This window comes from Myotis daubentonii, chromosome 4, assembly GCF_963259705.1.
Source record: "Myotis daubentonii chromosome 4, mMyoDau2.1, whole genome shotgun sequence".
Classification (NCBI taxonomy): Eukaryota; Metazoa; Chordata; class Mammalia; order Chiroptera; family Vespertilionidae; genus Myotis; species Myotis daubentonii.
This window is the reverse complement of record NC_081843.1, coordinates 67,213,941-67,502,298: the sequence shown is the minus strand read 5'-3', so window position 1 is coordinate 67,502,298 and position 288,358 is coordinate 67,213,941. Positions and strand designations below refer to the sequence as shown.

General features: G+C 38.8%; 1 protein-coding gene and 3 long non-coding RNA genes across 14 annotated transcripts; 1 reads left to right on the top strand and 3 right to left on the bottom strand.

Annotated features, from left to right (window-relative positions):
* Nucleotides 1–69,405: 69,405 nt before the first annotated feature.
* On the bottom strand, nt 69,406–90,139 carry LOC132233440 (uncharacterized). The gene is made up of 4 exons (XR_009452632.1): nt 89,784–90,139; nt 77,968–78,090; nt 76,109–76,157; nt 69,406–72,576 (listed from the first exon to the last, which is right to left on the bottom strand). It is a non-coding gene; the product is annotated as an uncharacterized LOC132233440 (long non-coding RNA).
* Nucleotides 81,218–136,675, top strand: LOC132233441 (uncharacterized). Its single transcript, XR_009452633.1, has 3 exons — nt 81,218–81,431; nt 129,004–129,075; nt 136,595–136,675. It is a non-coding gene; the product is annotated as an uncharacterized LOC132233441 (long non-coding RNA).
* Nucleotides 86,351–86,827, bottom strand: LOC132233442 (uncharacterized). Its single transcript, XR_009452634.1, has 2 exons — nt 86,748–86,827; nt 86,351–86,545 (listed from the first exon to the last, which is right to left on the bottom strand). It is a non-coding gene; the product is annotated as an uncharacterized LOC132233442 (long non-coding RNA).
* Nucleotides 122,026–280,426, bottom strand: MEF2C (myocyte enhancer factor 2C). Of its 11 annotated transcripts, XM_059694132.1 has the most exons (12): nt 280,229–280,426; nt 277,783–277,815; nt 264,275–264,361; nt 211,334–211,529; nt 193,433–193,636; nt 161,312–161,455; nt 153,974–154,160; nt 151,851–151,898; nt 135,866–136,038; nt 133,204–133,333; nt 132,233–132,368; nt 122,026–126,766 (listed from the first exon to the last, which is right to left on the bottom strand). In XM_059694132.1, the coding sequence occupies exons 4-12, from the start codon at nt 211,385–211,387 to the stop codon at nt 126,445–126,447; spliced, it is 1,398 nt and encodes a 465-aa protein (XP_059550115.1). In that variant the 5' UTR covers nt 211,388–211,529; nt 264,275–264,361; nt 277,783–277,815; nt 280,229–280,426; the 3' UTR covers nt 122,026–126,444. The 11 variants fall into 11 exon arrangements, with proteins under 11 accessions (XP_059550115.1, XP_059550114.1, XP_059550118.1 ...); XM_059694131.1 differs by lacking the exon at nt 277,783–277,815; XM_059694135.1 differs by lacking the exon at nt 277,783–277,815 and having other exon boundaries at nt 211,334–211,526.
* Nucleotides 280,427–288,358: the final 7,932 nt, after the last annotated feature.

Below are 288,358 nucleotides of genomic sequence, written 5' to 3'. Positions count from 1 at the left end.
TCCCTTGGGACAGGCACAGCCCCTGACGGGGGAAAGGAGAACCGCGGGATTCCTGGCGCTGCCGGGGGAATTGAGAGCTGGGTTCTGTGATCACGGAGGACTGAGCCTAAAGGGGACAGCCTGAAGAGCTGACCAGACCATGCAGTCCCGGTAAGAGAAGAAGCTTACAGAAACCAAGCCTTCCCTGTTTCCGCAGCCGGCGTTTGTTTGTTTGTTTTCACTGAATTCTGTTCATGGGACATTTCGGATACAGACACTCACCTGTGCTGAAGAGAGGGAGAGTGTGCGGAGGAGTGGAATCTGGGGAGAGACTGAGGAGAGAAGGGGGGCTGGGAGAGGTGGCAGTGAATTGAGTGCTGAGACACCCCTGAGCCCAGGACTGGGGCAGCCATTCTCTCCAGAGAGTGAGACTCCTCCCCCCAGCCCCCAGGCAAGGAGCACAGCCACACCCAGATTCCACCCTGAACAAGATCAAGGATTAAAATAACCTTATCAGTCCCTGGGAGTTAACAGGGTCTGGCCTATAGAGGGATTTTCAATCCCAGCAACAACACAGCACCAGTAACTAACTATTACACAGCCAGCTCTGGGAAGTGAACTTTCACTGGACAGAGAGGCCCTATAGCCTCAGAGGCCAACCCCAGAACACTGCCACCCAGAGGCTGACCCACAAACTGACTCTTTGCTAAACACAAAATAAGGCAGTCTGGGAAATAAATGCGGCCTGCTTTAAAATAAGGACTGTGGTTTACAACACAGAGGAACAGTGTATCGCAGGGAAACTATACACTCTCCTGAATACCTGGCAGGTCTACAGCGAGCCAGACTGAAGAATAGAAGAACCGAGGGACCTTCACTACTGCAATTTTTTTTTTCTTTTTTCACCTTTTAACTAAGAAACCAATTTTTTTTCTTCTTTTTTTTCTTTTTCTTTTTTTTTTTCTTTTTCTTTTTCCATCACTTTTTTAACCCTTTTAATTACTATTTTCTTATTTTTAACCAGTATTATTACTGCTACCATTTTACCATTTTTTAAAGTGCCATTTTATTTTCTCTTTATTTTATTTTGGGATTAGTGTTCTCCATTCTATTTTCATCGTTATATTATTGGTTGTTTCTAGTTTGCATTCATCTCCAGGGAGCTGTTGCTGGAATTTGTTGGCATTAGTGGCGGTTCTATAGGAGTATTCTCCTCATATAAAAAGTCTCTTCCCCTCTTCCACTTCATTCTCTCTTTTCGCTCTTTTTTTTTTTCTTTTCTTTTCTCGCTTTTATTTTCCCCCCTCCTTTTTCCCGATTTCATTTTTGCACTCCTTTTTTTGATCCCTACTTTTCTTTTTTCTCTTTTATCTTTTTCTCTTCCTTCTTCCTTATCCCCTAATTCTCTTAATTCGGGTGGTCACCTTTATTTGGGGTTATTAATATTGTGAATATATTTGTGTATAGTGCCTGGTACGTGGTGCCTTGTTGTGTTGTATTTTGTGCCTTTAAATCAACGCAGCAGATCCAAGCAACAGCAACCTCCTGAGCACCACACCCTCTGCTGAGGAACAGTAGCTGTACGTGAAACCTCACCCCACCAGCCAGAAGAGCCACCACAGCTGTGAACAGCACCAACCAGAGGAGCTGCTGCCAACTGAAGAGCAGCTGCTACCACAACCGCCCGAAGAGCAACCACAGACCAAGGAGTCACTGCCACCAAGGGAGCAACCACTGAACGACTCAACGTCTAGATATGTCAGTGAGATCAAACATGGGTAGACAAAGAAACCCTCAAAGGAAAGAGAAGGAGGACTCCAGGAAAGCAGCTAAATAATACAGAGGCATGCAACATGACAGAAAAAGAATTCAGAATAAGGGTCCTAGAGTGCATAAACCGGATGGAGGAAAAAATCGACAACCTCTGCAAGAAGCAAGAAGAAACAGATGAAAAAAGCAATAACATATGGAAGAAGCTAGAAGAAACAGATGAAAAAATCAACAACTTAAGTAAGACCCAAGAAGAAATGAAGAGTGATCAAGCTGCAATAAAAAACACCATTGAAAGTATCAACAGTAGACTAGGAGAATCGGAGGACCGAATTAGTGAATTAGAAGACAAGGAAGCAAAACACACCCAAAATGTACGGCAATTGGAGAAAAAAATTAAAAGACAGGAGGAGAGCCTAAGGGAGCTTTGGGACAACATGAAACGAAACAACATACGGATAATAGGGGAACCAGAACAACAGAAAGATGAACAACGATTAGAAAACCTATTAGAAGAAATAATATCAGAAAACTTCCCTGAGGTGGGGAAGAAAAAAGTCACACAAGCCCAGAGAGTCCCAAACAAGGTGAACCCGAAAAGACCCACACCAAGACACATCATAATCACCATGGCAAATGTTCAGGACAAAGAGAGAATCTTACAGGCTGCAAGAGAGAGAGACGGAAAGTTACATACAAGGGATCTCCCATTAGATTGTCAAATGATTTCTCAACAGAAACACATCAGGCCAGAAAAGAATGGACAGAAATTTACAAAGTGATGCAAAGCAAAGGACTGAATCCAAGAATACTCTATCCAGCAAGGCTATATCATTCAAACTTGAAGGGGAAATAAGAAGCTTCACAGACAAAAAAAGGCTAAGGGAGTGTATCACCACCAAGCCAGCAATGCCAGGAATGCTAAAGGGACTGGTATAAAAATAAGAAATAAAAAGCTCAGAAAGAAAACAGCCACACAAAAAAAGAAATGGCTACAAACAAATACCTTTCAATAATAACTTTAAACGTAAACGGACTAAATGCTCCAAACAAAAGACATCGAGTGGCTGAATGGATAAAAAAACATGACCCATACATCTGCTGTCTACAAGAAACCCACCTCATTAGAAGGGACTCACACAGACTGAAAGTGAAAGGATGGAAAAATATCTTTCAGGCAAATGGAAAGGAAAAGAAAGCTGGGGTAGCAATACCTATATCGGACAATATAGACCTCAAAGTGAAGGCCATAACAAGAGATAAGGAAGGCCACTTCATAATACTAAAGGGATCAATACAACAAGAAGATATAACCCTGGTAAACATATATGCACCCAATGCAGGAGCACCCAAATTCATAAAAAAAACTCCTGGAAGATATCAAAGGAAAGATCGACAACAATACAATCATAGTAGGGGACTTTAATACACCACTGACAGCACTGGATAAGTCCTCTAGACAAACAATCAGCAAAGATACAGCAATCCTAAATGACTCACTAGATCAGATGGACTTAATAGACATCTTCAGAACACTTCACCGCAATGCCATGGAATATACATTCTACTCAAGTGCTCATAACACATATTGAAAAATAGACCATATATTGGGTCACAAGCAAAGTATCCCCAAATTCAAGAAGACTGAAACCATAAAAAGCGTCTTCGCAGACCACGATGGCATAATATTAGAAATAAACTACAATAAAAACAACCCAAAATACTCAAACACCTGGAAGCTGAATAGCATGCTATTAAATATTGATTGGGTTACCAATGAGATCAAAGAAGAAAGTAGAAACATCCTGGAAACTAATGACAATGAAAACACAACAATCCAAAACCTATGGGACACAATGAAAGCAGTCCTGAGAGGGAAGTTTATAGCTCTACAGGCCTATCTCAAAAAACAAGAAAAAATGGTAGTAAATCATCTAACTCTACAACTCAAAGAATTAGAAAGAGAGCAACAAGAAAACCCCAGAGTGAGCAGAAGGAAGGAGATAATAAAGATTAGAGCAGAAATAAATGACATAGAGACCAAAAAAACAATACAGAAAATCAATGAAACCAAGAGCTGGTTCTTTGAAATGATAAACAAGATTGACAAACCTCTAGCCAGACTCACCAAGAAGCAAAGAGAGAGGACCCAAATAAATAAAATCAGAAACGATAGAGGCGAAATAACAACAGACCCCACAGAAATACAAATGATTGTTAAAAAATACTATGGACAGCTCTACTCCAACAAACTAGACAACATGGAGGAAATGGACAAATTCCTAGAAAAATACAACAATCCAAAACTCAATCAGGAAGAATCTAAAAATCTCAACAGGCCAATAACTATGGAAGAAATTGAAGCAGTCATCAAAAAGCTTCCATCAAACAAAAGCCCAGGACCAGACGGCTTCACAGGGGAGTTTTACCAAACATTCAAGGAAGAACTAAAACCTGTCCTCCTCAGACTACTACAAAAAATTCAAGAGGAAGGAACACTTCCAAGCTCATTCTATGAAGCCAGTATCACCCTAATACCAAAACCAGGTAAAGACAACACAATGAAAGAGAATTACAGGCCAATATCCCTCATGAACATAGATGCCAAAATCCTCAACAAAATCTTAGCAAATCGGATCCAGCAGTACATCAGAAAGATCATACACCATGACCAAGTAGGATTTATCCCAGGGATGCAAGGATGGTACAATATCCGCAAATCAATAAACGTGATACATCACATAAACAAATTGAAAGAAAAAAACCACATGGTCATATCAATTGATGCAGAAAAAGCATTTGACAAAATTCAACACCCATTTTTGATAAAAACTCTCAGTAAGGCGGGAGTAGAAGGATCATACCTCAACATAATAAAAGCCATATATGACAGGCCCACAGCCAGCATCATACTCAATGGACAAAAACTAACACCATTTCCCCTAAGAACAGGAACAAGACAGGGATGCCCCCTCTCACCACTCCTGTTCAACATAGTACTGGAAGTGTTAGCCATTGCAATTTGGCAAGAAGAAGAAATAAAAGGCATCCAAATTGGAAAAGAGGAAGTAAAACTGTCCTTATTTGCAGACGACATGATATTATACATACAAAACCCTAGAGACTCCATCAAAAAGCTACTAGACTTAATACATGAATTTGGCAATGTAGCAGGATACAAAATTAACCCCAAGAAATCTGAGGCAGTTCTATACACCAATAGTGAACTTTCAGAAAGAGAGATTATAAAAACAATCCCGTTTACCATCGCACCAAAAAAATTAAGCTACCTAGGAATAAACTTAACTAAAGAGGTAAAAGACCTCTACTCAGAAAACTACAGGACGTTGAAAAAAGATATAGAGGAAGACATAAACAGATGGAAGAACATACCGTGTTCATGGATTGATAGAATCAACATCATTAAAATGTCCATACTACCCAAAGCAATCTATAAATTCAACGCACTTCCCATTAAAATACCAACGGCATACTTCAGAGATCTAGAACGAACTCTCCAAAAATTCATCTGGAATAAAAAAAGACCCCGAATAGCTGCAGCAATCCTGAAAAAGAACAAAGTAGGTGGGATCTCAAAACCAGATATCAAGTTGTATTACAAAGCCACTGTTCTCAAAACTGCCTGGTACTGGCACAAGAATAGGCATATAGATCAATGGAATAGAATAGAGAGCCCAGAAATCGGCCCGAACCAATATGCTCAATTAATATTTGACAAAGAAGGCAAGAACATACAATGGAGTCAAGATAGTCTCTTCAATAAATGGTGTTGGGAAAATTGGACAGATATATGCAAGAAAATGAAACTAGACCACCAACTTACACCATACACAAAAATAAACTCAAAATGGATAAAGGACTTAAATGTACGACAGGAAACCATAAAAATTCTAGAAGAATCCAAAGGCAACAAAATCTCAGACATATGCCGAAGCAATTTCTTCACTGATACAGCTCCTAGGGCACTTGAAACTAAAGAGAAAATGAACAAATGGGACTACATCAAAATAAAAAGCTTCTGCACAGCAAAAGAAACCATCAACAAAACAACGAGAAAACCCACTGTGTGGGAAAACATATTTGCCAATGTCATATCTGATAAGGGCCTAATCTCCAAAATTTATAGGGAACTCATACAACTTAACAAAAGGAAGATAAACAATCCAATAAAAAAATGGGCAAAGGACCTAAATAGACACCTTTCAAAAGAGGACATTCAGAAAGCCAAGAGACATATGAAAACATGCTCAAAGTCACTAATCATCTGAGAGATGCAAATCAAAACAACAATGAGGTACCATCTCACACCTGTCAGACTGGCTATCATCAACAAATCAACAAACGACAAGTGCTGGAGAGGATGTGGAGAAAAAGGAACACTTGTGCACTGCTGGCGGGAATGCAGACTGGTGCAGCCACTATGGAAGACAGTATGGAGTTTCCTCAAAAAACTACAAATGGAACTCCCATTTGACCCTGTGATCCCACTTCTAGGAATATATCCCAAGAAACCAGAAACACCAATCAGAAAGGATATATGCACCCCTATGTTCATAGCAGCACAATTCACCATAGCTAAGATCTGGAAACAGCCTAAGTGCCCATCAGTAGATGAATGGATTAGAAAACTGTGGTACATCTACATGATGGAATACTATGCTGCTCTAAAAAGGAAGGAACTCTTACCATTTGCAACGGCATGGATGGAACTGGAGAGCATTATGCTAAGTGAAATAAGCCAGTCAATGAAGGAAAAATACCACATGATCTCACTCATTCATGGATAATAGAGACCATTATAAACTTTTGAACAATAATAGATACAGAGGCAGAGCTGCCTCAAACAGATTGTCAAACTGCAGCGGGAAGGCCAGGGAGGGTTGGGGGGCAGGAGGTAGGGGGGTAAGAGATCAACTAAAGGACTTGTATGCATGCATATAAGCATAACCAATGGACATAAGACACTGGGGGATAGGGGAGGCTAGGGGACTGTCTAGGGCGGGGGGAAAAAATGGACACATATGTAATACCCTTTGTAATACTTTAAGCAATAAAAAAATAAAGAAACAAATGTAGAAAATTAAAAAAGAATTGGAGATGTGAGGAAAAAGTTTTCCCAATGTTTCTTCAAATGTATTTCTTTAAAGCATAAGAATGTTAACCTGATCATCTTCATTTCACATAAGTATAGCATGTGTTTGCTTCACAAGTTTTTAAATCATCTCTCCATTTGATCTTCATGACTTTCTGAGACAATCAGGCTAGTATGTGTTGCCCAATTTCAGAGATCCAAAAATAGAAGCTTAAGGGGGGTGGGGGGTGTTGAATTCTTGAGAGAAATTCATAAAAAGTTGGTGTTATAAAATGGAAAGTAGAATAGTGAACTCACTTGAGGAGTCTGTGAAAATATTGATTCCTAATCCTCATGCCGAACCAATTGAATTAGACTGTTGGGTAACAAGAAGGTTGCTTCTAACACCTGTAGCTTTTAAAAAAGCTCACCAGATGTTTCTAATAGCAGCCAGAGTTGAGAACTCAGATATTGTGACTTCAGTTCAATGGTTTTTACACTGCATAATACTAAATCAAAATAGGTGGTGTGTATTATTATGCAACTGATTTGAATTAGGTTATTTTTGTTAATCCTTGTGCGAGGATATGACTTTATTGATTTTTAGAGATAGAGGAAAGGAGAGGGGGAGGGAGAAAAGGGGGAGAGAGAGGAAGAGAGAGAGAGAGAGAGAGAGAGAGAGAGAGAGAGAGAGAGAGAGAGAGAGAATCAGTTGCCTTCCGTGCGAGCCTGGACCAGCCAGCCAGGGCTGGCACTAGATTATTTTTGCTGTTGCTTTAAGGGGAGTGAAGGTGAAGGTTTTCATTTAGTATTACTGACTAAATTAATATTTTCTGATGGTTTTTAAGGAGAGTGTAGGATTGCCAACATTTAAATATCATTCAAGACTGAGGTTCTAAGCATGTATTTTCCTGGTACCTTGCTAACTAATAATAAGGTTGACTATGGAAGAGAAGGGGCTGAGGTGGAAGGATGAAGAGGCAGGCATGGTACATGGCAACCAATGTGTTCCGTGTCTCTTAGATAACACAACAGAGTGTTTCCTTACAAAACCCAACCCAAATGCTGCCACTCAAGGATTTAAGGAAAGTTCTAAACCCCTTTTCACTCTCTGACTTCTCATATGCCCAGGGGCGTACTGACAGTAGCTTAATTGTCCACTGAAAATATTAGATCCTGGACACTGAACGCGTCTCCATGTCACTGTCACAGAAAACTGATCGGTAGGAAATACACACCTCACAAGGACACTCTGAGGGATAAACATGGTCACACAGCTCTTGGAAACACAAATAGCTCTCATAAAAAATGTTACCACGCACATGCTTTCTGCCAAGGTAAACTGTAATTTACACTTTTACCCTAGGCATAATTGTTAGTTTTTATCCTTTTTTCTGTTCACACCCATCTATTCCTCCCTTGGGCCTCAAAGCCACAAGAGTTTTCACAAAAATAATCTTTAAAACATACCTTTACCCTCTTATTGACCCCTTAAACTTGCTCTTTATCACTCCAGGGCATTTTAAATTGTTCTAAATTTGTTTTAGAGGCTGTGGGTGTATTCTCTCCTCCGTAGGTATTCATAACCCCCATTAACTTCCATGGGAATCAAATACACACATATCAAAGTGAAGCCAGGCCCTCATAGGTTCAAATATATTTCTCATAAAATAAAAAGAACTAAAATCTAGAGGAAAGTGTATTAAAAAATGAGACCATGTTGTGCTTAATTAAAGAAATTTACATGTATGGATAACTGAAATGGCACACCAGCCCCCTGGCACTATTTCCAATATGTCCTTGGTCTCAGGCTATTTACTGTGAAGTGTTCGCATTATAAAACGAAATGTGTGAGTAACTGTCTCACAAACTATGTTGGCCCCATGTGTCTTGGCTCTGTGTTATAAATACAGAAGAGCAGAGGCTTTGTTTTGACCAATATTAAGTCACCTGTGAGTAAAATTTGATTTTACCTATCTATTGTCAGATTTTAAAATTATGTCATAAACACTTGCAAATTTTGCACTTATAAGTCTGCCTACATGTCTGGCCATGAAAATTGAGTAATGGAGTTCCAAGCAGTCAATTTTTTCTTATAAACCCAGATCTGTGCAATGCATACCCTCTCTCTGAACATTACTAGGAGGCAAATACAAACTTTACATACATATTTTGGTGCTCCTTTGAAATGTTTGCTTTGAAATACAGCTATATCACACATGCAAATAAACACACTAATTCATCCATGCGTTTAATGATATCAAGTCAACTCTAAGCCCCACAGCAGTAAGAAGTGCAATATTAAAATTCATTTCCATTTTAAAAATAAACATTGTGCATTTCTCAGATAAAATGTGAGAAAATATGAACCTCGGTGAGTTTCAAACAGTTTAAAATAAATGAATCTTTACTGAAATATATGGTCATTCTGAGGAGATTTGGTAAGTTATTTCTTCCATTGCACTAAGGTAATATTTAGTCATTTGTTAAGTAAATAATACTTTATTAAGTAACACTCATGAAGGGAAAGCACCCATTGAAGCTTTCAGAAGTAACCAAGGAACATCTAGGAAGTCAATAAATTGGGAGACTATTTTTTCCTTATATACATAATTACAATGGAATTAAATTTGAAATAAGCATTGCAAAATTAATAAGTATGATTACATACAGATGTTTGAGAAATATTCTATTTTAAACACACTATGATTTTTCACCCGTAAGCCTGTTTGAATGGAACAGCAGAAGGCTGTTTGAAATTTTCTGCCTCACCAAGAGCATACAATGGAGTCAAGACAGTCTCTTCAATAAATGGTGCAGGGAAATTTGGTCAGATACATGCAAAAAAATGAAACTAGATTACCAACTTACACCATACACAAAAACAAACTCAAAATGGCTAATGGACTTAAATATAAGATGGGAAACCATAAAAATTCTACAAGACTCCAGAAGCAGCAAAATAGCAGACATATGTTGTAGCAATAACTTTACAGACACAGCTCCTAGGGCAATGGAAACTAAGGAGAAAATAAACAAATGGGACTACATCAAAATAAAAAGCTTCTGCACAGTAAAAGAAACCATCTACAAAACAACAAGAAAACCCACTGCATGGGAGAACATATTTGCCAATGATATTTCCCATAAGGGTTTAATCTCCAAAATTTACACAGAACTCATACAACTTAACAAAAGGAAGATAAATGATCCAATCAAAAAAATGGGCAAAGGACTTAAATAGACGCTTTTCTAAAGAGGATATACAGAAGGCCAAGAGACATTTGAAAACATGCTCAAAGTCACTAATCATCTGAGAGATGCAAATCAAAACAACAATGAGGTACCATCTCACACCTGTCAGAATGGCTATCATCAACAAATTAACAAACGACAAGTGCTGGCGAGGATGTGGAGAAAAAAGAACCCTCCTGCACTGCTGGTGAGAATGCAGACAGGTGCAGCCATTGTGAAGAACAGTATGGAGTTTCCTCAAAAAGTTAAAAATGGAACTCCCATTTGACCCAGTGATCCCACTTCTAGGACTATATCCCAAGACACCAGAAACACCAATCAGAAAGGATATATGCACCCCGATGTTCATAGCAACACAATATACCATAGCTAAGATTTGGAATCAGCCTAAGTGCCCATCAGCAGATGAGTGGATTAAAAAACTGTGGTACATCTATACAATGGAATACTACGCCACTATAAAAAAAAAAAAAGGAACTTTTACCAATTGCAACAGCATGGATGGAACTGGAGAGCATTATGCTAAGCAAAATAAGCCAGTCAGAGAAAGATAAATATCACATGATCTCACTTATATGTGGGATATAATGATCAACATAATTTGGTGAACAAGAATAGATCCAGAGACAAATGGTAGGGGAGGGGGGGTTAGAGAGCAACCAAAGGATTTATATGCATGCATATTAGCATAACCAATGGACACAGACACTGGGGCAGTGGGGGCTTGCCCGGAGTGGGAATGCGGGGGTGGGGGAGGGGGGAAGGAAAGGGAGTCAATTGGGGAAAAAGGAGACATATGTAAAACTTTTGACAATAAAAAAATTAATAAATAAATAAAAAGAAATTTTCTGCCTCAGATCCTTCTGAGGAATAGTTTCTGCCCACCTCCTCAAATGAGCAGAGCATTTAATTATAGTAGCTAATCAGTGGTGATTGTTTTAGAGATTTAAGATGACTCTTCCTAACATTTTTGTAATAACCGTAATCATCAATACTGTTTATTTAGCTCCTACTACAACCCCAAAACTTTGCTAAATCTTTTACAAAGATCCACTAATCTTCAAAATGAGTTTACAAAATAGGTATTTTAAAGGTTTAAGGAAACAAAATCAGAGGTAAGGTATAGTGTGTGAGCCTTGGAACAGGATTCACCATAAGGGCCCTCTGTCTACCTCCTGCTGACTCATTGCCTCAGCGGCTGAACCTTGTGAGCCATACAGAGTGGATACTTCAGCTCCTGTCCCTTCTAGGAAATCCCGCAGAATAAGGCCAAGTCCACATAACTTTTTTAAATTTTATTTTATTGTGGCAAGAACAATTAACATGACATCTATGCTTTTATTTAATGAATTTTAAGTGTGTAATGCAATATCATTGACTATTAGCACCGTAATATATAGCAGATCTCTAGAATTTATTCATCTTGTTTAACTGAAGCTTTTTCCTCCTTGATTAGTAACTTCCCATTTTCCTCTTCACCCAGGACTTGAAACCACCATCTCACTCATTGATGATATAAAGTTGACTCTTGCATACCTCCTATTAGGGGAATCAAGCAATATTTATCTTTCTGTGAACTGGATTATTTCACTTAGCATAATATCCTCAAGCTCCATCCATGTGGTCACAAATGGCAGGATTTCCTTCTTTTTTAGGGTTGAATAATATTCCATTGTATGTATATACCACATTTTCTGTATCCACTCATGTATCAATGGACATTTAGGTTGCTTCCACACTTTGCTATTTTGAATAATGCTGCAGTGGACATAGAAGTGCTAATATTGCTTCATGATACTAATTTCAATTATTTTGCATAAATACCTAGAAGTAAGGATTGCTGGATCATATAGTAGTTCTATTTTTAATTTCTTGAGGAACCTCTATGTTTGCTCTAGTGCCTGAACTATCTTGTACTCTCACCAACAGTGTACAGATGTTGCAGTTTCTCCACATCTTCACCAATTCCTGTCTCTGTTTTGTTGTTGCTGTTGTTATTGTTATTTTCACAGTATTTATCTTATCCATCCTGACAGAGGTGAAGTAATATGTCATTGTGGTTTTCACTGATCTGTCTCTGATGACAATTGGCACAAAGGAGAAGGCCATGTGAAGATGGAGGCAGAAATTGGACTGAGAAGCCACAATTCAAGGAATGCTGACAATCATCAGAAGCTTGAAAGGATCAAGGAACAGACCCTCTCCTGAGGAAGCACAACCGGGTAGACACTATAACTTCAGGCTGTGGCCTCAGAATGTCCATATGAGGTATGCGTTTCCTACCAATCAGTCTTGTGTTACAGTGACATGGAGACACATTCAGTTTCACATTCAGTTTCTAGGATCTAATTTTTCCCCCTACCCTTTTTTTTGTCTCTTTAAGGCCATATCGTTGGATTTAGGGCCCACTGGGATAATCCAGGATGATCTCATTTGGAAAGCCTTATCTTAATTATATCTACAATATAAGGTTACATTCACAGGTTCCAATGGTCAGGTTTCAGATATATCTTTATGGGAGCTACAGTTAAATTCACTACACTCCCTTTCTCAAACACTGTCACAGTTTCTACTTGCTATTTGGATAAAAGAGACCAAGTTTGGGGGTAGGGGTGGGGGGGACTTAATTGATGGTGACAGAAGAGGATTTTACTTTGGTTGGTGGGCACACAGTGCAATGTACAGATCTTGTATCATGGAAATGTACTACTTGAAACCTAAATGATCCTATTAACCAATGTCACCCCAATCAATTTAATTTTTTTAAAAGACCAACATCTATAAATTGCTGAAAATCTGCCAGTGGTTTGACCGCTGATTCAGCTCCTGCTTCTGTCTCCTTTGGAACATCTGCAGCACTGGCCTTTCAGTTTCCCAGCTCGCCACCTCACTCCCACCTATGGTTGTTGCAAATGTTTTTTCTTCCCTCAATAGTAGCTCCCTCATACCCCACCCTGCTCAAACTTCAGCAGAGCCTTTCTTTCACCCCTACATCACCCAAAGACAAAGCCTAGCTGCTTTGCTATACTGAATGCAGAGTTGCTTTCCATAAAATAACATACCTACTTGTAATTATATGGCATTTTCATTAGTATGGTGATGTGATTAATGCCTGCCTCCTCCACTTGTCTGAACCTTTCTAAGAGTGAGATCATGGCTGTTTATTTAGTTTTTGTATTTTTCCCCTGCTTACTGATGTGTTTTTAAGAAAAGTTTGTTGAATAGATGAATAAGAATAGATGAGTGAATGAATTAACAAGTTTAAATACAATCCTCTTCTGACCCTTTGGGGTCATCCTAGTAAAACAGATTAATTAGTACTCATGGAATATTATTACAAATTTCTATAAAGAAAGAATAAAATTGCATGTACACTGAACTATGTAAGTAGAGGACTGAGTCACTAACTCAGGAAAAAATGCACTTGTAATGACCAAATCTTCTAACTTTCTTGACTTCGCTTTGTAGTGCAGGCACAGGCCACAATTCGAGTCTATCACTAATCTTCAAGTCTGTCACTAATCACTAAATTTGAGTTGATGGGACCTAATAGGTCTCACTCTCTTGGAATCCACTATGAAAGAGAAAGCTATTTCCTCCACTGTGAAAACAGTAACAGACTTCATATAAAATATAGCTCTCAGCTTTTGTGATTCCGTGGGAACTCCATTCTAACAATGGTGTTAGCTGAGAGAAGGTTGGCTCATGTTAAATTGAAAGGCATGCAATATCCATGCTAGAGCAGGGGTACATTTTATTTTATGACTTAAATAAAAACATTTCTAAAATCACATATCCTGTGATAACAAGATTCAAAGAAGAGCCCAGGGTTATTGAAACACATGAAATTCAAGCTTGAAAAGAATTTAGTGGGTTTAAAATTATTTGAAGATCATATGAAAGTAAGGAATTTTCTTCTAGCTTCAGTTTAATACCTACTATCACTATGGGGATACAAGTAGCTAGCAAAAAAACCTTTCTACTAGATGATTCATATTCCTACATAGAAAGTTGCCTAAACTCTATGTTCACTGAGTGAAAGACTATGACTAAAGGATATTTAGTTATTCATTACTTCATGTATAATAAAAATCCCAAGGAATTTTTAAAGTCATGATAAATTAAAGCTATATTTATTATAGCCCTTTTTAAAATGAGGAAATAAATCTACTAGTATAATATATATAATTACTTTTGTATTCTGCAAATTATTAGAATGGTATATCTAGTCACTATGAACATGCTGCCAATTATTCCATATACTTAATTCTGGATAGTTTTCAAATAAAAATTATTTAAAATGTTAAAGTCAAAGAGGTAATCAGCAAACGTTATTTTCATGTTAAAAGTTCATTGGAAGTTCCCATTTATTTAAAGACTGAAGGAAATTTTTTAGACATAAACTAATACTCTGAAGGATGCTTCACGTTCCACTGTGTTTTCGGATTCTATGGATTGAAAGAATGTAACAGTGATTTTAATATGAGTTTTTACATCTAGATCTCCATTTTACTGATCTCTAATATAGCATTGTAAGAATTAATCTTGTAAACTATAAGTTTTCCAAATCTAATATAGCCAACAGGAAGGAGAGAATCCAGTAGTCAAGCATAAGTATGAATTTCACGTTAACAACTCACTTGAAAACTTTTATTTCCTTTGCATTTCAATGTTAAGAAAAACTCCTTATTAAAAAATGTTTGTCACTGGAGGCCATGAAAGAAGTCAGAAATTTGAATATTACTTCTGTCCCCATTGACTAAGTTCCCTTTAAAATGTTGGTGTTTACCATGTTGATATCCTGAGACGCGTGCATTTTCTGATTTTTTGGACATCAGCCATTTGTCTGGGCAGACAGGATCAACACAGTCACCTGAACAGATGCCATAGGCATGTTCTCCCTTTCTGCATGGTCACCATAGTTTTATAGAAAGGACCTCCTGCTCTAATTTCAAGAATTATTCCTAATGATAATATTACTAATTATTTTCAGAAGATACATCAGTAAGCTACCTTCTCTCTAAAATATATAAAGTGTTAAAAAAAAGAATTGCCTACTATAAATAGGCTCATTTGTTGAGCACTAAACAGTTTTACAAGGAAAGCTTCTTTGGCTCTTATAACAACCCTCTAGCTCAGAATGATATGCTTAGATTAAAGGGTATCTCTATTTCTTTATTGTAAAAATATGATACATGGGATATTCTAATCCTAGTGTTATTTTCAAATCTTCTTCTGTGCCTTCAATGAGTGAGGACACACATGTCCTTGCCCCACATATGAGCTGATTAAATAAGTAGACACTGAATAATCAAAAGGGATAATATAAACAACAAACCATTATTTAGTACAAAGAATAGCTTTATTATCCCAGTACAAACCATCTAGTTTTTAAAAGATATTGGGGAGGGAAGAATGGAATATACAGTATATTATTCTTTATATAGGCAAAACTAATTTTAATTGTTTACGTTTATTGCATGAAAATAATTATGTAAGCCCTGGCTGGATGGCTCAGTTTGTTGGAGTATCATCCCTTGCACCAAAAGGTTGTGACTTCTATTCCTGTTCAGGGCACATACCTAGGTTGTGGGTTCAATCCTCAGACAGGGCACTCTGGAGGCAACTGATTGAGTGTTTCTCTCTCACATCGATGTTTCTTTCTCTCTCTCTCCCTTCCTCTCTCTCTCTAAAATCAATAGCGGGGGGTGGGTGGGGGGGACATGTTCTCAGGTGAGAATAAAAATTTATAATTATAATTATGTAAAAATGTAGCTTTTAAGAAAACAAATTAAAGCTAAAGAAGTAGTATTTGTAGTGGTTAAACACATGGACTGAGGTTAGATTGTCTGAATCTGAACTGTGACTCTGCCACTTAATAGCTGTGTGACCTTGAGCATGTGGCTTAATATCTCCGTGTTAATTTTTCTCACCTGTAAAATGGAGATAAGAATGTCTATGCCATAGGGTTGTTCTGAGAATTAAAAAGCAAAAACAAAATACACTTCAAACAACAGCACTGACATAGAGCAAAACCTATGTATTTATTATATATAACAGCTACCTGATTACAGATGTGAGAGGACATAGTTGAGAGAATATTCTCTCAGGAAACAGAGAATAGCAAGGAAATGTTACAGATGAGTGCCCTTTCTCCATTGGTCAATTTGCCCTCAGTTTCATAGTTCAAGATTTTGAAAGGTAGAAAATAAAGGAATTGCAACATGGTAAAAGAAAGATCATAAAATGATCATAAAATGCTTGGTGCCTGAATAGTAGTTAGAAGCTCTGACTGTAAATTCAGAGATGCATGCTTAAATTCTACTCTGCCACTGACTAGCTTTGTTACCTTGAACAGGTTACAGACCTGTGTTTCAGTTTTCCTTGCTGCAAATTAAGAATAATAGTGCCTAATTTATAAGGCCGCTTTGAGGATCAAATAAAATTATACATATAAGGCACTTAAGATATACTAGGAGCTCAATAAATGTTACCTATTTTTATTAGGTCATAATGTAGCATACTAGGGAAGGCGTGACCTACATAACACATAGCTATATTACCATGAGATTTTAAAAAGTGGAGAGAACCAAGTAACATGCTAAATAAAAGTGTTACAGAATAAGGACATATAAAGTTATAACTACTTTTAATATCATTCTCATTATAATCTTACAGATAAGCAAGCATGTACTGTATAATTGTTTTCCAAACAATAAATTCAAAATGATTTAAAAGTGCAACAGAAAGGGGAAATTAGTGATACCATAGAACAAGATCACAAATATTTAATCTCAGTTTTGGCCAAATTCCTAGCCTTTACATTTTTCTCTAAAAACAGTGGACTGAATTAAAAAAAAAAAATCCAAATGGTTTCTGTACTCTATCCCATCCCCTTGGGCTTAAGTGTGACAAGGCTCCACAGCTACCCATAGTTGTTAGGGTCTGACTGTCATAGCTCTATTTACTACTGAAGGCCTACCTGAGTAGCTCAGCAAAACAAGACAGTGCTTAAATGCAAACAACTTCCTGACACTTCCTCAGGGAGTACAGTGGGGCCTTGACTTACGAGTTTAATTCGTTCCGTGACGGAGTTCATAACTCAAATTACTCGTATGTCAAATCAAAAGTGAACGAGTGAGACACGTGATGCTGGGCTGATGTTGTGGCGTTCACTGTGACGTTCACTGCGCCAACTAGCGGTGGGGTATCTGAAACTGGCTCTTAACCCGAATTTTAGCTCGCAACTCAAAGCAAAAAATCGGCCGAGAGACGGCTCGTATCTCGAAAACCTCGTTAGTCAGGACACTTGTAAGTCAAGGCCCCACTGTATATGAATACAGTTCCTCAATCAATAGTTCTCATTTATGTGGGTAACAGGTTCTTTTTTGTTGTTGTTGTTAATCCTCATCCTGAGGATATTTTTCCACTGATTTTTAGAAAGAGTAGAAAGGAGGAAAAGGGAGGGGAGAAGGAGAGAGAGAAACACACACATCAATTGGTTGCCCCCAAACACACCCTGACCAGGCCCAGAATGGAACCTGTAACCCAGGTACATGAATCAAACCTGCAGTTCTTCTGTTGCATGGGCCGACATTTTAACCACTGAGCCACAGCAGCCAGGGCAATGTGTATAACAGGTTCTTAGGAAACTATTATTTGCTTCTGAATATTGAGTTTAGTTTGTCAGTGGATAAGAAAATATTTCTGCACCATATTTTTAACCTCCTGCGCTTGAGTTGACCTAGACTCAATATCAAGTCCATTTCATAAGAAGAAAATTAATTCATCTTTGAAAACAAGCTTATACAATTTTGTTAGTCTACAGAAAGATTCGTGAAGCTTAATTAATAGAATTGATTTGATAAAATTAATAAAGGTTTGACTTCTATCAAATTGTATCATTAACTTTAGTTTTCATACAATAAATTCCACCTACTTGAGAACCATGAAGACTCAAAGATCTTAGCTATTACTAATAAATACATATTTTTAAGTCATTAACTTTAGGCACTAGAAGTGCTCCATAGTAAAAATAGCTATAATAAAACCATATTGCTTCTGAAGTAAATTCTACTCCCAGATGTCTGAAAATGAGAGTCAAATTCAACTAGAAATATAAAAATTCTAATAGTATCACAGCATTTGAAAGGAATAGGCGGTATCCTAATCTGGCTGCTCTTTTTCCTTCCAACTTGTAACTATAAACAGAGGCCAAATTTCATTGATCCAACGTCTATCTTTCTCAGGACTTTTCTGCACATGACTACAGAGTTTAAAACTTCAGTCTTTAACTTGTGTCTTCTAATAAATTTTCTCTGTGTGCCTACTGGATATTTTTATCATCTCATATTTACTATATCTAAACCTTGTTCCTCCAAATACCTTTTCTTCTAATGGATTTTTCTAATCCATAATGTTTTTAGTCAATCCAGCTCAAATTCTCCACATCCTCCAAGTGCTTTGTTTGGATTAGTGACCCACAGAGAACCGAGTATTCATTAGCTGCCTAGAATTCATTGCCTCCTACACTGGCTTGCTTTGGCCAGTGGAACATTTGTGAATAGGAAGCAAGTAAAGGCTTGAAGTATATGCTGAGGTTTAAGCTCTTGAAATGCTCTCTGGGAGCCTTGAGCCACCATGAAAAGAGATTCAGCTACTCTACTAGGGAGACCTCAGTCAGCTCCCACCGGTTCTGACCACCTAGATCAGTGGTTCTCACCCTGTGGGTCGCGACCCCTTTGGGGGTCGAACGACCCTTTCACAGGGGTCGCCTAAGACCATCAGAAAACACATATATAATTACATATTGTTTTTGTGATTAATCACTATGCTTTAATTATGTTCAATTTGTAACAATGAAATTGGGGGTCACCACAACATGAGGAACTGTATTAAAGGGTTGCGGCATTAGGAAGGTTGAGAACCACTGACCTAGATAAAAGAACCCATCTTGCACATTCCAACACCAGCAGACACCAAGTGAAGAAGAAGACAGCTGAGCCCAGCTTAGATGGTACAATTAAGACAAATAATGAGTTAATATGCAGCAATAGGTTAAAAAAAAATGTTTGTTACAAAGCCATTCTCAAACACACCGGTTAATTAGGGATCTCTGTTCCCATTGAATGCTTATTGTACTGCACTGTACTGTACATTTTCTTGCTTCTTCATCATAGAATGTACCACACGAACTATGGGACTTTTTCACATGTCTATGTTTTCTTCTCCAGCATAATATAAGTGTCTTACTTTCCAAATCTTGAACACCAATAATTATTTGCTAAAAGAAGAGATGGAGAAAGGGAGAAGGTGAACTAAAGAAGGAAGGTAAAAAAATGAGTCAAGTCAAACTGAACAGAAATGAACATGAGGCCACAGGCAAAGGGTAGGGAAAACGTGTATTGACATTTTTGCCCATTGGGCAAAGACAAAAGAAAAATTCTGCATATATAACTATGACTATGAAATATAGGTGGCAGTAAGTGCTTGGAACATTTTCTATTTTGCGTATAAGATGATGGGCAATAAAACAGAAATAACTGTCTTATAGAAACCTTGCTATTATGCACTGATATCACTTCTTTTTCAGCACATGCTTTTATAAGTGAAGAGAATGACATCAATGTAAGCACTATCAATATATTTCCATATATATTTCACATATGTGCTGGATTAAAGGAGACTGAGTTTGTGTTCAAGAGAAGTTACCAACAAAGTCTCCCGTTAGGGATGTGGTGAGTGATTATAATTGATGACCATTTTAGCACTGTAGTAATGAGAACAAGGTAGATTTTTACTGTTTCCCACTCCTATCTTTATCACTGAAATAGATCCAGGGTGTGCCATTTTCTCTTCTTATTAGTCTTTGTCATAAGAATATGGCATCGGAATGTTAATGCCGGAAAGAAGCTGAGGAAAACAAAGTTTTGCAGCTTTAAGTCTCTGGTGTGCTGTAGGATTGGTATCTAAGAAAAAAGAGTTAAAGCACTTCATAAATTTTAGTGAAAATTGTTGTGTAAGATTTTTTTGTAATGTCATTATTAAGAAGGATTAAATATTAAAATAATACTTTTCAATAAATACTCCAGAATTTATTCTTTCATTTTTGCAGGAAAGGTTCTTTAATAGTAATATGAGCCAGATAAGCATCTCTTAAAATGCTATCATATGCCTCCAACTGTACTACACAAAAAGGGAAAGTAGTTGAATCATATTTATGGCTGGTCTAAATTAGAATGAAAATAAATTTTCAACTTGTCTAGAGACTATCTTGTTTACTCAGATTAATTAAGGGAAACAGAGTAGAAGATGTAAGTTCCTCTGTTCCCATGGGGTTCCTTTGTTTATCTGCCAAATCCATAAAGTCTTTACAATTTATCTACTGGAGCAGCATTTTTAAAAATTCAGTACCATGTAGGGCCTCTTAGGGCAAAGCCAAGAGCACTGATTTAGAGCCAGACTTGAGTCCAAGCGGACTTTCCACTAACTGTGGTTGTGGGAAGGCTGATTAACTTCTCTTTACCTCAGTTCCCTCATCCACAAATGGGCAAAATAACTGATTGTGGGAATGTGGGCATTAATATAGATAGTGTGAGAAAATGCTCTGTAAACTCTATTGCACTGATTCTCAAAAGGTGATTTCTGGACCAGCGGCATTCTTTGGGAACTTGGAAATGATAATTCTTAGACCTCACCCTAGAGCTGCTGAATCAGAAACAGTGCAGTGGGGGACTAGCATCCTCTGTTTTAACAAGCCCCCAGGAGATGCTGATGGGTGCGGACGCTGAGAAGCACCGCTCTGAAGCATTTCCACTTACTCGTTTAGGCAAGGGTTTCATGGTCTTCCTTGCACATCAGTTTCCTCATCTGTAAATGGAGATTTTCATCATAGGAGTCACGCAAAAATTAAATAAGTTAACGTTTCTAAAGTGTTATGCTAGGCAAGTGGAAAACATAAGAGCTCTTATCCCATAATTCAAGTGCTGCTCTAGGTCCTAAGAATACACAGTAATAGGATAGGCAGGGTTTAATCTGAACTGATTTTACTCTGGGCTCTCATCGCAGAGCAGCAACCCCTGGAAGAAACAAAATTAATTTTACTATTTCAAAAGTGGGATGATAATCACACGTACATAATGCGGTAAGAAAAATGGACACGTACATCAAAATAAAAAGCTTCTGCACAGCAAAAGAAACCATCAACAAAACAACGAGAAAACCCACTGTGTGGGAAAACATATTTGCCAATGACATATCTGATAAGGGCCTAATCTCCAAAATTTATAGGGAACTCATACAACTTAACAAAAGGAAGATAAACAATCCAATCAAAAAATGGGCAAAGGACCTAAATAGACACCTTTCAAAAGAGGACATCCAGAAAGCCAAGAGACATATGAAAACATGCTCAAAGTCACTAATCATCCGAGAGATGCAAATCAAAACAGCAATGAGGTACCATCTCACACCTGTCAGACTGGCTATCATCAACAAATCAACAAACGACAAGTGCTAGAGAGGTTGTGGAGAAAAAGGAACACTTGTGCACTGCTGGTAGGAATGCAGACTGGTGCAGCCACTATGGAAGACAGTATGGAGTTTCCTTAAAAAACTGAAAATGGAACTCCCATTTGACCCTGTGATCCCACTTCTAGGAATATATCCCAAGAAACCAGAAACACCAATCAGAAAGGATATATGCACCCCTCTGTTCATAGCAGCACAATTCACCATAGCTAAGATCTGGAAACAGCCTAAGTGCCCATCAGTAGATGAATGGATTAGAAAACTGTGGTACATCTACACGATGGAATACTATGCTGCTGTAAAAAGGAAGGAACTCTTACCATTTGCAACGGCATGGATGGAACTGGAGAGCATTATGCTAAGTGAAATAAGCCAGTCAATAAAGGAAAAATACCACATGATCTCACTCATTCATGGACAATAGAGACCATTATAAACTTTTGAACAATAATAGATACAGAGGCAGAGCTGCCTCAAACAGATTGTCAAACTGCAGCGGGAAGGCCGGGGAGGGTTGGGGGGCAGGAGGTAGGGGGGTAAGAGATCAACTAAAGGACTTGTATGCATGCATATAAGCATAACCAATGGACATAAGACACTGGGTGATAGGGGAGGCTAGGGGACTGTCTAGGGCGGGGGGATAAAATGGATACATATGTAATACCCTTTGTAATACTTTAAGCAATAAAAAAAAAAAAAAGAAAAATGGACACGATGTGTATGAATTGCTTTAAAAAATGTCAATTGTTATTTATTCATTCATTTAAAATCTGTTACTAGAGCACCTACTATGCATTAAGCAAAATGCTCAGGATAAACATTTTTAAATCTATCTTACAGGATTGCCAATTTCTCTCTGATTACCAATATCTACAGAGAAAAAAAAAAACCTGTTGCAAGTAGTAAATTAGAAATCAGAGCCTATGTTGATGATAAGTTCCAATAAAATAAATCAAACCATGTGGTCATTCTCTTGACCAACCCTAATTTTGCCTTTTTATAGCAATTCAGCTGGGGTTTTCCAGCATAGACAAACATAAAATGAAGTTCCCACAGTGCTTTACTAATGCATGGATTATTTAAATTGAAGTTAAGGGGATATTAAGAATTAGGGTTACTTATTTAGATTAAAGTCCACATTCCACTTAATGAATATAAAAGCATAGTAATCATGAAAACAAAAAAATAAGCAATGCCATAAGCACAGGAAGAAGTTGTCAAAGAAACAACAAAAGTACACAAGACCATTCATTCATTTGTTCATCAATTATTTTAGTCTTTCACCAGATGTATATTAAGTATTTACCAAAATCAGGAACTGTGCTAGAAGAAAAAATAATGAAGAGATGGTTTCTGCTTCTGAAAAGCTCATGACTAGTGAGAGCTACACCATTACGTGACTATGTGAGTAGAGAACACAGTAAATGCTACAATTTATAATAATAAAAGCATAATATGCTAATTAGACCAGACATCCTTCCAGACGACCTTCCGGATGAAGCCGGGGCTGTGAGGGAAGCCCAGGTCCCGGGTGCCAGAGGGAAGCTGGTGCCAATAGCTGGGGGAAGGAAGGCCTACTCTTGCACTTATTTCTTGCAGTTATAAACTAGGTTCTGTGACTTGTCAGAGAATGGAGCCATTGCCTCCATCTGAGAGCTTGAGAAACACTTCTTGAAGACAGGAACATGGTAGCTGCATCTGGAAGTTTGCAAAGGTGACTGTTTTAAGTGAATACCCTTCATGCACGCCAGTGACTGTGTTTATAGTCAAGGGACAGGAGAAAGGTAGGGTAGAAGCTTGTCTTTTCTTGTTAAGGAAACGTTTGCCATAGAATTCCTGTTGAGATAAGAGCCAAAACCAGCAAGGAGAACAATAAGGAGGACATACAGGCAGATGAGTGGATTAAGGCAGAGAAGTGTTCTGGATTGGAATTCATCATAACTTGGATATGATCTTAAGAAGGGGGGTATCAATATCACACATCTATAAAAGTAAAAAAGATCAGAGCAATTACCTGGAATCATGGAATTTGGCGCCCAAAGCTACTAATTTAATGTGTCAGGGTTGTTCTAAACTTAAGCTATAATGAGATTTTTCTTTTTTTCTTTCTTTTTTTTTTTTTTTGAGATGGCACCAAGCTTCTAGGAAACTTCTCCCTGAAAAAAGGCCTTTAGAGAGTCTAGTGGGCACCGGGAGAAAACAGGAAAATCTTCACTCTCCCATACTTGGCCCTCCCCTTTTAATCAACTAACACATAGCCTTTAAGGAAAATCATTTAATTCTTTCATTTTAAAATAGCGCCACCAATTTTTTTTTATTGAAGTACATTTCTGTAAAAAATATTACCTAATAAGTCCCTGAATGTTCCAAAATTGATCTTGTAAGACCCTGGGACCTAGCATAGGTGATATTACAATTGTGGCAGATATAAAATGAATCTGGAATGCTAAGGATGGAGGAAAGAGAAGTTTCTAAATATTTGATGGAAAGTAAGTAAAGATATTTTTAAATTTCTGAGATTTAAAAACTAAAATATTTCTTTTTTGACTCTTTACCTTTCTTGATCAGTTTTCAGAATGATTTGGTTCCCAAGAATGACCAATGAAGTATGCTTTTAAAATATCATTATTAACTCAGATATTTTAACATACCTGGTATATTTAATCCACTGTAGGAGTACATGTGTGTGTGTATATATATATATATATATATATATATATATATATATATATATATATTACTGTTGACATAACAGCAATATTCAAGAATATTTGGAAAATAATCACCTATCCTCCTCTACCTTAACATAGTTTCTTTTTCATTTTTTGCTTATTTCCTTTTATAAGCATAGTTGCAAAAAATAGAAGTTTTAAATATTTTAATTATGTTAATGTTTAATATAATAAGACAGATGCTAAAAGAGTACCTTGAAAGAGAAAGTTGGGTAACCACTGATATGAAGTGTATCAAAAAGTACTAGGTGGTCTCAAAACTGAAGAACAAGGCCTGAATAATTGGAAATAGCCAAGGGCCATGTTGGCAATTGTGCTATTATAAAGGCTTGTTCTTAATAGTGGTTATATTTTAATACTTTGGAAATAGATCAAAAGCAGAGGTTATAGTTGAAAGATCAGAGGTGAAGTAACAGGAAAAACATAATAATGAGCTTTTACTTTAATCACTTAATACACAAGTTTAAGTCTTTAAACAAAGGACTATTATTTGAAGAACACCAAAGGACCTTGACAAAGAGAAGATTATTTGAAGTTTAAGTTCTAAAATCTTTTAAGGGTTTAAAGTATTGTGAGAAGATCTTTTAAAATATCCACCACTATGGGGGACTCTGCAGAAGTGAAATGAGGAGAAACCTTATTTTTAATATCTTTGAAAAGGATGCTCTGCCTTTAAAAGAGTTCTCCAGAGTTCAGAGGTTGGAAATCAGCCTATTATAACTGGTTCTGCACCTGGAAATTTTAATAATGCTTAGGATGACATGATGAACTAGATTAACCCTATGGGCACTTCCAGACCTGTACACCCATGTTCTTCTTTCCAAAATAAACCCTTGATGTACCACAAAGATCAGTTTGAAGAATCTAAGAATGGCTGAAATTTATGCCCTCTTTTCAATATCTTTGGGAATATTTTTGGCTAAAATAAATTTCAACTATAGACTTTATAAATATGGTAATAATCTGTGCAATTGAATTTGGAGGCAATTGACAGCCAGATAAATATTTATTTATCAATCAATTATGCAAAAATATTTCTCAGGTAATTTGTTAATGTTCCAAAGTTGTATGATCACTAAAAGTTCACTCCACTTAAATATTTTGAAAATATCAAAATCTAGAAACTTCTCTTTGGATCATTTAAAATCTCTTGCATTCTTAAATAGAACACTGAAATATTTTTAATAGCCCAGGAAAGTTCTCAATTTAGTTCATTTGCAGACATAGCCTAAGCTATATTTCAAGCAGATGTTTAGTAACTGTACACAAATATTCCTAGACATATCAAACACTTTAGCAAGGTGGCATGAGGAAAGGAAATGTTTTATTTTAATGTGTATAGTGTAATCACACTGAAAAATTTTTATTTAACTTTATTATTGTCACTTTTTTAGAACAACTCTTGAATTACTTTAAGGATCTCTTACACCTACTGGTAGACAGATAAGGCCTTGAATGTGGTAGTATATGTATATTGAAATTGGAATTGGAACTAAAAGCTATAGCTAGATAAGTAAGTGGAAAAATATTTTTCAGATGTAAACATTTTTACAGAAGTATTTATGAGTGAAAATATATGCTCTCCGGGATTTGCTTCAAAAATCATACAATGAAAATCAACACCATTATACTCATTAATATTTAACTGATTCTATTATTTCCATCTCAGCATTAACAACTGTACATTTAAATTTTTTTCTTGACATTCTGGGGGGTTGGGGGGGGGAGACAAACAAACCTGGATTTGCCTAAAGTACAAATCTCTCTACTTAAGTGTAAATATTAAATATTTTAAAGAATGTTTACTAAATCCTTTGCTACATTTCTAGAGGGAAAAAAAAAAGAAAGTTTCTGATGGGTGTTGTGGCCCAAACTGATATGATCTTAATTTATTTTAAGTCTGTAAGATGATTTATTTTTCACATAGACACACACACAGCAAATCTCAGCAAAATATGAGAAAAAGCAGTTAACCATGCTCAAAACCAAACTTCTAGTCTTCCTCTCTAAACTGCTCTTCCCCATGCCCCCATTCAGCAAGTGGCAATTCCAACCTTACAATGTCCAAGGCAAAATATTTTCTGGGCTCCTCCTCTCTCTTTCTCAGTCTTCTCAATTAATCCCTAGCAAAATGTTTCAGCTCTACACAGAATATACCCATATCTCTGGCCAATTCTCACCACTTCAACTGCTATTAGTTTGTTTCAAGCCACCATCACCACTTATCTTATTGTAATGGCCTTCTAACTGGTCTCCCATTTCTGCTCCAGCAGAGAATAGAAGATGTTCTCAACATAGCACCTATACATGTTCTTTTCTTAAGTATAGGGCAGACCATATCACTACCCAGCTCAAAACCCTTGAATGACTTTTTCTTGGTCAGAGTAAAAGCCGAAGTCATCAACTAACTTTCAAGGCCCTACATGCTATGACCCTCCATTTTCCCTCTGATGTTTTCCCCTTCTACTTCCCTCAAGCATCTGCTCCTGTTGCACTGGCCTCCTCAGACACGTTAAGCATGCTTCCACTACAGGACCTTTGCCCTGGCTGTTTCCTTTGCCTGGAACACTCTTCCTCCAGATACGCTGTTTTCCCAGAGAGCTATGCAGCTTGCCTCATCTCCTTTGATTTTCCTTAAATGTCATCTTCTCAGTGGGGACTTCTCTCATGTGCTGTTTAAAATAGCAATTTAACCCCCAAAGTCCTGATCCCTTTCACTCTGTAGCACTTGTTACCATCTGACATACTACATGTTTAATTTCTTTATTTGCTCATTGTGTATCAAAAGAAAATATAAGCTAATTGAAAGAAGATGTTTATGTCTGTATGGTTCACTGCTGTGTTCTTGGCATCTAGAAAAATACCTGGCCTTAATAAATATTGGTAAATGAATAAATAAATAAATGACCACCCCCCCCAAAAAAAAACCCAGATTTTTAAAGCATTTAAAATTTTCTCATATGCAAGAATTTTGTAAAAATTACGTACTTTTCCCTTCACAAACCAAAGATCTCTTTTCCTTCCTCAGGTGTATCTTCAGATGAATGCTCCTCCTACATTCCCAGTTTAAAAATTCACTGACCATGGACCAGTATTAATATATCTCCAAATCACTATGTTTCATGATCAAGAGCCAAGTTGAAATTTCAAGTTTGAGAAACTGGTTAAGGGTGAATTCTGTGTTCCAAAAATTCATAAGGAATGAAAAAATTTTAAACATTCAAAATTTCAAGTATTTCCAGCACTTTTGAGGTGACTCAATTCTATTTCTATACACAGTTTAGAGAGAATTAAGTTTGTAAAGAAAACTTTTTGCATTAAGAGGCTACCAGTAATTTCACAATTGGCTCACTCCATTTGCCTTTCCCTCAATTTTAGAGGCATGAATTGTCACATTGAGATGAGCACATATGTTTCTCCTGACAAAGATCAAGCTTGATTTCAAACTCCTTTTGGACACGAAAGGTTGGATAATGTCTGCTTTTTTAACAGCTCACAGTGACAAGCATGGAGCTTACAGTAGATATATTTTGATCAGCTTTCTAGTCTAGCCTTTATCACTAAGTGAATGATCTTAAATAAGTCATCCAACATCTCTGGACCTGTTTTCTCCTTGTCTTCAATATAATACAAACACAGTTGAACTGATTCGCCTCTGGAACCATATCCAGCTCCAATATTAAAAAATACATAAATCTAAATGCTACAGTTTGATTTATTCCATAAGGGTTTATCAAATTTGTCATCATGCTTAATTTGATGCTACTATTTTTAACATTATAGTTTATTTAGTTTTGTTATAATTTACAAGTGTTATTTAACTTTTAGCCATCCTTTTCTGTTGGCACAAAATGGTGGTTGGTGATAGTAATGAGCTGATGAATTTTGTTAGTCCTTACTCTGGTATTCTGAGACTTATTGGGGATAGTTTGGGAAACATCCTTTAAATATTTTCATCTGTTTTGCAGCTATCATTCCCTGATGACAAATGTCCTGGCTATTTAGATGTATGATACTATAGGACATTGGTGATGCTGCTCAAAGATTAGTGTTGCAGTTATAGTTGTTTCTAAGTGTATGTAGCTCCCTACACAGTTAAGCATTAGCAATCCCAGTTATCGTGATTCTCTTCTTTTTTAAACATATTTTCTTATGATTCTTATCCCTGTTTGCATAAAATTGTACTGCTTTCTCATCAAAATGTTCTGATTCTCCCCTTTTTTCAATCAAGTGATTCCATTTTCTCACGATTATTACTATGCAGTGCTTGGACACATTGTCTAGTCAGTCTTTATAACCTTTTGAGAATAAGAGCTCAACAACTCTTAATTTCTTAAAGGAAGATAGGTGCTCATCTAGTAATCTAGAGTCAGTTCTTACAAGAACACGCTTCAGAGGCTTTGCTGGCAAAGTCATCTCCGTTCAAATTGCCAGTGTATAAACAACATCTAAGAAATTAAATTAAAAGGAAATTTTAAAAACATCAGTAGTTACTGAAGCAAATAATATCTTATTAAAACAGTGAATCTCTGAATTATAAATACTCTTAACTCAGTTTGACTAGTCCCACTCACCTCGATTGGTCACCTGTGCTTAGAACCTCAACCGTCCGGTATGCTGACTGGTCTGGCTCACACTGTGCACCTCCGTAAGGGATTGCCTTGGGTCAAAGGAAGTTGCCTCTCCACCAGTTACAAAAAATATGAGAAATAAAAATATAGAAATGGAATGGAAAACAGAGTCCAACTAAGAATATGAAATGTTGGGCAGCCATGTGGCTTTGGGACATGGGTCAGTTTTGTTCAATTTTAAAATGAGGAGTTATCCCTTAATTCCAGTTTTTTAAACTTTACGAAGACTAAAATATATCATCTTTAAGGGCTCTTCCAGCTTTTAAAATCTTCAGCAAGCCTGGTATCATTAAAATCCTTTCAGCTTCCAAATTCACTTTAACCACCCAAGTAATCTCATAAATCTACCCATGGCTTCAGGCCACAAGTTAGACGGAACATTTCATGAGGACCAGGACCAGTTCCATTTTGCTCCCAGTGGTGTCCCCAGGGCCTAGGACAGTGCTTCTCATGGAGTTGACACTGAATTAATATCTGTGCAGTAAGCAATGAATGTTTAATTTCCAAAATGATCCTTAAACTAAGGAAGAAACAAACAACTACACCCTGCAAACGAAGATCCTCAGAGGGGAAGAGTCAAGATGGTGTGTCCCCCAAACCAGAGGACCATTATCATAGTAACACTATTATCCCACTTCAAAATCATTTTGAAAATTTTACTTTATAAAGCAGGTTTATTATTAGGGTTATTAATTCCTCATCAGTTTTTTACAAAGGTAGAAAAACTACGAGAGAAGACATTTGGAAGCAAAATCCAACCTCCAATGCCCCAGCTCAAGTCATAAAGACTACCAATGAGGCTGCACGAATTGTACTAGAGGAACATAAAAGGAACAAAGTAATGTTTTCCATGGGAAAAACAAACACTGCTAAGAAAAGATCACATTAATTAATTTTGGATTTGAGAGCAAGCAGGTAGATGGAAGTTTGTACAGAAAGTTTGGAGTAGTGAAGAGAAGTAATGAAAGACAGCAGGAAAGAAAGAAAAAAATTATATTTTACTCCAAATGTTTCACTAAATCTATTTTAGATTTTGGCCTCTAGCAGTATTAAAGTGCAAGGCTTGGATCGACCTAACATCAGAATGGAAAGGGGTGGCTGAGAAAAATAAAGATTTCTGAACTTTACCCTGACCTACTGAATCAGAATCATAGGGGGAGAGGCCTAGCAATTTGAATTTTTAATAAGCTCCCCAGGTGGTTTTTTAAATTGAGCTTATTGGGGTGACATTGCTTCACAAAACCATACAGGTTTCAAGTGTACAACTTAACGAAAGGTCATTTGCACCCATTGCCAGGTGATTTTTATGTAAAACATTGGAGAACTGCTGCTCTATTGTATAAATAGCCAAACACCCTCTGTAATTTTGTGAGCATAGAAAAATAATTTAAAATAATAATAAAGGTTAACTTAAGTTCACAGACTAAACCACTTTGATAAAGAAAAATTAATTTTTACTAGACCTGTCACAAAACCTTCAACTATTTAGTTCTAGTTTCAGTACATTGAAATTAAACCACAAACTTGACTTGAATTCATCCACTCTTTCATTGTGAATAAACAAATGTTTATTCCTTGAGTGGTTTAATTCTAATGGTTCAATGGTTTGACTTTAGGGCATAAAGTCAGGATGAGGAAACAGTATGATTGGGGTGTCTGTGTGTGCATTTTTGTTGAGCATAGCACTCAGGGGACATAACCTGTAAAGGCAATCTGTTTCTAGGGAAAGCTCAAGTTACTCTTGAATTCTGTTTCTCCTTATTCTTCTTATATGCTTTTTGCAAGTAATGATATCATTGCAAACAGTACTTAGAATATTTAATTCATAAAAAAAGCTTAAAGTATGTTTCATTTACAAAAGTTTATCATCTAGCTGTGAGATCACAGTCTATTTACTAGAATAGTTGAAGGCTCAGGTTTATCTGAAGAGCATCACTTTGACAGATCTGCTTTTTGTTTCAGTTTTTATTTTGAAACCAATCCTCTACAATTTCTGTAAGAAGGAGAGGCTGCATAAACCTGTTTCAACAATTCAAGACTATAAATCATAAACCTCTAAGTTCATAGCAATTCATTCAATCATTTCTCTGATAATTCACCAGAATATGCATAATCTCCATTCCCATGCATTTCCTCAGCATTGCACACACTCTCCTCATAGTCAGAAGTATTGAAATCCATAAAGGACTTATTTAGTGAACAGCTTGTCTCAGCCAGGATCTCTGGCTACCTGGAAAAAAAAAAAAAAGAAGAAGAAGAAGAAGCTTCCTACTTCTTATCATCATTTCTTATCTTTTCTACTGGAGATAAAATGTGAGATAGGAGCCAAAAGTGAATTATTTTCAGCTAGTATTCAGCATTGATTTAATCAAGTTTATAACTTTATCTTTGTTTGAAAAGTGCAGAGAATATATAACTATTATCTCCCTAGAATAGACACCAAAGTCTATCTCATGATTGAAATGTAAGCTCCTTGAATTGTGGGGGACATATCTCATTTATTGTTGAATTCAACAGCATCTAACATAGTGCCATGCATGTGGCAGAGCCCAATAAATGTTTGTTGATTTGAGGTCATAAATCCATTTAGTAAATTTTTATCCTTGTTATTTTCCTTGAAAATAATTCAAGAAGTGTCTTAAATTAAGTTCTCTATAAATAGATTTCCTTAACTTTAAAAAACTCTAAGGGTCATTATATAAAATGTTTAAATAAGTTTTTTTTGGTTTATGCATTTCCTTAACATGACACAAGAGTAATATGTACTTAATTTTCAGAACATCCCTAAGTAAGCAAAATTTATCTTAAAATTAGTTGAAATTTGATGCTAAATTTCTGAGTTTGAAATACAGATTTGTAACTTTGATTGAATTCAACATTTCTAAATGATTAGGTAAATTAAATGGAAGGTGGAATTCCTGAAAAAGGAATTATTACCCAGGAAAAGATTTTTCATCCAATTAGTGGAAATGAAAAGGCAATATTGGAATTATTCTAGTTATTATAGATGAAGAAAGGATTCTGGTTGATAGCTTTTACATTGGGTGGTAATACTGCATAAAAGTACTTCAGACCATGGAAACATAATAGTAGGTGCAAACACAGTACAAATACAAATTATATGTAAAAACAACAACAACCACCACAAAACCTTTGGCATTGAGTGTTTTTATCTTTGCAGAAATACTTATATCTTGAGCAAGAAGATACCAGCCTGAGGCACTGACAGATAATAAAGTTCATAGAAGAAGGAAAACAGTTTAGTAGTTCTGAGCATAAATATATAATCTTAAAAGTTTAATTCGATTTTTCTAAAACTTGTTCTTTTGTGTTAAAATTCTATAGTTTTTCATACTTCATTATGTAAGTCTACCATGTTCAAGTTAAGGAACCTCACTTGCCTCCATTATTGATGGGAATGTGAACACAACCATTTTGTGGGACAATTTTGCCCTCTGACATTATATTGTACAAAAAAATCTACTAAATTTAATAAATGAATTTGGCAATGTAGCAGGCTACAAATCAACACCCAAAAATCTATGGCTTTTTTATACACCAACTAGAGGCCTGATGCATGAAATTTGTACAAGGGGCTCGGCCCCCGCTGCAGTGGGGGCTGCCTCTACCTTGGCCCCTGCCCACCACAGTGGCCACCAGCCTCTGCCTCACCCCCCCCCCCACCCCCCGCCACCTTCCACCCTCTGCTGCTGTGGCTTTGTCTGGAAGGACACCCGGTCTAATTAGCATATTCCACTTTTATTATTATAGATAATGAATTCTCAGAAAGAGAAACTAAACAAACAATCCCATTTACCATTGCAACAAAAAATTAAAAGACCTAGGAATAAATTTAACCAACGAGGTAAAAGAACTGTACTCAGAAAACTACAGGACGTTAGAAAAGGAGATAGAAGAGTGGAAGAATATACCGTGTTCATGGATTGGTAGAATTAACATCATTAAAATGTCCATACTACCCAAGGCAATCTATAGATTCAATGCAATCCCTATTAAAATACCAACAGTACATTTCACAGATCTAGAAAAAATACTCCGAAAATTTATATGGACTCAAAAAAGACCCCAAATAGCTCCAGCAATCTTGAGAAAAAATAAAGTTGGAGAAATCACAATACCTGTTATCAAGTTATATTACAAAGCCACCATAATCAAAACAGCAGGTACTGTCACAAGAACAGGCATATAGATCAATGAACAGAACACAGCTCCCAGAAATTGGCCCAAGCCATTACACTGAATTAATATTTGACAAAGGAGGCAAGAGCATACAATGGAGTCAAGACAGTCTCTTCAATAAATGGTGTTGGGAAAATTGGACAGTTACATGCAAAAAAATGAAACTAGACCACCAACTTACACCATACACAAAAACAAACTCAAAATGGATAAAGGGCTTAAACATAAGACAGGAAACCATAAAATTCCTAGAAGGAACCATAGGCAGCAAAATCTCAGACACCTCTCTTAGCAATATGTTTATGGGTACATCTCCTAAGGAAACTAAGGAGAAAATAAACAAATGGGACTACATCAAAATAAAAAGCTTTGGCACAGCAAAAGATACCATCAATAAAACATAAAGGGATCCCACTGTATGGGAGAACATATTTTGCAATGATACATCTGATAAAGGGTTAACATTTAAAATATATAAAGAATTCATACAACTTAACAAAGGGAAGACAAATAATCTAATTTAAAAATGGGCAAAGGACCTAAATCAGTGGTTCTCAACTTTCCTAATGCCGTGACCCTTTAATACAGTTCCTCATGTTGTGGTGACCCCCAACCATAAAATTATTATCATTGCTACTTCATAACTGTAATTTTGCTATTGTTATGATTGTAATGTAAATATCTGATATGCAGGATGTATTTTCATTGTCACAAATTGAACATAATTAAAGCATAGTGATTAATCACAAAAACAATATGTAATTATATATGTGTTTTCCGATGGTCTTAGGCAACCCCTGTGAAAGGGTCATTTGACCCCCAAAGGGGTCGCGACCCACAGGTTGAGAACCACTGATCTAAATAGACACTTCTCTAAAGTGGACATACAGATGGCCAACAGACATATGAAGAAATGCTCAAAAGTCATTGATCATCAGAGAGATGCAAATTAAAATGACAATGAGGTATCACCTCACACCTGTCATATGGCTACCATCAACAAATCAACAAATGACAAGTGCTGGTGAGGATGTAGAGAAAAGGGAACCCTAGTACATTGCTGGTGGGAATGCAGACTGGTACAGCCATTATGGAAAACAGCATGGAGTTTTCTCAAAAAATCTCATATGGAACTGCCATTTGACCCAGTGATCCCACTTCTAAGAGTATATCCTAAGAAACCAGAAACACCAATCAGAAAGAATGTATGCACCCCTATGTTCATAGCAGCACAATTTATAGTAGCTAAGATTTGGAAATAGCCTAAGTGCCCATCAGCACATGAGTGGATTAAAAAACTGTGATACATTTATACGATGGAATACTTTGCAGCAGTAAAAAAGAAGAATCTTTTACCCTTTGAGACAGCATGGAGGGTCCTGGAGAGTATCATGCTAAGTGAAATAAGTCAGTCAGAGAAAGACAAGTATCACATGATCTCATTCATATGTGGAATCTTAGTAACAAAATAATGGATGAACAGAGTGGATCCAGAGACATGGAAGCATGGAACAGGAACAGGGTGCAGAATCCTGGAGGAAAGGTGGGGGAGGGTGGGTGGGTGGGATGTAATCAACCAAAGTTCTTGTGTGTATATATGTATAACACATGGACACAGACAATTGGGGGGGGGGGGAAATCCTGGGGTAGGGCTGGACTGGAGGAGGTTAATGGGAGTGAAGGGGACATATGTAATACTTTCAACAATAAAGATAAAAAAAATAGTAAGGATCTACAATCAGGATTATTCTACCCAACAAAGCTATCATTTAGAATTGAGGTTCAGATAAAGAGCTCCCCAGACAAGAAAAAGCTAGAGTTCATCACCACCAAACCAGTATTACATGAAATGTTGAAGGGTATTCTTTGAAAAGAGGAAGAAGGAGATGGAGAAGAAGGAGAGATAAAAAAAATATGAACAATAAAATGGCAACAAATACATATCTATCAACAATTGAATCTAAAAATAAACAAACAAGAAATCTAATGAACAAAATAAACTGGTGAATAAAATAGAATTAGAGGCATGGAAGCATGAAACAGACTGACAAATCTCAGGGGGAAGGGGTAGGGAAGGGGGGAAGAGATTAACCAAAGATCTAACCTGTGCACACAGATGGTAGGATAGTAAAGGCCTGAGAGAGGTCGGTAACTGGGTGGTGGGGGGCAATGGGAGAAAAAAAGGGAAACATCTATAATACTCAACAATAAAGATTTAAAACAGCAACAACAACACAGTGTTTGGACAAAACAGAACCATGGATATGCCTTTTTCCAGCCTCCAACCACTCTCCAGAGTCTTATCCAGTTACCACCTTTAGAACCACCTCCAAGACCTAACAACACACGGGTTTTCTTCTACTTTAACTCCTTATTGCCAGACAACCATGAGCTCCCAAATTCATCAGAATCATTCCACCGAGGTGGAGGCTGCGGCCAAGCCCCTGGCCACCGGGCATCTGCGGGCCTCCCACACCTACCTCTCTGGGCTTCCATTTCCACCCTGACGATGCGGCTCTCGGCGTGGGCCACTTCCGCGAGTTGGCGGAGAAGAAGCGAGAGGGCTTCTAGCGTCTCTTACAGAAGCAAAACCAGCGCGGTGGCCACATTCCCTTCCAGGACGTGCGGAAGCCTCCCCAAGATGAGTGGGCCAAACTCAGGATGCCATGGAAGCCGCTCTGGCCTTGGAGAGGAACCCGAACCAGGCCCTTGTGGAGCTGCAGGCCCCGGGTTCTACCTGTGCAGACCCTCCTCTCTGTGACTTCCTGGAGAACCACTTCCGGATGAGGGGGTGAAACTCATCAAGAAGATGGGCGGCACCTGACTCACCTCCGCAGGCTGGCGGCCCCAGGCTGGGCTGAGCGAGTGTCTCTTCGAAAGGCTCACCCTCAAGCAGGACTAGGAGCCTGAGGAGCCCAGAGCCTTTGAGGGGGCCCTCTGCATCCCCGGGTGTCTGGCTTTTACCTGAGCCTCTTCCCTAAACTCCGAGCCATTCTTTTAACCGCACTGAGGCCCTCTCCCATGCATTGGACCAAATGAAACAATAAAGCTTTTTGCACCAAAGTAGCCAACACCAAAAAAATAATAAAAAAAGAATGAGACTGGAAGGTACATCAAAATTACTTCAGTGATTCCACTTCCCCCTGTGCAAACGGCATTACCTAGTCACAGACAAAGTTTCTACCAACAAATGAAACTATTATTGAGCAGAGTCAACATGATTTGCCTTTTAAAATAATTAAATGTCATGGATAATTCAAATGAGGGGATGATCAGATAAGATTTTATTTTATTCGCATGTAACTTTATAGCTGAAAAATATAAATCAGAAAAACATTTTTATCTTGATGATGTGAAATATGTCACCAAACCCAAGGAGCAAATGGGGAATGGTATTTACTAGGAGAGGAAAATGGCATACCACATCAAAGAGGTGATTTGGTATTAGATGCCCTGGACAAGATGAATGTCAAAATAGAGCATGCTGGTAGTGTTAATAGAAAAAATTAATGCTTATGCTCTGAAGACTCCACAGCTAAAATGGAATAGTCCATTTTAATTTTCAGAGGAATTTGGTGAACAAATGACTAAATATCCACCAAACCTTGGTACTAATGAAAAATACAGTGCATTCTGAGAAAATCAATATATAGTTTGCCTGAAGGTATCCCAGAGGAAACATTCAGTTATTGAGGTTTAAAATACGTTAGCCCCAGAATAATAAAATTATTGAATTGCAGGCGTTTGCAAGAACAGCTAAAGGGTTAAAGACATTTTATATTTTATCAAAGCTCTAAAACTGCTGTACAGAGTTTTATGCATTTTTGTATTTTTTTCCTTGCTGCTTCTTCATGCAAAAAGCCTTCACCAATTCCTCAGAGCATTGCTTCACCGTTTAGAGCTTCTTAATTTGCTCTTCAAATAAAATATAGTCAGTCCCACTCCTACCTGCCCTCCACAGGTTCATACAGTCACTAAAGATTGAGTTGGGGGACTGAATGTATAGCTTAAGGAACAGATATTTGTCACAATGTCTTATTGTAGTTAGTTACCAAACTGTTGAAGTTTTGTTTGTGTTTGTTTTGGTTATTGAAAAATAATTACTTTTTTTCAGCCAAGCCAATTGGCTTTAATATGAATCTTATTTTGTTTAACAACATGAAGAAAAATGGTAATTCTCCATTTAAAAAATGTAATGAAAATGTCCATATAAAGCACTAAGACTATCTCTGCAGGAAAAGAAAACTGAAGTGTATGTTGGAAAGTCAGTAACTCAATTTGGACTAACTCATGAGGTCAATTCAGGTAATAATCTAATTTAACTCTAGCAGTAAACATTTATTAGTTAATTCTTTAGTATTTGTTTAATAATCTGGAACTAAAGTCTTTCCTAGGGAGAAAAACAAATATTTTGGAAATAAATCTGACAAGGTGGTTAGTACATTTCCCCTCTTTTACTGAGTTATAAAACTATCAGTAGTTGAAGAGATGATTGAAAACAAGCATTTGTCAAAAACTAATTTCATGAAGCAATACTAAATTCAGTACAGAAGTATTTTAAAATAGTATCAACTTCATAAAAAAAATTTTCTTCTAATTTAAAAGAATACTAACAGATACATGTTTGTCTTCTGCAATACTACTACTACTATATTTGCCCTAGCATTAGTCAAGAGAAAGGGCCATTTAAAAGGGTGTTTACCAAGTTAGTTTCATAATCATCTTTTAGTAATCAATGATAGTCCTTTGTTCTACCGAGGTGCAGACAGAATTGTCACACTCAGAAATTATCACTAAGAAATAATTCATTATAATTTTGTTGTTAGTGTGGTTCTAAACCACTTACTCCAATCTCATAGTTTTGAATTATTCAAAATGTCCCAAAATTAGATAGTATTATGACAGTTCCTTACACTTTCCAAACAAAATTTTAGTTCATTTTTGTAAAGAAAAAAAAATACAGCACATTTAGCCATGGACTATAGCCACAGAAATAGAATGCGGTAACTATAAAGAGACTGAGTACAACTATTCCAAGTATAGTTTGCACTATGTTGAACTAGTCAAATGAGTTCTGCATGTCAATGTTTGCGTTGGTCATTTAGCACTGACTCAAAGAATTGAAAATACATCTAGTGATCTGTTCATCAAACTTCACTGAAAGTGAAAGTGCCTCTTCGCCTTGGTCCCACCATGAAGACAGTTAAAGTAGACTACTCTGTCCTCCAAGATGTCCATTGTGAGAATGTTCTCAGAGTAACTACAGAAGCTTTTTTTATAGACAACAAATTTTTAACAGAGGGTCTGCAGCTGGGTTGAAATAGTGACTCCCAGCAAGTGCTCCAAACCCAGTTGGTAAGAAACTACTTACGACCCTGATCAGTAAATAACCTATAGATGGTATGAAGAGTGAAGTCCTAGGACCTACATCCCTGATGTAAACTTTGTGCTGCTCTCTAGAAACTATAATAGGCAAAAATAGCTCAAGATTTCCAGTCTTCAGAAGCATTACTATTCATTTAAAAATCTTACTTGACTTTGAGTCCATTCATTATGACTTAGTTTATTATTATCAGTGAATGAAACCTAAAATATGACAATTTTGTCATTTTAAAAAAGAACTAAATACTAAAGTGAATAAAAAGTTAATTAACAAGGAACTATAGTTACCATCAAAATATGCAAGTTTTAACAGATTATCTAGTTTTTGAATGATTTCTTTATTGTGGAGGAGCTTGTTATTTCACTTAGTCATTTGTGGTACATTAGTCCATTTTCTCCTAGAAAAGAATCCTATATAATAAAAACCCTAATATGCAAATTGACCGAAAGATGGAATGAAGGGTGGAAAGACTGGCAGAATGACCAGGCTACTGGTGGTGGCAATCAGGATGCGGGGCGTTGCAGCGATCAGGGGGCAGGGCCGGCCAGCAGGCAGTACCAGGCCACCAGCCAAGGTGGGTGTCAGCAGGGGGCCCCCTGATCACCCCACCTGCCAGTCACCTCACAGATGGCCCTGATCACCGGCCAGGCCTAGGGACCCTACCTTACATATTGGAAACAGTCTCTTAGATTTAAGAATTAACCTGGCAAGGCTACTCTAACACTGAAAAAACAGGATGATGCAGTGATGACATGCATGGACGCTGGCTTGCGCATTTTATGGTCAGCCCTGGTTCTGACACTTAAAACTGTGTGACAAAGGCAATTACTTAACTTCTCTCTGCTTCAGTTTTTCCACCCATAAGATGGAAAAAATGGTACTACTGCCTCAGAAGGCTCATGTTATGTACTACCTTTTATAATCAGGGCAAAAAATGTGGTTGCCCATACAACAGCAAGATGCCTTTCACCTGTATGAAAAGTATGGTCACTGGTGCATGCAGCATCCTGGATTGGGAGGGGGTTTCCGACTACCGGTTTAGGCCCAACATCTCCTGAGGGGTCCCAGATTAAAAGAGGATGCAGGCCAGGCTGAGGGAAGCCCACCCCCCCGCCCCCGCCATGCACAATTTTGTGCACTAGGCCTCTAGTATATGATAAATTGATACTCGTCAATATTATGAAATACCAGTGTAGAGGGCCGCCTGGGAGGCACCTAGGCATTTTCTTATAATTATTGTCAGCTGAACTCAGAGCATAGGCAGAGCCATGCCCTGGGAACATGCTTCCCCAATAAGGCTGGACATGTTAATCAGGCAGGGGCGGAACTAGATATGTAAATCTAGGCCTTTAAAATAAACCTGCTGTGTGGCTCAGCCCGCTTTTTGCCGCCTCTCCATCAGAGAGGATGGCGCCCACCTGGCCCCAGCTTAAACTCTATTTCTGCATCTTGGTCTTTCTTTAATTTCTTAATCCCCAGCTCCTCCACTCAGCAAATGGACTGTTTCCTTTTCCATGCGGGACATGGAAAAGAGAGAAACAGCCCCCCACATACCAGCACTGAAATTTATAAAAATAAACTTTAAGATCAAAATTTGAATTTTTAGAAAATATCTACTACTGACATTTTAAAACCTTAATATGAAATCTACATGTTTTTATAGAATATTAATATTAAAGATATATGACTTTTATGAGGATTTAATACATTTCATAGTATTGGAATACTATTTGGTTATAAAGTTGTTGCTTCCTACCAAATTAATGAATTTGGTATTTAAGATGTAACTCTATATAGTGGAGAGAAAGCAGGCTTGGAGAGCAAACACTCCATTAAAGTGCTGGATGTGACACCCTCTAACTGTATAATAATGGGTAACTACTTTATACCTAATGAGGTTGTTATGATGATTAAAGGAGATAATATATGCAAAAACACTTGGTTCAGAGTTGGCTTTCAGTAATCAATAGTGCCTTTCCCTTCTGCAATTCTCTTTCCTTATGCTATGTAGATATTTTTCCCATTTTTTTTTTTTAGATATTCACAATAGACCAACATAGTTGGTGATTTTAGCAGCTACCTCGATTTTTAAAATATAGGCCTGTAGTCCTCAGTGAATGTCACAATCCCTGCACATACTGGCCATATCTATCTATCAAGACAAAAACATTTTTTTTCAGAGCATGTGTATTTGCTCACTAGACAAAAATATATGAAGACCAACTTGCTGGTAATTTTGGAATCAATGCTTCAACTTCTGTCATTTTTATTTTTTCCAAACTGTTAGCTCATTTATTTTGTTAAAAATTCTATACACAAAATTCAATGAGAAAAACAAAAACAAAAAAATGTGATTTCAATAATTTCTAGAAAATTCTTAATATAATTTAATAATATTTTAAGCTGTTATGAAAATGTGCATAAGTGAAATGTATTGCTCAATGCAGTGGTCTAAATTAAAATAACTTTTTAATTCAACATCTGACTTAAACCTAAAATATAAATAATACTACTATAGAAAGGAAGGCAAAATTTCAGGTAAACCAATCTAAAAGAAAGTAACACTCTGCCCTGGCCAGTTTGGCTCAGTGGATAGAGCGTTGGCCTGAGGGCTGAAGGGTCCCAGGTTCGATTCTGGTCAAGGGCACATGCCCGGGTTGTGGGCTCGATCCCCAGTGCAGGAGGTGCAGGAGGCAGCCGAGCAATGATTCTCTCTCACCATTTATGTTTCTATCTCTTGCTCCCTCTCCCTTCCTCCCTGAAATAACAGAAATATTTAAGAAAGAAAAGAAAAGAAAAGAAAGTAACCCTCAGATCCAAAAATACAGTGAACTGTAGGTCAGTCTTATTTATTTACTGCAAAATCCCTGCTAGAACATTCACTTCAGAATAACTTTGTGGATGAAATTCTCAGTGTCTGCCTTTTTTAAAAAAATAATAATAATGATAGATTTCTTCTGATCTTTCAGAGCCCCAATCATTTTTGCCCCAGCAATATTTTTTTCAGTCTTTAAAATACTCTGTGGAATATAGAATAAGGTTAAAGGCAGCATTCTGTCTGTGAGGCCTTCCTTGGGCAGAAAAAAAAATTCAGAAAAAAAACAGTTTTATATATTAAGGCCTGAAGAAAGCCTAACAGCCAAAACATCACCTTTAACATGGTTTCTATTTCTGAGTAGTTAATCAACCAACCCCTCCTTTATTCTTTGGTCTACAAACTAGTATGGGATTCTCTCTCAGTATTGTGAATGTGTTCTGTCTTTTGGGCTTCATTAGAAAGTCTCTCAATATTATTAGCCTTTTGTTCTTCCTCATTGTACAACAGCAAATGAATGCTTAGTCAAGCTGCAGAAGCAACAGCACAATTGCCAATTTTATATACATTTGAAATTTACGGTATGTGTATTCTCAAACCATTAGCTTAAAAAGCATGGTCTTTCTCATTAAATAATAGGCTTGGTTATGATGATATACTCCTTAATTCACAACATGCCCTAAAGTTGGGATTGTTGAAAAAGAGAATACACAGGCTGCAGTTGCACTCGACAACATAGATGAATTGGGGGGAAAAAGTATATATTATGTAATCAAATTTATATAAAATTTCGAGGTTACCTAGGTATGTGAAGCTAGGGGGAGACAAAGAAGCTGGGAGGGAGAAATTATAAAGTGATATGAGGCCCTAACCGGTTTGGCTCAGTGGATAGAGCATCGGCCTGCGGGATGAAGGGTCCCAGGTTCGATTCCAGTGAAGGGCATGTACCTTGGTTGCAGGCACATCCCCAGTAGGGCGTGTGCAGGAGGCAGCTGATCGATGTTTCTCTCTCATCGATGTTTCTAACTCTCTATCCCTCTCCCTTCCTCTCTGTAAACAATCAATAAAATATATTTTTTTAAAAGGGGATATGAGGAAACTGAGGTATTGGACATGTTCAGTTTCTTGATTGTGATTGCATTGATACCACCCAACAGGGCAAGGAGACTGTGTCTGGAATTCAGGGGATTCTCTGGGCACTTCTTAGAACTTCCATGTCCAATAGTAAAAGTTAATTGAAAACTCCAATAACTAAAAAGGGCAGGATTCAGACCCATCACAAATAAAAGTTTGGGTCACCCAGCCAGGTAAAGGACTTAGACCACATGAGGTCCTAGTTCAGTGATGGCGAACCTATGACACGCGTGTCAGAGGTGACACGCGAACTCATTTTTTTGGTTGATTTTTCTTTGTTAAATGGCACTTAAATATATAAAATAAATATCCTATACTAATAAAAGAGAAAAATGGTAATTGGCGTACAACCGATACCTTTTTCATTGGCTAATCAGCGAGATATGCAAATTAACTGTCAGCCAAGATGGCGGCTGGCAGCCAGGCAGCTGAGAATAGGAGGCTTGGTTGCCCCAGCGATGGAGAAAGTCAAGGATCCCCGCAGCTGCAGGGCTCTGAGCTCCTGAAGCAACAACTCCAAAAGATACAATGTTTCAATTATAGAAGCTAAAAGATGGCGGTTAATTTGCATACTCAGGCTCCAAGCAGAGGGAAGCCAAACAGCCCTGAAGCAGCAGGGCAGAGAGGCCTCAGGGCCTGGGATCAGCGGAGCCGAGAGGCCTCCCGCCCCGAGATCAGCGGAGCCGAGAGGCCTCCCGGCCCCAGTGATCAGCGGAGCCAAGAGGCCTCCCGGCCCCGGTGATCAGTGGAGTCCAGAAGCCTCCCGGCCCCTGTGATCAGCGGAGTCCAGAGGCCTCCCGGCCCCGGTGATCAGCGGAGTCCAGAGGCCTCCCGGCCCAGTGATCAGCCGAGAGGCCTCCCGGCCCCGGTGATCAGCGGAGTCCAGAGGCCTCCCGGCCCAGTGATCAGCCGAGAGGCCTCCCGGCCCCGGTGATCAGCCGAGAGGCCTCCCGGCCCGGTGATCAGCCGAGAGGCCTCCCGGCCCGGTGATCAGCCGAGAGGCCTCCCGGCCCGGTGATCAGCCGAGAGGCCTCCCGGCCCGGTGATCAGCGGAGCCGAGAGGCCTCCGGGCCAGGGATCAGGGGAGCCGAGAGGCGTCCTGGCCCTGGGATCAGCGGAGCAGGAGGCTTCCCAGCACCGGGATCAGTGTGACAGGGTGCAGAGCCCCTACCCTCTGATCGGCCCTGCTCTGTGCATGACAGGAGTGGCGCTGCAACCTCCCTATGGACCCTGCCTTGAGTGTGACAGGGGGTGGTGCCCCAACCCCCCAATCGGCCCTACCCTGAGCATGACTGAGGGTGGCATCGCAACCTCCCAATCCGCCCTGCTCTGTGCATGACAGGGGGCGGGGCCCCAACTCCCCAATGGGCCCTGCTCTGAGCCCGACCAGGGGTTACACCTAGGATTAGGCCTGCCCTCTGCCACCCGGGAGCAGGCCTAAACCAGCAGGTCCTTATCTCCTGATGGGTCCCAGACTGTGAGAGGGCACAGGCCAGGCTGAGGGACCTCCTCTCCCAACCCCGAGTGCACAAATTTTTGTGCACCAGGCCTCTAGTTAAAATATAAGTCTTTGTTTTACTATGGTTGCAAATATCAAAAAATTTCTATATATGACACGGCACCAGAGTTAAGTTGGGGTTTTTCAAAATGCTGACACACCGAGCTCAAAAGGTTCGCCATGAAGGAAGGCAAAAGAACTGTGAAAGTAGGCAATCTGTGACACTTTGCTATGACAACCCTAGCAAATTAATACAATGTACTTTTTACCCAGGCAAATGGACAGCTGAGGATTCTGCCCACTGAGAGAATTGCTCTTGGTTATATTTACCTGCAGGTCCAGACATTCTAATTACCACTATGTCTCTGCTATCCACTACAGGAAATATGCCCAAATGGTTTTTGGAAACTAAAAGCTGCTGTTTGGCCTATAAAGAACAGTCACCATGGAGCTATTCAAGGATTCGGGTGCTCCTCTCACATAGTTAGGAATGGCTATGCATGACATGCATGATAAATCCACTCCAACATTCCTATCTCTATAAGCCTTTGACTTTTACTATTTCAAAGAATTCCTGGCATATAGAGTCTAACTTTCAGTCAACCAAGCAAGTAAACTTTTAGTCACTTCCAGCTACACAAGCTATGCATTAAATTTAGAATCTTTAGTTAAGTGCATCCATAACCAACATAATGTTCTAGTCCATCTGTATTGGTCTAACGCCCTTAGAATTCATTTCCTTATTTATTCCACCGATTTCTGTCAATATAAATTAGCAGAATTTTGCCATTCTCTTGGCATTTAAGTTATTTTGTGAGACTAAGTACTTTGGAGCACACTGAGATAGGACCCTAATAATAGCTCTAAAAAGAATGGTTGGGGTGAGTCTTGAGAAAAATGGGTGCCCCCTTAAAAGGTAGATGCCCTTGGTAAGGTTATTGCAGGGTCTGCAAGCAGGGAGGGGTAGTCTTCTCACAGGCAAGCTGCTTCCATTTGGTGAGCCTGTAAATTCAACTTACGTTGTAATTTTGTAATCTTTACAATTAAATTCTATGTTTAATTTTCAGCAATATTGGTACTGTTGTTACATGAAATAAGAGGTTATTTTAAGGCTACCATAGAAGTTCTCAGGTTCTCTGACCATGTCTTGAACTAAGTTAAAAACATGTGCTTCTCAATTTTTTTTCTGTAAATAAATATTCCAGTTCATTCAGAAGAATCCATCCTATACCAGGCTTCTTTTAGTCATTAATACAGCCATAATGGTCAAGGGTGGTAACATTTTGGCTCCCAAGGTACTTCTTTCCAAAGATACTCATCACAATGATAGGTGATAATTTGATTAACTGTGATGCCACCTCATGCCATGGGTTACTAGCATTTCATATTTTATTGTCACAGACCTCAGCATTTAATTCAAGTCCAAGGACATGCCCAAATCCCATCTTTGTAAACCCCAAATCCCATCTTTGTAAAATATTCTGATAATTATTCTGCTTTATTTAAACTTTATGTAAAATGTATATCAAATTATTTCATAACCTATAAAATATAATTAGTACTAATAATTGTGTAGAAAAAAATGATTCATAATAAAATGCAAAAATATTTTGAAGTATTATAAACTCTCATGTAAATCACTGAAAAGTGTTTTCCTTATATTGTAGAAAATCTATTAAATCTATTACTTAGGTAATAAATCTAATGCTTATTTTAGACCAAGAACTTATGATGCCTCTCAAGGAATTTGTATGTAGCTAAGCTATAGATTGACTCATTTCTAATTTTTAGATGTATTAGAGGCACATTATAGACACAACTAAATTCCCTAGCAAAAAAGATAATGTTTTCATTTCAACTTTGATTTTGCATTCTTTTTGAATGCCCTAAATTTATAGCTGTTTGGGAGAAAACAAAGGGGCCTATAGTTATAGCATTATAGCAGCACGTTTTTGTTTTTATTTTCCTTCTCCATAACTCCTCATGGTAGGTGGGTGACAAAAGGAAATTATCTATAATTCAATTTTTATTAAATAGTAAGCTGGCAAGCATTAATATAGCAAAAATTAGTTTTAGAACTGCACCTCTTGAGCACGAAGTGAGGTTGCAACATAAACAAATGCTTTCTAATCTAAACAATATTCATAAGGAATATTGAACTCTTACCAATGTGTATGTAGAATTTGTCCTGGGACCTATATATTGGGTAGATCAGTTGCCTAAGGGTTATAAGTGTCACAGTACCAACAAAACGTTTCATAGAATATGATTTAGCCATTTAAATGAATAATGATAAATTGAGTTGAATCATTTCTTGGTCTGACTTAATTCTATCATCAGTATAGTATTAGTTGAGAATTACTGTTATAGGCCTGTCTGTATTGACCTTAATCAAAAAGTTGTAATATTTCTTTAAAGATTTACTTGATAAATTATCAGTTGAGAAATCAAATAGAATTGGAATTATTATATAATAAGTTTCAGAGTGAACAGATTTCCTGTCAATTCATTATGTGAGATTTGAGGAACTAAAGCAATGATTGCAATAACAATTGAAATTTGATACTTCCTAATTAAAATCAGTGTACTCTTTTTAGTATTTTTTTCTCTTTGTTGTTTTCACTGCTTACATAATTTTTCTTAGTAATTCTTCCATATACTCTAAAAAGTTGGGTAAAAATTCAATTAAAATGGGTATTGTGTGAATTATAATCCTTTTATTCTTTCATATATTTAGAAGGAGGTTTTAGAGATTCCTGATAGAGTATTATTGCTCAGTAGTTATAATGACAATGTATTTTTACATTTAAATATTTTTACACATTAAACAGGGTTAAATTACAAATAAAAAACAATTTATGATAGCCTTAAAAATATTAATGCCTTTGTATAGCACTGTTACAAAAAATAAATACAATTCATTCTCATTCATATGAGATAGAATTTCTCTAAAAAGATGTGTGTGGCCCTATCCGGTTTGGCTCAGTGGATAGAGCGTCGGACTGCGGACTGAAGGGTCCCAGGTTCGATTCCAGCCGGGGGCATGTACCTTGGTTGCGGGCACATCCCCAATGGGGGATTTGCAGGAGGCAGCTGATCAATGTTTCTCTCTCATTGATGTTTCTAGCTCTCTATCCCTCTCCCTTCCTTTCTGTAAAAAAATCAATAAAAATATTTTTAAAAAAGAAGATGTGTGTGTTTAAAAAATGAAAGCAACTATTGTTTATGGATAACTCCATAAATTTACAATTGGAATCATACCAATATACTCCAAAATTCAAAAAATACACTTTTTAACATACTACAATATTAGATATGAAAGTTTTGTGAGATTACTTATACAAAAATTAACTTACACTTCAATTATAGCAGTAGTAAAAATTCAAGAATTAGCAAATTCCTGAGTGTGAACATTTCTACTTGTAGTATGAGTCGATAAAAGCCCTATTGTGAGGGTCTTATTGGCTATCATCACTGCCCCACAGACAACCAGACAGACCATAGATTTTGTGCTCAATTTGCCTTGGCTCCTGATTACTATTGTGGGGGTAAAAAATGGGGTTGGCCATACAAACAGAATTTCATTTCATGAAAAGCTTTCTAAGATGAAAGGACTGATTGCTTCCCAAGCTTTCCCCCACTGATTATCTGAAATTCCACAATTAAAAACCTACCTAACAGGCTATGTTGAGGATTGAATGAGTTCACATTTATAAAACACACAGAACAGCAAGTGAATGTTTGTTAAATAAAACAGCTTCATTCCTTTGACCTACATTGTATTTTAAGAAATAAGACATTAAACCCTATCAGTCATTTCCACCTCAGAAATTAGTTTCTTCCAGCCCTGTCCCCAGAGCAGAAATAATAAAAATCAAAGAAGACAAGAAAGAACTGGATATCTTCAAGGAGGAATAAGAGTGTGGGGGAAAGAAAAACTGTCCAGGTAAAAGGCTCCCAACAAAGAGGGTCCATTACTAAAATACAAGTTACAGATGTCCCCACTGTCAACTTGCCTTCCGTGCAGGCAAGCAATGTCAGGCTGCACATCACAGCCTGCCCAACCCCTCCGCAGAACATGCAAAACCACAATTCATCTGGGTATTTAAATTCAGAGGCTGAAAGGGGGGGAAAAGATTAGTATACCTTTGATTGAAGCAATGCTTGAGTGCCAAATGTGGATTAATTTTAACTTTCTTTTGATCATCAAAGACACCTCTCCTCACACACTTAGACATAAGGCAAAGGAAAATTGTCAGTTATTCAACATTAGTGTTACTGTGTGTGTACAGTCACATATAAGGTAAACATAATCCCAGTGCACATTTTCTTTCCATAAAATTAAAGATAAAATTTCATACACAGGTAACAAAAGCAGAAATAAATCAGTGGGATTACATTAAATTAAGAAAAACTTCTGTACAGGAAAGGTAACAATCAACAAAATGAAAGGCAACTGGTGGAGTAGAAGAAAATATTTGCAAACACTGTATCTGATAAAGGGTTATTTTCAAACTATATAAGGAACTTATACAACTCAAAACCAAAAAATCAAAGCAAATAACCCGATTAAAAATGGTCAAAGGACCTGAATAGACATTTTCCAAAGAAGATTTACAAACAGCCAATAGGTACATGAAAAAAGGTGCTCAATATCACTAATCAGGGAAATGCAAACCAGAACCACAACAAGACAGCACCTCCAACCTGTTAGGATGTCTATTATAAAGTCAGAAAACAAGTGTGAATGAGGCCGTGGAGAAATTGGGACGCGTGTGCCAAGTTGGTGGGAATGTAAATCGGTACAGCTGTTATAAAACACAGAATGGCAGTTCTTCAAAAAATTAAAAACAAAACTACCATATGATCCAGCAATCCCACCTCTGGGTATATATCCAAAGGAAGTGAAATCAGGATCTCAAAGATATATCTGTGCTCCCATGTTAATTGTAGCATTATTCACAATAGTCATGATATAAAACAACTTACTTATTGATAAAGAAAATGTGGTGTATATATATTCAATGGAATATTATTCAGCATAAAAAAAGAAAGAAATTCTGCCAATTGTAACAACATGGATGAAATTTAAGGGCATTATGTTAAATAAGCCAGACACAGAAATACAAATACTGTATGATCTCACTTATATGTGGAATTTTAAAATTCAAACTCATAGAATCAGAGAGTAGAACTGGTAGCCAGGGGCTTGAGGGTGGGGGAAACTGGGGAATGTTGATCAAAATGTACAAACTTTTAGTTATAAAATGAATAAGTTCTGTTAATGTAATGTATAGCATGATGACTATAGTTAACAACACTGTATTGTATACTTGAAGCCTGCTAACAGAGTAGAAGTTAAGTGTTCTCACCACACACACACAAAAGGTAACTGTGGGGTGATAGATGTGTTCAGTAACTTGTGGTAATTATTTCACAGTGTATATGTATATTAAATCATTACACTGTACATGTTATATATACACAATTTTTATTTGTCAATTATCTATATATATATATAAGAAGCCAGCTACCAAAATGGCCATAACAACCTAATGACCTGTCACTATGATGCCCACTGTGGCCAGCAAACTGGCCCGATCAGGGGGTGGGGCCAGCTGGCCAATCTCGCGGCCTCTCCCCACTGCTGGCCTGCCCCTGATTGGACTCTCCCATCCTGATCAAGAGCAGGCCCAGCCAAACGCCTCCTCCCCCCCGCCCACCCTGCCCCCATCAGCCCACCCCACCACAATAGGCCTGCAGCCCCTCCCCCTGCCCCAATAGGAGGCGGGGCAGCTGGCTAACCTCCTGCAGCTCCTCTCCCCAGCCACCCCGCCCCTGATCACCTTCCCACCCCAATAGGGGGTGGGGCAGCTGGCCAACCTCTTGCAGCCCCTCCCCCTACCCGGCCTCACTCCAGATTGGCTCCGCCCCATCCTGATCAGGGGCAGGGTCGGCCGGCCAACCACCCATGGCCTCTCCCCCAGGCCACTGGCCCCAGATCAGCACTCCCCACCCCATTCAGGGGTGGGGCCAGCCGGCCCACTGCCACAGCCCCTCCCCATAGCCGGCCCTGCCCCCAATCACCCATGGCCCTTTCCCCCAGCCAGCCTGGCCCTGATCAGTCCCCATCAGGGCAGGCCCGCCGGCCAACCTCCGGACACCTCCTCCTCCCCAAAGGCCCAGCACCAATCTGCCCCAATTGGGCCGGGCAGGCTGGCCAAACCCCACCTGTGCACAAATTCGTGCACTGGGCCTCTAGTATCTCAATAAAACTGGAACATTTTTTCACAAATAGAAATGGGTATGTTTTGTTAAAAAATTCAAGTACTGAAATAACCATAAACATAGATTTAATTTCAAAACATGTACAATTTGAAGAAACAAGCATGTGTTTATAAATTATACCTATATGATACCATAACATCTGAATATTAGAATGAAATATTCAATTCATTTTGTATATATTAGGGAATTTCCCCCATCAAATCGTCTCTGTTCCCCCCCCTTCAATGATATAATACAGTAATTTATACATTCAAAGTGCTGAGTTTTTACTGAGTTGAGGCTTTTCTTAACTATTGAGATAGACAACTAAATCATAATATTCTCTAATTCTTATTTGTTTAAATATAAGCATATTCTAACTCTGATCCTATGATATCTATGCATATCTCCTTTTGTCCCTTCTTTTCTTTACTTGCTTTAAAAAACCTCCCCAATCCTCAGTATCTGGCTCTGTAAAATGAAGCTAGCATAATCTATGAAATTCTCAGAAGGATTAAATGAGACAATATATGTAAAGCTCCAGCAGTGTCTAATTCAAAACAGTGTCTTTTCTTCTCATTTATCTTTTCCTTGTCAGTTCTAGAATAGTCGGAATAATGGTAATGGATGAGAAAGAAATGTTTGTTCACATCCTTGGTTTGTTCCCCAATTTAGGCATTGATTAACAATATATTTGACGTTCGAAGTTTCCTGTATTATATGCTATTAAGAAAACGGAAGACATTTAGTTACTCACTTACCTAGCTGCATAATGCTCCATCTCCATTCTACTAGAGGACCTTCCTGGTAGCACTATTGTGAAATTTCCCTTTAGCAGCCACAGTTGCTCCAAGACAGACGATCTGAACTGAAGGGCTAGCTTTGGAACTAGAGAAAAGAACTTGGCAGAATGTCTGAATTTAACTTAAACTCTGATGGGAGGACAAATGGTAAGAATTAAGGAGATGCTGGGCCAGCATAGCTCAGTGGTAGAGCATAGACCTAGGAACCAGGAAGTCATGGCTCAATTCCAGGTCAGGGCACATGCCCGGGTTGTGGGCTCTAGCCCCAGTGTGGGGTATGCAGGAGGCAGCCTATCGATGATTCTCTCTCATCATTGATGTTTCTATCTTTCTCTCCCTCTCCTTTCCTCTCTGAAATCAATAAAAGTATATATATATATATATATATATATATATATATATATATATATATATATAGTTGTTTTTTTAAGAATTAAGGGGATTTTGGCATAGCAGACACAACAATTGCTAACCTGCTAATGGGAAGACTTACAGTTAATAGGCCACTGCTGTAGCTGTTCTTGTTGTGGTGACAAGAAACCACTGGACAGAGGTTAGGGATAGAGCAGCATGCTCCTCTAACTCCATGAGAACACTAAGTCCTGAAACTTCTAACTTATTTGATGTGATTGGAAGTTGCCAAAAAGATTAATAATGATGTTTAAAGTTTAGAGATTCGCTAATTTGAAATGAGCAGAGAACTACTTGGCATTTTGAAAGTTGGTCAAGTACATGAGATAGTGAGGGAAACAGTTTACAAAATAAACCATAATTATAAACTCCTTGTATCCACAACAATGTTCATGAAATCTCTTGAAGCAAAATAAATACCTTTGAAGGAACACTGCCCAGAAGTTCATTTAAGTCTCCAAAGTACGAATTTCAAAAAGAATAAACAATATTAATTTACCAAAATCTAGCTTTCCCCAAAGATAACCTCAAAAATTCTGAGATACTTAATGACTTATGTTTAAAGCCAATCTTTGCTTAACATTGTGCTTTAGAGAAAATTGTAAAATCATTTTTAACTGTCCAATATAATTATAATTAGAGGTACTTTCACATAAGCAAAGTAATTTCAATTTTAAAAGTCCCAAAACCTCAAGAAACTGCTAGTTACCTCTGTAGAGTGAAATTCAGGGGCCTGAGAGCCTACTTTTAATAATATATTTCTGTGCCTATTTTTAAAAATTTATTATTTAAAATCATTAAATAATAGATTCAAGTCTAAACATGAATTTCCAAAACAATAATTAAGCACACATGGTTAGAAAACACCAATATTCTCAAAACTATGATGTAGGCAATTCAGAAGTATTTTGGAAAAAATAAAAATAAAATCTTACCTAATAATAGACAAACATGCAAATTGACCACACCTTTGCTACGCCTTAAGCCATGCCCACCAGCCAATCAGAGAGACTATATGCAAATTAACCCAACCAAGATGGCGGCCAGCAGTCACAGAGCTGGAGCAAGCAGGAGGCTTGGTTGCCCCAATGATGGAGGAAGCCAAGCTTCCCAGCCAGCTCTGAGCTCCACTCAAAGCAACAAAGTTTCAATTATAGAAGGTAAATAAACCCCAGATACCTGCTTCCAGTTGCCATGGCCACGGAGCTGTAGAGAATAAAATAAAATAAAAAAGAAAGAAAGAAAGGCTGGGTGCTTCGGTCGCCGGAGAGCTTGGTCAGTTTGAAAACAGCCATCAGCCCCTCACCCAGGCTGGCCAAACCCCCATGGGGTGAGAGTCCCCACTGGGGGGCTTGACCAGCCTGCAAACAGCCATCAGCCCCTCACCCAGGCTGGCCAGGCACCCCAGTGGGACCCCCACCCTGATCCAGGACACCCTTCAGGGCAAACCAGTTGGCCCCCACCAGGCCTCTATCCTATATAATAAAAGGGTAATATGCAAACTGACCCTAACAGCAGAACGCCTGGGAATGACTGGTCACTATGACACACACTGACCACCAGGGGGCAGATACTCAGTGCAGGAGCTGCCCCATGGTGGTCAGTGCGCTCGCACAGGGGGAGCTCTGCTCAGCCACAAGCCAGGCTGATGGCTGCCAGTACAGCGGTGGTTGAAGGAGCCTCTCCTGCCTCCTCAGCAGCGCTAAAGAAGTCCGACTGCAGCTTAGGTCTGCTCCCCGCTGGCAAGTGGACATCCCCCAAGGGCTGCCGGGCTGCAGGGCTGCCAGAGGGATGTCTGACTGCCAGCTTGGGCCCGATCCCCCAGGGAGTGGGCCTAAGCCAGCAGGTGGGCATCCTCTGAAGGGTCCCAGACTGCAAGAGGGCATAGGCGGGCTGAGGAACCCCCCCCCCCCAAGTGCACAAATTTTTGTGCACTGGGCCTCTAATCAATAATAAAAAAGAAATATTTTAAAAAGAAAAATATACTTAATAACTTTAACAAGTTTAAAATATAATACATTGAAATAGAAACATTAATATATGTGGGAAAGAATTATCTAATTATCTAAAAGTAAATCTCTATAAATAAGTATAAATTGTAGTTACTAATAAGAAATTAGAATAGTGAGTTGATATGACTCAAGGCCTCATATTTTTATTACTCCTAATGGTCAACCTAAAATTTCTTGGCCCCAGTTCCGATCATTGTTCTTGAATAAATCTATTCCCCAGTCCGTACTTGTGATGGCACTTCAAAAATATAAATTTCTATACATATGTCTGATGCTATTGGTAGTATTATTTTATCACAATGCAACTCAAACGGCTTTACTAAAATATGATTTTTAAAAGCTGTTTTTAAAACTGGGCTTGAAGTTCATAGGCAAAATATGCAAGAAAAAACGATTTCTTTTAGCTCCTTCTTTGAACATGGATACATAATAGTGGAGGCGAAACATGCAGTCAAAGAGTTACATTCACACACACTGTTTCACTCTCTACCCTTTCTCTCTTCCATGGTCCTGAATGGAAAATCAAAAGAGATCAAGTCAAGCCCGGCTGGAGTGGCTAAGTGGTTGAGCACTGACCTATGAACCAGGAGGACACAGTTTAATTCTTAGTCTGGGTACATACCCGAGTTGCAGGCTCAATCCCCAGTGCGGGGCATGCAGGAGGCAGCTGATCAATGATTCTCTCTCATCAATGATGTTTCTATTTCTCTCTCCCTCTCCCTTCCTCTCTGAAATAAATGAAAATATATACTTTTTAAAAAGAGATCAATCAAGGTTTTTGTTGCTATTAAATCCAAATAGGTTCATTAATCTTATGTAAATGTACAGACAAGTATATGTACCTCTTATGGACTTAAATAATGTATTAGGTTTTTAAGAATTAAGGTGTCATTTTAAACATCACTTCAAGTAATCCTTGTGTAAAGTGAATCTAAAGTGAGCCTGTTTTATTTATCTAGTACTTATAGCTACCTAATGTTTTCTTTTACTTATTTGTTTATTGCCTATCTCACCTCTTTAAAACATAGATTCCATAGTCAAAACTAGTATCAGTAGGACCAAAAACAATGCCAGGCATGTAAGTTCTCAATAAATATTTACTAAGTGAAAGAATAAACTTACATTTTTCTAAAAATTGTTTTCTTTAAACTGGAGCATGTATTGGATAACTTGGTAATCATTTTTAATTAAATGTTTATGAAGAATTATTTAAATTTCAATTATTTCTAGAAGTATATGAACACTCTCCAACTAGTCTCTCCTTTCTTCCTTTATTTCCTTATTTCAATGCAACATTTTATAAATATATTTATTTATTTATTTAATTAGGGTGACATTGGTCAACATGAAACATATTCTTAAATGTGGCAAACTGCAGGCATTTTGGGGAAGACTCTACTTATTTTAATAATTGAACACACATCAAACAGTTAAAATTTAAATTGCCTTCCAGGGGGAATTACTGAGAGAGACACTGTTTCCAGATGTAAACTAATCCATGGGTGACACCTGCTTATTATTCCTGCTACCAGCTTCAATACAGGTGCCTTGGCTTGTTATTCTCCACTCTGGATCCTCTTTCCTTGGCAAATTCTGCATAGTGTTCTGACTTTAAGCCAATCATAAATCTCTGTTGACGCCTTCCTGAATAGAATCACACTCCTATGTCTATACTCTCTATATAGCTATCTAACACTGCAAACGCAACACTTCCAAATTTCCTCCCACGCTTCCCTCTTCAAGCCACAAGGCCACTGAGGTCACTACGACTTAAAACTTCTGAGTTACCCTGGCTAGTGTGACTCAGTTGGTTGGAGCGTCATCTCATACACCAAAAGATTGTGCGTTTGATTCCCAGTCAGGGCACATACCTACATTGTGGGTTTGAGCCTCAGTTGAGGTATGTAAGGGAAGGCAACTGATTGATGTTTGCGTTTACATCAATGTTTTTATCTCTTTCCCTTCCCCTCTCTCTAAAATCAATAAGCGCCGAAACCAGTTTGGCTCAGTGGATAGAGCGTCGGCCTGTGTACTGAAAGGTCCCAGGTTCGATTCCGGTCAAAGGCATGTACCTGGGTTGAGGGCACATTCCCAGTAGGAGATGTGCGGGAGGCAGCTGATCGATGTTTCTAACTCTCTATCTCTCTCCCTTCCTCTCTGTAAAAAATCAATAAAATATACTTTAAAAAAATAAATAAAAATAAAATCAATAAGCACATACATCCTCTGATGAAGATTTTTAAAAAAACAAATCTTCTGAGTCAAAAAATCTGTATGTTATGTCTCTGTACATGTCTTCTCCATTCCCAATTATAGGTTCCATCACTTTCTCAGATTATTACAACAGTCTCCAACTGGTTTCCTTATTTCCATACTAGGCCCATTTGGCCCACTTGAATATTGCTGACAGTAAACTCTTTTTTAAATACTACTTTCTTTGCCTGGCCGGCATGGCTCAGTGGTTGAGCATTGACCTATGAACCAGGAGGTCTCAGTTTGATTCCTGATCCCCAGTGCAGGAGCCAGCTGATCAATGATTCTCTCTCATCATTGATGTTCTTTACTTCTAGCTTTCTCTCTGAAATCAATAAAAAGATATATTTTTTAAAAAAATTATAAGTATTAACTTTCCTCTGTTTAACTGGTCAATTTTGCCTCATAAGCACCTCTCTAATCTATTTGCTTCTCTCCATTCTCACTACAAACACCCTAGTCCAACCATTGTCATCTCTGAACTCAACCATTCCCTCAGTTTTATAACTGGTTTCCCTCACCCACTCTTGCTTTCCTCCAATGCACACTCCAGTCAGAATCATCTTTTCAAAATGTAAATCCAAATGTGCCACTCCCTTGCTTGAAATAATTCAGTGGATTCTCACCAGGCTTAGGTCAAAGACCAAAACCCTACAAAGCCTATCTCTCTAACCTCATCTTAGACCATCCTAATTTGTTTTCTGTGTATTTCTGTAGTCTAGTCACACTGATCTTGAAGTTCCTCAAACATGGTGGGCTTCCCGCTGCCTGTGGACCTTGACATGTGTTGTCTCCTTTAACTATACAGTTCTACCTACCCCCTTTTCCCTTTGCTCAGTCATCTGCATTCCTTTAGTTCAACTCAAACATTACTTAAGGCAAGCTTCCCTAACACTGCCCTTTCCCGGACTAGTTATACTCTCTCATGATACCCTGGACTTCCCCTTTGTAGAATTAAACATAATTCAATAGGCAATTGGGTAGTTAGTTGTTTAAAGTCAACCTTTCCTGCGAGGATACAATTTAATGAGGTTGGGCAAGAATTGGATTTGATTCAGCATTGTTCCCCAAGTGCTTGGCACATTACTTGGCAATAGTAGATGCTCAATAAATATTTATTAAATATATCAAAGGAGAAACTAAAAGAATAACTATCCATAATTTTCATCATCATGTCTATCTCTAATGGAAGTTTCAAGAATATAAATAATCTGGCTTTATCCACCTATCTACAAATATTAATCACCATTACTGAATATGAAGCTATTCTCTCTTCTCACTCTCCAAAACATGCTCTGTTCATTCATGCATCCAGGTCATCATCAATCATTTTGTTTTTCTAGCTCTGAATGCTCTCCTTTCTATCTGTCTTAATTCTACTTCCCTCTTCTCTTTCAAAGTTCAAATTCAAAGCTGTAAATATTACTTTCTCTACTAATAGTTCCTTGCATATTTATCTTTACTGTGTATTTCTATAATATTTTAATAGATATCCCACAATTCAATATTATCTTGCATTATTCATGAATTTGTATAGTTATTAAGCTAATCTCAAACAGATCTTATGTTTCTAAAAGTTATCATTATTTCTTATACTTTTTGTAAGTTCTCCTCCAAAGCTTCCCATCGCTACATCTCTCAAGCCTATATTTCCAAACATATAAATATATCCTAGTATAGTATACTCTTATAAGGTATTCAATAGATACTTGCTGATTAATAAATTTTCTATTGGCCCAGAAATTCTTAATTGATTTCCTCATGTTTAGGTCTACCTTTAATGTAGTAAATAGTATGGCCATTTATAGAGACTTCTTTTCTAATTAAAAGGCGAAAGCATGAAAATGACCCAGGTAAAATATATAATCTGAATTATCTGCTTTGCTTTATGATAAGGCTAGTTGACAATTTCAGTTTCTATTTAGATTTTACTGGATTCCAAAGTTAGTCATGACATTCAGTCAGATGACTTGAGAAACCTACTACATCTCCCAGGTTATCCTTTTGTGCCTTTTGCACCAAGACAGATTCAACTGCAGCTTCCAAAAATGTATTCATAGACTAAAATAGTACCTTCATAATCTGAAACAGTTAATGGGGCTATCAAATGCTTAGCCCAAATCCCAAATCAAGAACATTCTTTCTCAATGGTACATTATAAATAAGAAAGGGCTGTACTTTTTGATAACTCTCTTTTCTAACTATCTGATCTTGTGAATATATTTGCTTGTTGCTTATGAACTCAATAACTTGCCACTGGTTATTTTCTAAAGAGTTTAGAGTCTTATTGGTGGAAACATAATAAGAGCCCAATAAGCATTTCATTGATTTGAGTTTCTCATCTTACATTTGTTATTTTGAACCCATGTTGTGTGAAAATGTAAAAAGACAATATTTCGCCCCAACCGGTTTGGCTCAGTGGATAGAGTGTCAGCCTGTGGACTCAAGGGTCCCAGGTTCGATTCTGGTCAAGGGCATGTACCTTGGTTGCGGGCACATCCCCAGTAGGGAGTGTACAGGAGGCAGCTGATCGATGTTTCTCTCTCATAGATGTTTCTCTCTATCCCTCTCCCTTCCTCTGTGTAAAAATCAATAAAATATATTTAAAAAACATAAAAAAATAAAAAGACAATATTTCACTGTTATACCAAATCATATATTTCAATTTCTGCTCAAAAATATAAAGTGACTTAAATTCTCTATGTAATTCTTGAATTGCAGAGGTTAATTTCTAGTAACATAAACTATATCTTTATTCATAATTCCCTTGTCTAAGAAAACTAATGGAGCCCTAACCGGTTTGGCTCAGTGGATAGAGTGTCGGCCTGCAGACTGAAGAGTCCCAGGTTCGAATCTATTCAAGGGCATGTACCTTGGTTGCAGGCACATCCCCAGTGGGAGGTGTGCATTTGGTAGCTGATAGATGTTTCTCTCTCATCCATGTTTCTAGCTCTCTATCCCTCTCCCTTCCTCTCTGTAAAAAATTAAAAATCAATAAAATGTATATTTTTTTTAAAAAAAGAAAGAAAACTAAATGGAGCTTTTAAAAATGATCCTGGTTTAATCAAAAAGGTTAGGTCCTAGGAAGACTCTGACTGACATTTATTTTTCTATCACTAGTTAAAATTGCAAGGCCCTGGCCAGGTAGCCAGTTGGATAGAGCATCCTTCCAATATACCAAGGTTGTGGGTTTGATCACCTGGTCAGCACACATACAAGAATCAACCAATGAATGCATAAGTAAGTGGGACAATAAGTCGATGTTTCTCTCTCTAAAAAAAATAAATAAAAATAAAATTATAAGCATTTCAGGCCACTTACCAGAGCATTCTTTTATGAATTAGATATTTTAATTGGAGTACAATAAAATAATAAATTTACTTGCAAAATATTCTTTTTGGAATATATTGTTAATAACTCTATGTTTTGTGATTCATTTCCCAAGCATCTAGTTAACTTAGCCCTGTTTCATGAACCACTGACTATTCTTCATATCAAGGATAAGATCTCAAATACATACACAGTTTTGCTACAAAGGGACTTTGAAATAGAGCTTAGAATTTGCATGTAGTCATCACTGACCCCCAAAGCAAACAATGGTCTTATTCTATCTGGGAAGAGTAATCTTCTCAACATAGCTGGGCACCTTCAATAGGAATCCCATGTTGGGGAAACCAACCTATCTATGTGAATCAATTCCTTAGGTGCACAGGGCAAAATCTATCTCAGAAATATTAATCTCATATTTAAATTTATGTATTTGTTCATTGACAAATAATTATTGAGTATCTACTATATATCCAACTCTGTTCTAGGTGCAGGATATTCAGACAGGTAAGTTCCCTACTATACCAACCTTATATTCTGAGAGTCTGTGCAGGGGAAAGAGCATAAGAAAATAAAAAATAATATTGGTTACAAGGAGGATAAAATAAGAAATTGAAGTTAAAATTGTTCAAATTAAAGAATATGTCAAACTAAAGATATGAGAAGCACACTTTTCTAACAGAGTGGGATATATATATATATACATATATATATATATATTACATTATTTACCTATATAGATAGAAGAATTGATAAGCTACACAGATATAGATTCATATCTACATGTTTAATCCACACAATCTTTCTAAGGCCAAACACTGCATGGTGTTCCCTGGCCTATAGTGAACAAAGGAGAGAGTATATCATATTTCAAAATAACAGATTACTCATAAAAGTAAATTTTATATACTTAATAAGTAAGCACTTTTATTATAGATGATTTCTAAACCAATTATTAAAAATAATTAACAATCAGAATCAGTGAAATTTCTAAATAAAATTTTGAAATATTTGTCATCAATTTCACTTAAGACTAAATATACACACTACTCACTCATCCGCCCTGAATTTTAACTATGCAAATTCCAACTAAATCCCCTATATAAATAAATACATATAAAGCAAAATAGTCCAATGAGTATAATTATTTATAATAAGTAGCAAATTTTACATAAGTGACCTATTTCTATTTTCTGTATGGTTTATACACATTCTAAAGTGTATTTAGAATCACCTGGTTTTCAGCCAATTGTCTACTCACACAAATAGGGTAGATAATGTAAACATCTAAAAATAATTCATTACTGTCAGATTAAATATCAGTTCGTATTCCAAAAAAGAATGTTATATTTCAAAATGTACTAGTGGCGCCCACTTTTATTGTAAATGCATCCTTACACATTTGTATACATGGATTAATAAATACGCCACTGTATTAGAAAAATATACCCTCTTAAAGACATTTAAATTGGCAGAAATGCTTTTTAAGAAACATACAATTAATTTGTGATTATGACAGGTGTGTGCAGACTAGAGAATTAATGAAAAGTAAGGCATCTTAAACTAACAGGTTTTTAATGTTACCCATTTGATTTTTTTTAAGAACTACATGTCATTTATTTTCAAAATGGAATTATAGCAATACTTGCTATCAATTGTATTTAGAATAAGATACTCATATCTTTCAAATACTGCTTTTACTAGTCATCACTTGTCATTAAATGTAACTGTATATTTGAGAGCTTTCTAATAATAGACTTTAATTAAACCAAGGACTGTTAGAGGGTTTCTGTTGCCCTTTGAAGTTCTTAATTATTACTTGTATCCAGCCTTTTATGGTACACTTAAGGTTAAATTAAATAATTTAAATATATCTTGAAGAGAAATATGAAGACTTTTGCCTGCATTAATTAAATCTCTGAATTTCAGAATTTTAAAATAATAACATATGTTTTGATTTTTTTCATGGCCGAATGGTAAAATGCTCGCTATATTAAACAACAACAAAAAAAATGGTAGCTTTTTATGGGACTAATCGCTAAGCAGATGCATGTAAATGAGCTATTTTCTATGCATGGCTTCCAAAAGTGCTAATTAAATAGTTGGTATTCAAGGCTATGCTCGCTCATTGTTTAGTGACACACAAATCCAGCGATGTGTGCCAGCAGACATTTTAAGTTGAATGTTTTCTCCTCTACGGCCTTTGTCATGAAATGGTGGCACCATGATGAGAACACCAGTGTAAGCAAAACATTGAAATATGCTTTAATAATGTTTTAACCATGTAGTGACACTAGTCTAGTTTTCTAATGAATTTTTAATTTCTTTTTTCTTATAAGGGTGGTATGAGTTATTGCTGATGCATATTAAATCATATACATGAGTCATTTTCTCTAAATTTGCATAAAATGGCTAAATGCTAATGCACCAAATGGAGCTTACTATATGTGGTACAGCAAATAGTCCCTTGAAGATTTTCTGCAATCAATCTCCTGTATTTCATTAGCACCAGATAAGGTGTGGTCTGCAGAATAAAAAAGAAAAGTGTGTCGCTCATGAACTTATGAGGCTTCAGATGATTTCTACATGGTGATTAGAGTGAATTCTGCAATTAGAATTTATGCAAGTAAAATACACATGCGCGCCTCCTTTAAAGACACAGTGCAAGAAGAGTTCTGAATACAGCCTTGCAATGTTAAACAATGAAAAGGCTCATTTCGATTATTGTGATTTCCTATAGCTATAATTAAGTGGGGGGAAAAAAGCCATTCTTTAAATTTAGTATCACTTGATTGTATAACCCTTATCTAATTTGATAGCTCAAGATTACAACTTTCTTACTATGTTTATAGAAGGACTTTTCAAAATAACCATGGGTGCAATATTTTAGCTGCTAAGTTTTCCTTGTCAAGAAATGGTGAGGAATTTTCTACACAAATGTTTAACCTTTAAACATGGCTTCCCCCATCACCAAAATACCCTTATGAACTGGCATTAAGATCAGGTACCATAAAGATTACATCAGGGTGACAGTATTTATTATTGGGCAAACCAGGGATGTTTCTTTGAAGGATAAACTTGCTGCTTACTCACTCTGCTCATCAACCTTTAACTCATCTCTCTATATTTTCATCATCTGAAATATTTTTTTTTAACCTGGCACATACACAAAAAAAAATTGGGTAAGGGGTGTCTATTTAAAAATAAATGTATGCTTTACCCTACAGTTGTTTTAAATTAGTCTTGATAAATAATTAAGAGATGCATAATATATTATTTAGATGCCATGGTCTTAAAATTTTGAGTGGTATTTCAAGTACAATAATAGTCATTTATTTATTAGTAGAAAATTTACATAATCACACTTCAAAATCCAGTGGACTAGAGAGATATCAGAAAGATACCCACGAATGTGGTAATGACTCTGAACATTAGATTCAGTTAATAATGTATTGATGCACATGATATGTGAATATCTAGCACTGCAATATTTGATCACTTAAAATAAAAAGCATAAATATTTTTCCTTTTCAAACTGCATTTTTATACAGAAGGGCTCTTTATAGTATAAAATGCAATTTGAAAAATCAAAATTGAATTATACAATCTCTACTATCATGGAACTAGCTAAGTTTAACTTAAATAAAGCCATTTTTTATTTCCAATGACTAAAAAGATAATTTTGTCTTAATGATAATTATCAGTTTTTAAAATATTGTTCACTTCATGTATTTTGAGTTGAAAATATAGATCTTAAAGGAAAAGTCCAGAAAAATAATAAAAATTCAAGTCTTCTTTCCTGCCCGTGAGCACAGCATGCAAATAGAGGGATTACCTATTGGAAAGGTAACACACTTTCTGTTAGCTCAGTCATGCTATGGATTCTTCCTTAGCAGCTAGTCCATCTGAGACAAATTTGGCAGAAATATATGCAGTATTTTACTATGCTGTTTGAATCACTGGAATCCCATGAGTCTTTAGTGTGAAAATCTGTTACTCAGCAACTTCTAACGTTATTTGGGGGACTGCTAAACTTTCTACTTATTAATCTAAGTATCTACAAAATGTCAAGTTCCTTTATAAAACAGGCAAGTATAAATTCGTCAATTAATTCCTATTCCTATTTTCTTGCTGTCTAGCTATTTTCACTACTGGAATCACTCAGGAGGCATATGCTACAAACTCAAAAGATGAAGATCTATCAAATTTTTTTTCCATTCTTTTTAAAGTTACTTACTATGAATTAGTCATAGTAATAGCTTCATATTTAAAACTACTAGTTTTCAAGCTATTCTACAGACTGTAGAATATCCTCAACTTCAATTCCTGTCAGCCAATGCTAACTTAATTTTGTATACAGGTAATATATTTTAAGGATAATTCCATACATTAAAATAATATACTAGTCTATTGAACAGCTACTATGTATAAACTATGTGCTTTCTGAAAATAAGGACTAAAATTCATTATTTGAGTTCCTCTCAAAGACAGTTAAATTCATGCAACAGTTTCAGGAACATCATAATTCTCACTGAATTAAAAATAAGGACTAAGTACACTTTTATTATTACTATTCAAGAGCTCTAGCCCTGGCTGGAAGTAAGTCCATGGATTCTGAATTTCAATGATATTAAATCTTTTATTGTCTTCATGAAGGCATTACCTCCAATTAAATTATAGCAAGTATTTTTTCATGAGACCAGGGTTGATTAATACATAAACGAACTGTATCTTAGATATTTATTCAGTGAAAATATTTCTTAATTTAATAGTTGTTAGACATTCTTCCATTCCAGTAAATTTCACTCATATCTATATATGTATGTGTATGGTTACATATGTACCTAACTTTTTCCCTAAAAGACAAAGAGACATCTGGATAGTAATCTGTAAATCATTTTTGGTGGACTGATTTAGAGAAAGTGTTTATTTTTTGTACACACAACCCCTTTTCTGAAGGTTTTCACCAATTATTATTGATCAGCACCTATGGTTATTTCCAATCTCCCACTAGCAATTAATGATAAGAGGTACAAACATTTTAACCTTGCCAATTTTGAATTTAAAACTTAAAAAACAAAAACAACTTCAATAGCCAGATGCAGTTAAAATTTTTATGATAGCTTGTTTTTCCAAGGCCATTGCCTATTAAAAGAAACTCAAGAAATCCCTCAGACGACTACTTAGTGACAGAACCAAATGAATATTGTTAAAATGAGCATTTTAATAACAGTATTTTCAAAGCATTGTCTCAAGATTATATATATCTATATATATATATCTATATATATATCTATATATATATAGATATATATATAGATATATTTCAGAGAGGAAGGGAGATGGAGAGAGAGATAGAAACATCAATGATGAGAGAGGATCATTGATCAGCTGCCTCCTGCACGGCCAACACTGAGGATCGAGCCTGCAACCCGGGCATATGCCCTGACTGGGAATCGAACTGTGGCCTCCCGGTTCATAGGTCGAGGCTCAATCACTGAGTCACACCAGCCCAAGATTATTTCTTATTGGCCCTATCATAAAGTAGTCGAAAACTCTTAAAACCAGTTTGAAACCAGTAGTTACGAATATGTTTAGGTATTCACCTGTGAAATACTGACTACTTTTTGAAAAAGAAGAATGGAAAGGAAACAGCCATTGTCATGCAAATTGATCAGTAGCAGAAAGCCAAAACTTTTGGAATCCCACAACTACATCTGAGTTTACAACAGACCTTGCACCACCCTTTTTGGTTAATGAAGTCAACCCTGTTTTAACATGTAGGTAAGCACCCTTCAGTGTCACTAAAGCACAGCCCGTGAGTTGTGGCGGGTCCGTGTACTGGGCCCTCATCCGGGGGCTGGTAACCACTCAGTCGCAGGAGAGCCGCAGCCACCAGGGACGAAGGACCATCACCCAAAGGGGGCATCCTCCAGTTTCCCAACCTCACCCGAGGGCCACAGAGCCAGACCTGAGCCGGGACGAGGTGGATTTAGGCCGGTTGAGTTAAGATGGTATCATTAGCTGCGCACAGCGTGACTTCTCACTAATCCTTTCTGCAACTTACAACAAGTTTAAATGTCCATGCATGATGTTATTAACTGGCTTTAGTACGCGCTTAAGACCCAGATCTCTTTTTAAAGTAATCTCTGAACAAGTTCTACTGTATCCACCCAACAAGGAGATTAATATTTCTAGCAAATCTGATAGGGGAGAGTGAGTCCCTAATGGGCAATGGGGGTAGAGGTGTTAGTGGATTCTGCGAAGGGCCCAGAGCTGGGTGCGCTCACCAACCCAGGCTCGGGATTCCCAAAACTTCCTGCCCCTGGAGCTTCCTCGCGAAGGGGGTAGGGGGTGCCGGGGGACGGACGGAAATCCTGTCCGTCAGCAGCTTTTCACTGGGTTAAAAAAAGATGGGGGGGGGCACACATTATCTTTATCAGTGACATTGATCTTACTCGAAGATGCCTGGGCAGAACCAGAGAAACTGAGCGCCCGCAAAAGAAAGCCCCTTCCTGAATCACAAGTGCCCCGCCAGCCTGAAGAAGGGGCCCTGGGAAGGGGGTGGCGGCCGCGAGATGCCTGCCTCCAACAGACGTCCAGGCGTGACTAAACTCCGACGCCACCCCCATCCGCCATCCCCACTCATTGATTCCTAAGCAACCGCGGTCCGGCGCTGGCGCAGAGGCAGGACCGAGGAGGCTGGTGCGCAGACGAAGGGCGGGCAAATCAAAAATCACATAACAGCCTTCGCGGACGCAATTCAGCGTGCCAGGCAGAGGGGGGGTGGGGCGGGGGTGGGCTTGCAGCGGTCTGCAAGCGCTGCAGGGCGGGCGCCGGAATTCGAGCTCGAGCGAACTTGGGGGCCTCCCCGCTCGCTGCTGGTGCCGCCAGCACGCCCCCGGCCGCCCCGCCGCGCGCGCCAGCCCGGAGCGCGCGCCAGCCTCGGGAGCGCGCGCGCCGGCGCACCAGCCCGGGCAGCTCCGGCAGCTCCCCGCCGGTCTCCCGGGAAACACCAATCAGACGCCCGCTTTCAGGAACGGGCCGCGAGCTGCCGCAGCTGCTGGAGGACTCGGGCTGGGGGCGGTCAGCGGGCGGCGTTGTGCTGCCCCGCCGCTGACCGGCCGCCTGCGCGCTGCCACTGCCTGGCCCTGCCACTTCTGCAGCCAGTCACAGAGTCGGCTCCCTCCGCTGGGCACCGCCCACGCCAGGCACCTTGCAATGCGGCTGCTAAGCCTGGCTATTTTTAGATCTCGAGAATACATTGTGCCAGAGCTCAGCTCAAACCACCAAACGCACTGATGTGCCTCCCTTTGATCAAAGATGGCTCAGAGCTCCATATTTCCCCGAATAAAGTCGATTATCTTCACTTTTTAAAGTCCTACCCCCTGTGGTCTGACAGTTGGCTGCAAAGCAGAAAGCCACAAGCTCCCACCTCAAAGAGGTCATCACCTTTCTAAGAAGTGCACTAACTCTCATGGCCCTGATTAAAGGCAGGCAGATATTCCTTAGCAGTAATCATAACTATATACTTCTCATTTCCACTCACCATCTTTAGAATTAATTCCACAATTAGGTCAAACAATTCCCAAAAGGGAATGAAGATTTCTGCGGATTTCTGTACTAGGTTAACTTGTGTTAAGATACCAATGAACACAAAAACAAGGTAACAAAGCCACCCATTAAAATGTGGAGACACTGAAGAACTACCTTCCATGCCCCATCGCTGTAGGCCATGTTTAACTGTTCGAAGTATTAGTATTAAAACAACTGGCCAGTATTATAGCTGTCTTTTTACCGAGTAACTTTTTAAAAGACATCTTATCTCAAGTTACCCATTTCACCACCTCCCCCCAGCACCCATCCAAATGCAACATATTATAGTGTGTTTTACTTACTCTAATTAAAGAAATGCTAAGTCATAAAAAGACAGAGTAGGAAAAGGGTATCAATATTCTCAAGCCACAACAGCCTTCCAGAGATACAGACCCATAGACATAAATTAGATAGTTATACTGCCTATATCTCTTTCATATGTTCTCTAGCCACATTGGAAAATAAAACTTTTGGCTTCACCTCTCCATTTAAAAAGAAAGTCAAAATCTTAAAATGCTAAACTGGCTTGAACTGTGTATATGTAGTCTACGGATAGGAAGACCATCTGTGAACTTGAAATGTACTCATCTTATGTATTACTTACTATTTAAGTTGTTTCTTACTTTTCATAATAAACTACCTAAAATCAAATTAAAATTTCCTATTTTTCCAAATAAGAAAATAATTTTAATTTTAAAAATAAGCACAGAGTAGTAGTAGTGGAAATTTAGTGTTTAAGAAGAATTGAAGAAAAGCCACTTTGGGGAAAAATTACTTTGAATGTAAATAATAAATTTATCTCATTACTATGCACATTAATTTTAACTTCACTAGGAGGCTAATACTGGTGAATATATCCATTAACATCATGCAAGGATATTGCAGAAGTTTTCCTATATATCTTTTTTACCTCTCTACAACTTCCATTTTTGTTGATTTGGATTTTTCTGAATGACTGTGTTTTTATCTTAGATCCTTTATAATTCTATTACTGAGTGAATTTTCATTATTATTTTTCTGGTATAAAGTAGGACAAGGAAAATAAGTTGGTTATATCTTTATATTTACTTTTACAGGTGTCATTTTATCAGCCTATTTCTAAGTATCTCATGAAAAGATTCTAGATGTCAAAACGTGCAGTTAACATTCCTATTTAGAAATACACAAAATAATACCTTTGACGTTGGAACTCAGATATATTATTCAGCAAAACAGCAATTACTCATTGTTTTGCACTAACATGTTAAGAACTATGCGACACTTGGTGACACAATAACAAAATTGCAAAGTCAATTATATTTAAAATAGACATCCTAATAAAACATACACAACCAACTCCTTTTACTCTTTTTGAACTGTTTTGTTTCCTTTTTCTGACTGTTTAGAGTCAAATAGATTCTGTGAATGTTAAACCTAAGCATAATAACTGATACACACACATCATGGGAAAAGTTAGAAAATGGGGAGTGGGTGTACTATAAGGCGAGGTGTATTCCTGAGGGCAGCAGAATCCACCTATGGAGGTGCCAGAATATTTTTGGAAATGTACATGCACGATGTTCTTTTGCAATGTCAATCATACTGGCAAACTTTAAAGCAAAATTTAAGCTAGATTTATATGAAACATTCTAAGCAGCACCAAAGCAACACAGCACAAGTAGAATCTCTTTAGATTTAAGAGAGGAGGATTTAAGATGGGACCAGTTGTTTGTTTTATTCTATTTTAATTGCACAAGAAGCATTTTTGTAACTTGAACTTCCCAGTAATTAATTCCACTTCTCAACTTAGCCTGCAGCCTGAATTGAAATTCCCATCAGAAAATTAAAATGTTTGTCTGGATAAAATAACTTCTAAATGAACTCTCTATTTCTTTTCGGTTCTTTTTGTATTTCTGCAATGTAGCCCCTCGCAATGATATTAGTTCTAGTGTGGGAAAATATTATAATTGAGATCTGGTAAGTTATTTGCAGACTTCAAGTTTTTCTTTACACTGTGCTGACATTTAGTACAGCCCTGGTGAGGAAAACAATACCACCATTCATAGCTCTAGACGTAGATTTCAATCGACTTAAGCGGGCACAATGAAACTTGGTCATTCACTGGTTACCCATATTGTGTTCTCAAATTTTCTCTCAGCAAAAGTATAATGACTCAGTATTGTATGGTTGCATAGACAAGGGCTCGGAACAAGAGACACTAGTTTTGTCTGACGGTGTGAGAAAGTCGTGAAGGGATCTTTTCTTCCAGATGGTGTTAAATTCAGCTGCCTTTTTAACATTGGCCTTGCACAAGCAATCTGCTGCTCCCCTTTCACAAAGACTGTGCTCGGTTCCCACTAGTTAACATGCATACTCACGCAACCTGCAACTTCACTCCAACTGTTTTACAATGCAGTGGTATGCTAAATAAACTTGATCCAGTTTCTGCCAATGTTAAAACTAGCTTTCAACGAACTACTTAACTGATATTTACACTTCTTTTGACTTAAATGTGCATGCCTTTGGAATATTTCAGATTTCCAAGACATATCACCTTATTATAAGGTCATTGTAGATACTACCTCAGACACCCTTCAGACCTATGCTCAGATACAGTACCTCTCTTAAACACACAGAAATAAAACAAAATGTCAAAAGTTTGATGTGTAATAGAAAAAAGAAAACTTGGGACATGTTGCAGCAAGAGCAGTGAAACAGCAAAAAATAAAATGAAAATAATAACATTGAAATGCATTTTTATTGATCGATAAGTCATGTAACATTAGTATGATACAAAGCAAGTTTGATATGACAATGGCAAACATATAATCATAATATTGTTTATTTTACTTAAATGTTATATTTAACATATTTACATGAAAGACCAAGATGTAGGCAAAAGCTTCAGTAATTTGACTCCATTGAGTGCTTTCAGTAAACAATAGGTTTCCCCAGCAAACATCTTATTGCCTTAATTGAACCTCCTTGAGAAAGAAAACCACACACTTTGTAATGTAAATGTTAATTGTAGTAGACAATGGGTCTAGGTAAATAGCACCCCTGGACATGAAGTAAATGAAAGGAATACAGGCACTTAACAATGAAAGGTTGTTTGCACAAACAGTGCTTCAAATGTAAATAAACAAGGGTCTTCTCAACAGTCACCACAGTAATAAAACTTTGGCACGTGTTCCAAAGCCAAATTGAGAATTTACCTTAATAAAGTCTCCCAGAGTTTCTAACTGAAACTATCAATGGTTTTTACAGGCTTCTCCAGTTTGAAGTCTTAAAAGGAGTTGAAGCTACAAAGGCAAGTGGAATGCTTTTGAAGAAATACTGCATAGTTGGGATTGAGGATTGTCAGTAATCTAGGCCACGTGGAAGATAACAGGCCAGTTTGGGCATTTTCTTATTGAATGTTTGTATTTATGTTTAAATGCCTATACAAATGTTTGCTTGGTGACATGTGGGAAAATTGAGGACATTTTTGAAAAATACTACTGTAGGGACCTTCAGAGAACCAAAGTTTCTGCTAAGCATAATCACTTTTAGATTAAATAAAAATGGCTGTTTAGGACGTATCTAGCTGAGACTATACCAGAACAAACTTTTATCATATTGTCAGTGATTAACTTTCTACAGGTTGATGATTTTATAGTTTTCATGCCAATGTGTCTACTAGCATAATTCAGCCAAGTTTCTAGATATATTATATAAGAAGTAAACAATCTGATGAAGTGATGATAATGTCTGATATATATAGAGAGAGAAATTTTCAAATATAACTGACCCAAAGCAAAAGCCCAAAGGTGGTCACAAGACCAAAAGTATGGACTGAGAATTTGACAAGAAGGGCAGGCAGCAATGGAGCTTTCTTGGGACTGCTTTCTACAAGCTTTCCTTAGATATTGGAAACCTCAACCAAAGAAGGGAGCCAAACTTAATTGTGGCCAGTTTAAACAGTGGTTGTAAAATTAACAGAAACAGACAGTATGCAGCAGCAACAGACCAGTCGGTGCTGCCATTTGGGAGGCTGCAGATGGCTGTGGGTGGGAAATGCCTCTACTTTTTTAAGCGATGGAGATGAGTATGGTGTGCACTTGATGTTTTTTTTTATGCCCCTCCCCCCCAACAGGGCTGTCTGTCATAGGCTGCAGGGCCCGCTTTACCACTTGCCCCCCGAGCGTGGGAATCCGAGCGTCCTGCCGTTCACATCTCCTGCGTTCCGTTTAGCCGAATCAATTAGGCAAGACAGACCCTCAGATTCCCCACCCCCTTTCCATTTTTGTCAGGTCTATATACGTCCTAATTATTTCAGTTTGGGATGCCAGAGCTGTTTCCTGGATAGACCTGATCATCCTTAAACAAAAAGAGAGGAGGCGCACACGTGGGTTGTGGCGTAAATGTCACTTTCATTTCCAATGCTAGGCACAGAGTAAGACAGAACATTTTTTTAACACTTTGACAAGAGGGGAGGCGATCTCGTCTCCATCATGTCTTTCTGCTTCAGTAGCTTCCTCAAGGAAACCCTCTTGGAACAGAGAAGCATCTGTCCTTGTATTTTGAATAGAAGAATAAAAATCAGCCTTTGCTTTTTTTTTTTTTTTTTTGCATTTTCCCTACTAGCTCTATGTCCTCAGTAGACATAAATCATTAACCTTCCAGTATAAACTTTGCTGAAAGTCCAATTTCATATGATCAGATATAAACCCCAAATACATGTAGTTTCCAAGCATAATCTTAAATTTTTTCAGAGGAGGGGGCCTCAGAAGAGAACAGCCTCAGTCTACATAATATGAAATCGTTTTTTTAACTGGGTACCAGTCACCTCTACAGCAGCTTTCTAAGAAAGGAAAAATAACTCATATTTAAACTTTTGCCTTGAAGTAGGACAAACTGTACATGCCTCTTACCTCATTAGCACTATACAATTCTCCTTATTAACAACCCCTCTCAAAGTACCTGGCACCTTCATATTTTGGCATATGTGTGCCCCGTAATTTCCTCTAATCCCACCTTTACTCATAAGGAAAACAAAAACGAAAACAAAGTTAGATTCAATAAATATTCCTGACCTTTCTGGTTTTTACTGTCTCTTGGTTGTAGTCTTTCATTCTCACACGCTCCCCGGCGATCTTGAAGGAGTTTTTACTTTCGGTTATCTAGCTTTATGAAGACCAATACACTCATACAGCTAGATAACCAAAGATAACAACTCGCTTCCCTCACACGCCTCTGTCTTCCTCTGGCCAGGCTCCACATCCCGATCTTTCTGGCAGCACCGAAGAGTAGTCGTCCTCCAGGACACTCGCCGCGCTCAGATTCCTCCTTGCATGTAAATATGACCTGGTTTCTGTTTGTGTGTGCGCGGCTAAAACATCCAAACGAGATCTGTTGCTTTGAAAGTTTATTCCGAACTTTTTTTCCCCCTTTCAGCAAGTAATCTCCGGCAGCGTCAGCCAACAATTCATCTATTAATATCAGAAAATAAAACCAGCTATTAAGGTGCAGCAAGCGGTTACGAGTGAGCAGCAGCATTCGTCCCTTCGGAGGCCTCTATTTGCATTGTAAATTGCTTCATTCTCACGCAAGACTCCTTGGCCTCCCTCTACAGAGACGTAGGAAGCCAACAGCAATTTCCAGCGCAGGTTAAGGAGGAAGGAGAAAAAAAAAACACACAAAAAAAATAAAAAATAAAAAAACACATCCCATTCTATAGAAGTGACAGCTGATTCAAAGATCTGCTCCTGATCCTTTTGGGGTAAGCACCATGAGCTTTTTACCAAGCGGTGGCAGCTTGATTGCAATATCTTGTGTGTGTGTGTTTTAGGGGGAAGATCCTCGATTTCACAGGGCTTCTAGGCTGGGAAAGAGAAGATGCCGTCTTGCTGGCGTGCTGCTGCCCCCGGTCTGAAAGAAGGAGAAAAGGGCCATCATTGGAAGGGCTTTCACTGCCAAAATGTGGACCAGCCCGGCAAGGTCAAAGGTTCGAGACCGCTGGAGACCAAGGTAATGATGATGTCATGAGAAATCTCAAGTACATGGTTATTGATATGCATCAGTGATCAGCCGACTGCCCCAGGCCTGCTGCCCGAGCAGCGGCAGAGGCAGCAGCAGCAGCGGCAGCATTGCAACAAGCCCTATTTTCTCAAGCAACATCTCTTCCGTTAGCACTACCGCCTGCTCCTGGAAAAGCAACCCGCGGCCTTTTACCTCCTCCGTGCTAGTGTAGATCGCTCTAATATCCAAAGACTGGAAGAAATCTCTCTCTGAGGACAGATAAAAGCATTTCAGATCTGGGGAACGTCTTTGCCTGAATTTCTCTTATGGCAGATTGCATGGGCAGACAGATGGAAGGCACTTTGCTATTGCTTAAAGCAGGGCCTTGCTTTCTGGGGCTGGGAAACAGCTCTGTATTAGGCAGTGAGTCTATGTGTGATTGTCTTGACAGTTTGCTCTGGTGGTGTGTTTTTAATGGCTCTCACAGCTCAGGCATGTTTTGTATTTATGTACCATGGTGATAGGGTAGTGTTTGTTCTGTAAGTTCAAAATGAATGCTCTAAGCAAGCCAACTTCATCCCAATTTTTATAAAATAACTCACTATAGGGTGTGTGCCTTAGAATGAAGAACAGGTAAACACTGCAGCAATAGTTTCTAATGTAGTACACAACTCTACTGCAATAAATGTTGAGCCTTTGTCTATAGTTTCAAACATCAACTTTTATACAGAAGGTCAAAATATACTAGGCTCCCTTATGAAATTATGAAAAAAGAAATGTTACTTCAGTGAAGAAGACATAAGATACCTGCATGTTAAGAGCAGAACCCTTTCCTCTTCCCCACCCCCACCTTTTTTCTATCTCGAGGGGGAATATTTTATTAATTAGCCTCATACCTTTTCTTAGGTCTTTTCAAAGTGTAAATATGATCACTTAAGAGAGCTCTCTTCTTTTCTCTCCTTCATAATGAGTAATCTATGTCTAATGCAGCTATAATATGTACAGTTGTAACAGATGCCCCTCAACAGAATATCTAAGGTGCAGTCCATATAAGATGTATATGCACAATGGGTAAGTTTGATGGACTGTTTCTCAAAATGACAAGTTATGTTTGGTGGTATTACTATTCTTGAAAATATATGCTACAATCGTATGTCATAAATCTCCATATTCATTTCACACATCACTAGTTTATCGCAATACTCTCATTTCTATAGGTTAACTATTTTCCCCAATCTCTAAAATACTTTCAGAATTAAAATACACTTTTTCATTGATTCAGGAATTTATTCATTTAAGACATGAGTGGAATATGCTTACCAAATTACATACAGAGCATACATATGTAAATTCTATAGAAATGACTGACAAGTAAAGAAAATCAGAATTGCTAAGAAAAGCCCCCAATCAAGAGTACAAACAACAACATTCTACCAATTAAAGATATGATTTAGTAACACAAATGCCAATTTCTCCCTAATTTTTGTATTAATTTACTTTTTGGTGAGCATTTTTGTCCTGATTATTGAAAAAAATACTACACTGTGAAAATCACTTATCTATTTTTCTTATCAAATTCTGGTCCAGGAAGTACAATAAGAAATGGCTGCATTGTGATATATATATATATATATATATATATATATATATATATATATATATCAAACTACAAACTAATTCAGAGAAATATACTCCTATAGAGTTACTGTTTCTTCTTGAACTAAGAGGTCACAACATAAACTACTGGATAAAAATTGAGCATATCACTGAGGTATGTGTTCATGTCACTTCTGACATTATGTAAAATCCTAATGAGCTTTGCTGCCTTGGAAGATTGAAATTATTTTGGCCTTGCTTTCCAAGACCTAGAAACAGAATCATTAGTGAATTGGCATGTACTACATAGAACAAGCATACAATTAGATAAATTCAATACCTTAAGTAAAAACCCCAGGAAATGCCAGTTATTTTTAGAATATCTTTTTGCTCTATATATGTCTTGGAAGGATGTTGGTGAAAATAAAGAGATCTGATGCATAAATGCATGTATGTCTGTGTATATCACCCCCATATTTGTGCGAATTTGCAAATTAATGTTGCTATATTTCCACATTTAACAATTAAATGCATTTTAGAACTCAACTATCATGAAAACCAAGACACTAAACATTTGAGATGCTTCTACAATTAGAAACTAGAAAAGATACTGTCTTAAAATAGCATCTTTTAAGGCAATACCACATAGTAATATCAACTGACTCCAGGACTGGCCTCCATGCCTCATACATGTAACATAGATTCATTATGAGAGCCCGAAAAGTGAAAATAGTCAACATAATGATTATGGCCAGTCTGTTCATTAACCAAACAGCCAATTAAATATTTTACCTCAACCATCATCTTTCAAAGTATGAAAACATAAAAGATATATAGCAAGATTTAACACTGAGTACCTTATCATTTTGATAATTGTCAAGGTTCGTATAATAGTTTATCATACACATTTCAAGGACATGTTGAAATGTATATGAGACAAGTTGAAACAACTGTGCTCTAAAGATTCCTAGCAATGTCTACCATACATTGTTAGGAGCAGTTATTAACACTTACATGTTCTTATTCCAGATATTTTTGCTTTTCCAAAAGCTATTTAGCTGAGCTACAGAATACCCATTTTGAAATCTGCATATTGAAGAATATACTGAATTCAAATGGCTTGCATGCTCCTTCTCTAATAAATTCCCATTAATGGCCAGTAGATTAGGACGTGATTGTCATGCTTGTTTTCTAATCTTTTTACAGGTCTCCAGATGGCTGAAACATGAATGGAAACATCCTGGTTTTCTTTGGAATAAACAATCTCTGCTTAAGTTAAAAGCGAAAATTTATGATTTTCCACATATTTGGATCAGAACTATGCTATTCCGTAAATGAAAATTCATCAGATTTGCCACTAATATTTAGAACACCTCTATGAATCCTATTCAGATTACTGCAGAATATATAAAGAATTGGCCTATCACCAAAATCCTTTTTAATATTGAGTTTGTATGATTCTCATGCATATAAAACACAGTCTACTAATATAGTCAAGACTACCATTTTCTACATAAAAGCCATTTAATTTACAGTGATTTGTATAGTTCAGGCAAGGTACTCGACTGGCTTGCTTTCTAACAAAAGTATCCTATTATTTCTTCTGTGTCCCAAATTCCTTTTTTATAGGAAGTTACAGGTTATATTTACATTATCTTTGATATGTAATATACAAAGGCTGGGGGGGGGGCGGCTGGAGACAATTGCATATATGGAAACTTGGATTTTTCTGGAATTGTATCTATTGCATGAACTGGGAGATATGCAATACACTGCAGGCTTGCTACCCAGTAAATAATATTTTGTACATCACTTTAATTTTGTCAAATGTAAATTTTCAAATTACCTTTGGTTGGTGGGATGTCTATTCATTTTATACTTCTTTGTAGAGTCATCTGAAAAACAGTCAAGAAAACAAATTATCATAGTTTTAATATATACATAAGCATGTCTAATTTGGCTTCATTTAAAGTACTGCAATTACAATGATTCCTTAAAATGACAAGAGATTCCAGAAAACCCCAATACAATGTATGCTGGGCTTCAGCACCTACAGAGTTAAATATGCTAATTTGCATTTAAATGGAGACATGCATGATAATGGGAATGCAAAATATGCAGAATCTGGAGGTGTTTGAAAATTAATTTTTTTCTTTCTTCTTTTATTTTATTTTTAGCTTGGAGGGAAGAGGGACTCTCAAAAAATACTAGGGATTTGAACACTGTAGTCTGCCTTACAAAAGAGGAGGGAGAGCTCTTCCATGCAAGAATATTAAGATTGGAACAAAGTCGTATTTTCTAAATGTTTAAGGAACTAAATTTCCAAACCTTTCAAACAATGGGAATCCCTGGATAAATATCCAATCCATTAGAAAGATGCAAATAGTTTACTGTAAGGCAACAGCACGGTGAGATGTGCATTCATATCTATGGCTCCTGATTGGCTATTTCCTCCACTAAATCAATGAATAATGTAAAACCTGATTGCTGTAAAGTGGTGGATTTCCTTATTCCCTTCCCCCATCCCCCATGCCTCCATATATTCAAGAAGTCTTACACTCCTGAAAATAGCTTGCTTTTCTTTTATGATTTTTAAATGCTTATTGTTATTTTGGAGTGGCGGGGTGGGGCTATTGGTTTTGCAAAATGAAAGTACTGCACTGGTTCAATAATCCTGACTATGGGAGCTTGTTTCCCGAGACAGCGCCCTGATGACTGGCACCCAGGTGCAGAAGGAGGGTGGCGGGCAGAGGTGGGCATGAGGAGAGGGAGGAAACCAGAGCGGACCCCACTGTTGTGGGCCCAAGCCGGCCACTGGTCCCACAGAGCCCCCCCCCCCCCGCAGTGGCCGTGACTTGACAGGCCTCCGGTCTAACTTCGGATCCATCACACTGCTGCCCTGACCCCTCGAGACAGTCCTCCATGCCAGCACTGCGGACACCTTTGCAAGAGAAAACGCCACCGTCTCCAAAGCAAATGCATCGCCTGGGTTCCCACTGCCCCGGGTTCCTTCAGATAAATCCAGGCCCCGGAAGGAAGGTCTTGCCTCTCTCCGCGGAGTCTGGATTCCACGCAAACCGAAAAACCCAGGTCCCGCTGGCATTCCAAGCTCCAGTCACACCGTGATGGTTGCATCTTGATGAATCTTAACTTGGGATGACCCTGTAAAGCGGCCTCTTGCCTCCCAGAATCCAAAACGCAAAGAAGGAAGTAGAAACCCCGAGGTCTAGTTAGCTACTGTGTATAAGTTTCCACCAAAATCCAATCAAACCCTCTCCTCGTTGCCAGGTAATTGCAACTTTGAGGGGGTTAAAATAATTATTCCAAGTGCGAATCCTGCTGAATCCAGGAACGCAAAATATCACCGTAGGTGGCTGTAGGTTTAAGAGGGAAAAGTCCCACCTCCACCAACACAAAATTACATACAAAATTCCCTTTTCCAGCACGAAATGCTCCTGGTTTCTCTCTGCAAAAGGCGGTCAGGCTGCTGGATAATTAACAGTCCTGACTTAGACAACTCATGAAATCAACAGGTTTAGTATCTGAGACACACAATCATTAGCTGAAGCAAACCAGGGCGCGACCCGGAGCAGGATTCTGCGGGCACCGGCTCGCGGAGAGGAGCCCGGGCGCGGGGCCGCGGCGGGCAGCGATGGGCCCGCGCCGCCGGCTGAGCGGCCGCCTGCGGGCCGCCGGGATACTCACTTGCTCTCCCCGCGCTGGGCACTGCTGCCCCCCAGTCCCGCTGGGCAGGAACCGAAGCGCGGGCCAGAAGACAAGATCCAGTCACAGAGCGGCCGCAGTACACAAACAGGCTCTTTTCCGCATCTCAAAAGAAAAAAAAAAGAAAAAAAATTCAGGTCACCCCTCTCCTTAGCACGTTTAAAACTGCCGCTCAATTCCACATGGTGATTCTTGCTTGATTGGGTCTAAAATAGTTTAAACGGACCTTCCCTTCTGGGGGGGGGTGGTGGTGGGGGGGTGGAGAGAAGGGCGCAAAAGACCAAGGAAGAAAAAAAGCCAACTCTCCCCCCCCTCCCCCCCAGCGCCAGGCACTTGCTCCCTGAGCCTCGGAGTGGAGAGTGAAGTGGTGTGTGCGAGGCTCGGCAAGTTTTTGGGGGGGCCGTCCAAGGTCTAGTCCAGCCCCCTCTGCCGAGGAGGACGTGCTCTGAAACTCAACCGATTTCCCCACTGCTTTTGTTACTGATGAACTGAAGCCCTATTGTTCATCCATTGCCACGGTCTTTTTCAGTCCCCACACTACGTCCTGCGTTGCCAGAGATAATGAATTTGCACCCAAACCTCTCACAGTCCCCTCCTGACAGACGGAACAAATTAGAACTGTCTCCTCTGAAGGAGGGCAATGGCTACATTTTCCTATTGTAGAACGCAAAGCACTCATTTCTTTGGAAACTTCTTTCGCCTTTTCTACCTTTTATTTTCTTCTCCCTCTTTTTCTTTTTTCCTCCAGTTTTTCTCTCTTGATTCCTTTAGTCTCTCTCTCTCTCTCTCTCTCTCTCTCTCTCTCTCTCTCTCTCTCTCTCTCCCTCTCCCTCTCCCTCTCCCTCTCTCTCTTTCTCTCCCTCTCTGTCTCTCAATAGCCCTGTCTTGTTTTTCCAATGCACCATTTTGTGAAACTTGTGGATCTTTTCTACCTTCCTTCCTTCCTTCTTTCCTCTATTTCTTTTTAAAGGTCTCCTTTTGGTATTTTATTTACAAACTTGGAGAATGACCTTTTGACTTGAAGACTTTTTTTTTTTAAGAAAGGTCTTTTGGTTCAAGTCCCCTTACTCACGCCTCCCCTTCTTTTTGTTGTGGTCATTAAATGTGTTTTGCTAATGGCAAGCAATACATTATAAGGATTTTTTTACTCTTTAAACTCCGGAGCTATTCAAAAGGTACCGGGGACGCGCCATGGGGGATTATCTATTTGAGAGGTTAGAAAGAGCGTGTGTGTGTGTGTGTGTGTGTGTGTGTGTGTGTGTGTGTGTTGCAGGGACAGAGGCAGAGAGCTGCGGGAGGGTGTGAGTGGGGTGTGCAGGGGGAGAAGGGTGAGGATCTTGCGGGGAAGGTGGGCTTCCTGGAACACGGTCGGGAGGACTGTGCGGGGTGTTGGCGCGAGAAGGAGGGCGCAGGAATCCCTCTTGCCGCGGGCGGCTCGCACCCGGGGCCTGTCTGAGCGCCCGGCCAACTGCGGCCGGGGCACCGGGGTCTGCGCGCGCGGGCTCCAGCTCCGAGCCTGCGCGCGTGCGGCCGCAGGCGGAAGGGGGGCTGCAAAAATTCGGGCAACTGGCCCGTATGTAAATGATGCCTATGGCGGGGGCGGGGGGGGGGCTGGGCTGCAGTAATAGGAGTCTGGCGGCCCCCAGCTTTCCCGCCAAGTGCAGCCGGAGGACACAGAGCCAGGCGTGTCCTTGGCGGGAGGGCCCCCGCCCGCCGCCCGCCGCCCGCCGCGCGCACCGCCTCCCACCCCGCGCACACGCACACGCTCCCCTCGCCGGCGTGGGGCTCAGAGGCCACGAGCGTGGCAGGAAAACAAAGCTCTGGCTGCGAGGTGGAACCAAGACACGGCGGCCTTGGCGGCCAAGGGCAGGGCTGGGAGGAACCGAGACCGCGGCCTCCGGCGCCCCTTCCTTGCCAGCGTGGCCTTGCCCTCCATCCCCGGCTCGGCCGGCCCCGGCCCAGAGGAGCCCGAGGAGCCCGTCTTCGCGGCCTGGGCGAGGGTGGGAGCAGGGGCGGAAGCAGATGTGCGCGGAGACTGGTCCGCAGCCCCTGCCTCGCGCGCGGACACGCACAGGCCGGCGAGCTGGGCCGAGGCGGAGCCGGGGTGGGGGTGGGGGGTCTGGAGGCCTCCCCGCTGCGTAACCCGAGCCGCTACCTCCTCGCCGAGGCTGCAGAGCGCCCGGCGGAACACGCACCGGCTAAACCCGGCGGGCGGCGCCCGGGGCTGCGGCCAGGGAAGGGCTCGCACCTCCAGACCCCGCCCCAGACAAGGTCATCGGGAGGGCCTAGCGGCTCCAGAGAGCCTCCTCTGACCGCCACCGCCCCTGTCAAACGGGGGAACCGATCGCCAGCCACGGAGCTCTGTCCGGCCTGCGTGTCCTGCGATACGCCCCCGAGGCGGCCGTGCAGAGGCGCCGATCTCTCCCATCTGCTCGCAGCGCCACACACACACACACACACACACACACACACACACACACTCACACACTCACACACTCACACACTCACAGACACACTCACATACAGACACACGCACACACGACATTCCCACCTCATTAAAACGCACGCCAACGGCATGGCTGTTAATGAAGCCAACGCGCGTCCTGATTGAACAGGTAAACAGGTACCGAAACGAGCAGCCCCCCACCAGTCGCCGGGGCGATTTACCTCTCCCTACTGCACACACGTGTAGCTTATCGTGTTTTAGGAATGATTTGCTGTTGTCTGAGGTTTCTCCCTCCTCTTCTTGTGGAAAAAAGCAAAAAAAAAAAAAAATCATGTTCCATCCTCAGTCTTCTTTCTGATAAGCTACCCGAGCATTGGTCTAAAACATGTTGGGGTTCGATTTGGTTTGTGGTTTGGGCATGTTGTTTTTCGGAGGGAAGCAAAAGGACACGTATTTGGCGGGGCTGGAGGTGCAGGACAAGAGCCCGCGTGTGCGGCCGGAGGGCTGGCGGGGCTGGAGGCCGGGGGTGGCGGAAGAAGGCGGAGGCCTGTCCTCCCCCGGGGTTGGCACGGGCCCCCTCGGTCCCCTCGGGCCTGGGCTCGGCTAGCGCCGCTGCCAACGCCCGCACCAGCGGGTTCCATCGGCTGCCGCTCCGTGTTTTCCCCCATCCCGGCTTCACGTTCAAGGTTTAGCTGCGAGGTCACGTCCATTGACGTCAGCTCCCCGTCTCCCTCTACGTCCGGCTACATTTACATACATCAAGGAAATTAGGGCATTAAAAAAATATGCAAATCCTGCGCGAAGAGGAGCCGGTGCATTCCTGGCGCGATCGCCTTTTATTGAAGCTTTTAATTAAAGGGGCCAGTTGGCGAGCCCATGAAACAACCGCCAAAACCCCCAAAAGAGAAAAATAAATGCTGTAGCCTTCGGGAACGGTTGTTTCGGTTCCTGTTCTGTGGGCGGCTGAGGACCGCCGGCTGCCCGGCTCGGAGAAGAACAGGTTAGAGGAGGCAGCTCCAGCCCATGCATAATCAGGGCTCCGCGGCGCCTCCATTCTTTCCTCCTCCTCCTCCTCCTCCTCCTCCTCCTCCTCCTCCTCCTCCTCCTCCTCCTCCTTCTTTCCTCCTCCTCCTCCTCCTTTCCTCCTCCTCCACCTCTATTCCTCCACCTCCTCCTCCTGCTCCTGTTGGTTCCAGCGTATATTATTTTTAATACTGATGCATATGTAAAGATATATTTGCATTTTTAATTCGGGGGGGGGGGAGTTCAGATTGTATCGTTTTACTCATTCTACCCCCTCCTGTTTTGCTATCTTATTATGTCTATCTATTTCTCTTGTTCCTTTCCGTCTATTTTTTGGCGAGTGTATGCTGCTGTCTCTTGCTAGATAAATATGCACAGTTGCCTCCCTGCTTCTGTTTATTTAAGGCTCCAAATATGCACATCTGTCATGTATGTAATGCCAGCTGTACAACCTCCTGGTTTGGTCACAAAAGAAAAGACACTTTTTTTTTTCCTTTCCTGACCTACCTCCTTGATGGACTGTAATGTAATGTCCATTGCTCAGGGCTCAAAGTTTGATTGTCTAATTAACTTCATATTAACCATAACACAGTTTGGGCCAGTGCATTTGAAATAATGTATGTATGAAGGGAAGTGGCTCCCAAGATTTCTAAAGAATTTTTGTGCTGATTTACTGAAAAGTGCTGCCTTCACTACTGCCCTATTGCTTTCTAGCATTTCTTATTGCAAAACAAAAAAATCTACTTTAAAATGTGTAGACATGGCAATGGACAGCCTTTTTCAAGGAAGACATTTTCAACCGTGTTGTATGTTGTACCTTATCTGCTGCATTCAAAATTTACTGAGTTTCATTTTATCTTAGTATGTCTGGGAACAAGGCACATTACCTTGATTGCAAAGTGTCCTTAATTCCTGACTGTGAAATGAAAACAAATAAACAAAACAGTTGGCTATCTTAAGCCAATTGATCTGCCCTAAAATATTCAGGCCTTCGGTTAGATTTCAAGCAATGGTAATCTTGTTTATAGAGTAGGATTTCCTTCCTGGTGACATGTCAGTTCAGCACAATGGCTTTTGAAAAATATATATGTGCAAATCCACTTTTAAAATTCCCCCCAACCTATTATTTTTTAAAATACTGAATCCACAAAGAACAGCAAATGCACACTCATGCAGCTTATTCAATTAAACAAATCCAAGTACATGCACAGGTAATTGGTTTTCTTATGAATGACTTACCTGCACAGACACTCAGGACAAGAGTCAGCCCTCCCCAATGGCTTTCATGTATAAATATTCACACGCATTTCCCCATTTTAAATCTACAGCTGCATATCACCTTTCATGCTGGACTATCCAGCATCCATTTTTAACATCCTTAATTCTCATGGTATTTGCAGCCTTACCTCTGGCTGTAGTTTTTCCAAGCTTACACCAAAGTGCTCATATGGTATGTCACCCAATAAGAAGTGGTCAGATGGCTGCACGTAAAACATTAAAAACCGGAGACATACTCATCCTTGGGGTTTGCCCCTACCTTGCCATTTATAGCAAGATTATCTTTTCTAAAAGAACATTTTCAGCACATCTTATGAATAGTTGCAGATCCCACAACTGGTTGCAGAATTGCCCGTTTCTGGGGGTCACCTGCCTGAGTGAAACAATTCGGCAGGTTAAATGTCTCTTCGACTTTGGCCGCAATTCAATCGTGCGTGTCGGTTTGTTCCTGCCTGGATTCTGGCACATACCTGCCTGCCTTTATGCAGGGATTGGGGCAAACACACCGGCCACTTTGCAGGGCACAGAGTGGCGGCGCACGTATTTAGATGGTAGTAGCAAGCGATGTGTGCATGTACGGATGTCTGTGCATGCATGTGTGTGCAGACGCGTGTGTACGTGTGTGTGTGTGTGTGAGCGCGCGCTCTGTGACAAGGGACACAGAGAGGTACACCACATATCTGATCTCTGTAATCTCTTTTTCTGTTTCTAATCTCCCTTTTTGGCGCATGGTAGTAACCTGAAGCGTCTGAACCATCACCGTCATCGCCGGCGCGCGTGTGGCTTACCCTGGGGGCCGGTGGCTCTGTGCTCGCTGGTTCAGAGGATGCGGTGCGGGAGGGTGGGTAGCGCCGCTGCCGCCGCCGCCGCGGGTCCGGGTGCTCTGTCCCAGCCCGGCAGCGGAGCGCGCGGTGCGGAGCCCCCTCCCACCCCGCCCTCACCCCCATCCTCCCCTCCCGCCCCTCGGCACCTCCCCTCCCACCCCCACCCCACCCCCGCCCCGCATTACCACTAGGAGGCCAGTCCCTGCGAATCACGGCAGTAGCAGGCGGCATTTGAATAAGCCCCGCAAACCACGCGCAGACCCCAACTCCTCCGCTAGCAAGGCGCCCCGCACCGAGGGCCACCGCTCCCGCCGGTCACCTGGCAGCGGCTGCTACCTCACCAAAGTGCCCCGGGCGCTCCGGAGAGAGGGTGGTGGGTCTCCCACTTGCTACTTTTATATTAACTTGATTGATAGGATCAGACAATAAATGGGTGGGGGCAGAGAGATACATACACACAGAAAGGGGGGGAGAGGAGGAGGGGGGAAGAAGAGGAGACCGGAGAGGAAAGAAGAGAGGCGCTGCTGGGGGGCGGGGGGGGGGGGAGGACAGAGAGGGGGAGAGGAAAGGAAGACAGAGGCTGAGGAATGTGAAGAAAGAGGGAGAAAGGAGCCCAGAGGATTGTGTAAAAGAGAGAACAAAATAGGGAAACGATGGGAGGGGGAGAGATATCCAAATATATGAATTTGGGCTTTACAAGCTAAAAATACCACTTCACTGAACTTCACAACCTCCAATTAGGCACGTGTTTTCTCCCCCCACCCACGTCAACGAATGATTAATTTGCTGTCTCAATCAGAAATAATTACTGACAATTGTATAGCAGATATAGGGTTTAACGGAAAGGAGCCAATTTCATGAAACATAGCAAAAGGCATGACATTTAAGGATGATGTTGGCCCCCTCACGTTAAAAATTTAAGGCTCGCCTTGAAGACCCAGGCACCCGCCCGGCCTTGCCCTCCGACATCGCGAGAGCCAGGCCCAGACTCAGGAAGAAGTGATCCGAAGTGTCTTGGACTTTAAGAATTTTTCTTCCTTCCTCTTTGATAATTGATTGTTACATTTTCTTCACGAATTGGTTGTGTTTACAAAAAAAATTACAGGTAAAAGCGTGGGTCTTATTAAGAATTTACAGCAAAATGTCCCCACATTTTAACTGAAAATATAAATTTAAACATTAGTTTGAATGCATAGCCAGTTGCATTTTGCAAACTAACTCTTTCAGTAACTCGAGGTTCTGAATTTAAGGTTTTCAATGTGGCCCCCCACCCCCACCCCATCTTCAAATCGCAGCAGTGATTTACCTGCACAAAACAACCAAAATCATAATACAATCTCCAGCCACCTATGGGATGTACGCGTTGTGAATGTCCCTCTCGGCATTCACCAGCCAAACCTCCTCCTTTGGAGACACACACAAAAAGAGCGCTTCTGATTAATAATCTCTCCCCGGCACCGCGAGCTAGGGCAGGGAGCCGCGGGCCCAGGGAAGGGCGCAGGAGCCTCCGCGCAAAGTCCAGAGACCTGCGACCCGCTAGGTTTCCGAAGGGGAATCATACTTGGCAAGCACTGTTTGGGGGAAGACAAACGCATCCAAATACTGACGCCTTCTGGGCTGGGGGAGGGGACCGTCGCCTTTACGGCATTTTTGCCTACAGAATAGTGTGCAAGATGGTACGCAGCTCAGGCTTGTGGCCAGGCCCTGCCCTGGCTTTTCTTTCTTTCTTTCTTTCTTTCTTTCTTTCTTTCTTTCTTTCTTTCTTTCTTTCTTTCTTTCTTTCTTTCTTTCTCTCTCTCTCTCTCTCTCTCTCTCTCTCTCTCTCTCTCCTCCCTCCCTCCCTTCCATTCTTTCTCCCTCCCTCCCTCTCTTTCTTTCTTTCTTTCTTTCTTTCTTTCTTTCTTTCTTTCTTTCTTTCTTTCTTTCTTTCTTTCTTTCTGTTTTCCCTCACTCCCTTATCTCCTTCTCTCTCTCTCTCTCTCTCTCTCTCTCTCTCTCTCTCTCTCTCTCTCTCTCTCGTCGAGAAGAAATTGAAATTAATCCTTATGTGGCTAGCTCCCACGAAGCTGGGATTTCAACCTCTTATTTATAATTTAAAGTCAGTGTGGAGTCCGGGGGAAACCCCCCGACTTGGGATTTCACTAGGATGCTCCCAGGCCGGGTCGCTGACCACAGCACCTGAAGAGCAGAGGAAGGAGAGAGGGCTGGTGGCTTCCAAATGCTTCCGTCGGGGCTCCGTGTTTCGCCCCAACAGACGCCTCTCTGCTTTCTCTCCCCGAGGCCGGCCAGTGTTGCTGCGGACCTGGCCAGGTGAGCAAGGGACAGTCCCGGGGGCAGCGGCCCTCCCGGGAGCTCCGGTGGGTCTGTGAGCCCGCCGGGCGAGGAGGACCGCGAGGCACCGGGGGCCAGCGCGGGGCTCCCGGCTCCGGCAGCAGGGGAACAGCGACACCTACTGGCCGCGCGGGCACCGCGTCGGGCCGTCGAGGCGGCCTTGGGCTGGGGGCGCCCCGCTGCGTGGATTTGGGAGGCCGCAGGACAGGCACAGCCTCTGCTTCCAGAGACCCTCGGGGGACTGTAGGAGGGGACCGAGGCTCGCGAGGGCACACACGCCCTCCGGCCCGAGGATCTTTCTTCTGGGGAACCAGAGGGACCCGCAGACGCGACTGGCCGCCTCCTCCTGGTTCGATGAGAAACCCAGGAGGGCGTTGGAGCCCTGACCTCTTCGGGCTCATGACCCATGCCTCTTCTCCGCCACCCCTACTGCCGTTCCGACTAAAGATGCTATCTTTACAGATTGGGAACCGAGGAGAGTTTATTATTCTCCCTTCAGAGGGGAAATATGCGCGCTAAGGACACAGGCACACACGCAGTGGCTGGCCAGGCACGCGGACCGGCCGAGCCCTCCAGCTCGCCGGGATCCGGCACCGTGAGCGCTCTCTCACCGCCGCCAGGGAATGAGAGTTGGTAGCTTTTCTTTAAGAATGATGACCTTAATTACACCGGAAGTAGAGGCAAATTTTAGGCGGTGGTGAAATGTTTGAAACCTACGGGTCCATATAGATCCGGCTAAACGTCATTGTAAATGCTTCGGTTGGGAAAGATGGCAAGAAGGTGCCAAGGGATGGGGAGCCCGAAGAAAATCTCCCATGGATGAGGATGGGAAGTAGCCCATTCGTGTCTTACAGATGTACTTTATCCATATTTTCTTGCAAACAGCCATTTCATATGAAAAGGAGATGCAGGTGGTCCCAGCGATGGGCGGGGGAAGCAGGGATCGCAGCCGTCCCGGCCGCCCGGATGCCTCCATTTCCCCTGTGAGGTTCTGAGGCGCACCTGGGCCTAAGAGACGTGATTGAATGTGATGGGGTGCTAACTTGCTTGAATATTAAAATACATTTCTTTTCCTAGAAAAACTGGAGTATTTGAACTAATTTGAATCCTTGAGATTTTCCCCATTTAAAATATTACTCATTATAAACCTAGAATTAAAAAACAGACGTTTCATTGAAAGTTCCAGTTCATCTTGGAAATTATTTTTCTTAGCTTTAGATATTGGTTGGAACTAAAGTGTAGTGAGGAAAAAGGGGGGAGGGGGTCTGGTAAGGGCCCCATTTTTGTCTGCATTCTCTACAGTTGCAAAAGTTTTGCTAATTTTGTTTTGTTTACATGAAAGTGGAATCCCTTAGTGCCCCTAACTTCGAGTTTTAGATCAAGTCTTTCTTTTCTTTTCTTTTCTTTTTTTTTTTTTAGTTAAATCCTTAAAGGGCTCCTGAAGCCTGTTTCTCAACTCAGTTTTGCAAGTATTTTTTTTCTTTTTTCCAGCATGTCTTTACAAATGTGTTCTGGTAATATATGAATTCACACCCCAGAGCAGGCCCTTAGCAGTTTGCATGATGTATGAGTAAACCTGTATTACTAATAATGAATAAATAGTGCTATATGCTAAAGGCATATCTCTCAATGAATCCTGCACCCTAATGCATATCAAAGTCAACTTTCTCCTTGCAAAACGGAAGTTCTCACAGAAAAATAATTGCACTGGGCACACAGCAAGCAACCATCAACCAAACCCACTTCAGAGGTGTCTTTGGGTATTGAAAGCACCTTGAAAAATGCAGGGCTTGAAATGTTTTCCATTCTTGGAAAGCATGGGGTTTATTTGTGGCTTGAAAATCTTAGCTAGAATGGGTTCTCATTGTTGCTTGATATTCTTTGATTTTATTGATTCTAAAATTATTGATTTGACATTAAATAAATAGAAAAATAGAATTGAAGTGTCAAATAGATGGAATTTCTCTGTATTTCCAAACACTCCCAAAGCATAAGCATATTAAAGCTTAATTATAGGAATGTTTTTTGATTTAGAACAAAAAGTTGGGCCAGTGAAATTGATTCTTATTCCAGGAGGAAAATCCATAGTTGTTGTGAAGTATTTGTGAAGTAAGGGTGGAGACAAGGCTTTTCCATCTATTTAGGTCGTCCTTGATATAGTTCTCTTTTAATTCCTCTTGTTTAGCAAGAAAATTGAGGAATGAAGACAGGCTAAACTGTCCTTAGACTGTTCCTTTGTTACACCTGCCCTCCCTGTGGGCATGCCTGGGAGGGTGTGTGTTTGTGTAAGTGTGTGTGTCCTCCTTTCCTCCTGGTTGAGGAGCATGTAGGAAGGGTTGCAAGGATGGGCATATTGATCAGAAAGGCACATCACTCCATGTAAAAATGAAATGGATACATTGGAGACCCTGATAAATCCCACCTAGAGGTTAATCTGGACTGGGTATACTTGTGTGTATGGTAGCTGGCAGACTGGTTGCATACATCGCTTGGGAAAAGGGGAAGGGTTCCTACATCTGGAGTGGCCCCCTTTTCAATTGTAGTGAAATGCACAGGGGCTCAAAGAGGTTTGGTTTCAGAGAGCAGAGCTCCAAGGACACCTGTGTGCATCTAACTGGAGATAGGTGTGTGTGTGTGTGTGTGTGTGTGTGTGTGTGTGTGTGTGTGTGGTGTAGGAGTAGGCACTTCATCAAAAATTCATTTAAAAAAAATAGTATCCTAAAATTCTGCTATGTCATCAATTGGGGTCAGCACCAAGGTCACTAACATGTCCCAGGTTCACTCATGGACGTTGGCAACATTATTGCTTTTGATGTAGGAGCATGGCTTCTTTCATGTCTTTGGTTCTTTATGCTACTTCCTAATAGTGGGGCGAGGCTCTAGCCTCCCCTTCCTCCCTTCTTGATTCCCACAAACAAAACCGTTCTGCCACTGGAGCCATCTGCCGCAGGTGTAGTGGATGGCAGGGGGCCGACCTAACCACACTTCAGTCTCTTCTAGGTCGTCACCACTCTGCACCCAACAAATGAGTCCTGTCTCACCACTAGGGTGCCGAGGTGGATGGTGGATGCCGGCCCCCGCCCCTGGCAGCGTTCCGCGCTTAGAAACCTGAGCCAGCTGACAACACACGAAACACACAGGCACAGAGAAAGGGCCGAGCCCACTGCGCGCTCCCTCCGTCCCCTCCCTCTGTTCTCTGTACACACGGAGGACACATACAAAGCTTTTACACATTTAAAAGCCCTCGCGACTCTGAATTCTTGGTTCCTTATGACGGCCTTCCCCACTGCACATAGACCCTGGCGTGTGCGTGTGCGTGCGTGTGTGTGTGTGTGTGTGCCGCGCGTGTGTTTAAAACGCTTATTGGTAGGTCATCAGCAGCTGATCAGACACAGTAATCCAATAATCTTTTTGAATACATACACATTTTCGTTAAAGGTGAATTTCTTTAAAGGAAAACTGTCCATTTCCTGCGGATTCCCAGTTTAGGTTCTAGGGAACCGCAGAGCTAGGAAGGCCCCGCCTTGCCCAACTTTCCATTTCCAAGGTTTGAGCTGGGCGCAAATGGCCACTTCACGATCGAGCAGGGTCTCATCTGCACGAGGGTGTATAAAACAGAACCGCGGGACGAGGAGCTGGGGGCGATTGGGTAGCTGGAAACCCCTGTAGTCGCTTGGAACCCTAGCAGGATGCACGGGGAACCCCAGGGCCAGCGCGCGGGGTCCCACCTCCTAGGCGCACAGCACCCCCACCCGCGCCCGGCTCTCCGTCCTGACCCCCCGCCCCGCCCCCCATCATTATTTTAGCCCCAGGTGACGGTGCTCACCGCTGGGGCCTGCGGTCTGGGCGGGGCTGGACCCTGCCGGAATGAGCTCCACTGTCCCCAGAGGACTTACCTCGAGCGAGGCCCTGGCAAATGGTGGCCCAGCAGCTTCAAGTTTTGTCTCCCAGCCGTTGTGTCAGATTTCCCTCCTGTCTGCCGCTCCTCTCGGCAGGCTCCTCTCTCTCTCTCTCTCTCTCTCTCTCTCTCTCTCTCTCTCTCTCTCTCTCTCTCTCTCTCTCTCTCTCTCGGATTGCTTGTGACTTTTAGAAGCAAAAGCTTGCTTATTCAGAGGAGAGAGGGAGGGGAGAGGAAGAGGGAAGGGAGGTGGGAGGGAGGAAAGAGAGGAGGAGAGAGAAGTAGAAGGGGGATGGAGGAGGAAGGGGAGGTGGAGAATCTGAGGTACTGAAGGCTAGGTAGAGGGGCAGGGGGAGGAGGAGGAGGGGGAGGGGGAGGAGGAGGGGGAGGGGGAGAAGGAGGAGGAGGAGGAGGGCTGGGAGGGGTAGGGTGGAGTAACCGAAGATGAGCTGGGATGGGTCGACGAGGAATAAATTGCTCCCTACCCGGCGGCAGTGAGACGCCCCCAGCCTCTCGGGGGAGCCTTGCGTCAGATCGCGGCTGGCCGAGGCGGGGCCGCACAAAAGCGCCGCGGGACCCCCTCAGGAGCTCCTATCCGGCGCCCCGGGGCCCCACGCCGGAGCTGCGCTCTCCTCCGCCGCACAGGGTGGCAGTCGAGGGGCTCCAGGCTCCACAGAACTTTGATTTCTGTCCGGGGCGCCTGGCCATCCTCGCCCGCGTCTCCGACGGGCCGGCCGCCCGCACGTTTCCCGCGCACCCTCCCCGCGGCCGCGGCCGCCCACCTGGGCGCAGACCCTGTGCGGGCGGCTCCAGGGCGTCTTCCCCGCCCAGCCCGCTGTGTTCACATTTGGGGCACCCCCTCAGTCTTTCTTGATTTCTTTCTTTCTTGATTTCTTCTCTCCCCCTCCCTCCCTCCCTCCCTCCCTCCCTTCCTTCCTTCCTTCCTTCCTTCCTTCCTTCCTTCCTTCCTTCCTTCCTTCCTTCCCTCCTTCCTTAATATAGAGGGGAGGGAGAGAGAGAGAGAGAGAGAGAGAGAGAGAGAGAGAGAGAGAGAGAGAGAGAGAGAGAGAGAGAGAGAGACTCATGCTCCGGGCTAGAGAAAAAGGCGAAATCCCGAAAAAGTCGCTTCGGTCTCCTGCAGCTTGAAACTGACAAGCAAGTCCGAGCACACCCAATATTTCAGATCAGTTCTTAGTGAGGGTCAAGGCGGGGCTGGGATCAGTTCACCTGAGTTTCTGTACATCAAGGATTGTTTATTATTATTAAATACACAAATAGGCTTAAAAACGAAGAGTCCTTACAAAGAAGGAAGGGGGGCGGCATTATAGCAATGGTCAGGAACCAAACGTGGTTAAAATGGTTTTCTTGGACAAGAGCATCTATGAAGGGTACAGGTGAAGTCTCAGACTGGCACAAAACCGATTCATCTAGTGATGGGACTTTAAAAACAGGAGCATACTTTCCCACCTAGAAGGCCCATTGGTCCTCTGCTGAATGTACTATTAAGCCAGCCCCATGGAATGCTTACGTGGCAGCTTTTAATGTACCGCTGAAAGTGTGCACTTGCGTTTATAGAATTATCTGTGTACACACACACACACACACACTTATAAAGAGAAAAAGTTTGAACACCAGCACCCTAAACTAATAAATATGTATATTTTCAAACAACTTTCCCTTAAATATGGTAATTTTCCTCTGCATTTCCATGCTGAGCTGTAGATTTGACACTATAGTTATACAATAGGCTACCAGGATCAACATAATTCTGTTTACATTTAAGGTGATGGCAGGTCATAAAATGCTGGGGGGCGGGAACCTGGAGGGGTGGGGAGAAGATGGCTTTTATTAACAATTATATCTCCCATAGCAGTTTAATTTAAATAATAGTGATGATGTCACGCTGACCATCCTTCTCCCACTCCAGTGAAACCACTAGATGGTTTAGTGAAGAATGCGTCTGTGTATTTAGTTAAGGGATTATCATTGCCATAGAGTTTTAGAACTATTCTGTGGCACATAAAAAATCTCTGAACATTAAGTTAGCACACTGGGCATGATTTAGAACCCGATGACCTGCCGAAACTTGTTCCAGAACAAGGATGATAAAATGTTGCTAGTTTGTACCCACCATAGTTTTGAAGAAAAGTGTAACAAAAGAAGTTGTTCTTTAAAATTGTTAATTTTAGGCAAAAAAAGAAAAAATACTTTCTTTCAGCAAAAACGAGCTGGTGGGCAATCTATTAAATGAGGACAACATTTTACTAATCTTTAGCAGAGTTTTAAAAATTCTTCTGGAGAGCGGTGAGAGGAGAGGACATAGGATGCACACAGAACCCCAGCCCAGCCTGCACTGTGGTGGCTGTGCCAGGGGCGCACGCTGTGCTCACATCCATGCGCGGTTCTACAGCATGGGTGGGGTTCGAGGCTCCATTTCTGAGGATGAGAGAACCACCCACATATTCCGTGGGTCAGCCACATGCTTAGAAATGGGTATTTGTATAAGAGCAACATTCAGGCTATCATACAATGGCTTGATGGAGAGAGAACTCATTTTTTTATTATTTAACAATTGCTTAATAATTAATTTCTTTGCTTATTGAATACCATTTTAGAGAATTGCTTCTGTCTTTGAAATTGTTAGCCAGTGTTTGCTTTTAATGAGGCCTTGGAGTTGGGTTCATTGGAGGAGGGGAGGGCTGCACAAGGTACAGTTTTAAGGCACAGAACAATTAAGGTAAAAGAAAGGTAGAAGAGGACTAAAGAAACTTTCGGTTGTATTTAAGTAGGGCTTGGCAGTTTGCAAAACTTTTCTTCTTTATATTTAAACAGCCAAGTTTATAAATTAAATTTCTTTTAAATCATCTAAATCTCAGAGATGTTATCTTCCTTAGTAGCAAAATGCCCCCAAAGGCTTTATTTAGACACAACTGGACACTGATGCCCTAACGACAGCTGCCTGGCCTGCCCCTTCCCCAGGTTTGGGACCCTTGCAGCGGTTCTCAACCTGTGGGTCACGAACAATGAAAATACATCCTGCATATCAGATATTTACATTACGATTCATAACAGTAGCAAAATTACAGTTATGAAGTAGCAACGAAAATAATTTTATAGTTGGGGGTCACCACAACATGAGGAACTGTATTAAAGGGTCGCGGCATTAGGAAGGTTGAGAACCACTGCATGGGGACTCAAGAAAACCTCTCAAATCTAATCTGATTCAGTGGTGACCACACTGAGGAGTTTGCTTTAAGGTTATTAGTCTTTTAAGCACCACGTGATTAGGCAGGGCTGGTAACTTGAAAGCACAACCAGATTCTGGGCAAAACCATTTTGTCCTTTTGGCATAAAAATGTAATTGTATCTCCAAGTTCCACCCAGGAACAGACGGCTGCATGTCAGGGCTGGAGGGCTGGTACCTACCCAGATCACTACAGGACTTCAGCTGGCAGATGAGATCCAGCAAATGGGATTCAGGAAGAAACTCATGGGGTATGGGTAAGAGGTACTGCATCCGGGTTCTTTTTGTTGAGAGCGCCAGTGACAACAATTAGTGGCTTCTGCACCAAGGAGAGCAAGAATTCACTACTAAACAGTTTCGACCATGACATACTTAATGGAGCTAGTTCAAATTTTAAAAAATTCCCCTGCAGATATTACTCTTCTCCCTGCTTATCATTTACAAGATTTTAAAATATCTAATTTATAGGTAGTCATTACTAGGGTGTGCTACATTTAACACAGAGGTCCAGGAGCACTTTGGGGTCATGTAATTATCAGAGTAAAGGGTCTTCCAGCTTTACCTGGCAGCCTTACCTCTGTAGTGGGAGCTCCTCCAGAGAAAGACTTGTTTTTGTTTTTTTTAGTACTAAGTGTTTTTTATTCTCCCATTCAGGATATAATACATTAAAAAATAGTTCAGAAACAGGGTAAGACATGTTTTTATTTGTGGAGTTGCAACTCAAGTCTTTTTACAAGTGTGAGTGTTCAGTTGCATTTATCAGTCTGAAATAAAGAGTTGGATACCTGCCCAAACCTCCTGTCAATAACCACTTGAACACCCAGCCCCTGACCACTGTCTTCCCAGTTACTGTCCTAACTCTTTAAGGCTTTGCTTTTAACCTTCGTATGCCCTTTAATGAGATCCATTAGTCTTTTGGGGACGGAGATTCAGATTTAGCCTTCGAGTTGGTCACTTACACATGATTCCCTGTTTTATCATTTAACATTCAGCCCACTCCCCAGAGTTAAGCATTTGGCTCAGTAAGGCTCAAACCTTTCCTCTGGTCTCTAAGGGTTCAAACCAGCCCTTAGCATCAAATGCCAGGAAGGTGCTCACAGGTAAACTGAAAGTTTGGAGAGGGAAATGTCACCATTCCTTTTTTTTTTTTTTTTTTTTTGCCTAATAAAATGGAGGCTGACAGTATGTGTAACACCCTTCCACAGCTTGCCAAAATTGGTAAAATGGTTTTCATTCTAATTGGGCAAGAGTCCTGTGGTTTTGCACCTTAGAAAGGGTCCCCGACTAGCTCTCCCTTTGGTTGATTTTTAAGAGTTCGGCGCCTCCGATGCAGCTCTCAGGTAAAGCCATAGAAATGAAGGTATTTTCCCTAGAATCCCCGAATTTTGCTCCCTAGCTCACACTTACCCACATTCTCAGGGAACCGGTAGGCTAATAAAGACAAATAGTCATGGGTGGAACCCCATAGTGTCTACCACAGGGACTTTGGTCAGGAGAGAGAGAGAGAGAGAGAGAGAGAGAGAGAGAGAGACAACCCCTCACTCCACTTGCGCCTGGACTTCAGGCCACGTGAGCTGCTGCTGGCGACCTCAGGTGAGCGGCTCCGGGAGGGGACGCTGGGGGCTCACCCCAGGGCCAGGCCTGCCGAAGGCCCCTCTCGGGGACCACTGGGACCTGGGCCGCCTTTCCACTCGGTGTTTTCCGGCCAAAGGAAACACCTGCTGCTGCGGATCAAGTACACCTGACACCAGGTGTAGTCAACAAGAAAGGACAAGAAAAAAGAAAAGACAGGAGAGAGAGACCTCACCCTCCTTACTCTGTTTGGCAAGAGCGGGGCTGCCAAGTCCATTACATAATGCGGCCCAAGCTGACACCTGTGCGGGCTGTGCGGGCTGGCGCGGCTCCGGCGCTGGCGGCCGAGGGGGAGAGGAACGAATGTGGGGCTGGAGGGCGGCGCCTGCGCCTGCGGGTGGGGGAACGCTGGGGACTGGGTCTTGGAGAGGGAGCCTCAGGTGGCTTCCCGGTACCTTGGGGATGGGAAACATCAAAGCCCCGGTTTCCAGGTCCCAGAGTCCTCTCAGGAAACATGGGACACCCCTCCCTGCTTCAGGCGGGGGTGGGCTTCCTGGGGGCCCCTCAGCCTCCCTACCCGCAGGGAAGGCACCTGCGGCCGGGCCTCCCGGAACCCTCACTTCCGCCCAGCGCCCGCCACCTGGGTGCTATCGATGGCGACTCTGGAGGTACCCAGGGCGTGGCCTGAGAGGGGGGCCCCCCTGCCCTGAAGGCGGACAGTAGCTTCATTAATTGGCCGTCATTAAACAACCAACACGAGAGAAGCTCTGTCCCACAATGAGGACGCATCAGGTATCTTTAGCCTGAACTGAGCAGTTTGCGCAAACGGTGGTTAACGCGCAGAATCCCACTCTTCAGAGACCCCAGTGTCCAGCTCTTCGAAAGTCTGCACCAATGACTGTGGAAAAGGTCAGTACCCACACCGCTAGGATATTCACAGCCCAAGCCCCTGCTTCCCGGATAACGCGAAAGACCTCGGAGTGCACCGCGTAAACTCCGCTGTTAGGAACCGTATTCCTGTCCAAGATTTCTAGCCAAAAGAATTACGAGCTCCTTGGCATACTGGTCCGCCTACCAGGACACCACGTCAAAGGAACTTGTCATGGCGGTTTACAAATATCATGAACTTGGCCAGTGCTATTGGAATAAACCCTGACTTCGTTTCTTGCAGTTCTTAGGGATTTAATTAAGGCCCTGAGACATTCCATTGTGGAAAATGGTTTTCAGTTTTGGTTTTTTTTTAAAGTTGTATCTCAAGTTCCGTGTGGATCTTTTAAAAACAAAATAAAACAAAAAGAAATTCGCGCGCACTCAGCAAAAGGCAGGCCCCCTCCCTGGACATTTGCAGGTTCTCCCTCACTCGCGGGTCACATTCACCAGAGTCCATCTCCTGGCCTCCTTCTCGCCCCCCTCCCTTCTCCAGACCCCATCAATCGGCACGAGAAACCGTTGTTTCTATTTCTTTCCTTCACCCATTTCAAAGACATCTGGGCATATATTTTTTTGGGGGGGGGGGGTACTTCGCAGCCTAAATAAAGAAATAAATATTCTTTTACTTTCGTGTGCACCTAGGACGGTGTGGACCTGAGCCCTTCTCCCCGTGGCTACCAAGTTGGAGTCATCCGCCCCCAGGACCAGGTTGCTGGAGGGGCCGGAAGGCGCGCCGCCCAGCCTCCCGGAGCTGGAGCGCAGAGCCGGGCCGCCAACCAGCGCTCGCAGAACCTGATCTTCACCGCAATTTAGCAAAGCCCCGCAAACAAAAGTTAAAGCGTGAAGGCACTATACCTTGCCCCGGGTTAACTCAGGCGTCTCGCATTTTGGACATGCTGGAAGTGTTGGGTTTGGGGAGGTTTGCTTGGGCTGGGTTTGGTTTGCCTATATAAGCCCTGCCGCAGCACCGTGCGGAGGAACGCGTTTTGATGGACTCGGGTGTTAATTAACGCGGCTAATTTGAGCTGGAGGAGCCGGAGGCGGCGGGTCCCGCCGCGAGCCGCGAGGGGCCAGTGACCTCTAGTGGACACGAGGGGATATGCAGCTCGGGCTGGTTTGCACGCGTAGCTCCACAGCCTAGAAAACTGCTGGCGCGGGGAAGCCTGGCGTCTCCTCTGAATCCAGCGACGTGAAGGGACCCGAGTCCCCAATTTAAGGGGGTAAAGCCCTCGGCAAGTGAGGTCGAGCCCTTCAGATATATCTGCAATCGAAACCCAAGGGGGTTAAAAACACACACATCGTTCCTCACCGTTCTTTTTGGCGAGGGAGGGAGATCCTATGGAAATGGGTTGAGAAGTGAGCTTCAAGAACTTTGGTTTCTGAACTTAGAGGAAAACTGGGGGGGGGGGGGGGGGTGGTCTTCAGCCAGCCAGGGAAAGGAGTCAGAATGTGCTTCTGTGAACAAAGTGCATCAGGAGTCCATGATCTACTTTTGCTTTAAAGAATTAAAATAAATAAAGAAGACGCTTGGTTGGCTCAACAAGAGGAAAGCAAGAGAAGAAATGATGTGCGGAACAGCCCCGATGCCTGAGTTCACCCACCTCAGGCAATTATGCAGACAACACCACAAAAATACTAATAACGATAACACAGAAGAGCTTTTTCACACAATAAGCATAGAGAAAAAGACCAGGAGGATAAAATAACCTGGTCTCTCCCCTCCCCTCATTTAATTAGTTAGCCAGCACGTGTAGGGGTTGTTTGGGAAAAGATTTTCCCGGCGGCGTGCACCAAAGGCAAAAGCAAAGCAAGGGTAATTAGGACCGAATGGCCCTTTTTTGAATAAACACAATTCTGCGTTTTATCTTCCCTCCTCCCACACACAGAAGCAGAACGCAGAAGCTGGCGAGGCCCCGGTAAAATCCCACGACCCGCTGCCTGTGAGTTCAGGGTCTGGCTGTGGCTGAGCCAACCTCGCCGACCACCGTGCCAGCCGGGACCCTTCCTCCCGGATCGCGTCCTCAGGGCGTTTGAGGATTTCTTTATCTCCTTTCCTCAGAGGCACTCCCCCCCCCCTCCCCCCGGGCCAAAGCCTCAATTACCAGCCGCTCGGAGCTGGAACGTGGGTGTGATCGCGTCCCCCCGGGTAGCTTCCAGCCTGCTGCGGGCCCTTCTCCCTCTGTGCCAACCTGTTCAGCGGGTACCCCCATCTGTCCTTAAGGGCTGGAAGGAGGATATGGGGGGGGCGGGGGTTGAGGCATCCCCTCTCCCCAGTTGGCGAGCACAACCCGCTTGGGGGTGGTTTCACACTTCCCGGGGCTGAGGGTCCGCGCCTCGAGCGCAGTAGTGGGGTGCGCAGGTTTACAGCACAAGCGAGCGCGTCTGGGGACCCAGCGCCGGGGAGCTATGGTGGGGTCAGAGGGATAGCCACCCGTGGCGGACAAATAAAGTTTGGGCTGCGGGGGCAGGAAGAGCAGAACTGGGAGCTGGGCGGGGGATCAGGGCAGTGTTATTTCCCCGGAATTTCCCCTCTTCCCTCCGCGCCTTCGGAACTGTCCTAGAGGTAAAACGCAGAGGCTAGGCGGCTGCGCAAGGAGCAAGGCCTCGCCCTGAGGACTGCAGCCCGGTTTCCGAGTGGGGTCTGGGAATGGGGGGCTCAGCTCCGCCGAGAGAGGAGCTCTGATCCCCTCCTTTCTTGGACAGAGACGTTGAGGGTCCCCTATGAACTGGTCCCTGTGAATGGGAACGGCCAGGGTTGGAAGTCACCCACAGGGAACAGCAGTGGCTGCCCTGGCGTCAGGCTGTCAGATTGGCAGTGCGGGAGTGGGGTGGGGGTCGGGGCCTGTACCCCAGCGGGGCCAGGAATGCGCGACGAACATGAACCCTTGGGGGCCGAAGGGTTTCAAGAGTTGTATTTCTTTGCAGACCGAAGAGGAAGACTTGCGAGCCGCCTAAAAGAAAAAAAAAATGAGTCCCAATTATAAAATAAATGTTGCAACAAAAATACAATGATAAACTAAAAATTTTAGTAGATAAACGCGAATTGTAATAGCTTAAGCAATGACCTCTTCAGGAAAGTAAACCGGAAACAAAATTTTCAACTCTAAAACTCCCAGACGTGACCGCACAGCAACAGGGTGGTAGGTGGTCCCTCCCCCCTTCCCGCCCCTCCAGCCGCAGGAGATTCCTATAACCCCGGGGTAGAAAAAAGCATGAACTTTGGAATCAAATAAGAAAACAACAACAACAACAACAAAAAAAACCTGTAGCGCCTTAAGGCACGCTCGACTCGCGGTCCTGGCACCTGGCTTAACCTCCGTGCCCCCAGGAAGCGGCGGGAATCGCTCTTGGCACCGCTTGGGGCGCACAGCGCGGAGCTGCCGCCTGTTGGCCAGCGCCCGCGCACCTGGCCCAGGGGTTGGGGGCTGTGCCTGGTTTCGAGCCGCCTCCTAACCGGAGTCCGGCCTGGCGTGGGCCCTTGTGAACTGGGACTCACCTTTGGCCAGGTAGCAGCCCTTCCGCCCTGCCATCAGAGGCAAAGTGGACGCTCTCCTCCCTGGAAGCTGGGACTTACCAAGGGCACACCTGAGCCCCCCAGGCCCGGGACCTGCTGCCGGGCCGGAGCAGGCCAGACCGCCTTCCGCGGGGGCGCCCACGGCAGCCGTCCTCAGCCAGGCTCTGAGTGGGGGGAACAGTCCCCTGCCCTCTGGGGAGTCAGCACGGCGAGCTTCGGGCGCTCCGAGGTCTGGCAGCCCAGGCTCCCAGCCCCGGCCCTGACCGCCTCCGCCAGGGAACAGACGCCGGGGCTGAGCTCCCGGTTTACAACACCCAGCAGCCCGGCATGGCTGCTAAAGGGGTCGTCTCTTCTCAAATGGTTCAAGTTCAGGATCTTCTCACAACGAGATTGAGACAAGACTGGACTCGAATACTTGGCCCCTAGAAGCTCTGAGAGCTTGGCCAGCAAGTGGCCACCATGTATCTCCCTTCTCACCCGCCCCACCCCAGCCGCCGGGGGAAGGAAGACTCACAGGAGGGGTCCCCCCTCCTCCCCAACTCCCGGAGGTCCTCCCGCTGCTGCTGGGAATCGGAGGGACAATCTCATCCAGTATATTTGTAAAATTTGCAAAATAATAATAATAATAATAATAATAATAATAATAATAATAAAGAATGTAGAGTCTGGGATCATAAGTGACGTCCGCCCTGAAGACGATGTCACAGGCTCCGCCGCCCCAGGCCTGTGAAGGAGCGAGCGCGGCAGGGGCTGGGGGTGGGCTCCACCCGCGCAGCTGGCGGGAGTGGAGCGCAAGATGGTGCGGGACCTTTCCCCCATCTAGGCTCTTGCATTTCTTTCTTGGCTTGAGTTATAGATTTTATGTATAGAGTAATTTAGAAAATACATTTGGACTATTTGAGCTATTCTATATATATTTTCAAAAGACCCTGAAAAGTCTCTCTCTCTCTCTCTCTCTCTCTCTCTCTCTCTCTCTCTCTCTCTCTCATTGCAAAAATGTAGTGTCCGGGTGAAGGGTAGGGAGGAGGACCGGCCGGGAGACTGAGGCGTGGGACCCAAGGTCCGGAAGTGAATTCACCCTCTTCCATTCTAAATGAGCTGCAGGAGTCTCTTTTGGGGAAATCTTGGGAACTTAGGTCCCAGTCCTGAAACTTTTAAATGAGGGAGGACGCCTAGTGCCTGGCTCAGGCTTGGGGAATGGCACCTTCGGAACCCCTGAGCCGCCCCTGAACTCCCTGAGGGCAGTTCACCCCCTCCTGCCGCTGCCACCCTCGCTGGCCCCCCAGCTTAGTCCCGTTCCACCTCCTCTCCCGCGTTCTCGGCCCGCCCTGGGGTTGCTCTCGCAGGAGAACAGCCGGAGGGGCACTCCCCGTGCGGCCCAGACACTTCCCAGGACGCCGGGGGGACCGAGCTTCGGGCTGAGACCTTGCAGCCTGGGCCGGGCGCTGAGGACTCAATACTCTCGAACAGGGCCCTAGCGTCGGGAGAAGAGCGGGCGATCTCCAGCCAAGGCGAAGCCCAGAAGACCTGTCCCCACTGTGAGCGAATGATAAACACCTGCTGGCCTCAGTTTCCCCGTCTTTAGACGAACTTTAAGGATCTTATTCTTTTAATAGTGATCCTTTTCACCCCATATATCTTGCCTTCTTCCCCCTGCCCCCCCCCCCCCCCCCCCCCGCCTCACCAAACATCTTAAATCTCGCCCCGCCCCCCCCCCCCCATGGTTAATTTAAAAGAACCACGAAACGGTGCATAAGACAGAATTTACCGCCCCATACATTTCTGTTGATGGGAAAACTATTTATACTTAATTTTTATTTAGGTTGATTTAAAAAAACAAACCCCATCTGGAAAGTATTTAGCTTTTAGTGGAGGTCAGCAGGTTTTCCATGTTCCTTCAGCTCTACAATAACCTCCAATCTGGGCTCTAGCTTGCCCATGGAAAGGGATCGCGGTGGATGGGCGGCAGGAGTAGAAGCTATGAGCAGCTAGGATGGGGCTGGCTCTCAGTACAGAAAGCTTGCAAAAGGCTTGGATCCCCGCTCCCCCCGCCCCCCCAATTCAATGTTCTTCACAGGGGCAGAGTCAAATCCTCTGTGATGTTAATCCTGGCATCCTCCTCAGCCTCTTCTTGGTCACTCCCTCAGACCTCTGCAAGAAACTCAAACATTTTGCCACTCTCCTTGGTGGTTGATTTTCAGATTTTGAGGGTAGAACTGTGGAAGATATAATGAAATGATAGAAAAGGGAAATCAAGTAACAGGAATAAAAAACTTTTTAAAGGAATTAGTCCCTCAAAGATTGTTGGTAACAATGCCAACACACAGGAAAAATTAAGTAATACTTCAATAAAATTTCATACTTTAAAAAATTACTTTTAATTTTATTACTTCTGATATGGAGAATGTTTGTATTCAAATATTTTTGTATTTAATGTAGCTTTGTATATTATAAATATCATTTAAGACAAATGAGATAAAATTATAGATTCACCCTCTATATAGACATTATGGTATGTGATAATAAAACAAATTTAAAAAATTTTAAATAAATGTGTCAAAATATGCATGCAAAGTATTCATCTGGAGAGGTTATATACTTATTTGAATAAAGTCACTTCCTGCAAATATTTGGATTATTTTTCTTTACCTTCTCTTTCTTTTTTTTCTCCCTCTCTAGTTTTGTTTCATTCTTTTTTCTCCTTCTGCTTTTTCCCCCTCCTCTTTCTTTTATGTTTCTTTTTGTCCTTGAAACCTATTTCTGGGACACACAAGAAAATTAGCCTCAATAATTTATTATTTTTTTCCAATGGTATTTTTGAAAACAAAAAAGAAATATCTTCTCATATGTCAAGCTGAATATCATTTTTGACTGTTGCAGATATTCAGGGACAATATGTGACATCCCCAAAAAAGTCTTCTATGGTAGCTATTTTTTAAGATGTTGCCTTACAATTACAATAGATTTACTATTGGGTTAACTTTCCATTAAAATAGATATCATAATATTAAAAATACCATCTTAAAGCTACAATTGTGATGTTCACTGCAACTTCTTTAATTAAGGAAATCGCAAAGTTTTGTGAGACACAATCAGCAGTGGACACAATCATAGCACACACACACATACAAGGAAAAAGCAATTGTAGCCTTACGGAAAAATGTTCATTTGTTTTGTAATCTCATATATTCTATTGCAGTAAGAACACATTTATACTTTCAGTGTAAAACTACTGTACAACCACTACTTAGGATGGCTGAAATTTTGAGCATAAAATAACTTTGTCTTTGTGACTTATCATTTATTGATCCTTTCTTGCTTTGCTCCCACATCAACTAAACTTAGTTTTTCTTCCTTCCAGTTTTCCTGCTCTTTGCCTTCCAAGCCAATGATTAGGTCATGGGATAAAATGACTCCATAATAATGTATTAATGATTATAAATGTCTTAATGTTCAGATCCTAGGCCACAGTCCCTTCAAGCTTCCCAGGTCAGATGTAGAGTCTAATGAATGTGTTTGGATGGAATACTCTTGCTTTCATTGTCTAACTTCAAGTGCTGGACACGTAGGTTCACTTTTCTAAGGCAGGCCTGTCTTCATGCTTCAACTCATCAGTGCAATTATGGAGAAAGCCCATTAGGGAAAGAACTTGAACATACAACTCAGGAACATAAGATTGCTGAGTAAAACAAGACAAAACAAAATGGCAAAGACAGAATTAGTATCTAGACAGTTTGAAAGACCAGTGTCTAACTCTTAGACACTATTCAAAAAGAGCATTCAATGACAATTTAAACTATAGGGCTTGTTGTTAGAAAGACTGTTTTCCTCTATGTTAAAACCACATTCACTTTTCTGTTCTCAGAATACATTCCTCAGAGCTTTTACAATTGCTGTTCCCTCTGACTGGAACACTTTCCCCAGAAATTAATATGACCACATCCTTCCCATTGCATTCTCAGGAAGCACTCCCAGCCAGACCTACTATCTCATCAGTCTTTTTCTGTCACATTCATATTTTTTAAAATAGAATCTATCACATGCAAAACGTACTTTGTTTACACTTTTTTTTCTTTTGCTCTATTTTTCTTTACTAGAATATAAACTCCAAGAGGTCAGAGACTTTGCCTCTCTTACTTGTCACATGTCAGGTGCTCAATAAATATTGAAAAAAATGATTAAATATGTTTGTAATGTGGATCATCTTTTGGATGTCTCTCTTATTAGCCACCCTCTATTATAATATCCACAACGAAAGCAGAACATGGTTTAAAAGTTAATGCAGAGGAGTAGCTAGTTGGAGACAATATTTGCTGTATACACCATTCTCTAGAAGTCAATTTCCAAGAGGTGAGTGATCATATTGCTTATAGGTTATATAAAATATCAAGAATATAGGGTGTCTAAAAATGTATACACACACTTTGAATAATTACAAAGGCAGTATTTGTTAGAGTACATTTAATTTTTCAAAATTGAACTATCATCTGTTAAATGTGTGTACATTTCTGGGTACACCCTGTATATTAACTGTCGAACAGTTGCACTCATTAATTCAGCAAACATCCATAGGATGGCTACTCTATGGCTGATGCAATGCATTCAGAGATAATTGATACTGTTCCTTCCCTGACAGGTTAGAGCAGTACGGTGATGGTCGCCATCCTTATAGGCAAAACCACAGTCAGGCAAAATGAACTCAATGCATCTAGCCCTTTCTCCACATGTCCCATCACCCTTCCCTCCCTATTAGGGCACTCTTTGTATCTGACTCGCCGTGTTCTTCATTTGTAGAAAACTATATGATAAAGTTTTATATTGAAGTGTTAAAGATTTACATTGGCTATCTCCTAGAGGTATTTACATTGGATCCAATCAGAAAGTAAAGGAAAACCTCTTTAGTTAGTTACGAACTTTCCAAAACCAAAAAGGAGAGAGGAGAGTTATTTTTAAAGCCAGCGTCAGGTTACTGGGATACTATTACTTGACTAATTCATAAACTTTGATAACTTAACAGTGGACAACAAGAGGATTTTTCTCTAGATCTAACATGTAACATATTTCTAAAACCAAGTGAGAGTGTCCTCAATGCTTTTACACTTGGACGGAGGTGCGTCCTTCCTCTTCTTTTCTTTCTCTCCCTTTCTTTTAACCATCCTCTCCCTGATCCTCTTCTTCTTCTGCCTTCTCCTTATTTATTCTTGTTCTCTCTCCCTCCAGGAAATCCAGAAGATTCAGGAAATGTAAAAAAGGTGACTCTGCTAAAACAAAGAATCTCCACCACAAAGCAGACTAAGGAAATACTATCGAAATATTGCTGTAGCTTACCTGTAGTTAAGATATGTTATGGAAAATTAATAGCTGATTCTTACTAAGTCAATTTATGTTTGTTTAATTACATATGTCATATAAAACCTTCATTAAAGATAATAAGAGGTATGGAAACTTACCATTCAAATATACTTAAAAATCATAATTTTGCCCTAGCTGGTTTGGCTCAGTGGATAGAGTGTTGGCCTGCAGACTGAGGAGTCCCAGGCTTGATTCCAACCAAGGGCATGTACGTGAGTTGCAGGCTCAATCTCCAGCCCTGGTCAATCGGCTCTGGTCATTGTTTCTCTCTCTCTCTGTCTCTGCCCTTCCCTTCCACTCTCTTAAAAAAATCAATGGAAAAATATCCTTAGGTGAGGATTAATAAACAAACAAAAGAAATTCATAATTTTGAGCCTTGTATTATTTTCTTTGGGCTACTACAACAAAATACCATAGATTGAGTGGCTTATAAACAACAAATTTATTTCTGACGGCGGAGGAGGCTGGGAAGTCCAAGGTCAAGGCAGAGTTAGTGTCTGGCGAGGACTCACTTCCTAGCTCATGGACTGCGATCTTTTTTCCATGTCTTCACAAGACAGAAGGCACCAGGGATCTCTCTGAGTTTCATTTTTAAGGGCAATCATCTCATTCATGAGAGGTCTATCCTCATGATTAATCACCTCCTGAAGACCCCACCTCCAAATTTTATCACATTGGGGATGAGGTTTCAACATATGAATTGTGGGTGGACACAAACATTCAGTCTATAGCAGACCTAGTCCCCTTTGATAAAAGCTCTTTGCCTTTTAGGGTGATATTATGACACCTCTCATTTGGAAAGACTGGGGATAGTAACATCTCTGCTCCATTAATGCCTCTGTTGAACTTAAAATAGTATCTATAACAGCGCTCCTGATGCAATTTATTTATCAGAATAGGAGTCTGCAGACAAACAGAAGGAAACGACTTTCTGAGCACTGTGGTCAATACTCAGACAGTTTCTCAGAACCTCTAATTTGCCAAGCAGATTATTCCTTTGTGTGCTTTCCTTCAAAGTCTTACACATTTTATATACGAAGCCTTTTAAGTTTTTGGAAACTTTGGGATTATAAGCTATTTATTTTATTCAGACTTTGAAGGCAAGCAAGATAAATTAGAGTAGGAGGGAGCTGGAAAGAGAGAGAGAGAGAGAGAGAGAGAGAGAGAGAGAGAGAGAGAGAGAGAGAGAGCTAAAGAGCTTTGAGCCTCAGTCAGGGTGACCAGACATGTAGTGAAGGAATTGCTTCAAGGGACAGGTCATTCTGGGAGGTGTTATTCAATTACAGCCCTCTCCCCTTGGCCTGACTAGGAAACTAGTTAGTCACAGCAGCAGGCTCTGTCCTAAGAGAGATTTGAATTATTCATCAGTCTAATGTAAATTACCATTTAGTAGCAGGTGACACACATGTTTTCTCGAACAATTATTATCACTAATCATCATTTTCCACAGTAATTTGTATGCTCTCATTATTAGTCCTTGATTTCTATGTAAATCCTTTTTATAAAACTGCCACAAGATGGGAGTTCTTTTATTGGCTCACTTTACCTCTTTCTATGTTTCTTGGCATTTTTGCACTCCTCATCTGGCACTTGATGGTTGGGTTTTCAGATTAGGCTGACTGTTGACATGCCCGGATAAAACAGTCTTTCATTGAGCATATTGCATTTGTAGGGGAGGCCACCTTCTTTCACCTTCTGCCATATTGTACCCATATTTTTTTTAGATCAATTGTCCAAACATTGACTCACACATTTTCCCTTTTTTGATTTTCATTGTGCACCATATTTGACACTTTAACTACTTTTACTATTTGTCCAAGCCTTGTCACAAAGACGGAAACTGACACAGGCTTTGCCTAAACGGTTGCCTTGAATAAGTACATTTGCCATATGGATTTCGCCTTCACATCCTGTAGAACATCTTACATATTGCCCTGTTTCTCTTTTATTATATTTATATGGGTTCCGGGACTTCACTCCTTGAAAAGAACTAACATTCTTTGTAACATTTATTTTATATCATCTAGATTCAATTTTAAAATGAACTTCAGAAAGAGTTCCTGAAACTAGGCAGTTCCTGGCAGCAGGAGTCCCTGTCTACCTCATGAGGGAATGTTGGAGATTTGCTTATATTCCACTGGTTTGTGGAGCATCACCCTATCAAATATAATACCTACAATTCTTACCTTTAGAATGAACCTACTTACACTGGTGAGGGGAGGAGGAGGCACCCTAGGAAGGGTCAGCACATTAATTCTCAGCATTTATGGGTTAAGGGTGATAGAGTCAGACCATTTCATTCAAGTTTTGGCTTTCTGATTTACCAACTGGGTGACGTTGGGGCAAGTTACTTAACCACTCTGTGCCTCAATTTTCCTCACCTATAAACAAGGTTTAATGGTTGTGCCTGCCTCATACAGTTGTGGGGATTCAATGAGTTAATACATGTAAAGCACTTAGTGTCTGGCATAGAGGAAGTGTGTGGATAGTGCCAGCTGTCATTGTTATTATAGTAACTAGGGGCCCGGTGCACGAAATTCGTGCACTGGGTGTGTGTGTGTGTGGGAGTGTCCCTCAGCCCAGCCTGCTCCCTCTCACATACTGGGAACCCTCAGGCGTTGACCCCCATCATCCTCCAATCGCAGGATCGGCCCCTTGCCCAGCCTGATGCCTCGGCCAGAGGCGTAGACCCCCATCACCCTCCGATCGCCTGATCGGCCCCTTGCCCAGGCTTGACGCCTCCGCCAGAGGTGTCAGGCTTGGACAGGGGACCCCCATCTCCCCCTGATCACTGGCTCTGGCCCCTGCCCAGGCCTGAGGCCTCTGGCCCAGGAATCATGCCTGGGCAGGGGACCCCCATCTCCCTCTGATCGCTTGCTCCACCCCCCGCCCAAGCCTGACGCCTCTGACCCAGGCTTCAGGCCTGGGCAAGGGGACCATCATATCCCCCCAATCCCCGGCTCCGCCCCCCACCCAGGCCTGATGCCTCGGCCAGAGGAGTTGACCCTCATCACCCTCCGATCACCAATCACCGGATCGGCCCCTTGACCAGGCCTGAGGCCTCCGGCAGAGGTGTCAGGCCTGGGCAGGGGACCCCCAGCTCCCCGCGGTTGCAGGCTCCGCCCCTGCCCAGGCCTGACGCCTCTGGCCTAGGTGTCCGGCCCGGGCAGCGGGGACCCGCAGCTGCAGCGGCCCCGCGATCGTGGGCTCCGCTTTAGGCCCAGGCAAGGGACCCCTAGCTCCCGGGACTGCCAGCTTCGACCGTGCCCAGCTCCCATCGCTGGCTCCACCCCTACTTCCTGCTATCACTGGCCAGGGCAGAAAAGGTGCCTGATTCTCTGATCATGGCTGGGGGGCAGGGCAAAGGCGGCCCCAGGGCCACCTTTGCCCTGCCCCTCAGCTCTTCGCTCCCCCCTGGGTTTCCGATCACTGTCAGTGGCAGGGGGCTTCTTCCTGCTTTCCCTTTCGCCTCCCTGCATTGTGCCTACATATGCAAATTAACCGCCATCTTGTTGGCAGTTAACTGCCAATCTTAGTTGGCAGTTAACTGCCAATCATAGTTGGCAGTTAACTGCCAATCATAGTTGGCAGTTAATTTGCATATAGCCCTGATTAGCCAATGAAAAGGGTATCGTCGTACGCCAATTACCATTTTTCTCTTTTATTAGATAGGATATGATTATTGTGGCACGAATTTGTTTCTTGAAACAATAGAGGGTAGAGATTTGGTAAAACGGACACAGATGTAGAGTGGCCTGCAGCACAGGCATGTCCTGTAGAGAGCAGACCTAGGTAGGAATCTCCAAGAAAAAGTGCAGAGTGGACCCAACATCATGACATCATGATATCGTGGCTGCCAAGTGCTTGTGCCTGGCCCTTCACAAGTGTTTAGGACAGGTGTTCCGACCAAGCTCTCCCAGGAAGCATCCGTTGCCTATTAAAGACTCGAAGGAGAGAGAGGTTTAGTGGAGGGTTTAGTGATTTTTACCTGAAGATACATTGTGGCCTTAATAGAACTATGCTTTTTATTACTCCTTTCTGGAACTAATGATGTGATTACACATTATGTATGGACATCACCAGTTGGTTTTCTACATTAAAAAAAAAATACTGTCTCAGTTTTGAGTTTTACCTCAAGGTTGATTATACCAGGCTCTTGCCTACCACATTTTTAATGCATTAAAGCCTATCCTATATTCCAGCTCATTGTTCAGTCCTGCCAGTTGGCCGGAAGATGTAACTGCAAGTTACTACACGGTCCTGGCGGTGTCCTTACATAAAATACAGTTTTCTTAAATAAGGAAGAGAAGCAGCTGTAAGATTAGTGATACATGTGTGTGCACACACACAGGCTTAGAAATGCAGGCGGAGGAAAGCGCAGGATAACGTTCCACGTTGTCATGGAGCTCCCAGAAGCACAAAGCCTAGGGCCTCCATATTACAGCAACATAGCACAGTGTCACCACACCCAGCCTGCCCCTCCTCCTCCTGACATTTCTAGAGAAGAAAAGGAGCCCCTGCTGCTCACGGGGACCTGAAGGAGAGGAACCACGCGAGGGGTGCCCAAAGGGGTTTGCACTGTAAGCTGGATTAAAATAACTTCTCTGTCTCTGCCTGGAAAATTAATTTATTTTAATGTAAAATAAACACAATGGAAAAGCATGTCATTCCAGAAATGCGGTGTCTCACAGATCCCTAAATCTTCACCATCACAACTTAAAATTCAATTCTGGATTCAATGCTGAATTGAAAAAAAAATAAACACAGCCAGTTAGAAGAGGTATATAAGTACAAAATCGAAACATAATAACATACAGTCATTAATATATAGCTGGTAAATTTTTCTTAAACTGATGCCTGTTTTTAGAAATATGTTACTCATTTAATTGAAGTAAAAGAAAACAACTTGCAGTATTTTGCACTGAAGAGCCTTGATTTTTGTAGTTATCATGTTTCCTTTCTTGCTTAACCTCATCTTTACCTAGAGATCTGCTTTGCTGATATTGCTTATGATAGATATAACCCATGTGTTACTAATACTGGCACCATACAAACCACTTGGTTCAGTTGGCAGAGGGTGGGACGAAACCAGCCAAGATGTTTGGTTGGATTCCAGTCCAGTAGGGACTGGTTGGCTTGGCTCTTGGCCACAGCAGCAGATGATATTTCTAACTCTTCATGACATCTTAGTTTCACAATGTCTGACAATAGGGGCTGTATTTTAGAAAAATTATTTTATTTCTTAAAGCACCTACAATACTGGTGTTCTGCCCTCAGGATTTAATAACTATTTGCTCCGTGAAGGGAAACACTAAGACCAGCACAGGCATCTCTGCTGTGACTGAAAAGACCACCCTCTCCTGCTCAGTCATCACATTCCCCAAGAGAGGAAAATGGTCAAAGCCTGACGTTACATACTCAGTTATCTAAGAACTTTGTAAAAGTTGTATCGAACTTCCCATTATGTTGGTCCTATATCCTGAATATATGCATTTTGTAATGGAAGAATAAGAAATTAGTCTGCCCAGTATTAAAAAATCCTTGAAGTTCACTATTAGAAAGGATGCTGATCTGAAGGAAACATTGTAAATAAACACATAACAACATGTAATTGCTTCTTCTTTTCTTTTTTTGTGTTAATCCTTACCTGAGGATATTTTTTCTATTGATTTGTAGAGAGAGTGGCAGAAAGGGAGAGAAAGAGAGAGAGAGAGAGAGAGAGAGAGAGAGAGAGAGACATTGTGTGAGAGACACATAGATTTGTTGCCTCTAGCACGCACCCTGACGGGCCAGATATGTGGCTATTTGGTGTTGTACATGTCTATAATATCAAATGCCTATGAATGGTTCAGTGTTGACTGGGTACTGCAACCCAGGTACTGCAACCCATGTACATGCCCTTGACCAAGAATGGAACCCTCGACCCTTTGGTTCACGGGCTGATGCTCCAACCACTGAGCATACCTGCCAGGGCCTCCCTCCTTTTCTTATTTAACCTTCATATTTATGTATAGTAACAGTGTACAAAATTATGTTATCTAGCGAGTACCCGGTCTTTCAATGTAAGATTATTGACAATTCTAACTTGCTTTGACTAAACTTTTTTAGCCAGCTTAAAGAACTCTGGCTTTATTTCTGTTTGTAGACATGAGTTCTTGCTGGTATAACAGAGTTACATTATTACATTAGCTAGAATTCCCTCAGACAAGACCCCACAGGAGCCTGGGTAAAATAAGATGCAACATACCAAAGAATGGAGTAAGTAGAATACAAGCCCTGATATCTAAATGATCTGGATTATATGTAAAGTGTTGGTAAGGAGAAATATGCTCCTATAGAATAATTCATTATTATGAGTGGAGGGACTATCATTCACAAAACTGTGTAACTCTTAAATTCCTGTGTATAATTACATTTATTTGGAAATTCTTCAAAAATTAACTAGAATTAGGACATTATTAACCTCTCAAATAATGAATATAAGAAACGATGCTAACATGACGTATTTATAAGATTGTAGGACTGCAGATAAAATGGAAAAATGTGACAGTATTTCTCCTTAAACATTCAACTTGATTTTATTTCTATGCAGTATGGTATTATAAATCATTTATTTTCAGCATAAATGAAAATACTATGTTGATGCATTCTTCTTTGGTTGAGCTTAGCCCTTCTGTTTCTAGGAGCTTGTTAAAGCCAGAAAGTATTATCAGATTTTTAAAATTATATTTTATTTTTGAGTATAAAATACTTCAAATGCACAGAAAAATGCAAACAAAATAAAAGAAGTCTTTATAACCACAATCCATATTTGAAAAACTTTACTTTCTGCTTAATCTCTCTTTGAAAAAAGATATTTTTATTGATTTCAGAGAGAAAGGGAGAGGGAGAGAGAGACAGAAACATCAATGATGAGAGAGAATCATTGATTGGCTGTCTCCTATATGCCCCATGTTGGAGATCGAGCCCACAACCCAGGCATGTGCCCTGACTGGGAATCGAACCATGACCTCCAGGTTCATAGGCTGACACTCAACCACTGAGCCACACCAGCCAGGCAGGCATTGTACGTTTTAAAAATTTTTGCAGCGCACGGTTGAAAATTGCTGACTTAAAATATTACTTATTGCATAGTTAAAATAGCATAGGGCTGAGACTAGAGACTTTTAATCTATATAATAGTTGATAATAAAATGGTTTGCATTTCTGTGGGACCCTTGCTTGCTCACCTGAAGAAACACTGGGAGGTGTTATCAAAATCACTGTTTGATGTTATCCAAGAAAAATAGAGCAGAAGCCATGATCTTATAAGTGAGGTAGAAATGTGTTGCTCTCATAGAGCTTATATTCTGAGGCTGACATCCAGATGGACAAACTCTAGGCCTCTTTTCTGATGCTTTATCATATTAATCTGATTCATGTTCATGACATCCTATATAATAAAGAGGTAATAAGTAAATTAACCCTCACACCCTCACAAGATGGCTGCCTACAACCAGGCCAGCAGGGGGGTTAATGAGGGATGACCAAATGACTGAACAGCAGGCTGTGTGGGGTGACCAGGTTGGTGGGGGAGCCATGAGGGGCGACCAGGCTGGCAGAGGAGAGCAGTTGGGGGCGACCAGGCCAGCATGCAGAGGCAGTGAGGGGTGATTGGGCTGGCAAGGGGGGGCAGTTAGGGGCAATCAGGCAGGCAGGCAGGTGAGTGATTAGAAGCCAGCGGTCCAGGATTGTGAGAGGGATGTCTGACTGCCGGTTTAGGCCCGATTGGGGATTGGGCCTAAACTGGCAGTTGAACATCCCCTGAGGGGTCCTGGAGTGGAGAGGGTACAGGCTGGGCTGAGGCCCCCCCCCCATGCACAAATTTCGTGCACCGAGCCTCTAGTGTGTGCACTTGGGGGGGGGGGGTCCCTCAGCCTGGCGTATGCCCTCTTGCAGTCTGGGACCCCTTGGAGGATGTTCACCTGCTGGCTTAGGCCCGCTCCCTGGGGGATCGGGCCCAAGCTGGCAGTCAGACATCCCTCTAGCAGCCCGGCAGCCCTTGGGGGATATCCACTTACCAGCAGGGAGCAGACCTAAGCTGCAGTCAGACATCCTTAGTGCTGCTGAGGAGGTTGGAGAGGCTCCCGCCACCACTACTGTGCTGGCAGCCATAAGCCTGGCTTGTGGCTGAGCAGAGCTCCCCCTGTGGGAGCACACTGACCACCAGGGGACAGCTCCTGCATTGAGTGTCTGCCCCCTGGTGGTCAGTGTGTGTCATAGTGGCCAGTCATTCCTAGTCCTGCTGCTGTTAGGGTCAGTTTGCATATTACCCTTTTATTATATAGGATAGAGGCCTGGTGCATGGGTGGGGTCGGCTGGTTTGCCCTGAAGGGTGTCCCCGATCAGGGTGGGGGTCCTGCTGGGATGCCTGGCCAGCTTGGGTGAGGGGCTGATGGCTGTTTGCAGCTCGTCACACCCCCTTCAGGGTGGGGGTCCCCACTGGGGTGCCTGGCCAGTCTGGTTGAGGGGCTAAGGGCTGTTTTCAGGCTGGCCAAGCCCTCCCCGTGACGGAAGCTCCCAGCTTCTCCTTTTTTTCTTTTTCTTTTTATTCTGGGATTTATTTACCTTCTATAATTGAAACTTTGTAGCCTTGAGAGGAGCTCAGAGCCAGCCAGGGTGGGCGGGAGGGAAGCTTGGCTTCCTGCATCACCGGGGCAACCCAAGCCTCCTGCTCGCTCCAGCTCTGTGGCCACGGGTATCTGGGGTTTATTTACCTTCTATAATTGAAACTTTGTGGCTTTGAGTGGAGCTCAGAGCTGGCTGTGGCAGGAAGGAAGCTTAGCTTCCTCCATCATTGGGGCAACCAAGCTCCCTGCTCGCTCCAGCTCTGTGGCTGCCGACCGCCATCTTGTTTGGGTTAATTTGCATATAGTCACTCTGATTGGTTGGTAGGCATGGCTTAAGGCATAGCAAAGGTATGGTCAATTTGCATGTTTGTCTTTTATTAGTGTGTGTGTGTATATATATATATATATACACACACACACTTGTTTACCACGACAGTAGAAGTGATTTTTTTCTGAAGTTATGGGTAAACAATGCAATTTAACAGCCTTTGAACATGACTGGCCAGATTATTATGACCATCCCATCAGTAATTCGTTGGGCCACTTTTTGCCTTCAATACTGCGGTGATTCTTCTCGGCATTGACTCCACCAGATGTTGAAAGGTGATGCGAGGAATCTGACACCATGCCTGATGAATAGCACTGTCCAGTTCTGTGAGATTTGATGGTTGTGGAACCAGCTGCCTGATGGCTCTTTTAACTTCATCCCACAAATGCTCAATTGGATTGAGATCTGATGATTGTGGGGACCACCTAAGCAAGGTAAAGTCTCCCTCATGTTCTTGAAACCACTCCTGCACAATATGAGCACCGTGGCATGGCGCATTGTCTTGTTGGAAGAAGCCATCTCTATTGGGATATGCCATCAACATGATAGGATGAACTTGATCAGCAACAATACTTAGGTGTGTTGTGCTATTCAGAAGTTTATAATGGTCTGGCCCTCTAGCAACTTCAGAGTGAAATTATAGCTAATTTGCCTTCAAGCGTCAGGTAGTCATAATAATCTGGCCACTCAGTGTATGTATATATATATCCCATGTTCAAAGGCTGTTAAATCGTGTTGTTTATCCCTATCTTCAGAAAAAATCACTTCTACTGTCATGGTAAACAACCTGCTTTCCCTATTTATAATGGTCTGGCCCTCTAGTAACTTCAGGGTAAAATTATAGCTAATTTGTCTACAAACATCAGGTGGTCATAATAATCTGGCCATTCACGTGTGTGTGTGTGTGTGTATGTATATATATATATATATATATGTCATATATATATACGTATATACGTATATATGGTATATATATATGGTATATATATGGTATATATATGGTATATATATGGTATATATATGGTATATATATGGTATATATATGGTATATATATGTAGATGTGTGTGTAAATGCTAACTGTTAATCAGAGTTAATAAATATGTTTGGTTAAATGCATAAAAACAAATAGTACCTAATAGTTTATGAAAAATATTTTGTGTTTTCATGTTTTGGGATCTTTTTTCTTAATAACTAAAAGAAGAATGCAATGTTCCATCCCTGGTAGCTTCAGAGTACTTAAGCAGATAGGCCTTGCACTTGATTTCACTAAGTGCGCCTCAAAATGCACTTGGACTTTTATTTTTTTTGTTCTTTACTTAACCCTCAAGGAGCGGGTAGATCAATGATCACTTTTAAAGGCAAGTGGTACAATTTTACTGGTTGCATATGACTATCGTTTTTGGCTCTGTCCACATTGCAAAATTAGTTTCCCTGTGGGCAAAACAAGTGAAGTCTCTTTTGGGACATTGTAGGAACAGAAGATCAACATTCTGGCTTTCTTATTCTTTTTGCTTTTCTGAGATTTAACATTATATTGAGCAAGCCTGGTAAAAATATGGTATAAGACCCTTGATAGCAAAATAGTCTTGTCACTGAATATTCTGGAACACATAATGCCTTCATCCTTGAAGTAGTTGATTTATTATTCCATGCACATGATTACATTACATCATCAGTCTGAATATAATCATGTTAATTTACCTCTACCACTCTAGCGTTTGTGATTATTTGGTCAGGATTGAACTGAAGTTTACCTTCCTTTGTCTATGAGTGTTGTGAATAGCCGTCAACAAATATTGTGGGGGAATGTGTTCCACAGATATAAAAAAATGAATAATTTTGAGCCATTTATTTTGATTTAAATTGAGAATCAATGGAAATCTGAGGATTATCTGCATTGAAGCAGGTCCTACTATACCTCAGCAAGAAGCACCTGGAGTAATAGCTCTTACCACTCTTTCTTATATAAAATACCTATATATTATATAATTTCTTATATAATATTCTGAATATAAATGTTCTCTTTAAATAATCGTTTTTTAAATTGAGGTAAATTTTACAGAGCGAAGTGCACAGATTTTAAATGTACAGTTAGGTGAATTTTGACAAAGCATCTCATTGAAGATATAGAACGTGTCTATCACCCCCAGGGAGTTCCCTTCTGCTTCTTCCAGTCCATCTCCACTCCCCACAGTCAACCACTGTTTTGATTTCTGTTACCAGAGAGGAATTTGAGTTCTGTCTGTTCTTGGGTTGCAAGACCGGTCTGGGAGTCTACAGCCTGGGATTCTCTGCTGCCGAAACGGAGTTAGGCAGTAGGCCCGCTCTTGTGCTCAGCTTCTTCCGCTCAGTGTAGTCCTCACATATATTTTAATGAGCGATGCTCTGATGATTAGCGTCACACTTAACACCAGCATTGGTTACATTCTGGTTTATCTAATAACTAGTCATATATAATTTTCTAAATGCAGAAGTTCAATGCATCCTGTCAATTCTTTTGATCTTACATTTCATATTACTTTCTTTTTTATTCTTAAAATTTACAAAATGCATTGTTAAGGGCAGAAAGAAAGCTGTTCTTCTCAAGGTGAGCTTTCAAGGGCTGTTGTATATATTCTCATATTGTTGTCAGTATCTTTAAAGAGGATTTTTGAGAGGACGAGCTGTGTAAAGGAAACCATTTTTTTTTCTTGAGTCCTTTCTTAATTGAACTCAAAGGAAAAATATGATCACTAACTGAGATTTAGGGGGAGAGATGGTAAAAAGCAATATCCTTTATCATTAGTAGAACTCTGAAGTAGAGAAAATATTCTTTTTTTTTTCAATTTGGCCAATACTTTAACATGCTGTAATGATAGAATTTTGTGCATGCAGCTATAAACCAGGATAGTAAATGTGGAGGACATGAAGGTGGGAAATAAAAAAAAAATTATATTTTGAGTCTCTACATTTTACTTGGAAATTTAGCTCACGAATGAGAAACTATCAAAACGTGATATACTGCCCATGCTACTTCAGCTGACTGTATGAACACAGAAGTGGGTAAGGAAGACATGTTTTCTGTGTTTTAATACTAGAGCTGGGTTGGGCGCATGTGGGAGCAGCTTACAGTGACAATGAGCAGGGCAGCTGTACATTCAACAGAAACCCATCCAAGACCCTGAATTTTATTGTCTTAAAATTACAAGGCTCACTAAGACAAATAGACTCCTGATTAGGCAGAGTGAATTAAGTGTTATGAAATAAATTCTGAATTCTGGGAGAAAAAGTAGGTAAGTGGCTGGGAAAAATGGCAAGGAAAATGTGAATATTCTTAAAAAAGGATATTTGTGATTGAACTGGGGCAAACGGCTTGCTTTAGTAAGGATTTTCTTTTTTCTTTTGCCGATTAGCGGAGTAAATAGAGAAGCAAACCCCTAACCTGGAGGTGTCATTCCTGCCATTTAGCTGGAGATGACAGCTGAAGGCTCTTGCCCCTGGAGCATCCTAAACGCACACCCAGTCTTGAGGTTTGCTCTACACACTGGCATTTTCCAAAGGCCTCATCAGTCGGAAGAGAGGCTTCTATAATTCCACTGTGTGTGGCATTTACATTTGTTTGAAAGGCTTTCCCCCCTCCCCCCCAAGCTAAAACCTTTCTCTTTTTGAATAAGTAGCATATTCATACAGTTCAAAAATCAAAACAATATGAAAAAGTATATGTTGCCAAGTCTGGCCTCCATTCTTACCACCTCTCACCTCAGCCCCTCAGCCCTTTGGTAGGGACTGCTGGATTCTTTGCGTATCCTTCCAGTCTTCTTTTGCAAATATAAGGACACATTGTTTTTGCATCTTGCCCTTTTACCTGAAAGATGGCGTATACACGACTTCATTGTTGCTCTCTTTTAATCTAACAATACATCCAGGAAAATGTCCATATCAGTACACAGAGGGATTTTTGTTTTGTTCCCAAAACTCTTTTGTAATATTCCACTGTGTTGGTGTACCATAATTTATTTAAACAGTCCTTTATCAATGGGCACCTTATCAATATTTTAATCATAAACCCTACACATATAAACTTGCATACAAACAAGGTTGCATTTCCCATCAGGGGTCTTATTTGTAAAGAGAAACAAGTGTATTATATGGAATATTCATAAAATAAATGCTTGAAGGAGGTAATTTTCCTCTTACAACTATTACTTCTAGAAAAGCCTGTGTCGATATATTTAGCACCACTAGTGGGATGCTGTGGGATGGGTAGTGCAAGGCACTTCTTTATCCGTAAGTAGAATACGTGTTTTGGGCATCAGCAAAGCAGGGGCAGACCAAATTGTCCTTTGAGAAAGAATATGATATTGTTAAGAAATTTAAAACAACAACAACACATGTTGTAGTCCTCAAAGGAAAAATCAGAACTTTACTGATTTCTTTTTCTGGTGTTTTATAGAATAGAGTCATGTTTATTTTGAGTAACTTGTAGGGGAGTAGGTTCTAATCTTTTCAATGATTAGCAACTATAAAGGTCTTAATTGGGCCTCAGAGCAACCCTGTGAGTTAGTGCTATGTGAGAAAATCGATACTTGGAACAAATAACTTGACAAATGCTACTTAGTTTGTGAGGGACAAAGCTGGTCTGATTGTCAACCAGGAGACGAGATGACCTCTGGAAAAACTGCATCCAGGGTTACTGAGCAGGTGAAATAAGACACTATAGGTCAGCGGTTCTCAACCTGTGGGTCGCGACCCCTTTGGGGGTCGAACGACCCTTTCACAGGGGTCGCCTAAGACCATCGGAAAACACATATATAATTACATATTGTTTTTGTGATTAATCACTATGCTTTAATTATGTTCAATTTGTAACAATGAAAATACATCCTGCATATCAGATATTTACATTACGATCCATAACAGTAGCAAAATTACAGTTATGAAGTAGCCACGAAAATAATTTTATGGTTGGGGGTCACCACAACATGAGGAACTGTATTAAAGGGTCGCGGCATTAGGAAGGTTGAGAACCACTGCTATAGGTCAAGGCAATTGCAGAGAAGGTACTCAACATGCTAGCACCCTACCTACTCTCACGCACCCGTTTTCCCATTTCTGCAAGTTGCCGGGCATTCAAACCTCCCAGGCACTGGTGCTCTTTATGGAGGGGCCGGGAACATGAGTTTCTGGCACGACTGGCACTGGAGTGTTTGGGTGAAGTGTTTTTCTAACTCCTTTCCATTCGGTGTGGAATTGCTCCACGGATGGTTCATGTTGCCTCCCTTTCAGCCTGGCCCTTGTACCAGTTACCAGATTCAAAGATAATTCTCATCGCTATTTTGCCTAGAGCAGCAGTTGGCTGCCAGGGATGGGCTTTAGGGCTGGAGGTTCTTCCTCGAGCCCGTGCTGACCAAGACTGGGGTGTGATGGAGCTGATGATTTGCAAGGCTGCTGCTAAAGCCAGAAACCACTTGGGCCAGAAACTATGGACACTTCCTTACATGTTTTCCTAGCTATAACTCTCAGGCAAAAGTCCCCCAGGAAAGAGGCTGTGCCTGGGAGAGGAGAGGTTAAAGGAATAGCTTCATTTTTGGTGATGGAGACATGCGCTCCCAGAAAATAGAGACAGTGTGAATTCAAGAGGGACATACAGTGGGAGTGAACTCAGCTTTTCTCTATCGTCACTGATCTTGCTTAGAAGTCTGTCTGTAGGGATAACGCATAGGAAAACTGTCATAGAAATATGCAGACAAAATGGAAAAAGGGCTTTTTCAGTTTACAAAATGAAAACTCAGATGCTCTGATCTGAACAGTTTTCCTTTATCAAATTCAATAACTCTTTTAAATCCAGACTCCCAAGCATCATTGAAAGAGCCACATTTAAACTGGGCCTGAGGGCACAAAGTGTGTGTGTGTGTGTGTATACATATATATATGTATATGTATATATATATATATATATATATATATATATATATATATATGATTTCAGAGAGAAAGGGAGAGGGAGAGAGAGATAGAAACATTAATGTTGAGAGAGAATCATTGATTGGCTGCCTTCTGCATGCCCCCCCCCACTGGGGATTGAGCCCGGGCATGTGCCCTTACCAGGAATCAAACCATGACCTCCTGGTTCATAGGTTGATGCTCAATCACTGAGCCACGATGGTTGGGCCAAAGTGTAATTCTTTAGCCTTTGGCTAGAATGGCTTACGTCTGCCTTCTGACCCCTTAGGTCTCCGCCAGCCCATACGCATTCTCCAGTAACACCTGATCTTGCACCACCTTGCCCTTCATCCTTGACCGTGCTAACCCTTCACACCAAGCTCTCTCCTTTTAATCACAAACATCATTACATATTACTTCATATTTATTGCCTGAACTTTCACAACATCTGCTGGACAACCTCTTGCCCACATTTTATTGAAATTATTCTCAGATACCACCTAAGGCCAAGGCATTGGTCACCGATGGCTCTCCCCGCCCCCTCCTCGCCCCCCAACCCCTTTTTGCCTTGACAGCACTTATTGGCTTTTTGTCTGACTGCTCCTTCTTGATTCCTTCACAGGCCTTTTCTCCACTATATTCCTTCACAGTCCTCCCTCTTCAACACCTCCCTCTAGACCTGTTTCTTACCTCTCCCATCACCTTCCCCTTGACAAGCTCATTCATGTGCAAGGCTTTCCCTATTACCTCCCCCCCACAACTTTATATTCAACATTAGCTGATGTCCTGAGTTCAAGTCTGTATTTACAACATCTCATATTCTACTTGGCTATGTCAAATTGAGCATGCCAAACACTGAATTACCTTTCTCACAAAGCAGTGACCTCTTCATTTCCAATTTGGACATGCCTAAGATCCTAATCATTTAAGCTTAATACTGTAAATCTTCACAATTCCTTATCTATCATCATTCCTACCATTAACACAATCATTTGCTGAATTTTGACAATTTCATCTCTTCTAAATCTTTCACTGAATTGCTAAAACACCAGACTTCAGACCCCAAACAACTCTTCCAGTCTTGCAAATTTGTCTCTTGCAGTTCCCATCTCTGTGCCTTTGTACCTATTATTTCCTCCTTGTAGAATGCCCTCAGGACTGGAGTCCTACTTTGTGGGGCTCAGTGCTAAAGGAAACTGTTCTTTTTAAAAAGCAGGAAAAAGATTAAAGATACTAAAATGAAAGCTTTTTACCTTTTCCTGTGTATCTGCTCTGCTCACATTCATGCTTTCCTGTCCTATCAGACTTCACTTACAAAACACAAGATCAAAGATAAAAATAAGAATACCAAGATGGTGATAGCAAAGTGCAAAACTGAGAAGGGGCAGGGGGGAGGGGGGCATGTGACTGCAGGGGTCACATACCCACAAATCAGCCATGTCCTCATCCCTCTGGGATTTCCTGTCCCACCTACACCCTCTGAAGACGTCAAAGGCTGCCTGTGATTACGAAGTGGGCAGATTATGAAGTGTGCACACCGGGGGCCTCTGCCCTACTCTGCTGCAAAGAGGACCAAAGTGGTTTCCTCCTAGCACTTGGCGGCAGCCTCTGAGAACATGTTTTATTTGCTATTAGTCTTGTATAATCTCCTATTAGTTTATAAATTTCTTAAAAGCAAGGGCTATCTCTTCATTTATCCTAGAATCCACCACATGACTACACACCATAATTGCTTAATAAATGTTTGCTAAAAATGAATAAAGAGAACAAAGAAGAGAAAAACACTGCAATTTCGAAGCCACATTCAATGTTTCCCCCAGCTGCATTCCTTTTTTCATCACAGCTAATGTAAAGTTCAAGTTCTTCAGTTGGTTGGTCAGTGCCTTTTTATTTTCCTTTTCATTTCCTGAATTAGTCTTTACATTGATCTTTCTAAGGACATTCCAATTGTCATTAAATTTTGGTAATGGATAAATCTTGGAGTTTCTAAAAATGTACGCACTTACTAGTTTTCTCAAATATTTAGATATAAGCCCATGTTTTCAACCACTTTTGGTTAAAAAACTATTTCGACGAAGAAAACAGAAATAAGTCTAGAAATGTTTTATACACATTTTGATTAAAAAAATTAACTTATTGAATTGTAGTTTCTTTCACTATGACTTCTGGATAATTCTGAGTATTTAAGCAAGTTATCAAAGACTTTCCTGGAAATGCAGTTTTGTGTTTGTTTTTTTAAAAATAAGATTCCTTTACTGTATTTATTTAGTTTTGTTAATCCTTACCCAAGGATATTTCTCTCATTGATTTTTAGAGATAATGGAAGGGAGAGGGAAAGACAGAGTTGATAGAGACACATTGATTAGCTGCTTCTGCACACACCCTGACCAGGACCAGGGATTGAGCTTGCAACTGAGGTATGTGCCCTTGACTGGAATCGAACCCAGGACTCTTCAGTCCGAAGGCCAAGTCTATCCACTGACCCAAACCGGCTAGGGCAGAAATGCCTTGATAAAGAAGTTGAACTCAATTAGAACCTTGAATTTCCCACACTGGCTAAATACATATGATTAGCCCAAGAACGCTGATCCAATTCATACCCATCCTTCCTCCTAAACACAAATATGCCTCTTTTTGAGTATTTTGAACCGAAAACTAAGAAAGCTCATGTGTGCTTGTGGGCGAAGCTACTTTTAAAAACACATGATGAAGCAGAATACATTTAAAAGGCAAAACATTAATTAAAAAAATGCACTACAGACACTGCGTCACTAAGAAAGCCAGTAACTTTACTGAATTGTCTGCAAAATACAAATTATACCTTATTTCCAGCAGGAGAAACTTTGGAAAATTCCCCACTTTTCCACTACAGACAGCTGAATGAAGTCCCTTGAGATACAGAGATGGGGTTTAACTTAGTTATAACATCTTGTCATCTAGTGGCGACAAAGTCCAGCTTATGCCGCTGTGAGCCTCTATTTGAATATTTGTTGCAAATGCTTGTATGCCCTCTTTTACAAGCTATTTGAATGACTGTTTAATGGAAACAAGTCCCCAGGAAAAGAAGGAAAGTGATACAGCAAACCATCTGAAGCAATCCAAGTCCTCCGCCTGCAGTGCCCCAGGCCCGTGTTACTCTGAGAGAACACTGGTGCTGAATTCAAACCACAACAGAATATGTCGATTAGCTGACCTCTCTGTATGAAACTGAGGTATGAATCAATTTGAGGTACGAATAGGGAAGGCAAATGCAATACCAGATTGTGAAAATAACCCAAATGGACAAATTGAATGTAGAAGATAATGTGGCTTGGATTGCTCCACATCTTTGGTTAAAACATATTTAAGAAAAGCCTTTAATTACATCTGCAGTCTGAAGCATTCTAACAGACACCAGTATTCCATCAATCTTCAAAAGATCTGTAGTGGCAAGAAATTCACGCTGTATAAGTGACGACATCACAGCAGATGGCACAAACGCGAACAGATGAAGTATGCCATGCTTAAGCAACAGCCTTTATTGAGGGTTCAAGTGGCTGCTGCTTCTTGAAAAAAAGTTTTTTTGTTTTTTTTTTAAAGAAAGAAATACAAGCATTACTCTCTGGAAAAACAAACAAAAGAATAAAGGGAGAAAAAAAAAGCTATTTCTAAGTTAAAAGATGGGTGTGTAAGAAAAACAAATATATAACATTGTGAGAGGGCAGATATTCTCTTAAAAAGTGTATTTGAATTGTTTTAAAATCCTCACCTTAGTTAACCTTAAAGTGATCTGAGGATGACAGGCATTTTCATATTCATCATTACAAAATGCTAACTTCCACCTTTGGGAAAAATAAGCCATTTTACTAAAAAACACAATTTTAAAAAAGGTTGAAATGAACAACTTTCCACACACCAATGCATACAATATACAGGTTGTGCAGCTTGCATATATTGCATCAGTGTTACCAGTATGTAAGCTTAATGTTACCCCAAAAGTCTTTTAAACTGGGATTAGGCATAACAATACTTGGAGCTGTGTAAAATGCCACTTGTGGTTCTTTGACTTGCAATGAAGAATGTTGCCTAAAATGTTCTCTATGATGGACTACGTGAAACATCATTCTCTCAGGGCTCTGCCCTAAACTCCTGAAATACAAAGGATTTACTGTGATAAAAATCCAAACCATACTAGCTTTGCAAATACAATAAAAGGTAAATTACAGATAAGGTATAAGGTAAAGATAGACAGTGATTGTTTACAGAGAGTGACTCATCACAATCAACATTGTGCTTCTTCTCATTAAATCATCTTTAAAAAATTCTCAGATTATCCCTTCACGAGCGTGCCACCACTCTATATGAATTCAGTAGTGGGGACAAGCGATGACTGGCATCCATTTTTAAGTGATTCTGCTCTTTTCATGTTCTTATAAAACTATTGCCAGAATTGCTATAAATAGCCAAGGCTTCTGCTGGCACTTTAGCTTACTTTATTTTCAGCATTAGAAATTCACTTTTTCATTGTTGCTGAGGCAAAGTGCAGGTAAAAAATTAATATGGCTATTTTTTCATATTTTCACATAATGACCCTTTCCCACCCACTGATAAGTTTTTACTGATATTGATCAAGTGTTTTGAAATGATAAAGAACATTTGTGATATGTTTGCATATTTTATACACATCAAGTAATAAAGATGTGTTGGAAGGATGGGATCAAATCTATGGTGAGAAAAATGACTTCTTAGTTTTCTTCCCCCTATGTGTGAATGTGTGTGTGTGTGAACATGTGTATATGCGTGTGTGTGTGTGTATGTCTATTTTCAGCAATGATTTTCTGTTTTTCCTTTGCATAAATGTTTTTTCTTTCATGTTCCATGGATACCTTAAGTAGTGGGATATACGAAATGATTAATAGATATTTTTGCTTGTTTTTAGTATATAAAACGTTAGTACAAGGCAGGTTAGCATCCTATATGGATACCACCAAAGGTGCATTGTGGTCTAATTTCAGATTTCAGATTAAGTTAAGAAAAATATAGCCTAGTTAGTAAGGTCTCTTGGCTTTTGCCACCCAGCGGCAGCCTTTTTCAATGAGAAACACATAGCAACTTTACAAGTAAAAGAAAAAAAAATGGGTAAGAAGTGTCCTACACACGATGTAGCAGTGTTGATCTTATTGTCTGCATCCTCTTTGCTGTGTATGTCACTGCGTATGATTGGAGATGAATCGACAGATCTTCACATTCCAAGAGAAGAAAAATCATTCCTAGACTGAAATCTCTTTTAAACAATAGATATCAACATTTTTTTAATGGCACTCACTTTTTAAAAGGGTCTGAAAATGAAGCCCTTATAGACAAATATTAGACAAGAGTCATTATTTCTTGAAAAATTTAAAAAAAGGGACATAGAGAGGTTCTTTAATGGGATTTCTTGAAATGGCTAATAAATCTCTTTATTGAAGAAAAAAAAATAGATGACATACATGCTTTATGCAGAAGTGACATTTGGGGGTCCTGACACACTGGGATTGTTCAACAGTCCTACATTGCTGACAAGATTGTTGAGGGTCAGTTAAAATAATTAAAAACGGATGGTGAAGCAACTATCCCTTTATCTGCTTCCTTCTTGTCTAGCACCCAATCTTTCACATTTTTCTTCTGTGGGAATTTATAACTTATACATCGAGCAAACTTCATATCACTTGTTTCTAGGGCCATATTTGCATGACACGGCCCTAGCACAGCTTCTCTATTCTGGGCATATTTCTAAAAAGCATATCAAATTCTGGGCTGAAAACCAACCAGATAATTTAGGATATGGGCAAGTTAGGGTGTGCACTTACTGAATTCCAAGATGCATGGTGAAATGGTGAGATCAGAAAGGGGCCCTGCATTTGATGAAAATTCAAAAATAAAAAGCATAAAATAAACTAATTAGTATATACAAGGGATGTCAGTTGACCCAATAGATTGCTAATGTATTAAAGACAATTTAGGGTGTTGCCATGTGATACGTTCTAATCCCACAGGTTATCCTTTTGACAGCTGACCTTGAACTTATAAAATGTATGCAGAGTAAAAGAAAACAGAAAGAAAATAGTTACTCAAATGTGCAACCGCACAAATATCCCCCCTCCCACTATTAAGATAACAAAACTTCTGCTATTACCATAATATTATATATATTAGAAAGCTATACACAAGCATGTTAATTTCACAGATTTTTTAAAAGATTCTTAATATTTTATATAATTAGAAATACACATTTCAAAAACAAAACTTCTACAAAGAGAAAAACAGTTATCTTGGTTAGCAAAGCATGGAGCTCCTCATGGCTTAGGGTAGTGCTTTCTATACAAAAAGTCCTTTTTGATTTTTTTACAGGACTGTTTAAAATATCAGCGAAGCTATCAAGGGGGGAAAACACATTTTGGCTTAAGTAAACTACAAAAAGCCACAAATGCTTTGCAAACTCTGTCTTACCTTTTATATGAAAATAAGCAAAATGTAATGTACATATTTTTATACTTTTATTTAATAAGAGATGCAGACCCAGATTTCTTTATTTAATTAAATACGTTAGCCCTCAAACTCCACTTTTTTTTTTTTTTAAATAGGTATGGTCCTCTTTTAATGGTCATCGATCCTTTTTACTGAGTGCCATACGCCAATGATACGCCTGCAGGTTTGTGAGCATTCTCAGGGTGGTAGGTGACCTGGCGTGTTCCTAACGTTTACCAATGGCCACCCTTTGCCGGGTCTGTCCACAACATCTATACATTTTTCTATATGTTGCATAACAGCTGCTCTCTCTTTCAGTAAAGATCTGCCGCTTTTGGCAAATGTTTCCTTTTTTTGTCTATTTACATGTAAATAACGTTGAACCTGCAACATGACACTATCTATTGTAACATACATTTTGCAAAGGAGCACAACAGTGAAAAGAAGTTAGCCTTAAAATCTATTTTGTACACGTGTTCTGTTGTACAACTCAAGTGCTAAGCTTATCTCAGCATGTCTGTTTATCTTTATACTGTGTCACTGAGGCAATTTAAAAGTACTTTTACAAAACAGAGTACCTGACTTTTTTTTTTTTTCCACACACAGCACATATAATGCATATCGACCCCCCTTCCCCATTAAGGTATAGCACACACACACACTGCAAGAAAAAAAACACAAACTATTAAGTAATAATCTGATCATGTTGCCCATCCTTCAGAGAGTCGCATGCGCTTGACGGAGGGACTTTCCCTTTCGTCCGGCGAAGGTCTGGTGAGTCCAATGGGGGAGTGGAATTCGTTCCGGTGATCCTCGCGGTCGCTCCCGTCGTAGGAACTGCTACAGCTGCTCAAGCTGTCAACAGGAGATCGCCCCGCCTCGTGGCGCGTGTGTGGTGGGTATCTCGAAGGGGTGGTGGTACGGTCTCTAGGAGGAGAAACAGGTTCTGACTTGATGTTGAGGCTTTGAGTAGAAGGCAGGGAGAGATTTGAACTCTGAGATAAATGAGTGCTAGTGCAAGCTCTGTAGGAGGAAAGGAAACCCAGTTACAGACGGAGGAGGCCTGGAGCCCCCAGGAACTCACAATTACATCAAACATCAGCTTAAGACTCTCGCATAGACGCCGGAGCATGCCCGAGGGGGAGGGTGCTCAGAAGCACTGGAGCGGGCAGCGCCTTCTCCGTTCGCCCCCAGTGACGACAGTGTTTCGCTGGCCCAGGCTCCTGAATGACACCTCTGGTCTGACAAGCTCCCTGAGCCCATCCTACAGGTTTGAAAAGGGGTAACCAGACACGCTGGAAAAAGCATTCTCTGTGTTGCGGGGTTTCTCCCTAGACTAGCTCCAAAATCGAATCTAAGATTTAAGTTACATTGTTTAGCGTTCGAGTTATACGTCCTTGATCTACTAATGCCAGGGTTTGAAAGTTAGTGTAAAGAGCTTGTTTTGAATATGAATGGTTCCCTCAATTTAATGAGCACTTACACATTAAGTTGCACAGGCTTCAGAGAAAGGGAAAAGAGTTCAAATTTGAAGTGAATAGCGTCCATGAAAGGCTACCTATGACCATATCTAGTGAAAAGCCTGGAAAGGCGAAAGAAGAGGACAGAGGAAGGAGGGTGACAATTATCTGCAGCACTTTAAAGTGTTGGCTTAAAAACACTTAGATTTCCTACTTCACTAAAACGGATATAATTTTACTTTCTTCACCTTTTCTCAGCTACATGGGATAAAAATGCTGTTTATTTTGCACAATTACCTCAACTTTCCTAATGTGAGTCTTATCCTGCTAGAGTGCTCAGGGTACCACTCCTCTTGTTTATAATTGCCATTAATTGGTGAATCCGGATTTGCCTAAGAAAAGGTTGTTGTAAAGAAGGGTCTAGTGTAATTTTATTGTGTTTATCACCCCTGGCCCTTATCTGTTCCAGGAGAATATAACTTGCCCTTATTACAAAATGTGGGAGAATTTAGGGACTTGAAACTCTGGCGCGAAAGGCAGGAAGCCCTAAGTGTAGATGAGCAACCACAACGGCTTTTATCAGGATAAACCACAATCCTGCTGCTGAGGTCAAGTTAAGAGGCTTGCACTGTTCGCACATTCAGATTGCACTAACATCCATGGCTAAAGTCAGCATTACTTGCCCACATTGTCGATAGAATACGGAAACCTCTTATACTGAGGAAGAGTTACAGCAAAGAATAATCCATACAGACACACCCATTTGAAACAAAGGAAGGCAAGGCTGCCAAACCATATATGCGATTATTGTACTTTCCAATGGAGAGAACTGGATGGTGTTAAACATGTAATTACGAGCAGTGAGGAAATAGGCATATGCATATCAGAGGAAAAAGTGGAGTAACTGGGGCTGGCTTTGTGAAAGATGCCATTGAAGCTCAAGATGTATAGAGATACAAAATTAGTCAGAAATGAGCTTATCTTTGAGTGATGTTTTATACAAAAGCACCACCTACTGGCAAAGAATTACTTTCCTTTCCTTATTAATAGATGAGCTAATGTCGAGAATAACATAAAGGAGAATTATTTGTTTCCCTAATAAGCCCTTCCTTCTCTGGCTTTTATGATCTTTTTATTAAAATTTTTTATTTATTGATTTTAGAGAGAGGGAGAGGGGGAGGAAAGGGGATATATATATATATAAATATATATATATATATATATATATATATATATATATATATAGAGAGAGAGAGAGAGAGAGAGAGAGAGAGAGAGAGAGAAAGATTCCACTTATTTATGCATTCATTGGTTGATTCTTGTGTGTGTCCTGACCAGGGATCAAACCTGAAGCTGGCCAGGGCCTTTTATAATCTTATAGAATCAAAGCAGTTTTAGCATTTATATCAAGAATATATAATTTTCAATTACCCATTTATTTTACAGTCTCTATACTAACTTTCTACGAGTTTTAATTAAGTAACGTTTTAGTCACTAAGATATTAAAATGGAGGTGGAGCTGTATTTCAAAAGGACCCATAATGGCGGGCTATTTTATCTTGGTTCAACGTCACTTAATGCTTCATTTTGATGTCAGAGGAAATCATCTTCTGATTTCTGGAAGAAAGAATTTTCCTGGCTCTAGATAAAAAAGATCATTTCACTAAAATTTAATGAAATGCCTCTTACAATGACTCATACAGCTGTTTAATAATGAATGTGTATTAGGAGTCTGAAAATATGCGGCATATCCATAAATACTTTTGTCTGCCCTTTGACATTTAAATTGTGTCCTCACAGGCTGGGGACATGGAAAATTCGAAAAAAAAATATTTGGTGATTTGGACTAGTAAAGCACTTAATCTGGATAAGGTAAGTAAAAAGTAACATAATCAAAATGTTGCTCTTTAAAACAATTTTTGAAAGCTGCATTATCTCCCAATGTCAACTGGCTTGTACAAATTTTGCTGTATTTCTTCCCCATAAAAGACAAGACATTTACTGCTTATCCCTTCCTAAAAAAAAAAAAAAAAAAGGCCAGTCCCTAAGTTCATTTTTTGGGTGGCATTTCATTTGACACTGAAAGCATGTATGAAGCATTTTGAGTAGTTCCAGAGACACTAAATGCACAGTCATAAAACGTCAGTGACAGCTGAGATTCGGCTTCATTGTACTGTGGGAGAGGATTCAAAACAGAATGAAATCTAATCGACTTGCCACTGTTCTCGAGGAAGTGTTTTCTTGAAAAGGAAAAGGAACGTTAAAGGTCACTTAGCTGTATGTATGCGAGTTTGAGAACAAAACTTTTGTGGACACAGATCCTTGTGAACTACTTCATATGCGTGGGTGAGAACGAGGTGGGTGGGGAAGCCAGAAGCCAGACATGCACATTGCCCCTATCAAGTCCTGCTGCTAGGTTTCATCCTCTACAAATGCTTTCCAACTGGGAAGACACCTACCCTTGCCCATAATTGTTCAGACATGAAAGATAATTGGATGGTTTTATTCAAATTTCTTACTGCTTTCTCCGGGAAACTAGGCTAGCAGACTATATTTTATCTAACCTTTTACAATTCGTCTTTATTCAAAGTTACCGCCTCTCAGTATGTCCTGCACACCCACCTCAACAAAGATGATGTATAGAAATGCTCCCAGAAAACAGGCTGCCCTAGTTTTAGGTGGTGGGGGAAAAAAAGCCCTAAAAATTCAAGGGTCTTTTGCTCAAATCTTAATATGCAAACAACTCTCCCTAACCTTTGATGGAAAGTTCCTTCCGCCAGTCATCTCTATTCCCTACATCAAATCAATTTATGCCATTTATCTAACTTGCTTAGATAAAATCAGGCACTAGACAATGTTAAAAGTATAGTTTTGAAGAGTTAAAGGTATTTCCATGAAAAAAGTAATTTTTAATTTTGAGAGGAAACTGTGGTGCCCATCTTGGTCAGACTGAAATATACTTTACTTGCTGTATCTAGCCAAAAGAATGTGACCCTACCCCACAGGCACATGAAACTGCTTTAGCTAGGAAAAAAATCAACTTTAAAATTAATTTATACTGTGAGAAACGAAGGCAGCTCATATAGTTCATCTTACATAAATATTACAACCTGGGGGGAGGTCAAAAAAGAGTGTCACACTTAATTGTGTGAGCATGGGCTAGTCCATCTGAAGGAACCTCCTCTTGAAAAGCTGTGTACGTGTTTGTGTGTGTGTGTGTGTGTGTGTGTGTGTGTGTGTGTGTGTGTGAGAGAGAGAGAGACTCAAGGGGTGTCAGAAGGAAGGGAAGAAGGAGGAGTAAGGAGGTAAGTGGGCCAAAACGAGAAGGACTGGAAGTGTGTCCTGTCTGAGGGGTAAGGGAAGTAATTAAGTGCAATAAGAACTCATAGACCAAATTCAGACTCAAATTATGCGCTGTGAGAATTGGTACTGAAAGGAATCAGAACTAAACAAAATGCTTCATGATTGGCTGCTGTAATTCATTTCCTCTCTAGTCCAGTCCCCCCCACCCCTTCTCCTTTACTGAAACCTCTGTTAAGAGCAGCAGAGAATTAGATTCTTCCCATGAAATAGAAGAGAATTTTAAAAATTGTAATTAAAATACATAGATACGTGTTTTATATGTAAAGTGCAAATTGTCAGATGCTACCATTTTCAGAGAATATTATATAGCTTTTGACATTGATAATTTCTAAGGAAATCTAGTCCTCTATAATGGATGAATTTCGTGAAAAATGAGAAGTGGACTGCGACCTTTATTTTTGCCAAGAAGCACGTACATGGGTTCGCAACTGAGTCACAGCAGTGTTCTGCCGCGTGTATGTGTTTTAAGATTGCCTGGATGGCATGATGCCCTTAATGATAATTACCTGAAAAAGTTAGTGCACTAAATGTCTACTTAGCTAGTTAATTTTTCAAGAAAGCAGAGCGACACTGTCATGTGAATTAATTTTATTATTTATATGAAAGTTTAGCTTTGCCACAATAGTGATTAGTGAGCATAAGCAAATGCTGAATGGATGAAGACCCCATTCCCAAAACACGAATCTATGCGACATCAGTTCCAGTGAAAGCTGCTGGAGCAGGGGAGGGGTAAGAGAGACGAAGTTGTGGCATCAATCAGTAATTTTTATTCTACTCAGTATATTATGCTCATTATCTCCTTAGAAATAGAAATGTAGAACTAGTTAACTACTCTAACCGAATGCTCAGCAGAAAAGTAAAGGTGTTTCCAAAATATAAAAGCTTGCTTTATTTAAATATTTTATATCATCCTACTATTTTCTTTTGAAGATTAATTTCAGCTTTGGAGTTATTAATTTTTGATTCATGTTTTAAACTTTAAAATAAAAACTGTTTGTTTTACACGTAGTGTGATTGTGAAATCGAGGCTTTTTAAAGGTTTGGACAATTCCATAGTTTAACACAGGAGTCATTTCTATGGTAAAGACATATCTCAAAACTACCACAAGGGGGCAGAAATATACATCTTCTGACCAGAAAACAACAAAAATGATTCTTATACTCCAATTTAGATAATTAGTAAATCTATGCATATTTACATATATATTTACATATATATGAATACATTACTATTCAATGGAGTTGTTGATCCTATGAGTACTACTGGAACATTAGCATGAACTGTATGGTTCATGCTGACTAAGGATTCTCAAGTATCTTAAAAAACTCCAAGGACTTATAACTGTAAATGTTGTCTTATGTCCCACATGAGCTAAGTGAAAACTTAACTAAATAAAAAATATTACTGAGAGAAGTAGAAATAAATATAGGCTGAAACAATAGGAAAATAATTTACGTCATCATCCCAGAGCTTCCCCTCCTTTTAAAGAATAAGACAATATTTAAGGTACTTGAAAGGTATTGATCTGATAATTACTTTCAGATTTTGATAGAGTAGAATTTTACATCCTCTAATGGGACATTAGAGCACATTATTTAGAGATTGCTATTTGTCATTTAAAAATGCATCCTAAAAGGGTATTACAAAAGAAATGACATTGCTTACCCCAGCTGACTGAGGGCGGATGGCGGCATGTTATGTAGGTGTTGCTGTTGCCAGCCAGTTACTGACCCCAGATGAAGAGCGCTGGCGGTGTTAAAGCCAGACAGAGAGGACAGGTCTGCGCTACTCAGAGAGTACTCTAGATCAGAAACAAAACAACAAGGGAAGGTATTTAATCTAGAATGGTCAAATGATGAAGAGAATAAACATTTTCAATTAAAAAAATATTTTTATTCATTTCAGAGAGGACGGGAGAAGGAGAGAGAGATAGAAACATTGAGAGAGAATCACTGTTTGGCTGCCTCCTGCATGCCTCCTACTGGGGATCAAGCCCACAACCCAGGCATGTGCCTCTGGCCGGGACCCTTCAGTCCGCAGGCCAATGCTCTATCCACTGAGCCAAACCAGCTAGGGCAGCATTTTCAATTTTAAAAGTATTCTCTTAGTATTATTTAATGACTGTCAAAAATTATTTTACTTTTTGGGTGGGGGGGGGGAGAAAAACATAAGGGACAATTTTAATTTAAAAGAGATATACTAAAAAAAATAAAAAATAAAAGATATATACTATATACCAAAAAATAAGCATTCCACGAAAGCTTCAAAGTAAAAAAACTTGCAATTCTAGTTTATTAGAATTACAATGTGCTATTTCAGTATATACATATTTGATGATTTAGACAAATTTTTAAATAATCATGAGAAAGTGAGCTATTACATCAAAGAAGTGACAGCTCATTTTCTTGAAATTGTTCTTCTATATTGACATCAGTTTGGGTTAGTGAAACTTTCAGTCATTTAAAAAAATGTGAATATTCACTTTGTCTTAGTAAGTCAGAGGTAGTGATTTTAGTGCTCTGAACACCACAGGTAACAAATAAAGCCTCCCAATGAACGAAAAGGTAGTCTTTTTCATCTTGCTTTTTAATAAAAAAGTATTTAATATACTATTGGAATGTGGCAAAGCTACTCACCGGTACCATATGTTGTTGAAATGGCTGATGGATATCCTCCCATCCCTTGTCCTGGTAAAGTAGGAGTTGCTACGGAAACCACTGGGGTAGCCAATGACTGAGCAGACTGGGAGTTATTTATCCTTTGATTCTTTTAAAGTAAATAAAAAGACATTAATGGTGGAATTTTTTAAAAAGTAAAAAACATTAGATTTCAGTATTGGTTTTGCACATAAAGATCGAATTTGGTACAAATCTCATAAAATTAATCATTTAACATGTGTCTCTATGAACTCTGCCAACCCTATCATTTACAATCCTTCAAGAGACAAGTTGTTGCCATAGAAACCCATTACATCAGTATCTCCTAGGCAACTGAACTAGTAACAAGTAGCATAGCTTTATTATGGGTAAAAACAGACTATGTTGAAAACTGGTGAAATATGTATACTGTACTTCCATTGTTTCAGTTTTTATTCAAATGCAAATTTAAAAAAATTTAAAATCAACCAAGGTGGTTTTATCTTTAGTTCTGTAGACAGCAGAGCAGACCGGTAGAGTTTCATGCTATATTCTGACCAGAAGGTGGTGCTCTGACCACTTTTTTCAGATTCTTCTAAACTTCCCTCAAACTAGATGGCAAAGCAGCTAACATGTATATTTAACTCCTTACAGCAAGGAGAGTAAAGATTCACATAAATTTAAACATCATGAGACCTAAGTTTCTTAGAAAAAGAAGTATCTTTGTGGTTTTAAATAACTGATTTCTGTGTGTGTGTGTTCGCGTGCGCGTGCACGCATTTGAATTTTGCCATAAACAAAATCCTAAAATAAATTGAAAACATGGCCTTCACTTGGGGAGGTTGAGACAGAAGAATAACCTGACGTCCCTTTCCCCCGTGAGTGATACTTGAGATGAATAGTATCTAAATATGATCGATGTTGACCACTATGATAACTTCCAAAACTTCCCCATTTTACAAGAGCTACTACTCCGCCTAAGCATCGCCCTGGATTTTTCCTTGCCCGTGCTATGTAAGGGAAGCTCTCTCACCACTTACCAAAAGCAGGTCGACATCCTCAGACTGAGAGCATGGGGAAGGAGTTTTATAAATTAGTGTCTGTAAATATTTATCATTGGGCAAAATCTTTTCAATACAGGAAAAAGCATCTTCTGATAGACCCAACAGTTTGAACAGTTCTCAAACCCAGACTCTAAAGGTAACTCCTTACAAAGACATTCTTTGTTTCCCTTAATGAGCTGTTTGCCTCAAAAGTGAAGACAATCTATCCAGTTTTCAGCATAGGTCAGTGTCTCCACATTCATTATTTCACCATCAGATTTTGAAAAATCAAAAATCAAAAGGATTGTCCTTTGAAACCCTACTTGGTAGAGGGGAGGACCGCACGTGGCTGCCAGCGAGAGACCTGCCTGACCACTCACAGGATCCCTGCGAAAGCATCAGGTTTATGGGACTTGGAATCAATCTGCCGATGGAGACAGCCGGCCCGCAGGGCCCACACTGCGCGGCTATGGCCCTGTGGAAGACTTTATTTATTAGACTCAGTCTTTTCCTAAGGGAACCTTGCATATTATGTGATTTTTTTTGGTTGATATTCAAAATTAATCTGCACTGTGCCATAATAAACTAATCAGCTTGCAGCACTGTTCTACCCTGAAGCTGGCCACAGAGCACAGAAAGAAAAATATGTGTTTGCAGAAGGATCTAAAATTGTCTACTGAGTCTTCGTTTCAAAGGTTCTCAGTCTTAAGCAAAGCTCCTTTGGAGAACACTGATGTAAGTCTCTGTTGTTGAATTTGGGCCCACCATATTATCTTCCTCTTAGCTTAGCCCTGCAGACCCAGAGAAAGGAAAACGGCAGAGTCTGGGGATATTATTTACATTTCTGTTTCTCGTTCACTTCTTTATTCTTACAAGTGCCATAGCTTTTTAAAATTTTTATTTTGTGAGATATAACCTTGTTCCCAGAATGCCGAGGATTTTAAAACAATTTGCTTTCGAGGGGTAACTATTTGCATGAAGCACAGACATGGACAGATGAACTGAGGCAGTGCATAGGTGTGTGATGCACTGAACATTATCGCTGCGATATCCCCAAGAGAAGAACTGCCATTTAACAGGATTCTGAACTTCCCTCAAACTAGATGGCAAAGCAGCTAACATGCATATTTAACTCCTTACAGCAAGGAGATTAAAGATCATTTAGAAATCTCATTTAGAAATTATAAAAAAGATTTTTCATTGCCAGCACCTTGAGGACAAAAATAGTTCAATATTATAAAAATCTGTTATGAAATACCTCATTCTGTGAGTTTGATTCTACCATTGGTCAAACCATATGTCCCATAAGCAGAAAAATAGGCAATTATTATTTTTTTTTAAATTATAAATTGAAGGCCTTAAAAGGCAATGTTTTCTTTGCCCCAGAACACCAGTCCTATAGTGGAGTTCACTAGGATGTTGGTTCTTTTTTATGTGGGAAAGGGAATGAGAACCAGTTACCAGAAATAATAGCTAAATACAAATAGGACTCCAGCAACAGCACTGATGAATTCATTTTATGAATGCACTTAAGTCATTCACAAAGTTAGACAAATGCAAAAATAGCAACGCATAGAAAAACATTATTGACATTTATTTAAAATGTAGTTTTTCATTACCACGGATGGCATCGTATTCTTGCTGCCTGGTGGAATAAGAACTCGGAGATCTGGTTTACGGTTATTCATCCCTAAATTCATGGGGGGAGGAGACTTTGCTTGCATATTCTTGTTCAAGTTCCCAGGTGAGACCAGCAGACCTGGTGAGTTTCGGGGGTTGCCATACCCATTCCCTGTTAACACAAAACAAGGAAATTGCTCAGGGGAGGATGCAGACTCCGACATGTGTCTAGAGAATATACGAGGCGAGATTAAGAATAAAAGGGTAACAGCCTAAGACATACAGTAACATACATTGGAAATCTACATATGGAGAGCAACCCAATTAGTTATTTAATATTCCTCTGAAGGAAGAGTATAAACTTTTAATGAGAAGAGACCCAATACACATAAACTTGCTCAGAAATCAACATATACCTTTTTTTTTCCTAGTAAAAAAAATTCTGGAATGAAGTCAGACAGTCATGCAAGGTCTAAGAAAAGCCCAGAATTGGTCCTGAACTTTAATTGACTGGCTCGGCAGAGGTCTGGCTGGAGTGACTCACTCTTTCAGTTCAATGGTTTGGGTTTTATTTTGTGTGTCTGTGTGTCCTTAAATGAAGAAAGGGCATACAGCAAGACTATAATTTCTAGGACATGCCAGAGGAGCCGCCTCTCACACAGCTTGCTGTTCAGTTCCCCTTTTCTTAAATGATTTCTCCCTCTGGTTTTCTTCTGTCTCTTCTGCAGTGTACCACCCTGAAGGCTGGCTCTCCTGCTCACACAGAACTTCCAAAACCAGGACTCCTTCTCAGGAACTAAAATGAAGGGGCGATGCCTCCACTAGAACACGGATTCACCGAAGCACAGGGACAGCCATCTAAGGCGAAGACCAAAAGGGTTCTTTAGGTCTGATGGTTAGCCCCTGCTAATAGAACATGGATATCTTCAGGAATCCATTTCTCATAATTCAAATATCCTGCCTGTGACAGGGAGAGCTGGGGAGGGAATCAGTGGCACCTGGGCAGAGGCAGAAAGCCATCTGCTGGCTTCCTGCACCACCTCTGGTCAGAGAAGAGAATCAACGAGGTGACGTGACGCAACAATCCTTTCTGGAAACTAGACCTTTGTTTTCTGCAGCTCTCTAAAGGAGACAGTCAACCTCCTCGTCATTGTTACCATTATCATTCCAGTAACACACAAATACCTATGACCCCAGGACAAATGATAGACACTGTGTCTACCCAGCGGGGATGCAATGACCAGGCCCCAGTCCTCACAGGCCTTGCTGTTTCTCTGTGTTAATTCAGCACATACACATGCAAAACTTATAAACAGCCTGGGGCAAGGTGCCCGCAGAGCAATCTAGGTTAAGTGTTACTGAGGGAAGAGATTAACCGATGAAGTTTCATGTAAGAGGCAGGAATTGATGTGGGTCTTGAAAAAAGAGAAGAGATAGTAAAATACGCTGGGCTTGTGATTGGGCCCTGGGCAAGGGCCAAGGTGGGAGTTTCCAGAGCAGTCAGGGTCACACCTGGTTAGAAGGAAACCATGAAAGAAGAGAAATGTTGGGGTCTCTGGAGGGACTTGAAGGTTGGACTGTGGAGACCTTGCATTCCAAGCTAACAGGTCTTGGGTTTAGATGGAGGAAATGCAGATCTATGAGGGTTGTGGAGCAGAGGGAACTCAGACCGCTCAGTGGACAGAAAGATGTACTGGGATATCCTGTAATTAGGAAGGCCTGGAAGCATGGACCAGTCTGGAAACTACTGTGATAGTCTGAGCTAGAGGTGACCAAGAACTGGGAAGGCAAAGCGCAGGTATATTTCAGGGGGTATTTATGGGAACATATTGTGAATTAGATTCTATTGGAGGCACACTGCGTAGAGCACAATTGTTCTTCATATCCATTCATTTACCTGTCTCATTTTATGCAAGAATAAATAGTCTGAATATATAACAAATAACTACAAGATTAAATCTGTCAATTGGATTATGCATTAAATCCTCACATTACTGAAGAAAAAGAAAACCCAAAATAAACCGAGTGAAATACCCTCTAAACAGGCTCCGAGTTACACAGTAGTTGTTTAAAAATTATTGGTTGAATTTGAATGTAAATTACTCTTCTATAATAAACTTCGAGAAATTTAGCTAAATTTTCTAAAGCCTGCTAAATATGTCCCAAGCCAAAATTTTCTTTTACAGTGAATTTGGACAGCTTTCTGTGGCAAAACTTGTTCTATGAAACAAATACATTTACTTTTTATCACCAGGAGAATTACAAAAAGTCTGTTCATAGAGAAATGCTTGATAAAATGGAATGCTCAGAGGAATTTTGTATTTAATGTGTTTTACTGAATCATTATTGGGAACATGCTAGGATTTTCATTTTAATTAATAGATTCTATTGGATAAAAAGAGAATGAGAAACCAAGACAAAATCTACACTGTGCTTTCCTGTCAGCTGAAGTCCACACGGAGATACCAAATACATATGCCACTTATCTATTAAGTCTGCGTGAGACCTGGTTTAAACAAACAATCAAATGGAAAATTAGCTGGGTAATTTCAAAAGAAGGGGGGTGGGGGGAGTCAGTTAAGCAGTGCAGTGAAGCTTGACTAGATCAGAAGAAACTAAAACCCCGGCTTGGTAGACGCTGATACTGGTTTGCATGGAGGAGTTATTTTGCTAAAAGGAAGTAAAACCACTTCATGAAATGTGTTGTCCTGTGATATGATGAGCACTGGGCTAGTGTTCGAAAAAATGGAAATGCTTCACAGAGCCTCTGAGAAAAGGTTGTGTGTGTGTTGTTTTTTTTTTTTTTTAAAAAAAACAACAAACATTTTCTACAGTAAACTCTGAGAAATTCCAACAAAGCCTACATCTTTTTGCCCACATTTTAAGCAAAATGTGGGCCAGCAGTAGGGAAAAAGAAAACCCCAACTAAACATACATTTTAGTTTTTAATCCAATAAATGCCTCATATCTAAAAAAAAAAAAAGATTTGAAAAACATTCTATTTTCCTTTTGGAATATTTCCTGTTATTTAGAAATTATGCCATTTCAGAAGATTACTCTTATTTTTAAGGTGTTTACATATTGAATGTAAAATATTTTGAACCGCAATGACACTTCTTAAATTCATATTTTTAGAGCATAAAGTTATTTTTAAGAACAAATAAATTCGGCTTTTGCCTGGCAAATTCCTACTCTTTTTAGCATATTGTGCCAGCCAGCATTTTGGAGCCGTATAATAACCATTTCTGTTTCCAGCCACCAAGTTGTTATTCTGGCATAATATAGATTCAGGAATGCAAGACTGTGGATCCTAAACCAGTGATATAGAAACCTATCATTTCAAAATCAATGATGAATACATGCGTGCGGTTTGCTGCTAAGAGGAGCCTGCATTTAAACCAGCTCGGAAACCGCGGCCTCCTCCGCACTCAGAGGGCTGTGGCCCCGGTTGAGGCTGTTGTCCTACCATGAGATACATTCACTAAAGAGAATGGGCTCGTTCAAAGTTAGGGGTCAGGGAGGTGTGGAGCACCACCTCTCAGTAACCTTCTAACATGCAGATTCAACCTTCCTTCATGCTATGTTTTAAAATGGCCCTCTGCCTGAACAATTATCAATTTAGATGTGACTGTAGGCAGATGTCACATTCCCTGAACCACTTAAAAGCACAAAAATTATAAAGCATGAGTGAATGGACTTCCTGATTATAGATTATAAGAAAATGAAGAACAGACCAACTTTGGAGTAAGTTTGTTTTATAGTTCATTTGATTAAAAATATTGTTCCACATAACATAAAACAATTTAAGCATTCACAATATAATTTGCATGAAGGATAAAAGAATCTATCTCAATTGCTTACAAGTTTCTAAACACTCACATTAAAACTAGTATAAATATACAGAACTTGAAATGTGGTGTTAGGAGAAAAAAAACTTTTTTCTCTCCGGTTAACTTGAAAACACTTGCTGCCTTTTTTTTTTTTTATTGACTCCTATTTTAAGAAGTTGTAAATTCAAAGAACATATTCCTGGCATAAGTTGTCCTGAGGAGGACATTTTGCTTGTCTCACAGAGCTCAATTGAGCATGTAGCTCTCTTTGAGCCCAAAGTTCTGAAATTTTCTCTTATTTGGATATGTAGACATTATGAGTCTTATGAGTCTTTTTACTTTTTTTTTCTTTAGTTACAAATACAAGCTTGTAAAACGAATCCGCACAAAACAGAAACTAGTCCTCATGGATCAGGGCTAATATTTTTCATTGGCACAATCATTTTTTCAGTCTCCCAAATTGTCATTTTGACTATTCCCTCTCCCTCTTCCAACTCCCACCAGATACCAAATCTTGTTAATCTTCCTTCAAAAATGCCTCTCACCTGGTTTAGGCTTTCATCACCATTTTACTAGGTCTTTCGATAACCCCCATGTAAGCTTATGTGCATATGTGTGATGATGTTAAATCTAATATACAGTCCCAACCCACCCAGAGAAGTCTTTGTAAAGTGCTGCTTCCATCATGTTCCTTGTTCAGATCATACGTAACACGGCTGGGCTGGTGCCCTAGGTCTGACACACTCTATCTATCTAACCTAATTTCCAGTGGCCACGGCCAAGCACAAGGCCTCTGAAAATGCCTCAGTGTCTGTTCTAGCAGTCCCACAACCTGTGTTTGCCTCCTGTTTGATGCAAATTCATTTTTTAAGGGTCAGCTAATGTCCCACCTCTTTCATGATGCCTTTCAGACAATTTCAGTCCACCTTGGACTCTCTCCCCTCCAAAACCCTGCTGCAGAGGCAGCGATACCATGCTGAGTATTAGTTCTTTAAGTGTTTCAAGTGCTCACAAATGATACACAACATATGCTAAAAAGTTAAGAACTATCCAGGAATGCCACAAAAAGTTAAGTTGCTGAGTGAATGTGAGAAGACAATGGAAAATGTAGAGTAACTTGCTGATTTCAAACGTGGAGAGCTCTGTATGCTACTTGAGCAAATTTTCTTCTTTAGATGATAACATACCGATGACCAAGTATACCAACGAGACAAACTACATATCAACCACATAATATGAAAGTCGGGACATCATGCAGTGCCCCTCCTGCCCAGGCTTGGCTAACAGGAGCCTCTCAGATCATGATAACTTTATACCATAGACTTTAAACTATATTTTATATTATAGAAAGTGAGCAGCCAAACTTGGTTTGTGCGTGGTGAGGGACATCCTTACCTCTGTATGTGAGGAAAACAACAATCCTGACAGTGGAAAGGATAGATTAAAGGGGGTTAGGGTGCCGCTGGGGAAGCCAGTTAGGACGCACCTGCTACGGACCGCAGGTGGAATGAGGTCTGACTGAGGCAGCAGAGATGGGAAGATTTACCAGGCGGAGGGGAGTCAAGAACAAAAGAAAAAGATAAAGTAGATAAATCCAAGTTCTAGTCAAAGCTCCTTCAGCCACACTGAGCCTTGCTTTTCTCAATGCTAAGTGCCGATTTCCTCAGTGAGAGAGAAGCATCCAAGTAATCTGAATTAAAGACCCCCACACACTCGCCTGAGGCAGCCATCGCCAACATGACCATGCAATATTAATAACAGCAAACCCTTTATAGAGTGTTATTTAGCAATACTAGTAACAACATAAAACATACACATTAAGTACCCAGAATGGCACCAGGCACCTAGTAACTGCTATATAAGTGTTTGCTATTATATGTGAATACAAAACACCTTTAAATCCTCACAACAACAATCCTATGAAGTACTAATAGGATCCTTGGATTACATAACGAGAAAAGTGAGAAACAGCGAGGTCCAGTAACTTGCCCTCGTCAAACAGCTACCAACTGGTGGAGTGTGGCTTAAACCCAACAGTGTGTCCAGAGTTCACACTCTGAAGTACAGCACTGCCCCGGCTCCTTGAGAGTTAGTCACGCTCTGAGATTCTGAAAACCCATCTGTGTCAAATCTCCTTCGACAATGCAGAAATACAAAGAAACAGAGGGAGCTGATGAAGTGTGAGACCAGGGACATTGAAACTCAGAGGTTCTCCTGAGCCAGAGGTGATGTGGAAGCTTGAGAAAGACCTTACATGGTCAGGGTGGCCATCATAACCGCTGTTCTGGTTCAGAAGATGCTGAACTTACACGGGCTGGGCAGAAGTAGGTTTAGAGTTGCTCGTATGGAAAAAGACATGCAGGGTATGATCATTACAATAGATTTATTATCTCAAAATAATGTCATAAAGGCCCAGTAAACCTATTTTTGCCCACCCCTGTATGAAGAGGCAGAGGATGGTGATGTTCTAAATCTAAACCATATTTCTGCTCTCCCTCTGAATAAATAAATATTTATAAACAGGAAATATTGGGTTTAGCTACATGAAATGTCAAAGCAGCTGTTGAACTTTCAATGTGCTATTCAAGTGGATAATTAAATATGCTTTTAAAAGTAAATTTTATAATATCATAGTCAATAATCTCTCCTGTAATATAGGGTAAAGATGTTTACATACCTAGTGCCAATTTAAGATACAAGCCTCCATCAAACCACTAAAATGATACTGAAATGCCTAGTATTTTATAGTATCCGCTATTAGTTGTTATCTGGAAAACAATTTCTAATTATATATAGGGGTACAAAATTTAATTTGTTCAGGAAGTTGTTAATGGTATCTAAATTTTTAGAATTTGAAGCAAACTTCCACAGGAAAACTGGTCAGATGAAACTGAACATATAGTTAAACCTCTGATGTATTGGTTTTCTGCTGGTACTTCATCAAAATGTTTTACCAAACAGGTGTTTTTTGTTTTTTTTTTCTTTTTTCCATTAGAACAATTTTGAAAACATTTACACAGTATACTGTCTTGTTAAACCAGAGATGCCACATACATAATAATGCTCACTACCACCAATTAATTTTACATGTGACTTTTTAAAGGTGTTAAGGTAAGTTACTTTGTATTAGCAGGACAGACAATAGAGTGGTGAAGGCCTGCGGTGGGGAGTGGGCATGGGCTAGAAGAGGTTAACGGAGGGAAAAGGAGGGCATGTGTAATACTTGGAACAATAAAGATTGGAAAAAACACAAAAATTATTTTGTATCTCAAATAAACATACATACTTTCACAGAAAATTATTTTAAATTATATAGTAGACTTGTTCATACAACCCACTACTCTACTGGAAGTGACACACTAGTTTTAGTGGAAAAATATTATGAACTTCTAAACTTCAGTCATACACATACTTTGCCCTGAATGTTTGAAACCCCGTTAAAGAGCTAGGCCCTGGCTGGGTGGCTCAGCTGGTTGGAGCATCACCCTGCGCACATACACAAGTACAAAAGGTACATACCTAGGTTCCAAGTTTGATCCCCAGTTGGGGCTCAAACAGGAGGCAACCCTTCGAGGGTTCTCTCTCACATCCATGTTTCTCTCTCTCTCTCTCTCTCTCTCTCTCTCTCTCTCTCTCTCTCTCTCTCTCTCTTCTCTCCCTGCTTCTCTCACTAACAAAAATAAAAATCAATAAGCATATCCTGGGTGAGGACTCAGGAAAAGAAGCACTAGGAACGATAAGTTATTCAGCTGTTGTGAATCACAGTTTATTTTTTTAATTTTTATTTATTTTTTGTTTTTAGAGACAAGGAGACCTTTTTCATGGGATAGCTCTAAGGGAAAAGGCAGCCACAAAACATCTGGAGGTCAGAAATCTGGGAATGATGAAAATTTCAATATGCCTCCTGCAGAATGGGGGTTTGCAAAGCAGATTTCTGATTCTTATCCTGGTAAAGGCTGCTGATTACAGATTCTTAAACATAAAATTGCTCCACTCTATCTGGGGGTTTCTTAGGGAAATAATGTAATAATGCATAATGTTAGACTACGAAGAGGCTCCTGTGAAACCTCAGAGCCTCTGTGGTGTATTCTCAGAAAAATACCCCAAGAATACACCAGAGCCAAGACTATTTTTGGCTACAACAGTTAGAGGGCAGCAGACATTCTACACAGAAACTTGTCTCTTCTGCGTGACCACGTCGCCCTGAAGCCGAATCAGACCTCCATGGGTCCCAATCTACCCTCTTATCCTTGGTGTGTTTTTGCTCAATACCACTTGTGAAATTAAGCCTATCTGCCAACTAGACACTGACCTTCAAATATTCAGCACATACAATACGCTCTGGATTGTGAGGCAGAAGTAAAGAATTTTTACTTATTACTGAGTTGTTTCTCCAAAGATCAAGAGTCTATATCATAAAGTAGGTTTCTGCTGCAAGCCACCTGCTCATGTGTCCTACCAGTCATGCGGGTCAAGCATGCTCACCCCGACTTTTGACAGATGAGGAAACTGAGGTTCAGGAGCTTCTGTGACTTGTTTGATTTGAATCCCAAACACAGACTGCTTCCACCACATTATGACAAAAGCCCGGTGTTTCAGATTTAGAATGAATCCTTATATTTCTCCCTCTCTCTCTGAATAAAGGCTCCACTTGCAAATAAGGAAGAAATTGACAATCTGATGTTGCCAGTGCAAAAGGGCACTCAAAATATCGTTCTGCTTCGAGTACTGATTTACTGCAGGGATAGTTTTTAATGACACCATAAAAATGATATTGAGCCTCACCATCTTCAGAAAATTCCACTTAACGATGAATGATAGATTGATGACTCACTTAATTGTTCACTTCTTGTGATTTTGGGGCTGTCTCTTTGCTAAAAATGAGGGGGTGTCTCCATTATTGACACAATCGCTCATTCTTTCAGCCATTTTTATAAACAAAAATATTGAGACAGTATAAATTAGAGAGAACGTGACAGAAGAGAATGAATAATTACTTGTGGTTTGAACAGTTACACTGCTGCAAACTCATCAGAAGATCATCATGTGCAAAGTGAAATGTGTTGCATGGCACTGCGCGGTGCTCCCACTCTGCCTCGGCTTTATTAACAGACGCTCTTCACTCCCACCCTTGAGGGCAGGGCCGCAGCAGCCATCTCTGTGAAGCCTTGCACAATACGGAAATGTTACTGGAACTGCATCCCACTAAGCTTTATTTTTTGCTTAGGAAAGATAAATATAAATAACTGTGATGCTAACAATAGCTAACATATATTAACACGCACTTGCTCTGAGCAGACACTGCTAGGTGCGATGCATTGGTTATCTCATTTAAGTTTCACAACAATCCTGCAAAATGGGAATTCACAGACTTTCCAAGGGCAATAATGTCGTCCCTAAAATAACCCAGATATCACATATTTTCCTTGATTATCTTATTCTCAATATCTGCTTCTGGAATATTTTCCTAAATTATTGCTTGAGCAAAATTTTTAGTCCATGATTTCATAGTTTTCTTTGAGTTGCTTAATATTAAACAAAAGGTTCCTTTTTCATGATTGTCATGTAAATGAATGTATTTTAATATGTAAATGGACCACAGATTTGGATTTCCTATTAATACTATGACAATCTTCATTAATATAGCAAGGTTCCCCTTCCGCACACACTATAAATACAACACAATCAGTCCTTTATGTTAGTGCAGGTTGTAAGTGGAGTCTAAGGTAAACAAATTGTGAAAGGAGATTAAAACAAGTTAATATTAAGTTTGGTTAAAACAATTAAAATGGAGCAATAATAACCAACCAGAAGACTAGGTGCTTCCCGCCCCCTGCCCCCCACCCCCCCTTAATAAATCTTCCCAGTGACACATCTGTAGTTTAAAAATTGAAATTGTTTATCCAAGGTTTTGGTACAATAATTTTCTTTAGTTTACTTTAAACTAAATATATTTGATTTGATCTTTCAAATATGAGACTGTATCATGACTATAAGGCTTTGAATTGAAATTCAAATGAAACATACTATGTAAGTCTAACTGTAAAATTCAAGTGACTGGCAAAGTTTTATTTAAAAACAGAAAATTACACTCTTGGCCGACAGCCTTGAAGGCCTGAAAAGTCCCTGGTAGGTAAAAAGTTGATTTCTAAAAGAGGGGTTTTTTTAACCACATATCTCCTTCAGCATCTGCTGTCTGTTGATGTACAATTTCAAATCACTGATGATTCTGAGAAGAGCTTTTCTTTCTATATTATCTCCAAATAAAGCCTTATGGTGATGTCAAAAACAGGGAAGAGAGAAACCAATAGTGTACAAAAAAACAAGACTGCTAAGAGAAAAAGAAAATTTGAGTAAAATTAATAATTTAGGAGAAAATATTACCTGCCTGAATTGATATTAAAAATGATCAAAGTTTTATTTTCAGCCATATCCTTGGTTAAAGCAATAAAATATGAGTGAAGAGATCAATTTTCACATTGCTTTACTGAATGTAACAGGAGGGTAGGGGATAAAAATGATACAATTTGTGAGATCAGAAATCATGTTTTACAAAGGACTCTAAAATCTGTTAAAACACTAGGAAGATATAATTAAAAAAATGTTTTCCCTATAGAAATCAAACGCCTTAAGAATGAAGTCAAACCAAAATGGTTGAAAGCAGACTTTATGGTATCCTGACTTAGCCTGTAACATTTTCATTTGTCTTTTCTTTAAGCTGCCTCTCTTACTTCAACATCAGCCCCTAGAGAATGGTATGAAGGTACTGCTTTATTTGTAATTTTTTAGGTCTTGAATATGGAAGGTGGACACATTTTCTTGGCAGTGGCTGCATATCACATGCTGTAGATCATCCAACCAGAAGACTGGGTGTTTTTTTTCTTCCCGCTTAATAAATGTAGATAACTTAGGTTTGTGTTAAAAATACCTTTGTTACTTAATTTCAGAGATACTAATAAAGCAATGCTGTTGGGTCTTTATTTGTGTTTTGGGTGAACTCCCAAGGTAAAACTGCAAATGAGTCAGATTTTTTTTTTTCCAGAACAAATCAAACTAACAGAATACTTTCAAAACAAGAATTCAACTATTAATTTAGATTTTTTCACATGCTGCTTAATAATACTTCAAAAAGTAATATAAAAATATATTTCTATCATAACAAAAATAGTTTTCTATTTTAGAGCAATTAAGTGGTATCCCTCTCCTTTTCTTTAGTATTGTAACCTGAATTTGTGTTTTGTTAGGCAACAAAAATGCAAACTTGTTAAAGCAAATCCTTCTAGACTAAATTTTTAACTACTTCACTGATATTTTAAATTACTGAGTAAGAATTTCGGAGAAGTCTTTTGGCTAATAAGAGAGTCAGCTGAGAAATTTTTGGTAAGTATTCTCAAAAACAAAAACTTGAAAAACGATGGTACTGGTAAAGAATAATAAACATTGTATGGCCTTTTCGTCTCCTCACTTAGTTCCATTTTATAACATGATAAACACTTCTTTTTTAATGCCAAATGAATTTCAAAATAAGTCATGTAATTAAAGTTCTATTATATGATCATAACACATTATTTATAAATGGACACTATAGTGTTTTATCCCCAAAATAAGTACTAAGTGCAAAGGTTCTAAGTCTAAGGTCTTGCTAGATGGAGTGTTTTCAGAGTCTGGAAGCCAGGTCTCCTTATTCACTGCTCAGTGACTTATCTGCAGCCGTTCACTGCCACCAAGTCTCCATGTATTCAGTGATATAAATTAAGCATTCTGGAAGTGACAATGCTTGACAACCAAATGCATAAAAGAGTAAACAATTGACAATCAAAATAACAGCTGTTAGTTTCTTTTTATATAAAATTATATCTAATTTACAATAAATGCCAATTAAAATTATTAACCAATATACATAAATCTCCTTTGCCTTATTGTCAAGTAGCTATGTAGATTGTAAAATTCTCTTAAAACTTCAGAGATTCTTAAAGGATTTCTCTCTCTCCCTCCAGTCTCAATCACAAATCAGTAAATCCTTGAGTATACTTGTACTTCCTACTCAATACAAAGAAACCATGTTTTCAAAATCAAAACAAAGGGTACTAATAGGACAGTGAATAATCCAACACAAGACATTGCTGTTCTAATGGTTATTTCTATTAAATCTAATGATGATGAAAACTCAACTGAGCTTGATCTTACAATCATCAATAACCACTAAGATTAGCATGTTAAAAGCTTTCATGTGCAGAGATATGACAAAATGTAATTTTAAGAGCAGTGACTTTTCATTTTGGTTGTTGAGAGAAAGGATTAAGTAGTGGATGAATAACTGTCAACCGAAACCTAGAAATGTCACTATTGCTAATGTATTATAATGACTTGCTGTATATTTCTCTTATAGCACGAGTACAACCCCATCCTGTTCCTTCTTTATTTCCACTTGTCTTTTTCTTTGAAACTGCTTCAACTGATAAGATAAGAAGAGGTTCATTATTTTAAGAGGTGATTTGTGATGGTCTGAGATACCAACCCAGTAAATTTCTCATTTACTGCTATATATTAGCTCTATGGGTTTTCTATCAAGTATGTTAGAGAAGTTAGTAAAACTTTATTGGCCAACGGTGCTCAGCCATTTAAACAAGTTATTAATCCATTATTCAGTGTATACAGTATCAGAAGAACACATTATTTTTTGAATTACAAATAAAGGGCATATCTTTTTTTATTTAAAGTTACATAATTTATTTGAAATATTATTTTTTGTTTTTTATATCAACACTATTAAAAATTTATGTCTATAAGATCAAAATTTCCTTTATTCAGCTAACAAACTTTTACTGAGTATCTGCCACATGCGATCTTTTATGCTTCAAGCTGGGATTACAAACGGAATAAGAGACAATTTGCCTTGAGTGTTGAGTGTCCAGGAGAGAGAAATGTGCCCAGACTTTACAATTACAATGCAATGAGATAAGCAGTATAGGTACAGGCTGCCACGGTAGAATAGAGGAGAGGTGTGTAATTCCTTCTGGGAGAGACAGGAAAGGGTTTCCTAAATGGCTGAACTGAACCCTGAGGGATGACCAGGAGTGCTCAGTAGCCTGAAGCCGGGGTGCTAGGAATGCTTATGTGAAGGCAAGCAGCCTCAGTACAATTTGGAAAGTGGAAGCACAACGTAGGTGGCCAGGAGCCTGGCTCTGAAGACGGACTGCCTGGGCTCCACCTTGGCCAGTTACTTAGCCTCTCTGTGCCTCAGTCCCATTGTCTGATAGAAGGGCCTCAAAAGAGTATCTTTTTTAAAGGACCGTTATGAGAATAAATATGAGTTACTTTTCATAAAGCACCCAGGAAGAGCAATTTAAATGTTCGCTATCGTAGACTTGGAGTGCAGGGTTCTTGGTGGCAGAAGGTAAGAAGGAGTAAAAGTGGAAAGCATGTTGGGCCAGAGATAAGAGGCTCTTGGTTAATTCTGAAAGAGCTGGGAAGCCATTGCTGGATCTCAGGCCGGTGAATGATGACCTACAATTAGTTTAAGGCTTTGAGAAAGACTAGTCAATTATGATGAGAATTGTGTGGGATGCCATGCGAAGCAGGGAGATGAACTAGGGGCCTGGGTATTGATATAAACCTGATCCAGGGGAGTGCAATAACAATGACGTGAAAGGTGCAGACTGAGGAAGTGCCTTGGAGGCAGAGTCTGTAAGGTTTAGTGCCTTGCTGGATGGTGGCACAAGGGAGAGAGATGGTTCAGGGACTGGATGGGAAAGATGCTATACGTTGTGATTGAGCTGAGCTGAAAAAGAGAACGTTTCTCTCTTTGGCCTTTTGGTATTCATGGGCACACAATAAATGTTAAATTTACTTCCTTCTCAAGACTATCCTTTTTACAAGTTCAGATGATTTGATTTTGAAAAAAACTAAAAAAGACTGAAAATTATTGAACTTAATTGCAGCCTTGCCACTTGGCCTCAGAGGCTCTCACTTTATCTGAGACCTTGTGTTTCAATGACAGTATTCAACATTTGGAAGGTATATTTTGGCCATTGTTTTTCCCAGTTTTCTTTTCTGAAAATATAGAGACATTCTGGCTGGCCTTGTGCCCCCGGTGTTATGTGATTCTCTGACATCAGCACAGATATACTCAGCTTCGACATATGATCCTGTTCAGCATGAGAAAGAAGGGAAGACGGCTGTGCCTGTGAGCAGGACATGACAGCTAAGCACAAGGCTAATTGGCATCCGCAACAGGTGTTCCATGGAGGCAGCGTTAGAAAGGGCTTCTTCCCCTATTTTTGAAAAAGTGGGGAAGCAATTCCTTCACAGCTAGATAGAAACTGTGAAAATTATATACTCATGGCTACAAGATACGATCAGAAAAATACAAAACTTATTAGCATGAGGGTGGAGCAATTGAGCGCTTTCCTTTCTGTTTTCTTAGACTATTTTTGAAATCGAAGGTTCTCATGCCCATGTGGCAGACATCCTGAAGTAGGAGGGACGAATTTGCTAAGCTTGTAAGACTTTTTTAGTTCAATGACGTATAACCTCTATGTGGCTAACTTTTATGCTTACAAGATTGAGTACCTTCTCCGTCCCTGGAGTGCCATTAAACTTAGCGGACTGTCAGGCAATTGACAATGACAGCATAATTGAACAACCAAGCACTTCTCATCTTCTATATAGGATTCTAATGCATTCTAGCTGTTAAGCAGTAATAAGAGGCCACTTCCATCAAAGCTGAGTAACTCATTCCCCCCACTCCACGTGTTTTTTTACTACTCCTAATAACTTTCATTGCCACTATTGCCTGTTCCCATAAGAGCAAGCAAATGGATGCAGCAAGATACTGGATAGAATCTTTGTTATGACATACAAAGCATTTTCCTGATACTATTTTTTCTTGGTATTTGTGACAACCCAATGCATAGTCCCCACCATTCTTGCTGACCATAGTGCTTGCCAGAGACTTGAATCCAAGAGACGTTGGTCTGGCTTGGATCTGGTTCTGTAATGTTGAGGCAACAAGCCACAAAGTAATTTTTGAGGGGAAAAATGAACAGATTTCAATTTCCAGCAAAATAGTACATTAAGTCTACTCATTAATTCGATTCCAATTTTTAAAAGAAAGATAAAATAGGAAGGCGTGCCATTGATTCCGCTTACTAATGCACTGTATACTTCTAATACTTTTTCTTCATTACTCACTGAATTAGGGAAGAGCCAACATCAGAAGTGAGAAACATTACCCCCAAATGGATATATCTGTACAAATGTTTTCCTATGCCAATGTTCTTTATCTTCTTTCTTATAATTAGCAGGCCATTATACTGGATCCTGGCAAAATATTTTAATTAGGCTGTCCATGGATATTTCAATAAACTTGAATTTTTTGACATGTCAAACATAACCTTGTGTCATTCATGCCTGCCTCCTACTATTTTAAATGTATAGCATGTTCCAGCTTGCAGGAATTACCATGGTTACTTGTTATGCCAATAGTAAACTGCAGTTAGCATATTGTTTTCTGAATCGAAAATGACATCAATATCTGAATAATCACAATAATATGAATTAACATGAAACTCTGAAGAGATGTCACTATGATACAACAGGCCATGGTGAAAGATGATGTTAAGTTTAAATATATTAAAGTTCTTTTTTGGGGTCTGCACTATATTTACATTCTCTAAGACCTCATTTTAACACCAAATATGGTTTTAGTTTATTAAATTACTATTAAATGATTATAACCCCACCCCTCCTTTTCTTTTTGTATTGTCTTTTAGAAATGTAGAGGAGTTTGATACTTCGTTGGGTTGGAAGTGAGTCACACTGAATGTGAAATGATTAACAGACACCTCCAATGGCAAAGATGGGTATAGACACTCATGTCTAGACATGGTATTTAGAATTAAATTGATTTGATGAGAGCCCTCAATTCTCTACATTGACTAGTTGAAGTTTCTAGTTAATAAACATTCTTCTTCTAAGTGATTATCCAGTCACTCCTGTTCAGAAAAGTGCTTTAGAAATTCTGGGGGGCCATTTTTCCATGCCTCTCACGGATCTCTCAACTTTATTGGGTTCAAGACTTACTTCCTGCAAATCTCCCAGTAAAAGAACCCTGAACAATGATATACACAGCAGTATGGAAGTCTCCACTCACCTGCACTGGTGCCTGCACCGGATGTGAGGTCTCCACCCATCAGACCACCTACGGATGAAAGAGGCAGATCAAAAGGAGCAAGGCTAAAGGCAGCAGAACAGTACACTTCGCCCCTAGCAACCCCAGTATTTTGTCCTCTCTCAAGAGTCCTAAATTTGTAAAGTATTACCTAAGTCAGATGGCTGACATTTGTTTTATTGCAACATGCTGTGCTCAAACATTAAAAACACATTCAATCACTGACATTTTGCAGAATCTTTTTTTAAAGAAAAATTACATTAAAAATTATATTTAAAAGATACAGTTTTTTCTTGTTTTCTGAATTTTTTATTATTTCCAAGTCTAGTTTTTCCTAAGGGGATGTTTTATAGAGAGTACAGAATAAAAAATACAGTAGGGTTTACTGTATATTCAAACAACCATACACTTGATGCTTAATTCTTTAAAAATATATTTTATAAAATTAATTTTGTATAGTGTTAATTGTCCAGGATCTTGGTCATTTCATGAATCTACCTACAGTGAATGACCTATTTAGTACCTGAATTTTACTTATTGACACAGTAAAATAGGTTTCACTGGCCACAAATTTAGAAACTTAGGCTTATTCATGGCTAACTTAAGAAAGTAATTTGAAATTTGTCAAGGTTTATATTAAGAGTTGGAGTGTTTCAATAAGATATTAAATATAATAATTACTGTTAGTTTTTAAGGAATAAAATTTAGCCAAAATGAAAAAATAAACACACACAGAATAACAGCTGATTATTTTATAATTGCTTCTAAGTGACACTCTACAATTATTAGTTAGTTCTGGTTTTGGAATTAGAAGAAAACATTTGTTACATTTTATGAAAATGTTTATTATTTCTAACTGAATAATATTTTATAAATAAAGTATGAGATTTTAAAAAATAAATGAGCACTAGTTCATCAAATAGGAAAATCAACTGCATTTGAGTATGTTCTGAAAGAAAGGTATTGATTATTGAAAATGCTTATGAAAAATTTCAATCATTTTTCTGAGCAGAGAGAATGATATAATAAAGTCCTTTATCCACATCTTTCAGACTCAAGATTTATCAAGGTTTTTTATAGGACTGATTTTGATTGTATTTTCTATATAAAGTTTCTGTACTAAACTTACTAAATATATGTTTAATTTTAATTATGAGAGATATTTAAGTATTCTTTTGTGAATAAATTGCTTTTAATACAGTTATCTGTACCTGAGGTATTAATATTTTCCTATAGAGTGCTTTTTAAAAAATCCCAAAATATAAATATATAATGGTTGCTGCACATGATTTATAAATACAATTATTTATGTGGTGCTTCTTTTGAAAATATGAAGGAATTGTTCAGTTATATTCAATACACGTTTACTTAATTTCTACTGTGAGTCTGGCAAATCAAGAGGACATTCTTCCCTTCAAATCTCTTTAAATCCAGCGGGAGAACAGATGCATACTCATTCTAGTACATAATGTGTTCTGCTTGGTCTGAGTATAGGAGTGGTTGAAGTTTTCCTGAGTAATAAGTTCTTGTCTATGGGACACTGTGCATTGCACAACAGTAAGGATCTCCTTAGAAGTGCAGGCACAAATTTATGGGAGGTGTAATGTCCTTATGACGTGCTCTTCACTTCATTTCTGACTTAGTTTTGTTTTTATTTCACACTTCTTATACATTATGCTATCCTACCACATTTTCTTTTTGCCATAAATCCGCTATGGTATACGTAAATTGCTGTATAAATAAATAAAAATGGACCATGGGATATGCCATACGAGAACACAGGGGAAGGTTTCACAGAAGAAGTGCTATCTAGTGAGGAGAGAAAATGGCATCTTACTAGTAGACGAGAAGAGCACATTCTGTGTGAGAAAACATGTGGCCAAAATATAGCCACATGAGGAGATCGGTGATACAGAGGCTGAATAGCTCAAGTGCAAGATTATAAAAGATTTCTAAAGATATGCCTGTGGGGTTAGGCTTTATCATGCTGAAGACCTAGCAGTGAAGGGATGCAACACATGGAAAACTTGCAGATAAAATGGCCTTTCTGCCCAGAGTGGCTCCTTCCAATGACTTGTTCACATTGTGTTCTTCTGAGGACATACCTGTGTTACCTGCACTCGGAGGTCGATGTGTTACACCAGGAGACATACTATTCCTCTGCAGAGAAGGGTGGGCCAGTGGCAAAAGGTTGGGGTTTCCCAGTGAGCTGACAGGGTTGCTGTATACCAAACTGTTATGGCTGGACACTGGGATGGAGACTGGCATCTCAAAGTTGGGAGGTGGAACAGCCTATATGAGCAGAAAATAAAAGGGGTTACAAAAAAAGAAAGAATAGAAACAGAAGCTCTCAAGTTCAGACAGCCTTTACTTTCCAAGACAAATTTCAAATTCCAGACTGCTTGGTGTCTAGAAGACCATTAAGAAGAGCTCTCAAGATGTTCACATCATAAATTGATTTCTTTAATGTGCTTAGAACTCCTTCTATGCAACTATTAGAAAACGCTTCACTTTTGTTTAAAACAAAGCCCCATTTCATTAGATTCCACTGTCTTTGAATTCCATTCTATTAGGTAATAATTGTTCATTTGTGATCTCTGAATCTGGTGGCAGAAATGACTGTAAAATCAAAGGTACATGATTGTGATGACTTCACAGAGAAAAAGGAAGATTGAAATGCAAGCCGGAGCCTTCGGCTTAATTGCTTATTGAAGCATATTTATGCAAAAGCTTAATGATATAAAATCATCTCCAGGCTTGTGAGCAGCACATATACTTTAATTATTATTTTTAAAAAGACTGTCTTTTGAAAGTAACTGTGAAGATAATAGACATTTTAAGATACTAGATTCAACAGAGCATATATCATTTAATAATCCATACTTTAAAATGGTAGTTCAGAGTATATGTTGCACTGATAGACTAACACTGAAAACTGGCAAGGCCTGCATCTCAAATGAGACAGTTGGCAAATATTTAGAGAGCCGAAGCTGTGTGGCTATTTAATTAGAGTAATCAGGTCCCAACTATTGATTTTTCTGATATTATTTTGGCAATTTAAGCAAAGTCATGCTTATTTTTCTGCTTGCCCTAACTAGATAATCACAGTTGCGACTCCCCCCTCTTCTTTCCCCATTTTTAACATTACAAATGAAAATACTGTTTGAATATATTGCCGGAGGGCTAGTGGTGTCAGAGCACACAGCCTTCTTAGGATAAAATGGATGTGTGTGTATCTAATATGTATATTGGAGATGGAGTTTAAATAGAACATTCCCTCAGGTGTTTTCAAATAAGCTATTGGGCAACTTTAAATGCATAAATGAGTGTGGTTCAAAGTTTTTTGTTCTTTTTTTTTTTAAAAAAAACCCATTTTTTCACCCCTCTGTAATCCTAACATCAGTCTTCTTTTGCTGGCTGACTGGCTGGCCTGCAACACACGCCTCTCTCGGCAGTAGTTCTATGTTTACCCTGGTGATGACTGCATCACTATTCTCTATTTATGCTTGTCCTCCTTTTATTTCTCACTCTTTATTTTCCCTGTGTCTCTCTCCTTCCATGACCTGGATTTGTTGATATTGACCAGAGTAAATGTTATATAACTCTTTTCTTTCACATGTCTTTGTTTCTTCATTGTTTTAGAGGGAAATAAAAATGTCCAAGTGCTATATTAACACAGTCATTCTTTATTAGGCTTTATCTGTTGTAAACAAGGTACAAAAATAATTTTAGACAGACACCATGACATAATGGAATATAAATAAATGTTTGATAAGATATCGAAGAGTGAGTATATCCCCAAATTTCCAGAGACTTTTTAAATGACAAATGCTGGGAAATAAATGTCCGTAGAGTAAGTAAAATATTGTCTGCCTTTTTAAAAAGACCAAATAAAAATTACTCTAGTATACCTGAGAAAACACAGACAAGTAACTGCGACGGCTTCTCCATTTGCCCCTCCAGATTCACTGTCCACCCTCTTCACTGCTCTGGGCCAGACGCTGACCCCCCAGACTGTGTCCACCAGGCTCACCTTGCCCCCTGGCTTCAGCATGGCCAGCGGTGGTACCAGCAAGCAGTACAGAGTGGCAGGAGGGAGGACAGGGCGTTTCCCTTTGCTGGGCGCCAGGTTGGCAGAGGTGGCCATCTCCTGATCACTTTTCTTTGCTTGTGTTTCCCTTCTACTATGAAATCAGCTCTGATGCTGGCTAAGTAAGGTCTCATTTCAGGAAGGTGTTAAAGCTCTTTTGCTCTAAGTAATGCAGAGCCTAGTCTACTTTTTATTATGAGAACTGAATATTTCTCTTCAAAGGAGAATCTTTAGGAAGATACTGTACTCCTACAAAGAATAAGCTTAGCATTTACTGTGTGTTACTTTTTTCTTCTTTTTTAAATTTTTTTTAATTGTTTTATTGCCTAAAGTATTATAAAGAGTATTACGTATGTCTCCTTTTCCCCCCTTTTTTCTCCTTTTGTGTGTTACTTACTGAGCAGGCACTGTACTGTATAATCTACAGACATGATATGATACAGCCCTTTCAACATTCTTTATAATTCTTCCCTTGTAAAATAGGTGAGATTAAGCGGCCCAATGTCATCAAACTAGTAAGTGGCTGAGCCTGTTGCTTTTGCTACTAAATCACTGTGCAACAAAAATGAATTTTTTTTGATAGAAAGAGAATGTTGCAATCAGAAATCATACTGTGAAGTGAGAGCTGGATGCTAGTAGCTTATTATTTTGAACCACAAAAATAATGAACTAAATGGGATGCGGTGAGTACCATGTTGGAGTAAGTGTGCGCTCACCAACTGCCAGTCAGTGACTGAGGTCTTAGGAAAAGAGAAACCTTAAAGGCTCCCCTTGTCCATATTTTCTCAGATTTGATATTTTAAAGCTATCATTTGGGTACAGAATTTTAAATTTATATTTACTATTACTAATTACAAGTGTTTATTACTGAACACCTAAAGGTTGGCTATCCCCTTGAATATTTTACAGAATGTTGATTGTATCTCAGTAGAGAGCAAAGCTTAATTCTCTCCCCTTCCCCTGAGTGATTATATGCATATCCAATATAAAGGGGATTATTAATAATTATTTAATAAATTCTGAAGCACCCTAATAAGCAATTCATTACATGTCTCTCTCTACTCCTCCCTTACTCAACCATCATGCTCAAGAATTACTCAGTTTCTAGCATTCTGGACTATAAACAATTTGATGTTATTAGAAAAATTCTCCTGTGACTGACTAAATAGCAGTCAGGTATAATTCTGACACCAGAGCATACTTCAAAAATTTACAAGTTGTAAAATATGCTAACAGCCTTTGCATTTTCCTTATCTGTATCAGGAACTGGCTAAGTAATTTTGAAATCAAATTATAAGCTTAAAAATGGCCACACGGAGAAGGTGTCTCAGGGAATCAGAAAGAACATCAGCCTTAATATCAGAAATCTCAGTTGCAGTCCAGGTTGTGCAACAAATAGACATGTAACCAGGCACATCTTTTAGCCTCCCTGGACCTGAAGTGAGTGCATCCCTAAAGAGACCAACCGGATCTAAATATTTTAGGGAAAGCAAAGGCTATAATAATGTATGCATGTTTATGAGATATTGCTGCTATTCTTTTTCTTCTCAACTTTTCAAAATTTGAGAAGTTAAAAGCATCTAAATTAAAAAAATTTGTTTAAAAAGTGAAAGCCAAAAAGTAGTTAAAGACTCCAAACTTGCAGAGATCTCAGGCCAGCCTCAAAATTTTAGAGCTCCCAGGACAGCAAGGAAGAGGGAATTTGGGGTATTTAAAAAAAGGTGGTAGGCAGGCCTAGCTATATAATTTGCAGGGCCAAGGCAAAATGAAAATGTGGGGACCCTTGTTAAAATTTATTAAGAATTTCAAGGAGGTGATGGCACAGCGTTTTACCAAGCGTGGCCCTCTAAGAGCAGTGCCCTGTGTAATTGCACAGGTCATACGCCAATGACGCTGGCCCTGGCTTTAGGAGATACAGGCATAACAGCTAAAAGGCTTTTAGTTTTCACCCCTGAACAAATTGATCATGGTTACTGAAGTGAGTCATCGTGGTCAGAAAGGTATCTGAACTCTTATCCAAAAGCCACTATTTTCCCAAACTTACCACAAGGAAAAGTCCAATAAAAAGTCAAATCAAATATTTGTAATAAAATATTTTTAGTTAATAAGCCCTCTTTTATTCAGTGTGAGTGACTGAACCGAATCCCTTTTTTGGGGCCCCTGATGACACCCTTAACTTTTGATCAACCATTACCAGTCTGATGAAAACCAGCAGAGAAAGAGAATCACAAAACTCTGATGACTAGTGACTACCAATTGCCGGTCTCCAAATTTCCTCAACGCTGCCTGACAACTCCAGCACATACTTGCTCATTTCCTCTCTGACCCCAACTCCTCACAGTGTCCACACCTTCATTCTCAGTCCTCTTTCAAGCACCTGCTCCCCTACCTCAAAATCTGTAGAAGCTACACTCAACATACAAAATACAGGTCAGTAGATGGTCACCCTCTGAGCTTCCTCTACCTTCCTACCACCTTAACTCCCCCTGGGCCCACCCGCAGCTCTGTCCTGTTCCACTCCCATCCTCCTTCCCTTCCTTGAGCTTTGCCATTTTACCTCCATTGTACCTGTATGTTCAACCTTTTCCTTCCTTCAAGTATTCCTCCTCTGCATGTAAATAAATCTTAAGTGCTTTTCCTTTTAACCCCTCCCCTGACCTAGTGGCAGAACTGTTTCTCTCGCTTCACTGTCCCTTATTTGAAGAAAATAGAAACTCTCCATTCCCACTTCCTTCCTGTTCCCTCTCAACCAATCTAGCACCCGCCCCTCCTTCCTTCAGCCCATTTCCCAATTCCTGGTTCCTCAAACGTAGCTGTTTTCTCTTGCCCTGCAGCCTGGCGTGAACCGGGGCAAACCCTGCAGGAGGAAATGCCGCTCAACAAGATTCCGAGTCCTCCGTGAGTTATTGCACGTCGTTGAGGAATACGGGCATAAATTACATCGGACCCACAGGTGATTGCAATATTAAATTTTCTATTTTACAAGGGAAACTCTTCGAACTGGGTCTTTGAAATAGAAACACAGTCTTGTAATGTTTTTAAAGAGGCGGAGACATTCTCTCACACAAAGGGCAGAGTGTCCTTGCCCCGCTGTAAATGTTTTAGCAGCTGTGGAAACTTTCAACAAAATTTACTTCCAGCAACCGAAAGCGATGTGCGAAAACTGGGCTTTTCATCCTGGAGACTGAAGCACTTACTGAAGAAAGGGAGGCTTGGAGGCACAGCGCGGGGCTGTGCGGCTCCCTCTCACAGCCCTGCCCATAAACTCTCATGTGGTTTTCATCCCCCACCACACACCACTGCACCTCTTAAGAAATCATGTATCCTGATTTTGAACTCTTTACATGACAGGGTGAAATACTGTGAGGGAATCTAGGCATGTGTCACACCTCTTTCCCCCTAAAGCATGGGGAGAAGTGATCCAATGTGCAAATACGGGCATCCTCCCAGAAGCCTTGGGGTTAGAGCTACAGACACATTTCGGATCTCCGCCCTGGAGCGTGATCAGCAGTCTTACAGATGCTGCCCTTTTCCCAGCTGTGCAGGGGATTCCTTCTCTCTGAGACACTTGACGTGCTCCGCCTTAAAAACCTTACATTCACACACCTTTGTGCCCAGCAGCTAAACTAGCATTGTAGAGCCAGAGAAACCCGGGCCGCAAGAAATAAAAAAACTGGCCCCCAGGAGCTGTTTCTTTCCTGCTTCTGGGCAAGACAAAAACCCCAGTGGATATTTTATCGTTTAAGAATTCTGGCCATACCCAGCAGGCATTGCAGCGTCTGATAGGAACGATTTCATTTGATAAAGTGCCCACGGTGGATGTTCTGCATGTAGTGCTCGGTTTATGAAACCTTTAAGAATTTACAGCACTTAGCTTTCCTTCGGAATACAGTGTGTTAATCACTGCAATTCAACAAAAGCTCCACTGCTGACATTGTTTCACTTAACAAAGGAAGCAGACATGTATTTATGAAGACAGAAAGTTTAAGATGCACACATTTTCTAAATAAGTTTTAAAGTGTTTAATTTAATTCGACACAGGCTAGTTGGGCACCTACTACGTGTAAAGCATCCATTCACCTGGTGAGTGCAGTGGTGGAGCTCTTATCCCCAAATATCTGCACTTGTAACCACGGAGGCATATTTTTACTGCAGTCTCCCTCAATGCCCAGGGTGAGGATGTTGGGCTGACTTACCAAAGTGTGCTTTTTTTTTTTTTTTTTCTTGAGAAAGGAATGAATTACCTAATGAGGAGCTTGCATACAAGGAGGGTTCCGATACTAACACTGGTTATTCAGAAAGTATGTGAGCCTTGAGTTGCATCACTTTATGTCACACCATTAACACCACTTGACTGATGACAGAATATAATAAAAGGTACGTACATCCCCCCCCCTCTTTCTGTGGGCAAACAAAATAATACATGCAGAGTTATTTCTCTCAAATAACTGGCAAGGCATATGATGGACTGTTAGAAAATTTTTGACTTGGTTAAGACAAAACTGAGCCAATTGTTAAAGCATGGGAAATGTTGGTGTAGGCAAAGCGGATATTTTGATGAAGCTTGAACATCACCCCAGCACACACACGTTGACATCTTACCATTAGGTTTTCATGCAGTCTGTTTCCCTGCAGCGAGCATTAGCTTTAACCCTTCAGTGCTGTTGCTGGGTGTCGTGTGTTGGGGGGGAGGGGCCGAAGCTTTATTCAGAAATGAGCTTTTATTTGGGTGATGATCACCAGTGTACACGAGAGGACGACAGCTCCCCTCCTGTGTCCGGTCTCAGTACATATATATGTGTATGTATTTTACAGCAAGTCCTTAAACTTGTTGAGAAGGAGGTTCTGGTGTTTTCCGAGTGCACTGTGCATTTAAGAGATTGTGTAAAGTCAGGGCGTGTTGCATAGATCTTTCTTTCTCTTCCTCCTGTGAATTTCCTATCTCTGAGTGAACTCGATGGCACGTTTTTTTAGATTCCATAGTTTAAGCAGCCCTTTAACTAGGGTCTGCTTTCTAATCGAACTGCCGTGGGATGAGATGGCTATTTTATTGGTTTGACTTTCCAATGCGTCTTAGACAAAGCCATCACTGAGAGGGTTAAGGTATGTTACTGCAGCAGTTATCAGCAGACCAGCCATCTACCTTGGGTACTTACAGGAATTTTATGGCTCTTGATCATATTATCAAATTCTTCATTAATTTTTTTGTATTTTTCTTCAGTGCGTGGGGTGAGTGCATAAGAGGAGTCGGGGTCGGGGCTTTCACAGCCTTTGTTTTCCTTCTTGTTCAAGGCCTGCCAGGTTCAGAGAAATACCGAGAGTAAAAAAAATGAAAGGCGTTGTGAGTACTTACACACAATCTTTGTCTGCTGATCATTAGATCAATATCTTCGTTAATTTTCCTGTACTTGTCCTCAGACTCAGGGCTGTGACCTACGGAATCGTCCGCATCGGGGTCTGGGCTGTCACAGCCATTAAGGCCCTTCTTTCTCAACGTCTGAAACACACAATGCGGAAAGTTCAGTCCTAGACAAAGGCTGTCAGAGACATGCAGGGCGGTTATAGAACTTCACGCTGTCCAGATTTCCAGGTTGTTATTACCTCTGCTACATGACATTAGGGTAAGGAAAGCATGGGGGGGCGGGGGAAGTCATTTCAATAACACACTCATTACTAGTTGAAAAAATAAAAGGGAAAGATTCCTTTGCAACCGAATGCAGTCAGTGGACAAAGACAGTTATGGGGGCTGAAGTTTCATGATGTAGAATTCAGACATGCCCCAAACATCCCGTGAGAGACAATTACAGAAGAATACAAGGAAGGTGGGAAATTACAACACTCTATTTTCCCACAGAAGAATTAGAAGTTAGGACATTACACAATGATTTCAGAATCTGCGACCATGGCAAAAGCAGAAATGTTGGAAACAGATCCTTACTTTAACGAGATGGTTGGCACCCACCATCTCCTGCCACCCCTTCTGCTTGGCGGCAGAAGGTAGTAAAAGAACCAGGCTACTGCCTGATAGAGCACCCATTAAGCATGTTCGGACCCTGGGACCATAAGGAGGATCACCTCTGTTCAGTCTGCTTAGAGTTCCATAGTCGTGAAAATCTGTATCGAAACTGATAATACTGAGAAGTTTTCTGCCTACACAGAGGCTGAAAGAAACGTCAACACGGCTGAGGTTAGGGCTTCATTATCAGGAATTGAGTCAGGAAGGCTGGGAGCACTGACAGTAGGTAACCAAGTCAATAACTCCCAAACTGGCACACGCTCCTCTGGGTTCCAGCTGGGGCGGGTCGCTCTGAGCCTGTCTCCTGACACATGAAAGTGGCAAGTCAGTGCCTTATCTTGGGCCTCCTGTCTCCTGAATGTAGGTCCTGGCTGGTCTCAGCTGTCACCGAGGATAAATACTAATGAACACTGTAACAGCAAATAGGAGTCAGGAGTCCTGGGATCTCCTCTCTCTTCTCTCTCTCTCTCTCTCTGTAACTGATGGTTGTCAACTTGATGGTATATGATCTGATTTTCATAGACAATGTTATGTTTTTAGAGATCATAAAACTTCTGATTAATCACACAGCTTGACATATTAATTATGAATAGACAAGCAACATTTCTGAATTTTCCTGGTACTACCAAAATTGTTACAAAGAGCTGTGTACCTAAGTGTCTCTCATTAATGGAAAGTTCAGCAGCGCTCATCTTTATTAAAGAGAGAATTCACATACAAATAAAGCAAACACTGCGGCATCAAGCTAAGGAATTCAAAACTGAGATAACACTCCATCTTTAATTCATGCAATTGGGGGAAATAAATAAAACAACACGACTTTGAAAGGGGGTGTCAGACTCAAAAAATTTAAGCTCCCTGGCTCTTACCAGTGTGTAACAAATGTAACGTTACTTAAAATTAGTTTCCAGGGCAATGAAGATTTTCACTTAAAATCATACTAAGAAAGCGACCATTTCTAATATATCTATGATACACCGTGGCTCTGTAAATATTTATTAATGTTATAGTAGTATAATATAACAAATAAACATATGGTTACAGCTTATTATGTGGTAAAATGTTTGAATATTAAAATGAGTATTTTGACACAAGATGATAAAATATACATTTACAATCTTGGGGAATTTATAATTGGTGGGGCCACCTGTCCCCCTATCATGAATCTAGAGCCATCATTTTCACCCAGAATAAGTATTCCTAGAGAGTTCACAATACATTAGAATAATAATTTTCTTAGCTAACTTAATTTTCTTAATTTTAAACTCTTTAGCTACCATTATCTCAACCACAAGAGCATTTTTCCAGGGATAACTGTTTGCTGTATTATCCCATGTTTCTGCTTTTATCTCCAGATATCCTTGAGCTTTTAACAATAATTCCTGAGGCTCTTGTGTCATCCTCCACATATTTCTCATAAAAATTCACTTATGTACAGAAACATATGTAAGATCAATGCTATTTTACAAACTTCACCTATATTTCTATAAGGCATGTTAAGAATATTCATATATAAACCTTTAATTTAAAGTCTTATTCAGACAGATTTTTCAATGTGCATCTGAATCTCTTATCCAATAAATCTGATCACAAAAAATTATCGTTGTTTTGATGTACGGATTTTTGACAGCAGAACGCTAGGGTTAGGAGAGGCCTATCGACTGTCATTACAATCCATCTGGCACATACATGTGTGCTAAATGTTCTTACGAAGCTTTTGGGGGGGTAGATACTATGTTTGGCTTACAAGAATTCAAGCATCAATTACATGTTATTGAAAGCTCTCCACAAATATTAACTCATTATCTCTCACAAGTCTTCCATGAGGACTTTAGGGAAACCTATGCCGGGTCTCAACCCAGCCTGACCAAGCACGATGGTCCAGGCCTCGTACCCCAGCTCCCCCACATCTGTGAAGTGTCAGATGCAGAACAGGGCTCTCCATTCATATGCATCTACAGCAGTAGACTGCACACTGAAATAAATTAGGTAGAAAATGTTAAAAATTAGGCTGTGGAGACATTTTAAGTATGAAATAGGGTTAAAATATTGATACTTCTTAGATGTCCAAGTTTAGACAGAGAGGGTATACTTATGGGTCAATAAAACATATCAGGTTACTGGTAAAAAAAAAGCAATTTGATCAATAGCTAATTGAAGAACTATGTAAACTATTAGGCAAATGAATTAGGTGGTTCAAAGTCCCACAAAGAAAAAGGTAGTGATGGGGTAAGGGGGGAAACTGGCTCATTTTCTCCCCCCAAATAATGCTTGTATCTGACTACATTTCCTTATAATGAGTATCACCAGTACTTAAGTAATGAAATTTCTCTACCTTTTACATTACAGAGTTGTTCTAAGTTAAATTGTGTTATTTTTAAAAAGAGCATTTTGAGATATGCAAACACAAACTCCAAAAGCAAATTAATACTGAGTTCCAAATTCGCATAATCACACAACCAGAACACTGAAAAACTTGTTCAGAAACATTATCCTCAGCTGGGAGCTTGTAGAACAAACACACTTCTGCCAAGAACAAACGATTTCGGTGGAACTGTAAAGCTCTGAACATGGAAGTGATGGCACAAACTTGAATACCATAGTGTGAATGTGGAAGTACAAGAGCCATCTTATCTTTATCATATTAAAAATCTACAGCTGTTTAATGACAAAGGAGTTACCGTTAGATTCAGCTCAGTCTCTCTTTATCATAGCAATAAATAGTTAATATAAACTAAAGGGGTTACTAAATGGGTAAATGAGCATTATTCATTCAGTCCTTTTTCTAGTAAAATCAAAATCTGTGCTGCTGGCCTTTGATAGCTTCTTTGATCTTTTACAAATATGACTGGTCAGGTAACATAGGCACTTAAATCATTATTCTTTTACAGGGGCTAGAAGTCCTGGATTTACATAAGTGTCTCTCAGCTGCTTATGTTTTGGAAAGATTTATTCTGGATGTCAGGAGAAGCCAAGAGATCTCCGGAAAGCACTGGCTTTCTTGCTATGTATCGAAAGAAACTCTTTTCTCAGAGAACTCTGTAAATCCTGAGCGAGCTTGTGCACCGACCGCAGTCAGCTTTCCATGGGAGACTGACACTTTTGGGGTCGATCAATTGACTGCAGAGGCTTCTGGGATGTTTTCACAAGGCAGCGATTGTCATGCAGTGAGCTGAGAACAGTCGCTTCTTAGAGAAGTAATGAGATTGACAGAAGGTGACATACTCCAAACAATGAAAGGGAAAAGGATTCCAGGCAGGTAATCCAAAAACCCCGTGGATTCTCCCCTCCCAGACATGTGGCCATATGGACCCTGCGCTACTACATTTGTTCATCGGGAAAACGCGAAATCCATATAAACTGATGATGAGAGGTGACAGGTGCTTCAAAAATTCTAATGAAATAGGTGTACGGAACAGATTCTATTTCATTACGGGAGGGAATATAAATGAAAAAGAATGCCACATGGAGCACTCATTTCTGGTCTTAGGCATTATGTTATCAACTAGAAAGTGCCTTATGTATATAATGGTTAAAACTGGTCTCTCATTAATTATTTCTTGTTAGTAAAAAAAACACAAAACAACTAGATCACTGGCCTTTTTTTTTTTTTTCGATTATATGAAGCCATAAAATTTATACTATTGTTATTTAGGTAAAATTCATCTTCCAGAGAACCACCATCAGATTAAAAGCTTCCAACCATTTAATTTCTTCCCATGTCTGCAGTCTTAGTCCTCAAGAATGTATATTTTCATCACCTTTCTTCTTCTGTACTTGCCCACTGTATAGCAGAGATTTTAAATCCTTTTGTGAAAATCCCAAAAACACTCATCCCTTTTTCTTAAAACCCAAATAATAAGCCTTTCTTGCACAGCCAGCACTATCCTCACTTCAGAGGGCTGATGTGTCAAGAGCACATGCAGGAATTATTTCTGTTAGCTGCGTAAATGTCATGTTCACACAAAAGCCAAGAAAAAAAAAGAAAGACATCAACTTAGAAAACTAGTTTCCTTTTCTCTGATCATAAATCATTTTTATGCTTGTCTCTCAGAGCTTTAGGAAGATCAGCGTCTGCTCTTACCCTGAATACTCTTTACAAAGCAGGAACGCCACACAAGAGCAGGAGCTTTGGCTGGAATGGATACTGTGTATGTATCAAGTTGTGAGAGTATTTCATAAACATCCTCCCATCGTGGAGTGGGATAGTCATGGCGCTGCTGCTCCAGGCCCTGCAGTGTTTGGGGAGCGGCTGCCCTATGCACTGCGCCCAATGACTTAGTTCATTTAAAACATAGTCAGCAAACAATGATCAGAGAAACCCACTGTACTCCGGGTGCTGTTGTGTGCACTTGCTTCTTAAAGAAGCAGGCATTACACATTCAACTAAAAAGCTCTGAACTGACCTATGATATTGTATGCATTTTTGTGATTTCTAACACCTATTACTTAGGCTGGGGGAATGTCAGGGGCCAAGAAATTTCTCCACAGGTTTTCATCATCAAAACTGTGAGCTTTGTCTGCCCTAGTTCTTTGTTCTTAATATAGAAGTGAAAAGGCATTAAAATACTGCAGGTTAAGTACAATTAGTAGGTAGACTTTCATTAGACAAGCAAATCAGACCTAGTACAGAGTCTGAAATTAAGTTTTATGAAAAATTATTCATTTGTCATGAAGATTTTATAAAAAAGCAAAATGTACACCTTCACACTGTATTTCTGTAGGTTATTAATGCTCATTCTAACTAGATATTAACTCCCACCAGGGAAAGGCTGGGAAGAGCTGGAGATGTTCATTGTTTTTGTATTTATTCCTTTCCTCAAAAGATAATCTTAATATTGGACTTGAAATATTTTTTCCCACTGAGTAATTTTTCAACTTAAAATAATAAAAATAAAAGACATGAATTAAAGCTTTGAAGACTTTTAATGTATGGAACATAAAGAAACATACACCCACTGCCTCCTAATAGCCACAACTGATTTCCTATAAACATCAGAAGGCGATAGTTCCTAAAGTTGTTGGTACTTTAATTCTGGACGAGACCACCCAGGACCCTCTGGCCTGCCTGTCCCCATGCCTTCCGGAAGGGGAGGAGTAATGGTGCACAGGCTACTGGCTTCCACACCTCACGTCCGTGCTCCCGTGCTCAGGCTGGCTTCTGGGATGAGCCCACCAGTGTCTGCACTCAGTCCTCCTTGGGCAGAGCTAACACATCACTTCCTCTCTGTAAACTTCCCTTATCACCAAGGCTGAATTAATTTCCCTCATTCATGCACCCACTTATCTTCTACTTTCTCTACTAGAGCTTTAACACACATTGTTAGTCATGCGTTTGTCTCCTCTGCTAGCTCGTGAGGCAATGAACAAATCACCTTCCTTGATCCACTTTTGGAGTTTCAATATAGACTAGAGGCTGCCATGCTGTAGGTGATCCATAAATGCCTGCTGAGTGAACAGGGCACACATTCCCACGTCACTGTGAGTGTATGCAGAGGTTTCCCCACTGGACCAAGGCTGTCTGTCTGACTGGGGGTGGAGATAGTAGTGGCGTCCAGACCTCTCTCTCTTTTTTTAATACTCACCTGAGGATATATTTTCATTGATGAGAGAGAGAGAGAGAGAGAGAGAGAGAGAGAGAGAGAGAGAGAGAGGAGGGAAACATCCATTGGCTGCCTCCCGTAAGCATCCTGACCGGGGACCGAACATGCAGCCTGGGTATGTGCCCTGACTAGGAATCGGACCCACAACCTTTTGGCGTACAGCACGATGTTTCAACCGAGCCACTGGGTCAGGGCGGGATTCAGACCTCTTGATACACAATTACTAAGTGCTACTATGTGTCAAGTGTTGTCTGGGGTCCTCTGGATGTAATATGTGATTAAGATAATCTGTTTACTATAAATTTGAAATAAGCATGTTTTGTTTTGTTCTCCCCCATGAGTGAGCTCCTGGAGTTGAGGGATTGTTTACTAGTCATCTGGTATCACCAGGGTTTAGCACAGGTCCTGGCATACGGTAGACTAAATGTGTGCAGCATTAGTGATAGTCTGAATGGATGGGTGAACAAAACAGGAATGAATGTTCTGATGTTAGCAGGAGAAAGAGTAGTCTCAGTGCAATATTTCTGCAACTGTAACCCCCCCCATTTTATGATATTATTTTACATTATATTAAAAGTCAGTTATTTTACTCTTTATCAGTAACTGCTATAAACTATTTCTGAAATGTACAGTTTTAAAGTTAGGAATGAATGCAGGATAGGCATAATTTATATAATGTATGGAAATGGATTATAACTCAGGATATTGAAAACTTAAAAATTGGGGTATTGGTCTAAATATGGAAGGTCAGAAAAACTAACCGTTCATTGAATCTTTAAGGAACAAAAGCTATAAGCATATAATCACAGCGATTAAATGGGTAGCAGGAGAGAAGGCACAGAATTTGGCATAGAAGGAGAACAAAAGGAGTGGTATTCCAGGCAGAATGTATAAGGAAAATCAGAAACCTTATAAGTAAGAGCATGGGGGACACTTATGTGAATGTGAGTCAGATACTATAAACTTGAAATAAGCCTGTTTTAAACTTCTTACTTCTTGGGCAAAGTTCATTTCCCGTCTCTTCCCATCCTTGGACACTGGGTCTCTTGTTCTACTACTCTCCTGGGCTTTGACATTGGACTTATTCTGGACCAACCGTAGCCTGGAGAATTCATGGAAAATCAGGGTGATTGTAGGGCCAATCAGGTGAATCAGGCTTCCTCAGGAGCAGTCAGTGGTTCGGTGTTTTATTAAGGATTTTTCCACCACATGGCTTCTGGAGCCTGGATAAGGCATGCCTCCTGAGGCTGGCCTAGAACGGAACTGATACGGAGATGTTCTGCACACTTAGCCAAGAAATGGTCCCTGACGTTCTGAATCCAGGAGAGATCTGAAGAAAAGTACTAAACAGGGAACTTTTTACCATATAATGATTGAAATGCATGCTCACATGAACAGTTAATCCTAATCATCTCTATAAAGCAAGTCCAGAAAATAAAGGCTGGGATGTAAAGGATCAAACGGTAGGTGGGTGTGAAGAATAGGCAATGCTAGTAATCTCTTAAATAAGGAAGGAAAAGACAAGACCAAACTCTACATTAAACAAAGGTTCAGAAAGAGAGGAGAGGGGTAAGTTAACAAAGACAAGGCAGCAGGATTTTGAAAGTATAAAACATGAATGTAACTTCACCTGCCAACCTCTCAGACTGTGGCATTTTACTTGCAAGTAGGTTACAGGGACAAAAAAGCAGAATCTTGGGACACGAATTCTTTAAAAACAATATGTTGAAGCATCTTTGATAAACCATTAGTGGCTTATTTTTTTTTAAACCTCACCTGAGGATTTTAGAGAGCAGTGGGGACACACACACACACACACACACACACACACACACACACAGCTAGACAGAGAGACAGAGAGAAACACCAATGTAAGAAACATGGATAGGTTGCCTCCAGTATGTATCCTGACTGGGGACCAAACCCACCACCCTGGTATGTGCCCTTACTGGAAATGGAGCCTGTCACCTGAACCTGGTACACAGGATGACACTCCAACCAACGGAGCCACACTCATGGCCATTAATGACTTGTTTGAACAAAAGAAAACATACATTATCTTGCATAATCAGAGCAAAGTCAGGTCATTATTTTTGTTTCCAGGTAGGCTCTTACCTGGTTGTAAATGCGTTTTAGTTCACGTGGAGTCAGTGCGTGGTTAATCCTTTGCACCGGGAGGAGCCTGCACTGCCTTACGTATCAGTCAGCTCAGGGACACCTTTCTCAGTCCCTGTGCTTCCGCATCTCTATGGGATTTGCACCATCTCTTCTTAGTGCAGCATTTACTTTTCCCATTTGTCCTTTTGGTTCCAACCCAACCCTTCATCCATTCCTTTTCTAGAAAACATCACAACCTAGCTGTTCAAGCGGGAAACCCAGAAATCACCCTTCACTCCAGTTAACTCTTAACTCAACTACCATTATCTTCCCTATTTGGTCTCTCATCCTTAGTCGGCTTGTCCTCTGACACCACTTTCCCATCATCCTACGTTGGGCAGAGTCTCGTTAAAATGCACACCTAACTGTATCACTGTTCTTATGCACCCTGGTGCTCCCCACAGCCACACCCACTAGTTTTCACATCCCTCCACCCGCCTCTCCAAGTAATTGCCTCTCTTCTCCCGGGCACTCTGGGTTTTGGCAAGAGGGAACTTCTCACCGTTTCCCAAGTCGGGCAGTTCCTTTAATAACACTGTTTTGATATGTGCCATTCATTCCTGTCTGGAATATCCTTGTTTACTTCTCCTCTTTGCTGCACACTTAGTCATCTTAGGATGTGCACTACCTCATGCCATCACTTGCTCCACCCGGGAAGCTTTCTTTGAACCCTCCTCAACACATAGGGACTCCCTTATCTGTCTACTTACCCACCTTTGACTTTTGGTGTTTTTAAAAATAACATGTGGTATCTTATACTGTAATTTGTCTCTCACATGCCTGCTTTACCACTAGATAGTGAGTTCTACGAGGGATGGGTCCCTCTGCTCCCTAACGGAGGACCTGGTTAGTATATGTGGGTTAAATATAAGTTCTCAGTACCTGCTCATTTGAATAAGTGAATAAGCAAAGAAAACGTGAGAGTCAACCTTCCTAACAGTGACAGACTAACCGAAATGGGTGGGTGGTCTCCTAAGGTGACAGCGCTATTTTATTTGTTTGAATAAGATCATTTAGTCGAAATGCAAGGAGCACAAGTTCTGGTAGGTTAAAGGAATTTCTATAATCACTTCATGCCTGTGGCACAGGATGTCCCTACAGAAGTGGAGGCAACGGGGGAGGTTACTGTACACGGGGTGCAAATGGTTGGCTTCTCTGTGTTTAGAATTGCTCAGAGTCCTGGGTGTGATAGTCACAGGACCAACATGCACCAATAACAGATTTCAGTCTGGGTTATCACGGAAAATCCTTCACCAACTTCCTTTCTATTCCTTAATTTAGGAGTTGGCATGGAGAGAGATTTCCCAGGACCAATTATGGATTGTGAACACATATTTTATTTAGAGTATACTCAATGTCTTCCCCCATCACACCTGACTTTCAAGCTTTTTTCCTAATGGATTTAATCTCTTTTTCCAATAAACCAACCTGTCTCCGAAGGGTGGCTCTAATCTAAGCCATTCTCTATTGAAACTTTTCAATAGAAAAGTTTGGGTTTTAATTATTCCACTGTGATTTGACAAGAATGATGGGAGAGGGCCTCATATACTCCACCTCCCCACACAGTCCACCCTGTGAGTTTGCCCTTGAAGACGAGCCTACATGCTACTTCTAAGGGCTTTGCCTGAGCCTGTGATATGCCATCTGAGACATTGGTATTGACAACTATGTTAGCACGTGCTGCTCAATAGCAATTTTGCTCTGACAGGTTAAAACGAGGTCTCAGGGCTACAGAGCATTGCTGGGATTGCGTGAGAACAATATGTAAGTTATAGCTACTGTGGCTGCCAGGGGAGTCGAGAGTCTCAATGCAGTAGTACAAACCTCCATCAGAGCAGAGACTTTCTCTTTTCACTTCTGTATCCACAGCAACTTGAATGTGCCAGCACATGCATGACACTCACTAAATGTTGTTGTTGGTAATAAAACAATAATGGGGTCCACTGCAGGGACAGAGGTTCTCACTTAAAATGGAATTACAATAGATGCTGAAAACACGCAGGGAACAGTGGCTAGATTTGTACTCAGAGTCTATGCTGCTTTCACCCCTACCAACTACTCTCCCTGACCCCCGCCATCTTCCATCCGAACACATTAACTTAAATTAGAAAACGAAAGCATCCTGTGAATCAGAGAGTTAATGGAATTAATGTGCCTCTCCTTTGTGCTTCCGCAGAACTTCGCAATTCACATTTATATCATAATGTTGCTCTCTGTATTCTAGTTTTTATCTCATTTCTAGATGAGGAGATCCCTATAGACAGCATATGTCTCCTGAGAGCTCTCTCTCCTTAGCTGCCAGTGCAGGATCTGACAACAGAAGGTTGCAACACATTGGCTCAGTGTTCTGGACGGGCGTCCCGTGGGAGAACACTGCGAAGGAGAGCCTGATAACACACACTAAGGGCACTCGGGAAGAGTAAGCAAATGTTAGTGGGGATCCACGCTTCCCCCTTTAATGCAGGACCGTCCCTCTCTCGTTTCAGCATTAGCGATGTTTACTAGGCCTGTCAAAGGCTGGCAGCCTGGTGTCTGGCCTTCCTCTGATTACTTGCCTCTTTTGATGTAAAATCCTCCTGGGACTCTGAACAGAGAACAAATCTCTACCCACACTCACATCAGGCATTAAGAAAGTCCCTTAGACCCAATCTCCAAAACACACAGCAGTGCACTTACAATGCCCCTTTTTTCTTTTTCTGCAAGTAACTTTACATGGTTTTATATGTCTAATCTCTCCCACCACATTAAAAACTACTTGTGGGGGAAGAACAGAGTCTAATTTATTTATCCCCTACAGCTGTTATGTCATTCCCACAAACCGAACGTGAGGACTGGTCACACGTGGTGGATTTTACATTCAATTGCCTTGGGTAGGCGTCCAATGGAAGAAAGTCCGTTAGCATTGTACTTAAAAAATGAAAGAGCGGCAGGTAAAGAAAAGGTGCTTAAAAATAACAGGGCTTCAAAATCCTCAGGCAAGCGGCTCAATCTCAGCCCTCCACTTTCGGCGTCGGCAGTATTTACAAGGCACGATGACATCGCTATTCACTGTCTCGACTTAAACTACCTGCTCAGCAGTCCCGGCACAGCTCTGCACGCTGCGGGGCCGCTGTGTGCCGCCTCGGTGTCCACACAGGACTGAGGCCTGCCGGGCCGGGGCCGTGCCTTTAGCGGGGTATCCCTAGGACCAAGAGCACCTGGCCTTCAGAGTTTCACAAGCTAATGTGAATTCTGGGCTCATTAATCAAGGGCCTCTATTTGCTTTCCTAACAATATAATTATTTCCAGTTGGTACCGGAAAAATAACCAGAGTATCTATAGGACAGACATCAAAAGTGCCAGTAGCATTTCAGAGTTAGGACCCTGCGCTTAACTTCCCGCGGGGACGTGCCCTCTGGCTTCCTGGCTCATTTGTTATTGGGAGTTGCTGTCTCCTGGACTCACACTGTAGTTCCTGCTATTTTATAGGATTGATATGACAGGTCTTTTCTCATTAGTGTGGGTAATTATGAATTGTGTAATGATTAGAAATAAATAGGCCACAAACCATCCGCAAAGCAGGTTCTAAAAATAACTGATATACATTCTTTTATGGCAAACTGGGGTCGTCCCTTCTGGATTAAATATTTATAAGTAAAATATAATTTATGAGAAAGGATTCGGAAAGTCTACTATTATTAATATCCAGTGCTGATCAAGGCCTGCATAGGCTGTCACATTATTTTCTTTTTTTTAAAAAAAATATTTATTATTGAAAGTATTACGTAGGTCCTCCTTTTCCCCCCATTAACCTCTTCGAGCCCGCTCCCATCCTCCCCCCACCCCCAGGCCCTCACCACTCCATTGTCCGTGTCCACAGGTTATGCATATATGCATAGGAGCTCATTGGTTGATCTCTTCCCACCCACCCTCTTCTGCCTTCCCTCTGAGCTGTCACGCTATTTTATTGTGCCATTTTAAATTTTTATAAATTTGTTTCCACATTAAGTGAATTAATGATTAAAATCAAACTAATTTCAGTTCATTTTTCCTGTGCTATGAATGTCATCCATGTATGAATTTTTGGTCCCACAATCTTGGGCCAACTGGTAGTTCACAAAATCCCATTTCCCATAACTTCATATATTATACAAATAAGCAACATTCTCAGGCTTTGCATCCAGTCACGTGGGACTTCATACAATGTTCGAAAAGCTAGAGAGAGCACTAAGAAATGAAAAATAAAAAGGTATGGAGATAAATGCTTAAGAAAAGGAATGACAAGAATGAGAGAAATTGAGAGAGAGGTTTAACATGTGGTAGGTAGGTAGATAGATGTTAGATAGATATTGGGAGGATTAGAGGGGAGGAGAAATGAGAACGAGTGAGAGAGAGAGAAGCTGGTGGTGTGAAAGAGAGAGGGAAAAAGGAATCGTGTGAGCACATCATGTGATTCCTTGTTCTGTAACTTGGCCTCTGACCTTGCCCCAACTCAGTGCTTTCTGATCTAATAGAAAGCTCTATCACAGGCAGTCAGCAACACTGCTCATCCTGATACTCTTCCCAGCAAGTGGCTCAGCACCCACTGACTGGGTGAGGCCAGTGCTGACTGCCGGCCCTACAGCCTGCTCTGTCCTCTGGCCCCAGACGGCCTTCCCTGGGGAGTGTCTGTGGCCTTGGGCTCCGGGCTGCTGTGGCATTAGCTGCCTGTTTTTGTGGTCATGACGGTTTTAATAATTTCTGGCATCATCATTGGAAATGCATTGCAACCTGATTTTTTAAGTTTGGTATTTCAATTTCCATAACTTATGAATTCCCGGTGATTATGTTAGTACAGTGGTGAACTTAGATTTTTTTCATTTGCACAATAATTTCTTCCATATTACTCATTAGGTAGTTATAAAAACAACATTTCCTCTTTGTGGCATGAAGAGGAAATTAAACCAGCCTTCACACACTATCAAAATATTAATTTTCTCCTTAATTGAATATGTGCCTCAGCAATAACACCTACCATTTATTGAGCATTTACTATGTGCCAGGGACTGAGCGGGCAGCTCTCTATGGAGTTTTACTTTAAGTTCACACAATCACTCTGCCACTGTGATTGCCATTCTACAGGTGAAGAAAAAGAGGTGCCGGTGGTGCAGGCAGTGACTAAAGTCCACAAAGGTAGTGAGTGGTAGAACCAAGTGAATGAACTCATGTACAAGCTCCAGATTCTCCTTGCTGAGCTATCTCACTATTCTGCCTCTGCAGTTTCATCCAATTAGAAAATCCCCTAAATTATGCCAATGCTTTCTTTGGACACTTACTCACAGCTAACATTGGTGAAATGTTTGAAAAATCTTGTTTTTCCTCCAACAAAGGGATATATTTGCAATAGAATTCATTTTCTGATGAACGATCTTAACTACAATGTTTTTTTATTTTCCCTATTGTTTTATTATAATATCTACTGAATAGAAGGGGAGGCCCATTCAACAACACCTAGGTTGTGGCTACCTAGTTCTGGGAAGCATAGGGTGTTGAAAACCTAAGACAAAGCAAGGTTGCTTAATTTTTTTGACTCCTACATTTTTAAGACTAGGAAAGGCATTCTTTGCAATAACATTTAGTCTGTATCTATCAGGTAAATGACGCGTAGGTTTGTTGCAATTATTAAAATAGTACTAGCAAGAATAAGTCTCTGTTATGAAGGAAAAAACTTTGCTTTATGTATTTCAGTGCCTATATTCTTTAGATTCAGAAGCTAACTGCTCAGTCCTTCAATTTGCTTGAGTAGATAAGGGATGCCAAGGCTGGTAACTATAAGATTATATTTTTTGTTGGGGAACAGGGGGTAAGTTGGGGAAAAGAGAGAAATGTATGCTTCTATGGAGAAACTTTTGTTTTTGGGCAAAGCAATGGGATCATGGAGAAATCTTGTCTGCACTTTAAAAATTCTTTTAAATCATGGGTACACAAGCTCTTTCCTTCCTTTTGTTTTTAGAATAATACCAATAACACCTTGTTATTTTATAGCCTGGATGAGAGGAAAAGTAAAAAACAAAAACAAAACACAAAACACTATAAAAGTCCCCAATTTTTTCAACAGTTACGAGAAAGATATAGCAAATGTGATCTCCTTAGGTGAAAATTTCTCAAAGTTCCGAGGAAAAGGGAGAAACTGCAGGAGAGCTTCAAGAACCGCAAACCTTGGGATTCTGCACCAAAATCCGCACTGTTAGTAAAAGCTTGGGGAAGGCCTGGCACAGACCTGACTCAGCAGAGAAATGCCACCCACAGTCACCGAACTGGCTTCCGCAGGGCTGAGCTGCCCTATTTTCTCTGGAGGTTTCCCCAACCAGGCCAGAACACCAGTCTCTCAGATGGGAAACTGGATTATTTGAAAAACTGAAATTAAACAAAGTTGTGTAACATTTCAGAGAAGTTTACAATTATGATACTTGGCTTTTTACACAGGTTTAAAGTCAGTTTTCTGTTGAATAAGTAATATTAACCACATAGTAACCACCTAATAGTTTTCAAATGCCTCAAAGAGCCATCAACAGCATTCTGACTAGAATCCCACTCTTTTTAAAGACCACGGTTAAAAGGTGAGGGGAAACAGTAGCATTAAAAGAGGAAGCCAAACATGATTCAAAGTCTGTTTCCATGAGGTAATGCACACTATTGACTAATGGTCAGAGGAATCCGGTCTATAGGAAGATGAAGGATGGAGTTAAAGCAGGCGGCTGGGAGAAGTTAGAAACCTCCCCCCCCCCACACCTCTTTATTACATTGCTTTAATGCTGAAGCCGAAGAAGCAGATAGAAATCAATGGAAGTGTACTTGATCGGACACAGGAACTTCTGCACAGGGAGATGGCAGGTATATATCCGAGTTCATCTCCTGGAAACTGACAGTATAACATTAACTGCATGTGTATGTGTCTCTATGGTGTAGGGGTGAGCGCATGAAGTTAAGAATTTTGAAAGGATCTTCAGAATTGTTTCCGGGTAGATGTATTTCTGTATAGCTATTTTTATCTTTTTTTTTTCCCCTCCAGAAGGAAATATTTTAATTTTGTAATTTAGACATTAGAAGCGTTAGGTTGTTTTATTGTACTATGTCTGCAAACTGAATGATGGTTTCTAATGGAAAACAGACTTCTTCCCCTAATTATAATAATATAACAAAAAACTTGCTATCATATTATTTCTTTTTTCTCTAATATAAATCTCTTATATCTGCAGGAACTCAATTGTTGAAAGGGTTTCCCTATGCCTTCTAATATTGATCAGCAAGTACTTTGATCTCAGTAGCCAGATATCAGGTGCAGAGTTCAGAACTATAAATTGGTTGCACTTCCTTCCAGTAAAAGTAGGACACTGATGGTTGTCTTTTCTCAAATCACAATCCCTCTTTGCTAAATCTTCAGAGTGCAAAAGAGGTATGGTTTAGCACAGAGTGTCAAACAGACATCAGGAGTTCAGAAATGACATTCTTTCCCCAGTAGCAGTATACATTGTGGGTATGCGACGGGAATATTTAAAACACCTGTTCGCTTGGCACTAAGCCAAATGTGTAATACGTTTTAGAGTGTGTTAGAGCGTGCTTGGCTCACTTCCAAGAGCATGTATCGTTACTGCCATCAAAATGCGGAGGGAGCCAAGGCAAAGATACACACTAGAAGCAATGGCAGGTAGATGTATTTTATTGTTAACAATATCATCACACTAAGCACTGTTGGCTGGCTAGTATTTTCATGAAATTTATTATTATTATTATTATTATTATTATTATTATTATTATTATTATTACCTGCATCAGGAAAGAAACTGGCAGTATAAAGACACTCTTGTCTTAGTTTTGCTAATTACTTTCATTGCCTTAAAATGTCAATCAACTTCTCCCTCCTCCCTGCCTCCCTTTCCCTAACCCCTCCTTCACAAATTGTCTAACTGTGCTCTTCCCTGGATACACAATGGTTCAAAGGGAACACGAGGGAATAAATTATACCCTAACTCTATCTACCAGGGTTTACCAACAGAACGTGGGCAGACCACTCTATCTGCCAAAGTTCCACCTTTTTTTTTTTTTTAAATTCTGTTTGACTTCACTTAATAGAGTTATTTTGTGACTCCTTTCTCTATGCTTTCTTAGGTTTAATATATCTATAGTGAAGATTGTATCTCCAAAGAATTCGATAACTTTATTTCACAAGAAATAGTTATATGTGTATTATATATAACAATTTACAAAATGTGACATCTTGTTTGCATGTAATCACAACATACACTGAAGATTTCAATGTCTAAGGTGTGAATATGTTTGTGTATAAAAGAGTAAAAAAGTTAAAATTTCGCCAAAATTTATCCATTCAGGAAGAAGTAGCAGGAAAGAAAATAACACATTTATGAGATCATGTGCCCCAAATATGCTAATGGCTGCATGCATACATTATGTAAATTAATTCTTACAAAAAGACCCAAAGTGAGATTTATTACCCCTACTTGACAGCTGAGGAAGCTGAAATTTGGTGGTTTAGAAACTTGCCAAAGAGCACAGAATTTAGGAAAGTGGTAGAAACCGGGTTTGTGTAAAACTTGTGAAATTCCTACATCTAAGCTTTAAACTCTTACATCACACTGTCTTACAATTCAAGACGGGCCTTTTAGATTATGGATGTGAACGTGTACAGGCAGTTTTTATATTTGGCAGTGTTGTATCCAGAATCCTGACCTGTGCATGTGGTCATTGAAAGTGCACATGCTTCATTAGAAACTTCTAAATTTATAGATTTTGATTTCTTCTCCAATTTAATGGAGAGAAGTTTATCTAGGTTAAATACGCCTCCTGAGGGCTCTGTCCTTGGTTCCTTTAACACTATGCATGACAAATAGTCCTTAGAGAAATGCACGTGACTCCTTTCAATGCAAATTGAAATTATATGCATATTTCAAAAACAACTTGTTTTATATTATAGTCATAAATGGTTATAAATGGCTTAAATGTATAAGGATAATGAAAGTTTTCAGACTTTTTTTCAGCATACACACCTACATATGTTACTTATAAAAATTAAAATCTTTTGGCATTCCCCTTTTTACAAATAAATTGTTCTGTTTAGAGAGTTACATTTTCCAGTAGAATCTTCCTCAAGAATTGGTTGTCACTAATGCTCTTTTAGTGCTTGAGACCAGGCAGTATCTTTCCAACAGCTCCTCCATTGCATTTAATTCCACACCAAAAGATGAGAGCATTTGATTTCCCTGAGTCCTCTTCCCCTCTCACCTTGCCATCTTCCTTACAGCTCCTCCCGTATTTGAACATTTTATCCACACCATGCTCACAGTTTGCATGCCCTTACTCATTTCTCCTTGTGGCTCTCTGCATCATTGGCCCTTTGAAAGGTTTGTTCATCTCCTCTTCTTCAATTTACATCCATCTTTCAAACTTGGTTGAGCCTAGAAGTGACGACCTCTCGTGGCTACCTTTCCTGACTTTTAAATAGGCTAGTTCCCAGCAGTTATTACTCGATTACAAGGTGTTATCATCACGGTCATCGTCATCCATCACCATAAACTTTACTATGTGACAGACTCTGTTCCAAGCACTTTACAGATGTTCACTCATTTACTTCTCATAATAACGTTGTATGAGGTACGATCATTAACTCCCATTTACAAACCAGGAAGACTCAGAGAACCTCAGTTACTTGCCTGGGGACACACAACTAGTAAGTGGTGGAGATGGGACCAGAACTCAGGCATTCTAGCTGCAGAACTGATGCTCCCAATCACTACGTAGGTGCTGTCTCTGCAAATATCTCCCAGTGCCCCTTGTTTCATCCAGTTGATTCACTTGTGTGTTTTCTACCTTTTCTACACTGTGAGTTTTGTGAGGGCACAGACCATATCTTCCAAACGGATATCTCTCCTAGCATCACGATAAAGTTCGGTACATCCTTGGAATCTAATCATTATTGTTTGACTAAGAATATCTACAGATAAAAGTGGAAGTGAATTTCTGAAGTGTACATAATGGAAGGCCACTTTTAAATTCAAAGGTAAAAAATGAAATTAAAATCTAGCGTGATTTAATTAATTCACAAAATAAGTCTAATGTCATTTGTTATCTCCAAAGAAATGGCCATATCAATTTTTTTGCTATCACACGGGGTGGGGCAAAAGTAGGTTTATAGTTGAGAGCTCGTGAAACAGAGTTTATTCTTGCATTATTATTTATTAATTTTTGTGTTATATTCCATATGAACAACTATAAGCCTACTTTTGCCCCACCCTGTATTTAATAGTTCTTAAATGTCATTATAAACTTTTGATGCATAAAATAAACACCTTCTCTGGTTTAAACCAACCAAGTTGCATTATTTTGGCTTCAATTACAGATAAATAATACTGTAGACATTTAAAATCCCTAATGATTAGGAGGTAGTCAAATCAATATCAGCTACATAATACATCAAGGATGGATGTAAATTTTATAGCAAAGAAATTAATTATTAATTTATATCTGTTTACTGTAACAAAAATCTGTTGTCAGCTTTTTCTGAAGTTTAACAATGCTTGAGCCAAGATCAATAATTTATAGATAAAAATATCACCATCTAAGGTAAAAATGCCACTAAAACAATGATAGCAGTTAATGTTTATGCATGTTTATAATCGGTTTATGTAGTAATTCGTGCACTATTCTTTTCATATAAGTCAATCATAGTTATTTCAGCTCTCATATACTGTATATCTAGCAATATTAAAATATTCTTAGCAATTAAAAATAGCAAATATTTTCCATGTTACAAAAGTTTTGCTGAAGAGTTAGAAATGAATACATCAAAGATTAATTATATTCCAGACTGAATTTATCCTGAATAAATGACTGAACAGTGAAAATTCTGTTCAAATGTGTGCATATAAAAGGCTTTGTCCCTGGAATGTCGCTCTCAGTGGCTCACTATCTAGGTTGAAAATGGCCATGCAGGGCTGTATGTCCTATTTTTCCATGCCTGCAGTAAAGATACAATATGGGAATTCAGCTTGGTAATTACTAATACACCACACAGGCACAATTACACCCTGTATGCCACATGAAGGAATCACTTGTGGTCTGCATCCATTACAAAGAGCAGTAGGGGGCCCCCATGCAAGATGACAAAATGCTTTACAAGACGGAAGGAGACCAGAAGAGTCGATGTACACAGATACAAGGACCTTGATTCTTCTCGCAGTGATTTAAGTCTCTTTCCATCAATTATCCTCCTTTGTCTCAAGAGTCTTATCACCAGCAGCCTTACAGGAACTGAACATAACAATGCTCAAACCCGTATAACCCCATGAACTGTGCTGACACTTCCACACCCTGTTGCTATGTTTGACCTGGTTATTCAGATTACTTAAGCAAAACAAAAAGGGGGGGGGAGGGAAAGCAAGCGCTACCATTGCAAAACCAGCCTATGTTTTTGTTTTTTATGGCTTACTCAGAATTCAATTTCTTTAAACCGAAAACCATCCTACTCTCGAAATGTAATTCTTCAAAGTAGTTCTGACTCCATTTAACAAATTAAAGGTGAAAATCTGGTTGCATGAAAATTGTAAGCATAAGGAAGAGACTAAATATTGGTGTGTCTAGTTAATATATTCTCAGCAAGAGAATTTTATTTCCAAGGGAGCTAAATAAACTAAAGTCAGTCAGCTGCTCTCTTCAGCTGCAGTGACGCACAGGAATCATTTTCTTTCTGCAAAAACTCTTTAAAGTTTTGAGTTTAATTGCAAGCAGTAAGCAGTTCTTATTATAAGTTTCCTCTTAATTATTACACGGTGTACATTATTTTACAAAACTTTCATTTAAGATACTCTTTTAAAATATATCTTACAATTATGAATTTTTAAGACCGTAGGAAAGTTGGTTATGGCAGTTTGTCAGCTTCTGTGAAACAAAGCCCTGTCTTTCAGAAAATGTTTACAACCTATGGGGGGAAAAATGTATCCTGGGGCAAAAATGTTTATTGGCACCTAGAAGTCTGAAGAGAGAGTCAGGCCTGTGGTTTTTGGAGGGCACTTTATCATCGCCCGCATTCTCAAAGGTTTCTCTGAATGAATAGAACTGGATTACTCAGCCTTCTATTCCACGCCTATTCCTCTCCATTTTCCTTGGCACGACTGAGAGCCAGGCTATTTTTAGTTAGGCAGTTTTCTATTTTTAGACAACTACCAGTTAGAAGACATTTGTTAGGAAAAAATTTAAACACACACACACACACACACACACACACACGGAGGGAAGGAAGCGTCCCTTCACATATTGTAAAGCAGCCTTCAACCTGTAACTCCAGGCACTTCAGCTGCTTTCAATCTTGGAAAAATAAAGAAAAATTCAGAGTTCAGGGTTTTAAAAATAAACCTACCCTCTGGCAACCAGACCAAAATGCAACAAGCTGTTACTATGTGAAACAGTGACTACAAAAACAAAGAACATTCTCCCATGATTAAACTGGGAGAAAAGTTGTACAATGATTAGGTTATAAGACGGTTACACAGCCATGTAACAATTTTCCAGCCTCTCAGCCAGATGTATCATGTTTTAGGATTTCGGGGAAGGGGGGCAAAAACCTCTTCTGTAAACTTAAGCCGAGGATGTGGGATGTAACGTTAAGGTTTCCATTCTCAGCAAGAGAGAACCTTTTATCAAACCTAAAGGCAATTATATTCACTGCATTTTTCTAACATTCGTATTCTATAGATTTCTCTAAAAATTATAATTACGTTTACAGAACCATATATTAAAAACTCAATGCCAATGGGAAATAAAAATAAAAGGCTGCTGCATATATATTACACATACATGTTTACACATACATTTATATGCATGTGTACATATATATGCATTTATATGTCCATATATCATTACTTTTATTAGTCTCACTTTTACTTTCAATGGAACAAATGACTTGCAGATTGGCTTGGCTATCAACTTACTCTACTAATCATTCAAAGTTATGCTTCCAAATATAATCCACAATGAGATGTTTTCAGGTGCTCAGAGCTGTACTCACTTTCACCCCCTTTATCCCACTATACTCTGTCGCACTGTGGTTCAGACTGGTGGGTCGGATAGTCACAGATGCATCACCAGGAAGTTGCACAATGTTTGGCACACGGTCTTTGTGTTCATCAATTTCTGCTGAATGACAGAACAAATCCTGTGTGTGTTTTGTCCACCCTGGACCATTGGCCCTGGAGGGCAGTGGACGTGCCGTAATCGCTGCGGCATTTCCCATGCGCTCGGCACAATGCCTCGCATAAATGCTTATGGAAAAGAAAATCAACCCACTGGCCTTTAGATCGTCTTATGTACATAGCATGTAATAGTTATTTGTATCAGACCACTATATTTATGTATAAAACGAATACTTATGAATACAAAATGTTTATATGATTACTCCCAAATTAAGAAATTGCTGCTCCTCTCTCTTTTGGAGCTTTTATTGCCTGAACTTTTCCCTTAATGTTGAAAGTAAAAGCACCTTATACAAGTTAACAGTTTACAATGGGTTCTGGCATCTTTTATAGCCTGTAATAATCACAACAACCCTGTGAGGAAGACAGGGTCAGGGGGGACAATACTAGCTCAGAGGAGGAACCTGAGCCCAGGGAGGTTAAATAACTTGCCCCAGGGTAGAGCTGGTGTGCGGTGTTGCTATAACTAGAACTTAATTTCTCTCCAAATTTGTGGGGCTTTTAAGGTTCTATTTCCTCAGCATAAAATCCACAAGGTGGACTCTCACGACAATGAATGCTTCAACAACATTCTTTAGCAAAATCATTCTGTGGCTTTCCCCCACATGAACTTAATTCAGAAGCCCGCACGTCAGGAGAACCTAGTCCTGAGACCTAGATGAAGATAACATTCCTCGCGTGCCTACTTAGGATAAGTCACAAGAAATCTGTGCGTGCGTGCTCTTTTCCTCTCCTTGGGAAAGTCCAGAAATGATCAAGTTCTCTCTGCTCCCCTATGCCTCTTCTTGCCTCCCTTTTTCCTTCTCCCTCAGGGTAATTGCACCTTCAGGGTTCTCTCCATCTTCTCATCTCGCTCCACAAAATCATATTTAATTAATAGCCTGTTCCTGGGAGTAAACACTGACTGAGTGGCAGCTTTCCCGACAGTGTTTCCATGGCCTGACACACAGTGGGCCTGCAATAGATGCCCGCTAGAGGAACGAAGGATGACATGGCTGCAAGCATCCTCTCCGGTTTAGGTTGTATCCATCATGCTCGTCTCCGCAGTGAGCAAGAGCACTAGATTCGCCACTTTTACCCCGTATGTCAGATGCTGCCCCATAGAAGGTTTCTGGGGTCAAGAACATTCCTATACCTGTCCTGACCAACCGAGCACTTGAAATGTGGCCAGTGAGACCAAGGAATGGAACTTTTAATTTTAATTGCAATTAATTCTCATTTTTAATAGCTGCGTCATGCAGCTAGTGGCTACCGTACTTATCAGAACAGATCTGTATCATTTCATCTGAAAGTTGGTTATATTATCCAAAGAGAGTGCGCATGACATAGAGACTGGGTTTGTAATTTTCAGGCCACAGGCATTCAATGTATCACTTATTTTCAGTGTGCACAGTAACCTTGAAACTAAAAAGGAACTGAGACGGGAGCGGACTTTAGATTAGAAGCTCGTTCTCAGGGTAACGCTGACCTTAGTTTTTCTCTCTGAAACGGTTTTCTCAAGGTCCTAGTGGTGGCCCTTGTTTATGACTAAGGAGTAATTTGCATACTATTTTGAAAAATAAAGCATCTAGTTCAGAAATCCTGAAATAAGATTACTATTATTAATTCATGTATCAGTTTTTTTTGTAACCGTGTTTTCTTAGATGTCAGATAAAATCCCAAGTACCCACTGTACAGTTTACTGTTTACAGTGTTTCTTACCCTAAAACAGTAACTCTAAGTAGTTACTGAGTTTATTTACTAAAACATAAAGATAAGAGATTTAATTGATATGAAGAGGCTTTCAGATTCTAATTAACCTCCCAGCTAGTCATTAACTCTATGACCTTTAGAAATAATTGACAGGGATTTTTTTTTTCTCCTTATTCAGAACTTCCATGAGACGCTAAATTTCAGGGTAACAAAGACTACACTAAATGCCGCTGAGACATGACTGGATAATATGCCAAATAGCGCTCAGTAAAATGAGATATATTTCCAATAATATAATCTATCCACCCAATCTGTTGTATACATATGCAGTATTTGCCTAATTACAGTCCCGTTAATGATGGAGTCTGAAGTCTTTTCCCAGAATGTCCCATGACATACTTTGACTGAGGCTAGCGAGGAAAACATAGCCGCCGCAGCCCTGGCACACTCCCCTAACCAATCGCCTACCACTTGCCCTCCGAGGCTGGTCTCCGAGCCTTCAACAGGTGCTCCATGCAGCCACTACCAACTGACGGGCACTCACAGAGAGGGGACCAGGCGACGTGGTGCTCATGGCAGAGTGTCTCACTCATGAAGCAGTGACAGGCTTCTTACAGTGTACTTCCCCGAACCTCACACACCTGCCTGCACGAACTAGTTTCATCAAAGGCCAGTTGTTTTTTTAAATCTATTTGATGGTATGATTCTAACCCTCAGTAAAGCAACAAAAAAAGAAACGTTCAAAAATGTACTTTGGAACTCCACGCTGGAGAAAGCAGATGTGTGGGAAAGGAAGTCCAGATCCTTGCTACTCAAATTTGGTTCACAGACGAGCATCTTCATCATCACCTGGGAGCCGGTCAGAATCAGACTTAGGGGCTCTGCCCCGGACCCACTGGTCAGAACCAGCCTTTCAGCCAGAGACCCCAGGGGTTCCGACTGGGCCAGAGGCGTTCATCTGAGACGACGCATGGACCACTCTTGTCAGATCCTGGCCAAAGGACTAACAAGTTGCTTCCCCCCACCCCCCCCCCCCGCCAACCCCCCCTAGGAATCAACCAAAGCATGCTGGTTCAAAAGTCTTTTACTTTCCACCAGGACTACAAGCAATATTTCTATGTAGTCTCCTGTGAATATTGTTTTTCTTTCTTTTCTTACACAGCAACAACCTCTATTCATCTCTGGTTCCCTTGAAATATTCTCACTTTTATTAATATTAGAACATATCTGACTTCAACAAAGAAAATATGGTAAATTTCAATAATGATCATTAGTGAGTTGTTTCTTTACATATGTATGTATATGTATCAGTACACATATAAGTATACATACATATATATGTGTATATGTATGTTATAGAAAATATTTATTGAATTTCTATAATGTTTTATACATTGAGCTGGCAGTTGGAGTTAATAGAGATAAGCAAAACATCAACATGTCCTTCAGAGAAGGGAAATAGATTTATAATAATAATGTTTAAAAACTGCAGTGAGATAACTGAAACAATAAACATCCTTTGATTAAAAGACTCATCATCTTTAATTCCAAGTCTAGGCAGGACTTTGGAATATTCCTGAGATTTCCCTTTGGAATGTGTCACATAGCTATATTCAGTGATTCCTGGGGAAGTAAGGGTGTCCTACTCCTCGATATCTGATTTGTACCTTTTAAAGCCCAACAATGTAACTGTTACTTAGGCGCTGTCAATGGCTAGAACGCAGCCTTTGATTCAAACGTGCTGTCCAACATCAAGTTCCACATGCTGCGGAACCTGGAGACACCGTTACAAATGGACGATTAGGGTCCAGGATACATACTCTCCCCCTTTCACTTTCAGGTATTGAGGGGGAAAAGAACATGAGGACTTTGGCTTGCTCCAGTTAAGAAAGTTTGTGTAAAATAATAATGATGATAAAAGGGTGATGATTAATAATTATAAGGAAGTTACATTACTGACAAAAAAGCTGTATTTTAAAACCTATTGTCTTTTCTGCTCCTACTTTATTAAATAATTTTCTGCTGACTCTGTGTTGATACTAATGCCTATAAACCGTTATAGTTGTGCAATAATAGAGATGAGAGAACATTCAGTTTTACTGCTTTGTACATATAACTTAAGAAATCTAACATGCACTGTATTTGTTCAACAATGATTTTTAAAAAATAAATGAGATGTGAAGCAGCTTTCCATGTTTACAAAGCATATGCAAATTAAGCAAAATCATTATTTAAAAAAATGGATCTTCCAATCGGATATATAAAAATTTGATATATAAAAAACTCTTGTGGTAGTTATAAGAAATATGAATACATTTTTAGACCCATTTCTTTTAAATTTAGGGGATAAAATATAAATATGATTTATAGTTATTAGTAAAAGGCTTTTAAATATATGTAAACAAAAATGAGCATTATAATTTAGAAGAAATATGCAAAACCTTTTACAAAATCACTTTTCCCCCTTTTTTCTGGGTAGTCTCCACACTGAAGATTTAAATCTTTATGGAATGTACTAATCCTTTTTTCATTTTTCAATACTAACTATTGAAAAAACAATTATATACTTTCTTTATTAGAGGGTAGGGCAGCATTACTTAGCTACTCACAATAAGAACTATTTTAATTATATTGCATAGTAACCAAAGAAGGATTTTAAGGGTTTATCGAAATATTATTTTTCTAAGTTCCTTTATAAAGAAAAAGTTGCTTTTTTTAAAAAAAATCAATTTACTAATTATAAAATTCAGTCTGGCCCACATCACTTCAAGTGAATTTAAAATAGTAACATGAAAGACCTACCATCTTTCCGTTCCCAAGCTTCATTTAAAAAAACAGCACGCATTACCTAGCGTACGTGGTTAGCGCTCCCTGTCAGCCTGGATGACTTGCAAGGGTTCTCTGACCAGGCAGTAAGTTTACTGATTGACTCTGTGGTTATTGGTTTAGGGGTAAAAGGTGCTCTTAGTTTTACAGTGAGTGTTTAGTTCCAAATTGGTGTGTATCAAAGGGAACGTTTATGCTCTGTATTCTGCACAGTTCTTCATCTGTGAAATGCACTCCTCAAATTTTAAATTGAAGAATTAATCTTGCTGTTAACTGGAGAACACACTTACTTTAAATGCCTCCCTTTTCACATTTCCATCAAGAAAGTGCTGTCCCACAGAACTTTCTGTGACTATCCATGCACTCTACATCCGGTCCCATGGGTTAGTCACCAGCCACATGCGGCTATTGAGCACTTGAAATGTGGCTGGTGCAACTGAGAAACTGAATTAGGTGTTTTATCTCCTTTTAATTCATTTAAATGTGAATAGCCACACGTGGTTAGTGACTTCTATATCAGATAGCATAGATCTAGATTATTTTAGTTTTTTGATAGTGCTGGCATAAAATTTATCAAATTTTAATGAACCATTTCATTGGCACTATAAAACATTTTTCATATTTTAGATGGGTGACATTGTGCCATATGATCATCATTTGGATAGATCCTATTATGTGCCTCACCCTGTTTATTTAGTCTCCAATTATATTCTGAGGGCCTAACACTTTCTAGACCTCACATTAAGCCCTGGAGATAGGACGATAAACAATATGTGCACAGTCCCTGCCTTCGAGGAGTTTAAAATCTAGTATGAAATAGGCAATTGGGTAACAGCCTCGCGAGTGTTTGATGGGGAAAATAGAACAGATTATGACTGCAATGTAGGAAAAGGATCTACACAAGTTAGAGGGTAGTTCAAGGGCAGCTATCTAAAAATATAAACTGGGACCTGACTTGGCCAGATGATAAAGAAAAGCCAAGAAAGGCCTAGAAAGGAATGTTGAAGACAAAACAAATAGGGTTTAGAGAAGCAGAGGGATATAAACATGTTTAGGTGGCTTAAGTATGGGATGGGGGTCGGGGGAGGAGTTGTCTGCAGGGGAACAGCAAAAGGTGAGGCTGGCGGGGAAGAGAAACACAGGGCCAGACCCTGCATGGCCTTGTGAGCAATCTTAAGGACCAAGAGTCCTTTAAGGGCTGTGTTTAGTGTTTATGTCTACATCTCCAGGCATTCCATGGCACAGAGCATGTGGTAGGAATTCAGCCACTCTTTGTTCAGTGAGTGAATGCATGAAAGAAGGAAAATTCAACAAATGATCAAATAAGCCAATGTGCCTTTTCTTTAAGAAAAGCGTGTTATATCCATCCACAAAGCATGCATAAACATAATTTTATATATGAAAACTCAAGTTAAACAGATACATTTTCATATTTTACACCTACTCCCAAATTTTGTAATATAGGGTTTGTTAAAAAAAAATCCAATTCCACAATTTGCTGCATTTGCTTTTCAACAAAAATCAAACTAGGTAGTTAGCTTATTGATAACCTCCAGTAGTACTGTGAAACAATGAAGTTTATAAGCTATTTTAAGGCCTTCCTATTCCAATTCAGGCCTTAATTATTACTATGTAAACAATTTTTTTGCTGGAACTGTTTTCATGTAAATAGGATTCTTTAAGTTCAAAGAGGATTCAGGTGACAGAAAATAAAGTTTCATGTAAATATCATCTCTTAATCTTTCCTCCACACTCTACACTCTATACGTTTCTTGAATATTCTTGCATTAAACCCCCCCTACCCCCCCAAAACAAAAAAGTGCACAATGCCCTAGCCAGGGGCTCAATTAGTTGGAGCACTGTTGTGTACACCAAAAGGTTTCAGGTTTGATCCTGGTCAGGACGAGAATGGGAGGCAGTTGATAGATGTTTCTCTCCCACATCAATGTTTCTCTCTCTCTCTCTCTCTCTCTCTCTCTCTCTCTCTCTCCCTAAAATCAATAAAAGCATATCTTCGGGTGAGCATTTTTTTTAAAAGCTAGTAATTCTCTACTGAGATAGTTGTGAATCAAAGGTTCCTTCTACCAGAGTTACATCTGCCTTTTTGATTTCCTGAGAGTAGCAGCGGACCTCATGATTTACTTCCCTTCCACACTGTCACTCGACTACTGGCCAGACTAGATAAGCAGCTCACAATCACTGAGCCCCTGAGAGGTGGGTTGAAAACATGTGCTGGATGTGTCCCTGTCTGGGACTTCTGGGACTCTAAGGATGACCTGGAATGATCTGGTGATCACCGACCTGTCTGAATAAAAGTTTTGATAAATTGTGTTGCTTATGCCTTCCTTTCAGTAGCTGTACTATTTGAATGAGGTTATTGCTCCTTTGCCCTCTACTTGTTCCTAAGCTGATTTTTATATATGTTTTATATCCTTAACAAGAATGCCTGTCTTTTGCTGGTGTTTGCTAAATTGTTGCTAAGTGAAGGAATGGCCTGGAAGCATGTCCTGTGGACCTGCACTCTTCAGGTCATCCTGGAGTGCTCAGCACCACACCTTCTTCCAGGCATCGAGCCCAACATCAGCTGGGAGGGTGGGAAGGCAGGTAAGAGAACCAGGAGTGGGGCTAGGCAGCTAGAAGACATGAAGGGGGCAGTTCCTTAATACCATCAGAATCCCTATTGAATTTCAACAGCCTCACAAACTAGCAGTTGGGGTAAATATCCAGTCACAGAGTTAAATAAAATGGACTTTCTTCAAAGGAAATGCTTTTCACAATAACTTTTTTAAACCAGTGGATTAAAAATTTAACACATTTATGAAATCTGGCATATTTATATATTGTATCTGAGCAGATATTCAAGCTGCATTATAATACGATCATAAAAAAACCTCTTTCAGTCTGTCTGTTAAGTCTTTATAAGTCTTTGTGCCATTGTAACGGCAGTGCTAATTATCAAGCAGAGACATGATAATTACGCAGAGCTTTTTTGCTATAAGAAGGAATCTTTTTCAACACCCACGCACTGTACAATTTCCTGTGACCCTGCAACCCTACTCTGGTATGGCCCAGAAATTTATATTTCAGTCTAGATGCTGGGAATCGTATTATTTCTCTCTCCCCGCCAATCCCTTTTTCTGGCGAGTAAACTGTTTTCAGAGGGTTAAGGGAGAGGGGTAATGGTCCAAATGGGAAATATAAAACTAATGACCCTTCATGAAACATATTATGTTCCTCATTAAATTTACTCAGTTAAATGTATTCCATTAAATTAAAATAAATAGGATTTAAAATTTTACCCAGGAGTAGTACCTTAACTCTCCACTTCATGTTAGCTCCATTCTAAAAGCAGATTCCTCAAGTCCCTGATGTATCACAGGTTCTTTGGCCTTCAACACAATTTATGTCTAGTGCTGTAGAGGTGTTCAAACTTACTGTGTATAAGAATTGTTGAAAAACGTGTTATAAATGAGTAGATTCCTACTCAGATTCCCTCTTCTCCACCAAGAATCTCAGGCATACTGGTTTCAATGAACCACACTTGAAAAAGACTCTACGTGGAGGTGGCGTACATTCTTGAGTTTATGGCATCCCACTCTACTTTCTCCATTATCTCTGTCATTGCTACAGTGTGGAAAAGGCAATTAGGTGAAGAATGTGTGATTCATGTAGTGGAGCAGGACAGACATACACGTGTTAGACTTCTTATTTCATCCAAAGAATCAAGCGATGGAATCTTCAGATTTAGTCTAGGAACCCCCTAGTGTCTTTTGGAGAGATTCAGAGCTTTAATATATTAACTCTAAGATAATAGGGCTGTTTCTTTACTCTTTTTTAAAAACATCACTTTTTAAAGAATTATGTCATAAAGGACTTTCACTTCAATGCCTTTATATTTTAGATGAGAAAACTTCAGCCAGAGAAGTGACTAACTTGTCTCATAGTAAGACTGTGCAAGACAAAGGTTCAAATGCAAGCTCTCTGATTTTCTACCCAGTGTTCTTCTCACGGCCTGGAGAGAAGTCTGGCTCAGACACTCATCTGTCCAAGATTATGAAAGTCTACACAGTGGGTGAAGTTTTAGTTGCCTTAAAGTCACATAGGATATTGTTGAGCAAACCCCTCAGCAGATGAGTTTTCCAGATTTTAAACTCCTTTAAGAAAGTAAATTTTAAAAGTTGACACTTTTTCGACAAGTTTAATACGGTTCTTCCACATTTCACATCATGTTAAGGACTGGAACAATTCAAGTCTAATGACAAATTCCAAATCAGATTTTTTTGTTGCCCTGAAATGTTTGTTGTAATGATTTTGGAAACGAGATGAAGGTTTGAGTATAGAGTTGTTTTGTGTTTGGAGCTTATGTTAAAAGTGTATGAGCAGGAATAGACCGACAGACAGATCAACACACACACATAAACACACACACACACACACACGCATGAAAGCACCTATGAGATTTGACAACTGACTAGTGCTGTTCATATTCATGTTTCTTTATATATTTTCATATTAAGTGCGCATATGAATAAAATATTATCTGAAATACACAATACATAAGTTTTATAAATGATCTTAAATTTTAAGATTGAAGCAAACACACAATGAAAATCATCAGTCAACGAAAAACAAAAACAATTCGCAGTAATGCAAATCTGAAAGTATTTTAAACACATACCACATTAGGCCTAGTTATCACTCACTTTTGTTTCTCTGAAATTATTTGCTTGTCTTATTAGGCAAAATTTTAAAAAAATTGATCAGTATAGCCCTGACCAGTTTGGCTCAGTGGATAGAGCATTGGCCTGTGGACTGAAAGGTCCCAGGTTCGATTCTGACCAAGGGCATGTACCTTGGTTGCGGGCACATCCCCAGTATGGGGGCGTGCAGGAGGCAGCTGATGGATGTTTCTCTCTCATAGATGTTTCTGGCTCTCTATCCCTCTCCCTTCCTCTCTGTGAAAAATAAAAAAAAAAGTTTATTAAAAGAAAAAGAATAATTAAAAAAATTGATCAGTATAATACTTTACAAAATTTCACAATAAAAGCAAATAGTCTTAGACGATTATAACAAATAAAGTGAAGACGTATGTGAGAGGCAGATTAATTTGATCAGGGTTAATACTGAATTTTTTCATAATACGGAACCAGTCTAAGCAAGAATGAATTGAATCTGGCAAACTGACCCTGACGACATACTTTTGAACCATTTGTTAATTTTCTCTTAGTTCTGGGAAAGCAGTCACAATCTAGGCAACCATGAACAGATAGATAGTTAGTTAAGAAAAATAAACAGATGAGGATGGTTCTCCCTACATCTCTTCCTTTTTGGTTTACTATTCACTGCTTATCAAGGGTACTGTATTAAGATAGGCTACATGCAAGAACACTTACAATTGTATGGCAGTGTTACTTATGTTAACAAATCTAAAACTTTTTTGAGATTTATTTATTAAAATATGTTTTTATTGATTTTAGAGAGAGAGGAAGGGATGAGAGAGAAAGAAACATCAATGCAAGAGAGAAACATCAATAATCAGCTGTCTCCTGTCCATTACTATGCTGGGAAACTAGTCTATACTTAAAAGAAATGATGAGAAGTCATCCAAAATGTGGGTGAGCCATCCCTTGGCCGCTGTTCCCAATCTGCTGTCCTGACTTAGCAGTGGACAATGATAACTCATGAAGAATGAGGCCCATAATTGGATACCGCTGCCTGATTTCTAGCAAGGACCAGATTCAACTTGAATTCTAACTTGAATTTTGAGCAGGGAAGAAAGGTTGGAGTATTAGTTGGGGTGATAACGCTGGGTGCACCTGTGGGAATATGAAATCATAGGAAAAGGAAGGTTGTATTTGTGCTTGTGTGTGTGTGCGGGGGGAGGAGGAATGGGGGGGTCCAAGCCACTCATGTCTCTGCCTCGGAAGTTCGGGGCTCAGCAACCGCGCATGCGCTCTCACCTCCACGATGTCTGAGTTTGTCCGGCTCTCGTGGGGCTCGTTGTACTCCGTGTACTTGAGCAGCACCTTGTCCATGTCGGTGCTGGCGTACTGGAACAGCTTGTTGGTGCTGTTGAAGATGATCAGCGCGATCTCACAGTCGCACAGCACGCTCAGCTCATACGCCTTCTTCATCAGCCCGAATTTCCTCTTTGTAAATGTCACCTGGGAGAATGAAAGCAGGCAGGTTTTTTGTAAAGAAAAAAGAAATTGTGCCTCTTTTTTAAAAAAACAAAACACAGTACTTTTTTTTTCTTTGTAAAACAAAGCGTGCTGTTGTCAGAGCCCTTGGGCACTAACACATTTGGAAAGGAAGCAAATAAATCTAAAACTAATTTCTGCTCCGAATTTGAAAATGTGTGATTTCTAGCTGGCTGCTGAATGTGAAACTGTAAATGCCAGATTTAATGTAGGGAATTTTAATGAAGGTGACCAGGGTACTGCTCATGGTTTCTTTGAACAATGTGAGATTTAAAAAGAAATTAATTTCAGCATGGTTGACATCCTCCCCTTAGAATTAAGTTTGGGACTTTTTTTTCTGACCACTTGAAAACTGGACATGGCATGATGAACGCAGCATTTTTACATCTATGTTCAAAAATTCTTAAAATTGTTTAGTCTCATGCCATTTAATTGAAAACACGTGCAGGGATGTGACTGCCTGTGCTTTCAGACAGTGTTGTGTTCTGTTTTCTAGAAATCCAGCAGGGAACTGAGAAGTACTTCAGCCTTCACACCGTTAGGGGTTTGGTTTCATTCTTCTGTGTATCTTTCTTCCTCTCCCAGGCCAGAAACTGTACTGTTATCTTTGCCTTTTCCTTCTTTTAATCTAATCTATTACCAAGTCCCATAATTCCTTCCCTCAAAATGTTTCTCAGGTTCACACTTTCTTGTCTGTTTCCCAGGCGGCTCTATCATTCGGGTCCTTATCAGCTTCCTGCCCGAGATGGTCTCCCTGTCTGGAATCATTCCGTCCTCAATTCATTCCAATCTTCCAAACCTCCTCTCCGCACTGCCTTTCTCCTGACAGGCCTCCGCAACGGCTCCCTGTCTCTGGCTTCCAAAACTTCCTACCTGCCAATGCTGCCAAATGCAAACATCTACTTCACGATTCCCAATTTCAGTCCTCTCTTTGATTAAACGCCAGTCTGCCTACTCCAAACCATGAACATTCTTAATTATAAACCCTCACACGATCCAGTGTTTCCCATCAGGTCTTCTGTAGAATATCATTTCCATAAAATAGTCCTAAATAGAAAAAGCTCAGTGGCCCAATACATTTGGGAAATAAGGCACTTGGGTATACTGAAGGCTGAGAAACCTTTTAAATTTTGTTTAACCTGCCTCCCAAACCTACAGGATGTTTGTTTCTTCAGAACTAAATTTCTTGAGGCGTATATGCTGGATAATGGTGACTAAATTGACTTATTGTTTTCAAAGGTGACTAGTATTTACTTTTGTTTCTCACCTTCCTATACAACTCATTTAACAGAAGTCAGCTCAGTTTTATCTACTAACTCATTGTGTGTAATTCTTATATCTAGATTCTTACTCCTTCTCTCTCTCTTCGTCTTTAGACACTCAATGGATGTCCTCCAGTCCTAAGTGTATCTGAGTGTCCTAGGAATCTCAAAACCCCCAAAACACAAACTCATTATCTTCACCCTCGCATCTGCTCTCCTTCCTGGATTCCCCATCTCAACATAAGCTCAGGCACCCAAACCAGAAACCTCAGCTGAGCTCCGAATCCCCGCCCCTCCCGCATCCCACACACCTAAATAAATGTGTTGAGAGGAACCGTGGACTAGCAGACAGACAACCTGGCCCCCCAGGCTCCTCATTCCTCTACACTTTGGTTAATACTGATTGTTTTACCCGTCATCCTTTATTTTTCCTTAGTAGCACTTACTGTATTTTACAATTTGTGTACTTTTGTGTGTGATCATTTGTTTAATGTCTGTCTCTTCCACTGCAGTGATCTACAAGGGCCTGTAGCATTTTCTGTTTTGCTCACTGCTGTATCCCCAGAACAGCAGACACGGATGGGCACATGGTAGATGTCTAGTACAACAAAACTAAACAGGAAAAATAATTATGTGAAGTTTTTAGAAATATCCAATTGATGTATGCTATACAAAATTATGTGATAGACTTCCCCATGAACTTTTTAGCACTTTAAAAGGATAAATCTATACTTAAAATTATTATATTGTGTTATCATATTTGTATTGAAGGCAGCATGGTAGAAAGGGAAGAACATGGGGCCCGGGATTTGCAGGCTGAGTCTGCTATTTACTAGTCATGAGAAATTCACGTCACTTCTTTGAGTTTGATTTTTCATCTGTAAAATGAAAAGAGCACCCACTCAGGATTTCTGTGAGGATGACGTAAAATAGCGTATGTACAGTACCTTGTGCTTAAACTGGAAGCTCAAAAAGTCTTAGTTCCTATTCCTTTCTGAGCTGACTTACAGAGAAAAGAACTCACAAAATACATCGGTCTTGGTGGCTTGAAGAGTCTACTGATGAAGGCTATTTGAGGATCTTATTATTCCCTACAGAATGATAAAGTGTACTATGGAGTCCCCATTGACCACTCTTTGGAAAATACAGCATTTAGGTATTTACCAGCCCACCTAGCTAGTCAATATGTACTGGGACATGTTAGTTACACTTCAACCTAGACAATTTTTCTTTGTAATAATTGCCAATGTTGCACCTTCTATTTTATTTTATTGATTGTCTTACTAAAGTGCTTCTAATAAAATAGAGCTAATGTTTTATTTTAATATTTGATTATCATATTAATTTAGAAAATGTTTTATTCTGGTTCATTCAGATGAGCCCTAATCAGTATTAAGGATGAGCTAAATAAAGACAGTCATTTGGAATGAATAAAAAAACATAATCATTAATCATATAGATTTATACAAAATGTCTTTTAATATTTCTTTTAGATGCAATTTAGTTATGCAGATATACCAGCACATTGGTATTTTGTTCCGTGAAATAGGCTACAAAGTAGGTTCAATATAGAAGGCACTGACCCTAAATACTTTCATATACCTAAAACCACTTTTAATCAGACTTTCATGACCACAAACTGTAGGTGGAATGTCTCAATACAGTATGGTTTCTGTTGTACTGAAACCTCAGAATTTAGCACGTTACAACACTCACCATCAAAGTACATTTCAGCACAGAAATATCATTAAAGCCACTATTTGTATTTACTTTTAGGTGCTCCTCAACTTTTGTATAACCAAGCAGGCTGCTGGATAATGCCAAAAGAGTTGGTGCATATAGTTTCTTTTCATTAAAACTGCAAACTGAAACGATGATGACTATACTGAAGCATTTAAGAAAATACCTTCAAAATCTTAATTGCTCTACATTTAATTCTGTACTATGTTCATATTCTTCATAGCATACTCAAAATGTATTTTATAATGCTTTTTTCTCATTGTTCATAGTTAGATAAAATTATTTTTAAGCATGAAGTTTTCTAAAGAGACCTGGATATTACTCTTCGTTGAAAATATGCCATTCAATGACAGATTGCAATTCAGAGCGTTTATGCTTAAATATACAATATATTGCAATCAATACATTTTTCATAACGTGACAATAGTTTGTGATGGGGGCAAGTCTGCTTCTATTTCAGGACCATATTCTGAGCCATAGGTGAGATGGAAAGCTGTTTTTACGGTCAGTAGGCCAAGAGATGCTCTTTTCCAAGTTGAAATGTAACTAACACATCCCAGTACACATTGACAATCCAGGTGCACTGAGAGGAGGATACAGCCAATGTTATTTACATTAGCCCTAGAACTTGAAATTTAGTTTTCAGAATTAGAGAGACTTAATACATGCAGGGGAAGCAAAATGACTCTGTATATGTAATGACCATTTTATGCTTTTTCTTTACCTCTTGAAACAGCCCCAACTGTAATGATGATGTATTAAGATGTTTCAGCATTAGGTTTTATAGTAACCTCAAGTTTAAATCCTAGCATAAGGCCTAGCGTAATATCGACAATTACTCTAGAACTTACTAGGTATAACTCAGGAGCTGAAATTAGAATTTGAAATTGAGAAAAGGCACATTCATTCAATACAGCTTCAGATAATTCAGTCATAAAGAAATTAGGAAAATCTATTTACATAAACAGAATTCAATCCAAGCAATTCTTATTGAGCATTTTCTACATGCCAAACCTTATGCTAAGCAATATTTACTGAGCCTTCTCTATGTCAGACTTTTGTGCTAGGTACTGTGGGGCTTCTAGTTTGCATGTATCTCCCTTATTCATGTCTCTTTCTCAGGGCTGAAGAAAGAAATAGTCATTTAATTCCTTAATGTTGAAAAAGAATTTTCTTTATTTTAAATAGAATGTATTATTGGCTAATAGTGTTATATTTTTAATCACAGGTAAGTGATCTGAAATTGTACTTTTATCTAGTGTTGGGTGATTTCAGTTTTTGTTTTCTGAACAAATTTTTCTCTAGACTGAGCAAGGAAAATAATAGTAGATGTTAATCTAATCAAGATGAACATGAAAACTTCTAAAGATTTTTTTATTATTAATCCTCACCCAAGGATATTTTTCCATTGATTTTTTTTATTTTTTTATTTTTTAGAGAGAGTGAAAGGAAGGGGGGGGGGGAGAGAGAGAGAGAGAGAGAGAGAGAGAGAGAGATCAATTGGTTGTCTTCCACACATGCCCTGACCTAGACATGTGCCCCGAACTGGACGAGGGATTGAGCCTGCAGCCGACCAAGGTATGTGCCCTTGATCGGAATCAAACCCCGGACCCTTTAGTCTGCAGGTTGACACTTGACCCACTGGGCCAAAGTGGCTAGGGCTATTTCATACTTCTAACAACTCCCTTCTTACAAAAATTCTTTTTAGCTTCCCTCTGTTTCCATAAAACTACCCTTTCTTGATTCTGCTTATTTCTTTTTTCTAAAATTTATCTTTATTGTTGAAAGTATTACAGATGTCCCCCTCCCACCCCGTCCATTGCCCCTCGCCAGACATTTCTTATGTTGTACTTAATGGAAACTGATTATGGTATTATGCACCCCCTCCCGCTTCCATCTGGCTCTGTCAGGCTCCCATCATACTGCAGGGCTTGGTTTAAAGGCCAACTTCTTTGCAGCTTTCATTGTCACATTGAGATAAAACTCACTCCTCCTCATTATTGTCCTCTAGAACTTTTACACACCTTTGTTATGAGACTAATTCTAATATTCCAGAGTTGGGTGTTTGTCTGTTTCTCCTGCTGGCTTTTGAATTCCCTGAAGACCCCCACTCTGGCCTCACACAGGCTCTGACTGGTGGACATTCAATGAATGTTTGTGGAAGGAGTGGATTATGGAATGGAAATAGACTCTATGTTAAAGTCTGAATGCCTTTTAGACAATCTCTAAAAAACAAGGGATTTGGGGTATATATGTTTTACTAAAAGTGTAACATGTTAGAGACAGGAAGCTTGAGAGAAAGGAACTATTCCACCTTGGAATATATAACAGAGAAACCAGAGAATGTCTAGAGAGAAATACATATGTATATATGCTCTAGATTTTAAGAAAAAGATATTTCATGAAGTTCAGAGAAAAGCCTTTATTCCTTGCCCAGATGACTCACCAGGAAGGAGGGAAAAGTGTGAAAATAAAATTTTGATTTTACAATCACAGGATACAGATATAAAGGGAGGGATCTAGGAGTTCAGGATGACTGCATTTGTTAAGCAAACATTTATTGAACTTTCTAACGAGTTTATATTTTCAAAGAGCATGTATTTGGCAAAGTGTTTGATTAAATCCTCATCACAACATTATAGACTTGAGATTGGCTGGCAGTAATTCTGATAATTTAAATATGAATTAATTGGTCAGCGTTGAGTTTAAGGGAATGTCTCTAGACAGGGCCACAGAGTTTAGTAACTTTCCTGTCTCAGGCAACATTTTTCTCAGTGGTTAAGATGAAGATGTAGATGGCAAGCATATAACATAAATTTGGATGGTAACCTAACAGGTAGTAGAGGCTCTATCCAAAGCTCCCTCCACAGACTGGCAAGATAGGTCATCAACAACAAGATGAAATGGAGACAATCTTAGTCTTCATTCGCATTAAAGAAAACAATTACAGGAGCTCAGGTCGGAAGAAAAGTGATGTGATAGCTGCTTTTGGGGAAAAGGATCTAAAGTGATAGTGTTCCAATGTGGGAATTAATTATTCTAATGACTTTTTTTGTTAGTCAGAACTAATTATTGGAACTCTATTCAGTTCAGAGAATTACATTTTAAGAAGACACTGACAAAATTAGAGAGGCTATAGGATGGCAAACAGGTTAATGTAGGATCTGAGAAATCTTAAGGTTATTTGAAATGTTTAACCCAGAAAAAGGAGTTAAATGCCAAAAATAAAGTGAAATGCCAAACATTTCCCAAATCTGAAGACCTGTGGCCAAGACGAGAGGCAAATGAGTTATTTTGTTTTGTTCTATGGAGAATTAGAAAGAGGTTCAAATAGGAGAAAATCTAGTGCTGAAAACTGTCTGTGAGTGGACCAAGTCTCATGAACTAAGAAGTAGTTCATTCCTGAATATGTTCAAGTAAAGCTGCATATCAAGGAAGGTGTTTCTGAACTCAACAGGAAGCCGGACTAGAGACCTTTAAAATATCTACTCCAGATTTCAGATGCTCAGATTCTATGCCTAGGTAGCATAGACTTTTGGGTCAAGGGGAAGATTATGGTTCAAAACAAAACATAGTGCTGAAAATGCATAGAAAAATTATCCAGATTAATAAAATAGGAAATTCACATTACTCAACCATTTTTACTATTTTTAAAGCAGTATATATACATCATTACTGGGAAGTTCAGTAAAAATATGGGAATTGGAAATCAAGTCTGAGCTCTGACATTTATAAGCTGTGTGCCCTCAGGTAAATTGTTTGACTTACCTGAACCCTGTTTCCTCACTTGTAAAATGGAGTTAATAACAGGCATCTTACAAAGTTGTTATGAGACTTAAATTAAGATATATATATATATATATATATATATATATATATATATATATGTAAGTGACTTGTTGTCAGTGAAACACTATCCAAGGTATGCAGTATTTTTCCTCTGATGTGTCAGGCTCAGTCACTTCTTGTTACATACTGCTCTCCTAGGACCTGCCAACTTGTGTTACCATTATTATGTCTAGATCAGTTTCTCTCTCAAGTAGACCTTGAGCTTTCCTTGAAAGCCCAGAATATCTCCTGTCTGATCTCATAACCCAAAGTCCCAGAACAATACTTAGCTAAATAGTTGTTGAATGAATGGATAGATGGATGGAGAATTATGAATTTTTGCAAGCTAAATGAATGGCTAAAAAGAAATTTCTATGCATGCTTAAACTATGTGAATAGAAAGTTTGCCCCTGAGAGAGGAACATTTCACATATTTTTCTTTTTTTGTGGCTGTCATATTGACTTACAGGAAAACGTACTTTGGTAAAACTAAGTACAATAAAAATTGGACTGGATCAAATTGTGTGTGTGGGTTTGTTAGTGCAATTGGAGCATATCATATTTCTCATAGTTGTATTTAGATAACAGTGTTGACTGTATTTGGTGAATGTTTCCTAAGAAGTTCAGAGACTTTATAGGTTATCTCACTACAGTATCTCTTTAAAGTTATTATTTGGCACAGTTTATCATCCCCATTTCTCAGAGGAGGCTGTAGGCAAAGACATGCATTGCCTTACAAAGGTCACAAAACTAGTCCCTGGATGAACTAGAAATAGAACCTTCTTCACACAAAGTTCACCTCTCGTTCCCTTAGTCAGGGTTCTTTCCCTCTTTTAGATAATTGCACTTCAGGGGGTTAAATTCAGAACAGCATGGACCGGTCAACCGCTCATTGAGCAGTGCACGGGTCCATTAAGAACTGTCAGCAATTCTGAGGAGCACAAGCAAAGTAGTGCATGCCATATTAATTAATGTAAGGATAGTTACCTAGGTTAAGGTAAAAAATAATGCTAATAATACTAAAATTGAGAAGCTGGTTTCTAGGTCTGACAATAAACCAAAGCGTGTTTTGTGTGAACTCTGCAGAAACTCTGCCCTGAGCCCTCCAGCCGTTCCCACTAAAGCCCGTGACAACCACAGGCATCGCTAGTGGGCACACACTAGTTCTATATTTATGGCTGTTTATTTAAATTTCACAAAGTGAGAAACATTTTTGGTTGGTAGCAAATACAGTTCTGTTTACTCAACAGAATAAAAAAGGTGGGTCTTTGCTTTACGCACAGGCAGTATAAATGACAAGCTCTAAAAACAGAGGACAACCCCGGCACCATTTCCTACAGGAGCAGGTAAATTAGTTTGACTACTGTGTAGTGGAAAGGACATTTAATAATGAGACTCCACACCACACACATGCCTCCTCCATTCACCCTCCTAATCCCAGGTCCATTCATAAAGCCACCTCAGCAGAACTTTCCTGTGTGTTAACTGTGGGAGTCTCTGCACCTTATAGGAAAGGGTCCTGAATCAATGAAAGCAAAAGGACTCTGGAAACATCGGCTATACACATCTATGAGAACCACTGAGGCCTAACACCAAATTACTTCAGGCACAATAATTACTAAGGGAAGCAACAGTAATTTTATCTACGGGTCCCTAATACTTCTTTCCACTAAGCAAGATACTTTTGACCTAATCTTTTTAAAATTTACTTTATTTTTTTATTTCCTTTTATGGTCCTCATAGTTAAAAAAAATCTTTATGGTGGAAAGTATTACATATGTCCCCTTTTTCCCATTGACCCCTTCTAGCCCACCCCTGCCTTCTGCCCCAGGCCTTAATTCAACTGCTCAGTGAGTCTGCTCAGTGAGCAGACAATGTTTTACTCATTTCTTTAACTCACAAAGTAATATTAGTTTATTTGTTTTAGAATGTTTGGGACGGTGGTAGAAAGAGACTTGACTTTGGGTGGTGAGTGCATGATGCACTGTGCAGATGATGTGTTATAGAGTTGTATACTTGGAACCTATATGGCTTTATTAACCAATGTCACCCCAATAAATTCAAGAAATTCATTTTTCAGTTAATTTGCTAGCACAGAAGATGGTACCCTGTGGACAAACTCAGGCATTGATGACTCTGGGTTGAAGAATGATTCCGAACAACCGGATACAGGGTGAAGAAGTTTTAAGGATGTCTTAAAGCAATTATTTGTCTTAAACTTTCCTTTTATTGTAAAAGAATGCTATGATAAAAATCTAAGTGTAGATAAATCTAAAAGAGGTTTTTTCAATTAAAAAAAGCAAATTCGAAGGGAAAAGAAAAACAGAATTTGGGACTATTAATATACTCAGCTAATTCTATTTTCAAAGTTTAGAGTTTTCATCTTTTTCTTTTTCTAACTAGAGTAATGATGAATATAACCCTCATCCTATGAAAATATTTTAGATCCGCTCCTCCTCACCCCATCTTGATAATCAGTTTCCTTCCAGTTAAGGAAATGGAGTGACTAATGAGTGACAAGACGGACAGTTCAGAGACACAATGCACTCTCTAATTCAGAGCCACTAGGGTCTTCCTATGTGTTTAAAGGGTTAGGGATGGAGTCAAGAGTCTGCAAAGACAATCTCTAATTGAAAAAAAGGGAAATGCCCTCTTAAATGCTCTTTTTTCTTCCTTTGGCTTGTTCCTGACAGTAAGTAATGGTACAACTGTTCTAAAGTATTCCTCTTCAATTTTTATTTTGTTTAATTCAGTCTGTCATTAGAAAGGCTTGCGAGCTTCAGGCTTGATGATTACTCTCGGTGGGAGGAAGTAATGCCACTGCAGACTTGTATTCCAGACAAGCGCTCCTTTATACAATGACGGGCCTGCCTTGGTAAATGAAAGGCTCTTTAAAGAGCAGTGAGGGACTCTTTTAAGCAGACTGCTACCATGTGCTTGTAACCCTCCAGCATAACTTGCGAGGACGGGATGGCAGTGTACTCGGGCTGCAAAGAGGACTATTGTCCTCGTTAGCCTCAAGCAACTTGAGCGGGTTTCCCTGCAATGCAGGGATGTCCAAAAGGGTTTTGAGCAGTAGTTCCAAAAGTTCTGAACATGACAAAGGATTAAAATACGGGGCTTAGAGTACGGAATTTAGAGCTCTACCAACCCCTCATCCTAAGTCAACACCCCAAACCCCAAAATAAAACTTTAAATCTTAAGCACTGCCCACTATTTTAAAACAAAAACAACACAATGGATGGGTTACAATTAAATAATTAAATGCGTATTAATAAACCTGAGTGTTTATTAACAAACTCATAGAGTCTGGGTTTTAAACTTTGTGATAGCTGATTCCTGATATATTTGTCTACATGAGGCAAAGGAAGAAGGATGAGCTACAATTATTAATCTTACCAGGATTTAAAAGATTTTATTGTGGTACATTTTTAAGCCTAAGAATGTTTTGGATTTTAAAAAGAGAAGACTATAGCATGATATATTTTTTAATTTTTTATATGTGCTGTTCAGGTCTGCTTTGTTTGGTAAAGGGATGATTTACATTCTAAATCCAACCTATAGATGCAGTCATAAAATAAATACCTCTATTTCTCCATACCTCATATACATAAAATACATAATTTGAATCTGAGAAGAATAAAATAAACCAGGTTCATATTTTGGGGGCAAAACATGTTTACTAGTTTAACAAAGCCAAAATGTACCTAAGGTAAAGGTCAAAGACTGCCGCATTCCCTGCTGAGCAAATGCTCAGGAAGCACATTTGTCTACGTTTCCTGTCATAACAGGAAGAGTGTAACTTCTTCCTTTCCACAATGGCTTCACGTTTACCGCCTAACTCCAATATTTTCTCCCTCAGGGCCTTCCAAATCCATCCTTGCAAGACAGAAGGCAGGAGGCTGTCTCCGCTGTAGTTTCCAAACAGTTACATTTGTTGAAATGTTATTTAAATGTTAGTGATTTCTTAAGCTAAACTGCTCCAACTTAAAATTAAGTCAAATTTCCAAACATTTAGAGTGATTCTCTTATTCCTATTAGTGATCCAATGTATTTCAAAGAAATGCAAATATATATCTATATTATGGAATTTCCTTTGGTTCAATTTAACTATGCAATTTTTTAAACCAAAGTCATCATTCGGGGCGGGGGGGGGGGGGGTGGGTGGAGGTGGGGGAGGAGGGTTGGTGTTCCAAATTGTCTTCAATAAGAGTATGTTGGGACGTAAATTTTCAAAATATTTTTCACCATAATAATTTTTGAAGGAGCTCATTTTAAGTGAATAAATTACAAAGTTAAAGTAAGTCTAGACTGCAAAGGGCATGGCTTTTGAGACAATCAACATGTTCTTTAATCTACAGTTTGGAAGAAACATTTTGGTTTATGTGGTCTATTTATAATGTTAATATTTTTAGTGTTGGTTTGTCAGTAATACGATGTCACACAGAGTTTGTGCATTTGCAAAGCCAAAGGTGATTTGTAGCAAACAAGGTGTGTGCATGCATTCACAGAAGTGGAAGGTGCTATTATATGTCAACCCTGCACACAAAATGACTGAGGTACAATAAGCCCACACCTCAGAATTTTTATAAATTACAGTTTTAGCTGGAAATTATATGAGATGCACAAATTAGGCAAACAACAAAAAGTCTTGAAGCCCTCACGTTTAAGCAGAGCTTATTTCTTAAATCTAGTGATAGAATTCTAGAGGAACAGTTTCCTTTTCCTTGTTAGCATTTTGGCCTTCCTGGGATTTTTCTGGCAGTAGAGGAGTAGATCTAGCTGACATAAATATAAAAGGTTTCACACCTATGGGATGTATAGTAAGTGTGTAGTGCATTTCACTCTGATTCAACTATATGGGGGGAGACCATTTGTGTACTGTTTCCAAATTGCTATGAATACAACACAAATGAACGGCTTCATATCATGGCTGTTAGACATCTGAGCACTTTTCTTTGATTTGAAAATTCTCAAAAGTCTCTTTCATCACCAGGAACTCCAACAAAACCTTTTCCCCTTGGTGATTTGAAGGTTAATGAATGAATGGTTTAACTTATATGCATGGGAATCTTTAAGTAGGCACCCACAGGATGCATCAATATACCCTATAATTCAATTCTAAGATGTCCTGATATATTACTATGATACATGTTAATTTTATTTCTATAAAATGAGTTTAATAAAAATTTTAATATAAGTTTAGGGGAGGCATCCAGCTGTTAAGAAATAATACTGAGGGGAAAAGGCAAAAAAAAAGTCTTCATTATGAGGTATTTGCAGGTTTATTTTGGATTTAGAGGTAGAAACATCAACACTTGCAGTGATGGAACATTTTATTCACTTGATCTGAAACAAGGTTCCAGATACTCATTGCCTAACATGGATAACTCTTCTATAGTAATTTCCTCTCAAATACTATTCACTTACTTGATATGCATACAAGCAACTGACAAGTCTGGACGTTTTGTTTGTGGAGATGACGAAAGAAAACAGTGCGACTAGATTACTTTGCTCTTTTAACGCATGGTTCACAATTCATCAGAGTTATATTCTTGAACAAGCAACTTATTTGTATTTCCAAATTACCCAAATCCTCACATTTAAAGAGTGAATCTATCTCAATTTCAACAAATATTATATTAGGTTAGTGGGGTGTGACTCTCAAATCTAAAACTGTAATTAGCTCTTTTAGTTACTGATATGTATTCTGGATTATCTATCACCTTGAAGGAATGAATGTTACAGTAAAAGTCCTATTGAAATTTTAGCCAACATTCTAAGATTAATCTAAAGTAGTGGGAAACAGGAAATGGAGTAAACTTTGTTTCTTTTTAAAAGAGAGTCACATGAGGAAATCGATACATCTCAAGAGAAAAAGTTAAAAAATTTAACAGCTATGAACTTTGAATTCCTTTTAGCCATGAGGGGATTCTGCTGTTCTATTAACAAGAGAATGTTGCTAATTGTCTTTAATTTGTGCTCCAATTATTGCACTGATAATTATATAAAATTTTGTTTGCTGGCAAAAACTATTAGTGTGCCAGATCTGATGACAGAAAAGAACTTAAGACATTTTGCTTCCTGTCCACCAGCCATCCTCTTCCATCATCCGGCTCTGGATCTGAAATGACTCTCTCACCCCTTTTGCTTCTGAAGACTCCTTTGTGCTCCTGCTCTACTCTGTTCCACGTTCCTTCCATCTCCCTGAAACTCTTTTTAAGGTAAAACCCTCGTTAAATGAAAGTTCAGGTACAATTCTTCAGTGTACTATACAGAGCAGGAGTTGCTTGCGTGGAAATCACATTAACTATAACACAACTCATGGTTCAAAGAGCATGTGTCTTAATAGGAATAGCTTAATAAAGAAATTTATTGAACACTTACTATATGTTAGATATGTTACCTTTATCCCCTAATATAACGATCTCAATGACCCAATGAGGTGGGTACTATTTTTTTTTTAAATCCTCAATCTACTACTGATGAGGGAACTGATGAGGTTCAGAGAGGTTAAGGCGCTTGATGGAGAGAAATACAGCTGGTAGGTGGCAGAACTGGGACAAGATCTAGGTTTGTGTGTTCCTCAAACCGTGCTCCTTGCCATTATATTATACTGGGTGCAGCGGGATGTAATTGGGAAAAGCTATGACCTAAACCTATGTTCTTAGCTATTATGTTATACAGGATGGAAGAAGGTTTGAGAAAAACATGTTTTGTGTTTCAATCTGAAAGATTTGGGCTCAAATTTTGGCCACCTCCTGGTATTGACTGAGTTCAAAGCTTTGCATGATCTGGCCTCTGCCTAAAATTCAATCTTTTCTCTCATTTCTCTAAAGTTATATGAACCAAGGTCAAGTTCCACGGGCTTTTCTTCAGCTTCCTCATTTGTTTCCTCTGGAATGTTGTCACCTGCCTGACTCTCACTATCTTAATGATCCCATCTTTAGCATTTCCTCAGAGAGGTGTTTCTCTGACCCCCAATCTAAATAAAGTACCTCCTGTTATTCATTCATAGCACTTTCATAGTTTCATTCATAACACATATGAACAAAACTTTGTTATATATTTGCATATTTCATGGCTGACTCATCCCACTGGGCCAGAGGCCTACAACCTACGACCCACAGGCCAAATCCAGCCTGCCCCCACTACCTCCTTTTTATCAGTAAAGTTTTATTCTACACAGGCACATTCATTCACCTGCATTTTGTCCATGGCTGCTTTCATTACTGGGGCAGAGACAAGTAGTTGAGACAGACACTGTATGTGTATGGATCACAAGGCCAAAATTATTTGCTATCTGGCCCTTGACAGAAAAAGTTTGATGACTTCTGCAGCAGTTGATAAGCTGGATGAGATTCCTCTTGTTTACCACTGCATCTTAATGCTGGGCACATTGCAATCTAATAATATTTGTTGATTTAATAAATTAATAAGTTATTGCCAAAACCGGTTTGGCTCAGTGGACAGAGCGTCGGCTTGAGGACTGAAAGGTCCCAGGTTCGATTCGGGTCAAGGGCATGTACCTGAGTTGCGGGCACATCCCCAGTAGGAGGTGTGCAGGAGGCCGCTGATCGATGTTTCTCTCTCATCGATGTTTCTAACTCTCTATCTCTCTCCCTTCCTCTCTATAAAAAAATCAATAAAATATATTTTAAAAAATTAATAAATTATTCAGCTGTAAATGGGGTGGATAAGGATTAAATGAAATAATATATATGTAGTTCTCAGAACTTGTAGCTGCTTTTATTAAGTTATCTGAAAATTTCTGCAAGGCAAATTGAGAATTCAGGATTTTATTTTATTTTTATATACTTGCTTAAGAAACCCATCTTGGTTAAGCTAGAAATTCAGTAGTCTTCATTAACTTAGAAACTCTGGGAAATTTTTAAAAAATTTAAAAAGCTGTTAATATTTTTCCTCCCCTAAACTATTACATATATCAATTAGAGTTTCTGAATTTTAGCTGTTCCCTCCTTCCATTATGAAAGATAAAATATGGGCAAAATTCAATTTAAACAGTAAGCTGCTCTGTTTTACAACAGTTTTATTTCTTAATGATATACAATTTATCACATCCGCTCTGCAATATTTCATTTCACACTTTACGCCAGCATTTCTTATTCTGTAAAAATAACACCCAGTTCTCCGTATTGCCAAATAAACACCTGCAATGGCAGAGCCGGCTTTCGCTACTTTTCAGAAAAGGTGACTGTGAACCATTGTGTGAGGCTCCGCCAAGGAGGCTACGGTGGGGGAAGCTTCAAAAGGGCAAGGCAGTGAACTTTTTCTTTTCAGCTCGTGAGCACATAGCTTAAAGGAAGCCCAGTTCCATCGTTCGTCTGACACGCTTTAGCAGATTTGCTGGGGTTGATTATTAGAAGTGACCTACCTCTTTTTTTTTTTTAAATATATTTTATTGATTTTTCACAGAGAGGAAGGGAGAGATAGAAAGTTAGAAACATCGATGAGAAAGAAACATCGATCAGCCGCCTCCTGCACATCTCCTACTGGGGATGTGCCCGCAACCCAGGTACATGCCCTTGACCGGAATCGAACCCGGGACCTTTCAGTCCGCAGGCCGACGCTCTATCCAGTGAGCCAAACCGGTTTCGGCGTGACCTACCTCTTTTAAGTTCTCTCCCAAATGGTTCTCAGGACCACTCTTGTGGTAGGTGAGAGGCACACATGACAAACATTTGTAAGAAAGATGGTTGTTGAAGATTGCCAATGGCCATCTAAGATAGCCACTGAAACACATGTTAAAACCTGGAAGTTTTCAATTTTACTAATTACATTTAAGAGTATTGAATTAAAGGGCCTACTGTACCTAAAGACAAAAAAAAAATCCTAAATTCTTTAGGATAAAATAAGAAATTTGTCTTCAGGATAAATAAAAAAATAAACTAAGCTGAATTTAAATGATATTTTTTCTTCTCTTAAAGTTACTATGACTTCCAACTTAGGTGAGAGTTATAGCATCTGTAGACACAACTATATTTAAATTAAGAAGAGATGTTCAATTATTAGCTCAAAAGTATGGTGTTAAAATTCATGTATCCCTGTGTGAGTTTTATGTTCTTTTATAAAGCATAATAAAAGCTCATGAATTCCACCTGCACAAATTTTCTTCTCTCTTTGCAAGCAAAAGATATGATGGATTTCATGAGCCTAAAAATTAGTTGGTATTATTAATGAAGTGTAAGTGCTAATTCATATAACTTTTGACTACAACCGAAATAAATTCTAGTCCAAATAGCTGGGTCCAAGCAGTCAATGGTACATGATGTTCAATATTTCAGTTTTAATTTTAATCTAGAAACCAAGTAAAAATACTGTGGTTTTATATTGAAAAAAATTATTGCTTTTTGGCTTGACCCATAGCAATAAACAATATGTAAGAAAAGCACTGAAGAAATACATTATAAATCTTAGCATTAGCCATCCTTTAGCTTAATTTTCAGCTAAAAATATTTCAAGTCATATGTACCTTGAATATAACAATTTAAGGAATTATAAACATAAAAATCTAAAAAGTTTCTTTACCTCTTAATAGCATACTGGCTTTGACAGCATAAATAACAACTTCTATCCACTTTAATTAAGACAGGTAGCAACGTAACATTTTAAACCATGAATCAGTTCTAGTCTTGCTTAGTGTTCCAAAGAGATAGAAAGGGACGATACAGGAGAGAGAGGGTCTTTATTTGGGGGAAATTACAGTTTTGTGGGGCATCTCCAAAGCTGTCCTCTTAAGCTTTCCCTAGTGTAAATGGGGCAAAAGCAAAAAGATTCTTCTTTTCCAAGAACAAGGGATGCCTGCTTTATAGTCCCATTATCCACAGCAATGGCTGTGATCTGACGTATTGTAGTTTCCCCCAGGAATCATTATTTGATATTTAACATCAGAATACATACAAACCGCCCACCTCTCCTTACATGGCCTAGCTAAATCCACTCTCTCCAATTATGAAGGAAAATAGAGTCAAATGACAGATATTCATGATATACAACTCTGCTGAATGGAGCATTTGGATGTATAATCAATGTCTTTAGAAAAGATCAATTGCATCACACAGATATCACAGGAGTTCTAGAAAAAAATTATAGCATCATCTGCCTCTATTGTGTACAAAAGTCAGGGTTTAAAGAAAATGGTACGAATTAATACTTCTTGCCTATATGTTTGAAATTAATATTTTATGTGGGTATTTTCTTTGTTGTTGTTGTCAGGTCATGTTAAATATTTTGTATGTATTTCAAAGCCTGTGAATAGAATGAAAGCGATTTTCTTCAGGATATTTAGCTTATTATACAAACGTTTTAAATAGATGACCACAAAAGGCCTTGTGCACATGAATAGAAGAATATCTTCGTTCAATGATGCGTGCACTGTAGCAATGTCATGCTTATTAACTCTTGATTATTAAGCTATTTATATTACACAAGTACAGCTTGCACTTAGAATTCAGGTTGAAGTAAAAAGTGAATGATCATGAATATGTAAACTGCATTTCTAAAAGATGTGATATTTTTCTCTTTACATATATATGGTGTCCCCAAAATGTATACACAGGTAAACAGCTGATAGCTCAACTTTGAAAATGTATTTTAATAAACACTGCCTTTATAATTATTCAAAGTGTGTATATACTTTTAGGGGGACACCCTACATATATGAGAGACTATTAGCACTTAAACTGGCCATGTTTAATTTACTGACACTTCTCTTAAGCTCAAAATGTTCTCAGGACCCTTAACATATCTGGGGGAAATGTAATAAATAGTCCATGTTAAGTAATGACACAAAAAAGTTTTCCCCACTCACCTGTCTGTTACGTTCATCCATAATCCTCGTGATCTGAATCTTTTTTCTCCCCATAGTCCCCGTTTTTCTTCTCTCTCTCGTCCCTGAAATTATGTATTTTTTCCTTCCTTTTCTTTCTCTTTCCTGTTTCCTCCAAACAAACCTCCTTCTTCAGCACTTGCACTGCTCAGTTCCCAAATTCCTGCATTCGTTCCTGCTGAAGAACAACACAAACTCAGTACCCCTTTAACAGCAAGTCAGTTTCAGAAGAACTCTCACATTCTAATTATTAAAAAGCAACAACTACATGGCAGGAAGCCAATCAAATGAATGAAAATAAGTGCATATTAAAAGTTCATGGTATGTCACATGCAGGAGCACATAAAGTAGGATCCGTTTGTTTTTATAATGAAAATAATCTCATAAGTAATTTAACAAGTCATTTAAATGATGAAAACTATGCTTTAAAGGCCGACAGTTGAAATGTATCTTTTACAGAATTTCTTAATATTTTTAAAATAAAATTAGGTGACTATTTGCACTCTTCTGTTGTGAAAAATTACCTAAATCAGAGAGTTAATGAACCTTTATGTACCTATGTATGCTAAGCAGGCAGCTAATTCATTTCTGAAGGGAAAACAATCTCGTGTTTTGACAGCAGAGGTGATAATGTCCCTCGTTATGCAAATAGGATGGACGATTATGAAAGTGCTATTTGATATATGTAAATGTCAACTAATTCAAATCTAAATCCTTTCATCTTACTTTTAAAAAGTCACCGCTATGAGAACACTGTAAAAAGCATACGGGATATTTAATTTTACATAACCAGCAGCTCTCAGCAGTGAGATCTTGTCCTTTTGAAAGCCCTTAAGCTACATCTTCAGTACAAGAATCCAAAAAGATAATCATTCATAAAAAGAAAAGAATCAGAGTATTATTTCATTTATAACTACACTTTTTATAATAAGCCATCAGTTCTTTAAATTTAAATATTTTAAAAAGACATGTCATATCTCTTGGGGAGTAAGACACAAAATTACAGAAACTTGCTATTATGTACTGGATATCTTTAGATGACGAATTAATATTAATGAAATGAACATCAGTACTATAAGGTAAACCCAGAAAATCCAGAGTATTAAAAGTATATATTTTACTTTGTTTTAAAGTACGTCTGAAAATGTTTAAATGTAATGAAAGTGAATTGCCGTGAAATGTGGAAGTTAACAAGAAAGCATTCCACAATGGCTTCTTCATTTGTAAACAACAGCTTCAATTCTTCCATCCCATCTCATGTCAAAGAACGCAGCTACTTTACACATTGCTCAGTATTTCCCTGTTTATTTTAGTTGGTGTCTGACGACCAACCTGGTACATTCCCACATTTATTATGTAATGTTAATCCAAAGTCCTGGCTATTTAATAGATTAATTGGCTCCAATTCAAAGTTATTGGAACAGGAAAGCTGTTATATACTTGTTCTGATCATCAGCTCTCTTTTGATTTTTTAACTTAATTTCTAAATTCTTTATCACCTTGAGTAATTTTTTTTAATTTTAAGTTTTCTGATGATCTAATTGAAGAAGCTATTATGATATAATTAGTTCTGGTGGATTAGCTGCTGCTTAAATACTAAGACCATCCATTCTCTTTTGCCCAATGCCTTTCTATTAAACTGCAGCTCACTCCTGCCTCTGAGAATACATGTATTGAGTAACATCATGACCACACAGTGCTCATCAAAAACTAGTTATTACTCTAGCGGTAATTTTAAATGTTGGAAGTAGTTCAAAAGTTTTCAAGAGTTATATACTAGTAAATAACATACATTTGACAAACATACATGAAAAAATTGGCTATTCTAAGATATTAAATCACATTAAGATACAAAAAAATTCACAAAGCACAATTGCATCATATATTCACTGTTACCATTGTCCATTTATCTATTTTTAGAAATGGTCTTAAATATCACTCAACTGGGCAACTTTCCTGTGTTTCCTATGGTCTTACCTTAGAAGCAAGCAGCACGTTAGAATGGCATTTCCCATGCATGTGCAAGACCCCACAGACACAAACAGGCTTCCTCTATTACAGAAAAGCCAACCCATGAATCCACAGCAAATGCAAATGGGACAATTTCCTTTCTTTCATTTAGCTAAGGCCCGTGGCACTAGTGGCTTACAGGACTATGCCTGCCTAAGCGCTTATTCACTTTAAGGTGGAAGGTCAGGGTGAACAGATTAGAGTGTGGTGACAAGGCGGACAAGACTAGAACTTCTACAGATCCCGATTTCAAAATACACATAACCAGACAAGTAGAGAAACATCCCTGGAGAAAAAAGCCTCCTCAGAGAGACAGAGAGAGTTCCTGATGAACCAAACTTAGAAGAGTTCCTCCCTATCACCACCCGGTTGTTTCACAACTTTGTAATGAGAGACACTTTTTAAAAAGAGCAAAGCAAGGATTTTTTTTTTTGAATTCTCAAAACAGAAAACATTTATATGTATATGTCAAATATATATATATACACATATATATGTACATACATATAAGTTGATAAAAATGCCACTGAATATATTTTTCTATTTGAAATATGCAAGGTAATGTATAGAGAAGCAAGTATAAATTTCAATAAAATTAAAATATTTTCTTTTTTTCCATAAAAATAAATATTTCTTCAAGTGTGCCTTTTGAACATTTCTACAATGCAAATTTTACATTAAGTATATATGCAGAATACTAGGTGGTGATGATGTGACTGTTTTCCTGAAGAAATGTGTCATGGGACACATGGCTTAGAACACTGGATTGTGAGTCACGACATTTCAAGGCTGTCAGTAAAAATTCAGAGAGTTAGGAAGGTCAACAACAACTCAGTAGCTGTTTTCTTAGCATAACAATTTCTCTAACCTAATTTTTATGCAAAAATTATATTGTAAGGTTGGTTTCAAGTATTCATTTGTAGGAAGCCTAGAGAGGATGCAAAAGAGATTATATAACTTTACTAATCTGTAAAACTGTTTTGTATGCATATGAAGAAAAGGATATAATAGCTAAACTACACGTAGTAGAATTTCAAGTTATGCTGAAAACTTTCATTATGTACAATCAACCATAAGCTTAAAATAATTCCAGCAGGCTTGCCGCTACTTCTTTCCACATGAAAGAAGCATTCTTGGAAAATGACAGAGTCCCATAGAAACAATCAGTAATTAAAAAAAAAATAGAAAGAAAAAGAAATTCTCTACCACAGTTACACTCTATAGAGTTCCAGTCTTCTGCATTGTTTTTCTGTTGGCCACCCTAAATATGAGAAAAATAAAATCAGGCTGCTTGCTAAAAAGGGGAACTTCAGCATGGAAGGCTTCTGTTCACTTTGAGTTTGGCATAAGCAGACACATGAAGGCAAAGTGGTGTGAGACTCAAGTAGAGAAGAATTTCTTGTGGACAGATGCTAAAGATCCTTCTCCCACTGGCTCTCTCACTTATAAACAAGTTCCCTTGAGTGGTACACACATCCCGCCTCCCTTCCCCCTCTTCTCTCCCTCCCTCTTTTCTTACTGCCTCTCTCCCTCCCTCCCTCCCTCCCAGCCTCCTACAAATCCCTCCCAGTAACACAGAAGAGTCTTGACAGAATGGCAGGAAACACGCACAGACTGGTCAGGGAAGGATATGATGTCAGCAACCACGAACAATAAAAGGTGTAAAGGTGCTTCCTTCCCTAAACTGTTCCAGAAGTGTAAAATGGGAACCAAAACTCTTCACTTCCTTCTCTGAGAAGAACTGTCTGAGTGTGCTGTGCTGCACACCCCACACAGAGGCCTTGGAGAGGTTCAGATAAGGGACAATGAGTGAAATCCAGACACGGGGACATTTTTAATTTCTATTTTTAAAATACCTGCAAAAAATCAATTTTAGCTCTAAGTCAGTATTTCTGCCTGACCGCTTTAAGAAAGAGAGATGAGAAAACCAACAAGTTCACTTTTGGTGGAGAAGCTATATCTCGATTACTATTTATCATGCCTGAGAAAAATCAGAGTTAATGTGGCCACATAATTTTAATTTATTCTTTGTGGCAAATGAAGAATTGTATGCAGTGAAAAAGCCATCATAGGAATACATGTAGATATGTCATATTTTTGGTAAAATATAAAAATCACAAAAATTGCCCCCCAAAATCAATGTTGGTAAAATAAAGTGATTACTTCTTTGTCCCCATGGTTAAAAAGAGGACATAGGCTGGGTGGGTAGAATAGATTCCTATGATATTAAAGCCCTCGAAGTTCTTTTAAAAAAATTCAGACTATGAACCAAAGTAACTAACAAACTTTCAGTATATAGTGAAACTATTTATTTTAATCGCATCGCTGTTAGTTTCTTTCTAACCTGGAAATGGCAGTCTACCATAAGGTTTCTGTAGGAAGAAAACCACATATCAAGTGATCTGAGTCATCTTCAGATTTCAATCATCTTCCCACAACACTTTGATTTAGAAATTAAACATAACCTTCAGTTATGTGTTTTGATCTTAGAGTGAAACTGCCATGCCACATTAAAAGATGTGGGAAGAAATTAATTCTCTCCTGCTAAACTTATCTTTGCAAAGCGTGTATTTTGCTATAATAAGCACAATGCAGGCACTTAAATAAAAACAGTCTATGAATAATGATAAAATGTTAAAACATGTGATGTCAATTTGCAGAAAAATAATTCTGGTTTTCTTTTACTTGTATTGGCAAAAAAACTTTTTCATTCACTCACATTTTTACTGACACCAAATAGCATCTTCATATAATGTTTTGTAAAAACTCAAGGCTGAGACCCAAACACACTGTATCACAAAAGAAATTATACTGTTAAGTAAACACAGGCTGGAAACTTATTAAGGGACAAAAAGGATTATAAATCCCAGTTGCTGCAAGTCTGGTATGACTGATTTAAACAATTAAATGATTCATTATTACTTGAAGTGGAAAATGTGGCTCATTTTGGTGCAACTAGATACATTTAACTTCCTACTTTATGATATGTTTGAAAGACATATGAGACATCTAATTATATTGTGGTTAAAAGGAACAAGTAGAACTTTTACTCTTTTTTTCCTTAAGAGGTATTCTGAACTTTAAAAGATATAATTATTATTGTTCTTATTGCTCCTCGACTGTGTGATGTCTTATGAGTTGGGTAATATTTCCTTGGTCTTGAAAGTCACTCCATATCTGTCTAAGCTTACCAGGTATCCTACAGAATGTTGTATTACCCTAGATGAGTTCATTTTAAAGACACATAGCCAAGACTCATCCTCTAATGGGTAATAAAAGAACAGCCATTTATCTGCTGGATAAATACCATTGTGCCAAATAGCTATTTTCTCTATCCCATTTTAGAGCCAATATGATGAATTCTGAGTCATCTTCAAGTTTCAGTGTAATATCACATATGCAAATAATAAATAATGTTGATAATCTTTCCTGCCATGCTCCTTCCTACCGCCTGCCAAGTACTTCCTACCACAGGGCCTTTGCATATACAATTCCCTCTGCTGGGATGCTCCTCCGATCCCTTTGTACCTCCACAACTTTTCTCTGCCTTTCTGTCTCACCTCCTCAGAAAGTACTCTGTGCTCTCCCGATCACATCAACTTCCCTTAAAAGGACTCACAGCACTATGTCCTCCTTTGAAGCACTTGTCACAATTGAAATTGCATCTCTTCCTCAACATCTGTGGCCAGGTACGCCTTGTCTCACTTTTGTATTCCCAGTCACTACCCCAGTGCCAGGCAGACAGTAGGATTATACTATTAGTTGATTAATAAATTAATTTAAGATTTTAATCTCTCGGGTATTTTCTGCAGTCACTATTTTTTTTTAATTCTCACCCAAGGATATGTTTTTAAAAAATCAATTTTAGAGAGAGAAACAGTGATGTGAAAAACATCGATCACAGCTCACCCTTCCCCCGACCCCCACGCCCTAAACAAGGATTGCACCCAGGTATGTGTCCTGACCAGGAATCAAACCTGCAACCTTTAATGTAAGGGACCATGCTCCAACGAACTGAGCTAACCAGCCAGGGCTGTAGTCACTATTTTTAATGACTTCTACTAAGAACATTTTCATATTTTTGCTTATACAGAAGCAGACTGATAACTGATAACCTGATACTTAATCCTCTGTCATGTTTATATAGCATCTCATATATTGAATAAGAATAATTTAAATGGAGAAGTGGAAGCTGAATGAATTTTGAAATCAGGAAGCTCAGGGTTTGAACTTAAAAGCTGAGTGACTACTAATCCCTGGGAACCCCTGTTTCTATATCCTACAGAAAGGTGGGAGTGCAGTTCTTCGTTTGCAGGATGGTGATGTTCCCTGCACTGGTGCTATAGGTGAGTGCTGGGTACGGAGCAGGCTGGGTCCCCAGCCTACTATTGTAAGACTGCTTCCATTTTGAAATATAAATTCAGTCCCATCGCCCAGTAAGGCTGCCAAGTGACCCTTCCGTACACCAGGAAGACCTCACTTTGCAGAGCTAACGATGAAAATCTGCTAACAGGCAATGCTTCATTTACCCATTAACAATAATCACTATATGAGGACGAAATTTACAGGGTTACAAAAATTAAGAAGTTTCTCTTCAGTATCAGTCATGGAAGAGCTTCAGGCTGCAAAAGTAGAAATAACTAGGGAAATATATCAATTTTCCCAATGACCATGGCTGCTGAAAACTCCACATTAATGCTTCTAGTCCTACTTTAATATCTTTCCCCAAGGACAAAAGGAGATGAAATGTATGTCAGAAATATAATAAGGCTAAAAAGGAACTCGTTTTGAAAACCCCTGCAATTAATTTAATAAGCGGGCCTAACCTGCCATTAACACTGACATGAATCATTTTATTTACACAGCTCTAGAAGGTAGGAGACACATACCTTTACACAACTGCATTGCATTGTATACAATTTAATAAACAGGAGGGAGGCCCTGCCACGGTTATCCACGGTATATTTTGTCTTGGATTTTTTCCCCCACACTGCAGCTTAAATAGCATCTCCATTTTCCAAGCCAAAATAAACTCCAAATGGTTTCAAATATGTCAAGAGCCCCGTGCTATTCAACCACACCACAGTTTTTAGTTTTCCACATCATCTTAAGTAATTAATTCAGGGTTTTAGCATGTTTTTGATTTCCTAATTTTTCTTTCAAAGGCCACGTAGTGATGTGGCAGGGCTTCCCACAAAGGTGAATTCAACACTGTCCTCATCACAAAGCAAGAGCTACTGGTTAGCATCCCAAAACGCGTTCTGCGCCCCAGCTGTGGCTGCCCAATGAGCACATGCAGCTGGATTTTTTGTTGCTGCTATTGAACAAAGCAAGCGGCGCACTGTGCAGCACCAATATCAGTGACACGAAATTGCCAGCCTTCAAAGCAAGCCAGGCTTTCAGTGGGCGACGTTGCTATTATACATGTTCATCTTATTATGACAAAAATCTGAATTCCCAGGCATCTCTTGATCTTGTCAGAAAAAATCTTATGCTCATTATTTTCTTAATCTTTCTTCAATATATCATATTTCATTATCAAAATGGAGGTACTGTGCGAATTTATTCTCTCTAAGCTCTGAATGTATTGGACACCCCTTTCAGCCTTACTGATACATTTGTGTGGGCGTGTGTGGGTGTGTGCAGAGAGAGCATTTTCCTGCAAAAGTACAGCAAATGGAAAAAGAAACACATTTTAGTTTTTCATAATGTGTACATAAAACAATAAGAATACAGTTTAAGACACCTGAGTAGTCCTGGTAAATAATCACATGATTAATCACCAGTAAATAATCATGATTGCGTTTGTGATATGGTTAAAAGGACAGCCTAAGTAAAGGCTTTGTTTTATAATGTATTAAAATATTATGTTAAATGATTGAAAACTTATGTACTTGAAAATAATTTGCCTGTTATTTGTCTCCCCGATTTATTTAACATTTAAAGATGACCTGAAACGAGAAGAAACACAATTCCCCTGCCAATATTTTGTTATACCTTATGGATAATATGCTTGAAAAATCATCTGCTATTTACATGGAATGTCACTTATTTTTGTCTCTAGTTAAACTTCAGAAATTTAGAAAGTTTACATAAGAACCTTCCATGCTAATATATATAATATTCAAAATGCCATAATCCTACCTCACAAAATACAGATATTGCTATTATATATGGTTCAACATGAAACCCAGTGATTCATCAATTTTTCTATTTCTCTTCCTCTCTTTTATAGCATCCTAATCAACCTAATTAAGGCTTTGTTCATCTGAAACCTCTGACGGCAATTTGTTTAACTCTATCCCACTGTGGTCTTCTTATAAGGAGAATTAAATCTGATCTTCTGACAGCAATCATTAAATGATCCCAACTGGCCCCAATTAAGCCATATGGCTGATGGGCTTCCATACAGCCAAGTGCCATGTTCTCAGTTTCATTTACACATCATTCTTTACCTTGGTTTATTTTCTTAAAGCCAATTACGTATGCGTCTTATCAAGTGGAACTACATTTCCTTGTGCACACTAACTCGGGACACAGCGCACGAGTGACTGGACAGTCACACTGAAGTACCACGCAGGACGCCTGAAGCCCTGCTCTCTGGCTGTGGTGCTTATTCACAAAACACACACACACACAACTTCCTGTTTATTTACTGGTGCTGAAACGGACCCAAAATAACAAACATGTTCAAATAGTTCTGGCTACATAAATCAATAACAACTTTTATCTGACTTATTTCCGATGATTTTTTTTATATCGTATCGGCATTTAATTCAGTGTAACATCCCTTTTTAAATATTTGAAATGATCTCTTTATGACCCTCCGAAAGAGCAGCACCAAAGTTAAGACTTCTGACGTTAACCTTTCTTCCCCTACATTTCTGCTCTAATTTTTTCACACATGCTCCATCGCAAGTTCTGTAATGATGTTCCCAGGCCTTCCTCTGAGCGAAGGTAGCCTCAGGACTTAGAGCTCATTGATTGTGTGCTACTCCTGGGAAATGGCTGATTAAAAACCGCCTCACGAGGAGGAGTGGCTCCTATTCACATCCGGCACGTCTTATTTTAAACTCCCACACCTGTGTGGAGACTGGACCCCCAGCTCTAGCTTTGGAGAACCACAGTTCATGGAGTCCTTCACCTTGGTCCAGGCAGAAACATAGCTAAACAAATCCCAATGTGACTGCTGTGTGAAGGCCTTAATCAATTACCCCGACTACTTCCCTGTGAATCAAAACAAACGCACTGCATTTTTAATATCTATTCTAATTATAGCTATCACTGATCATCTGCTGGTATCTGATGCAGGCTATCTATCACAGTTCTTAGAGCAGACGGATCAGAACATATCTGTTCATCTTAATCCTACATTAAAAACTGACATGAAGATAGAGAGCTCGAATGGATGCTATGCATCCTATAGGATAATAACCTGGATGGAACATGTAATTCTTATTATTTGACCAACAGATGTAATTGCAAAGAAAAAAAATACAATGGAATCTTTAGCATGCTGATGATATTTGGGACACCTAGAAAATACAGTATTTGCATTTTCGTTATGAGAACTAAACATATACACGATCATCTCAGTAAGTAATTGTTCTCCTCAAAAGAGGAAAATTCAAAATAGTTATTACAAAAGGCTCATGACTTAGAAAATACTTACCAACTTCACAACTAACTGACTTTTAAAAATGTATAATAAATGGACTAAAATTTTAGTAAAGCAAAACAGACGCTGGGATGTTGTATGATGAAATATTTCTCACTGTATTATTGTAATCTCCAATAAGATTTGATGTTAATTTTAGAGCATGCTTCTGCTAAAAAGGGCAAACCCTGCAACAGATTTAGTACAAAGAAGCTGAAAATATCCTGTGGAAAAAAAAAATCTGTAGTGAAATCAGCCAGCCCAAATCCTGCCATTACTCAGCACTGCAGTGACGTGCGGATGTTTGTAGTGGTTTGAGGAACCAGCAGGGGTGGAAACTCTACATACTCGACTCCAACATGATTGCAATTGAACCTCATCAAAGTAAGAGCTCATAATTTGTCACAGAAAACAGCCAATTAACATATGTTAGAAAAAGGCTTCATAAAGATAATATATGATTAAAGACCTAGTGCAGCTGTTGGAAATCAAAACTATGCATTTAAAAAAGAAATCTCAGTCTGAGCTTCCGTATGGTTAAACTGATAATGGCTACTATGATTTTTTTTTAAGTAGAAAAATATAATTACAGCGCTTCTCATAAGTTTGGGGTTATGGCAAAGGAGAACCGGGTAGTGTGGCACTATTTACTATGTCTTACTAGGTTCTATAAATAGTTGAAGCCCTTGCCAAACTCTGTAGTTGCTTTGTTAGAGTGCTATTTTAAAACACAGACCTTCATTGTGAGCTAAATGGCCTTCAGGATGCACTTTGTAGTTGTAGCATTCCTCTCAAAACGATATCCTCCCTTTATCTGTGCATAACTCCAGGACAAGAGGATTCCACACGACTGCCCCGGTCACAGTAAAACACGCCAGGGTTGTGTAACACATGGTTTTAATACTTGAGAACTTTTGTCAGCGTTGGTGCCGAGGTTGAGAGTTAAATGTCAGAAAGGAGATTACGGTGCATGTATGCGGTGCAGATCCTCTAACAGGACACAATGCAGGCTACCTGCCCCAGCTCTGGAACCAACGAGCGACATGTAACTATATGTGGTTGGTGTATTTGCATCACAGGTTTTAAATGTAAGCTTCGTCTTGAACCATGTAGGCAAGCAAATCCTGTCTAAGTTGACTTCACTGGAGACCATGAGCTGAAATCACGAAGCTTAACATCACAGCTAACAAGGGAAAAGCTTGATCATTAGTCACAGAGACATAAAGGTGTCACTCCCTGATAGTAGGTGCCAGGGACAACACTGTGAACAAATCAGAGGTCCTGGTCTGCACGAAACACGTTTTAAAGAGGCAACAGACAAGCGCACCAACAGGATGATTTTAGAGGACTGCTGTAAAGCTAATACCACAGTAGAATAGGCTAGGGAGTAACTGAACAGGCAAGGGCGGAGGTGGACAGTGGTGTCAAGGGGGGTTATTTGAGAAGATGACATGTGAGGAGAGATCTAAACCATGGATGGAGCCAGACAGTATTAGCAGGATAACTACTCCAGCACTCAGTCACTGGTGGTACAAACTTGGCTAATTCACAATTTCCTAAACCTCAGTTTCCTCATCTATAGAATGGGAATAATAAAACATATATTCTGTGATGGGGTTGTGAAGCTCAAATAAAAAACAGAGCCACATTCAACTGTAAAAATTCAGTTGGACACAATTCAATTTCATAAATTTACTGTGATGACTTGTTTCCTTTACTTCAATATTATATAATTTTATAAAAGTTACAAATACTTTAAAGCACTGAGTATAATATAATGAGTATATAATAATGCAAAAGGTTTCTAAATTGATATTAATTCAATCCAAAGGTGTGTCTTCCCTGAAAATGTGGACTATTTCATAAAAGCCATGCCCACTAGTTGAAATAAGTAATCATTCCTTTTATCTCTTAGAAATAAACAATTTTACAATATTATTAATGCAACTGAGTCATTGGATTAGGTTGATTTATTTCCTCTCTCATAGGGCTCAACTCCCAAGCAATCAGCACAGTTTTGATTAAGATCTCAGCGATATTTGAAAATCCCAGTGTCTCACTATATGGGAAATATTCACATATCTTTGGACATACCCATCTAATGAGAGTAAGCTATATAGCCTCAAGCCAAACAGATTAATTTCCAACTCAGAATGAACAGACAAATTGAATCATCTAGTATTTTTTAAATTAAGGCATTTTTAAGAAAAAAAATACAAAATTTAAGAATTATGATTATTTATGTAGGAAATTAGAGTACAGGACAATAGACACGTTAATTTTAAATGTAAAATAGAAATGTCCAATTAAAAACTAGTATTTTAAGTAAGGGGAAGGGTCAAAATTTCCTATGCAATATAACTTAAGATATAATAGGTACACATTTTCAATTCTCCCTTCCCTGCCATTTTTTTTTGGGGGGGGGGAGTGGTATAAATTTGACCATTTATTCCATTGTTTTCTTTTTATTTCGTATTTGGTGAACATAATTCATCAGTTTTAAAGTAATCTGTATAGTTTACAAAACCTAAATTTACAAATCTATTTTCATTTGCAATTGACCAAAATGCCCTTAAAAAAGAACCATACATTTGAAATATATAAAAAAAAAATCAAAACTATCTTCTCTCCTTTCCAAAATGAATCATGATACAGATATTAATTCTAATAAAAACCAACATAGTGCCCTAGCCGGTTTTGCTCAGTGGATAGAGCCTCGGCCTGCGGACTGAAGGGTCCCAGGTTCCATTCGGCCAAGGGCACATGCCTGGGTTGCGGGCTCAATCCCCAGTAGGGGGCATGCAGGAGGCAGCTGATCAATGATTCTCATCATTGAAGTTTCTATCTCTCTCCCCCTCTCCCTTCCTCTCTAAAATCAATAAAAAATGTTTTAAAAAATTAAAAAAAACACCAACATAGTGTTTGGTTTTGTTCTCAATACTAACCGATATATAACATTGCAAACTCACTTCCCTCCCTCCCTATCCTGTAAAATGACCTATGGAAGACGCGTCCTTTCCCCTGCCAAACCCTAGTCATAATTGCACACAGAGCAGGCACGGAAATACAGGTTTCTTCTATTTGTAGCATTCCACACTCCTTTTTTTTTCATTTCATCACCTTTCTTTATCTCTTTCTCCACATGTTTAGAACTGAGGGGATATGGAAAGTGAAACTGTCAAAGAGCTAGGAATAGAGGTGTTTTCAGATGAACAGAAGGTTTCCTCCATTCGATCCAGGCAGGGCAGCGCAAGCCTGCAAGCTGCAGTGGTGCCTGGACTGAAGGCCTGGAGGAAGCCTCCTTATCTCGGCATGTCTACACATTCTGCTCCAGGCTACTTTCAAGGACAGCCCAAGTCATCCTCGCAGATTCCACTACATGGAAAGTATGACAGTACTTCCTTCCCCTGGAAAAAAGACCGTGCTAGTATAGACCAGAAAATGCTGAAATGGGCAGTTTTCTATCCTGATTCTCTGAAACCTACTATCTAAAAAGAAAGCACCCATCGGTAGAAGCAAGCTCGTGACTCTCTTGAGAAATAGGGAAGTGGATGCCAAAGATCACTCGTTCCTAAGGATGCTAACAAGCTATGCCTCAAATAAATAAATAAATAAATAAATAAATAAATAAATAAATAAATAAATAAATGGTGCGAGGCGGGAAATTAAAAAAAAAAATAAAATTAGGAAAATGGGTTTCTTTGCTACAGGACTTTTCATACTCTTCAATATGCTGGTTTCCAGAATCTGGAGTATTTCCAAATTTATCTGGAATATCCTTTGGGGAATGCTAGCTTTAAGACAGGAACCAGCTTCTTCCCTCTGAAGACTACACTGCACTGTTGAAGTGGCCGAACCAACACAAGCTCAACGCCTGGCTCCGGGAAAACATAATCGTATTGTTGAATAATTGATCAAACAATGAAAAAGTATTCTTTTAGCTTTACAAAGAGACACACACATGGTATCAGGTGCAGAAAATTGCTGCTCTTTTGAAGTAAAAATATTAATAAAATATTTAGCATCTGGTGCAATATGTTTCCAAAGCCCAAGGCACCCAGGAGTGGTGGAGTGCAGTGGGAAGGAAGCTCTTCGGAATCAGGCTCTTGGTTGGGTTCTGCCACCCGCGGGCTGCATGTCGTTGTGCCGGTCAACTCCTTTGAGTCTCATTTTCCTCAGACTTTTAAAGGGGGTTTGGTTCAGTTTCTAAAGGGCCTTTTCAAGTTCCTAAGTGGTATAAAGTCAATAAAGGTGTGAGACAAAATGAGATCAAAATGCTTCTCCAGGATGCAGTCCTAGAAAAACAATATTTTTTTGCATTGAAGAGTTGTTTCACTCCAGCTTCAAGCAATATAAGCAGTTAAGACCAAGGTTAACTTTGGGCTACTAATCATATTTAGAATTTTAATGAATAATAGCTACAGATTATAAAATACTGTAGCATTAAAAGCTTTACATATATTAACTCTAATCCTCAATAACAGCTTATGAGGAAGGCACTATTACCATTTCCATTTTACAGAAAAGGACAGAGAGGTTAAGTCACATGCTCAGGGTCACACAGCTCATGTTAGAGCTATAATTTTAACTCCTATAAGTCCAGTCCCAGACTTGTATTTGAACCATATATTCTGCTGCTTCTCTATGCTTCAAGGTAATATTCAAAAGAGGACTTTCATGTTAAAATTCTATGCAGAAAATGTAATGTTCAGAGGGAGTTAGAGGGATCTAAGAAGTACTTTTAAAGTTGGTGTTCTTTAATTCATCTAATATTCTCTTATTCTTGATGGCAAAACGAGTTTACTTCTCTGTGCTACTAGGAGAATACAATGAAACATGAGTTAGAGATTAGTCATAAGAATATCAGAATTTATTGTCTGATCACCACCGGCAGTCTGCCCTCCAGACTTCTGCAAAGAAATGTGGTTGTGCATAAGGAAAACCAGGTGAATATGTGCGAATCAACGCATCTACATTACAACCCTGGGGAAAAAATACCATCAAGACAGGTGTCTTCCTGAGGATGAGTCAGGAGAGTCAACTTCATTTCTGATGAAGATGAGATTACACAGCATTTACAGCTATCTTATTTCCAGGCTCGAGGCAGTCTTCTGGCTCTCCTTCCAAGTGCCCTGGGTGGGTTTCTAACCCAGACCTCCTCAACCCTGGTATTACCCTGGTCATCACCTCCCCAACCCCTTTCTATTCCTCCTCTTGCTCTTCCTTCTCTTTATGCTCTTTCTCTTCCTTCTCCTTCATCTCCTCAAATTATGGTCCACTACAATATTCTTCTATATGCAGTGGAATTTCCACTTTAGAATTTAATACATTTACCTACTTCTTTAGAATTCTTTGTGTTTGAGACCTCTGGGTAAATTGTGCAATTCAAGCTCTTTAAATATATTATTTTAGAAGTAATTTTATGGCTATCAGCTTTATACGACACACACCTAATAAAATGTACTAATTAATTATATAAAAACAGTTGACATAATTGGCAATATACGTATTTATAATTGTTGAAGAAAAATCACAGTTTGGTGTATTAAAGACGTTCACACCGGTTCTTTCACAATGTATGGTGCAGCCTCACTCTAGCAGAAACTACAGAGTGTGAGGAATAGGTGATATATTTTAAGCATATGTCAGACTTTTCTCCTACATCCACAGGCAGAACACTGTGGTACAGATGTAGGTATATATATACTCATTTGTGTATTTAGATATGTTATTGTGCCAGTTGATGAGCACACCGTGGGTTGGAGCCACCCAACAATTCAATAATCAACAATGGCACATTATATCCAAGCCTGAATTCAATTTGAGATGCTGGGCAGCTCACTGTACAAAGTGAAAGCTCAAAATGGCTGCTTCTGTAGTCTATGCACGTTAGGAGGATTTTTGACCAACAGGAAATCTCTAAAATTTTTAATTCAGTAAGAAAGTACCTGTTGGCAATACTGCCTTTCAGTGAAGAAACTCCGGGAACCATTTTTATATCAGTGTCACTCTTGCCTGTCCGTGGACCTGATAATTAGAGTTCTGAGGAGTGTAGAGGCTAACATTACTTTTAGATGCTAGAAAAGTGGGCATTACCATCAACTAATACACAGTCGAAACACCTAGTCATTATTTAGCCACATTCCTGAAATTCTAAAATTCAAAATTATATTAAAATGTTCTTTTATATTTTATGAACTAGAAAACAATGACTGTAGCATAGTCACTATTAAGGTTTTTTGGAAAACTGATTAAGATGAATATTTAATAAATGTCTCCCTAAACTTATTATGGAAAATTTTAGGATGAGCTTAGAAATTTCACTTGCCTTAAGCTGGATCTTTATGAGATCCATTAAAAATTTATCTAGGCTAGCCCTAGCTGGTTTGGCTCAGTGGATAGAGCGTCGGCATGCGGACCAAAGGGTCCGGGGTTCGATTCCGGTCAAGGGCACATATCTCGGTTGCAGGCTCCTCCCCCGACCAGACCCTGGTCAGGGCTTGTGCAGGAGCCAACCAGTCGATGTGTTTCCCTCACATCAATGTTTCTCTCTGTCTTTCCCTCTCTCTTCCACTCTCCCCCCCGCCCCCCCACCCCCAAAAAAATTAATGGAAAAATATCCTTGGGTGAGGATTAACCAAAAAAAGAAAAAAGAAGAAAAAAAAAAGAAAAAAATTTATCTAGGATAGAGGGGAGTAAAGGGGGAAAATGGGGGACATCTGTAATACTCTCAACAATAACATACATTTTAACATTTATCTAAATTTTGCCATGTTAAAAAAGAGCAAAACAATTTTTTTTAAATACATCGCTATATTTTCCTTCAGCCACGGTGAGAGTAGAAATACCCGATAGTCACACTGGCAGAGGCATCCAAGGTCAGATCATTTCCCCTCCTTCAGATAATGCCATACACAAATTATTTCACAAAGATTCCACCCCTCCTATTTTTAAGGCCTTCCGGAAAAGGCGCAACATAACCTTCCTCAGTAACCTATTTTGATATTTCACAACTCTCACTCTCAGGAAATTCTTACTTATAGCTAATCCCTCATGGAATACTTTATGTCCAGTCCTCTTGTTCTAGCCTTGTGCAGAGAACAACATTTGGTGAGCATGGCCTTATTTCATACACTTGAAGACTGTGTATTGAATGATACCTATTTTTGTTATCTTTTACTTGCCTTTCTTTCTATTTTTTCCCCATCTTTGTGGCTCTTTAAGTCATATCTGCCATTAGCACTGGAGTCTCAAAATATACACATAATATTTAAAAAAGCCTCCTTGGTCTACTTCTAGCAAGTATATTTTTGAATTATCTACACATTGCATAAATTTTACAAATGTTTACGCTCTCATTTGTTTCAATTTTGCATTTTCCCCTTGTCAGATTTGTTTCTGGCCACTCTTCTGCTTTGTATTTAAAGCATTTGTTCCTCCTTGGTTTCACGATTGCTGACCACTTCTCCAGGTTACCAAGGTCATGCTGAGTTCTGATGCTATCTTTCAAGGCCCAGACATCCCACACTCTCTTTACACAAGACTCCTTGGCATTTTGAAATTTAATGAATAAATTATTCATTTCACTATTCCTTCAGCTACCATTCTAATCAGTGTGGTTTAGAAGATATTTTCCTAATTTATGAATGAGGACATCTTATAGCACAAAATCCTAAGCCTTGAACGGTTGGTATTATACCTTCTTCTCCATCACACTCCACAGTAAGGGTTTAAGTATTTTCATTGGATCAGTTTTTAATGATGCTACATCACTGTATAATTGTATAATGTGATTTTTCTTTGGGTATGTTTAAGTTTGTATATAAGACAGTTACTAATTGGGGTTCCCTGGATCATGCTTCATTTCCTTTAAAAATGTTATTACTGATAGCCACCTTCTAGTCTTTATTCAAAAATTCTAGTGATAGTGGTAACATTAAATGAACATGTCCCAGAAATATTATTTCAATTGGATCTTATACCTGGATAAATTTGTGCTATCACGATTATACTTCATATTATATTTCTGTTCATAAAAAAAATCAAGACACAGAAAAAAAAACAGAACATGCCCTACTTTACACTGCAGATAAGCAGCAAAACTAGGTTTTGAGATAAGGGAACTTGACTCCATATTTCAAACTCTTATTTCTCTACTATACTGCTGCATGTGTTAGGAGGCCTGACAAAACTCCAAGGAAATGTGTTCATTTTCATCATCTAGTTTTTAAATTTGTGTCAAAGTCCTAAGTCAGCTGGTAGTGAAATATATCAAATTCAATACATCTATGATCTGAGCGTCTATGTAAAAATAAACCTGAAAGTTTTATTCTCATTAGAAAAGGATGCTTCATGTTGTTTGGCTTTTCCACTACATCCTTTGAAAATTGGCTTAAAATATGTTGCTATTTATAGCTTACATATAATACACCAAAAATGCTTAGTAACTTTCACCTCTGATTTAAATTTTATTTCTTAATGTACTTCTATTTACAATTATCTCAAGGACAACTCTTTTCCCTATGGCTACGACTTTAAGTAATGTTGTAAGCTACATCAACCATCTACCTATAATTTATAGCTAGGGATAAGATACCTCTTTCCATTTGGAGTAAGCTTAGTATTATAAACATAAGGAATTTTTATTATGTAGATCAGCTTGACAATGAATTAAAAATTGATGTTGCTAACGGTTACATTTACAGGTGAACTGATGAGAAATGCAGTATGCTCTAATTTACTGAACATGCCTTACCTAATAAATTTCTATGTCCTTCTTATCACATATTTCTTAAGGGTTTTATGTGTGAAAATAATTCACCTCAGGCACTTATAATGACCCATTAATTGGAAGCAGCTTTCTAATACTCTACATACACATACATACATGTGATTTGCAAAAATGTTAATGACCAATGAACAGTGAATTTGCTTTAATTCCAGAAATTAACTAATTTGGGCTGCTTATAAAGTTTAAACTAGAATGTGTATTACAATAATGAACACTGAACCACAATTGTCATATCCTCCAATGTCAATGGTACGTATAAATGCTGTTGTTAACAGCTGGTTCAAATTGTAAAAGATCCCAGAAACAATTCAGGAAGAAATAGTTTTTTAAAAAAATGGATCCATATTATGGGGAAAATGCTCTTCCTTTATAGTCATTGTTCATTTCCTGTATTGAAAGATGATGTAAAAGCAACTCTAAGAAAGTTTGAACTCTTAAAAGACTTTTTACTAAGCCCAACCTCCATTATGTGCAATGTCTTTATTACAAGCATTTCAGTACATATTATTACTAAATATGAGATACAATGGCAGTAGAATGTTTTTATAAGACTTTACTACTTGTCATGATCTTTTCTGTTCATTTACCTGAATTTTCTATGCACTTCAGCTCTCTTATGTGACCAACTCGGCTGAAGTAGAAAACAAGCAATGATGCACCTGAATCTTTTACTGCGAAATCTAAGTTGTGATAAAAATCCATGTTTTATCTTATGAAACCTAAATAGTAATAGTAATTATGAAACTGAAGGTTTATAAAGCACAATAAAAATTTTTCTTCAGCATCCGAGTTTTCAACCCACATCTCTCTATATATGCTTTCTGCTTTTTAGAACTTTTGTTATGAGTAGAATGATGAAATTTGACCACAAATTTATGCCTAGGGTAAAAATAAAATTGACTTCAACCCTTTATGAATGTGCTACCAAATATATAGCAGTCTCCCATAATGACAGAAAAATGACAGCAACAATGTGTGGGAGTGGACTGTCATTTGAGAGAGCAAAAGGAAACAGAAAATCATTAAGGGATGATTTAAAACTATTTTTGTTAGGATAAAAGAAAATTAAGTGGTAAAGTTCCAAAGAGAATTCTCTTTGTGCTTAACATGGTAGAAATATTCAAATAGTTTATCCCTGCAAGGAGATTACCTGCAATGCTGCCAAGGTCACTGCCAAATTGTATTAATGGCCATGTTCCGTAGATGTCAGTCACATGAGTTAGAGCTGCCTTCTTCTTCCTTTTCTACTGCATAATGACCTACCTCTAAATGCACACTGACAAATTGAGGTGAGTGAATATGTTTTTCCAAAATATGGATGGAAGAGTTCCAACCCACCACTCTTCTATTTTAATTGTACCAAACATGTGGAATGTAAAGTCTGGCAGAGAAGAGGTTTTAAATATTCTATTCTGAAAATTGAACTGGTTTTGAAAATGGCACTTTGAATCTTACAGGGAATTATTTGTGGCTGCATTGTGAATTTTCTTTCAAGTGCACATTTGCTTACATTGCTGCAAAAGCACAAAATAGTTTTTTAAATGTAGAAACAACATTTTTTTTTTAATCTAGAAAATGTCATTGGAACACAGAGTTAGTGATAAAATGATTTAGTATTCAATAGTTAAGCTCTAGTGCAGATTTTTAATTGCCATTTATCAATATTATTGATCATTTACAGGAGAAAAGTGATAGTCTAGGCATATTGGCTTCTGAATATACATTTACTGACTAGAGTGTAGCAGACATATTTATGTATGTAGAGTAAAAATAGATTAACACATCTCCTTTACAGGGCTTATATTTAAGTAGAATAAATCACACCCTCAAAGAATAAATGATATTCTAGTATGTTATAATAAGATTTGCCCATAAGAGATATCTCTATTAAAAATTTACCACTTTAGTCCTAGAATACCAATTTAGTCCTGGTCTTGAGATTAGCAATATATTAAAAATATCTGGGGAATTAGCAATTTCGATTCTCAATTTGATACTAGAACTTGGTGATGATTTCTTTGTTTCCCTTATATACACTAATTCATCAAAAACATTATTTAAATGATTGGGAAAGAAAGATGATATGAAAAAGCATTCCACTGCTTACATATCAGCTGACCTGAACAATATTTTAAAACTATATATAGAAAAAGATAAAAAGAGCTGAGTACTGTGACAATTCTCTATGCCAACTTCCTCTATTAGCACTTTTCTCTTTTTTTTTCATTTAGTAACTCATCTATAAAACAATGACATTAAAAAAAGAGAGATAATAATTCCAGGACCTCTAGGTAGAATTTTAATAGGCTTATTAAATGCATAATTAGGAGACTAGATCAGACACCAATCTATAGCTTTCACATAAAACCACTACTTCTATTTTATCTCATTTATAGTTACACCATTTTTGGTAATGACTTGGATCACAAATGCATTACAAATGAGTTTCTCCAACTGGAAGTTGAATACAAACAACTGTTATTTAAATTACAAAAATCAGATTCAAATATATTGTTTTGTGTCATGTTCTCTTTACTTTATATATATATTAGCTAATTTAATCCTCATAACCTTATTGTTTCATTATTATGTCCATTTTACATATGAGAAAATGAGGCAAAGAGGACTTCTCTTGACCAAGATAAATGGTGGCTCTGGGATTGGAACCTACACAATGTGACTCTGCCCTTCAGATCAGGCTAAAATGAATCCAACATTTTAATAAAAAATGATGGCTACTTTGATTGCTTTAAGAACACAACATATGAATAACAATTGCCAAAATAGATGAGAGAATGGAGAAATTTATAGTTGGAGCAAATATAGAAGCCCATTGCTCTTCAGGGCCACATAATGCCCAGAATTAGAAATATATATATGAACTTACATATATATGTGTGTATGTGTGACTTACATATCACTAAGAACGTATAGTATAATAGAGGCCCAGTGCACGAAATTCATGCACGGGTGTGTGTGTGTGTGTGTGTCCCTCAGCCCAGTCTGCACCACCCTCTCCAATATAGGACATCCCTCTCACAATCCAGGACTGATGGCTCCCAACCGCTCACCTGCCTACCTGCCTGACTGCCCCTAATTGCTTCTGCCTGCCAGCCTGATCACCCCCTAACCACTCCCCTGCCAGCCTGATCGACGCCTTACTGCTCCCCTGCCAGCCTGATCACCCCTAACTGCTCTCCCCTGCAGGCCTGGTTGCCCCCAACTGCCCTCCCCTGCTGGCCCGGTCATCCCTAACTTCCCTCCCTTGCCAGCCCGGTTGCCCCTAACTGCCCTCCCCTGCCGGCCCCATTGCTCCTAACTGCTCTCCCCTGCTGGCCTGGTTTCCCCTAACTGCCCTCCCCTGCTGGCCTGGTTGCCTCCAACTGCCCTCCCCTGGAGGCCTGGTCCCCCCTAACTGTGGCAGCCATCTTGTGTCCACATGGGGGTGGCCATCTTGTGTGTTGAAGTGATGGTCAATTTGCATATCACTCTTTTATTAGATAGGATAATTAAATTTTAAGTGAAGAATAGATATTTTTAATGAACTTGGCTGTATTTCATTATTAGAATAATGCCAAGGTTTTGCTTTGTCTCCTAGGAAACACACATTTCAATCAATCAACCTGTCTTAAAAGTATCGGATATAGATTTAGTGGATTTACTCAGCTTTGGATAATTTTTCTACTAACTTTTAGCTTCTATATGCTAACTCTATAAGCCACCAATGTTAATAATTTAACATTCTGGTTGACCAGCTAGCTTTCTTAAGGTGTAAACATTCAGTATTTACTAATGTACTCTTCTCTATCTTTATGTTTTTAAATTAAAATAATTTATGCATTTATAATCATGCGAATAGACAATAATATTTATCCTAGGTACTTGAAATCTTAAAATCTTTTCAGAATCTCATAAACAACACTAAAGCATTCTAATTGAACTAAAATGTACTGGGATAATTATTGCTTGAAGCTTTATAATGCAATCAATACAAGCAAATTCAATCCATAAGTGCTTTAGATGTCATATTACAGATGCTTCTTGACTTATCATGGAGTTACATCCTGATCAACCCATTGTAAATTGAAAATATGTTAAGGTCAAAATGCATTTAATATGTGCTCAGGACATAACCTACTGAACATCATAGCTTAGCCTACCTTGAACATGCTTAGAACACTTACATTAGCCTATTGTTGGGCAAAAGCATCTAACACAATGAATACACTATAGAGTATCTGTTGTTTACCTTCATGATCACATGTTTAACTGGGAGCTGTGGATGGCTACCCCTGCTCAGCATAATGAAAGAGCTGAGCTTGTCACTAGGCCACGAAAAGATCAAAATTCAAAATTCTAAATATAGTTTCTACTGAATGTGTATCACTTTCACACCACTGTTAAGCCAAAAAATTGTAAGTTGAACTATCCTAAGTCAGGGATCATCTGTTAAATAAACTATCAAACTGTATTTGTATTTTAGGTTGCAATGTTCCCATAAGGACAAATGATAATTTAAATGACCAAAAGTGGTTGTATATAGAAATAATTTTCACACAATTTTCTAAATCCCTTAGTACTATAATGACAAACAAAAAGTGATTAGTATCTTCTTAGATATGAAAACAAGATTAAAATTTTTAGAACTGTATGTTAAAATGTGTTCAAATTCATTAAAAATAATCAAATTTATATTTAAAAATCACACCCATTTACTATGTATTTTAAATCTGTTCTAAATAATTTAAAAAGTTAATTTAAAGCTATTTCTATTAATAAATATAAGGAAAAACATATTTAAACATACCAGTAGTAGAGATGAAAGTTGAGATGAAGAAAATGCATGAAACATAATGAAAAAAGGTATTCAGAATCATTTTCTAAAATAAATTCCTGTAAAAGAACATTCAAGGCAATGTTCAATTTATTTAAGCACTGGTTTTTGGTTGTATTAACCATCATTTGAAATGAGTGTACCATATAACAAAGCAAAATTTTTGAACATGGATTTTTGTCATAAGTATTATATTTCCCAATGGTAACTAAAGTGATACCGATGCTGCTCTTAAGAATGTAGTGTTAAAATGCAGCTCTAGCTAAGATGACCACCTAATGGATGATGAGGTCTTCTGGACTGGATTGTACACAGCTGACTAAGAAATGTTCCATTAGTTACATAATGCCCAGACATTCAATAAATTGAAAACTGCAATAAATCACTATACTTAAATGGCATAGGCAATTAGAAATGGCCTGAATAAATAAAATCTATGCTAAAAATTATTGTAATATTTAGATAACAATATTATTACTACAGACATACCATGAAGATTGTTACTGAAGAGTAAGTCCTATGATTTGACTATCATTTTGTTTTCCCTATACACTAATGCTAACTAGAAGTGGAATAGATAAAAGGCTTGAGTTAGCTTTTGTTAGATGTCTAACTTATAGATTTACAAAAGATATAAACCCTTTCTAATGTACTTGGTTCTTCATATATTTACATGAATAAGAAATCAACCTAGTTAGATGGTTATCACAAAACAATAAAATTCCAACTTATATAAATCAATTGAATAAAACTTGAATTCCAACCAGGGCCAATTAGATACACTGTCTTTTAATGATTCATAAATGTGTCTTTCAACAGGAAGAATTTTTGGTTATGATCAACATTGTTCAGCCAATCAGGTATTATAGCAGATCTGGTTCAAAGAGTAATTTGTTAATTGAGACATTATAAATTCATCAGACAGTATATCCTGAATACAAAGATGAGTAAAACTTAGTATCTGCCATCCAAAGAAATTAATTTTTACCAAATTGAGAAAGACACTTTAAATATTAATTTTAGTCCAAGGTAGAAATTAATAAACATAAAATAGGTACACATAAAGTCTTCTGAAAGTCAGCTATGGGAAATGATAACTCTAAAAGGAAAGACCCTATGGTGGAAGTACTTATTTAAATGTTTTTTCTAGGTCTTTGTCATTTGAATTAGGCACAATTATTACCCTTCAGTCACTTGCTTCATTCAGTTCAATTCAACAAACATTTATGGAACATCTATTATGTGTAAAACATTAATTTAAATGAGGGAGAAAACAAAGATACTTGAATATGGTCCAGTCCCCAAGCTCAAGGAGTTTGCAATTTAAACTGAGTTTAGAATAACTTACATTTGTACAGTATTTCCACTTTACAATGCTATTGTACCCTTATCATTTCATTAAATCCTTGAGAACCATGGTTACTAAAGGCACAAAAGTTGATGATATTCCTATTGTGATAAGAAAAAAGAACTGCAATGAATCATGACTGTCTTCAGTTGAGTCTGTAGGGTTTTAGTTTAGTGCTTCTGAGAACACATTCTAATTTTAGTAAGTATGTGAATATACTGACCCATTCTAGAACAGTTTGTGTGTGTTACTCTATCAAGCGGCTCTACGTGCAGGAAGGGGGATGAGCAAGCAGAGAGTCAAAAGCGCCCTGCAAGGGTGTCAGCCCCAGTGCTTCCTTTACTGTAGAAGCCTGAAGAACAGACACGAATCTGTAAAGGAGCTTTGGAATTCTTTCTCATATTTATATTTTATTTTTTAATTGCCATAATTAATTTTGGGATTTGAATGAGTCTTGATAAATGCTATTAGCATACCTTGAGAAGCATGAAAATATATCCCGTATTTAACTTTATTTTCTTAAATAATCTGAAAAATATTTTTATCCTTAAAACAAGTTACTTCACTTTTTAGAAAACATATCAAAGTGTTAAGGACAGTACTACATATCACAATAAGATGATACATTTCATTTTAATAATTTTGGATATTTTCTCAACTATTTACAGGTTCTTTTTCTAAAACTCAACTAGTTGAGTTGATAAATCAGTAGTAGAATAATTAAAAACAAACAAAACAAAACCAGTGAGTTAAATAATGGACTTCATGTTGCATGAACTTTCGTTCTTTTCCTTCACATGTCTTGTAAAGTAGTTGAATGTGTGCATCAATTATGGTCCAAGTCTAGGCGGTACAAAGAAAAATCTTAAAGGAGTCGTTTTAAAACAACAAAGTTAAAAAAGCACCACTACCAACTCTTCGCGTTAAATACATGAATTAATGTTTTTAGACTCATAAAGCCATTCAATAAAGTACTCTTCTTACTAACTCATTTTAATATGTTTAGGCATTTCTTGATAATAAAATCTATCTTGTGAATGTTTACTTCAAATAAACTCAATGCATATATCTCTATTTCTGTACATATGCAAATCACCTCACATCCAGGGCTTAGAAGAGATTCTAACTCAAGTCCTACCCATTTTTTTTCTTTCTCAATTCAAGTCCACTTATGCATATTATCCACCTACAGTATGTTCCAGGCACTTTCCCAGTCACATCAGGGAATCCTGCAATGAACAAGACTCCACAAAGATTATAATTCAGAAAGAAGGAAGTGGCAGCATTAATTTGCTCATTTATTTAACAAATAACTATTAACTATATGCCAGGAAGAGACTAGATTTTGGACACCTGGGCAACAAAACTCAAAGCTGGCCTCGGACATTCTGGAGGAGGGTGGCCCGGAAGAGGTTATTAGGGGCCATGGAAAGCAGCACAGTACAGTCAATAAAGGTCTGAAGTTCGGAGCCCAACTGCCCGAATCCCAGTGCTAGCTTAGTCAGATCCTTCTGAGGCACCCTCACCATGCACACGGCCTTGTTAATCCCCTCTGTCCTCGTCTTTAGTTCTTCTTCAGTCATCCCTTGGGGAAAACGCTTCCTCAGATGTTCTACACGGTAGCTAACAATGACTAATGAATACTTAGAGTGATGCTTATGATATATTTGTAGGAAGAAACAGAAAATAGTTATTTTAAAAAGAAATTATAAACTCAGAATACTTGCAATCTTTAAGCACTAACCTTCAAACTCCAATATACATCTAAACATTATGTTGAAAGTTCTCCCAGGAAGGTGGTGGAAAAATATCTGCACTGTGAAGGAACTCTGCATACGATCCTAAGGTCTGTCTGTGGGAGACTACATTTTGAAACTTAGAAACTGTTTTCATTATTTCCACAAAAATTCCACCTGCCATGTCAAAGAATGCTTTGGCCAAGCATTACTGGTTAAGGAAACTTTGAACAATCCAATCCAGTTATTTGTGTTACGACACCCGCATGGCTTCCTACTATTTTTTAAAAATTTTATTGTAACTGTACAATGGGTTGTTGTGGGCACAATGTGAGTAGCTAACCATGTGAAAAACTGTTTCCATGTAAAGTAAATCCTGGGTTTTCCAATTTTAAAGCAGATTTTGGGGACACAAATCATTTGTGTTGGGGATGTGACTGTGTTACTGGGTACACAGTGGTGTGCTAAAGTCTTCTCAAAAGGCAGGACATGTGGCAATAAGACATGGCATATTCAAACGCTTTCTTTAACGTCCAGCTCAAGTGTCTTCTCTGTGAAGGATTTCCGTAATGCTCATTCAGGACCGCATTAGGCCTTTTATTGCCTGTGTTATCAAAGAGTGTAGAACCAGCATGCAAGAAAAATAAAAAAGAATGTTGTCGAGCACAAAAATGTTCCTGTTAAGTAATTAAAGAATGAAGTATTCTATAATAGAAAAAAAGCATTCCTTTTTTTTCACAGCCCTACAGAATATACCAGTTTGGTTCATAGCTGAGAGAATACTAAATATCCAGTGCTACCTCATCCTAAGAGATGCCAATGACTTGGAAACTAGACAATACAATTAACTGTCCATGTTGGAAAGTTGTTGTGGAGGATAAAAACTTCTTTTTGCAATTATGACAAAGATGTAACACTAATGGCTAAAAAGTCACCAGCTGAAAATATATGTGCTCATTTGGAACAAATCCAAAAATTTGATAAATTTTTTTGGTAAGACTGAATTCCATAGTGTCCAACAAAAAGTATACTTTAGGATTTTTTTTTTCTTTGAGAACAGAACAAACACATTGCATACTATAATAAACATTAATACTTTCCTTACACAACTTGATAAAGTTCTCTAGTGCATTCCAAAATAGTGTTTAAAGCCTTCAGGCCTTATCATTTTATTAAATACTTTTTGCAAGTAAGAAAGAGTATAAGTTTCCTTTATGTAATGGAAATTTGTTACATTTTAATGGCCAGTTCCACATTCAAATAATGAATAGAAACACCAATGAAATGGTAGGTTCTGGAGGTAGGAAAAAAGCAGCAGTTTCTTTTACATAATGGAAATATATTGCATTTTACAGAAACAACTTTCTAATACTGATAAGTGCCAATGAAATGAATGAATTGCCTTCTATTTTTCTTCCACATCCCTCAGGGCTGGAAAAAGAACAATCCTGCTACTTCTAGTGTGAGCAGGTGAATAAATGAATGAAACGATTACTTTGTAGGTTTCTTTCTTTTTTTAATGGTAAGGTTAATTCTTTGGCAATGTCCTCCCAATCGGCCGGATGGCACGCCTGCTGGCCACTCTTGTGGATTTGTCTAGTCCTTGGTTCCTTTAACATCTCCCCTTTCTAGAATCATAAAGCAAAATGAACAGTGTTTTGCTTTGTTGGTGTTTTTTTTAAAGAAACTGCAAAATTTTTTTGCCTTAAAAAATGCTATATTCCAGAACATACCTTTCAGACACAAGCTTAGATCATGTTGGTGTGGCAACTGCAGCCTGACTGGGGCGATCAGACTCAGCCAGCAGAGCCCACAGCCATGATCGGGAAGCGTCAGCCCACCACGTGAGTGACATTAGGATGATCCACAGCAATCCTGCAAGACTACATTTTAAGTAGAGCTTCCAATTTGCTGTGGTTGGCATGACCTAATTTTGGCTCGAAAGGTACATTTTTTCCCCTCTGGGTTTTACTGACTACACATTGGAGAAAAAAAAATCATGTTCTTAAAGGGATTCTTACTCTTTACTTTTTTAAGGACATTTAGAGACTTTAACAACTGTTGGCCTCTGGCTAATACACAAACTAAAGTCTTTTTCGAGCTTCGCCTACATCTTGACCCCTCATGCCAAATATTTCAGGCAGTCTATTTATAAAGTTCATCACTTCCCCTGTTACTTCATCTTTAGAAATGCCAATAATTTAGAAACTGGAATGATACAGCTGGTCTCATAAACCAGGGAAAAGAAGATTCTATGGAAGAGATCATTTCCCTGCTATAACTTAAGAATTCCATTTATTTTCTCCTCAATTTTATAGTTAGAAAGGAAGTAACGCTAATGTCCCTTATTTACTTCACCTCCATGTTCAAATATGATTCAAAGTTCTAAAGATTGTGAATGCTGACAGGGGTTCTTCACCCTGGCTGCACATTTGAATCACTTGGAATACTTTTAAAAATTAATGATATGTAAACCAATCCCAGACCAATGAGATCAGACTCACTGAAGCCCATTGGCCAGCATTGTTATGTCTAAAAGCTCTCCAAGAATTCAAATGTGAAGCCAAATGTTGAAATCCAGGGTATGAAACTCTCTCAGAAATACACAGGTATACACCTTACTTACAGGTATGTTATAGCATTACCTTACTTGGATGTAGTACGCTCTTGAAAGTTATCAGTCTATCCATTTATGAGCTGACGGCCATGGAAGAGCTTCTCAGCTATTGCATGATGTGAGAGAAAAACTCATCTGGATAACCTCGCTGACACTCAATAAATTTATAAGTTGCAATCATAGAAAGCTCTGCTTTTCAGAGATAAAATGGTCGTAATAAATATGCCCCTTTCCTGCAAAACCAGCGCAGGGGGCTTCCAAGGACTTGAGAATCACTCATTTTATATTGACTGTATGGAGGGTTTACAGTTGCATTAAAAGTATAAATCTCACCTTATGATATTTACTGACTTGTAAATCTCTAATAATACTGTAAGTGAATTCAATGCTGTATACTTAATTTACTCAAGGTGATAATTTTCTAATTGCATGTGGGGTGCTAATGTATAACTTACTTGAGATCAAATTCAGTATATTTTATGACTTCCAAAAAGGCAATCCATTAAAACAAAGTTTTCAGTCTTTCATAACTAATTTAATTCTCTACTCCAGTCACTGGGAAATGATATAGAATCAAGCAGCGCAGTCCAGTTCACCTTCCTTCTTCCCAAGATGAAACTGGGCTTATTTAATGAAGAGTCATTTGGTTTGTGGAGATAATGTGGTCTAGTAGCTGGAATGAAAAGTTGCTTTACAGACTTGGAATTTTATTCCATTATGTAACTAAGCGACCATCTAACCCCACCTCACCACCCCCATAAAACTAGATGTGGCTCATTTTACAGTAAGGTTTCCTATGGAATAATGCAATATATTTCTTTGTAACTTTGTAACTTACTGCTTATTTTCTGGTCATGGCTTGCCTTTTCTATTCTCTGATATACACACAGAAGCGTGCGCGTGTGTGTGTGTATGTGCATGCGTGTGTTGTATGTATGTTTGGCAACATAGAAAGAACAAGTCCAATTTCTTCAATTCTATATGTTTTATAAGGCCATGGCTTGTTATGTCTTATAGATTTATTCCCTTATAAAAGCACACCTCATTCTTAAAGTACACAAGATTTTTTTTCCAAAGGGTATGATATCCCTAAAGTGCATTTACTTATGTACTTTTGCTTTTTTAAAATAACAAAAAAGAAAATATACTACTTTAAGTTTTTTTTAAATTAAATTTTCTAAGAGATAATAGTGTCCACTGTATGAAATATTCTTGTGGTGGTATCTCTGTGTTGATGCTCTTCTCCTCATTCATAACTTGTCAAAACAGTGAATTGCAGGGGAGGGCATGGACCAGGCGGTCCTTCCTTTCAGCTGTGTCTAGGAAGTAGGGTGGGAGTGGGGGTGAGGAGGAGCAAATACTGGAGGTCACCTCGAGGTCCGTCTGTAATGGTGAGGTTTTTGTGTTACCAGAGAATGGAAAGGGGATTAACTACTAGTAGATGCTTCCTACTTTTGCTACCATCCTCATAACTTCATTAGCTGCCCCCAATTTCAGCAGAACCTAAAGTCCTGGGCAAGGCCGGGGCAGCTTCTCCAAATGCAGAGGCAAAGTTGAGAACATGGGAGTTCATATAAAAACATTTCCCTTTCCAGAACACTGCCAGGATTTAACTCCTCATTTACGACTCATCTTAGGTGTCCTTTCTCCTACTGAAGACAGGCCTGACCAGTCATCTCCCAAGAAGTTGAACATTCCATTTACCGACGACATACCTGCAGTGTAACTTTATTCACATTACATTCAAAACCACACCTGCCATGTTCATCACCCTCATCAGGCGGAACCCCTCAGAGGCTCCATCTTTCACGTTTGTATCCCTAACATCTAGCAAGCCACCCCCTGTTCAACACTGAGTGAATGGACTGACTGATCAATATATTTCCACCTCCTATTAAATACTTAGTGAATGCACTGACTGATTAACATATTTGTAGTGAATGTCCAAAGGGGAAGTTTTGGGGAACAGCACTAAATATTTCTATGGGCAGAGTTTACAGTATTTGTTTCTTTAACGTTCAGAATGTGTTGTCACCCAGGATTCACACGAAAATCACCAGGCAGCTTTGAGAAGCAGCAATGCCTGGATGGCAGTCCATTTGAATTCAAATCTGGAGGTGGGACCTGGACATCGATATTTTTTAAAAGCTCCTCCTATAGACAGGATTGAAACCACTGCTGTAAACTAACTAGAAGGAATGTTTTATACCTGTGACCCTGTCACTTAATACATACCCAAGATTGGTTTTTGAATGGATTCTGTTTGTGAAAACTGTTAGTTGATTTTAGTCCTTGGAAAAATCAAAATTTCTGAAAAGGCTTTCAAAATGCAATAGTAGCTACATCACACTCTTCTTCTGGAAATAATACTAATAACGCCATGTAATAATCCTTTATAGAATTAGTCCACAGCTACGACTTCCTCCTCAATGTTTGGGTAATCCAGGCCATTATAGTGAATACTTGTTTCCTGTATATTTAGAACTCAAATGGATACTAAATATAAATCTGGTGTTTTATGGAATCTTAAGAGTGTGCTTTACAGTTGGAAGGTTCCAAAGAGGGAATTCATATAACCATAGTCAAAATCACATTAGGAAGTAGACATAACTAGCTTTATTAGAAAGAGAGAAATGAACACTGAGCAGTACCAGTGGCACTTAATATTGCATAAAACAAACTAAACTCCCCTCGCAATGGGCACCACAATGTGACATGGAGGCCATTTATCACTGTAACCAATTAATTCCAAATTACACATCTAATTCCCAAATCTTAAAGTCACATTTCGAATAAAAAAACATTTTTAAATGCAGAGAACACAGGTTATTTTAGTATTTGCACGGTAATCCATATAAGCATTTGCTTCTCTTCAACAGCAAAATAAAGCGGAACCAAATGTAGTTACTAAAATTCACTGTGGAAATTTGGCAAGGAATTCATGACTTTAAAGATATGCTAGCTATTAATTTTGAAGTCCAAAGCGTATACATTTGGAAATTCATAAATATGTGAGTTTTGTTTGATCTCTGACCAGCCTCTCTGCCCTTACTTCTAGTCAAGGGCATGGTAATTCTTTTATGAAAGAACAAGAAAACTATACTATGAACAAGAAAGTTCATATTATTTCTCATAGTAAAAATTCTAAAAGTGATCCTTTTCCTTTCTTAAAAGTCCTTTTACTAAACACAGAAATATTCAATTAAAAACCAACAGCCATCCATTTGATGAATAAACTTGATATAACATCCCCTAGTTTTCAAATATAATGCAAGCTGTTCTAACTTTTCAGTATTTATTTCACATCTATCTCTGGTTTAAAGGTTTTGTTGTTTATTTTCTTTTTCAACTACAAAGATAAAGTTAAAAGGCATGCTTGAATTCAAATTCTCCAGAAAATCCACCTAAACTAATTAAATTAACTGAAAACTCCCGAAATCCATTTAATATCCATTTATATAGTCTGCCATACAGCTCACATTCTTAAATTAAAACTACATAAATTACGATGACTCCTATAAGTAAAGGTTAAAAATTAAAACAGCTCAAAAAGTGAGAAGCAAACTAGAGGTCACTACACAGAGATGAGATACAACTAGATGTTCACATTTTGATTAAAGATTATTTATATATGTAATATTTTTTTCCTCCAGGTTAACAATAGAGAAATGTATCATAGAGCAAGAATTAGTTCACTTCTCTTTAAAAACCATACAAACAAATCACACAAGCATAGTCAAACATAGCTTTAAATATGTCCTTCTGGTGTTACTGAATACTTTTCTTCAAGATGCCACGTGAAATTAAATTTCTGGAGGTTAGTCATTTTCTTTTTCTTGTCTATTGCTGAGATAATGTATGTGAGATTTTTGGCTTAGTAGGTAAGAAAGCAGACACTGGAGACCGATTATGTTCGAGGTTCCAGCTTTGCCATTAGCTAAGTGGATAACTTGAGGCAAGATGCTAACATTTTTTTGCCTTAGTTCTTCATCTGTAAAATGTGGATCATGCCTATCTCATTTGGTTTTGAGGAATAAATGAGTTAATGCGGGTAATGCCGCAAGCTCTTAGAACAGTGTCCCAATACACAGTAAGATCAAAAAGTGTTAGCTGTGATTGTATCAAAATAGCTGTAATCAATACTTTCAAATTAATAACACGTTTTTACACATATCAAAAAGATATTAGAATTTTTAGAGATATCTTGAGTAGCGACACTGGATAAAAGTAAAAGTGGGATTTCCAAGTCATAGTTGAAAATATCAGTTATATTTATAGAAGATCAGTCTTACTTCGAACCACCAAGCCAGCAAGCACTGAAAACCAACTGGTCAACATATGTTGATGCAGATGGAAAAAGGATCTGACTGTCTAAATCCCCTAAAGAAAGCCCTTCTGGTCACTGCCGTCCAACCTATCATTACCCGCGCACTGAGACTCTTTGATGGCCTTCGTAGGCTATGAATAATACATTTTTTTGGGGACAGCTTCACAAAAATAGTCTGTCTTTGCTCCAAAAAGACCTATGACTAAGCAAATGCAAAGAAAGAACTACCTCCCAACCACAAAGGAGGGTGGTACCCATGTTGGAAATTGAAGCAACTGGCAAAATTCAAAAAAGTATTTTTGAGATAAACTAACCCCATCATTCATACTCTAAAGAACCAGGAAAATTTCAAGTTTCAAAGCTAATTTTCCCTAATTTTTAAAAATAAAATTAGAAAAAAATCTAATTATTTCATTATAAAGTATTATAAATAAAAGAGCCTGTCTTTTTAGAAGATCTGGTATCTAAAAATATTTCACAGGGTAAACCATATTTGCAAATATTCTTTAAGTTTGTTGAATCTCACTAAGAGGAGTAAGCTTTTTATTTCCCCAAATGAAATTTAGGATTATATTAATACTTTGAGTAATAAATAGAAAATATGGAAGATTAGTCATTCAAGGTAAGTACAATTAAGTCTGTCTATGGAGTTTTATCTCAAAATGGTGTTATATATATTCAAATTATAACAAAAGAAAAGATTCTTGTTGTTCTCCCACTACTCCCCTAATACCGCAGTAGTAAGTTAGCAAGGCTAAATCTATGTCTTGTAATAAATGACGGCAAATATCCCCACCCCACCACTGAAGGCTTTGAGGAGAAGAGTAGGAGGCTCTGACATTCCATGGGATTCAACCAAACATTTTCTCAGTTCACCACTTGTGATTCTTGGTGTAGAGTAGCCTTTTTATCCCAAGAGCAAATATTCAGGTTTACCAAAAGCTAAACAATTTCAAGTACCTATAGACTAGATAAAAAGCAAAGTAATTTCAGAAAAGTCTTTTATCACTCATCTTAAACATATGTGCCCTGTTCACATCATCAAAAGCATTACAAAATCAATTTATGAGACGTATACATTTTTATATTTAAAATACAATGAAAAAGAATTCTTCTTTCTTTAGGAATTAAGAAAACTTATTATAACAATCAGTTGATACAACTCTAGACAAGATAATTTAGCAGTTAATCTACATGATATGACAATAGAGCCCATAAAGTCCAAGTAAATTATTTTCTTGCTAAAATGTGCAAAGTTGTTTCAGAAAGGTCTCTTAATGTACATTGCTTGAGTTGTCTATGTGATGACAATACATGTTATGACAGAAATTATGCCTTAAAATGTATTTCATAAATTATCTTTATGAAGAAACATAGTAACTAGTTATCCTATAAAATATATATATAATTAATGCTTAATTTGTATGTGATTATTCATTAATATAGTTTCACTTTTAGCTGATATGAATTATAACTGGTAAAAATGTGTAATTTTCCAGAACTTTGAGTTGCTCTTCATGTCAAAGATTATTTTAAAAATAATAAAATTAGCATTTAAGTACATTTTAAAATCTTCAGTTCTGGGAGATACTTACAGACCATGATCTGTATACAAAATGTTAATGTGTCCACTCTCTCTTCATGTGCCTATACACACAGTATGTACTTCCTACACATACTTAAAACTTAAAATTCTGCTAACTTATTATGCTCATTATTTCAGGAATGAATGTAGGTTTGCAGTGCTCATTTTAAAAAAAATTATGTAAAATTAGAGAAATTGTTTTCTATGAAAAATACAACAAAAATTGAATTTTTATTTAGAATACTTGATAGGAATAGGGACACTTTAATAAATAAAATCAGTTCAGAAGTATTGACCCATTATGCTACAAAAGAAAAATGTCACCTTATTATCAGAGTACAGTTTATCAAGTTTCTCCATAGGATAAGATAGTTTAACTGTTTTTAGTTTCATTTAATGGTGTTAAAGACTTAAGAAACCCACATTATCTATGAATTCAAATAACATATTTATGACCATACCCTAAGTTGTATATCACAATATTTTAAAATAAAGCTTTGACTTGAGTAGGAAAATAGGTTTGATTTTAGTAGGAGATTATTTGATCATAAAGTAATCAAATTGGAAATCTGATATTTTCATAAAAATATTTGGTTGATTTCAGACAGAACTATATAAACCTTCTCTTAAATTTAAATACAATAAATATTGCTAATCATTAAAGATGTTTGTGAACCTTAAAATTTTTTTGATGGAAAGCAAATATTTGGTCAAAAATATGTTTGGAAGAAAGCTTTTGGTCGATGAATGTTATAAAAGTTTCTTCGAAATCTCTTAAAGGCTGAGTACAATAAAACTAGGGCGATGCATATATTCTCAGTTACTCTTTAAAAAAACCTGTAAAAGTGACTATAGTGGCATGTTCTGACACATTCTCTTCATAAACCGAGCCCTGTTAGTGACAGCAGAACAGATTGTGTGCATCTGCTGGGAAGGAGCCAGATGACAGTGGAAAAACGCACATGGATACCTTGGCACAGCAAATAAAAAATGAAGAAAAAAAGACCTGGAAGAGAAAGTGTTCAACTTTAATTGAAACGTTCTTTCCAACATGATGAACTTCATCCAACCACCTCTTGTAGCCTGTCAATTTTACATATAAGAATGTGTTTTAAAAGGGTCCTTTGTTAAATAGAGCTGTTTTGTCCTCCTTCCGCACTAAATATTGACTCAGGTTTTGGATTATTTCTTCAAATTATGGCAAGTGTAATAAGCATTAATGTCAAAAAAGAGGACAAATTACTCTACCACAGTCTGGTACAAGAATGCTAACCTTCAGAAACCCTTTGAAGTTCCAGTCAAATTTTAAATATCTGTGTTAAGTTATGAATTATGTGGGTATTATACTGCCATGTGCTAGAGATGCTACAATTCAAATATTCTGCAAATGTGACTATTGTCAATACTGGGCACGCTCAATAGTACTACACTGTTTTATTTTATGCTGATCAACAACAGTCTTGTTTAAACAGTTGGCTCAACAGCACTGGAGAGGTCCATACATAAAAACAAACGTGCTTCTATAAATCGTACCAGGACGTTCTCTGATTACAATGAAAATTTACTCTATACAGTATACAATGCAAATTTTAAACTGGAGACCAAGTTGTTTAATAGATTACTTCTCTGACTGAAGCAGCTGCAGTAGAAAAATAAAAAAAAAATCTGGTGATTAACAGCCATTTTCCAGTAATCATAACCCTGGAAAAGGCTACTGAGCAGGGGGAGGGGGTTGCAGATGGGCTAATTCTCAAAGCTCATGTGCCTTAGAGGGCTCCATCATCTCCACACAGACATTATTTGTTTATTATTATTATTATTATTATTATTATTATTATTATTATTATTTTTAAACTAAAGCTTTCAGAGGCTTCCTTGAGTGCAGTGTTGGGAGCCGTCCATGCTGTTTTACCACAGGGAAGTCCACTCTGCAAGCACTCCTTGCACTGAGCACTCTTTAGCCAGGCTGTATGCAAGGCTGAAAGCTGAATGCAAGGTGCACAAGAGAGGGCCATTATTTAAGAGCATGAGAAGAATTTCAAGAGGTTGCAACTCCACAGGTGGTCTAAACTGGGCAGGCCTTGTCAGCATTACCTGTCATCCAAAATAGGAATTTCTTTGAGGAATTAAGTGACTATAAAAGCTGGACAAAAAGGTGGTAAACAGACTCTGAGACCAGAAATAGGTCGATTTTCATCCACATCTTATCTAAATTTGTTCCTTTGCGTAATCCTCAGGTAAAATTCTGCATTTTCTGTCCTATGTTAGATTTCTTCTCACATGAAGAAAAATACCCAAATTAAGATAAGTTCACTTGTTCATCATCTCAAAGTTGATAAACTATCATTAAAACCAACAATCCCTCAAATCTGGAAAGCTAAAAAATGACATGGGAGTGCCACTTACTTATTTTTTAACTATTTTATCTTTACTAGTAAATACAATTCATTAATTTATTCAACAAATATCTATTAAAAAAACGATTATTTGTGAGCGTGATTGTGAAGGAATAGAAAGATGAGTAAATGACATCTGGTCATCATACATTTATTCTACTGATCTTATTACATACAACCAAAATTATGAAAAAAGAAATATTAATGCATTCTTCAAAAGTGGCTAATATACATGCTAAAGCAAATAAAAACCTTTAGAATTCCTGGTGAGGCTGTGTTCACTATTAAAACCACCTAATAATTCTATGTACATCAAACGCTTCCTCCAACCTGAATTGTTATTAAAACTCAGCAATTATCTACCCGAAATTCAGAAGTTTCAATAAATGACTTTTAAAACTTATAGATGGAATAATTTTGTTTCTTTTATTCCATTTACGGTTCTAAAAATAATATAATATTTATTTAATAACACCTGATTCTGTGATAGGTTTTGATATTCTTGAAGAACTATATTGTACTTAGTGATCATTAATACTGGCCTACCATGGCATCAGAATTAGAGACTTACCCTGAAAGTAACCCAATTTTAACAGAATTAAGGTATTATTTAAAAAATCTCAAAATAATTATCCCACTAAGCACTAAGTGATAATCATTGGCAGGAAGATAAAATAATCAAAATATAATGTGGTGCTATGGTAATAATTTACTAATTACTGAGCACTTACTAGTACATTGTGCTTTTATATGTATCATCATGTTTAATCTTTACAACTCTAGGAGGTAGGTGGTATTATTATCCCCATTTTACAGATGCTGAAACTGAGGCTTTCTGGTGGTTAAATAACTTGCCTAAAGCCACTAATCCGTAAATGGGAGGCAGAATTTTGAAGTTATTCAGTTTGGTCTTCATTCTTAAATATTATTCTCTATTGCTTATGGGACACTTGGTCTAATAGCACATATATGTATCATTTAAGAAATGGTATTAGGTATGGCAATGATATCCTTCATCTCTTTATGCTTGCAAATCAAAAGAACTGATTTTCTCTTTCTCTTGTATTCATCCTTATCCTCTCATGCTTTTTGTCTCTCACACTCTCTGCTCTCCCGCTTCTATCCCCACTAAACACACACACACACACACAGACACACACACACACACACACACACACACACACACACACACACCAAGCATGCACACATACTTTGGACTTTTGGCCCAAAATGATGTTTTCACAGAACATCAAGAAAGCCATAACTCGGTTCAACTAGTTCAATAGCTGTTACTCCCTCCTGAGACTTCATAATGCTATGCATTTTTGCCGTAAATGTACCATCCACTGACTCTAAAGTCGTCAGCGATTCCTTACAAAGACACCATCCTATAGTCTGCTGTTTCAAGATCTGTGTCTGGAGCTCTTTCATGACATGGCATTGGGCTGTGATGAACCACATCAATCTCTCAAGTGTAAGAATAAGTCAACACCTGAAACAATTCAATGATCTCAAAACAATTAAAAGTGCATTTGCTTTCTCATAATACCAAATATTTTGAAGCAAGAAAGGAACTCAGAAGAGAATCCAAAAACAATAAAAATTGAGAAAAAAGGGTGAGGTCAAGAATTCTTTGATTTTTAAATTTATAAAACGAGAGAAGGGGAAAAAGTCACATAGCGTTCATCCTAACTCAAGTCAAGAAAGATCAAACAGTCCTGGAAGGGACATTCCCCATTCATTTCAACCAAAGCGCCGTTGGGAAACAAGCAATGGGACTGAGTATTTTACCCAGCCCTTCGCAAATCTATTAATGTTATCGTGGGAATTTCTTTTTGGTTTATGTAAGAGGAGAAAAACTCAACCGTGAAAGGAAAGAAAGATGTAGTCAAAATTATTTCCTTAACCTATAACCTATACAGACTGTTAAGTGGTCTTTGGATAAATATGAGAAATGAACAAATGGATACACTTTTTTTCTTAATAGCCAGGTTTGTTCGTCTTAATTTAGTTAAGGAAAAAATCCTGATGGAATTAGGTCTGGATTTATACCTTTTTTAACATATTAACTGTTACCGGAGAAGGGTGAAAAGATCTACTTTCTGGACCACAACACCTTTCCTTAAAGACCACCCATACTTAACGAGGTTCCTCAAATGTGAATGGAAATCAGGAACCTTAAAAAAGTACAGTACTTGGTAATTTATTGGTTAACAGTTAAAATATTTTAAAATTCTTGCCCAGAGAATTACCTACTCCAGGAACCTCCAAGAGATTCATGTTTTAATCAGGTATAGTTTTATAATATTTAAATAGCAAAAAAAAATCTATTTCCTATTTAAAAATTTTTATCCAGTACACATTAAGCAACTGGAACTTTACAATATGTCTAACAATATTTATTGAATGGTAATGATTCAAAGTATCCTACTGGTCAGGAGAATTCCAAGAAGACCAAGAAGTCTTGTACCATATCCTATGTAAAAGCAGTTTTAAAGGTTGAATCTGAATTTTAAATAGAATGCCTAATTTTGTAAAAAATAAATGTCAAAATTACTGACTCCTATGTATATTAATATATGCAGAAAAGTTTAACATTTTCCCCCTGGCTAATGAGCCCTGAAACTGTGCCAGGTGTAGGGCCCTTTTTCATAACACCTATGGCAAGAATAGGCCATTGTGATCATACTCTTAGGATTACATTTACATTTTAAGATTTGTGTGGTATTACTTTCTTGACGCTATTAGGAAACATTTGCATCCACAGAAAAACAGTTGCTTGATATTTAAACATAATTAAAATGTTCTTTCTTATCTATATTTTAAAGAGAAAATTAAATTTCATTTAACTTGGTCTGACTTGGTAAGTTTTATATAGGCAATGAACAATTTGTTTACTGGGTTAATGACTAAACTTACATTTAAACACTATTTGTATATTAGTATAAAAATAAAGTCTCAATAAATATTTATTATATAGTAACACTTTCTACTTAAGGCTCCCTCTTAATACATTTTTATTAGAGAAGGCTAGTTAGATAAAGGTGTGCTGGCAATCATCTGACTACACTTCACACAAATGAGACTTCTATTATTGATTGAAAGGAGCCGCGGCAGCTAGAAATTATTTTTAATAGGATTTTTTTTTTAAAATCACACTGGTAACAACTGAAAATGTAACTGGTAATTAAAGACTGGTTTTAACGATTTTTTACTTTATTTTACAAAGAGAAGTATGAGCTTTCAGACTACAGTTTTCAAATACAAAGAATATTAATGCAGATAGTTGGAAATTGATTTACTTTGCATGGCAATAAGCACACTACTTACATTGTACCTTTCAAACGAAGAGCATAAACCAAATCTGAAAACTAAAGCCCATGTTTTTCCTTTGCACTCTGTATTTTGACCTAGCAATCATTAAAAGTGTGAGTGTTTATCCATAAAAATTACTGTAGTGCCACATGCTGCAGTGGACTATTGCTATTTCTCGAGATAAGTACAAAAAACACTCAATGTTAATTTGCATCACAAAATGACCTAACATATCTGGAATATAATGCACAGCCTTCATTGAAAAGAAACCATTATATTTTTCTCTGCAAAACACCAAAAAAAAAAAAAAAAAAAAGTACAGACATCTGATTGGGCCTGCACGTGCTGAGAGGAGGAGGGAGGGGGAGAGGCCTCATTTTCTATTTTACACCTATTGTTTTATGCATTCTAAACTGCTATATGGGAAGAAAAAGGAAACAGTGAATCCACTTTGCAGTTCATGTCTCAGTGATTTAAGAGGATGAATTTTCAATTTAAAGAAGGAAAACACTATGCTTTTCCTTTACCAAAGGGACTGCCCAGGAAGAAGGGCCTCTGCTCCTTAGCCTATGCCAGGGGAGAGGACATTGCTTGGGGCTGCACGCACTCTGAGACAGAAGAGGGGAAGCTTATGATGTGGCACTGTGCATGCATCTGGTCTGCAGCCAGCAAGTTTCATTCTGTAGCTCTGCTGCCAGTACCTGCCCTGAATATTCAGAAATAAAACTCCACTACCAGAGCTCTACCTTAGAAACTGGATGTTACGAAGAATTAAAAGAGCATATTTTACTTTCTTTAGCCTGAGTGTAATTACTGTTTTTGAAAAGAAAGAGCTGAAACTATAGTAACTGAACAATTTATATGAAATTTTTTTTCTCTTTTTAAACTCCTCAAACTGCCTTCCCACAAAGCCATTTAAGTTAAATGGGACATTTACAGACTCACCTACATGAAGGCTATAACTTAAAACATCTGCTTAGACACGTATGTTCTGTTCAGATGTAAAGAATGTGGAAAAAAGCTGAAAAATACAGGCGCATTATATTCTTTAAAAATGTGGTGTGTGTGTGTGTGTGTGTGTGTGTGTGTGTGTGTGTGTGTGTTTTCATTCAAGAGATTTTGACTGCAATTAGGTAGTCGGTCCTATAAAGGCTTCCTTGTGTGACCATGATTTCTAAAAATAAAATGCTCCAGTGAATATTTCTGCTAAATAATCACATCTTCAAAATTACTTTAAAGAAATCCCAATTCCCTCATGTTACATTAAGCAATAATACCAGCTTCCCATAATAAGCCTGGGTTGTACACCTCATGCATGGTCAACAATTAATTAGAAGGTTAAAAAAAGTCATGTTTACTCTATTAAGTAGTAGACTAATTTCCTTGTCTGTCCTTTCTTATTTACATCAGTGAATCTATTTTCTATTTTGCAAATGCATAAGCATATCTAAGCCCAAACTGCCTATCTTCTGGGTTTGGGGAAAGATGCATTGGCTTCCTGAACATCCTAACTTGCTGAAATAATCACAGACATTAAAAAAAGAGAGAGGTAGTAGTTGCTTAAAAAAAACAAACACTTTGCATTCTAAGGACCATATCCACCACTTGTTAAAACCAATATGCTAGAGATCCATAGTATCTGAGAACAATTTATATGAATTCATGTACATCTTATCCATGACAAGAAGATACAAGAAGGAAACCAGACCACGCTCAGGATGCTATTGGTAAAAGCAGGTTCTCACCAGGACTGCTTCAGAGATTGGTTTCTCCAGTCTATAAAAACAAGTTTAAAGTACTTTATTTCAATAAATTTACTAGACGATTTGCATTGTCATTCTACATGAATAGCAACCACATGCAGGATGAACAACATTGCTCCATTCATTTCAAATTTACAGCATTAAGAATTAATAAAGTCTCTATAATGCCTGCATTATTAAAGAGTAATGATTCCTGCAGAAATCTGCCTATAATAGGTTTACTGTTTTTATCGCTTGTAATATCACCAATTTCCTTTATAATGTCCTCAAAAGATTCCCTTCATGTGTATTTTGAACTTCATTTGTACAAGCTACTATAATTTAAAAATAATTATAGAGCTTTAACTCAGGCAATACAATGACAATGTACAACAAATGCATTATGGTGGTTAATAACAAATGAATGCTACTCATATTCACCTGAAACCAAAACATGGGTTTATATAACAGGTATCACATAATATTTATACTTAACAGCAATGCGGCTTTTCTTTCTGCAGTTAACATTAAAATAATACAAAGGAATGTGAAATTCTACTATTTGGGGTAATCTTTTTTATAATCTTATTTTTTACAATGGTACCCCTTTCATAGAATTTTCTTTCTTTGCATACATGAAAACAACAAACAAAAAAGAACACTGATGCTATCTACTCATTCTTCAAAGACAGGGAATGGGTGCCTCTGGATCCTTTCTCTCTTTATGCCTCAATATGTTTGTAAAATAGTTACTATTGAATTTTTGTTTTGAGCAAAATTAATTCTCGTTAAATAACATTGAAATTACAAAACTTCCATAGACCTTTACAGCATTCAGTGTGAGAAGGGTTATCAATAGCTGCTTTTAGAAAAAAACCCCAGACAGTTTTCCTTTGCTCACTGACTGCAGCAGCCCATTAGAAATTATTTTTTTCTCATGCTCTTATTCACTTACATACTGCATATTTGCTTCAATTCTCTAAGGGAAGAAATGTGGCTCTTGTGGGAAAGGTCCACCCCTTTCTACATGTTTGCTTCCTTGAACGAAAGGAATACACCCCCTTACATTCTTTGAAATGTGTCCAACACGAGCAGAATTGTGTCAGCACTGTATTATTAGCCAAATTAGAAAATCTTACATGAGAGTTAAATACGATTGAAGTGTGGTGTGTTTTGAACCAGGATAGCTAAATGACACCTATGCATATAGGTAATAGCAATGAACTACATTCATTTAGTCTTAGTGTCTAAGTTTGGAAGCTCTGAACATTTGTCTTAATGGAAGAAATCTGTGAATGTTTTTGTGCACATGTGTGTTGTATGGCAACTCAGGAAGAGGCCCATAAATGTTACAGGTTTTTAGTGCATCCTTTAGATTTAAGATCTATTAGAAGAATGTTTTCTCCCTTTCATGAGTATTTTAAAGAAAAAACATTGAGAAACTAAAGTATCCATCTTCATAAGTAGAGTCAGAAAGCTGAAATCACAGAAGTGCAAAAATCTCGAAAGTCAATGCTCATCATCCTAATGACATCAAACTCACACCAAGTTGGTGTCCACTAACTTCAATCTCATTAAGACAATCTGCTGGTCATGAGAAGTTATGTTCTAAAAAGTCTTCCATCAATTATGTAGAATAATGTACTCTCAAGGCAAGTATTATTTTGTTGTTATTTGATAATAAAGTGGAAATCTGTGCATTTATCTTTACCTTTGTTTTTTCTAAACCCTATTTTTCTTTATTGAACTTTTACAAAGACATATGCAAGGGTCAAGACACAGAGTAGGCAAAATTTTATATCTCTTTAGAGATATTTTAGTGTTTAAATGGTTAGTGCCTTTGCAATTTGCTCATCAGGCATTTCTGAATGAATGCAACTATATAATTTCCGGGCCTACAAAATGGAGCTATACTATTCTGCCTATGTTTTTCACTTGGAAAAAGAGTGAACATAAACCGTGAATATATAAACTGGAACTGAAGGTAATAAACTTATTAAAACTTGGTAAGATATTGTTATGGTCAAAGAAAACCTGCAAGTGTGTGCCATAAATCCACTCAGATGAAACATCTCATTCACTAGAATTTCCTACCTTCTTATAATGCACAGAAAATTAAACACATAAATATTAATTTTATGTATCACAGAAGATGTAGGCAATGAAAATGCAATGTTTACATTTATGGATGACTCATTAGTGTTTTATTGTGTGAAACACTAGGAGGCATCAGTTGGGTAAAAAAGAACTTCAATTTTTAAAGAAGCAAGAAATTACTGTAGAGTTGGATGTGTAAAAAGTTGGGGTTTTCAAAATGTTATTATGTAAACCAAACTTTATTCTCTGAAATAAACTCTGAAAACATCATATTTTGTTGTTTTACAGAATGGTCTTTATGTAACATTTATGAAATACATATAATTTGACCAATACATGCCTATTAAGCTATATTTCAAATGTATGGATTCATAACTATGTAATTACACATTTTTATGAAGAACATACTTGGTAACAGAATAACATAATGGCTATTGACTACTATGCGTTTTCTGCTCAGTTACTCAATACCATCAGTGTATGTTTTATTTCTGGCAAATTCTGTTTTGTGCTCTCTACAATGTCTCTGAAAATGTCCACTGCAATTAAGCCTTATAATAACTGCTTCCCATAAACAGCCAGAACTTGATTTTGTTCATACAGAAGTGATGGAACTTAAAATTTAAGCAATAAAGACATATATAAAAAAGACATTTTCTCTTATTTCACTATCGAACGCCTGTCATTTGAAAACTGAGTTTTCCGTTGTTTGAACGGTTCTTCATAATGATGAAGCAACAGGGTCGTGGTATACTTAGCTAGCAATCATTTGAAATTGGAGTGTCTTGTCATTCCCCAACAATCAGCTTTTATCTCTGACCTATCAAAATAACACGTGAACTGGGTAATCCGCCTTTTGTAAGGTGCACAGACCCTGTTGTTGCTCCTGGTTTTGTGAATCGCCTCTGTAATCTGGTTTGATTTCCTAGAGATGACAGATCGCGGTGAACAGTCAGGCTTTACTGAGTGGAAGGCAGTCCACGCGCCCCTGAGATTAATGTACAGTGCTGAGGATGAGGGTCTTAATCACCTACCCTTCCCCATGCAGCACACAGTCTAAACATCAGTTATTAAATCTTCTCATTGTGTCCAGGCAATCACTATATTCGTAAAATGAGTATGTGCATTTTAAAATAAGTTTTACATATTTGTGTGATGTTTTCTCAAAGGCTGTGCTTTTGTAAAATAAGTAGAACTTTATTAATAGTCTCTTTTAAAGTCCACTCTGTGACCCTTAATTGCATATGAAATTCTTCCATGTTGTTTTGAATCATGCCCCTGAAGACAGGGTTCTCTGTTTAATAACTATTTTTTGTTGTTATGTAGCACAAGTGTTGCTGCACAGATATTTCCCCATTTTTGTCACTTTCTGAGATTTCAGACTCAAAATATACCGCACATAGTGTTGAGAAATAAAGCCACAAAATATAATACAATAAACAGAAGAAAGTTTTGAAATATAATGTTAACATATGCCATGTAGTTATTTAGCTTGGTTTTTTAATAAAAGAAATGTAAATACAATAAATCACTTATCAGGAAGATATGGTGTAATGTTATGTAATTTTTGATTTGATAAAGTGAGGACTAAGGAAGAAATTCATAGAAATCTGAACAATATAAAACATGATGCTTTTCCAATTTCAATTTTGAATCATTGGTCCTTTTCCCTATTAGAATGAACCATTTCCCTCAAATATTGAAAACTGAGTATGTTGACAAAGAATAAAAGAGGCCAGATGGAGTAAAGTTCTTGTTATTTATATTTCATGCATTTAATGATAATGTGTTTGGATTCTGAAAAGTTAATATAGGTGATTGCATACTTTTAAAGTCTAAACAGCCCAGGAAAGATGGCAAATTGACTTTTTAGCATACAGTGCTCATTTTTTATTTAACTGAAGGAACAAATTAATATTTAATAAAAGTTACATATTTAATATTGTCTTTCACTATATCCCACACACATACACAGCAATCAGAATATAAATAGCATAATTAATGAAGAAGTAAAATATTGTCTTTAGTAAGAAGTCTGCAAAATGTGCCATAGATGCTCCAAAGTTGCGTGAAATCTATTACTAATAAACGGTAGAATTTTATAAAGTTTAGCAAAATTTAAAGTAAAGGTAACTGCTAACTATTGTCTCCTTAACTTGACTGGGAGACCATATTTTAATCAAACATTGAATTTAAAGTTACCTTTGGCCAAAAAAACTTTTAGAATTGAGTTAGTAGTCTAATACACAGCCAAATGTATTTTCCTACAAATAGAATGAGGTATTTTCGAGATTTTGCCCCTTTGAGATGAGATATGAGATACGTACATTTCATGTTACCTGTCAAGTCCTGAAGCACTGCTTTAGAGCTACTTCTTTGAACTTAATAATTTCATGCATATATTGGAAGAATGCAATATGGTTTTCTAATTGCATTGTATTTAACTGAAACTGATGGAGAAAAAAAAAATACGGCTTCTACCATATTGTTACATACGGAACATTTTCAAAGACTAACCAGAACTGACATTATTTTAAAAATTAAATAAGATATTTGAGTTTCAAATTGGAGATTGTTAATCTATTTAAAGCAAAATTAATATTCAATTCAGAGGTTAAATGGGGTTCACAGGTGGTCACATTTCCATGTCTTACCAATTCTCTAGGGAGTCAACTTATTATACTCTACAATAAACATCTTCACTCTGCAACCACAATTCCATTGCAAGGTGCCAGTGAAAAAGAGGCTGGTCACTCTTTTTGACTGGTATAATAAGGTGGCTGGAGTTCCCTTTATAGCACTTAGAAAATATATGCAGTCACTACCCATTTCACAAGACAGTTACTGTTCGAGTTAGTTTCAGATTCACAATAGTAAAACCCACTTTGTGTCAAAGCAGTTCTTCACTGAGGACCGGTTAAAGAACTGGCAGAGAGCCCGATTCCAGTTATTATACTGTCAGCATTTACATATAAAGGTATTTTATACAAAAGACACACATTTCTAAATTGTGAAGAAAAAGAGCCCCCCCCCCCCCAAAAAAAAAAACAACTACTGGAGCTAGGGTAGTCAGAAATGTTTGAGATATAATATTTCCTTTGAGAATTAATAGCCATATTCTGGGAAGGAGATAACATTAGTATTAAATTTAAATACTTGCATAATATTTAATACAATAAACAATGTGATATATATATATATATATATATATATATTCTTTATGCCAAACTTTATCAATGAGTTTGCTAACTTTCATCCAAAGTCCAAACAGAAGGCAATTTAAGAGACTTAAAATTGTTTGTGTTAAAACAGTTATTTATTTGACTTGACCTAAGTAGCAATGCATATACTGAAATACCAATACGAATTGTGAAATGTATAGACTACCATAGCCAGGGTGTTACTTTTTGTCCACACCAATTAAGAAGCCCTCTATCAAGCCAGCACTTTGGCAAGGGAAGGGGATGCACAAAGGTATACCCTGACAGACAGCCATGCTTTAGTTCAAACTAATCCCAAGAATTAGCAGCTCAAAAGCATAACCCAGAGCAAATCAGTCTTGGGGAGACTCAGAGGAGCATCTCTCCACAGTGAACTCCAGGCTAAATCTTAAGGCATGTACTTCAAGGTCACAGAACATTCTATGAAATATTAAAATCTACCAGTCTCCACATGCTCGACCGTATCAAACATGCTAATGACGCGAACTAACTTCATGAAACTTTAAACACAATGATGTGACAAGAACGAGTCAGGAGTGATTTCAATAACTGATGGCAAACGGATAAGACGATCTAAAAAGTTACTTTTAGCAACAGACAAGGAAATCATGGAATCTAAGGAAAAGAATGGGCAACAACCCTCAACTTCAGCCTCCAAAAAAAAGGCACAGGGGTAGACCCAGTGCTGTGGCATATCCTGATGCAGATTTCAGAAACAATACCCAGGCTATTTCTATTTTCCTCGAGAAATGTCAGAGGTACTCACATGAAGGAAGACCAGGTCAGATTAGTCCTTGGGATATTTTCCTTTCTTAAGAGAGGGAGAGAAAACACACACAACAATAATCTTTACTTCGTCCAGCCTTGAAGTGCTTCTCCACCTGATTCAAACATGCAGCCACGGCGACCCACACAGAATCTTCAAAGTCAATCCAATAGCAGCCCGAAGATGTCTGGGTGTACGCGTGTGCTCAAGTGTCTGTGACTGCGAGCAAAGCAAGCAGAGAGCTGGAGACGAGGTGTGCGTGTGAACGCGCGCGGAGGGGGCGCGCGCGGGGGAGGCGCGCGCGGGGACGCGCATTCGCGCGCGCCAAGGCCGCTCGGAAGAGGAGGTGGTGGAGGAGGAGGAGGAAGAGGAGGAGGAGGAGGAGGAGGAGGAGGAGGAAGAGGAGGAGGAGGGGAGAGTGGCTCTCAGTGGCCGGTGGATTAAAAGTAACCAGACTCGTCCAGAAAACTGCGTCCAGGAAGGAAGTGACAGAAGACGAATGGGAAAAGGAGAGCTGCTCACTGCCTTTGAAACGTCGCGTAAAAAGGCGGGGGGGCAGGGGGAGTGGTGGAAGGATATTGGGAGGGGAGGCGGGGGTGGCCGGGAAAACGGGTGCACACGGGCTCAGGGCTCTAAGCAGTACGAACCATCGTGCCTCTTGCCTTCTTTTTTCCCCTTTATTTTGTCCTTGCCTTTGCCTTTGCCTCGCGCTGCCTTTCCTCTTAGTCTCTCTCTCCCTCACAATCCCAAACCGTTGACTCTCTCCTCGCGAGCTGGAGAAATCATCAGTTTCACTCTTGCAAAAGGGGGGCGGGACTAGACCTCAGAGCATTTTAATAAAACAAACATACAGCAGTTCGCTCCTCACCCCTCCAGTCTCAACTAGATTGATAAATTACTCCACTACACTACTTTAATTATGTATATGGTATGCAGAATAAATCACTGAACATCAGTACCTCAATCAAGCACTTTTAAATGATAATTGCATCTCGGTGAATCAATCTTCCCATTCCTGACATTTTGCTAATTTTAGTTTTACGGTGGGGTAACGGCACATGCCATACGCAAACCTAATGACAATTCTTTATTGCACGAAATGAAGACAACACCGCGAGCGGCGGCTCCCGGCTCCCGGCTCCCGGCTCCCTGCCCGCGCCGCCGCCGCCGAGGACCCTCGGAGAACCGAGTCTCCGGCTGCCGCGCGCTCACTCCCCGGGGACGCGGCGAGCCAGCCAGCAGGAAAGTCCTTCTAAAGTCGGGATCTTTCCTCTGACCAATAGGAGCGCGACCCTAATAGTTGGTCTTGTGACTTTTCTCCCGTCGGGAGACGCGTTAACCACTTCATTCTCCCAGCGTCGGAGCGCGCCTGTGTTACTTACGGTCCAGGATGTCTGCAGCGCCCGATCCCAGCGCGCTCTTCCTGCACGCCCACCAGACGCGGTTTTCGGCCCTGAGCGGCTGGAGGGCTAGAGGGTTAGCCTAAATGCGTCTCAAGTGTTACTCATGTAGAAATAATGAAAGAATTACCAGTCCTTGAAATCTCGACCTCATCACGGGGCCGTGAACTTTCTAATCAGTTTGGAAATATTTACCGAGGCGGCAGCTTCCTCGGATATTTCCCCCCTCCCTCCTCCCACGCTATCTCTTCTACACCTTACTGGATTTTCTCCAGGGCATTTCACATGTAAACCAAACGAACTTCCCAGATGCATTAAGCTTCCCTATCCGATAGCTGATGACTTCACTTATCCTGAAGAGTTTCAGCTGCACAGGAAGCAGAAATAGAGACTGATAAGGCATATACGACTCACGTTAAAGTTTAAAAAGTAAGTTAATGTTAAAGATGTAGGACAGGTTAGTAGGGATTGGGCACCTCCCTTCCCTAGCCAAATTACACCACACCCAATAAAGCCAAAGATAAAGTACACCAACTAGTACACAAACCTTGACACGACTGCATGCCAGTAGAACTATAGGTTGTATAAAATGTTCCAATCAAATTAAAACATTTTAAAAGGTAGAAGGGAAAATACATTGGGAAAATAAACACATGGAACATTCAAGAGTATGCAATACTGAAATACCTAGCTAACTAAAGATTTTTTTCCTCACTTAAAAAAAAATCCTTTCAGCACTATGTTTAACCCAATGACTAGTTGCATTTCCTGTTAAGTTCTGCACTATGCCATGGGGGAGGACAGTGTGATTCCAAAAGCCTCCTGCTTCATTGTTGAGGTATTTGATGTAACATTTCTCAGAAGAGTGGGCTCAACAGTTAGGTGTCTGCCCCAAGGCTTCACTTGAAAGGGAAAGGTTGATTTTGCAGGCAAGTACGACTAGATCCGAACCATCCTCAGGCTTCTGGCTCATCACCATTGTGACTATCAGCACAGCTAAAATGAAACTCTAGCTTTTATTATAGGAAAGCATGGCAAACTGTCACAAAGCACCAGCCATCTGAGGCAGTATTAGTTCTTGCAGATTGGTATCTACAATATATTTGTTTGCCTGTCTGTTTTTCACCTAGTGAGTTTGCTACTACTATGCCTTCATTTTAATAATATGGCAGAGGTAATCTGTATTAGGTTTTCATTTAAGGTACAACTTCTAAAAAATCCAAAATTGTAAAGGTGCACAGACATTTTGAATACTAAGATATGTCTATATATGGTAGTAAAAATGAAATTTCATGTTTTCCAGATTCACAAACATCCTGACAAAGCAAACCATTTGCAGGAACATCTAAGTTTATTGCCAGGATGCGTGAAATTAATGTAATGAATCCTTAACATTACATTTCATATGAGCAAATAGACATAGGCAATTCAGGACTTTCAACCATACTATTTATGATGGGTCATATACATATTTAACATCGTACACTTCAGTTTTATATTGTTTTTCTTCAAAGAGAAAATATCTTACCACTTAATATTTTTAAGAATCATTTCATAATAAATATTTTTAACAAATCCATAATTATCAATGATAGTACAAGCATTCAAAAGTATATATAACCTCACATGGTGGATAATTTGAAATTAATTTGGATTTGGAATGTACTACAATTGGCCTTTTAAAATATAAGCTATTCCCCTCAACAGATTTAGCTTAATTATGTGTGATCCTAATTTAATATTAGCATTAGTTTCTTTTCCATGAGCTTTTATAGTTGAAGTGGAACAAAAGAGGTTGTATAGAAATATACAATAGAGTCATCTGGGATTTAAAATTATTCATTGGTAATCTACGAAGTGGTTAATCCAAAATGTGTTTTGTATTCTTCTTGAAATACTTCAGGATTTTTTAAAACAAAACAAAACACCAAAATCATCCTTATCCTTGCCGCCTAATGGCCCTTGGCTAGGATCAGAATGTTTTCTGGTGTGTGGAGAAGCTGGTACTAGGTATTAGGAGGCCTGGATTCTCAGGTTCAAGATTGGAGCCTAATGAGTGTGTCTTTTCTGAGGTTCAGTTTGCTTATGTGTTAAATGAATTTTCCAGTCTCTTCCAGTTCTATGATTGCAAAATAGAAAATTCATATACCCTTTAAAGCCAATTGGAAACTTGTGGCCTATCCTGTTAAAAGGTGATACTTCCTTTAAGAAAAAATGGTGTCTGGAATTGATGTACTGTTTAAATCAGCTTTCCTCTCCCCAACCCCCATCACCAAATATTTCCTTCATTAAATAATTGTCATGGGCTTTATTATACATTAAATATATTAACTTGTTTTTCCCACAAAAGAATTGTTTAACAATATATTTAATTAAAATGCCACAGAAGTTAGAGAGAGCATGATGCTCAGGATTTAACTCTAGAAAAAGCTAACTTCTAATTTCTGTTCAGGTTGCATACCATTTTACCCCACCCTGCTCTTTACTACTCCCCTGCATTAAATCAGCAGTGTACTAACACCTTGTGCGCGGGGGCTGCCTGCCTTTAAGCATGGCCCACGCTGGGCGTAGCTCTTGTAGTGAGCTTAAAAAAAAAATATTTTAAAGTAAGCTGGTCAGTTTCCACAGCAACCCACCCTAAAATGAAGAAAGGCTGTAGATTAATCTACCCCTCAAGATTATTCAGCTATATAGTATACTGTATAGTATTTAATTGTGCAGAATACTTTCAACACAAACATGATAATTGAATATAGAAGTGCAGAGAAATATTAAAAGGTAGTGAGATACAAATCCCAAAAGCACTAAAATGTTATTTTATAGTTAGAGATGACACACATGACTTTCTCTGACATGGATTAATTGTAAAAGAGACTTGTGAAGCTAGGCCCTAAAAGGGGACATGAGCTTTAAGCAAAATGGCATGGTATTGCTTATAATATAAAGCATATAATGGTTATATAGCTCTTTATCACTTTTAGATACATCTATATCATAAATACCTAAAGACAAAGAGTTTGGCAGTTTTACCTCTATGTATTAACCTGGTGGGAGATGATATAACGAATGTTGAGCACTCACCACATACACATACAGTCATTTGCCTTCCATTCTTTACTTCATCTCTTCATAGAAGTTACTTCACAGTTTGCAACTCTTCTTTGGCACCTTAAAATGTGTAAGAACAAAATGATATATAGTTAAAAAATTTTTTTAAGAATGTTGATATTAAAGTACATTTGCATAAATTTATTTCTAAAGCCTAATCTGTAGAACATTAATGTTAATTCTAGTATTAAACCAAATGAATGTGTATTGAACATAAAGTAATGAAAATTATCATTAATTGTGGTAATACTTATAACCTTAAATATATGCAGTGCCAAATGTCTAAATTTCAAAAATTCTTTCGGTACCGCTCTTTTGAATGCATAGTATACATCATATGGACTGCTTATGATTGAGAATCTGCAACATACAAAGGATTTGTCATTCTAAGCCAAGGTTTAATCATATTTTCTATCTCATCTCTAAAGATCCTACATTTATTTTAATTTTATAACGGGTGAAGAATTACAAGGAAGACAGTCAAATCCATAATATCCCAAGCTAATAAAATTTGAGGTTGCAACTGAAGTTGCTGAAAGGGCTTGGTTTATATGTTGCCTAAAGGCCAATTTTAAATACTTTGGGATTAGTGATGTAGATTCAGTACCCTTTATGAATTCTATTATGAAGAATGCCTTTTCTTTCCAGGCTCTGTTTAACTGCATGAGCACAAATGCCCCTGTGTCCGTATCTGTTTGAAACTAGCTATCTTTCAGAACACAAATGAACTTTTTTCCCTTGGTTTCAGAATGGGTCTAGTCCTCCCAACCTTGAGACATATCAGGCCATGCTGGTCAATATCCATCCTCTCATTTGTATTTGCCAGAAGACGTTTCACAGTGAAGTCATTAAGATTTATGAAGTCTCTATATTTGGTTTGACATCCTTAAGATTTATTTTTATTTTTTAAGTTGCTTCAGAGTCAAGGAGAAATGAAGAATTTTGGACACTTTTATTTCAGGGGTGTTAGCTGAGTTTAAATCATTTAGGCTCGGGCCCACAGTGAGTTAGTCTCAACTTGGTGATGGGGAGCCAGTGCCAGGCGACCTGGTGAATTCTCTTTTTCCCCAGCTCTGTTTGGTTTTACAGTCTATTAAGTGGGGATCATTATATACATCTCCCAGGGCCTTTTCACCTTATAGAAATGCAATCTTCATGAAGCAATGTCTGAAAGATATGTTAAGGTTTTTAAAAATGCCACCACAAATTATGATACATTTCTTCCTTTTCCTGGATCAGTATGCCCAAATAAGTCTTGATCTGTAATTTGCCCAAGAATGTGTGGCTGATTAAAAAGTTATCCATATGCACGGCTAAATTTAATGGACTTTACCTTTACTTATAAAATTGTTAAATGTTCATCGGAACATTGATTCTATCTCTTGAAATATCACAGAAACCTTCAATTCAAAGGACGGATTTTCATACTTCCTCTTTTAACTCTTTCTTCTAGGTACCTCTCTCTGTGTGTGCCCTTTAATTTTTAAAGATCTTTATCCGGGGTGGGGCGGCACAGGGGAGGGAGGGGGGTCAAAAAACTCCACTTGCGTTTTGCGCCCACTTCTTTGTCTGGAAAGCAGAGGAGTGGGATTCAGTCCCGACGGCCTCTTAAAGACCCAGACGGGGGGCGCCTCTGGTTTCAGCAGCTCACTTCGCTAAGTTATTGATTGCAGGCAACAACAGTCCCTCCGGATGGTTGGTGTGGAGAGGGAATCCGCGCTGGGTGGGCGGTCAGCAGGGGCGCACCAGTCACAACACCGTGCAATGATTACGGGTCCTCCCCTCAGCACCTATATACTCCTCCCTCTGCCCAGCTCCACTTCCCGGACCCCTTCTCCCTACTTTCCTCCGAGCGGACGGAGGTGAGGGGTGGGGGCTCCTCCAGGGAGTGCGTCTCTAGAGCTCGGAGGGGTGGGTGCGCCACGTGGTTGCGCTCCGGGCGAGGAGCAGGCGGGTTTGGGACCCTTCTGGGGGTTCTCTGGGCCCAGGCGCACTTCCAGGGGTTGCTGCCTTGGCGGCGGGTGTGTCCAGAGGGCGGATTTCACAGTTTGGGGAAACGCGGCCGTGGTTTGGTGAAGAGGCCATGTGGCCGGTTCTGGGGAATGGAGGAGGGCGCAGTGGTGGTGTTGGGGCTTTGGAAGCGGGCGGTGGTGCCAAGGGAGTTGCCCGACTGGTGTGGTTTGGGGATATTTCCCCGTAGGTCGGTTAAAGAGGACTCCAAAGAGCCGGGGATGAGCTCCGAACGACGCGAGAGTGAACTCGCCCCCGCACCCGGCACAAAGCGCTGGCACGCAGTGCGCGGCTGGCGGCGCGAGCGGCTGGGGGTGCTCCGGGCCCTGCAAGCCTGGGACCCGGAGAGCGGCGCGCGGGTCCCGCTGTGCGCGTGCCCGCCGCCCTCCCCCCTTCAGCTGGTCCTGCACCAGCTAGCCTGGTTTTCCACCTGACAGGCCAATAGGAAAGGGCGGGATCCCGGAGCCGGATTTTATAGCCCAAACTCTCAGGGTCTTCAGGATTCTGGGAAAAACTAACAGCCAACTGCTGGCTCTAGTAGTTAAGTTGCCTGGGTGGATTTGTGCGCACTTTGGCTAGGGAAAGGCCACAAACGCAAGGAGAAATGGGATGCTAGGGAGAACCCATCCTCACCCCCAGCTTCCTTTCCCCCTTCCACTGAGAACAGTGCAGGGAGCTCTTGCAAAAATGCCATCACAGCCTGTGCTGTTCTTTGATCTGTGTGTGGAGCGGTACCAAGGGCACCGAGCATGGTGGCAAGATCAGTGCTCCAAAGGCATACACTCTGCCGAATAAATCAGAGGCGTGAAATGTTTGTAATCGTCGTGTTCTTAAAGCTATGAGCTGCTACCCATTGTAGCCTAGAGCTACATGTAGCTTTTAAAATTTAAATGAATTAAAATTAAATAAATTTTAAAATTCAGTTTCTGAGTCACATTAGCCACATATCAAGTGCTCACTAGCTACAGGTGGCTAATGCCTACCTTATCTGACAGCAGTGTTGACATCTCCATCTTTGCATAAAGTTCTATTGGAATGTGCTGCTACAGACCTTTAATTGCATTCTCTCTCTCTCTCTCTCTCTCTCTCTCTCTTTCTCTCTCTCTCTCTCTCAGAAAGAACCTGCTTTATGGTAAACGTCACATTTTAGGACACTTTTGGCATTTGCATTTCTTGGCACTAATGTGAAAAGTTTTAAAGTCCAAATTTCAGTATCTTCCTGCTGAAAGAGATACTGGGAAACACCTAACACAAGCACTTAGTTTTCACAGGGAAGAGAAGTTGGGTCCATAAATTTGGAAATACAATAAAGTCACTGACAGAGTCTAGTATACTCTGTGCTAGACCAGGGCACATTGCCTGGGGTTGGCTAGGCAAATGAACTCTCAGAAAGGTGACCTGGTAGAAGATTTTAGATCGGAGCGCCCCTTTACAAGAGAAAATACTTCTTAGCATTCCTCTGGGAAGAAATTCCATTTGGAAACACATTTGGTGGTATCATTGAATCACATAATGCCTTTTTAAAGAGACCAGTTGGGATAACTGTGCGCCTATTTATATTTAAGAAATTCTGAGGAGATGGAAGTACTTTTTAAAGTAAGAGCTAGAAAGCACTCTTAAGGTCAGGGAGGTGAGGTGTTTACATAAGGTGAGAATTGTCAGCAAAACAATCTTCTAATTCTATGAAGATAGTCTCAGATACATTGATTATGCCTTAGACTGATATCACTAGGGTGAAATTTGACCAGAAATGTTAATAATGTGAACAAAGCTAAATTATGAATTACAGTATCTGTGACATGTAAGGCAACAGGTTACATCTTAAAGATTTAGAGATAAAACATTAACTTTCTAACTTCAATGTTCTGTTTGGGTGGTTGGTTTTTGCCATGATTATCCCCTATATTTTTTATTTGGGGGTGAAATTTTGGCATGAATTCTGGCTGTATATGGCAATTAGCTTTGAAGTTAACCCTTAAAGTGTTCAGATAAGTGGACTCATGAATAATAACTAATTTTAAAATAGTAACAGTAATTTTTTTTAAGCTTGGAGTTCCCCTGAACTGAAGCATATTTGAATTATTGTCTTTATTCCTCTTATTAACATTTCATGTGGTTCAAGATCGACAGGGTTCTTTCCATTCCCCCTGAAATCTAACCTAAGAGAAAATCATTTAGTTCTTCAAGTGCTTGCGGACTTGCTAGAAGGCCTCAATCTCTCCTTGACTGACTATTGAAAGGCTGGTCTGCCTAGATAGAGGCTATGCGACCAAAAACCAGTTGGCTCTATCATGTGGTAACTGTATGATTACACACATTTGACTCAGTTTCCTCATCTATAAAATGGAACATAAAGTACTACCCACAAACCATTGTTATGAGACTTAAAGCAGCTACTCAATGTAGGCACAGGTCTGGGAAAGTTGTAAACTGCAGTAAAAGTTAGTCATTCTATTCTCATGCAAAGAAATTCTAGTTTTATATCATTAAGTCCCATATTCACCCATAATAGACCTGTCAGAACAGAAAAAGTTGGAGAAGTAGGTTGTTAGAAGTTTGGGAATTGGTTCAGGAGAACTGTTTGTTTCACCTTTAAGAAGTGGAGATCTCTTCAATCCTAAAGTTCCCTGATTTAATAGGTAGAGGTTGTCTCATTTCCCTTTCACAGGCATGGTGCCTTCAGGACGCTTTTAGTCTCTCTCTCTCTCTCTCTCTCTCTCTCTCTCTCTCTCTCTCTCTCTCCCTAGTTGTTAGCTGTTTGGTTTTTGAAAAGGCACTGGAAACTCCAAGTCCATCCTTTTTTCACCCTGGTTGACCTTTGGAATGCTGTTGTCAGCCAAGAAGACATTGATATCTTCAGTCTCCTGCTAACTTGAATTCTTTAGGGCAGAGCCTGCTCAGATTATCTCCTGATGTCATTCCAAATGTCTGATGGCCATCTATGGCAACGGGGCGACAGTGGCCTGCTGGGAAGGGAGAGTCCACGGAGTGCCTATGAGAGCATTCTGTGTGAGAGGGACCTGGAAGTAGTTATCTGTTGGATACATGATGAACATTACAGCTATGTTTAGGGACTGTTTGCCACTTTTTGAAAAAGAGAGGGCATAGATATTTTGCTTTAAATAAAATTCATTTGGAATGTGTAGGATTCTTCTATCTGGTATTCATACTAACACTCCTCATTAAGAATACTAAGTTAAGACAAAGGAGTCCAGCAAGGAAATAAAAAAGCCACTATGCTGCAAAATGTACCTTGTTTCCTCTAGCTCTAGGTTATTTTTCAAATAATGGTATTTAACTTAGCTGGGGAATTTACAAAATTATTTTTAAATATTTTATTTATAACCTAAAATTTTAAACCGAGCAAAATAATATAAAATTTTAATTTTTCAAGGAGGCAAGATCATGCATAGATTTATAAGTTTCCAATACATGCTAGATTTAAAAATAAGGAGATGCATAATTATATTCATAGTCTCATTTATTAGGAATAGAGAGAATTAATTTTTATTATTTGGGATGAATTCTCTAAGTTATTTTGGACTATGGTGAGAATTAAAAGTAACATATAATAAGACTCTTAAATTTAAGTCAGTGATTAAAACTTTATCTTTTGCCAGTGTGTGCAGTTCACTGAGTCAAAAACCACAACCCAAAAGGTCTCATAGCCTATAGATGATTTTTAGAAACTAAATTTGTGGTTATTAAATATTTCCATATCAATAATATTCATATTTGTAATGCAATGATACTTGCAGTATATGTGCAAAACAAATACTTCCATATTAAAATGTGGATTGAAAGAAATAATTTAAAGTGCCTAACAATTAATGGTCACTCCGTATTTGTCAGTGCTGTATTAATTGCTTTAATTAATTTAATAGTATTATATTAACTGATTTATAAACTTTATTTCTTCTTATGGAAACAACAGTTTTTCAGACAGGTAATACTATTCTTCACATTTTTCAGGTTTTAAATACTAAAGCTTAGAGAGGTGATACTACCTGCCCTGGGTCACATAGCTTCTACAACTGGGAGACAAAGGACATGACACCAGGTTTGTTTCCAATAGATGCTCCGAGCTTGATGCTGTACTTCTTCCTTTACAGGTAGCTTTGCTCACTTATAGGGATGATGAGAGCAGGGCATGATACAATCGATATTTTTTTTTCATCAGAAAGTATTTTAGAAATACCCATCTAAACCTATGTTATCTTTTTCAAGGTAGACACTTCAGGAAATTATTTGCTTATTTCAGTTATGTTGTCTTTGCACAGGTCAAATCTCCTTGGGATTTGCCATGCAGTCTTAAGACTAGTCTTATTGTTGGCAAGTCTTTATCATTAGATGAATTTGTTGCTGCAACTAAATCCAAACCAAATGTAGTGAAGAAGGTGGTTGACAGCAACTATGGCGTCATTACAAAGCAGCTGATTATTTGCTATCTGGTTTGTAAATGGACAGTAATTGTAGATACACAAGGGGGATTTCAAGGGTATCCCTGATATGAATGTGTAGCCTTTAAGGAGATATTTTGGTGAGTAACACTCATAAAAGATCTGATGATTTTAAAAATTAAAAGTTATACATCATTTATGAATATTGTGGGAAATACTTTCTCAAAGAACATACAACAGGCAGGGATAAATCAGAGACCCTGACTTAGAATCCAGACTCAGACACAATAACAATTTGACCTTAATTTTCTACATGTCCTTATTGTAAAATGGGTTAAATGGCAGTACCTACCCAGGATGATTATTTTAGTTGAGAGGAAGACAAAAATTGTACTTCTATAACCACTTAGTTCCTGGCATGTAGAAAACATTCAATAAATGTTAGCTATTTTTGTACTATTTTACTTCAGGGACTATATTTCTGAAAAACATCTCAATGTCTCAGTTATCTAACAATATTCTAGACGTTTTCTTTTCTAGGAGCTTACATGCTTCAAAGTAGCTTTCATTTAATAAAAAAAGCATTTATATTTGAAATCCTATATAATAAAAGGCTATATGCAAATTGTCCCCATGGGAGTTTGACCAAATGGGAGTTCAACCGCTCGCTATGACATGTGCTGAACACCAGGGGGCAGTGTGGAAAGAAGAAAGGAAGGCCCCTGTTGGCAGCTGGAAGGCCCTGATCGGCCCTGATCATTGGCCAGACCTAGGGACCCTACCTGTCCATGAATTTCGTGCACTGGGCCTCTAGTAAGTATAATAAAAACATTTATGATAACATGTTGATTAAACCAATATATATTATTGAAAAAGTCTTGCACAATGGGACTACCAATTTATACTATCTCTATCAGTGTAATACCCTTGTTCATATAATATTTTTTAGAGAAATATTTGGATTTATATTTGATTTTATCAGACTGATAAAAATAATTATATATCCATTTCCCCAGAATAAGGCTAAAAGTTTTATCTTTTAGTTTCATCAGACATCTTCTAAATTGTTTATTGATTATATAATCTTATGCTTAAATTCAAGGAACCTTAGCAGAAATATATAGAATTAGTGGCTTCCTATTAAATCTGAGTTTTTAATTCATTTTAAATCAATATTATCTGTAGGGTGTAGGCAAAATTGTAAGGTTGCTGGCGCTTGTCTTTGTGTCTCCAACTTCCCTAAACTCACCTTCAATTTGTCTGCTTTTTCTCTGGCATGCTCTATTTACCCAGCAGCAATTTTAAAAATCAATAATAGCTCTTTATTGAGTGGCTCTATCTCCTCACCCACAAGGTCCTTTCATTCCTCAGCAGCCTCTTTATGTTTCAGAATTGGCCTGGGCTCTGCTCGAGCAGAAGAGCCAGCCACTCCAATAGCTTGCTTTATGATACCAAGCAACATGTTACTCCTTTCAATGAACTTTTCTTCAAGTTTTCTGAAAGATGTTCATAATTCAAAGGAGTATCCAGGACTACACAAATTCCACAAATTCCAGCCTGTGTTGGTCAGAAGATGCTTTTAGGAGGAGACTTTCAGCATGTCTCAGGTACCCAACCCCGCTCCATTAGCCAACATATAGGTAAACCCTGGGTTCAAGTCCATGGGAAGCCTGGTTCTTACTTAAAGGAGAAATTTTATTGTTTTTGAAAAGTTGGGATTGGAAGATGAGCTTTCTATCAGCAAAATGTCATGATGCTCCTTGAAAATGTGTCTACGTATTATTTAAAAAATATTATACACTTTAGTACCTTTTGTCCTACTCTCTATTTCCACTTTGCATAGGAGGCACATAGTTGCTGCATGTTCCTTGTACCATAGCTACCACGTTGTCACTGGATCTCACTCTGTGTGCACTTCCTTCTGCCACTAGAGGTATCGTTAGTGATATTTCTCCAGAAACATCTTGAAGGAGATGTAAAAACCTTGTAAGGACAGTATGTGTTGCTTCCTGGACGAAGAGAAGAATTTGGAAGAGTTTGGTAGAGGTTCAGGATTGGAGGGCCAAATGCATTCTGCCCTTTATCTCCTCTATGAAATCATTGATAAAGCCTGTTTCTATTTGCAAGGACGGGGCACATAAATGAATCATTTCTCATGTTAGTAGAGCATTAAACCTGTAAATACAGAGTATTCATATCAAATGGAATGTACTTTATATTAGAAATCATTGCTTTGAGGAGATTCGAAAATGAAATATGCTTCTAAGTAAAATATTTTGAATATTACTTAGAGGGGGGATAAGACACATTCTATAATTTTCTTGTTTCTTTTGACCTCTTTTAGTAATAGCTAAATAGCTTATTAACAGGTTTACTCCCATATTTTCCAGTTCCTTCTTTTTTCCTTCCTTCCTTCATCTTTTCTGCTCCATCTCTTCATATTCATTTGTAAATTTTCTGTTTTTAGTTATAAACTCAGTAAAGTCACATATACACACACATGACTGGTTGGTTATTAATAATTACTCAGATTGTTTTTCACTGCTTTGGAAGTTACATTTTCTGTTTCAGACCATATGATATTATCAATTTTTTTCTATCTGAATCACTTCCAAATAAAATACTGTTAACAAAGGAGCTTATATCTAAATAATTGATGTATACTATAGACAATATAGTTATAGAAGAGTTTTTGTAACTATTTTTGTTATTAATCATAATCACTCTTTAATTACAATAATGATGATCTCACAGGGAATAAGACATGTGTTAGGTTGTTCATCAATTGTTTGTGAAGGATTTATGGTCACCTATCCACACATTCTCACCTCAATCTTATCCTATATAATAAAAAGCTAATATGCAAATTGTCCTCTCCACTGGGAGTTTGTCCATGGGTCGGGGCCGGCTGGCCAACTTCCCATGGCCTTTCCCCCCTTCCCCCATTTGTCCCCCCCATTGGGGGCAGGGCTGGCTGACCTCCTGCAGCCTCCCCATGCCCTGTTGGCCTGGCCCCAATAGGCCCCCATTGGTGCAGGCTGGCTGGACCCCACCTGTGCACGAATTCGTGCACTGAGCCTCTAGTGTAGCTATAAGATTCTAGTTTGTGCAGCCTCTGGCCACAAAATAACTCCTGCACAGCAAAATAAAGCCTGTGGTCTCCCTTACATTATTGCTAATCTATAACCTCTTAAGCTCTCCAGTCAGTGATGATTAAGTATTCTAAAACTTGAATGTGTATGGCATACCGACTTCTCATAAGTACTGTCTATGCTGTTTTCTTATGACATTCTTGAAGAGTCAGTTCAAACCACTTTTCATTTTTAAGCTGCATTATATAGTGCCCCAAACTCAGGTAGAACTTGAGAATGATTTTTGGCTTACAACTAGTATTGGGTGAACTTTATTATTCACCAGTCCACATAAAAATAATTTAATAAATGAAAGATGTAAGTGCTAGTTTTCTTGTTATTGTAGGGGAGAACCGACCCTCTTGAAGAAAAAGCGCTTGTGAGGACAGAACAATGTAGTGCAGAGAAGAGTTTATCAGAGTGCCCCAAATCCGTTCAGAATGCAGGCCCCACCTCGGGCTACAAGCTGGGAGTCTGCAGTTTAACTAGCTCTTCAGGTGTTTCTTATATACATTTTGCTTAGAAGCCCCTGCCTTAGGGTAAGAGTAAGCATAAGATCTGCGAAGGCCTTCTAATTTAATAACCTCAACTTTTCCCCATTATTTGTTTCTATTCTCTCAACTATTCTTAACAAGTTTCATAGAACTTTATATTAGTTACCACCTTTCAAAATAGAAAGAATGAGAGCTCAAAATGAATAACTCTTTCCACTGCCTGAATTGCTGCATATAGTAAACAGGCAAATAGACATGCCACATATACAGGGTGTGGCAAAAGTAGGTTTACAGTTGTTTGTATGGGGAATAATGCAATAAATAATAATATAAGAATATACTCTGTGTTTTGTGTACTCAGAACCATATACCTACATTTGCCACACCCTGAATGCTGTCCACTGTCATTAGAAAACTGATTAACCAATAAGATGACCTAATTCTCTCAAATTTCTGGACAATTTTTTATCTTTACTTATCTGAGGTAGCTCTTTTCTTGGATGGAATATGTTCCTTGAATCCCACTACCTCAGGAAAACCTATAGGGTGGGTTTCAGATCCAGGTGTCTCTACCGTTAGTGACCGACAGACATGTTTATGCTTCAGTGACTGCCGGCTACTTGTGAGCCTAGATTCTTTGCAACCAGGAGTAGCACTGTTCATTGGCTTTGCACTAAAGGGACTTTCTATCAATATAAATGTTCATTGCGATCTCAGTAATTCCCTCTGCCTGCCCAGCAATTATGAAGGGTCTTCACAACATGGCCATCCCAGACAACACGGTGATCCATGCTCCCAGCCTTTGAACCTCTCTTCATACCCAGCTGGTGCCATTAACCTCTCTTGAATCCAGATATTTTTAACACTTCAGTTTAGGGGTTCTCGGATGCTTCTGTTTCTTATTACAACATTTGTTTTTTCTTACATGAACACATCATACTGGCTTACAGTGAGTGTGGTAAATATTTTTTTTTGTTAAAATTTTTTCTCCCATTTTATAAACTAAAAACATTAAGTGACCATCAAATCCTTTGTGTCATCTTAGCCCTGCAGAGCTATGTGTGGTAATATAATTTTGAAGGTGAGACTGTTCATGTTTTGTTACCAGGGTACCCAATTGGGAAAAATATGGCCAGCTGGTTGGTAGTGTATTACAGAGTGATTTTGTTTTGTCCACTGATTTCACAGTCTAAATACTGTTGTTAGTTTTAATGATTTGAAATGCTGACATGGTGGGCTACTTATAGCAATAGGGAGAGGGTGAGGCATGCCATTGCAGACTGAAAGCCGCCAATATGGTCTAGGATTCTTCTGGGACTTCACAGGAAGCAGAGGAAATATATTTTATTGGATAACTAAAACTTCCTCCCCTACGACTTACACTTAGCCCAGCAGAGTCTCGTCCATTCAGTAGCCTCACAGAGGTGACATGACTTGTTTCCAATCACAAAGCTACTAAGCAGTGAAACTGATTCTATGACGCTGAGCTGCCTGCTTCTGCTCCGGTGCTCTTTGGACAACATTCTTCAACTCTCAAGAGAAAAAGTTTATGATCTTTCCAAGGCCAACGAGGGACAACTTATTCGCTTTCACCAACACCCCATGGAGATGTAGGGAGATAACTGAATTTTTTAAAGGTCTTGTGATTTTTCCTATTTTGTTATGACACCCCTGTCTTTCACAATTGTTAGAAATGGATATTATTTACTCATTATTTTGCTTGCAATTGATTTACACACTGTTATTGCATATTGTTAAATTATTTGCTTATTAATAACTAGTGGTGATTTGTACTAAATGTAGTGGAATAAGCAAATATATTTGTAAATTTATATATATAATTTAGTTGCTAAACTGTTGGCGATTATTTTAGACTAATCTCTTGCAGGGAAAACCTATCCATAATTTTCTTCCATATTCTATGTCAATGTTTTAAGCTGCCATGCCCCTTCCCCTTTTAAATTCATTTGTATGTCTGAGTTTTAAAGCACATATTGCTGCGAAGTCCAGGGTTAAGATAAATTGTTTTAAATTCAGAACAAGGTAGATGTCTCCTACACAGTTTCTTTCCTGGAGGGTCAGAAAAGAATGAAATATTTACTGTGAATATATTTTCATGACCTGGACTGAATCAGTATGTTGTAGAGCATTATCAACAAATTCTACTATAGCAATATAAAATCTTTATTAATATCACTAAGAATTATTTGAATAAATATAAGATAGTTATATTAATACAGGATTATTGAGTCATAGAATTTCTGAGCTGTTAGGAAACACTTGCTGATGAGGCCTTTGCAGAGAGGTTGGTAGTTACACACACACACACACACACACACACACACACACACACACACAAGTTAGTTATTGAGTCAATTATATGCACTATTTAATATATTCTGCACTTGAGTACTATACATAAGCTTGTGCTTTGGTATATTTGGTATTTTTAATTATTCACTAATATTTTTAAAAATTTTTTAAAATTTAAAAAACCTCAACTTTTGATTCTTACATTCATCTTCTAAACATATATTGCCACCGATTTTTTTTTATTTCTGCCATTTTACCTACATCATCACCTTTTCAGTTTAGAAATCAATATAAATGGCAAAGGGAATTTTTTAAAAAGAACATACCATACATATTTTAATGTGTTTATGCTCTTTTTTTTAAAAAAAACCCTACATTTAATAATTTTAATATGCTCTGATAAAATTGTGTATTTCTCCAAGAAGCTATTAAGTTTAGTGACTGAAAACAGTTCTCCAGAGGAATGTAACTCACTTTAATTTTCCATGTTCTCTCTTTATTTATAGTTTGATAGTTCATATGTTTAAAGTCTAATAGAAAAACTCACTGGATATGAAGTTGGGAGACAGATCCAAGTCTGCATCTACACTCTCATGTTGGTGACTAGGGAAAATTTCAAACACAGCTTCATTCTGTTTCATTTTCTTTGAAATGAGTAGTTGAAAGCTTCAAAGATGCCCTCCCACAACTCTAGGATTTCATGAGCCCCAAAGAAGATTTGGTTGAAAGAAATGTATCGGCATCATTACTTGGCTGCCCAGTATTTTCATGGACACACACTTGTTACATACATGTGAATTGCATGTAAGGAAATTAAGTCTTTGTAGGTGTGAGATGTGGATATCAACAGAAGTAGGATAAATAAGAACAGGAGGGGGAAATAAGTTAATCACAAAAGAAGAATGGTAGGTGGTTGAAATGATTCCTCTTTTACTTCTTTATATCCACAGTCTAGTTATTCCTATTTGAAAACCTACTGGCACCAGGTATTATCAACAGGGATGAGTAATATGTAATTTTTATCTTTACTGGGTTACATTTGGCCCGAGGACAGTTGACAGCTGTCAGTCAGGTGGCTGGTCAATAAGGAGATACATATAAAGCTGCCAAAATATTTTTGTTTCTTTACTTACAAGCAAATCATTTTAGCTGGAAACTTCATTGTCCTGAAATTAAATAGATTGATACTCAGAATATAATTTATTGAAGTTAGTTGCTGGAGAATCTAGATTGTCTTTATGAATATATAAGGTAAACAAAATGCTTTTCAAAAATTAGAATAATTACTTTTTATCCACTTAAGTAAGCTGGCCTTAAGATATGAAGATGTATTGCAAATAATGCTTAAAATGCATATGGTTTCAAATTAACCTTTTAGGGCACATATGAGTCATTGAAACTTTAAGCCACAATTTCTGACTAGGACTTATTAAAAGAAAGCATTCCTCTATATTGAAGGAGTTGGCATAGGTATTTTCATGACATGAAAGTTGAAAGTTTATCAGAAAAGGGCAAACATGTAGCTGCATGTCAAACTAGAAAGTAAAACTTCTTCTTATAATTAAAAGAAAACACATGGAATTTTAGATTAAGCCCACAACTCAAGGTGTGGTTAAAATAATAAATAAGAAATTTTGGGGCTAAACCCACCATTGTTCCTAATAGATTCAGTCACGCTTTAATAATTCACAAGTGTCATAAAAATAGTTTGGAAGAAGTTTTTTATTGCTTATATTTGGGGTGGATTACAAATAGCATAATAATTATAGCCAATAGTACTATGCACATAAAACGTAACAAATATAATTCAGAAGTTGACTTAAGAGTGTATGTTCAGTTGTGTTGTATTTAGTTATTCTACAAGTGAGTGCTCTGAGTCTTTAGGAATATAGTATTTAACTGACCATATAATTGAAAAGAAATCATCAAGTGCATGGAGCACATACTCATTCTTTAAAGGACTAATGAAGTTATCTAAAATATTTAGCAACCATGGTTACTCAGGCGCCAGAATCAATATAATGAAGAAAAATAGCACACAAAAAATACCACTTTGAAACTACAATATATTCTATATTAAAAATAAAATATGCTTTAATTTTCTGAACCATAGTCTACATATAATAATTTATAATGAAAATCATATTTGAGTTTTAATTTAAAAAATATGGGTTCATTAAGTGTAGATAAGATTATGTTTTTAAAATATTAAGTTTTTTGGTTAGGTGGAGCATTTCTGGTAATATTTTAAACTACAAATATTTCATAATTTTAAACAGCAATTGTCACTGTAAAAGAGTATAATACTTATAAATTTGTGAAATATCTGTGTCATCATTGAAAATTGTTTTAGATATAATGGTTATTTTCTAAAAAGTCAGATCTTGTTACTTTCCCAGTACTATGTTGAGCACGTAGATTGAAAATTATTTATGGGATTATCAGAATAAAATAATTGCCTCATACTATTAGTAATTTATATTGGTGAGCGTTTCTCTTCTTAAGCACCAGTCCTACCCCCCACAGCCCAGAAAATTGATTTTATGCATAATAATTTATAACATTTTTGATCAGTGTATGCTGTATGTCTTTTACATTCATTAGCCCATGTTGCTTGTGAATATGGAATTTGGTTATTAAAATGGTTTCATATGTTTACTATGTATAGTCCCTAGCTTTGAGCTCCTTACTAGCTTAAATAAATGTTTTCAATTTGCTAAAATGCAACAATTTGTAGAGAAATGCTTGAAGCATAGTTAAAAGAATGAGTTCTTGAAATAAAATCACTTTTTAGAAATGTGTCTAACATGTGGTCTAATTTTTCCATCTTTTGCATTAATTAAAATCCTATTCTGAAAATAAAAATATTTTTGCCTAAACTTTTGAATTCACACAATAAAAATGCCAAATATATAAACGTACTAATTTTGGAAATCAATGACGCAAAAACATGCTTTAGAACTGTCTTGGTTGTTATTTCAAAGAATTTTCTCTAAAGAAATTCTCTGTAAAGTAATGAGAAAATGTTGCTACTTTTAATAAATATTCTGTGCAATACATGCTTTTAAACAGTGTATTAAAAATAAAGCTAATTTAATGTTCTCCCTAATCATATTCCTATCACATGCACACACAAAAAGTGCTAGCACATGAAATGTCTAAAAAGAGCATGCACCATTCACATTTTTATTTGGAGATTTATTTAAAAATATAACATTTTACTCATAATAGATGACAGAATTAGGAAAAAAGATGAAATGGTATTTGTGTTTATTTAAATAGTATACTATCATATATGTAATTAATTCTTCATCTTTCAGATGTTGAAGATAGTAATGAAAGAGACCAACATTAAAAACATAAAGTGTTCCCTTCAAAAAACTTTTTTTAATCTAAAAAATTGTCAAATGGTAACAGCTCCACTTTCTACACCGGGCAAACCCACTGTTGAGTTAGTTGGCTCTGATTCCAGTGGTCTCATCAGCTTTCTGAATGTAGGCACCACAGCAGCGCCTCTTCTAAGATAACAAAATCAACTTTTAGATATTAAAAAAATATATTTTGGCAATTGAAACTCACCAGTGCCTTTCTGCTTCTCCAGGAAGTTGTACCCGTCAGCACCTGCTGAGGGCTTTGTTGTCCAAACTCTGACAGGTAAAAAAATTCCTGTAGAATAAAGCCAGACCAGCTGGCTTTGAAGAGAAACCCCCCAGTTTGGGCTGCGTTTGCCTCCTCTCCTTTTCTATGAAGACCCAGGCTTTCCCCCCTTGATCGTCAGGCCGTAAGATGCGTGATCCCTGTGCACAAGTGTCTGGCAGGCCGAGGTGCACCTGCTCCTGTCACTCTGGAGTAAATTTAGCTGTAAAGGTATCACTGACAACCAGACCTTTGTCAGTGCTGGCAGAAGAACACAGAACTGCTTCCCTCCCCTCCCCCTTCCAGGCCCCTAGGCTGCTAGTTCAAAAGGAAAATATCAAATCGGAAGTCTATCCAAAAATCAGTCCTAAAAGAAATGAGATTGCTTTCATATGGTCAAAAAGTACGTTTTCTGATTTCATACAGGCTTCGAAATTACATTTCCAAGAATAATCTTGGAACAAGACAAGTTTTTGTTCAATTAATTGTGGCTGGAAACTTTTTAATGGAAACATACCCCACACTTCCTTCATTTCAGGTTATTAAATTGTGCTAAGCATTAAAGTTTGTTGCCATTTGTTCATTTCGATCCAAAGAAATATTAGAAGGTTAAAACTTATCACATAGGAGGATTAATCATGCTACCAAAATTAGAAAGCATGATGTAGTTCTGAGAGACCGAAAGTCAAAATTGTATGCGCATAGCATTTAAACTATTGGGAATCTAGGATCCCACTACAACATTTAAAATGGCAGCTAATGTCTGAGGGGGTTTGGGAGCTGGCTAAAGCTAGTTATGGTAAGGACATTTATCATTGATGTGAATTTTTTAAGGATTAATTTCTTTCCTGATAGTTTGAAAACAATTCCTTTTGAAGGAAAGTAGAGAGGCAGGCAGTGTCCATTGATACGTCTGACATCAATAATAGTAGTCAAGATATTTAAGCAGCCCAAGGAGTAATGTTCTGAGCCAAAGAATTCTGAGCTTCTCTTTAATAATTACGATTTCTTAAGTGGTGTTAAAAAGAGTTGTACAAAGCACCAGTTCTATCATATTATCGCTGTTTATAAGGGTTGGGTGTGATGAGAAAAAGAAATCTGGGTCAAAATAAAAAAGAAAAAGCTTTGTAAAATAAACAAAGTTCCTATTTACTTACTATGTATAAACAGCTACTCACCAAACCTCATTTCTCCGCAGGGCACCACTTTCAGATAAAAACATAGACCTGAATGGCATCATCCAGTATCCAAGGAAACCGTGTAAGTACCTCTCTCGCTGTGTACTTCTCTTATTCAGAGTTTAAAAGCTAGCTGAGTACTGAATAAGTGAGTGCTTTTATTTAATAATTATATGGGAGGTACTTTTTAGGAGCCAGCTAAAAAGAAACAGGTTCTTGATTGCTACGTGCGTCATAACAAAACCCTTACGTTTTTATCATATTTCATGAAAGTATGCGTTTGGTCCCAACGTCTCCATCAATACTCATTCTTAGGTAAAAAACAGCTACTCAAGTCCTAATGAACTGAGAGTCTCAAACTTTCCCAAGACCCATTAGTGTTTGAGAAACAACATTTCAGAGGCCTTGTGCCAGGAGTATGTAGTTACCTAATTATAATAAAACTCCTTAAATTTTAAAAATAAGAAAAAATTGCCCAGAAACTATTTTATTGGTAAACATTTATAGCAATTTATTGGGTTTAGATTTTCTTAGGGAGTGAACAAGTGAACAAAGAGATGAACTTACGAATTTAAACAATGCAAAGAATCCTGAAAGCAAGTGTAATTTCCAAGATGCAATAAGCTGTTAGCAGAAAACATTGGGAAGTTGGCATATTATGTTTTCTTTTTTTGTCTGTCCCCAAACGAATGTACATTTTTTGTAGCTAATTTCAAGGTTCTAATTAATTTTCAGAACTATGGAATCTGCTGTGGAAATTTAGTTTCCAAATAACATGCTATTCTGGAAAATGATCCATTTCTAAAATATTTGGAATATTCTTTTAAGAGTTTCTTTACCTAGAGTCTAGTGGTCGGCAAACTCATTAGTCAACAGAGCCAAATATCATCAACAGTACAACGATTGAAATTTCCTTTGAGAGCCAAATTTTTAAAACTTTATAGGTAGGTACATTGTTATTAACTTAATTAGGGTACTCCTAAAGCTTAGGAAGAGCCACACTCAAGGGGCCAAAGAGCCGCATGTGGCTCGCAAGCCGCAGTTTGCTGACCACGGACCTAGACTTCATTATTATTTTTATAGTTGCACTATCTACTTTTAAAATAAAAATTTTCAACAATAAATGATTATTTGATACTGTTCACATTTTCATTAAATACTTCAAATTCTCTCTATACGCATGTAATTATAGATCTCTCTTTTTTAACCATCTGGATCAGCTATATGGTTTATCTAGTCTTTCAAATACGGACGTTTTACTTTTCATCAAGGTTTTCAGGAATTGCATAAATGCAACTGGTTGAGCCCTGCGGTTTGGGAGTTCTTCACATCATTTTCATTTACTTTAGTTACTCTTGTATTTCTGTCCCTCCACTGCAACATGGATCCTTGCTAAGCATACATGGTAGAGAGAATCTCACTCATGGTTTCTCCATTGAATCAGACAGATCCTCGTATTCAAATTCTAACTGCAGGAGCACTTCACTTTCTCATAGAAGGAGGTCCACTTGCATTGTTTATGCATTTCTGTGTTTCTATATGTATATTACCAAACACATCTTTCTGGATTGAGGGATAAGAAGTTGTAAGACCAAGGAATTTGCTGGGACTTTTGAAGGATGTAAGAACCTCCTTACCTGGTAGGAGGAACCTGGGTAGGAAGTGAGTTTTTTATGCTGGTTACAAATTTCTCAAGTGTGTAGTTTGAGGTCTGAAGTACTGTCCTCTAAAATAGGAATTCCTTGCCACAAAATAAAGGTTGGGCCATTGCTGGGTAAACTTGGATGCAGAGCAAGGTTAGAACAGGTCTTTATAAAGAAAGAAAATGCAAATTGAAGGGGAGGATTGGCTAATGTTATAATTCCCACTCTTGAGGAATGGAATCTTTTGAAATTTCATTCTCCTGTAGGGAGAGAAAAAAGAAAATCTATACTGCAATGAGTGTGGCACATTTTAAACTACTTACATTAGATTATAGATATTTTAGAAAAATTACTTAAATTTGATACCATTTATTTAACCTCCTATAACAAAGGACAAATGACTTGATAGAAATAAATATATGCACATCCATTTATCAGTAATGGTCTCTTAAACAAAGACCATCATTATACAATAGAATTTTCTGTGATGATGAACACGTTGTATATCTGCATTGTTCAATATGGTAACCAGTAGCCACATGTGGCTATTGAGCACTTGAAATGTGGGTAGTGCAATGGAGAAACTAAATTTTGAATTTTATTTAAATTTACATAGGCCATACTTGACTAGTATGTACTGTACTGGTATTCTGCTTTCATCAGAATTCAAAATACCCTCTTGCATAGAATTTCTAATCTGTTGGTATTTTATTATACAGTAACATTTTTACATTTGCTTTAATATTTGAGTTATTATTTCAATGGAATTTCTTTATAACATTTTCCCAGAGATGAATGTTTTTAATACTGTTGATGAGAAGACATTATAACATTGTTTTATAAACGTAGGGTAGCAACTTTTAAATGACCATTAAAAACAAGACGGTGTCTAAAAAGAAAAACACTCTAATGAAAGTTCTAACTATGTTGGTACATATTTTGGAAAGTTCACTTACAACTTCTACAATATATCCTTGGAAATAATTCCCCAGACTTAACCAGCATACAAAATGTTCACTAGTCCTGATTCCCCAAAGCTAATTCTGCTCTCAACACACACATTAGGTTTTAAATCTGTTCCTATGACCTTTTCAGGCATTTAGTGATGCAGGATGATTATTTTACTAGTACATTAATATTATAGACAGAATAATTACCTAAACTATACTGAAAGTTTATTGGTTATTTGTAGGATAATGAATCAGAGACAACGAGAGATTTTTTTTAAAGGAAGATGTAACACTCACTTTCTTAGGTACTCCACTTGGATTTGAACATATCCTTTTGGATAGATAGAATTCATATAAGTTAAGGAGAGGAGAGTTCTTTTTTTAAAAAAAATATTTTTTACTGATTTCAGAGAGAAAGTGAGAGGGGAAGAGAGAGAAACATCAATGATGAGAGAATCACTGATGGGCTGCCTCCTGCATGCCCTCCACTGAGGATCTCTCCTGCAACCTGGGCATGTGCCCTGGTGGGGAATCAAACAGTGACCTCCTGCTTTATAGGTTGACGTTCAACCTCTGAGCCACACTGGCTGGGTGAGAGTTCTTCTTTTGATAGAACCTTGGACAAGCAATCCAGAGTGTCCCTCTTACTTAAAAACAATCAGATCCTAGATAAAACATACTCTCTAATGAGATATTTAACTTGAAAAAAAATTTCGAACATCTCCAAAAATCGGGGACATCTGAAATACACTCATCAACAAAGATAAATTAAAAAAAACCAAAAGACTAAAAAATATGAATGGTAGGTGGAGTTGAGAACAATAAGCAAACAAGAAATGCAGGAATGGCAAACATGATTTGGATGAGTAGTATTGTGAGATGATGTTGGAAGAAGAGCATCCATATGCTCTATTAGATTTTTCATAAACTTAGCCTTATTAAAAGAACTGGAAGAAATAATAACCACTTTATAGACCCAGTTTTTTTTTTTTTAATCTCCTTTCATGTCTTTTGGTGCCTTCAATTAGGTAGTCAACTGCTTGCATACCGCCAAACCTATTTTCAGAAAAAATTTCTACCCTGAAAAGCCAGTGACTTGTGTGGGGAAAACATGGTCTCCATTAAGGGAATCCTACAAATCACAGTCTTCAATGTCCTCGTAAAATATCATTTCTGACATCTCTATGCCTGAGAAATGGTTTTCACTTAGAAACATGTACTGTGACCTCTAAGTCTTTAACCACTGCCTCAATTTATTATAAATTTATTTACGTATTTTAATATAATGAACTTCCATACAACTACACCTACCTTCAATAACTATCAACGCTTGGGCAAATTTATTTCATCATTTCCACTTCCCATCCCACCTCAAATTATTTTGAAGCCAATCGAGACCTGACATCATTTCATCCTTTAATATTTCAGAGGTATATTTAATCGATTAGGACTTGTTATTTAACTGAAAATATGAACCACATCTAAAAAATGGGTTGCATCTAAAAATTCAATACTTCTTTATTATTATCCAATATGTGAAATCAATATTCAAATTTTCCCAACTGTCTCATAATTTTTTATAATTACTTTTTACTGTTTGAAACAGAACACAAACAAGATCCCTGCACTGTGATTGGTTGATATTTCTCTTCTCTTTTACTCCATAGGTTTCCCCCTGTCTATTTTTCTTATTAGTTGAGGAAACTGGGTTAATTTGTGTTGTAGAGCTTTTTATTGTTTATATTTACTGATGCATTCCTGTGGAGTTCTTTAATAAGCTCCTTTGTCCCATGTCTTTCCAATTAATTGGTAATTGGGACTAGGAATTTGACCAAATTTATTTGGAGGCGGCTAGGCAAGATGGCTGGTTTTCTCTTTTTGTGATGTTAGAAGGTATTGATCAATATTTACATCCATTTATTCCTTAGGGTTAGGAATACGTATTTGCCCAGCTGAATACTCTGCTTAATTCTTGAATGGAGATCTCAGATCTTTCTCTATGCAGCACTACTCTGCCAGGTGCTCTGTCCTGTGAACTGTAGCCACCCTATTCTACCATATTTTCAGTTCTGTTTCCTCAACTCAGGCAGTTTGCTACCTGCCTCTTGAATTACCCTCCCCGTGCCACTGCTGAAGCACCCTCAAAACGGTAAGCAAGGCAGTCAGAAGATTTACCTCCTTAGCTTTCAGTTTCTCAGGGATTATTGCTTTTTGTTGCCTGATGTTCCATGTTTTAAAAGTCATTGCTTCATGTATTTTAAAGGAGTTTTGTGGTTGTTGTTATTATTGTTGTTGTTTTAGGAATGAGGATATATCCAGCCCCCTTTAGTCCATCTCGGCTAGAATAGGAAGGCTCCCCAAATTTTTCTAAAATAATAGTTCAGTTGTAACTTGTTAATCCAAGCAATATCTTAATATGAAGCTCAGTATTTAACCCAAATTGGAAAATGTTCGAATTGAACTGTGTGTGTGTGTGTGTGTGTGTGTGTGTGTGTCCCCTTTGAAAACTGCTATAGTTTTAGCATTGTCAGTGCAACTTTCAGGAATTTTTGCTGATATTTTCCCTCCCAATGAATTATTTTCCCCTACAAGACGAGTCCTATTTTATTTTCTGCCATTTAGAGACAATTTTGTAGTTCATTAATTCTTTTCTTCAACAAATATTTTTGGAGATCTACTATGTGCTGTTTAAAGTGTTGGCGGTAGATTGATGAATAAGACACTATTATGCCTTTAAAAATCTTACAATTTATTTTCACACTGAAACTTGACAGGAATTTTCATAGCAGCTTTGTCAGTAATAACCCCAAATTGGAAAAACCCAAATGTCTGTCAATGGATGAATGATTAAATAAACTCTAACATATCTGTAGTATAGAATACTACTCAGCAATGAAGAATAATGAACTACTGATAAGGGCAAAAAATTGGATGAACCTCAAGAAATTATGCTGAGTGGAAAAAGTTTGTTTTAACAGGATACTTTGTTGCTTATATTCATTTAGACAACATTCATAAAATAACATTATTACAGAGATGGGAGTCAGGTCAGTGGTTGCTGGGGTGAGAGGGGAGGAGAGGGAGTAGATGTGGACATAAAAGGGTAGCACTCAGGAGTCTTGTAATCATGGTAAAGTTAAGTGTCTTGATTGTGGTAGTGTTTTCTCAAAGCTACCCATGTGATAAAATTGCATACAGCTATACGCATATAAACACAAATAAGTACATGTATAACTGATGAAATATGAATGAGCTCAATGGACTGTACCAATATCAATTACCTGGTTTTGATATTGTAGTTATGCGAGATGTTAACACTGGGGAAAGGTTACATAGTACAGTACATTTCTTTGTACCGTCATGTGAACTTCTAATCTGTGAGATGTCACTCTCCAGAACATGGGGAGAATCATATCTGTGACCTTTCTCCCTGTCACACATGTGAGGCTCGATGCATGTAGCAATACCAGGCCAGTACTCACATTTGGGATCATAAATACAGAGCTGACCCCATCCATGGTTGTCACCCAAGGGGCACGGAGATAGATAGGAACAACATTCAAAGGGCAGAGTGCAGCAGCTATAGGTAACATGGTATGAACTCAGGCTGTGGAAAGAATAACTATGTGGAATACCTAAAAATCAGGTGCACAGTATCACTTCCAATCGTATCTGTGACATACCACAGTGTGGAATAAGGACATGGAGACAGTCTCACAAAGAGAGAAAGGGAGCCACACAGGCCCCTGGGACCAGGCCCACAGTCCTGGCCTCCCAGATCTAGTGGACTACACAGATTCAAGTTGAGCATGAGCAGTAACATGAGCTCAACAGTGGTAGCTGGCCCCCAAATGTACCCAGTGAGGAAGAGAAACTCAAAGACTCTGAATACGCTTCCTATTATTGTTGAGTTTGGTCCTGAGACTGATGGGCCTGGCTGCAGGTGGGGGCATTAGTACATTCATCTCAACTCTGCTTCAATAGACAGAGAGCAAAGAAGGGAGACGGTGGTGGTGCCTCTCTACAAACTGGAGCGATTATATTGGGGTCTATGAGACTCTCATTGCAAAATGAATGTCTCAGGGATACTTAGGCTGCTTAGGAAGAAACAATTTTAGTAGCTTTCCAAATCTATGGAAAATACACTGCTTCCTGTTAATCTCTATTGCTCTTCCCCAAATGCTTATAATCTTATTTAATAGTATTAAAAATCCAACACAACACAAGTACAGTATTAAGATTATTGATATATTTGTATTTATTAGCATAGTGCAGGGTATTCAGTTGTTGCTTAATGAATAC

Coding starts and splice junctions, on each gene's coding strand:
- MEF2C (XM_059694142.1), bottom strand. CDS start 211,387: ATGGGGAGAAAAAAGATTCAGATCACGAGGATTATGGATGAACGTAAC. Junction 154,161..161,114: donor TCAAGAGCCATAAAATTCCT/GTAAGTACCCAA, acceptor CTGCTCATATAG/GCTGTTCCACCTCCCAACTT. Junction 132,369..133,203: donor TTCAACAACATATGGTACCG/GTGAGTAGCTTT, acceptor TTTCTGATCTAG/AGTACTCTCTGAGTAGCGCA.